Source organism: Urocitellus parryii, chromosome 8 (assembly GCF_045843805.1).
Source record: "Urocitellus parryii isolate mUroPar1 chromosome 8, mUroPar1.hap1, whole genome shotgun sequence".
Taxonomy (NCBI): domain Eukaryota; kingdom Metazoa; phylum Chordata; class Mammalia; order Rodentia; family Sciuridae; genus Urocitellus; species Urocitellus parryii.
In genome coordinates, this window is record NC_135538.1 from 17501344 (window position 1) to 17789701 (window position 288358).

At 42.1% G+C, this 288358-nt stretch overlaps 1 protein-coding gene and 1 non-coding gene across 4 annotated transcripts; one reads left to right on the forward strand and one right to left on the reverse strand.

Annotated features, from left to right (window-relative positions):
- Window positions 1-14871: 14871 nt before the first annotated feature.
- On the reverse strand, window positions 14872-237254 carry Sash1 (SAM and SH3 domain containing 1). Of its 3 annotated transcripts, none has more exons than XM_077801791.1 (20): window positions 237195-237254; window positions 144933-145061; window positions 104751-104801; window positions 104573-104622; window positions 79848-79888; window positions 77350-77436; window positions 74969-75081; window positions 69437-69538; window positions 45692-45824; window positions 40659-41005; window positions 35299-35373; window positions 33740-33883; window positions 32038-32173; window positions 31059-31228; window positions 30059-30268; window positions 29192-29342; window positions 23969-24082; window positions 18871-19997; window positions 17562-17693; window positions 14872-16157 (listed from the first exon to the last, which is right to left on the reverse strand). In XM_077801791.1, exons 1-20 carry the CDS (start codon window positions 237213-237215, stop codon window positions 15894-15896), a joined length of 3597 nt encoding a protein of 1198 aa, XP_077657917.1. In that variant the 5' UTR covers window positions 237216-237254; the 3' UTR covers window positions 14872-15893. The 3 variants fall into 3 exon arrangements, with proteins under 3 accessions (XP_077657917.1, XP_026257740.2, XP_026257741.2); XM_026401955.2 differs by lacking the exon at window positions 237195-237254 and adding an exon at window positions 183237-183675; XM_026401956.2 differs by lacking the exons at window positions 69437-69538; window positions 74969-75081; window positions 77350-77436; ... (3 more) ...; window positions 144933-145061; window positions 237195-237254 and adding an exon at window positions 50528-50872.
- Trnaa-ggc (transfer RNA alanine (anticodon GGC)) lies at window positions 120262-120333 on the forward strand. Its single transcript has one exon. It is a non-coding gene; the product is annotated as a tRNA-Ala (tRNA).
- Window positions 237255-288358: the final 51104 nt, after the last annotated feature.

The window sequence follows — 288358 nt, forward strand, 5'->3', positions numbered from 1 at the left end:
TAAATAGGAAGTGTCCAGGTGCCAAAATAAATGAGTCTCCTCATCAGGAGGAGACTGAGGTGGTGCCAAGGCCCTGGATTTAGACCACAGCTGAAAGGGACCATGGAAAACTTCTGGAAAGCTCCCCTAGGAAGGTGGAAGAAATGCACACACTGCCTCATGTCCAGCAAGACAGCACCAAATCTGCTCTGTAAATAATGACAGGGCTTCACTGGGAGACGCAGCTCTAGGATATGGAGGCTGTCCCCACACAGCCCTCGGCACACACTTGAACTCTGAAGCTGGAAACACAGACCAGGAGAAAAGGGGAATTTCTTTTGTCGGTTCCTAGATTTGGAGCCATTTCTCATATCTCCCCTTCATCTTCTTTCTCTCCAAACTCACCCTTACCCCTGATCAGAAGCAAACCCTCAAAGCAAGTTTTTAATTGGTGCATCAGACAAAAAGCCAACAGGAGGCTCACTGGAGCAGAGTGAGGACTGGCACTAGCCAAAGAGGGAGGGACTGAGATGAATCCCAGAGGAGCCACTGGAGATAAAGAGGGGCAGTGTGGACCCATCTTCGGAGGTGCCACTCCAGCCCAGGAGAGAGAGGTCAGCTCTGCAGCTGTCCCTCCACCCACCCCTTCCCACCTGGCCCTCAGCAAGGGGGCTCCTCTCTCCTCAAGTGGAGATTTCCCCAGGTCTGCCCTGCAGACAGGGGCCAGTAACAGAGGCATTGAGACCATATGGGCAGGGGGAGGGCCAAAGCAGAGGCCAGGCCAGGCCAGTGAGAAGTCCCTGCCATCTCCCACATGGCTTCATTGAATTCTGGCCAGAGCTCCCACAGCAAGAGAGCTTGGGTGCCTTCTGAGTGCAGAGTCTAACTCTTCCCAGCCTGGCCAAGCAGGGCTTAAAGAAGTGCCACACAAATAGGATCTGTTCTCCGATGAGGTGGATCTGCCTGTCATCCCTGTATCTTAACGTCAAAAGACTCTTTAAAGCAAGTCGTCATTAATGATACCCAGGGACACTGTGGCCAGGAAGACTGTCACTTCATGTCCCTTGTTATACAGAGTAGTCCCTCCAAGGAATGTAGGTAAATTTGAATAGGCACTAAGTTGCTACCTGGGAAAGAGAGGGTGATGGTCCCCTAACCTCTTTGTTTTCTTAGAATGCAATGTGATCAGACCTTCTTGGACTGAGATGGCAGTGATGTAACCCAAGTGCCCCCAATTAAGAACCACTCCAGGGAAGACTGAGTCAGGATGTCAGGCTTGTTTCCCCCAGGAGAAAGTCCTTTTGTGGATAGGTTTCAGCAGATTATTTAAGCAATTACCACTGACAAGACACTTTAGGCAGAGAGATCATCCTGTGGGACTGAGTGCAAATCTCCCTGGGGGGCTCCAGACCCTAGGCAGTCATAGCTGGAGAGGCAGGGACTGTCCTTCGTCCTCCATCAGAATAAAATATCACTGTGGTTTTGAGTTCATTCGGAGGGATGAAAGCAAGGATCCACTGAACCACAGGGACACTATTTTCACTGTGGTCAATGAAATTATGATGGTGGAGAATTGAAGCCTGTCAATAGTTGACGATTTTCTCTGGCTTTAATCTCAGCCCGTTGTTTGGAAGCAAGACAGGCCTCCTGTAGTAAAGCTTGGCAGTCGCAAGCAATTTTTTTTGCAGGAGCATCTTAGGAGAAATACAATACAGTTTGTAATTTGGGTAAGTGGGGCTGAAGCAATTAAATTAAACAGAAAAAGATGACCTTACCTTTTTTAGGCAAATCAATTTGGTTAGTTATTTCCAGAGATGGAACAAACTCTAAACTGTTAGTGTTCTCTGACTATTATCACTCATCCTTCAGATTAATGTCATATTTAAGGAAACCAATAGCGTGTATGAGAGATAGCAAATGTCCTTGCACAGAATTTTCAGCCAATTTGTGACACGTTTTTATTGATTTAAAAAAAAATGATACATTACAATTCTTATTACACATATATACCACAATTTTTCATATCTCTGTTTGTATATAAAGTATGTTGACACCCAATTCGTGTCTTCATGCATGTACTTTGGATAATGATGTCTATCACATTCCACCATGCTTGCTAATCCCCTGTCCCCTCCCTTTCCCTCCCAACATGGGTCTGAATTGATTTATTAGCAATTTAGTTGTTAGGAGGAAACAAATTTGGACCCTTCCCTGAGGGCTCTTTTACCATCCTGAGATCCAATGCTTCAGCCTAGGGCACCATAAGAAGGGCGCTGAACTGTCAGAAGCAGATTGCATCTAACTGGGGCTGCTAGGTCTTGCAGGAGGAGGCTTGATTTAGATGGTGGGATTCAAACAGTCAGAGAAGGGAAGATGGGCAGAGGATGCTGTCAACCAAGACAGACATAGGAATCCACTGTGGAATGTTCCAGAGATGCCGAGGAGAGAAAGCACATCTGCTGGCACAGGGAATGGCTATAGCATGGAAGGCCTTGAGGGTTCCTTTCAGGAGTAGCTCTTCTCCTGAAGGTAGATGAGAGCGCTTTCACTACAGCCATGGGGTGTGCATGTTCAGTGAGATCATGCAGTTGAGGATCTCCCACCTCACAAATCCCACCGTTAGCCCCACAAATACCAAATAAGAACCATCCTCTCCCTGGCCTTGCTGTGTCTGCTGCCAATCATAGCAGGTGTTCTTAGCAAGTGTTTTATAACAGCAGGTGGGAGATGGTGCCCTGGCTCCACAGTGGCATTGATGGCCCCACTTAGTCATTTCCCATTCTTCTCCTCGGATGGGAGAGTCATGGTCCCAGTTCCTCTTCCCATCCTCTCACTGTTGCCTGTCAGGAGGCAGGAGTGTCTTTCTCCCTGTCATGGTTAATTTGAATTGTCAACTTGATTAGATTAATTGATGCCTCTTAATCAAGAGGCTTATGGGTCTGTCAATGAGGGTGTGTCTAGGAATGAATGGCCAACTGATAGGAAGACCTTCCCTAAGCCTGGGCAGCACCGTCTCTAGGATGACGGCTTGGATGGAATAAAGGTTAGAAGAACAAGGAAGGAAGCAACAGATGCAAGCTGGATTCTTCTTGAACAGGTTCTTGATTACTGCTGCAATCGCCTGAAGATATCTGACTCTCGCTTCTTCACTCTTCCAAAGGGGACTCTGCCAGTGATTCTCCAGGAAGTTTCCAGAAGCCTTCAGTACTGGACTAGGGTAGCACCATTGATCCCTCTTTTTCTGAGGCTTCATCCTCTTGGACTGTACATCTACTGGTTCTTCCAGCTCTCCAGCCTGCCGACGGCCATTGTGGACTATCCAGCTTCTGGTCACATAAGCCAACTTAATAAATCCCCTTTTTATAATTTTACTTCCTGTTGATTCTTTTCCTCTAGAGAATCATGACTAATACACTCTCTGTTAGGGAAAGAAACATCACCCTAAAGACCAGAGCTGACTTGACCTGGATCTCATTGGCTGGAACTGGGCCCTGTGCCCACCACTGGCTCTAAGGGAAGCTGGTCAAAGGGTCCACACTGCCAGGACTGGTTTGGACTAAATACGTTCCACATTCTGGGAGTGGGATTTCTGAGGTCAAACAAAATAAAGATTCTGCCATCAGATAGTAGGGAGGCTATTGGATAAAGGTTGGTGGGCCAGCGAGGACCTACCCTCCACCACTTTCTCCTTGTATAGATGATGGCAATAAAGCTGAGGGGGGAAGACCCTCCATGGGGTCATACAGCAAGAGCATGCACCTCCAGCTAACCCAAAGAATGCACCAAGTGCTAGTGATTCTGCAAGGTCAAGGCACCAGAGACCCCTTGGCTGAGGAAAGGCACAGTTCTTAACCCTTTCCATGCATCCATAGCCTGGGGAGCTCGAAGAATACCACAGGTGTGTCCTGGCTCCATTCCTCCTGGTTCAATTTCAACTAGCCTTGCCTGAGGCCCAGGCAGCCTCCTTTTCAAAGGTTTCCCAGGTGTTATCCAGCTTTCAATAGTGTCAATAGGTTTCAAAGTGTCAACTTTGGCTACTATATCCAGTTATTCAGTCAAATGCTAACTCAGGTGTTGCAGGTGTGATTATAGTCCGTAATCAATTGACATTAAGTAAGAGGTGATCCTGGGCTGTTTGGGGGGCTTGACTAAATTTTTTGAAAGATCTTAAGAGCAAGCTGAGGCTTCCCTGATTAAAAAGAAATTCCATGTGGACAGCAGCTTCAGACAGCTCCTCTCCCTGGTGGTCTGTCCTGTGGATTTCAGACAATTGCCAGTACCAGGCAACATCTCTACATATGTACTGTCCACTGGTTCTGTTTCTCTAGCGGAAGCCTAATACACCAGGTGAGTTTAATATGACACTCAGGCTAAGGACCTGTAGGTAGTAAGCCACAGTCACCAGAATAAAAGAAGCCAAGGTCTAGTCTCATCTCTTCTACCTGGAGGCTCCAGAGCTGTAAAACAGGAAGAATCTGTGTCTGCTGCACAGTCACCAGTGTGAAGGTTTCCTGCTTTCAGGTGTCAATTCTGCACACATCTGGACTGAACGGAGGCTACTGTTCCTATTGTGGTGTGGGCCATTCTGGGCCATGAACAACTAAATGCCATTCCAACCCAAAATGAACCTGGTGTTCCACCTCACTGGCATCAAAGGTTGAGGACTTTGTTTCAGAGACACCTAAACACTGCCTCCCCCATCCCCAACTTACTCTTAAACAGGCAGAAGGGCACCTGTGTACACACAAAGACACCATGCCACACAAAATGCAGGAAACTGAGGCAGGTTACCCAACTCTGGTAAAGAAATAAGGCAGGCAGCCAGGGAATCCAGAGGCCACAGCGTTTATTACAATGGACTGCATTCTTTCATTTACTCATCCTCATTCTCCTAGGGCATTTTTTATATTTTGTTTTGTTTTGCTTTGTTTGTTTTGCTACAGAGCACTTGGAGAGTCAGGGAAGACTTGCTCTTCCTCCCGCAGCCACATTTCGTTTCTGAGTTGCTGGCAATCAGGAGCGGGCTTTGGCTGCAGCTGCGCAGAGTGAACACTTCCCTCCAGGGAGTTCCTTCTCCTCCCCAGCTTTGGTAGCCTTCAGCCTGGAAGACCAGTGCCCTCTGGTGGCCGTATGTTGCAGTAACAATAGTTTGCTGAAAGCAGTTCTGGGGTCTTATGGTTTGCTCTGATTTCTTTCAGAAATCATTCATTCAATATATACTCCTGTCAAATGGAGAGGTTTCTGGTTTATCTGGTAGTAAACTTGTGCATTCCTGGATCTTAAATTGTGGTATGCATAAGCAGAAGCATTAAACATAAAGCAATAAACTGCACAATATGCTACAAGGTGAAAAATGAATGTTAGGGGGAACCAGATCAGGTAGGGGAATTGAGTGGTGGTAGAGGTGAAGGATGATGGGGAGGAACAGTTTGAGATAGTGGAGCCAGGTGAGCTTCAGAGAAGGTAACCTCTGATCAAAGACCTGCAGGAGGAGGGCACGAGGGAGTCAGTCATGAAGATTTGGGGGCACAAGAACATTCCAGGCAGAGAAAAAGCCTGCACAGGCCTGAGGTGAGAACCTGTCTGATGGGTTTGAGGACAATGGAGTGAGCCTGGCCGGGAACAGGAAACAGGTTCATACACCTTGGAGGCTGTGGCAAAGGGTTCATCCTTGACTCTGAAAGAAAAAGGGAGCCACCAGAGAGTTCCAAGGAAAGGAGTGGTATGATCTGACTGATGATTTTAGGTCTGCATTTACTTGGGCTGCCCTGATGGAATTCTATAGGCTGGGGGAATGATACAGAGTAATTCATTTTCTCACAGTTCTAGAGGGAAAGTCCAAGATCAAGGTGCTGACAAGTTCAGTGCCCGACGGGGACAACGTTACCATGATTGCTGCCATCTTCCTTTTCTCCGCCCCCACTTTATGAATACCGTACTTATTCCCAAGAAATAGAAACTAGCCCAAGATAAAACCCACTGGTCCAGAGACGTGCTCATCTCTCCCTCTTCTCTCATTGAGAAATAGAAGACATCTTACCAGCCCCTGAGATGGGGACCTACTGGTTTCCCTCTTCTCTCCTTGAGAAGATAAAGGGACATGCCAGCTTCCTTGTTCCCCCTCTGAGAGATAGGAAAACTGCCTGTCTCTGTTCCCAAGAAACAAATTTGCCTTCCACGAGATCAGGGGATGCTCACTACGTCAGTCAAGACTAAACCTGCCCCTAGCGTGCATCCATAATTCTAGCCTATAAAAGGTAACATTCAAGGGGGAGTTGCGGCTGCTCTCTCCTTGGGGCTGCTGTCCCTCTCTTTGTGCAGAGCAGCCTTGTCAGTCTCCTGACAATAAACCCACTTCTTATCCCAGGGGTGTGGTGATCAGTCCTGCACCACTTTTCTTTCAGACACTTTCCTTTTCATATTCTACCTTCTCTGCTGTTTGAGGACATGGTGGAGAGAAGGAGAAGGAGAGGAGATGGGCTCTTCCTCTTCTGATCAGGGCATTAATATCATCATGGGGGCCCCTCCCTCACAACCTCACCAGAGTCTAACTACCTCCCCAAGGACCCACCTTCTAATACTATCACACTTGGGGGTGGGGCTTCAGCATAGCAATTTGGGGGTAGACATAAATGTTTAGTCTATAACAGAGTCACCAGGGCCACTGTGTGAGCTAAGAGAGGGCAGAGATGGGAGCAGGGAAGCAGGAAACCTTGATGACAATCCAGTGAAGGACAGTGGCTCTGGTTTGGGCTAGCATGGTGGCAGCAGACCAACGTAGTAAGAAGTGGTCAGATTCTGGAGAGACTTTGGAAGCCCAGACAACAGGATTTCCTAATGCTGAATGTGGAATGTGAGAGGAAAAAGAAGGATGACTAGGAATTCGGAATAAATAGATTTGTGTTTAAATTTTAGCTCTGTGACTTACTGGGTGTGCCAGCCTGGAAAAGGGTATTAACTTCTCTAAACCTTCTTATTAAAGATGTATTTTTCGGTTGAGAGGGGAATGGGAAAATAAACAAGGAGAGAAATGAATTACAGTAGATGGGGTAGAGAGAGAAGATGGGAGGGGAGGGGAGGGGGGATAGTAGGGGATAGGAAAGGTAGCAGAATACAACAATTACTAATTGGGCATTATGTAAAATTGTGGATGTGTAACCCACGTGATTCTGCAATCTGCATTTGGGGTAAAATTGGGAGTTCATAACCCACTTCAATCTAATGTATGAAATATGATATGTCAAGAGCTTTGTAATGTTGTGAACAACCAATAAAAATTAAAAAAAGAAAAAAAAAGATGTATTTTTCAGTACCTCCATGTGTCAATCACTGTACTGGGTGCTGGCAACACAGGAATAAACTTGGTAAGGTCCTGCTCACCTGGAATTGCACTCTGGTGGAACAGGGGCAATAAATGATCACCCAGGGTTCATTGAATGAATTAAGCATGTCAATTGCCTCCTGCACACCATACCAATGCTTTTCTCCAGGGAACAGCTAATTCTATCACCCTCTTCCTGCTTTCTACCCATTGGAGGACAAATCATGTCACATGATTGGACCAACCAATGAAGGATCAGAAGACATTACTGAGTGGCAGCTTTCCAGTTTTACAGATAGAACTCCCCAAGAATAGAAGTTAGTCCCCAGGACCAGAAATAGGAGAGGCTGTGTTGCCTACATAGAAGAATAGAAACTCTGGTTTTTCTTCTTAACATTATTCCAGAGCCCAGATACTACACCCAGATACAATGACTGTGCCAACATCTTAGCCAGTAGTTTGTTCTTGTTATAATAAACATCCTCTTAGTTAAAAGCATAACATTTCGTGTAAAGTGTTTTAAAAGGGAAAACCATAGGCAATTTAAAGTTAATTAAGTTTGAGGAAAGAATGATTTGCAAATGCGGCGGTGCTCAGAACCTGAGCAGGTGTAAGTGATCCAGCCTGCAGCGCTGTCGGGCCGCACTATTGGACAGAAAACCAGAAGGGACGTTGAGTCAGCGCAGTGACCCCCAGTTCCCCTGTTGGCTTGATTTCAGTCAGTTGGCAGCCTGTGATTGGCTGATGCTCCGCGGCTGTGCCTGGCCAGGACTCTGCAGTTTGTTACAAGCTGTGATCTTCTGGGTTAGTTTATGTTCCAACTCGGGCTACAGTTCCTCATGGAAGGACTTGAGTAGGGAAGCATCCTCTGGCCAGATTTAAAGTTTCACAAGCCATGATGTATGGGGTCATTTCTTTCACTCTAACCTGGCTCTGGGGTGAAAAGTGAATTACAGAGATCACCAAGGGTGAGAAGAGGCCAAGGGATAAAAGTGTGAGGTTCTAGAACAGTCAAAGGATGGGTAGAGGAGGAGGAGGAGGCTGCCAAGGACGTTGTGAGACAGGAGTTATCTGAAGGGAAGCTCAGGGGGAGGAGGAGGTAGGAGGTCCTCAGATGTCACAGAGAGGACCAGGATGGGGACAAGGAGGTCTGCTCTCCAGTTCACAAGCAGAATGTGGCTTTCCTTGGAGGTCTTGGTTGCAACCAGGGAGCAGTGGGCTGACAATGTCCAGAGTGGAAGGAGAAAGAGGCCATGGCAGGAAGACCTTTGAAGACATTTGGGTGTGAAATACAAGAGACAGAGAGCAAGGATTATAGAAATGAGGGAAATGTGGGGTTGAAAGGGAGATTTCTAATACTATCATGCATCCACGATTCTAGCCTATAAAAGGTAATCATGTGAATCATGACACAAGCTGATAATCTATAGTTGATGGATCTTTCTTCATAGGCAAAACCAACAACTCTGGCTCATGAGCAAGAAAAGGGATGTTTTAGAAGAACCCCAGGTAGCCTACTGCAAAGGTCTTCAATCTGTGATTCTTTCCAAAGTGTGCTGCCTTGGATAGCTTTGAGGAAGGAATCTGTTTCTAGATCAATGTGGTCCTCATACTGATCTGCCTGATCATCCTGCTGGGTTTCTTTCTCATCTTTTCTTTCATAAAAGCCTTTCTCTTATTAAAAAAAAAAGCATCTATTTTAACAGTTTTAACAGATTGTAAAAATTTCTGGGGCTTCAGACAACCAGGAAATAACTGTAAATAACTGCTGTTGCAACATTTTCTAGGACCAAGGTACCCTTCGGCAGGATCCCCCCGCCACCTGGCTGTCATCCATCTAATAATGTGGAACATTTCCAAATTTCATTTTTATATTTGACCTTTACTTGTCAAAATTACAATAATAATGCTGTTTTATTATTGGTAAATAATTGATCAATGATAATGTATAGGGATAACAAAATCCAGATTTCTTAACAGATAGAGCATAATAATCAAAAGATATGGAATTAAATTTTTGTTCATAAATATTTTTATTATGAAAAAATATGATGGGATGATCAAAAAGGTACATATAGAAACCTATTACATCAGGATGAAAATCTGTGGTGGAAGTAGAATGGATATAGGACCTCTAGAAGGAAAAGGAATAGAATAAAAATTTTAAATTGTTTGTTCTTTTGTCCTTTCAATGGACAAGGGGAAGGTATCAAACTGCTATGGTATTTATTTACCAATGGATATATATTTAAAAGGAATGCAGCTTTTTTTTTCAATGAAAATATTTAAAGTAAGGAGGGAATGTGTAGCAGTGCAAATATTTAAACTTATGGTTAAGAACATGTATAGGGGAACTTTAATAGGTTCAAGAGAGTTCTTAGTGTTTGAATTATTTAGGACATAAGCAAAAATTTTTGGCAGCCATTGGCACAAGGAATCAAAGAGAAGAACAGGAAGGCAGAGGGTTCCTGCTGGGCTTTATGGCCTCTTGGGCATCACTATGGGGCACTTCCATCAGCACTGTTCGGTTCCTGTACTCTTAGGTGGAAGACATTTGGCCCAAGAGCCTAATTCCATAGCAAGGAGCCTGGACCGTGCTCACTGCTCAGAGGTGGACAGGGACAGCATAACTCAAAGTTGTGCCAAGTGCCAAGATCACTTGAAAGATGGATGGTGCATTTCCCCCAAAGCAAACACAGTATAAATAGCAAAAAAAAAAAAAAAAAAAAAAAAAAAAAGGGAAAGAAGTGGGGGAGTCTGAAAAGAAGAGCAATGGCCTGCTGCCACCAAGTTCAGGAGGAAGCTACAGAGAAGCCAGGGAATCAATGATGGCTTGGGGTCTCAGGACTGTGGGATACTGAGTTCAAGTAGAAGGATCAGGCAGGTGGACCAACACCCCTCTCTCTCTCTCTCTCTCTCTCTCTCTCTCTCTCTCTCTCTCTCTCTTTTAATGGCAGAAACAAGAAAGGAAGACTAAATGAGGATGCTACAGAGTTTGCAAGTGGACTGAAAGATCCAGGGAGGAGGTCCAATGCATGGTTTCTGCTTTTCCTACCAGGTAGGGAAATGACCATTCACTCATGAGAGGGGTAGGAAAATCAGGAGTTAGGGCTTGCAGGAGATGGCATTTGTCAATTATTTTCTTGCGCTTTCAGAACTTTGTGTTTTTAACAGTCTGACACTCTTAGAAAATGACACAAGATTATCATCTATGTAACTATCTCCTCCAGTCTTTTCCGTCCCCCGACTCAGTTCACCCTCAGGTTCATACAGTCCTTTGCATACAACTCTTACAGTTCTAAACATATTTCTTATCTAAGTTTTGGAGAAAGTCTATTGCAGCTGAGTGGAGATGGAGGTGAATTCCAGTGAGATTATTCTTAACTACTATGACTCCCACAAATGTACCCTGGAGTTCTTTGATACTGGTCTCAAGCTTGCTTTGATCAGGACTTTCAGATGTGTCTGTTAAAGTGTATAGGGGGTGGTCTTAGTCCATATTGTCTTGCTGTAACATAAAACAACAGACCAGGTAATTTATAAACTACAGAGACTGCTTCCTTGCAGTTCTGGAAGGAAGGCTGGCAAGTCCAAGATGGAGGGGGAGCATCCAGTAAGGGCCTTCTTGCTTCATTCTAACATGGCAGAAGGCATCACCTGGCCAGATAGAGCAAGAGTGCCAGCTCCCTTTCTCCTTAAAAAAACCACTAGTGCCCATTGTGGGAGGTCTCCCCCTCACAACTTCATCTTATCCTAATTACCTCCCAAATGCTCCACCTCCAAATATCATCATTATACAAATTTTGATATTAAGTTTTCAATACGTGAACTTTGGGGACATATTCAAGTCATAGCAGGAAATAAACTTAAATTCTCTTTGCAAGATGGTCTTCTCTGAACTCATGTTGCTGGAGGGGCCTTGAATGAGGAACTGAAATGCTTCCAATAAATGTTGTTTGTGGTCCCCTGACCTCTGTCTTAATGAAAATTCACCTCTTTCTCTCCCAAAACTCATACATGCTTACAGTCCTGGGTAGTCCAGTGTATAGTTTACCCTGAAAGGGTCCTTGTAGCTAAGGATAAAGGAAGTCATGATTCTAGGAACTCCAAAATGAACTGTGCCGTTAAAGAATGGTTATCCATCACCTTCTTTCTTTTTCCCTAATAAAATGGATGTTCTTTATAACTTCTAAATATGAAGAGTGATTACTGATAAAGTCTTTTTAGGAATCCTAAGAGAAATGTCTTTTCTTTGAATTGACTTTGCAGTCAGCTTGGAATGAACAGGGTTTGAAGTTTATTGTTAGTTCTTTAAAGTAATGTAGCAGTTAAGATCAACTCTTAGAATATATGAAATATTCCCATTTCCAAAATGATTTGGAGTATGGGGACAATCATTTTAAAACAACTACCTTAGTAGTTTCCTTTAGTGAAATCCACCAATAGGTTTAAAATATTCTATCAAGATTTAGAATAAAAATAACTTGAATACAGCTATTCCACATGGTAAGTGATAAAGGAATAGTATTCATAATAGCTTTTTTTTTCCTTTGGTAACAGCAAAAGTTATATGTTCATAGAATACCGGTTAAATAAATTCCCTGCATAATAGAATATTCTGCAGCCTTTAACAGAAGGCAGGGTGTTGACATGGAAAGATTCCCAAGGTATATTAATTTAAAATGAGGGTGAGGAAGTGTGAAGAATATACTATCATTTCTGCATGATATTCAAGTATATATACAAATATAGTTGCACGTATATTTGTATATATAGTTGAATATTTCTGAAAAGCTAAACTATAACAACACTGTTATAATAGCTTCCTGTAGAAACAGGAATGAGGAGGTTGCCCAGAAAGGAGGCTGATTTTTTTATGTCTTAAACACATATTATATACTAATTTTTTTTTTTTTGTATAACAAACACCTTGCTTCCCTAATTAAAAAAAAAATGTGTCTTTGGGGGCTGAGAGTACAGTTCAATGGTAGAGCACTTACCTAGGATGCATAAGACCCTGGGTTTGATTCCTAGCACTAGGAATTAAAAAAAAAAAGTCTTTGTTATCAATTGTGGTATGGTAACAATGAAAATACATTTTTGTCAAGTTGACTAATTTCTACAAAATTCAGAGCTGGATTTTTTTCTCTTTTAAAGAAAGTCTTAGGTTCTGTTATCTTTTAACTGTGTAATATTGAGCCAGTCCACCACCAATGGGGCCTCAGATTCTTCATTTGAAAATGATAGGCTTAGAGGTGATTTCCAGCAATCTCTTTCTAAGATGCTGTGATTATATGACTCAATGAATATTTGAAAAAAAAATACAATAAATCAACAAAGAGAATCCAGGTACATGTCAGATAGTGTGGAGATGTGGCTGAAGTAATAGTTTATAATTTTCACAATATATTTCATTTTTAACCACATTTCTTAATTTCCCCTTCATATATACCCCTTCATCTTTGAAATATCCCAAGAACAACAAAAGAAGAAGATTCAACTGAAGAAATTTATTTACTTTTTTTTCTAGGTACATAGATGACATAATTATAGACAAGTTCTGATACATAGGAAAACCCTTCTGTCCACCTTTCTTTTTGCTAAATGAATCGTCACAATAATTTTTACAATTTTTAAAACAATACACAGCTTTCTTGGGCTGAAGCAATTGCAAGAACATATTGGTACTGGTATATTACAGCTACTTACAATGTTTAAGAACAGCAATGGAGAAAAATAAGTTATTTAAATATTGATTTCATATACAGAAAGTGCAATGTTGTTAGTTGCTATATAACTTGCTTGACAGTTTCTCTATTAATTTAAAATCAAGAAAACTTGGACTCAAGACGATTACTTTTTTTTTTAATATAATGTAGTATGCACACGTAGCAGTGACTTGGGGGTTGATCTCTTTTGCTGCAGTTATAAAAGCAAACTTGGCTATGTCAGGAACTGATTTTTAACACGAGTCATTTCTAATTTCAACCACACCTGGGTTCAGGACAGAGAAAAGGGCCTCTGAGTAAAGGAAGCCCACAAAAAAACGATTTGTTCTCGGTTATCTAGGAATGTAAATAGTATTTGGGAAACTGTATTTCCTTCCAGAAGCTGTGACGTAAAAATTATACACAATATCACGTGTAGCTACCTGAGCTGAACTGCCTTTCCAGGTTTCTTTTGTGCTTTCCAAGGAAGACAACGATTTTCACCGTGACTCAAAATTCTGTACCATATGCAACTGATTAAAACTGGATATTGCTAAAGCCTCCCACCTGTCCACTAACATCCACAGGCAGCCCCACACCACCTCAGTCAAATGTCACATACAAACATTCAGGCTTTTCTCAGACCAGATTAAAAGGTTAAAGAAAAAGCAGACCAAACAAACACGAACGATATAAAAACAAAATTAAAAAAGAACTATAAAGTAAAAACAACCTCAGCCCCCCTTAGATCAGACGTTCACACTAAAAATTATTTGTGGTCCCTGAATTTAATTTTTCATGCAAAGGCAATGACGTCCAAAGAGTGATAAAAATATGGTTTGGCATTCTCAACACCTCTGGTGCTAGTTTCAGTGAAAGTCCTGCAGTGGGAGTGAACTAAAATTTGGAAATTCACATGACAGTCGCCCCCCCCCCCAAATACATCCTTTTTAAAATCTCTAACATGACTTTTGTGTGGTCTATTTTGCCCACATGAAATGATGAGAGCAAAATCTGTCAAAATGTGAAGCCGAGGTATTTCAAAAGTAAGAAGAAAAGCCCCACTTCTACCACAGCATGGAAAATTGTTTGAATGCTGTAGCTATCTGAGGACCCTGCAGCATCCCCCACATTCCAGATGGGCTAATCCACAGTCCGAGAGGACAAAAATGAGCTGTTCTTATGAGTTAATAGAAATTTGGCAGCTTTACCTTTTATATTTTACATTTCCACAACTTCTTCACATGGCCTCTTATAGGAGATGAATGTTATGAAAGAAACATACATGATTTTTTAAAAATGCATACTGAAAGCATGAAAAAAAAAACATCACCTGAGAATGTCCTTTTCCTCAGAGGCATGGCTCCAGATAGATCAAGCCTATGTTAAAGGTGGCTCTGTAGTTGATGACATCACTTTTCCTATTCCCCTGAGGGAAATAATTTGTTTTCGTTAAGTAGATGAAATATTACAGCACTTTTGATCCAAGTCTTGTGTTCAAAATGTTTCTTGTACACCTGATCACATTTGAGTCTTCAAAGAGTGCTCATGATAAGAACGTGAAGGAAAAAAAAAATCATTTTGTAAGCAACAGAAGCCTTAATAGTCATCTAAATTTGCTGTTTGCTAGAAAATCAGACAGCAGACTAAAAGAGGATACGATATGCTGAAATCAGTTGAAAAACAACTGAAAACATGCAATGTTTAACATCTAGCTAATGTGGTTTGTCTGGCTCTCCAATGAACCTTTGTTTGAATTAGAAGAATTATCTAAATAAGAAGAACAGCGATATCTTAATTATAAAACTGAGAAGAAAAACTTTAAAAGCATCTCGTAAACTACTTCCCTTTTTTAGAAACAACTTTCTGAAATATTCAACTTTATGGACTTTCTGCAAAGGTGATCCATGAACTGATGACTGAATTTTGGAATGGATGTTGTCAGGATTCCAAGTCAATACTGCAACAGAGTGACCAATGTGGCAGAATATGAAACTGATTAAAAGTAAAGGCAGTTACTGCAGTTACACACACACACACACACACACACACACACACACACAACTTGTGAATTTCAGACGGCTTTTTACTAAATCTGTGTGATTAGTTTAAAAGCCGAAATCCAACATGAAATGTCTGCCTGATAAACACCCCTACAAAGTAAGCCATGTTAAAATGAGACAATTAGAAAAGCCCATTTTTTCTGGAAACATCCCAGATATGTTAGATGGCAGTCTAAGCTGAAGATTTGGAACTAGGGTTACAGGGTTGTGGACACTAGTTAGATAATGTTTAGAAGCTCATATTAAGGCAAATAAAAGCTGATTGCTAGGAAGCAATTATTTAAAAGTCTTTTGTTTATCTAAAGGAGATAGGACTTTCTTTTTCCTGGTGCAGCCAGATGTTCTAACTTCTGAACAAATGAGCATGGTCAATAGTGTAGATAACTCCAGAGTCTGTTACTTTGGCCTAGCTAAGTCTGTCTGGCTTGGGTATCCACTGGACCAACAGAAGGGCAGCGGTGTAATCAGAAATGGGTCAGGCTGTCCTGCCCTTTCCACCCAGCCCTCTGACAATTCACAAAGACAGACTGGAGGCACGGTGTTTGTAGCTCGTTAGCATCTTGGCTCTTCTGTGTTCTGAAAATAAGTGCTTGTCTTGCCTTTGGGGGTCAAAGAGAACTGCACCAATTTCCTTCAGGGGGCTTTTCTGGAGAAGGTCCTCGGTCCTGTGCCTGGGTTTCACACTCTGTAGGCCACGCTCAGGGTCCTTCTTCTGGCTCTGGCTGCCCTGCCAGAGATTGAGGAATTGCATCAGCTTCGTAAGCACAGTGAAAGGCTGGCTCTTGTCCAGGGAGGTCCATCGTGAGCCTGGCTTGGGCCTGGCTACATGGCCTCGGGGCTTGGTGGCAGTTTGAAGAGTCTGGCTGCAGATACAAGCTTCCTTATGTGTCGCTCCTCTGTGATGCCGGCCTCCTGAAGGCAAGAGTGGGACAGAGAAGGCACTTGGCTCAGTGTGCTGAACCCCGCATCAGAGAGGGTGCTGGTGTACATGGGCAGGCCGATGGAAATGAGCCAGTCGGACACAGAGGCAACGCACCCAGGAGACAGGGGCTTTCTACAGATTTCTGTGAGGCCACCACTTGGGATCTGAATTAAAAAAAAAAAAAAAAAGTGTTATAAAGACTCTACATGTGCCAAAGGAGGTCCACTTCTTTTATTTCTAAAAGGGATGGTACTGAAGTACATCATTGCTAGATTATTAGCAAATGATAGTGTTACATTAAAATTAAGACCAGCACAAAGAATTCTTCTTGAAGATGAAATAGATGTTGAAGAAAGTGTTCTAGAAGGTTCTAGAAGGTATCTGGAATTAAATCCCAGTTAGTGTTCAAGTCTCCAAGCATTTATAGATCCTATTTTGCCTCTCTGTGCTATGTTCTTCCCTCAGGTGATTTGCAGGGAAAAACCTGTGTGAATGTAAAGGTTTTCATAAAGTAGATTTTCTACTGGATTCTGAATTTGAATTATCAAACAGAAAATTAAGTATTTTTGATTAATATAGTTAAAAAGAACTTAGAAATACGATCATATCAAGTGTTGGCCAGGAAAGGGAAATGAATATTTAAATTTGACTACTAGGTTCATATGCAGTTAGTTATATATCTTTCCTAAAATCATGGAGATTTTGTACAATCTTGATTAAGCAAAGAATATAACCTCAGAAGTTACCCTGGAAGTCTACAAGGACTTATAACAAGGATGTTCTATACTATGTTATTTAAACTAAACAACTGGAAAAAAAATTTAAATTTTCAACAATATGCAATTGGCTATGTTAAGAAATAATCATCTAATGGAACATGTTGATATACTGATTATAAAAACAATTTTGTAACAGTAAAATAGATTTATGATCTGATAACTGAAAACAATAACGTTTACTATTATGCATGCACACAGAAATGTAAATTGTAATTTGAGCAGTGAAAAACTGGAGACACTTAAGGTATACAATACGAAGCTTTGATGAAGAGACCTGTTGCCGAATGGTTAAATTAAGCTTTTTAACTTAGGTATCACCTCACATAGGTAGCACTTTTCTTGTGAGATCACTTGAAATCTGCTATCTTAGTAATTTTCCAGTATATAATATATGGTTATTAACTCTAGTCCTATGTGGTACAAAAGAGCTCTTTGACATTATTCTTCCTAACTAAAATATTGAGTCTATTAGAGGGATTTTTTAAAAACGTTTTCATAGAGCTGGGATTATTGATCATTTTCTTTCTAAAATTGTATCTTGAAAAATTTCTAGCCACTGGGGTACAGCTCAGTGCGGAGCACTCCTGGCAAGCATGAGGCCCTGGGCTTGACCCCAGCACACCACCTCCAAATTCCAGGCTGACTCTGTGTCACTTTCTCCCAGCTGTCTCCTTTCCAGGGCTATGCCAGGCCCTTGTCCACTAAGCACTCATCAATGCCCGACATCAGCACTGTTACTAACTGCATGGCAGAAAGTGGGGGAGGGACCCTGAAGCATGAGCTGCTCACCGCCATGCGATGCTGCTTCCGAAGTAACTTCACACGGATCTGGTCCAAGTTGGTGGCGATGTCCCTCTCTGGCTGATCTAGGTCCTCTGCATATCTTTGCACCAGAGCTTCTGGAATCCCACAGCGGCCATGCTGCCGGGGAGAACAAAAATGGAGCATGAAGGGTGGTACAGATTTTTTTAATCCTTTTTCTAAGATAAATTAAACATAAGGTAGGATAAGAAAATTAGCTTCTGGGAAATAACTCCAAAAATTTTAATATGAAGTAAATATATGTTCTTTATCCCTGGGATGGATGCTTTTGAGAAAATATATTTACATCTTCCAGATAATGGTGAGTTCTAGGAAAACGTTTTGAAATATGAGGCAGAACATGAGCATCCTATAATTTTCAGGCTAATGCCTTCACATCACTTTATCTGACCATTTTGCAAGTTCAGGTTCCTCCAATGTTGCTGAATATAGTCTCCTAAACTGCAGAAAAATGAATTTCTCTTCTAGATATTCTACTCTTTGCCCTTCATCTGTTACAAGTTATACCACTGCATTCACCACATTCACTGTTGAATTCTCCCTTCAAAGGGGTTTACTCATGAAAGGTTATAGAAAAGTTATTGAAAGGCATCCATGGCCATGAGAATTTTGTAATAAGAATGTTCATAACAAAACATGCATTTCCAGGATGAATATAGAGACACCCCTATTATTGATTTGTCTTCAATTTGGTACTGGTGGATCTTTTTTCTTCTTCAAATGAGAAATGATTTTTTCATTATAGAACTAAATATTTTGAGTGTAATTTTTGAAATATTTTTTTCCTTCCACAATCTACAGATTATTATTCATTGTAATTGGTATATTATATCTGAACAGGGCTCTAAAATTTCCAAAGTATGTTCCCATTTACTGTTATTTGCTCCCAGTGATCCATCAAAGAGGTAGTTAGCCCCAGCTGACCTGTATGGAAATAAAGTGGGGAGGTGTTCATGTCAAGTAGATACCAACACTTGGACTTGATCTTTTGTCCACAAAATGATCCTTATCACAAACCAGTTTTGGCACTGATCATTCTCCCTGCAAAGCAAAACTGCCCCAAACTAAAAACTAACAAGCAAGAGCAAAAGTAGATTGCACGGTTGCATTTGCATTTTATCTGGAGATGGTGCTCCCTGTCCACCAGGGGTCTCTAGTGGGGCAGGTCATCCAGCACCCTCAGAACACCAGGCTCCTGGTGCTGGCCTCCATCTCACCTGGCTGCCTGAAAGGACAAAAATTGCAGCCAGTGCCCATTGGGCTGCGCCTGAAGTACCTTGTCGGAGTAGGGCTCCTCGGTGAGGTCGATGCCCTCGGCGTGCAGCTTGCTTTCGGTGAGCATCTCCAGATCCACACCCCGGGCGCAGGACACCTTTCTGCTCAGCGGGACGCCCAGCCTCACGCCATGCTCCTGCAGGCTGGCGCTCTCGGGCAGCTCTGAGAGCCAGGGCGGTGGCCTGGTGCAGGAGGGGCTGCCAGGCTCCAGGCCCGAGGGTGATCGGGCGGCCGGCACAGGGCAATCAGAGGGGCCAGTCTTCTTTATGGGCAGGCTCGGGGCATCAGGGCTGGGAGGGGTTCCGCCAGGGGCCCCGGGCACCAGGTGGAGGCCATTGGCAAGACGTTCTCTGCTCTTTTTGGCAGGAACAGGTGGAGGCTGTGGAGTTTTGGGCTGTGTCCTTGTTTCAGGGACCCTCTGCTCAGCATCTGCCCCTTCTTTGGTGCCCGGGGGATGGTATGTTCCTTCAAAATCATGTCCTTTTCTGTGAGCCTCGAGAGACGTCCTTGTTAAACTGTGTTTGGCTCCAGGAAGCCGAGTCTCAGAGTTTCTGGGCAGACACTGAGGAGGTGATACGCCTCGGTCGGTGGTTGCCATGGGGTCATCGGGTTTCCTAGTGGTCATTTTCTGGGGTTCAGAAAATCTCTTGCTTTGGGTCAGTAGCAATGCATGGTCGGCAGTGGAATCTCGCCCAGGGGCCTGGACCTTGGCGGTCGAGGCGGTTGTCTTTTGTGGCACTTCGGGTACAATCTGAGGGGAGGGTTCTGTCACCTCAGTAGGCACATCTTTTTCAGCATCAGGCTCTCCTTGAAGGTCATCCAGGGAATGGGATCGAGGCCAGGTTCCCACTGTCTGGGGGTCCTCCAGGGTCTCACAGCTCCGACAGATGGACACTGGGAGGCTTCTCCGGTTCTTAGTCAAACTAGTTACTAAGGGCGGGTCACAGTGCTTGGAAGCATCGGGGGTGAGGCCTCGGCCCAGCCTGCCCTCCTCTCCCTGCTTCGCCGCGTCCACCGACTTCATTAAAGGCAACGTCGGGTAGTTGCCCAGCTGATTTCTGTTGAAAGACTTCAGGCTGGCCTCAGTGGACGACTTGGCAGATAAGAGGCCAGTTTTCTGAGTCTTGCCTGTGAGACAATCACATGTGAAAGCCAGTCAGTCAGTCAGACCCATGCATTCAGATGTGCAGGCACAACTGATGTCTCCAGTTCCCACATCCCCTTGCTGGGTGACACTAAAGACACAAAGCCATCATTCAGGACTCTGAGGGAAGTAGGGTCCCAGTTTTTATTTTTAGAAAGAACTAACAAAAGGACTCACATGGGGACTGAAATGCATGGGTTATATGGAAAAGAAACACTGGGTCAGGCAATGAAAGAAAGTGGGGCTTCATGTCCGCTCTTAGCTGACTCCGAAGAAGGCTGACATCCCTACCCACTCTAGAAACCGCACCCCTGAGATGTCTGCTGGGTGAGGACATGTCCAAAATGTCATGGATGAAATGGGGAGGTGGACTGGTTCCTGGGAAGTTTCTATAAACGGTCCCTCTGAAAGGGTGATCCACAAATTCTCACATCACACCCTTCTTGAAGCTCTGCCCTGCTAACAAATTTATCCAGAAACAACCAGTCCACTTTAATTCAGTCCAGGAAATAAACTGAAGTGAGTACTTTACCAGAGACCATCTGTAAATACTTGTAGGGTTGTAGGTCCCAGTCAAGAAATGGCTCTGGTAGATCATGGCTTGTCAGACTGATCACTGACTTATCAACCATAAACAATCTACTTTACTGGCTGACTGATGATTGATATTAACTGCTGCCACTTGAAAAGCTTTATCAAAAGCATGCCATGGGCCAAGCACTGTGCTAAACCTACAGACAGCCAATGCACACAGGCATGAATGAAAACCATCCTTTGTTATGTCTTTGGTTAGTAACGTGTTTGTTGTCTGCTATGACAATGGACTGATGCCCGAGGAGACCACCCTGATAATGGACTATGTGACCCTAGTGATGCTATTACTATGGGCCTATAGATAAAAATGAAAAGTCCTAGCCAGGTGTGGTGACGCACACCTATAATTCCAGTGGCCTGGGAGGCTGGGACAGGAGGATCACAAATTCATCGAGGTGCTGAACAACTCAGACCCTGTCTCTAAATAAAATACAAAACAGGGCTGGGGATATGGCTCAGAGGTTGGGTGCTGCTGAGTTCAATTCCTGGTAACTCCACCGCCCCAAAAAAGAAAAATCCTAAAACCATATCAGGTTTGGAATATCTGAAGAAATGGCTGGCTCTGATCTTTGGAAAGCCCCTATGTTGTAAGTCAGGGTTTCTTCCTACTACATTGTTTTGAGTAATATTTTAAATGTTTTAATTTTAAGCCAGGCATGGTGACATATGCCTATAATCCCAGCGCTCAGTAGGCTGAGGCAAGAGGATTGCAAGTTCAAAGCCAGCATCAGCAAAAGTGAGGTGCTAAGCAACTCAATAAGACCCTGTATGTAAATAAAATATAAAATAGGACTGGGCAAAAAAAAAAAACAAACAATTTTTAATCTATGATTTTGCCATCTCCTCATGGAGCAATCTCACCCTCCCAACACATTTAGTGGCAATGAGTAATCAGGCCGTGGGCTGATTTGACTGGGAGGGGAGAGGAAGGGTTGGTTGGTGCCCACTCAAAAAAGGAAATGGCTACTTTGGGGTACATGAAAGACATTCTTTTTTGGAAAAAAAAAATCTCTATCTGTATGCTGCATAGATGAGGAAAGGAAGAGAAGTAAAAGGCCAGGGCTCTGATGTTACAAGTGGCTTGGCCTTTAGTAGCAGGAAGAAAACAGATTCCTTCCATAATTTCAAAGTTTCTACCATGCTCATTCTAATTTCAAACTGCTGATATGAAATGTGTCACATCAAGTATAATTGCACACATTAAGATGGATGGAGAAGAACAGTGGCCTCAATCAGACATTTTATTAATGATCCCATCCTTGTTGATAAGACACAGATCGATACATGGAATATTTTGCACTAGGCAAAGCAGAGACATGGTCAAATTGGCATTTGTCCTCCCTCGCGTATAATTACATGAGGCTTCAAACCCCGTCCACCTGTATGTTCTACGCTGATAAATAACAACACACTAGCCATTTATTTGTAGGTTATTATTTTGTTGTCACATAGAGATCATTAGCTGAGGTTTAGTCCTGAATATATTAACCATGGTCCCATTTTTCATTAACAGAATAATCATCACAGATAAATGGAAAATTCCCTCTTCAGAAAACACATCACATTAAAGTTTAAAAATCAGTTAAAACAGAAACTTAAAACTCCACTTGCGTTAATTTTGGAAATACGTTTTTTCCGTTACCCTAACTTCTATATAAATCCCATTAGATTGGAAAGATCCTTGAATTCACCTTGAGTTCAAAGTTGGTTCATCAGTTTCTTTCATCTAGTTCTTTAGTGGATAAACCTGAATTCTTTGGGGCATGAACATTTCTGCTAGTGATACCTATGAAATCTTTACCCAGTCAGAAAAGTTGCAACTAATTTACTGAGAATTTTTGGCTATGGAAAGATTGTTAACAACAATAACAACAAAACTTTCTGGGTCTACACAAGAATATGACGTTTTCTGCAACAGAGGATGGCTGGTGCTCCGTGGAGTGGGGTTGGGTTCCTTGATGAAGGCTGAGTATTAGGGTACAGAGAGATTCACTATCTTCCCAGATTGACAGAATTCCCTGAGTAGGAGCTTTAAAGGACAAATTTTGAAGTCCTCAAGGTAGTCTAAGACTTGGCATCAGGGTGATGCAAACAAGGCACCCAGGATGCCATGCTAAGGAGTGAACATTCTGAGACAGGCAACTGTAGGCTGGTACTGGGGAATGAGCAGCTCATCAGTTTGACCCCTGAGCACCTACTTGCCTCACTTTAGTCCTGATTTTGGTGCCTACAATGGCTGTCACTATTTTTTACCATGATCCATAGTAAGAACCACACTTTACATTCACCATCCAACACACATGCACACATAATACTAAAACACAAAGAGTACTAGTCACAACACTCACAGTACTTACTAGTGTACTTCTGGAATGCATAATGTACCTTATGGAGTGCATTCTGGTATTTTCTACTCTATTTTGTCTTATAAAACTGCTACACATGACTCACTAATTGACCTTAGAACCCAGTAATGAACTGCAACCTGTAGTTTCCAAAACTTTGCTTTAGCAGGTCCCTCATGAATATCCTAACACATGGAGCTAAAAACCATCAAATCTGGGCATTTTTCACGATGGTCTTCAATAGGTCACGATAGCAGTGTGAATCCTTCACTACTATTTCTAATCTTGCACCAACAGGAATTTGGGGGTCACAACAAGAAACCACAGAACCACTCATGGTGACATCCGCTTACCTGACCCCATTCTAACTAAAGACTCTGCTTCTGTTTGAAACTTCATACTGACTGCTCCCTGAGTGTTAGGGACACCACAAAAAAGACATGTAGCCTTCCTGTCATCCTCTTCCATGGTAACTGCTTCTGGACTGGACTCAGGCTGAGCAGCTGGAGTGTTTAAGAGGTGGCTGCTGGTGTGACCCTGATGTCTACCTGGTACACAGTTTTCCTTGTGGAAAAGTGTTCTTAATACTCACATGTCGGTTGTTGTTACGTAAGGGCTTAGGAGACACACGTTTTAGGTTTTACAGCTGCAGGTATTTTAGGTGAAATTCATGAACCTCTTACAGCAGCCAGAGGAAGACACACAGAGGCCAACTGCAGACTAGCATGGGGAAGTGGCTGGAAATGGAAAGTCGATTTCTAGGTTCATCAGGGTAAAAGAGTCCATCTTTTGGGACTGGGGTCATAGCTCAGTGGTAGAGCGCTTGCCTAGCATGTGCGAGGCACTAGGTTGGATCCTCAGCACCACATAAAAATAAATAAACAAGATAAAGTTATTGTGTCCATCTACAACTAAAAATATTAAAACAGAAAAAAGAATTGATCTTTTGGAGACCACTCTACTTTTGAAATTGGAAACTTTCAAAACAGGTTCCTAGAGGTCTAGGTGGACGTTACCATGTTCCAGATTCTCGCTGCTCTCGTAGCAGCCTGAGTCTCGCGGGGAGCATCCACTCAGGCCCTGGCTGTCCATAAGCAGCTTCTCCTGGGACCCCGACTGGTCACTGTTACCTGGGGAAGGCAAACACATGACAAAGAATCACAAGGGGTGCAAACAGCAGAGGTCCCGATGTCAGGTCCCAGCTTTACCCTGTCACTGCCACGTGATTTTAAGCCTTAGACTTTCGAAGGGGGCAAATTATTTTAAGATACAAATGAATACATTTTTTCTCAAATAAAATATCAATTGCATGAAGACAAATCAGAGCAGGACTTTCGCAGTGCCTTTCGGGTTACCTAACAGAGGTAGACCCAAGGCCCTCGGGGGAGGGGAGCTGCAGGGTGTGGTACTGGCGTGGGGGGAGCACTCCTGGTCCCCTCCAAATGATGGCACCATTGGGGAAGAGCCAAGTAAAGGTGGGATTTGGACATGACCTTTTTAGAGACCTGTAAGGCAGGTACTTCAGGTTACTGACATTACCACCTCTCTGAATTTGGGGCTTATATAAAATTGTCAAATGAAATATCCCATTCTATTATTAGCATCCAGGAGCACTCTTAGCCCTTGTGACATGTGCTGGCTCTTGTATGACCTCAGCAAGATGAAGGTTGGCCAGAGCGGGCAGAGACCCCTCAACTGAGAAAGCTGTTTTGTTTTTGCTGCTTGGGATGAACTAGAGGGTTTCTCTTCTGTTTGGCCTTCTCCTTTGTCTGGGACCAGCATTTTCACTTTCTGGTCACAAAACAGAGATGGGGAACACTCAGGAAACCCTCTGAGGTGGAAAGTGAGCGGAAGATGCTCTTACAGTAGACAAGTGCAAGTTAAGCATCCTTGTTCTGAGGAACCCTTTTAAAGAGAAGCATCATTATTTGTCAATTAGACCTCAGTAAGCCTGGGGCGAGAGGCAAGAGCGGTGGGAGGCAAAGGAAGCATCCGCCTTCTCTGCTTAGGGACCTGTCGAGAGTAATTCCCATGGGAAATCACCTGGGTGCCCAGCTCCCCAGGGGCTTTACCGTGCACCTCCTGGAGAGGGCCCACGGAGCCTTATGTGGGACACTGAGGTTACAGCAGAGCTTCATTGTGGCATGATGCGCAGTGTGTGCTCAGTCCCATAAAACAGAAACCAAGAAAACATTTTCTACATAAAATAGCTAGTTGCAATGACAAATGGCTTTAATTTATTTTCCTTTCTCTTCACCTCCCGCCCTCCTACCCCAACCACATACACCAAGAGAAGAGAAATCAATAAGCCAGAAATATGATGCCTTTTCTCAGGTCATCAAAATAAAAATGCGGGGAGGCAGAGGACTGCCATTCCACACACGTGCCAGCGGTTCCTACTGTCCCCTCGCCACTTCCTGCTTGCATTTCTCACAGGGAAACCTTCTTAGATTAGAACCCCATGTTAAGAGGGCTAATAGTTAAATGATTAATGAAAAAATTAAACAAGTTAGAAGCTCATGAACCAATACGGACCCCCTCCCACGCCCAAAGTCAGGACATTCTGGAGTGATGTCCTCATCACGTGGAATAGCCTGTGGATTTGGAGTGGCCTTTGTTCCAGCCTAGCATGTTATTTAGAAAAATGATACTTGTAAAATGATGGTTTTGAGCTCTCGGCTGCAATGCAGGGAGAGGAATGGGTGTCATCTGTCTCTGGTGGCAACAGTTCAGTGTACCACAGTGGCCAAAGCAGACTCCAGAGTGCTGACCAATGGAAATAAAACAGAAAACATGTTCCCCGCCATTGCATGGGGATGCATGCTGGCTCTGTATTCCGGGGATCCCTGCCTCAGCAGACATATGAGGCTACTTGGAGTTATTGCACAGAGGACAAGGATCCCTCCCCACACCTGAAACCATAGTCCAGGTTACAAAAGCCTGAGGCATACGGCAAGGGGCTGGAGTCACTGTCTTCCTCAGGGAGAAAAAGAACTGGATGGCTCTTCCATGCCCTGCAGAATCACACCCATAATCTTCTCCCTCGCTAACCAGCATTCATGCTGAAGTCAAAAAATGAGAAAGATGAGCTGGAACCCTGCAAATTCTCACCATCAAATAAGAGCAAGGGGCTGAAACCCTGTTTGGGTATGACCTGAAATTGGACCTGACGGGACTCTCCTTGGGCTAAAGTTCTCCCCACCTGAAACCAAATATGCACATACATGCATGCACATGTACATACACCTCTGCAAGAACATGCTAAGGCACTTATGAAATCTTCAAATGTCAAGGATGGTGGGCCACAGGGCATGCATAGTTGTTTGGAGAGCTGATAACTAGAGAAGGGAGAAGAAGAGAAGTGGGATTCTTGGGTAGCAGCAGTTTCAATGGACCTGTAGCATTATTTCTTAAGAAAATAAGGATTGAGGCAATATAACAAAATGTTACTTTTAGGTGAATTCAGGAAGTGCATGTGTATATATCTGTTTAACTTTTCTCTGTACTGCATACTTGAAATAATTCCTAATTAAAATTCTTATGAAAATTATTGTTTTACTGAGCTGTACACTTAAAAATGGTTGATGATAACCTTTATGCAGTATGTGTACTTTACCATAATTTAAAACTTTTTAAAAATTTAAGGGAGCTTTACCAGACACAAGAGAGTATAAGGCAATTAGAGTCTTTCCCAAATGGAACACCATCTGAAGGCTGCCCTTCTGTATGCACTGGTAGACTCTGGACAGCTTTGATTTTCAAGCAGTGCTGAAGTTGTACTGATTGCTCTCGATAGAAGGCTGAGCTAGAAAACTTTCAAGATCCCTACGCATCTTCAAAGATCTCAATACCTTTATCTCTCTAGAGCACAAGAATTTAGTTTGAAAGAAACCTATTATCATGTTCCTCTAAGTTATCAGTTACTTAGAAGGAATACTTCTTAAACATGATGAATTTAACTGCGTTGGAAGTAAAGTCCTGTAACCCCAGGATAAGCCTGAACCCAGCCTCTTGGCATTAATTGGTACCTCTGATCTCTCAGAGCCTTTGGTTCAGAGCCAATAAAAGGAAATTCTACTATATGGTATGAGGGAAATTCCCAAACAACAAAACAACCTTGGTACAAATCTCACGATCTGATTTTAGCTGGGCACAGTGGCACATGCCTGTAATCCCAGCAACTCAGGAGGCTGAGGCAGGAGGATTGCAAGTTCAAGACCAGCCTTAGCAATTTAGCAAGGTCCTAAGCAACTTAGTGAGACCCCATCTCAAAAATAAAAAGTAAAAAGGGCTTGTGACTCAGTGCTTAAGTCCCCCCTGGGTTCAGTTCCCAGTAACCACCCTCCCATTCCCCCCCTCAAAAAAAAAAATCCTAGAACAATGAGTCTGAGCCAATGTGATATGAAAGAAATCAAGCACAGATCCCTGCCTTATACTCAGGATTTAGGGATACAGGAAGTGTAATTAATAGTATCCATAAACCAGCTGTTCTTCATGTACAAGGAAGAGCAAATGAGCTAAGTTATGGAGCAGATGGGGTTTAGGAAAACAGATGGTTTAATATTAACTCCTATTAATATAGCTGGTTGACTATACCAGTCACTGTCCCAGACTCGGCACACAACCTGGCCATCCACCCCAGGGTGTCTCTTGGGAGACTCAAATACTACCAGAGACCTGGTTATAAATTAATATTAAATATAAAATGTAATTTTCTACAAATCTAACCCTGAAGGCTGCTTATTTATTGAGAGTTTGGATGTCTATGCTCCTCTGTGCTATCAGTTAATTTAGAGTGAGCATCTTTTAAAGTGAAGTGAATTAAAATGCACTGACACACTTGCTTCCATGTCTCCTGGGTCTGATACCTCCTCAGCTGACCATGGGATTCCAGAACCCCACTGTGAGTTGAAAATACCATAAGCTGAGAATGGATTGAGAATACCCAACCTGGCGAACCTCCCAGCTTAGCAACGCGGGACACAGCCGTGTTGATTGTTCACCCTCCTGATTGTGGGGCCTACTGGGTGTTGCACTTCATCCACTGCCCCACATCCTAACAGTATCAGACTGCAGATCAGTAGTCTGAGAAAACATCAGGATTCCAACTTTGAAGTACGGTTTCTACTGAATGGATATTACTTTTACATCCTCAGTTGGGGCCATCTGTAACGTACAATTTCTTTTTCCACCATTAACCAGAGTTTTGGTGTGTCTTTTAGCAATAGAAATGCTATTAGCTACTAATATTCCTGAAGCAGAGCCCTTGAAAGAAAATGTATTTGAATTCAATAACGGTAAAGGTTGCTCCCTGGGTGATGAATAATTTCAGGAATGTTTTTGATGTCAGACTGAAGAATAAAGAGCAAGATAAGATGAGGCTAATGGAGCAGGGGATCTGACGCATTCAGATAGACTCCATAAAAGCCACACGCTCACTGAATCCTGTTCACAGGCTGTAAAAATAAGCTGTCATTTATTTAAGTTGGGAATGCTCACACTACGTATTCACTTCAGACAGACATTGCCTCCTTCTTTAATGGAAACTGATGAATTTTACTTAGGCACTAACCACTCTATTCAATAAGAAAGCCATTTGTCACATGCTTTGAGAAATAATCGACCCTTAGCTGAGCAAGAAACTTCCAGTTGGCCAGACATTTTTGTACCCAGGGATCCTAATTACCTACTGAAGTCTGCACAGCACAAGGGTACTGAAGGTGGAGACTACTGGTTTCTTAGAACTGCAAGTTCATTTTCCTAGACACTAGATATAGCACTGTCCTCAAATGTTCCCCAGAAATATGCCAGGAAAGGTATCATGGGTATATTAAGGTTTATTTATTTATTTATCCATTTGGGTATCAGGGAATGAACTCTGGTACTCAACCACCAAGCCACAAGGTTTTAGAGACAGAGTCTCACTGAGTCACTTAATGCCTTGCTATTGCTGAGGCTGGCTTTGAACTCATGATCCCTCCATCTCAGCCTCCCAAGTCGCTGGGATTGCAGGCATTTGCCACCGTGCCTGGCTTATATTAAGTTTTATTATGGGAATATCTGCCCTAGGGAATTTATGTCTTGGAGCTGCTTGGCACAATGTGAAATCAACCTTGGCTCTGGAAAGATCAAGACCCATGAGTGACTTCAGGGATACCGAGAGCTTATGGAAGGTCTGCAGGGGACCAAAGATTGTGGCTGACCTACCAATGGCCACTTCAGTGTCTGGAGAGACTTACTGTCATATTCCTGCAATAGTTCCACAGCTGTCAAGAGGACAGCTCTGTGTTCTGGGTCCCTGATATTTAATTCATCCAAGTCTTCTTCCTCTAGGAGCTTGAAGGTGTCCAAATCTTCATAGCCATTGAACAGGAAAGTGGGCATGTGCTCCTGTGTGACAGAAGGACCAAGGTGAGTCACAGCTTAGCTGCGTGATGCAGGACAACAACTAGCCTCAGACCCCTCAGCTCTTTTCCCATAGTCATTTTTTTATGCTAATCAAAAGAGTGATATCATCTGTAATGTACTGTGCCTGCCAGTTCTTCAGCTTAGTAGGCAGGGGGGATGTTTTCTTAATCATGGGCTAAGATGTACACAGCCGAGGAGGATGAATTCCACTTATTGGCATTATAATTGTGCCCTTGAAATAAACTAATTCCTTTATCACCAACCCACAGTGGAAAAGCCTCCTCCTTCATTCACAGAGATATGAGATCTAATATAGTGAGCCCCAGGAATTTCTCAGGAGTAAGAAGGTTTGCAAGGAAGAAAAAGTCTCCACTGCACAGCCCTCCTCCTAGATGCTGGGAGAATCATGGGAGGGGAGTTGCCTCCAGGCCCCAGGGAGCTAGCTGTGAGCAGGGCACCTAGGTTTTGGCTTACAGCACTTCCAGTAGCAAAAGTTTGATCTAGGACTTATGCTATCACCCCAGCAGAGGTCAAGGGCAACATTTGGATACTGTCAGTGCCTTCTGTGAATGGGTACTTATCATATTAATGGGTGACCCTTGTGGGACAATGTAGACCACCTGACAGTACTCTTTCCTTTATTTGGGAGAAGGAAAAGGCAAGGTGGAGACATGCTACCAGAGTAAGAACTGACTGACCTTCAGGTTGATCCGATCCAGCAGGTCCTCCACGGACTTGGGCTGGGGCGGTCTTCCTTTTCTCCTCCGCCTGGTGGGGCGCTTGGGCTTTTCCTCTTCCTCATTGAGAACATCCACGTAGATGAACTTGAATGTGCCAACTTTGTTGTTCAACAGGCCCATCCAGGTACCCATGGGTGGCTTGCTGATTATATCAATGATATCCCCCTTCTGTGGCCCAGGGAACAAAGATCTTTCCATTAGGAACATTTCTAAGCATGGATCGTGAATCAGTCAGACCTGCCAGTCTTGCAGGTGGGAAAAGACTATGAAGGCAGAACCAGGTCCCACGGGTCACCTTTCTAAGCACGAAACACAGAATGACTGGAAGTTTCCAAGAAGCCAGTAGGAGCACTTGGATGACACATGGGCCCCACCTCACAGCCCTGCTTCCCTACTGCACTGCAGGCCAGCAGGGCCTGGGCTGTCTCCTGGTGCCCTCAGCCAGGCAGCCCTTGGCCCTCAGCTCTCTGAACACCCTCCCATTACCTGCAGTGCTCTTTCTTCTTGGAGAAAGAATTTCCTACCAGTCCTAAGCCAGTGGCAATCCTTGCCCTGTAATCACTTCATATAGTTCATGGAACTCCATCTTTACATCCCACATAAATATCTCTGTTTCCACAGGGCAAGCAGTAATCCATCTTCAGATGGAAAAGCATAGAAAACCAGGGCATGGGGGAGCCATTAGCATTCTAGAGGGCAGCTGGGGACAGTGGACAGAGGACAGGGGCCGGGTAGCAGGTGGGGATAACAGAGTGACTGACACAAGACCCTCTCTGCCTCGACCGCAGGCTGGTTCTCGTTTCATTTTACTACACAGGTGCCCAGGACACCAAGGTGGCCAAGGCATCCTCTGGTCTGCACAGCAACATCCCAGGGGTCAGAGGTATGGAGAAGAGAAAGCTTCTCAACGAGACAGAAGGGCCTGGGCTAGCTGCCCTGTGCCCAGGGAGAGGCCCACCTTGAGCTTGAGTGAATCTGTGTCATAGGGACTGGGGGTGAAGTCAGTATGCACCCGGGCGCGCCCACAGAAGGGGCCCCGGTAGGGTGGCTCCTCATCATCCCCATCTTCTGACTTGACGCTCTCCCTGTTGCTGGTGGAGGAATCGGTGGTGCTGACTGTTTGGCCACCTGGGCAGGAAGAACAGGAAGAGGGAGGGTGAACCCAGATCCCCACGAAGTGAAGCTGAAAGGTCCTCAAGGCTTTGCAGATGCCCAGGAAGAGCGGTCATGTGCTACAGCCTTGGCAGGACCAGAGCAGGAAAGTCCTGAGCTCTCTGGCTGTTCACGTCAAGACCCTAGCTGGACAGCGGGCTCAGGACACATCATCCTCATGGCGGGAATCCAAGTGACCTGGAGACTCCCTGCTGGAGGACACTGAGGTGCTAGAAGCAGGCTTTGCCTTTAACACTGTGACCTCTCATGTGCACAGCACAGTGAATTTTTATCACATTTACAGATGAGGTAACAGAGTGGTCAAGTCACTTACCCCAGGGTAAGAAAGTGGTGGATTTAAAGCTCATCCCTCCCCCTTTACCATCTGGCTAACACCAACCACCCCTGGCCCTGCAGCAGCTGAGCGAGATTTATCAGTGATGTTTCTAATTCTCCTCCCTTCCCCAGCCCTCATTATTTTGTTGCTCATCTTCATGTGCTTTTCTTCCGGCTTATTCCTCTCCTTTCTCTAGATCCTTCCCCTGAGACGCACTGCCGATGTTCCCCAAACAATATTAATCACTCACTCTTCTGCGTCCCTGCTGTACACCTGATATCAAACAAATGACTCCAAACCCAGGTATTTTGCAGGTCTGGCTCTCTAACAGTACCCTAAGGGCAGGGACTTGGTCTTACTTATCATTAACTTGCCTGAACTTGAGGTTCAATCAATGTCTGATGTTTTACTGCCAAGAAAATCACCCACAATTACAAACTGGACTTACTCATCGAGCTCTGCCCACTTAGAGAACTCCGAAGACTTTCTACAGATCCTCCGGCTTTTAGCTTGGGTTTGTCTATGTGCTCAGAGTCTGGCTGTACAGAAGCAGGGGAGCTGGGTGGGCCATCGAGGCCTGAGTCCTGAAATGGTTTCAATAAATACAAGTTTCATGAGTGGACAGGTTTTGTTTTGTAATTCTCAGCAATTTGTCAACTCTTATCAATCAAATCCATTTTTACATTCATACTAGATTCTATGGTTAATATTCTCTTCCTTTTTAACCTATGTTCTTGCACAATTTTAAAGTTGTAAACCTGGTACTATTTAGTAAGCATTCAAAAATTATTTTTCAAGTAAATATTCAGGTATAAATCTATCTTCCACATAGACAAAATATTTAGATAAAGGCTTAGGGACTCAGCATACTCAATAGTCCAGTAACAGATTGGACTTTAAATGTAGGTCGAATATAATCCTCCATTATTGCAGAGTATTATCAGAGGACATTTAATCTATTCTGAAGGGAAAGAGATAGATGGAAATGAAGAAAAGAAAGAAAGAAAAAAAAGCATTCTCCTTGAAAAACAACTAGGCAGATTCTCATATTCCCATTTATACAAATTATTCAAATTGTCTAAGTAGTTAGCAACTTAACACCCAGATATATAGCAAAATATATGGTTTTGGTATTTAACAAAGTTACTACATTCCAAAAATCCCTGGCACTCCCACAGTGAGATCCACGGACACAAACTGAAGATGTACAGGCTCTGAATTCAAGTGGGGGCAGTGGGGGTGGGGATGGGGGCCCACCAATGGGTGCTGAGTAACTCAACAGGAAGATGCTTAGTGTTAAGCTCACTATGTCCACCAGGGGGCAGCAGCTGAGCAAAAATCTCTGTACTTCCAGCTGTTCTTTATTGGGTACACAAAGTGTCATTCCCCACCTATTTCAAGAAATCAGTTCATATACAGATACTTTAACAAGCTGCAGAATGAGTACCACAAAGGTTCCATAGTGGGGGCTGGGGAGGTGCTTGGAAATCCAATGGTCAAAATTGCCTCAAGACCCAGCTCTCCAAGTGTTTTTATTCTTTGAACCATGCAATTAAGACAGACACTGATCACGTTTCTGACAGTGAAAATTTTTATAGAGCTAGGAAGAAAATCAATTCTGGGATCTCTTCATGGCTATAGATAGGCCCAGTTAGTAAAAGCACCCCCCTCCCTTCTTCCCATGGAAGCCTCACATCTATCAAAGTCCCGTAGCCAGGAAGCATTTTCTGAGTTTCCTTTTCCGATTTGCTATGTGTTTCTAGAATAATCTATGCTATATCTGGAAAGTCTGCTGTCCAGGTACACTTTTTGAGGTTGGACTCTGGTGAGAGAAATTTGTGTTCAAGTTTGCAATGCTTATTACACAAAAGAATCATCTCTTCTTTCCGTGGCTGTCTTTCCTCCTCTCTGGAGGCAGAAGGCAGGGCCTGTGTTTCATATTTCCAGCACACTGCACAGTGCATGGACAACCCTAAGTGCTGAATAAATGTTTTATGAATTGAGTGTCTACGTAAACAAAGCGTGGTCCTATGGCAGGTTAGTGTCAAGGAATGCCCACTTAGCACCATTTAGACATCTCAGAGGGCTCATACTCAGCTTTCCCTGTTTTCAGGAAGACCCAAGGGGCTTTCTGCTGGGTGGCCACAGACCTGCTCAGAGACGGAGCTGCTGTATTTTTTAGACATTCTCTTCCTCATTGTTTCTTTCACTGATTTCACTTTTTTCCCAAGAGAGATGCGGGAGGCAGTGGGCGATTTGATGACTTCCTTATACACAAAGTCTCCTTCTTTACCCTGTGAGACAAAACATAAATACTTTCAGTCTTGGAAGATGGAGCCCAGAAACAGGTTTTACTATCCAACCCATTAATATTCTAGCTTTCAGGAAAACACTGGCATTCCCTTTTTTTCTTATGTTAACTCAATGCTGTTATTTATCTTTTCAATTAGAAATTAAGACCTACTAGGAGGCTTTTGTTTAAAATGGGATGTGAGTCACTTTTTATTTTATTAAATCTTAGTACATTCTTCTCTGATTATGATTTTTTTCTATCATTTTAAACACACAGGGGAGCTCCATTTCATCAGTACAGAGGGATTTACATGAACCAATGCCCATGTAATCACAGCAGTGGGGGAGAAGGGAGGGATGATACTATAGGATCATGCTAGGAAAGTGCTAAGGACACAGTAGTAGAAGCTCAGACATGAGAAATGCAACATCTGATCGGAGTTTTGTCACAGATGCTCCGTGTGGTCAATGCCTAGGAGTGCATAAATTTCCTTCCCTGAACAAATGGGATTGTGACCATCTCTCATTCTCTTTTTTTGCATTAGAAAATAAACTTACTCCAAGAAAGAAAAGAAAAATACTTTCTCTCATTTTTAAGAAAGATTGACTACATAAAAATTACTGGCTTATGAATCAATACAATTGGATATCCAAATAAAATAGTTTTATCTTCCAGGAAATTCTCATTCTATATCTCACAGATGGGAATTTTGGCTGATAATTGAGCACAACAAATATAAAGCTGAAATTTTCATTTCATAGTTTCATTGCAATATACGTTAGGGACAAGCAAACTGTAGGTCAAACTTTACAGGACAGAATTTTAATGCCACAGTGATGGCGTGGCCCTAGACCATGACCTACTGCATGTTCATGGAGTGACCTTGGTGACTGAGGTGTTGGGCTTGCTTGGGTGCTAAGAAGACTGGGTTCATTCTAGGGTACCCCACATCAGAAAGACCTAGGCTAAGTCGAGACCTTGGGGGGCCATGCTCTAAGCCACAGTCAGACTGCTCATTAGAAATGCCATCACCTACTGTCAGAACAGTCACGGGCCCCATTGGGTCTCACTACTTGTGTAGTTGTAGTTCTGTGCACCCGCAACTAGTGTAAAGAAAAGGTTTGGGGGTGCAAATGATGGGACCACAGAAGCCAGACTCATCTGGATTTGTTACTTGAGAAAAACGGGAAGCAAAGTCATTTAAGGAACTGAGCCCCTCTCAGGAAAGTCAGGGAGGCCAGAGGGGGGCGTCATCCCCTCTTCCGTGTGGACAGTGCAGTGTCTTGGAAATGGGTGCAGGAGGGCTTCTTTTTAAACATGCTTTGGGATACGGAGCAAAACCCAGGGTCCATTCTCAAACCCATCAACCACATCATGTGAGATCTAACCCTCGGCTTTCCTCTGGTGTCTACTCACCATGGGATCAGTGGCGTTACTGCCCACGTGCAGAGAACGATTTGTCAGGTCAAATCCTCCAAAACTGCAGGTTCTCTGTGAAAAGGAGGGGGCAGGGCAGGATAAACCAGTTATGCTAAGTCAGCTGAGCACCAGCCCACACACGTGCCTTCTGTGGGACATCTCTGAATCACAAATACGGCACGGGATGAAAAGAGGAAACAAGAAATGATGAGGAGAAAAAAAAAAAAACACATGATTCATGTCATAAGAGAACTCCACTTACTTTGCCCTTCACACACCCTTGGCCCCCTGCCTGCACCCAAAGTCTAAATCCCAGAAACATGCAAAAGATAATTGGATTTTTTTTTTTAACAAAAAACTCGCCATAAATTTAGTGCTGTTAGGATTCCCTGATCTCAACATAGAACTTCCCCTTCCAATTCCCTCAACATCAGCTATGAACATCAGTGACAATAAAGGCATGTCACTTAGTGGTCCCGGAAAACCGGTCTTTGCTGGGCTACTGGGAGCAGGCTTTCCTAAAAGGCTTGTTTTAAGTTTAAATGCTGAAAAGGGGAAGAGGGTTATGTTTATGGTAGTCCAAACAGGCCAAAATTACTCATCCAGGCTTCCCTGTCCTAGCCAAAAACGCTGGTAACTTTCCTATCTAACTGCCCAGCTTAATTAATTCTAGCCCCTTTCTCACAGTGGATGAAGCAGAGGCGCACTTGCCCAGAGAGAGATAAGCCCACTTCGGTGAGTGTCTTGGACCACACTCTTTAATTTCAACAGGAAAAATGTTGATTTTATAAAAAAGGGTGAAAACTTTATCATCCTTTTTGTTAGTTTCAAACTTCTTGGAACTGGCTTATATTTCAGTGACTTAGTATTTCCAGAAATTAGGTCAAATTTCTGTTGTTTTTCTAGCAAAAGCCATTCAATAACCACTCCAGCTACACCCATCCCGAAACACACTAATTTTTGTTGTAAGTAATGATTTTTTTAAAATCAGTGAACAATAAAAGCTGAATAGTGGATTTGGGCTCCAATATTTTGTATTACCTGTTTCTTAGAAAACTCTAGTTAACAGCTATTAAATGGAAGAAACGAACAGGAAAGTACAATGCATCTTACAAACATTGCCTATTTAATATAGATATATTTTAGCCATTTAAAATTTACTACACTGAGAAAACAGAAGCATCCTGGGAAGGAAAATGACTTGGTTTTTGAAATTGCACAGAGGAAGACCCAAGTTCTGGTCTGGTCACTTACTTGCTATGTGTCCACAGGTCAACTACTAGAACTCTCCAAGCTTTGAATTCTGCATTTAGTGAAATAATCTTTACATCACATATTTGAAGACCCCTAGCACACTGCCTGGCATGAAGCAGACCCTCTATGAATGCTGGTGTCCCCAGTTACTTCATTATGGCCATGCTGAGCACTTGGTAGCCTTTCCTGACTACTATGATGCTGAAGTTCTGGCTTTGTCAATATCATATCATAAATCATACATAAATCATAAATCATAGCAATATCATAAATATGCAAATGAAGGGCTGGAGCTCCATTCTGGGCCTTACAATCTGAGAGCTCAATTGGAACACCAGAGCATGCCAGGAACAGGTCACAACAAGAGAGGTAGCTGTTGTGGCATAAGGCAGGGTAGAAAGAGCAAGGCATTTGAGGATAACTAACATTCAGGTTGCCACAGAACAGTTTTTCTTCAGCAGAATCATTGCTGATAAAAAAAAAAAATCTACTACCAACTTGCTTTCCAGTGATGTAAATTTAATTTTGTTAAATATTAGTCAACTGATTTCCTTTTCACTCAACTAGACTTCTGTGTAGTTCAAAAAAAGGAGAAAGAACTCTCTGTGCAAAGACAGCCACCAAATCATCCAACTGGGAAGTAGCACGATGATCATTTCTCAAAGCAAATTTTTTAACATTAACTTTCCTTTCTGGTTTATAATGCCACATCAGTTTTCTCATTTTTGCAAAGGCAGCGACTTTACTCAGTTCCTTTCCTGTGACTCAGGGTTTCACAGACACAGTATGGCGCCCAGATGCCTGATTACTTTATGGCTTTTGCACGTCCCTGCTCTAAATGACATTGCCTGCAACTCTGGAGCCCAGCACGTTATTTCTGATGCATATGAAATAACGGACAAAGAATTCATGTGGAAACGATGACTGCAATAAATTAGAAGCTCATTTATGTTTTCTATACACCCGTTGTATGCATTTATGCCTAAAATAAAAAGCTGAAAGAATGGGCTGGTTTGCTTCCCCACCAACTAAAATTCCTCCCAGTGATACGCTGAGATATCTGAAACACTGCTGCTCTTATCAATGGAGAACTGACAAAAATATAACAATAAACATTGCTTGAATGAATCTCCAACTTCTTCTAATAAGATCAAGTAGTCCTTGAAGCAGCCCCCTTCAAAAGAGAAAATGAATTGTAAAGAGAATACAAGAAGAAAAATAAAACCATCTTTGACTTTGGCCATCTAAATAAATTTAAGTGATTTTGTTTGGCTTATAATCTCTAATATAGATAATTATAAAACATTTTAGATAGATGCTTGGGATGAGGAGAGCTAGTCAATGGGATGGTCATGCAGTTGAAAACATGTTTTGGAGGCTGAATTTAAAATGGATAAAATTCCCAAATGTCATGCATGTCTATTCTTCCAAACAAAAACTGAATGACCAAATAAAAAGGAAGACACATGACCATTTCCAGTGAATACAAAGCGTTACCATTTCCCTGAGGTTTCATCAAGCATATATGGCATTTTTGAAAGGCAAAAAAGATCAAGGCTAAAGATTAAAGGAAACTGTGCACTCTGGAAAAAATGAAGGAAGTATATGGCAAGGAGAATGGAAGAGAACATTTCAAATGAAAGAAGAAAAGAAATAAGAATGATCCTTTACAAAAACAAAGCCCCAAGGCTGGGGGTGTAGCCCAATGACATAGCGCCTGCCTAGCATGCACAAGGCTCTGGGTTCCATCTCCTGCAGGAAAAAGAAAAAAAAAAAAACACCTTCTATAGTGAAAACACATATTCTCTCTTACATTCTCTGCATTAAAATGATCCAGTAGTTTCTCAAGTTCATAACATTTTAAAAATACCCAGCTCAGACTGATAATTGGGACAAAGATTACACAGCACCATCTTGGTGGGGGATGCTCAGAGACAAGCTAGCCCCGATGTTCATCCTCAAAGTCAGTGAAAATTGATCGTTGGCCCACAATGTTAATTAACACAAATCTCAGAAATATAACTTCTTGAGAGACAGACCTGATCAAGTTCTATTATTAATCTGGCAATAAATGAGAGGCTCATGAGCAACTCAAGCTGCTCAAACTGGATAAATTCTCAGTACTATATAATTTAAACTCACAAGAGATGAGTCATCAATTAATAAGTGGCTTTGTTCCTTTGAGGTTTTATATAAGTATATATAGAGTAATCACACACACACACATACACACATAAAGGAATTTTATAAAAGATCTGTGGGTCAGAGAAGACCAGAGGCTGAATGAGTGACAAAAGACAATTCTGTTATTTCAAAACAAAACCAACAAAAACTGTTGCCATGATGGAGAAAGAGCCAGAAGAAAAGCTTTTGCTACAAGACTAATAGTATTAAAAGTGTTGCAAGAAGCATACAAATGTGAAAAGATAGAAAATAAGATCTAGGAAGAAAGTCAATGCATGTGAGAAGAGTTGGAAAACCCAAGGGTGAGGAAGGATCCAAGATCCTTTCAGAACAGAGAAGGTCATTTTAAGGATGGCATTGACCAATCAGTCTTCATTTTCACAAAAGCAGAACTTGACTGAATGAATTTAAATTACAGTAATCGTCTGGGGAAGAACGTCCTATTCATGAATGTGAAGGAACCCTGGGAAAAGCCACCATCGAAGCATATCCTGCTGTAAAGGTTCTTTCAGACCTTTCAAAGGGGCCCGGAGCCAACAGCCCGGGTGGATTAAGCAAGGTGCCAGAGGACAGCGGTGCCAGTTCCTCCTCCCTCCGTGCCATTTCACATGGGCCATTGTGCAAGCTCAAAGTGAGGTGGTAATTCCAGGGAAAAAAATATCTATATTTTGAAGTTCAAAATAATTCATGCCCAGAAAATAAATTGTACTAGGTCTCTCTGACCTTTCAGTATTAAACTTGAAAAAACATTTTATTATTTGGACTTGATTCCTCATTATGTATGGAAGAGTCCATGTGGCATTAGAAGGCTTTACCAAAAGCCTTCAGTTCCTCTGTTTAACAAGATAAGAATGCTAAATCGACTTGAGTAAAGCAAAAGTGCTCAAATTCATTTTTTCCCCTGTTGGATTTCAGAACTCACCACCCTACAAATAAGAGAGATGGGCTTCATAACGGTTTCCAATCACCAATGGTGGGCTGTGTTGATGGCAAAATTTCCAGGAGCCCGTGCCTATTGTTTTCATGAACTGAAAGCGTCAGCCTGCCTTTCCGAGGGCCAACTGTCCTTGTGTTTTGAATCAGTTTCTTTGAGGTCAAGTGACGTGATGGCTGGGGATCAGGAAGGCCACTCCTACAAGGCCGCCAGGCCCCACCCCTGTACCCTGCATGCCCTTCTGGGCATCAGCCTCAGGACTGCATTTTAATTAAACATCCAACAGCTTCCCTTGGGCCACAGGAGAAATGGAAAGGGAGAAGAAAGCCACGAGGGACCGAGAGCCATTTAGGAACTGGAGGTGATGGAGTGATGGACCCTGAAGGAATGAGGGGAAGAGAAGGGAAGAAGCCAGTCTCCAGAAAAAGAGAGGCCATACTGCCTGACTGCACCTCACGGAAATGACAAGGCCGTCCTCACGACCGTCGTGGAGACTCACAGACTTCTGGTGGATTCTCAAGAGAACCCTCTTAGTACAGCGGTCCACTGTGGCTGCCCACTTGCGCTTGGCCTCCTCCTCCTCCAGCAAGCACCGCCTCAGGTCCTGCTTCTCGGCCTTGCTCAGGGTCCTGTCTGAGGCGGGCCGCACTAGCTGGGTCAGGTTCAGGTGGCTGTACAGACTCCGCTCCACCACGTAGGTGACATTGAACTCGCTGACCGAGGCGCGCGCGCGCACCCTTCTGCCGGGGAAGCCGCAGCCGCCGCCCCCTTTGGGCTTGGGCCGGGGCAGCTGCAGGTCGCAGGTGGTGCCGTTCACGCCTTTTCGGGAGGGACGCTGGCAGAGAAAAGCTCTGGAACAGGAATAATTAGTATCCGTCTTCTTCAAGCGGATCTGCCTGCGGACACTCTGAACCTCCTCTAGGGACACCAGGAAGTGGTGGCGGCGGCGGTGGCTGTCATAGAAGAAAACACCGTCCGTACTTACCCCGTGGCTCAGGGACCCCAGGCCCTTCTTCATCTCGCCCTCGGTGAGGGAGCGCGACACTTTCTGGGCTTTTTCTTCCTCGGGATAGGAGAAGAACGTCCCCATCTTCTTGGGGGGCTTAATCAGGCCCCGACTCTCTCCTTTGCTGAAGGTTTTGACCAGCTTCCGGCCAGCTCCCCAGGTGTCCAGGCTGCTGGACGACGGGGACGTGGTGATAGAGTCGGAGTCATCTTCAGGAGGCTTCTCCGGAGAGCCATCGAAGAAAAAAGGCTTCTTGTGCACTCCAGAGTACAGGGCGGACCTTTCATCCAGGACCGGGGAGCTCTCCAGCGCATGCTCCTCCCCACCTGGAGGGAAACCAGCACAGCCCCTGAGACCAAGCCTCTGCTTTCCCCCACGAGGGAGCTTTCCTTCACCTCCCTCCCTCCCTCCCACAAGCTAGGTCCACGGTGATCCACAGTGATCACAGCTCTCCCTGCCCATACCATGACTCTTCATAAACACCCCCCCCCACACACACACTTTAAATATGCATATAACAAAGAAAAATGATCACACCATGCAAACGTGTGGTTTCATAGGAGCCTACTGTTAAAGGTGGGGATGTGTTTGCTTCTCCTTCTCTAAGAAGTTCTGTAGACCAAACATCTTCACGGATCTACTAAAAATGCCGTTTGCAAAATCCAAGCCAATCATTATCATGACACACTTTCCCATCTCTAGACAATCACCTCCCCAGCTTAAGGGCAACACTCAGAAGGTGGGAATCAGCTTTCCCCCTTCTGAAAGGCCCTCCTTTGGGTTGGCTCTGATGGCTTTTTATAGTTGGAGCCTCATGAATGCCAGGTGGCTGACAGTGATTTTTTTTTTCTTTTATTGGTACATATTGCCATTTAAGTGATTAAATCTCCAAGAAATTTGGGGTGGGGAAACACCATCAAGGGTTATATCTTGCAAATGTGGTTGAAAAATGGTCTTCAGCTGACTGGCAGAACACAAAAAGTTAGGGAACTGGGTGATCCCAGCCAGATATTCCCATCCACTCAGACCCTGCTGAAGCAGGGGCATTTAAGGGCCCTGACACGCAGGCAGCTCTAGCGAGTGTTCCACTTTGTCTAAAGGATTCCAGCCCATGAAGCCCTCGCTGGAGCCAGGTAGCAAGCCAAGCCCTCTGGAGCCCAGTGGAAAGGCTTGGACTTGCTGGCAGGAAAGCCGAGTTCTTTTCTGCATGTGTTATGTGAACAGATGTGAGGAAAGAAGTAGGTCAAGCTGTGGGTGTAGCGATCCCAACTGGCTGTGTCCCTCGAATTATAAGGAAATGCTGGAACTTTGCAGCTTTCTGCCAGCTGAATAGTGAACAGGAAAAAATACGAAGTTCCTTGGAACAGAAGGACAGCATTAAATATGCCAGCTGGGATGAGGGTGCTAGTGCCTAGTTAAATGTCAAGAGAAAAAGGGACAGGAATGCTCCGAGACAGAGAGAGAGAGAGAGAGAGAGAGAGAGAGAGAGAGAGAGAGAGAGAGAGAGAGAGAGGTGTGTGTGTGTGATCAGAATGGTACCAGTCCTTTCAAATTCTAAAAACTGCTACTTTTCCCAATTGATGGTAATTATTGTTACAAACATACAAGGAAGAAAAAAAAAACTGCTATTCAATCTTACCCAAAATGGACTTTGTGTTCACATCCAGGAGATGGTGGTAGAGAAGGGAGGGAAGCGGGGAAGGAGACTAAACTATGTCCAGCACAAAGTTCACTGAAGAGTTGTTCAGGGATCTTTTAGGGAAACTTAAAGAAACATCTGAGCCAGGTCTGCAGGCACAGCCTGGTGACAGAGACAGCGCAACAGAGAACTGTTTTAAAGAACCCACGCCTGGGTGTAGTTTTGGTAAAGCCCAGGTGTCTCAGGATATGCAGAAGCTCTCAGCAACCTACAGGAGATTGGGGGAGACCAGGTTGGTCTAACCTGGATTTTTGAAGGACCTGTCACTCAGCAGTGGTCTGAACATGTTCTGGACTGGGTTTAAGGTTGTCATCAGAGATTCCAATACTTGTGTGTCACAGTTGAGTCTGGTACCAGCTGGAGCACACATGACATGTGTGGCTCTGTGTTTTGGGTTTTGGAGAGTTGGAGCCTGGTAAGAACTTGGGAGGAAATGTGGCAAATCCTCTGAAGAGCTGCGTCCTGTGCTTGCGCTGAGTGAAGGCCATGTGCAGTGCAGACTCTGGGCAGCCTGAACTCCCAGCCTTGACTTGGACTCCTTGGAGTTAGAGCATTATTTCTCTATCCTGCTCTGACTTAAAGGTACAAGTGTCTTCTTGGCAGAATGACACTCGAGTGAATATGGAAAGGAGATTTTTTTTTTTTTAGTTGGACACAATACCTTTATTTTATTAATTTATTTTTATGTGGTGCTGAGGATCGAACCCAGTGCCTCGCATGTGCTAGGTGAGCGCGCTACCGTGGAGCCACAACCCCAGCCCTGGAAAGGAGATTTTGACAGGAGGATATGGGGTAACTTAACACCAAGGACACAGCTTTGTGCTCTGGATTCTGGCTCCAGTTCTGCCACTCACCAGCTCTATGACCTTGGATGATTACTTTTGTGTAATAGTGCCTACCTATCTTTACATAATATCCCCAACACGGATGTTGTGAGGATAACATTTAAAGAAAAGAGACACATGAAGCTACTTTTGAAGCTGGACAGGAGGAATGTCGGTTCTATGGACAAGACACAGAAATGGGCAGATGACAGTAGCCACTGTGGCCTGTGTTAAATACTGTCCAAGGCCAGGCATGCCAGGATATGGACTCGACACTCAAGTTAGGCGGGGGAAACTGAGTGAAGAGCTGTTAACTGTTCTGGCTTTTGAGTGGAGACACTGAGGAGTCAGGCTGCCTGGACTCAATTCGGGACCTTTTGCTGTCTGGCTGACCTTGAGTAAATTACTTAGCCTTTTTGTGTCTCAGTTTCCTTATTTGTCAAATGAGGATGGCACATGTACCTGCCTTTGGTGGGTATTCTAAAGATGACATATTAAAAGACAACATAAAATGGAAAGTGCTGGGCACAGAGAATGCTCTTGGTGAAGGACAATTATTATTCAGACAACTTAGGCATGCAGGGAAACAGTGACAGGATCAGCTCTCTGAGTCCAAAGGTTTTGAAGAAGAGGGGTTATAAGGAACATGGGTCCTAAATTCTTTGGCCAAAGAGGCCTCAGAGAGTTCCATCATGCCAGTGCTAGAGGGAGTTCCAGAGCAGCAGGGGGTTGGGGACAGCCCAAAGCAGACACCCTGAGTGCCACACACACCTGGGGCCTCTCTGGGTGATATGGACAAGCCGTGGGACTTACAACTTAAGCTCATCCAGTCTATCTTCCATCTGTGAAGCCTCGTTCATACCCAGCGGTCCGTGCAGTGATTACTTTTTACCCTCTAGTTACAAATCTTTGGATGTTATTTTCCCTTTTTTTTTCAATGAGGCTGCTCAGAGATAGCTGAATTGATTTATTCTGGCATAAATATACAAAGCAAGGCATCTCTGTATGTTTAAAATGATACTCTAGTGTGAAGGCTGCCCCAAGACACTTGACTGTTACACACGAAGGGCCTCTAGGGTGGCAGGCCCAGTGTTGGGTACTTCATCCATTTTATTTATGGATAAAGCCCCACCAATTTGTTATAGCTGAAATTTGACTTTGGCAAGTGTGCATGAAGCTTGTTTTAAAATGTGCCCTCAGAATTACACTTGGAAACTCCATATGGTTATCCCAACAGTAACAAGCAGGAAATCAGGGTGTGTCCCACCCTATGGGAACCAGAGCTGACAGGCAGGATTGACACATTCAAAACTCAACATTTTCCTCAAATGTAAACAGAATTACTGTGCAAAAAAGACACCCAGATGCAACCCTGGAATCAAAGACAACTCCAAGTTTATAAAACCAGCCATGAAGCTGATGGCTCTCTCACTGGCTCCCCTCTTCTCCTTCTAACCTCCATTCTTCCACAGGATCCCCCTCCTCCTCAGTACTATTTTAGATGATTTAAACCAACAAATAATAACAAACAAAATTAAAAAGCATCAGTAATAACAAACTCTTATCTCTGCAAATAAAGGGAAATACAGTTCCCTACATGCCTTGATTTTATTTACACAGAACAAGAAGGCCTCTACGATCATACTTTTGAAACCTACATGTTAAAATTTTGAAATTCCTCATCATGTAGATGTGACATTTTAACAAGTGATGTAGGCTTTTTTGTTTGTTTGTTTACTATCATTTTCAAACAAGAAATTCTTTTATTTGTTCTTTTTGGGGAGAATTTTACAAGATGCTGCAAATGCATATTACTAAAAAGGGAGATGAATAAGGCTGAGATTTAAACTGTCATAATTGCAATTCAAAGGTTAACTGTTCAGGACAGTAAAGCCCAGCTGGGCTCTCTCTCGACATTACTGCTTCATCTTAGCAGTCTGTAATACTGCTCTTAAAGATCCCCTCAGAACTGAAGGTCCTTAAAACCCTATTTCAATTGAGACTTGAGATTGTTTACCAGAGTACAAATCACCCCTCAGAGATTCAAAGGGATATTAAGTGCCTTGATGGTTAGATGTTTGTTCAACACAGATGTACTATCTATCATATCTGGACTAAAATCACTGAGCAAGAACTACAAACCTTTTTGGAAGTAGAGGCTTATGCTAAGAAGTTGCAAGGTTTATATAAAATGGTACAGACTCGTAATTAAAGCTATACCACACTTGAGAGAATTTCACTGTCACATAATGCCATTTCCCATGTTTGTCACATTTAAATTACTGAGCCCCTGAAATACTCAACCCAGGGCTCAGGGCTCCTCCCTTCCACAACAGGGAAAGCATCCCCCTGCTAATGAGCAGACTTGATTCCGTCAGCCTTGGGCCAGAGCTCAATCCATTTTCCACTTGAAATCATACTGTTTCTACTGAAAAACTGACCCCAAGTGACTTCTTTCGGAATAACCAGGGTGGAGTTGGCTTTTTTACCTTCAGTGCTGGGCTTTTTCATATCTTCCACCCTAATTAGTTTCTTTCTGACTCTGCGAGTGGAGTTGACCAGCTTGTGTAACCTCTTAAACTTCACCGACTCCTCGGTCTCATCATCCGATTGTTCTCTTGACTGGCAAAGAAACAGAGGAAAAATTAATCAGATAATTGCTCCAGAGCCTTGCTCTTGCATCTGGGTATAGCTGGCCTTCCTATTAGCCAGCACCTGGGCAGTTCTGCAGCCAAACTTGGGGTACCAACAGATTTGCCTGATAGGTTTACACAGCAGCACGTACCATCTTAAGGTCTAATTTGAAGTAGAATTAAGTCCTGGGCATGAAGCACACACACACCCTTGCCCTTGAATGGCACACAGGACATTTATCTCATCAGACTAGTTCCCTGTCTCTAAAAGAGACAGGACCTCTCCGGCAGGACTCTCTCTGAGCTGGCCCTATAATTCCAGTTACACTGCTGCGGTTTGGGCCAGGCTCTCCTCTGTCTGGCCCATCAGGACTTGCTGTTGAACGTGGTCATCAACTACTTCTCCAAACCAAAATTCTGTTGACTTTTTCCAGTCCTCCCCCGAAAATCAAAAACAGCAGGCAGGAAAGGGAAGCAGTGCAGAACCTCCTCCTGTCCGATTTGTCAGGACGGATGCCACATCACAGCCATTCCTTCCGCCTCCCGGCTCCTTTGGGGGGCTCACAAGTCGAGGATGAGGACAGCCTGCATTCCTCCAAGGGAAGCAAGGGAAAGAGCTGACCTTTTCCGCCATAGAGTCCAGTCCATATTCCCCAGCATCCCATCCCGCCTTGCAGAGATCCAAGTATGTTCTGGCCCAGCTGTTTTCCCTCAAGTATCAAACATTACAGAGAGAGAGAGAGAGAGAGAGAGAGAGAGAGAGAGAGAGAGAGAGAGAGAGAGAGAGAGAGAGAATGAGAATTCTCTCTCTGCAGCAGTGACCCAGGCTAAAAACAATCCTTTCCTTGTGAACAAAATGAGGGTTTCATTTCCAAGTCCGCTCCAACATTCAATATGCAGCTTCCTCTGCTGTATCTATTCAAAATGAGGAAAAGCCAAAGAAGTTTCCCACTAACAGTGTGCTGCATGAGCCAGTGCTTGGGCTGTGCAGGGAGCTCAGCCTCAGCACACCCTGGAGACCAGCGAGCATCCAGCTAATCCTGCACATCCTGACAGCAGCCTTCCCTCCACGTCCTCAAACCTGGTTCACCAAATGGTCGAAATGACTCAAACCGAAAAACAAAACAAAAACAAACCACATATCTGAATGCAATGTGAATGAGGGGACTTTTAGCCTAAGAAAAGCTCTCATGAATCCCAATTTTATAGACGATGAGATAGGGAAGCAGGAGTTAGCAGGGGACAGCTAACTCTTGTTAGGGAAGATTCCATTAATGACTGAGGCATAACAACAGTGCAGGCTGTTAAGAGCACAAATATTTTCTTAGCACTCTGGCCCTCTCTATGGGATAAACACCACCACTTTCCTGGCCTTGGTCTGTCCCTGGAGCTCACAGCATAGCGTCACGGTACTTTCTCCCTCCTGACCACTAATGATTAATTATCATAAACCTATCAGCAAGTCATTAAGAGAGGGTACTGTTCAATCTTCCCTTCTGTGAGGTTTATCAACATCTATGCCCAATTTCTTCCAAATTCTTAGATAAAACAGCATGTATAGATTTCAAAATTAAAGTTCACTACTGGCTACCTGGCCCAGAAGATTGGAAACTGGATCCCCAGGTAACTGAGAAGGTTGGTTATGTTGGATGCTGACAATTAGGCTTGGTACATTAGGCTAAAACTTAAGAGGTAAAAAATTAAAATAATACATGTAACCAGATACATATTTATACTGTCATATTTAAATTTCAGTTTTACTTGGTTGAAACATTGATATGTGATGAAATGGGTCACAGTGGTCAACCAGAGGAATGAGAACCCGGTGAACCCTTGCTCTGGGTAATTGGCACCTGAAGAGCCCAGGGTACATGGAATTACGCAGAAACATGTGACAACATTGTGCCTGGTGATGCAGCTTGAACGCCAAGCAATTCCAGCAGAAGCGGCAACTGTGCATGACAGAAAGTCTCTGAAAATACCCACGAGAGAAGCCCAGGACATGTTATCAACCCTTGCCTTAAAAATACTGGAATCAGTTGAAAATGAAATAAGCAGAGGGTGCTCGTGATCAAGATACAGGAAGCTGTATTACCTGCCCCAAATCTGTAACTAACACAGAGGTTGCACCTGGCTGTTGGTTGTTTTAGTTGGTGGTTTGTATGAATGAATGGATGGGGCATATGAGGAAGTGAAAAAAAAAATGGGATACAGAAATTAGTAATACAAAATCCGTAGTCTGCAAAGACACAAATCATCTGCAGGGGAGACGCTTTAGACAGAACCTTCCAGGGAGAAATCTAAACAGTTCCACCAGGACAACAGACATCCAGGCAATGCCCGCCACAAAGCCCAGCTCTCCCCTGCCCAGATCCACTGTGGTGAGAAAGAACATAGTCCAGGTACTTAGTTAATTGCTTTCACATGCTCCATCCACTTTTGGAGAAATGTAAGCTCTTTAGAACATTGAAATGATGCTTTTCTATTTTTCTGAAGAAGAAGAACAAGGTGGTAATTTTGGAGGTGCTTGCCATTGAGAAATCACAAACCATGGCAACTATCAATTTCCTTTGCATTATCATGTTTTGGACTTGACAAGATTGATGCAGCAAAATTTATATGAAAAAGAATGTAAGATAAAACTCAAGTCATTCAAGAAATACATATAGTATGTTTTCTCTTTAAATAAGAAATTTCCTCTTAAGTCAGCCTGTAAGTTCAAGGATGCTTTTGATGGATGGAGACTCGCATTCTCCTGAATTCTCAGGAAAAATGTTGTGACACATTTTAACATAAAGATTTTATAAAAAGCTGCATTTCTCCTAAACTGGGCAGTGAAGCATGAATGCTTCATGTAATGTTTCTCTTTTCAAATAACCATGTGCCACTTCTCAGCTGCTGAAAATAGCTATCATACATACATTTTTTTTTTATTTAGGAAATATACTACCCAGGATAGGAGTTTCAGAATGTTTTAAATTAAGAAACACAAAATAAATATATATGTATATAAACTTTAAATTAAAATGTTATAAATAAATATTAAAAATAAATATTCCCACCTGAAGAAACTTTGTGAAAGATAAAGGAAATCTGCACGTATATAAGATAAATGATTCTAAGGAACAGGATAGGAACAACAGATTTTAAATAAACCAAAGTGAAAAAATATTCACACATATTCAACCATGAGATGGTAGTATCTCCTTTCCCTGAGTCAGAGTTTACTAAAGTTTACTAAAAGAAATTTTAATTTTATCACCAATAAACAAGAGCGTGGACTCAGCAGTCTATATACCTCCCCACCCCAAACCTTCAAGAGAAAAAGGCATCTTATTCCACTGAAAGGATGTGGGATAAAAGTGGCTTCACAGTATTGTAAATAGAAACATTTGATTTCTAGCCTCTCTACTGCAGATTTTTCCACCAGAAAGCCCATATGGCTCAACTTTTAATTACTTTGGCTAATGCTATATGTAGTAATTCTGTGGTGAATGCTTAAGTGTTTCATTTCTGGTTTCCATAGCAACATTACATCAGATTGCAGACAGCTGGCTCCACAGTTTTTAACCATAACAAATTGACCAAGCCAAGGCACCAAACTATAGCTGCTTTAAAGAGATAGTACACCATTTGGCTGCCAGGACTCTGAATGGGGAACCTTTGGGGCCATTTGGCTTGAGAAGGAGGGTGGAGCCTCCTTCCTCCCCAGCTTCTTTTGGAACAAGTGCATCCTTGACACATCTGCGATGTTCTAATGGGAAAGCCATGGAGCCAGCGTGGAGAACTTTTATAACACAGCTACATGCAGGATGATCAGAAAAGGGAAACAAAATTAATCACATCTGTAACTAGGGAAGATTTACTGCTGAGAGGAAGCCTGTCACTGCTGCTGAAACATACTTCACTGGACCCTACGACAAACGCTTCTCGAAACTATGATTGTGGAATAAATGCTTCCACAAAGCCACACGGCACAGGAGAAATCAATGTTAAACCAGACTTGCTAGGAACTACTAGATCCTTCCAGGGACCACTTGAGACCATGCTGAGCACAGGATTATAAACCCTGCCCTTTCCAGACTCATTCGCTCAGCTTGCCTCCCCTGCTCCAAACCCGCAATACGCTGTCACAATTAACACCCAGGCTAAGTCAACTTATCTCCCCTAGTGCCTCATAACACCGTAAGATAAATAAGCATTTCTGAGAATAATTTTCAAATTGCAAATACACTTGCTTGTAAGACACAACGGTTTCTTTTTAAACTAGCATCCATCAGACATAGACCCTTCATCTTCCTATGTGCATATTGTCTTGGCATTAAAGTTAAGAGAAGAAAACCCATCAGTTGTAAACTGATGAAAATAACAATGTACAGCGCTGTCTGAATTCAAGTCTGCCACACGAAAAGCCAGCACAGCTCACAAATGAGCTCCTATCTGTGCCTGCTGTTTCTCTCCCATTCTCAAAATAATATTTACTATTCTCCTCCAAAAGCCATTCACGGCCATGGGGGGAAGACTGCAGGGCAAGAACGCTCCGGGTTACAGGCAGCAAAGTAAGCAGAGAAGGACAAATGGAGAGGGATTTAAGGAGAAAAGAAAGACACATCAGGGGAACAATCAAAAAGCTTTTTCTTGATGCAAAGAGAAAAAGTTTGCCTTTCTCCTGAGAGGCATTCGGCGACTTACCGGCTTCGGCATTTAGCAGGCGTGTGAGGGGCAGTTTCTAAAAGGTCCGGCACCCCCGCCCCCTCCCCACTTGGAGACCGGCTCCCTCTAGGATCCTTTAAGTCTGTAATCTCAAAGTCAGGATCGGGTGCTCCTCGAACATGTTCTCTGCAGTTACATGATCAGGCAGCCTCCACCGTCACAGCCCAACATCCGAAGAAGAAGAAAGTTAAGACACTGGATTCAATTAGCCTCTCTGCCTGCTGCCCGATTCCCCAGTCGCTTGCTAACTGCATAAGTTGTAAGAAAGGCATAAGTCATCAGCTCTAAGCAAATCTCCTATTCACCACAAGGAAAAAAGGGAGTGTTGTGCATGGCCAACAATCCCTGTTTTCACTGAGGAAGGCTCTCTGACCTCCTGCTGGCCTCCAGTTCCTTAATTGCTGTCTATGGAATTCCAGAGAAAGAAAGAAAGAACGCGAGAATCTGAGCAAATCCAGGACAAGGACTAGCCCTTAAGAGTGACTGAACTTAAAAAAGGATCTTTTTTTTTTTTTTTTTTTGCAGATATTCTTCCAATCCTTTCCTGAAGGGAGTGGTCTCAATTGAAAATAGACACCTTCCAGGGGCTATTTTGGAAATTACTGAATTAAAACTTATGATTTTGGTTTTTTCCCAGAGCTGTCACTTTCTCTCTCCTCACTCCTTTTTCTATTTTAACCACAAGGAGTAAAATGTAGGATGTCTCCCCGTCACTGAGGCTTCTAAAACTGTCTCCCCAAATTGCTTCGATGATTGTTTCAGGGCAGCTGAGTTCTCTGGCATTCTAGAAGTCTGAGCCTGGGGACTGTGTCCCAAAATGACCGTTTAATTTTCTCAGGGGTCTCTGGGGAGCACCAGGCACATGCTGTAACTTACACAGAGCATCGTCTAAACAACACAGGACTGAAAACCCCATATAAAGTCTCCGTGACGTGAGCTGCGAGTCTGTGTCTATCTTTCCAGGGCTGAATCCATTCAGTCGGTCAGGCATTTATTCCCAGCGCACAGTTCCAGCTAGCAGCCGCTCTCATTGTGTGGGACTTTATGTATTATGCATGGGCCCATCTCTTTGTGGGACACTGCAGAACACAATGAGTACTAATGACCACCTCTCCTTGGAAAACAGAAGGTTAGATAGGGAGGGGGTCCAGAGGCTGCCTAAACTAAGAAAAAGAGAGGACACTGGAATCCACAGCTCCCGAGTGGAAGGTCACGGTTTACCTTGCAGAGATCCCAGGTTCTGGAGCAGACTGCCAGCACTCCCTCCCCCTCTCCTGGGCCTGGCCTGCCTGTCTTCCCTGGCTGGCTGGCCTCACTCTTTGGCAAGAATTGCATCAACCCTGTGCTCCCCCAAGTCTTCTGCCCCAGAACTGTCTCCTCCCATCCTTCATGGAACTTCCTCTTCTTCCTCCTGTTAGGGTTCGCCACAGCTTCCCTATATGGCCTATATACTTCCCTATACTGCCTTGGACCCCTAGAAATGAAAACTGCTTCTTCCACGTGCTCTTTGGTTTATGAACTCCCTTTCCCACAGCCAGCTCAGGGACCACATGTTCCGCAAACCAAACTGTGGCAGGGACTTTTCCAGTGCTGTGCTTCCAAAGGTGAGAATGTACCAAATGCCCACCATTCCCAGGTACTGTACTGAGGGCTTATAGGCATGACCCCATTTCACAGACAGGACGGCAGGGGAGAATTGGGAAATTTGTGGGTTTGCCCCCCACCTTACTCTATGTTGACAAGGATTTTCTTCACCCAGAGTGACTTAAAATTGTCAGGAGAAATAAGAAAATGAGAATGTCCCAGTAAGAGTGGGGTCAAAGGAAGAGGATCAGTCCTGGGTCTCCTGAGACAGAACACCCCGGTTTCATTTCCAAATCTTCCAGCAAATCATGTTACTTCTAGGGGTCCAAGGATTCCTCCATGAGTGACTTGACATAATGATATTCACCCTACAGTGCTGTTGTTTCTAAAACTGTGTGCACAGAATCAACAGCTGGAGTTTGGTAGTGCTTATTACTTCTGCCGTCTTCTATTTTATTATTGACTAAAATTCAATAATCATCAGTGCTGATTTTTATTCTTACAAACTGCTCTTTTGGGTGCTGTGGAAAGAGCAAGGCAAGAACAGCGGTCCCACGTAAAAACTGGGGACGTGGTAATGTTTGAAGGTAGGGGGCACAGGCTGCTGAGATGACGAGAGGCCAGACCAGGATGAGGAGCCAGGAGTCTGCAGCGAAACAGATGTGGGTTCTGATCCCCTTTGTGGCCCTTGGCAAGTGGGTGGCCTTGAACATGTTTCTCACCTTCTCTCCTTTCTAAAACAGGCCTCGAGAAGCCTCCTGGGCACTTGGGGGGGATGGAGGAGAGTGGCATAGGAAGCCTAGTGCCTGGTAGTCTTGGAAGCCCCAGGTCAAGGTGAGACCCAGTGAGGCTCTGGAGTGGAGTTATCCAGACATTGAGAGGAGGGCGGAGGGAAGACACCTCTCTGACTTTGCCTCCAGTCCACTCCTCAGGGCCTCCTGAGAGAATGGGAAAGAGGGCTGACATAGCACACCCCTTCTCAACGTAACTGCTGCCGTCTCTTGGAGGACAATTCGGGTGTCCACAGAGCTACTCAAAGTTGGGCTCCCCATGGAGACTCAACTGTCTTTCTGAAGGCAAGAAGCTCTGAAGGGACAGTGACCAGGTCTCTTTCCACTTCTCTTATATTCATAGTGCCCAGCACAGTACCTGCCCATAAATATTTGTGTAATTTGGCGTGGAGTGAAGAAATGGACTCCCCAGCCCTGTAGCTCCCAGGCCTCACGGTGTGACAGGGTAAATTGGGAAATTTGAAAACTAGACGGGGCCAGGCCATCCTGGGAAACTTCCTTCCTGGGAGCGAAGAGAATTCATGAGGGAAGGGCACCGCTACTTTTGTTCTCAGGGAGTGGACTTGAACTTAGCCAGCACACAGTAGGTTTTCCAGACACAGATGTGAGCATCTCACTTCATTAGCTGCTCAAAACAAGGTCCAGAGGGCTGGCTGCAGAATGTGCCTCAGAGGGCTCAGATCCCTTCCCTTAGCTCCAGTTTCTGTATGCTCCACCCCACTGCTCAGAGATGATGTGGAGAGAGGCCCCTCAGAGCCCTGCTTCTCAGCCCCACACCTCCTCAGGGCATCTCAGGTGCCCCACGCTGTCTTGTGCTGGCCACCTCTGCACTGGCTGGCTCCTCTTCTAGGGAGAGCTCTGCCCACCCATCTGGAAAGCCTCCTGGCCTCAGCTGCCCAGCTGCAGTCATCCGAGGACTCTGCACACACGATGCCACCACCGTATGACCTGATCCCTCCCTGCGCTCCATTTTGAAGTCATTTTTATATCTCTATTTTAGGGGCATTTATTATAAATTTCTGGTTATACATGATACATATTTAATGTTAAAAATTGGAAAATGCAGAAACACACAAAGGAGAAAGAGAAATGGCCTATCCTCTCCATATACTCAAAGAGAAAAGTTGGTAATATGTATTTTTTGTCCTCCCAATTCCCCAAACACATGCAGAGGAGAATTTTCTCTCTCTCCCTCCACCCTTATGCTTATGCTTTTGTACAAAAATGAAGACATTTGACCTTAAGCCTCCCCATCGTCCACAGGCACTACACCAGTGTCCCCAAGGGCTCTCTCAAATGAACACACAGACTTAAGTTGAAACAGCACACCTGCCTGTAATAGTGCTCCCTCCCCAAGACCATCGATGAGCTGCAGGTTCCGCCAGAGAAGTCCAGAACTCTCTGTGGACACTGCTCACACTGTTGTAAAACCCACTCTGTAAAATTACCATGCTTTGAGAATCTTCCCATGTCAACAAATAACAAACAAAAATACAATAATGATTTAATAGTATTCCAACACAGGATTTACTTAAATAGTGCTTGCCATTGGACATTTCCATGTTTCTAATCGTTCAACATTACAGGCAATGCCCAGCACACACTTTGGAGTAAAATATCTACCATGTGAAACACGTTCTTTTAAAAAAAATAGTAGAATTGATGAGTAAAAAACATCTTTAAGACTTTTGATACATATTAATGACTTGCTCTGAAGATGTACTATTTTAAAGTCTCATGAGCAGTTAAAAAGGGTATGTTTCCTCACACCATGGCTAACACTGAGCATTGCCATATTCTTTCCTCTTAGATTAATAAAAATAGCATCTGTGCTGGTGCTAAGTAGACCTTTTCTGGTGGAAATGAACGAACGAGTGATGGAAGGAAGGAACTGATTCAAGGCATTCTAAAAGGCAGGGGTTACAAATCTGTGAGCTGCCTCCCTGGGCTTTAGAAGGTGACAGTGGAGGAGTCGAGGGGTAGGGGGAGCTCCAAGACAAGCTCAGAAATGTGTGCACTGTAGGTCAACTGTGGTGCCTGCACACGGGAAACACAGACGCAGGGATTCAGGTGTGGGAGAACTCACCTTTGGCTGGGGACACTGAGGCATGCTTCTGTGAGTGGGAAGGCACATGTCTCGGGTTTGGGGAATGTTTACATATTCCTAAAAAAGCCCGAAAGTCCAGTGTTTGGATAGTCCCGAGGCCCCACTTCTTTGTGCCCCCTCTGACCTTAGATGCTTGCCTATTAGATAGACAAAGAAGAGTCCGACTTGTGCCGGGCCTTATAAACAGCATGTGACACCAATCAGCGATGGCTTCCCTGCCCCTCCTCTTCTCCAAGCTGGATTTCATAATCTCTCCAACCAGCCTGATCTCCCTCCACGATCCAAGAAATGATGCATTCAAGGTCCCTCCCTACCTTGGGGGTAGCATGACCGTCTCTCTCGCTGGTTAAGTTCAAAATTTTTCCCAACAGTGAGGACTGAGCAGCGTCCAGCCACCGCAGGGGCCTCTAGTTATAGTCACTGAGTTAATGTGTCGTTCTTGGTGTTTACCAAAACATTAGTCTCGCTGTGTTTAAAGAAGTCATATTCAGTTAAAAATGTGTAACTATATTAAATACAAAACACATTGTGGGTTTTTTTTTTCACCCTCTTTTATCACGAAGAAGTCAGAGAAGGAGACTCATGGGTTTAGTAAGAAATATTTTGCTCATTGGATGGTGACATCACCGTCTCTGGAACCGGGACATTTTTGTCAGCATATGGAAAAAAAGGGGAGATTCCATTCTTCTCCCAGAGGTGCCATGTAACACTGAAACAATCTCTCCAGCAGTTTCAAAATTAACTTGTTGTCACCAGGCTTGAAGAAAGAAGAAGAGGAGGAGGTGGAGGCGGGAGAGATGATAATTATAGGATACTTTTATTTGGAAAAAGTACGTGAGAATTTGAGGTAATATTACTATCCCCGAGGGGCAGAGACTTGTCAGCACTTAATTCACTTAAGAAACTTTAAAAAAAATTAATGAAGAACCCAAAGGAGCAGCCGATGGGTTTTTTTTTTTTTTGTTCCACAACAAGCTCTATTCTATTTCTTAAACCTGTGAAATCTGAATTGCTCTTAATCCACCCCCAAATAATGTACTACTTTCCCCCAAAAGGAGGAAGGAGAAAACAGAAGACGTCAAGAATCCTACTGTCAGGTCTAGAGCAACTCAGAATGAGGGTGAACCCACCCGCCCCCCAAATTTGCAAGTGGTCAGGGAGCCAAGGAAATGCCTTTCTGCTCCTGAGGGTTGGGGTGGGATGTTGGTGGAGGAAAGAGGGCTGAATTCCCTCCCATCTGTAAAATTCGGGGAGATTTTTCTGTGTGGAATTATGTCACCCTGCCCGTAGGTCAGGGAACTGGCTGTCCATATTAAATAGGCTATGCTAACGATGTGACGGTAGAAAGGGGTGCTGGGCAAGGTGTCCACAGCTCTGAGGAGACCTTTCTAGGACCAGAGCGGTAGACCAACACGTATCTCTGACATGAGGCACCCTGAAGGTTAGGGCAAAACCCCAAGCCCCTCATGGCCAAGTACCCTGGACTCTCCCGTGCCTGGAGGAGGGATGATTCACAGCGGTACTGCCAAGTAGGGCAATTACACATGCATTGGAGGCTCCAGTTTCTGGAGCTAATGAAGTGTTCATCCCCAGAGTGCTAAGAGTCCGTGGGGATTGGGTGGTGTTACAAAGTCACATTACTCTTATGGCATCTCAGACGGACTGACTCACGGATCAGGCATGATGACTTCTGGGACAGGGCTGCCAAACAACTTTGTCCAGGCCGATGACGAAATAGAAATACAGAAAATCGACAGAGCCAAATGGTCATGGGGGAAGGTGTACGCACCACGCCCCTTCCTCCAACCCAAACTCCCGCCACTAGGTTAGCAGTCCTCTGGCAAAGCTGGAAGCAGATTGTCACCCCAGAGTCAAGACCAAAACCTTCCCATGATCCTCCCTCTGTCTGCAGAATGAATAATAAACAAATCTACTCCAAGCTCCAAACTGAGGACATCTAGGCTGATTTCCTATTTTCGAAAAGGAGTCACAGAGAGGTGGGGGGACTGATTGTTGCCTGATTGATAAAACTACCAGGTCACAATCTCTGCCAAACACTGAGCCTTGGAGTGTCTTTCTCACAACAACTAGAAAAATGACCAACAGCCCTGTTCCTTCAAAACCAGTTACCAAAATCCAGCAAAAATATTCCACCAAGAGCAACCAAACAAAGGAAGGTACAAGATCTAATGTATTAAAATTCAAGCACTCCATGGTGAAGGTAAGAAAGAAATTCCTGAAGGCCCCCAGTTCTCCCAACCAGACTGGCAAATATCCAGAGAATTCTTTCATACAGGACCAAATCTGGAAGGAAAGAAAGTGCAGGGCCTCTTCATCATTTAAATGGCTAATGGGCAGCAATGAGTGGAGAGATGGAAAGTCAATGGCAAAGCCAATCCTGATTCAAAGGAACTCACTAGAACTGGAGGATGAAGGAAGGCAGGGTGGCTCTGCCCTACCAATCACCCATGAACTAAATGGCTTGAACTTGGCTCAGCACCTTTAACAGTCTCAGGAGAGACGGACAGAGCACAGGTGTCCCGAGGAGACCATATTCCGCCATGTCCCTGGCCATTCATCAGACCACAGCAGCAACACACAGAGTAAAGCCCTCAACTGTATCTTGGAAGAAGGGGAAATCTGTTGTCAGAGAGTATGGAAAAGGATCAAAATATGGCGACTGTTACATCAGCACAAATAGAAATGTGACCAGAGCCAACCAAGAATGATCAAGGTAAAAAAAACACATGACAACTATTTAAATGAATTATTGGGGGCAGGGAGATGGGGGCAGGGAGGAAGAGAAAGCATAGAAAAAAATCTGATATTTGATCTCATATCTCTACCAGAAACAAATAAAAGGAAGGCAAAGAAATTCCTAATTGTTTCATGTTTAATAAGAACATGAATGCAATTCAATGAGTCTGCAAGACAAGATGTAAAACATGAATGAATTAAAAAGTTACAGACATGGGCTGGGGTTGTTGCTCAGTGGTAGAGCACTTGCTTAGCCTTTGTGAGGCACTGCGTTCGATTCTCAGCACCATATCTAAATAAATAAATAAATAAAGATCCATCAGTAACTAATAAAAATATTTTTAAAAGGCATAGAAATAAGGAAATAGAAGACCGAAACAATCCAATATAGAACAAATTCCTAAATAAGAATGAACAAAGAATGGAAAGTATCTCCTGGAAGCCAAAACATGAACAAAGGGAAAAGTTTCATGATACTTAAATCAATCTTCTCACAAGACCCAAGATTTAAACTTACCCAGTTCCTCACCTAGATCTTGGATTTGCTGCTCCCTTCACAGACATGTATTCCTCTTCTATCCCCTGGAGAATTTGCATTTTGTCACCTTCCCTGGGGAGGCCTCTTAGATGCTCAGTGGACTTCCTGTGTACACCTGCATACCAGGTGGGCATAGCCCAATTAAGTCCACAATCATGCCATCCATTTGTCTGTATTCTCTTTTCAAGCATAACTCTGCACAGGAACCAGCACATGTAGGTACTCAATAAATGTCTGCCTAATGAGTGAATAAAAGAATGCTTGAGATGGCATTCTTTCACCTACTCCCTGGGCCAAGAAGTGATTTACATTCTTTTAGGAAATTATGATGCAATGTTATTAGCACAGTACTACCAATAGTACAGGGAATACCGGACTGTCAGAGGGGATGTGGTGTGGTTTAAAAAAAAAAAAAAAAAGGAAGAGAAACATGAGCAAAGAATAAAATAGAGAATAGAAGAAAAAGGGATGTTTTTATAGGAATTATTCTGTTGAATTATAATTCAGTTAAGACGTTACTTTTCAAATGAGTGCCACTGTCTAATGACTGACTGTCGTTCTAAGAGCTTTGACACAAGAGGTATCTGGGGTGACGAAATCCAAATGGACTCTATAAACAGGTGATGGGCAGCCTATGATCTCAATGGGCTGGTTTAGGACCCAGCTCATGGGATCAGGCTTATTGGATGCTCAGTTTGGATCCTCTCCATGTGCCATGAGAAGACCTGGTATCTCTCCATCCCATCCTGAAAGTACGGCTTGGCACTAGAGCATATGAATTAATGACGAATAGACATGTGACAAATTGATAACAAAGAACAAATGTTGGAAATCCTCTCTTATCCTCAAACTCCCTGAGGTTGCTCCCATAAGCAAAATAAGAAACTGTTATTGCAAATTGAAATGCCAATTCCTAACCCAAATCAGACTGTATCTATACTTAGATATAATAGGTTAACAGGGGGAAAGTGGTACGTAGATCTTATTTAATAGTCATGTATCAGATTGGACAAATCAAAGTGATATTTTTATAGTTAAAAGCTATATATCTCTACAATTTCATGGGGCTCAACTTTATTAAAAAAAAAAAAATCAACAGGGGCTGGGGTTGTAGCTCAGCAGTAGAGTGCTTGCCCAGCATGTGCGAGACCCTGGGTTCGATCCTCAGCACCACATAAAAATAAATAAACAAAATAAAGGTATTGTGTCCAACTACGACTAAAAAATAAATGTTTTTTTTTTTAAAAAAAAAAACCCAACAGACCAAACCAAATCCAAAAGTTATATGAGGTTAAAAATTTTATAATAGATATCTTCAGATTATATAGTACCTGCATATGTTGTTAATATTTAATTTGATTCATGTAACCCTTGATATGTTGAGGAGGGTCTGCAGGCACCACCCTCAACCTCCTGTATCTGTACAAATTGGGTGAAAACAAAGATGTAGCCAGTTAGTTTGCAAAGAGCCAAACTTCTAGTTATTTCTGCACCTGTGGTGAGAGTGGTGAGAGTATCCTCCTTGTATACAGAGGTATACAAGCCACATCTACACACTTAAAAGAAATTACCATCAACACTGAAAAACCCCAGATAATTTCAGTACCACTCACCCCTCACAAAGTCTACGCAAGGCCAAACACGCTTACTGGATCATACTGAGCCAGCCCTAGACCTACTCACATCCAAGTGAGTTATCTTCTGAAACAGAAAACAAACTGCTTACGGACTCCATAAAAGTATAACTAAGTAATCAAGCACTTTTTCTCAAAAGACTTGTTCTGACCAAGCTATCTACTAATACGTAAACTTAATGGCATGTACAAAAATAGCACTTTTAGGAGAACTCAAGAATTTCAAGAATGACAGCTACTGGGAAGGTCAGAAGATGTTCATACAGAGTAAAAGAAGCTAAGATCCACTGGGGATCTGCACTCTGGGCCCTTAATCCTTGCAATACCCCGAAGGGATGGTAGGATGGACCTGTCTTCTAGGTAAGGAAACCAGCACAAAGATGAGTGACCTGCCACAGAGACAGAGCTAACAGGTGGGAGGGAGGGTGGGCTCTGGGCCCAGGTCTGACTCACGTCTGAGCTTAAAGGGCCTCTCAACTGCCCACACTGGGCAAAAGCCTGATTTCCAGAGGTTGGTTACAAGCAAATGCCTCCTTCTCCTCTAACTTTGTTTCAACATGGTACTCTTAAGGGACTAATCAAATACATGCCTCAGACTTTGGACCCTGTCCCAGGGAGAAGGCTGGGAATGGGAGGAGGCAGTAGGGAATAAAACATAGGAAGTCACCAAGCAACGGCTCAGTCAGCTTAGATCCAGTTGGAACACATTTCTTATTTCTCAAAAGACCTCACTGTGTATGTTTTTCAAATGGATTGATTTTGCCTCTTAATCTTACCCCAAACTGTATACCTAGGGAATGATTACTTTTACCCTTTTAATAAGAATTTTAATATGTCCCCACTTCACTATCATTTTAGTTTCAAAATTACCATTTTATGAAAATACTAGGTAATATTTCTTTTTTGTATATTCCCACCCAAACATATAAAGTGGAAATTCACAGAAATTGCCCATAAAAATCAGAATAGCCATCTGCAGACTTTAAGTCTGCATTAAAAGAGCAGAATCAATAAAAATTACTCTAAATGTAGTTACACTTAGAAATATTTAGAAAAGGATTAATTATTCTGGCACAACATAATACAGAGTGGTATGAAGAACTGCTGAGCTGGGGATGAGTGGTATGAAGAACTGCTGAGCAGCTCAGTGGTCAAGCACTTGCCTAGTATGGGCCAGCCCTAGGTCTATCCCCAACGCTGCAAAGAATTGTTGATACCTGTTCCAAGAACTCAGAGCATAAACGCCCTCTGACAACTATTGCTAGGCTTCATTTCTTCTTTCTCCTGTTCATATTATAAGTGAACTGAGTAGACTCACCTTTTTTTTTTTTTTTTTTAATAGTTTGCTGAGTTGCTGAGGCTGGCTTTGAACCTGCAATCCTCTTGCCTCAGCCGCCTGAGCTACTGGGATTATAGGCATGTGCTACTTCGCTCAGCTGAGTAAACTTACCTTTTGAGTGAAAAATAAAACAGCAAAGCACGTGTCCAGCCATCTCATGTTTAAGTCTAGCACCATTAAAACTTCAATGAGTAGAATGATTTCCTATCCATAAATTTTAAAAATTGCCAATTAGAATTCTTTTAGGCTGAAACCCTCACACTGAAATCTATGAAAGAATTCCCTAGAAAAGAAATACAAAGGAAAAGGTAAACACGGAGCAAAGAAAATAACTTATTCAGAAATGTAAGTTGTTTCTACACTTGAAATCTATCCTTTTTTAATTTTCCTTACCACAAAACACAATGATGTGGGACAAGATGGTGGAAACAAGGTCAACTATTTTTGTGGCAAAACAGTTCCTACATATATCACCAACTCCAGGACTGTGGCATACATGCATCTTCATATCATTTATGAATTGAACAAATTATGCTGCTACATCATGAAAATCTGGAAATCCTACCTTTTTTTTTTTTAACTTGTCAGGAATATTTCTAGGTGAGAGATTTGGGCATACAAAGTCTTCCTTCAGGTCATACAGGGTGATATCAGTGACACTGGTTTATATTTTATTTGAACACCTTTAAATAATAAAAATAAAACTGCCTGGGCATAGTGGCACACACCTGCAATTCCAGCTACTTGGAAGGCTGAGGCAGGAGGATCACAAATTCAAGGCCAGTCTGGGCAACTTGGTGAGATACTGTCTCAAAATAAAAATTAAAAAGGGCTAGGGATGTAGCTCAGTGGTAGAACACCCCTGGGTCCAAACCCCAGTACCAGTAGATTGATAGACAGACAGATAGATATATAGATAGGCAGACAGACAGACAGAAGGGCAAAAAAAATCCCAATAATGTTTAACCTATATGTATATGTATTTTCTAAAAATTCCTCTGGCTTTAAAAAATATATTCAAAATAAACACATCAAGAATAGTCCATATTTTTTAAAAAAATCATGTTCAGCCCAGAATAATATACTCTAAAAAGAGCACCATGAGTCTACACTTTGAAGGGTGTTATTACCTGCTCCCCAAAGGAGTCAGAATGCAAGCTGCTTAGGGGCCCCAGAAGCATGTGCTCTAATCTGTCACCACAGTGCATAAAAAGTGATTATAGTGTTAGCCTTTTCTTCTGCCATAATAGAAACTAAGCCATTCACTGCAAGAACCACACACACAAAAAAAAGGAACTATGAGGGATGACCTGGTTTCAGCGCGTACTAGAATTGCTAATGATGTTTTAGAAAGTTCTAGTTTAGACTAATGCTGTAGTAACCACTCCTTCTAAAACATTATATCTGAATCAGCTGGCTTATTTAAGACACTGTCTCTTATTGATGCAGGTGAAATGACTTTGGAAAAATTATGTAAAAGGCTGAGGTTGGAGGTGTTCATTGGTAGAGCAGATGCCTAGCATGCACAAGGCTTGGGGGAGGGGAAAGAAGGAGGAGGGGGAGAAGAGGAGGAAGGGGAAGGGGGAGGGGGAGAAGACGAGGAAGAGGAAGGAGGAGGGGGAGAAGAGGAGGAAGGGGAAGGGGAGGGGAGGAGGAGGAAGGGGAAGAGGGAGAGGGAGAAGAGGAGGAAGAGGAAGAAGAACAAGAGGAAGAGGAAAGGGAAGGAGAAGGAGAAGAAGACAATGACAACTGAGTAAACCTCGATGCTGAAGAGGGACAAGGTCATGGGTTCCAACTTCAGAAAGTGCCCAAAAGCTTTAACAGATGCTCACAGAAACATCTTAGAACAGGGGAGATATTTTAGTTGAGACCTTCACAGTCCTCAATCAAGGAAACACTTAAAATAGCCTTTTGTAAAAAGTAAAAGAAGTGGCCACGTGGCATTCTGTCTCTCTGCTACCCCAAACTTTCAACACAGTTCAACCACGTGGCTCTCAGGCACCTCACACCAGGTTAGTGGCAATAATTACAGGCTACGGAGATGCATGTGGGTGGAAGGCATTAGACTGGCACCACAGTTAACATCCTACATTTTGGTGCTCGGATATTTCCCAGTTCTACATCTCCCCAAATGCAAAAGTGACTGCTTCTGAAACGATGTCTGGCTTTCCAAGATAACTCACTTCACAAACACACTTCATCACAGCGAATTCACACCAGCAAAGAGCTCTGGCTCCAGGAACACCACCCCGATGTTTAGGTGGGTGAACATGTTTTCTATGAAGCGAAGCAAATGAACGAGGAGAACCAAATACGTGTTTACAACAGATTATTAAGAGCTCTCGTACTTTGTTGTCATAATATATTTTTGATACATTATATGTTTTGAAAATAATTTAAATGTCATCATAATCAAATGCTTGCAGTTTGGCATATTTTGGAACGATCTTTTAGTGTGAGCATTTTCAATGATATTCAAGCATCGGGTACAGATCACCAACTCTTATCGACCAGCTTCGCAAAAGCATAAAAACCAATGATTTAGTAAGATTTACACCTTGAGTAAAAAATACTACACAACCTAGTAAAGCAGAGAGCACGATTTTTTTAAATGTTCTCTTAACAAGAAGTTCAACGGAACCACCAGGCACCAAGTTGATAGATCGCATAAAGCAACAGCTCGCATAACCTTTCCCCTGGCAGAAGACAAATGAACATAAAATTACTAAAATAAATTAAAAGGAAAACATTAAACGTTCAATGTTTAACAAGGAATAAAGTGAAGGTCTCCACCAAAACCCCTGTTTAAAATGCTAGCACTCCCAACAGAAGTTTATTATTAATGAGAAGCAGTGCAGAACAGATTCTCTTTTGGCAAACAGAAAGCTATTTTTCACTTCCCCTGGTAACTATCTTTAGTACTTAACACTCTTGGAAAGTAGGAATGTGCATATGGATTTATTGTGAGGCAACACGCAATTATCTAACGCCAGTTGTGGGGGTGGGGGAGCCTATGAAATCAGCACAAATGAAGTCCTAAGGCATGTCAGACATCAATATAGGCATTGAGGCTTGGTGACAAAGGCCTTATGATCCCCGAAGCTTTCATGGCCAGGGCATTCCCAATGAGAGCCAATGGGCTATTTACATCTCAGTATAGAAAGGAATCGATAGAAAGCTGAAAATTGCCTAATTCATGGCGGCCAAAGGAGGACACAGTGGGAATTATCTGAAATTAACTGCTCTGCCATGGAGACAAATCCAGAATAGTGAGAGGGAATATTCTGGTTGGGGAGGGGGAGTGTTCAAGCTGAGTCACCATAAAAACACAGTAAAGGCTCAAGTCAGGCAGGAGCAGCACCAGTCGGATGCATTAGGTTTGCAATCAAGTTCAAGCAAACCTCAGTGACAGGGGAGGCCGACTACAGTGCTAACAGCAAGACTCAATGGGTGTGTCTGCAGGAAGTCAAGGAGCCAAAGGCACGAGGTAAAGAATACTGCTTCAGAACACTCTCTCCATAACACAGAGCCTCTCATCAGCCACATTCTCAGCTCTAAGAAAGAACATTCTTTTTTTTTCTTTTTTTTCTTTTTTTTTGATACCAGGGATTGAACAGGGATTCTTACCCACTGGGCCACATGTCCAACCATTTTTAATATTTTTATCTAGAGACAGGGTCTCACTGAGTTGTTTAGGGCCTCACTAAATTGCAGAGGCTGGCATTGAATTTGCAATCCTCCTGCCTCAGTCTTCCAAGCCACTGGGATTACAGGCGTGCACCACCGTCCTCAGCAAGAAAGGTCACTCTAGTGGAAGTTCGTACGCTCAGGGAGGGAGCACGGGATTATTTCTGGCCCTTCATCCATGACAACAGGCTGAGTTTCTTTTCCAGCCATCTAGAGAGAGACAGTTTGGTAAGAAGTTAATCATGGAAATGTGGACGTGGCATGTCAAAGGAGTGTGTACATGTGGGGGTGATTTTAGGCTCTGCACTAATGGGCAGGCTTTGTCAGGGCAAGACTGCCTCTCTCTCCTTCACCTTTGTACCCAAACATCTAGCGATAGGACTGCTCCATGGGAAGGGTTCCATCAATGTCTCCCAAATGAACGAACACGGAAATGCTCAAGAGAATAAAATGCCCAACCCTTAAGAAGAACCAGTTTCATTCTGTGAATTTATAGCTAAGTGATGGCTATGATTAACCCCTTGAAAGGGGTCCAAGAAACCAGAATATAATAATTCTTCCTTGGTGGCTTGTACAAAATGCTTACAGCATTCAACATATGTTTACTTTTTCCTAAATGAGACAGGCTTCCCTCCTTGCAGGCTAAGTGTATGAGATTTTACTACAGTTCTCCTCTGTGTAGAAAAAATCTTCTAACTTCCCTGACTCAGACGTGTTAAATCAATAGAGTAGAAGTGGGTCTGATACTAAAGAGTCCACTTTGGACAAATGAGTCTGTGTTTTCTTGCCTGAGGCGGGTTTGAATCACACCCATCCTTAGTTACTGTATTTATTCTTCAAGATTCTTTAGGTTCGTGATTTAAATTATGTTAGTCTTTAGGACTTGGGATAAAAGACCAAAAAGGCACAATGAAAGCCATGGACATGGTTCTTTTGATGACCTCATGGTCCCAGGACATAGGGCTGGCTGGCCGATGACACATTTATTATTATAGATGGTAACGTCTCATTCTCTTTCACACAAAAGCTAACTGGGCAGGGCTTTCAATCTCATAATCCTTTAGCTGCAGTGGCAATCCGGTGCTTGTTTCAAGAAATCAGGGACAAGAAGGTAATGAGAGGGTTCTATTTACTCCTGATAAACCACCATTTGTTGCTTGGATGCAAATAAAGGTAAAGATTCAATCTGTAGTGGCAACACATAAAACATGCTCTTAAGGCAGCCAGGAAGCATGAGTGTTCAAACACAACTGTGTTTATTAAACATTTCAGTGTGAGCTGGACACTGGGCTAGGTACTCAGTGGAGAGACCAAGAACACAAAAAGCTTGTCTTGTTCACAGAGCTTGTGATTTCCAAGAAGCCAGGAAACGTACAATGATTTCTGATACTCTAGAATAACGATTTAGGGTTGATGTATAAATCTACCTTCATAAAAGCACAGAACAGGAAGCAATGAATACACTTGAGAAGGCCAAGGAAAGTTAAAGCTGGAACTGAGAGTTGGACTCCACCTTGAAGGATGCAGGGATTTCCACCAGGAAAATTTGGAAGATATGTTTTAGGTAGCAGAAACTGCAGAGAGGTACAAAAGCACAAATAAAGTTGGTTCAGTTATGCATGCAGGGTCCAATGTGGCTGGAAGAGAGGGTGCTGGGTGTGGGGATGAAGGATGAGATCAGAGAAAATGATTAAAGCCAGATCACACAGGGCTTTTTGAGTGGGCCAAAAAGTTTGGAATTCATCTTATAGAAATGGAAAACCTTTGGGCTTTTTCAAAACACATGATTGCAAGAAAAGAGGTAGGCTTTAGAGAGATGTTTATCTATATGGGGCATGGACAAGAGGCTGTGGACCCAGAGGTAGAGTTGCTTCCAGATTTTGAGGAAGATATAAGCTAACAAGCAAAACAAAACATGTACATTCCTTTCCCACACAGTTTGATCATGGCACCATGAAATGTCTACTTGAAATTCTGGAGTTTCAATTCCTATAATCCCTTGAAACCCATACTTTAAAAAGCACTGCTTTGGTCACATTAAAAACAGCACAGATAACAAAATTCATTGAAAGTGAAAAGGAAGCAGTCAGATGATGTCTTTTGGAAAATGATATAATCTTATGTGTAGAAAATCCTAAGACATACAAACACACACACCATTTAAAAGAAGAAAAAATATATATACCCTCAGGAATAAACTTAACCCAAGAGGCAAGAATTAGACACTGAAAACTGCAAACATTGCTGAAAGAAATTTTAAAAGACCTAAATAAATGGAAAGATAGATTTATAGATTAAAGAACTTCATATTTTTCCTATAACAATATATTCTTTTCCTATAGATTCAATGCAGTTTTTTATTAAAATATCAAGGACACATTTTTTCAGAAATAGAAAAATCCATCCTAAAATTCATATGGAATCTCAAGGGACCCCAAATAGCTAAAACAATCTTTAAAAGAAAAATAAAATTAGAGATCTCATGCTTCTCAATTTCAAAACTGAACATAACACTGTGGTAATCAAAATAGTATGGTACTAGCAAAGTACAGATATCTAGACCAATAGAATAAAATAGCCAGAAACAAACTCTCACATGTATAGTCAAATAATTTTCAGTAAGTGTAAAGACCATTCCCTGGGGAAAGGATGGCCTTTCCAACAAATGATTCTGGAAAAACTGGATATCCACAAGCAACAGAATGAAGCTGGACCCATATATTATACTATATACAAACATTTAAAATGGGTGAAAGATCTCAACTTTATAGCTAACAGCTATAAACAATTAGAAGCTGGGTACTGTGGTGCATGACTGCAATCCCAGCAATTTGGGGGGCTGAAGCAGAAGAATCACAAGTTCAAGGCCAGCCTCAGAAATTCTGAATACCCTGTCTCAAAAAAATAATAAGGGCTGGGGAAGTAGCTCAGTGGTAAAGCATCCCAGGGTTTAATCCCCAGTACCAAGAAAAGAAAACTCAAGATATCTTTTTCACATTGGTTTTAGCAATGATTCTGGGTTCTGACATCAAAAACAATGCAACACAAGGAAAAATGATATTGGATTTCATAATTAAAACTTTTGTACATCAAAGTAAAAAGGCAACTCACAGAATGGGGGAAAATATTGATAAAACATAATATGGTAGGGGATTAATATCTAGGATATATAAAGAGCTCCTACAACCCAACAACAATAACAACACAATTTGAGAATAGGCAAAGGACTTGAACAGAAATATATCCAAACATATACAAACAGCCAGTAAAACTTGAAAAGATGTTTAACATCCTCAGTCATTAAGGAAATGCAAATAAAAACCACAAATAAGGTAACATTTCATAACCATTAGGATGACTATTATCAAAACAAGAGAAAAAAAATTTTTTAAACGTGAGTGAAGAATGCTGAGAGAATTTGGAGCTGCAGCAAACTAGGAGCATTACTGGGCAGGAATGGAAGATAGAGCAGCTACTATAGGAAAAAAGTATAATGGTTCCTCAACATAAATTAAACATAACTAGGTGTAGTGGCACCCACCTATAAACCCAGCTACTGTGGAGGCTAAGTTTGAGGTAGCCTGGGCAATGGAGTGAGAACCTATCTCAAAATAAAAAACAAAAAGGGGTGGGGATGTACCTCAGCAGTTAAGCATCCTGGGTTCAATCCCTGCTACCACAAAAAAGAAAGAAAAATAAATAAATAGAATTACCATGTATTCTAGAAACTTTTACCCTAACCATGACCCAGAAGAATTAAAAGCAGGGACTCAATTAGATACTTGGACACAGCAGCATTGTTTACGACAGCTAAAAGGTGGAAACAACCCAAGTGTCCATCAATGGATGAATGGATAAACAAAATGGTATATAAATACAGTGGTATATTATACACCCCTAAAAAAGGCATAAAATGAGAAACATGCTACAATGTGGATGAACCTTGAAAAAAAAATTATTGTGGCTTAAAGTAACCATACACATGTGGACAAATACATGATCCTGCCTCCATGAGGTGCTTAGAGTAGTAAAATTCAGAGAGACAGAAAGTACAATGGTGTTGTCAGGGGCCATGTGCAGGGGAGAATGAGTAGCCATTATTTAATGGGTGCAGAGTTTCTGTTGGAATGATGAACCACTAGAAGTGGATTGTGGCACTGGTTGCATAGCATTGTGAAAGCACTTAATGAAATTGAATTGCACATTCGGAGACGATTAATATGGTAGGATTTTTGTTGTGTGCATTTACCACAAACAAACAAGCAAAAACCCCAGCAGGAATAGCATGACTCTGACTATCCAGGAGTCTCTATTACTGAGAATAGAAGAGAGGCCTTTTCTCAGACTCAGGGGAGGGCTGGGAGTTAAAGAAAGCACCACCGAGACAGAAACGGCACAGGTCATCCCTGAGCAGCAGAGCAGGTCAAGAGGCTCAGAGACAGCAAACTCACGTTGCAGGTGGAGGACCCATCAAACGTCGGGTAGGAGCCGTCTGGCCAGTCGGTGGGGTCCAAGGACGCTGACTGCCGGTGCTGGGCCTCGTACTCCTTGAGCTGCAGCAAAAAGAAATGGAAGATTGAAATGGAAATCATGGCTGCATGCAGGCTGTGACATGGCAGCAAGATCCCTTTGGGGACCTTCTGCATGCCAGTGTTGGTGACCAAGTGCCAGTCCAAGACAAGTCTTCCAGAATCAGAGGAAGATGAACACCCTGCCCTGCAGGTTTCATCAAAATCAAACAAGGGGTTCTTTGTATCCTGACTTCCACAGAGAACCTTGATTTCCCCTCCAACATCCAAACACATCTTTCCTTGGTGCAAATTAAGTTTGAAAACAGAAACTGTCTGTCGTGTGGCCTCTGACACACCTCCAACATGTATAAGTCAAAAGCACTCTCTTTTCAGGAGACAATGGGCGAGGCTGCAGACATCTCGGGGACATGGGGCGCTCAAACTGACTGACCTAAAACTCACTTGCATTTCTCGTTCAAGAGAGCAAGTGACTAGTTCAATGTCACGACCTAACAAATGTTATGGAGATTACTGAGGCCCTGGAGGATGGGGAGGAAAATGACCAGACAACTGGAATGTCTTCAGAGATATTTAAAACTTCTGATTACAAACTAAGTTCCTGGTTTTTGAAACACAGAAAGACAAGTGTCAGGTGTGGTGGTGCACACCTGTAATCCAAGGGGCTCGGGAGGCTGAGGCAGGAGGTCTGCAAGTTCAAAGCCAGCCCCAGCAACTTAGTCAGGCCCTAAGCAACTTAGTGAGACCCTGACTCTAAAACAGAATACAAAAAAGGGCTGGGGATGTAGCTCAGGGGTTAAGTGCTCCTGGGTTAAATCCCCAGCACCAAAAACAAAACAAAACAACAAAAAAAAAAAAACCACAGAGACAAGTGAAATGCTTCAGGAAAAGGAGAAAATTTGACAGCAAAATCAGATGAAGGATCTTTGAGAATGGCCTATGTGAGAAGTTCTAGGTATGTTTTCATAAAACAGAAACTGAACTCTGCTACTTAGCACAATGAGGTTGTCACTGCATTAATATTCTATTATAAAGCCATTTTTAGACATGAATTTAAGACATGGATCAAATCGCATTCCATGAACCAAGCCAATTAAAAACAGAAATAGCCTGATCAGAAACCCATGTGATAGTGACAGGGCCCATCCCAACCTCTAGAGCTCTGGGACGTGGCAAAGCCACCACACTGACCCTCCTTCCTCTGGGAGAAGGCAACTTTCCCAAATGTTATTTTTGCCTCAGAAGTTCTCTCCTGGACATCTGTGGGAGGAGTCGGGCATTACTGATTATTGGGCAAGAGGCTGGACCCAGATACTGAATGCCAGCTGGGAAGCTGGGAGCCCAGGGCAGTTACTGAACCCCTCTGAGTCCCCCCACCATGCTAGAATGTTCTTCTTATGTGGACGTATCATTTTTGAGATGCTACATCCTCCCTGAATACTCGAGAGGAGCTGCCAGTTGGTAAATGGGATCATTATGGGATTATCAGGTTTTCTTTCCATTTTCATGCTACACCTTAGCCTCAACTTACCAGGAGCAGCCAAATAAGTTTCATTGTAATGAAAAATGATACAGATTCCTAACTGGCAATCATCAATCAACTTAGTTTTGTTTTTTTTTTTTAATCTAAGGACTTTATTTTGTACTTTTACACAAATGTGGCCTTGAGGAACCAAAACACATGCTTATCAGATGGATAAATGTATAATGTTCAGGACTCAGATCACATTTCACAAGTAGTCTTTAGTATCAGGATTTCTATGTTTAAGGAAATAACAACCATCACATCACCTCCAAAGGTCACTCTCACTCTCCTTTAGACTGATTTCCAGTTAAATTTTCAAAAAATGTATTTTTCTATAGCATACTCCATTGTTGCTGAGTATCATTATGCCAAAACAATCCACAGTATTCTGTTTTATCCAAGGCTTTAAATGCAAGTTTATTCCCTACTCTCCTGTCTTCGTACCTCTACACACACACACACACACACACACATACACACACACACAGACACACACAAACACAAACACACACAGACACACACACACACACACACACACACAGGTAAATGAATAACCTATAACCTCCAAGAACCTCATTGGGCTTCCTCTGCTTTGCACAGCCAGTAAAAGATCTGAATACCCTGAACTTGCTTGCCAAGAACCACGTATGCCCTTGAGATTAGTACCTGGAAACTGTATTATTCAGAACCGGCCAATTACATTGAGCCCCCTAAACTTTTTTTTTAAACTAGTGAGCTTGACTTTTTTAAAACACATATAGTAAATATTCATCACAAAACTACTAGAAAATGTTTAAAATGCCATTAGATTGGATGGAAATGTACAGTTAATAAAATATAAAAAATCATAAATTAAGTCGGCTATCTTTATAAATTAGGCGTTGAAAAAGAGTGCAATGAGTGTAATTTAGTGAACTTCATTCTCTTCAAATGCTTTTGTGGCTTACCATGTTGTTTCACATATTAGTACCTTGTAGTCTTTTTCACCTCGATCTTCATTTGTATTGGGTAACTGGGTTTCCAGGGGTGTGAATGGCGGCTGTATAATTTAGAGTGGGAAAACAAGCCATCCGTGAGATCAAATTCATATAAATGAAGCCTGGTGGACCCAACTGCCTCAATTTGTACACAGGCAAAAAACTGTCCCGATACAATGACATCCAGCTCCAGTGGCGCATAGGAAACTCCTCTGGTGATGGATGTCGTGTCATTATCAATCAGGGTTCACATCCAGAAGTTCTACCCATGAGTCTTTGCAACTTTGATTGACAGTGGAAGGCATAGCCCACCTGACATCCTGGAGCCATGATACACCCTGACACAGCCCGAGGGGTTTGGGCCATTCTCATCATGGTCAGAACAGGAGGTCTAGCTTAGCTTTTCCTGTATACAGGGATCAAGTAAATTTAGATCCTCAAGCTGGCCACAAGCTGAAGGATGCAGGTCCTCTCCGCTTACTGTTTTCTGTTCCTGATCGCATTTACTTCAAGTGTTTTGTCTCTAGCTAAAATGAATCCCATCGAGGGCCCAGTAATGGAGATGCATGCTGCCCCGAGAAGAGCAATCAAAAAAGCATTCCTGCCACTTCATCATCTGTCAGAGGGCACCCAGCCCTGTACGGAGAAGCTAGTAAAGTGTGAAGAATGCAACTGTTTCTTTTTCCTGACTGTCCGCTTTCCTGGATTGCCTCATAGCAATATTCTTAAAGTCTTGATGAGTACGGAGGCTGCATTTGAAACTAGGCAAAGATGCCCACCTGGCAGCAGCCAGGCTGCATGACTGAAAGCTACATGCAAACCTGCACACAAGACCACTTTCTCATTCAGTTCATCTCTGATGTAAACAAGGCTAGCTGCTAAAATTACAAGCTCAGGAAGCTTGAAGCAATTTTTTTTTTCCACTTCTTCCCCAAGTTTGAAAGTATTCCTTGGTTTCTTTGTCAACTAGTGAAAGATGCTATATAAGTTGGATGAGAGTAAGGTCACTTGTTAACATTTTCCCCTTGCTCCATGAAAACTAGATTAGATACATCACACGCAACTTCCTTCTCAAACACAGGTGCTGTGGGATGTCTGTGGACATCTTCTGCATTCTCACCTTCAGTTTTACTATTGAGAAGCAGTGTGGGGCATCACTACTCAGAGGACAGGTAAACATTGTATCTGTGAAACTAAATACAGGTTCACTCTTCCCATATCTGTTTTCTAGAGATTCAGTTAGATTTTTTCCAAATGCTATGGCATGACCAAGGAATGGAACAGGGCGAGGGGCAGGGATTGCCTCAGCCAGCAGCTGTGCCACATGGTCAAGGGCATAGAAAGGAGACAGACCAGGCTGAGCATGAAGCTGCAGGAGATGAGCAATGTGGGCAGGATGTTGACACCTGTTACCTGCTCCATCACCAGTCCCAGCAACAACCCGCTTATCTGCAGTGAGCCCAACCAACATCATCCCTGCCGTTGCCACTGCTTTAATCTGCTGGGGACTCTGAAAGCCAAGGTCACTGCACTTTTCCAAATTCAGAGATGGAGAAATGTTAGCAGATGGGTATCCCAAGGCAGCCCTATCCCTCAAATCACCTACTAGATCCAGTCCCACTCTCCACTCACAGAAGTGCTTTTTCTTGCAGCATTGTTTCAGCAACACTTGCTCCTGAGGCTCAGAGTCAGGTATTCTAAGCTAAGCTGGGTATGCTTATCAAGGTTTCAGACCTTTAAGATTCCATTTAATGGTTGCTTTGGTTTGAATGTATTTCCCCCTCCAAAATTCATGTTGAAATTTGGCTGTCCCTGTGGCAGGGTTAAGAGGTGGGAGCTGGAATTTTGGAGATCGTAGGGCCATGAAAGCTCTGCCCTCATGGGTGGGATCAATAAAAGAGTAAGTTCAGCCTCTTTTCCCTTCTTGGCCCTTCCACCTTCTGCCATGTGAGCATCCAGTCTTCCTCCCCTCCAGAGGACACTGTGTGCAAGGTGCCATCTTGGATGAGGAGCATGGCCTCCACAACACAAATCTACCTGGACTTCCCAGCTTCCAGAACTGGGAACCAATAAGTTCAAGTTCATGGTTTTTTTTTTTTTACATTATGCAGTCTGTGGCATTCTACTACAGCAGCACAAAATGGACTAACACAAAGGCAGAATTACAACTCATTCAATGGTTCCATAGTGACTTGGAGGCTTTTGTTAGTTTCTAACCCTACCTACTTATGACTAGTCAGCACAGTAAGAAACCAACCATTCAAAAACCAGTCAGCTCATCAGTCAACAACAAAATAGGAAACGTCTTAATAAATTACTGCCTCATTTCCATAAACACTATTTCAGTATCCAAAAGGCTAATTGGCTTCTAATTTAACTCAGGGGCAGGGGAAAGACACAATAAACTGCAGATAATATTATTTTAGGTGTGAAAGTAAGCAAAATTTTAAGGCATTCCTGAAACATAATTTTGATCTCTTAGAACTGACATTTATAATGTTTATAATACATTTAATTTTGTTTAAAATTTTATTCTTAACCATTAATTGAATTACATTCTTATCAGTTTTTCCCAAAAGAATTCAGAGGGTCATTCCCTTATTGAAGTGGTCCACAGATGAAAGAGACCTGCCACTCATTTATTCATGTATTTACTGAATGACGTTTTACGTTGTCAGGTGGAATGCTTGTATCAAATGAATAGAATGGAATCAATATTTCATCTGACAGTGCAGGTAAGTGATGGCCATCAAAATATCAGCAAAATATGACTTCAGGGGCTGAAGGCGTGGCTTAGTGTAGAGTATCTGCCTCGCATGTGCAAGGCCCTGGGTCCAATTCCCGGCACCATGTCCCCCACCAGCATTACTTTAGATATTAGATTCTGGACCCTTCGATGCCCCCAAACATCTTAAGTGTAAGGAGGTGTGAGCCCAAGACCTGCTCTCTTACCCTGGCGAGGGCTTCTTCGATGGTGATCATCTTTTCTTTGACCATCATCATCAGCTGAATCCGCTCCTCGTCACTCATCGTTATCTCACTGGCGACATAACCAACATCTTCTCCTGGAGATTCAAGACAAAGGACATCAGAAGTAAAACCCAAAGAGGAAATGGGGCCCGGCATCCTCTTGGACAAAGGCAGGCTGCTTCTGACTGACACTGTCTGCACTGTCCATTACGGCTGGAGCAACACGAAGCAGACACATTTTGCTTTTTGGGATGCCAATGAGCGCGGCTACTTGCAAAAAGTGTTCCGAGAATATGTGGATGCAACAATAGGCGCAAATCTTTCAAAATAACCAGCACTTTGGGAGAGGAGCATCTGGTTTTGGAAGAGAGCTGACAAGGAGCTCCTTGTGACAGGTGGAGCAGAGATCTGATTTAAACACCCAGCTGGATCTGGTCCATGCTCCAGGTCTCCTCTGGCCACGGGCTCTCAGAGTCCTTCCATTTGAAGTACAAAAGAGAAGAACATACATTTGCTGGAAATGGGCGTGAACCCTCTGCCATGGCAGAAAAAGGTAAAGCCACAGAGCTGAACCCTGCAGCCTGCTCCAGCCCCACATTCCTGATAAGTCACGTGGCTGTAGGTCCTCACAGGATAAGCACGGATAATAAAATCACAGATGGGAAGTACGCTGAGCTCAATGAGGAAAGGTACTATGGGCATTTGTATCTGGAAGTGTTATTGTCATAATAATTATCCTAACTATGAGGAAAGGTCAGCTTCCAACTTAAGACCACTGAAGAGGAAGGGAATCCCCGTTAGGAGCCTTTGAAAGCCCTTTTCCTGCAAAGCAAACAGGCTGCATCACACGTAATATATTTGAGGCAGCTGTGCCTTGGTCAGCAGGTGTGAAAGGAGGTCGGTGACAGTGGGCTGCCCGCAGGGGAAAGCTGACATCCAGCCCCTCATCTTTCCCCTTTGCCCTGTCTTCCTCACACGCTTCTGAAATCCCAGCATCTCAGCCGTGGCTTAGCTGCCCTGGGTGTACAGGGACAGAACCAGAGAGTCTAGCTGCAGACTCCTAGGAACCCATTACAGGCAGAGCCTATCTTGGAATTTATGTCCCCTGTGTTTCCCTGTCTCATTTCCATTTTCTAATCAATCAATCAATCAATCAATCAATCAATTAATTCAGAAGTGCCCTCAAGTTTCCATTGCCAGGCGAGGAGAGACTCCCGCCAGGTTAGTGCATTTCGCTATCCCCACAGCACAGCAGTGCTGGGGTGTGGGGTGGGTTTTTAATAAACCCTGGGAACTGGTAAGATGCTGGCTTCTTCCTTCCTCCGCTCCCTCTCTCCCCACCTCTCTTTCTCCAGAGCTTTCTTTCTAAATGAGACTTCATTTGAATACAAGATTCATTTTCAATCACAAACGATCCTGGGTTTGTATCCAAGGGAAAAACTGGGGGTGTCTCCGAGCAAGTCCTCTAAGTAGAACAACTTAGAAAAGTGACCGCACTTGAGTCCTGCCCAGGAAGCCAGGTGGGCAGCGGGGGTGCCTGATGTCCAGGTCCCCTTTTCTCATTTCTGTGCAGGAGTCACTGGAGAAGTGTGCTGAACAGGGTCAGACATGGACGTTTGATTTTGTCAAGAAAGACCAGTAGTGTCACTGGTGAGGAATAAAAAATGTGCCCTTATTGATCACCATATTTAGTCAGACTGGAATCTGGAAGTGGATTTGTTCTGGTTTTCTCTGTGAAGACTGGGGGAACATAAATTACACAGGCCTCAAAGGGATGACATATTTACTTTCCATCTAAACAACAACAAAAGACAGACCCAGAGTAGGGCAGAACCGCCTTCACAAAGCAGCCCGGGCAAATTCCCATGATGTCAGACCATTAGAGAGTTTCTAGGGGCAACAACCCCATAACTGGCCCTGCCACGGAACAGCGTCAAAAGTTCAGGGGGATGCAAAGGCTCTGAGTGGGGGCGTGGACAGGAGGGTCCCAAACTAACAAACAGGGGGACTCTCTCGACCTTTGAGGTTCGCTCAGAGAGTAAAGATATTTCTGAGTTCTGTGTTACTGAGAGCACTAACAATTTGGTCTTTGCTCCCAGCTCTGTAAAAGGAGCAGACTGCTCACTAACCACTCCTGTTTCATTTTCTGAGTTGAAAAAAAAAAAAAAAGAAAATGACCCAGATGAAGGAAGTTAACAATAAGAATGTTAATCTTAAAGTTAACAATCAGAATGTCCGAAAAACTGACCATTTTACAGGCACATGCAATGTGTTATTTGAACTTTCAACGCCCATTTAGATTAGTACACAGGCTTGGTTTGGGAGCTAAAAGGACCTACTGTCCGCCAGCTGCATTACAGTACCTTTTGAAGTCTGTCTCATTATTCCTTTCTGGTTCTTTCGGAAGTTCTGCCAGAAATACTTATTCTTCTTCTTCCAATCTCCTTTTCCTTTAAAACAAGAAAAATGGAAGAAAAGGCACAGTAATAAATTCATTGATAGCAGAAGTAGCCTCTTCCTTGTCATTTCAAAGCTTCCAAAAAAAAGAGTTTTTCTCTTTCAGTTTGTGAATGACTGGGAAATGCTTATAAAGTTGTTTAAAAGAAATGCAAATTTCCTAGTAGCAAGAAATAGGGTAGGGTGAAGATGAGAAATAAAGAAACATCAAAAGGGCGGCAAAATGTGCATTCTTGTATCCGCTTTGATGTTTGTTTAACTAGTCTGCCTCATTCTGCCTTGTCTGTGGTTCCTTCAGTCGTAGCCACAATTATTTCCACTATACCACAAATAGGACACTCTAAGAAGTTGACTTTCTGTTGTTGTTATTTCTGTCGTTGATCTACACTTGTTTAATTTCTGTTATTCCAGATCGACTGAAGAGAACCGAATAGAATGGTTGGTAGTCCTGGGCTCAAGGGTCACTAGAGCTGGTTCCGGGGGCTTCAGCGTGGCTGTGCAGGGGTGGGGGAGGGGGACTCACAGACACTGACCCACACTGTTTCTCTCTGGTGTGTAGTTTGTTTGGGTCTAGCTATGGCATGGGTGGGGCATGATTCCCACCTCTCTGGCATTCAGGCCACTTGGCAACCTACCTACAGATTAGCCAGGGCACAGTGACAAGAAAAACACATTGCAATCCTGCTGTGACACCTCCCAGCTGGTCTCCCTCTAAATTCCCACCCTTCCCAGACTATTTTGGATGACTTATAAGTGAAAACAAATTCCTTGCCACAGATAGACACTTTTAATACTTGGTGGGGTCCTGATCATCAATCCTATGAAACACTTTTTATAAGTAAAGGGAAGCTGGGGGCAGAGGTGCCTGCGTATAATCCCAGAAACTTGGGAGGCTGAGGCAGGTGGATTGCAAGTTCAAGACCAGCCTCAGCAACTAAGTAAGGCCCCAAGCAACTCAGCAAGACCCGGTCTCAAAATAAACAATAAAAAGGGCTGAGGATGAGGTTCAGTGGTTAGGCGCCCCTGGGTTCAATCCCTGGTATTAAAAAACAAAACAAAACAAAACAAAACAAAAAAACAAACGAGGGAGTAAGATGAAAGGGTAGAGCAGTCCTATATTCTTTAAAAATAAGAGGCAGTGGCAGCAGTGATATCTGCCATTGTGCTGATGTGGCAAACTCGGGAGCATCAGCTCCGACACTGTTTGGTGCCTGTCTGGTTGCTCTGTGGCCACTGGAAAAAGGACAAAGTGGTGGCTTTGCACAGTCTAGACTGGTGGTTCCCAGCAAAGTGATTCTTGGAGCAAACATGTGGGAAACCCGTCCACGGTGCTCCCAGGCTTGCAGGGTGTCATTTTTCAAGACAGGGGCCCTCATTTAAGATCGGACAACCCCAGAGCCATGGGAATGAAACTGGAGCCCTTCAGCCCTAGATAGCCTCTGCATGCAAACCTTAAAGGCACGTTTCAGGGTCCCTGCTGCCCTTGGGCAACACACTAAAAAAGTGCAGCAACGAAGGGTTAAAGCAGAGTGACTGTCACTTATTCAAGCCTTTCTCAGGTACCTTGAGAATATAATGCATTTCTTTGAGCTATATTCCCCACTTCTTCCATTCTCATGTTTCTGAAATAGAGATACATCTCCAAAAAAAAAAAAAAAAAGAATATTAGTTTATATTTATTCAGCACTTACTATATCCGGGCACTTTGCCATCTAACGAGTGCATCTCGTTTAAGACTCACTTACAGGATGCATCATGTTATCATTCCCATTGAGGAGAAAACTGAGGCCTGGGAGGTGACTCAAGTCCAGCGGCACAAGTTGAGCACTTAGGTCACTCTTAGCCACCCACCCCCCAGCTCTGACAAAAATCAAGAGTGGGTTTTCTAATCTAGAATATATAAAATACCTAATGCCTTAAATGCATACTTCTGAGTCCAAAAATTATAAATTGAAGAATTTACCCTAAAAACATTATCAAGGATAGAGATTCAAGGAATTTTATACCAGCATCATTTGTCTGCGGAAACAACTTAAATGTCCAGCCAAGAAGATAATGGTTATTTAACTATGACATATCCAATACCATGCAGACTTATAACTTTTACTGCAAAGGTGCTCATAATTTTCAGTTTTTCAAAACTCTAAAACAGTATTAGAATATAAGTCTACTTGTTTAAAAACAAACTCTACACTATGGAAGAAGGTGGGAAGGGAAAGAGAGAGAGGGAGAAGAGGAGAAGAGAAGAGACAGAGGAAGAAAAAGGTTGCGTATCAAAATCTTAACTGTTTACTTCTGGGTAGAAGGATTTTTTGTGGTTTTTTGTAGTTTCACAAGTCTTTATTTTCTATAAAATATGAAAATAAAATAAATAAATATTTAAACCAAGAAAAGTGGTACTGACCTACAGAGCCGTCTTCTGAGTTTGATTTATGAAGAGGGTGCCTAAAAGAGAAAGACAAATCAGATTACCAAGGAGCACTGCTTTGAGAAGCGAACTGAAGACCCTTCTAGCTAGTGGAACCCAGCACCCATATCACCCAACACAGCCAGGAACACTTGGGTGGTTTAAGTATGATGTAGTCCCAAAAGCTCCTGGGTTAGACAATGCAAGAAGGTTTAGAGGTGAAATGTCTGGGCTCTGAGAGCCTTAACCCAATCAGTGAATAAATCCCTTGATAGGGATATATATTAACTGGGTGGTAACAGAAGGTAGGTAGAGTGTGGTTGGAGGAGGTGGGTCCTGGGGGCCTGCCTTTGGGATGGCAAGTGGAGTTCCCTCCTCCTCCTCCCCCTCCTCCCCCTCCTCCTCCTCCCCCTCCTCCTCCTCCCCCTCCTCCTCCCCCTCCTCCTCCTCCTCCCCCTCCTCCTCCTCCTCCTCCTCCCCCTCCCCCTCCTCCTCCTCCTCCCCCTCCCCCTCCTCCCCCTCCCCCTCCTCCTCCTCCTCCTCCTCCTCCTCCTCCTCCTCCTCCTCCTCCTTCTTCTTGTGGCTTTATTCCCAACTGCTTTCTTCTGCCACACCATTCCACCATGATGTTCGACTCACCTTGAGCCCCAAAGAATGGATTTGGCTATCTAAGGACTGAGACCTCTGAAACTGTGAATCCCCCGGTAAATATTTTCTTCTCTAATTGTCTCATCAGGTCTTTTGATCACAGCAGCGAAAGAGCTGACTAAAACCACATTCTGAGAGGATCTTTACCACTCGCCTTTCCCACCCATCTGCTGGATTCCTAGGAACAGATTCCAGTACCATTTGCCAACATTTACTAAAGACTCACTCCAGAACAAGGCTAGAGTAAATGAAGAGGGCAGACCCCACTAGAAGATCACTGAAGTCCCCTCCATTGCTGCGAACTATTAACTACAAGAAGCGTCACTGCCACTGGGACTTCTCTTGGGCCCGTGGAAAAGAAAAAAAGCACATAATCATGAAACTGTCAACTTGGCACCACGTGGGCTGCCTGGTCCAGCAGGTGAGTGGAGTGGAAGGAAAGCTACGGGGTGGGGTGGGAGGAGGGTGAGGAGATCATCAATGGGAGACGGATGCCAGACAGAGGAGGCAGCCAGCACAGAGCTCCTCCAGTTGGTGGCTGCCAACTGGCAACTGCAAGATCCATCTTGCCAGATCTTCCAAGTTCAAAAGACAAGCCAGAAACCTGCATTTTCAGATGTTTCATTTTTAAGTGATAGCAAATACTTCAATGTTTCTAGAAAATGGGTCCAATTAAGCAACACATGTCTGGGCACCAGATTTGGCCCCACGCGCTATCCTACAGCCTGACTGCCAGTTTGTGACGGCTGACATGGGTGAACCCAAATGACCTGAAAAGTACACACGACCTAACACCAGTGGAGTAAGCATTTCCCTAGAAAATACTTAAATACCAATTTTAAGCAGAAAGGCAGGAAAGCAAAAGAAAGTTAAGGTTAGTTGTGTCAAAAAGCGACCAGTAGAAATCGGAGCAGAATCTTTCATTTGGTGAGTCCAAAGGCCCAAGAGCAAGTTCAGAGTCTATAGGCTTGATGAGAAGGAAATTTTGAAAGAAAGAGGCTGAGCAGAAGTTTAGCACTCAAGGGACTCACACCTGAATCTGCACTGCAAATTCACTGCCAGAAAGGAACATGAAGTGGTGTCTAACAAAACAGTGTAGTTAGAGTGCAAAGGCTTCATTCAGAAGACGAGTCTTCTGAAACCTGTTACACTGAGAAAATTAGAGAAGCAGAACATCCAGATTATCTTTCAGGGACCTGCCTCTCACTTATAAGGAGTATAAGGTGACCACAGAAGGGGACAGGAGCTTTTCTTGTTCAGGGCCACCTGCCATGCTCCACCATTTCTAATGCAGCCCACTATGCAGGCTGATGGCTATGGGTGTAAGTCTGCAAACATCACCCTGCTCCAGTCCGCGAGAACAGAAATGTTCTTGACCAGCACAAAAATCTGAAGATGTCTACCATGAACTAGATGAGAGTAGGAGCTGAGAAGAGACAGGGGAGAAACACCTGCAGGGGAGAAGCACTTCTCTTCCTCTAATTTTCTCAGTGCTTCACTTACAAGAGTAAGGCTGAATTCTAGCTATTTCCCCTTATTACCATGCAGCCAACACAGAAAATATAATGGAAACCTACTTTGTTGTCAAATTGTGCCAAAATGTAAATCACAAAGTCTACTTTTGTTCCTTCTATCCTGGCAAAAATGAAATGCCATAAACATACAGAGACTTTTTAAAGAGACTTTTAAGAGGTTGCCGTTTCAAATTATAAATCATTCAGCCAAAATGGATTGAATGATATCACAAGTAAGGTGCATGGGTGCCTATGAAGAAATGGACTCTCAAGCTAGGGAAGGGGGTGGACATGAACAAAGATGCACATGAAGGAAGAGAAGAAGGGGAAGCGGGAGGGGGGATAAGGAGGGGAAAGAGGGGAAAGAGGGAGGAGGAGGAGGATGCCCCATGTTCAAGGTACGAAAGGCAGCTAAGACTAAGAAGTTGGCCAATTGGTTGGGGACTAAGGAAAGAAATTTCAAAGAAAAATGTTTAAACTGTTTGGACTCATACATTAAAAAAATTAAAAATTACTCCAGCATTTTGAAACTTGGTCACATGTATCAGTCCCCCTTTCTTCAATGGGCCATAATCTATCAGTCAGTTTAAATGACCACTTAAAGCAAAGGACGCCAAACATCTATATTTATGCTTATTCTGAGGACTAGGAAAGTACTGACCTAATTGATAAGGACCAAGTATATCAAATTCCCCAGATCTAGAGGAAACCAGCTAACTATGTAATACATTAGAAATATGTACAAACTTCTTTTTTTTGATACAAACATTTTCATGGGAAAATAGTCTACAGAAACACTACTTTCCTTAAGCCCTTTGCTGATTTAGAATAATAAATCTTATCAAGTTGTCAGAAACTTTCCCAGTCACTTAATGTAAATCCCAATTTGACAGAAAACTCTGGTCTCTAGAAGTTAAGGAAGTGACTCATGGAGGGCTGGGGGATGTGGCTCAGCGGTAGAACACTTGCCTGGCATGCATGAGGCCCTGGGTTTGATCCCCAGCCCCAAAAAGAAAAGGAAAGAAGGAAAGAGGCTGAGCGTGGTAGTGCACATCTGTAATCCCAGCAGCTTGAGGGGTTGAGGCAGAAGAATTGCGAGTTCAAAGCCTGCCTCAGCAATTTAGCAAGGCCCTAAGCAACCAGTGAAAACCTGTCTCTAACTAACATACAAAAAGGACTCAGGATGTGGCTCAGTGGTTAAGCGCCTCTGGATTCAATCACTGGTACCAAAAAGAAAAAGAAAAAGAAAAGAAAAGAAAACAGAAAAAACAAAACAACCCCCCCACCCCGCCCAGGACATGACCCAAGGTCCATGGTACTTGGCAGTCACCAGGAATTGTGTCAAGGAAACCTACTGCAGTCCCATTGTAGAAAGTCCTATCCAGTCCTTTTTCTGAATAAAATGTATTTAAAATTATCTCAATTCTTTGCTTAAAAAAATCAAATGTTCATCTCTGTTTTTCCAACCCATTTTTCACTATTTCTACCAGACACCATAAAATATGTTAAAACTTATGCTTGGGGGCTGGGGCTGTGGCTCAAGCGGTAGCATGCTTGCCTGGCATGCGCATGGCGCTGGGTTCGATCCTCAGCACCACATACAAATAAAGATGTTGTGTCAGCCAAAAGCTACAAAATAAATATTAAAAGATTCCCTCTCTCTTTCTTAAAAAAAAACTTATGCTGCAAAAAGCTCTCACTACTATACAGCTATAACAAAATACAACAGTATCTTTCTCTCTAAAATGCTGATTTACAATGTTTTATTATTTTTATTTACTTTCTTTAAATTATGATGCATTTTGAATAATTTTATCTTCAGGTTTGGTCTTGTCCACATCGCTTGCGTTTCCCAAGAATACCAGCAGATGGCACTGTAGTGTCTTTATTAGTGTTGCAGTTGGTGAGTGGAATTTTGTTTTTAAAATTTCACAACTTCCACAACCTACATACTGGTCAGAGAATAACAAGCTAATGTTTCCCAAGTGTGAGGCTCCTCAACTCATCCATTTTCAAAGGAGAAAAATTACACTGTATGAATTTTGACACAGTGAATTCTAACTGTAAACAGAAGTTGGCAGAGAAGGGATCCAAGATGCCAGCTCCTTTCTCCTTGACACGGATTATAAAATTCATCCAGCAGGAGCCAAAATCAATGATGTAACCAGGTTTCAAACTTGGGTGGTGGCAGGTAGAAGAAGTCATTTACTGATTTCCCAATGGAAGAAATTAATGCTTAGATGTCAGCTCCAAAGAGGCCTCCTGGCAGAACGTCCTTCTTCCAGTCAGATGCTGAGCCTCAGCATAGCAGGCACTGGAGGACGGTTTGTGGGCTTTTTGGATCAATCCCTTTCATTGTTAATGGAGTAAAAAGGATGAGAACTTCAGTAGGGTTTCAATAACCAGGAAACAATGATTAACATTCTGTTGCACTTTGAAAACCTACGTTAAGTATTTGACAATCATTAGTATTGCCTTTAAAGTCTCAGGACTGAGCCTTAGCAAATCCCTTCTCACCAGTAACTACTATTAGAACCCCAAACTGCTGAAGTGTGAATATTTTTTTGTAAAGACATCTCAATTACTTGAGATGTTTCTGAAGGCAAAATTCACTTAAGAAAATTCCTTAATTAAGGAATTGTTAATTAGATCAAAAAATCAACTGAAAGGCCAGCATCCTCAGAACTTCTGTGATGGTTTGGATTTGAGGTATCCTCCAAAAAGCTCCTGTAACAATGCAGGAATGTTCTGAAGTGAAATGACGAGATTATGAAAGCTGTAATGTCATCAGTGGATTCATCCATTTGACAGATTCAACTGGATTACTAAATGGTCACTGTAGGCAGGTGGGGCGTGGCTGGAGGAACTAGGTCACTGCGGGTGTGCCCTCGGAGATTATAGGTCTCGTCCTGACTCCTCTCTCTGCTTCCTGGCCACCATGAGTGAAGCAGCTTTCCTCCACCACATCTCACATCCGATGACCCAGAGCAGTGGAGTCTGCTGACCATAAAACAGTGGGCTCAAAAGAAAAGTTTTCCTCCTCTGAATTGTTCTTGTCAGGTATTTTAGTCATAGGGATGAAGAAAAGACCAACATAACACTTCAATCTTTAACAGTTTCTTTGTCAGGTTGCTTTGTTCAGCCATTTTCATGATTTCATCCAATAAAAATTAATTCACCTCCCAGTGTGCGTGGGCATCCTCTGAAGCACTGAGAACATAGCAGTGAACCAGACAGGTAAGAATGGTGCCCTGGAGCCTGGATGAGAGACAGGAGGAGGACAGGAGGACACAGGCAAGGAGTGGGGAGAAGAACGGGTGGGATGGACAAAGAAGGCCTCCCTGAAGAGGTGGCTGTTGAGCAGAGGCCCAGGGGATGGAGTGACCAGGGGAAGACCCGTGGGTAACGGCAGGAGAGGAAACCAAGAGGTCTGCTCTGGACATGTGAAGTTAGAGGGCTTGGTAAACCTCCCTGTGGAGATACGAAAGGGATAATGGGCTGCGAGAGTCTAGAGCTGGAGGTAAGAAACTGGAAGCCACTCAAACATTTAAAGTGATGAAGCCAACTGAAGAGAAGCATGATGGAAACCGAGTCCTGGGCAGCCCAGCTTTTAGGAGTCTGAAAGAGAAGGCCAGGCCAGGTAAGGAGACCTGGGGAGAGTGGCCCAGAGGAGAGGGAAGATCAAGGAGTGTGCTTTCCCCTTCTCTGGATGGAATAATCTTCAACTTGATTTTACAAAAAGTTCTGTTGCTGTCCTAAACTCACCATGCAGGCTCCACCCAGGTTGCTGGTTTCTTTTCTACTGATTTCTGTTGCTTTAGAGCAGAGATCCTCATAAAACCAGAGAGAGGACCAATCACAGGTCAAATGAAATTCTTTATACTCATATGAAATGTCATCTCCAAACTCAATGCTGTTATGGATCCTCCAACGACAGAGTGGGATTATCCCTGAGTAATGGCCTATCTGGGGTCACAGAGCTGGGTGGGGGTATAATGACCCTCTCTCTTGTCCGTGCCAAGCTCTTTCTCACTCATACAATAGATCTCACATTGCATGCCCTCACACACGCCCCTTTTCTGATTTCTGGGATGGACTGAAAGGGCACGCAGTACATATTGGCCCTGCTCTTGTGTCAATTACTAGAAGAATGCTCAGAAGAACTCACTGAGATAAAACATTTTCAACACCAAATCTGAACGCGTCTGTGGATTTATTCTAACAAAGCACCTCGAGAATACTTCTCAGGAGTTGGTTGTATTGCTTTTGCATGATCCTCTGGTCTGCCTGTGGAAGGAAAGGAGGAGGCCAAAACAAAAACAAAACAAAAAGAGAACGCTCATTCTTCTTCTTATGTCTATTTAAATAAAAATAGTCTAAAGTGCATCCAGCCAAAGACGGACAACTCTATCTCGTTTTCCCACATGGAGCCTGGCACACCAGAGAGTGCAATGAATGCCCAAGCGGAAAGAAATTTCTAAAACAGACTTCACATTTGGGCTTTGATGGGTTGTTCAAAAACTTTACTATAACTAAAGCAAACTAAATAAATATATAAAATAAGAAAAGCAGTTATAAGCTCATTTCTAAGTGAGGAACATATGTTAAATGTTACTGGAAAACCTAAACTTAAAGGGATTTTTATGATTCCATAATCTTGAGTCGCAGGAAATAAACTTCTCTATTAGTTTATTTCCTGCTGAATTTTGAATCAGGGCTCTTGCTATGTCTGGCCCTTTTCCTACACCAGCCCACCTGCCAAGCAGCCCCAAAGCCAGTAGCTCTTCCTCAAGATGTGGGGGATGTTCTCCGTGCTATCCAATTGTGCACAGGCAAGGGGAGGTGCAAGAAGGTAAAAAGGTGGAGGGGACTGTAAGAAGATAATATTTTCTTTTTTGTGTTCTATGTAAGTATGAGCATGCATATTCATATTTTGCTTATTAAGTGACAAATGATTTTAAGTAAAATATTCCTTAATTTGATATTATCCTTGGATTATTAAAGATATCTTCATCATATGGTCTGGTTTCTTCTACTTCAGAAATAAACATGAAATGAAATTCAGTTAATGCTTTTCTACCATCTGCCATAAAAATTCAAAGGTCACCCTTTCTTTAGCTGCAGGGCTAGGACTCAGGTGATGTAAGAAAGATACGAGGTCCCAGGCCATATGAGGTGTCACTCTCAGGGTCAGGTGGGTACAAGAACAAATGCTTCCTTCAATTCTGTGTCCTTAGCACCTCTCTTACTTTATCCCTGACCTGGCCTTGCATGGCCAATAGGAGGTGGGTTTCATGTCCGTGACATAATTCAGTTTGCAAATTCACTGGCTGAGAATGAAAGTAATTCTAGTGCCAAAATCTGGCATATTGTGAGGACTCCATGAATATTTAGTATCAATGAAACACTGGTGACATTTTGTCAACTGGGTCAAAACACTCTCGAGATATGCAGTTTTTTTCTTTCATTTCACGCTCTATTCCCAGTCAAGGCTTTCTGGCTTTTGCTTACAAGGTCGCTTTCATAAAACATCAACACAGGTGTCTGCAGTCCCAAACCCAAGGGCATGGCCCTGCCCAGCCCAGGCCAAGAGCCTATACACTCTGAAGTCAAGTAGACCTGGGGAAAGGCCAGTATTGCCATATCTAAGCCTTGGGCCTCTGGATGTGTGGGAGAGATGACAAAACTGGACCTGCTTACTGGACTGTGCATTGGGGAATGTAAAGAGCCCAATAGTGCCCAGTACCTGGTAAACATCACCTCTCTATAGGACTCCCTCATTTCACGAAGCATTACCACCACACCTCTCCTATCTTACACTCTAAGTACTTCCAAACCACTGAGGATTCACCTTTAGAATTTTAACATTAACTTCGCTCAAATAATAAATAATGTGGATGGCTACCATGATTTTCCTCCCTCTTCTCAAAGTTTTTACCAACAATTCATGCTTTATGTAGCATTACCAAAAAAAAAAAAAAAAAAAGAAAAAAATACACACAATGACTGCACAAGATGTCAATCCGTCTTTATGCAATCTATTTTCAGCATATTATTACTTCATTTGCTTCTCTCCTTTTGTCTTCCTTAAGCAGTATTTAGTTTAATATAACACAGTATATTTAGTTTAGCACAGTATATGATAATTTCTTTTAATTGATGCTGAATGGTTTTTCAATACAGACACTTCTTGTAGGGAATGGCTTGGGTCTATCAATTATGTAAAATTAACCGTCCAAAAGAAATGGGAGGTTTTTCAGGAATTGGAAGTGTATATATCCTCTCAAAACTATAATATTACCCCAAAATTCTGTTTTCTAGATGGCTTTTATCACATGGTATGAATTCTTGCATTTGAACAATGCTAAAAAGACACTGAGAAGTTTGAAATAGTCATGTGTTTGGGCATTTTAAACTTTTTTATCCTATCTTCATTTAATATCTTTGGTTTAAAATCGCCATCAAAACCACATTGGGTTAGCCTACTCCTTACATATAAGTTATGTCAAAAAGGCATCTTGCTGTGGGCGGGGGGAAGGAGGAGAATGGTACTGCCAATTTCGAAGTGCACCTGTCAGGCTGACAACAATCATCTTTGCTCTCCTCACCCCTGCTAATTGTAGTGACATAGGGAAATGCCAGGAAACGAAACATGATCTTGCCTCTGCAAACGCAGTCAGTCCCCTTTTGGTTTGCATTTGTTAGAGATCAATGGCAGCAGACTGGTATCTCTACATGTGAATAATGTCTCAAATGTTGGCACAAGGCCTGCCCCCCAGGAAATGGCACAGCACAGATAAGGCTCAGAATATGAGTTCTGCAACTCAAAAATCTTAACACCAAAAAAAAAACCCCAAGTAACCCAATCAATAAATAGGCCAAGGAACTGGGCAGATACTTCTCAGAAGATGATATACAATCAATCAACAAATATATGAAAAAATGTTCACTATTTCCAGCAATTAGAAAAATGCAAATCAAAACCACTCTAAGATTTCATCTCACCCCACTCAGAATGGCAATTATTAAGAATACAAACAACAATAAGTGTTGGTGAGGATGTGGGGGGAAAGGCACCCTCATACATTACTGGTGGGCCTGCAAATTGGTGCAGCCAATATGGAAAGCAGTATGGAGATTCCTTGGAAAACTGGGAATGGAACCACCGTTTGACCCAGGCAGCTATCCTACTCCCCAGCTTATACCCAAAGGACTCAAAATCAGTATACTACTATAAAACATCAATGTTTATAGCAGCACAATTCAGAATAACTAAATTGTGGAACCAACCTAGATACCCTGCAGTAGATGAATGGATAAAAAAAAAATGTGGTATATATATACCATGGAATATTACTCAGCATTAAAAGAGAATAAAATCTTGGCATTTGCAAGTAAATGGATGGAGTTGAGAATATAATGCTAAGTGAAGTAAGCCAATCCCCAAAAACCAAATGCTGAAATGTTTTCTCTGATATAAGGAGGCTGATTCATAATGGGGATGGGGGGGCGGGGCAGCATGGGAGGAATAGACAAACTATAGATAGGGCAAAGGGAAAGGAGGAGAAAGGACAGAGCATGGGAGTAAGAAAGACAGTGGGGTGAGATGGACATCATTACCCTAGGTACATGTATGAAGACAGGAATGGTGTGACTCTACTTTGCATACAACCACAGATATGAAAAATTGTGCTCTATATATGTAATATGAATTGAAACACATTCTACTGTCATATGTAACAAATTAGAATAAACAATTTTAAAAAATAAAATTAAATTAAAAAGAATGTGGGTTCTACAGGCTAAATGCCAGTGTTCAAAGCCAGGCCCTACCCCTTACTGATTAGTAACCTTGGGCAAGTTACTGAGGCCCACTGGATCCCAGTTTACTGATATGCAAAATAGAGACAATGTTATCCATGGCATAGGTTTTCCAGAGGTTTCTGTGAGTTCTGACTTGCACTGTACTCAGAACATCCTTGCACATGCTAAGCACTAAAAATAAATAAAACAAGATAAAATAAAGTATGTTCTTATTACTGGCCTTTTCTTTCAACCAGCTCTACCTAGGAATCAAACTCTCTAACTCCTTCTCAAAATGCACTTCAGCTTCTCAGCATGCGAGGGTTGGTTCTCTGGCTCCTAACGGGTGGCCAACAAGCCCTCTGAGCCAAAACAGGGCTCCAACGCTGCTGAATCTGAAAATCCCTCACAAAGGTGCTCTGAAAGAGGGCTGTGTCCTTCTATTCACCAGTTGATAACTTGTCCTGAAACTTAATGATGGAGGTTACTGGCAGAAATTGAAGTTTCATGTCTGAGAAGCAGCCAAGTGCAATCCCCCCACAGTAGAGACCGTGGCCTGGTTATTTCTGGGCCATGGCCTCACTTAGGCCAGGACTACAGGAGTGTTAAGAAGGGAGAGAGGAACATGCTCCCAGATGTGGGTTCTGGGGAGGAGAAGCAAACTGGGACAGGCATGGTCTCAGTCAGTCATCCTTTGAAGTTTCCAGAGACCTCTAGGGAATCTTCTCTTGTCCACATGGGCCCTACCTTCCACGTGTGGCCTCAAGGGTCTGAACTAAACCAGAAGTTGATATAGGCAGTATGGATGCCAGCCTTTGATGCCAATTACACTATGGATGGTAATAGCATGTGTCCCAGCACTGAGAAGGTCTAAAGTCCTTCCCAACCCTCTCTGCAGAACACCCCCATGACATACTAGAGGGCCCACAGTATCTTCAGAAGGCAATATATACAAGAATCAGTAACTGATCAGTCTCATATAAGAACGAGCAATGATAACTTATTATCTGCTTGGCAGAAGTAATGAACTTCTATGCAGTGGGAACCGCACACCACATGGTCCACACCATCCAGGAGATTACCTTCATCAGGTGGACTTTCATGACAAGCTCCAAGGCTAGAACCACTGAGCCAGCTGTCTCCCATCTCAATACCCATCTTCCTTTCTGACTCACAGCACCCAGATTTCATTTGGGATGGTAGTGTGCCCTGTTAAAGTACTCACTTCCCCAAACTCTCTTGCAGCTAGGAGAGGCTACGTGTCAGGCCCTGGCAGAGAAGAAATACTAGAACTTTCTAGTGGGGTGTTTCTGAGAAAGTTAGTGCTTCCATGATGAAAAGGTCTGACTGACTATACACATCCTTTGTCCTTTGCTCTTCTTCTTTGTTCTACCAGAAACATGGACAGGATACCCAAGCAGTCATCACCTTATCATGCTAAGGATGGTGCAGTGGGAGAGGGGATGATTCCTTGGCCTACAGCACCAGCTTTGGGACCCCTGACTCTAGTCTCTTTGCTATTTGAGAACATGCCCCCATTTGTCTAAATGCTGAAGTCAAGTATCAGTGGTATGCAAGAGACCCCATGACCCTGATGAAGAGACTGAGACTCTAAGTGTTTTATCTGGAGTCACACAATCAACATAGTAGTCTTCTCTTTACCTGTGGTTTTGTTTTTCCAGTTTCAGTTACCCATGGCTAACTGGAGTTCAAAAATATTAAATGGAAAATTCTAGAAATAAACAATTTAGGCTGGGAATGTAGCTCGGTGGTAAAGTGCTTGCTGAGCAATGCTCAGGCTCTGGATTCAATTCCCAACGCCACAAAAGCAGCCTTTCATTACAGCATATTGGTATGACTGATGTATTTATTAATAGTTATTGTGGTTAATCTCTTCTTCCTGTGTCTAATTTATAAACTGAACTTTATCATAAGTATTTATGTATTAAAAAAAATCATACTACATATAGGGTTGAATACTCTGTGTTTTCAGGCATCAACAGAATGTCTTAGAATATGTCTCCCCCAGAGAAGAGGGGGCTAGCATAGCTGGAAGTCACAGAGCTGGGGCTTTAACTCAGCTCTTCAGACACATAACCCAGTGTTTTTCCCAGTAAAACCTGGGCTCTGTGAAGACAAGGGCCTCACCAGCCAGGTAAAATTGTGAGCCCGAAGCTAAAACACTGCATATTTTCTCTAATTACTAGTGTGAAAGTACAATTCAGGTTTGTAGCTTGGCTGCTGGAGTCTGCAGCCCCAGGTAGAACTGACTTTTGATCATTCCTCAACAGGCATAGAAATTAAAGTATAAAAACATGGAAAGGACCCTGTATTTCTTCTGTTCATTCTGGTTTGGGTGAAACCAGTAATCACCAACGCTTTCATTTAATCCTTCCATGCGAATTTTAGATTTGGGTCTTTACATCTTCTCCTCTTACTCTTAATTGTTTTTATTTTTATTATAATGATTAATTATATTAATCGTACAAATTAATGGGTTTGTAACATTTCCAGTGGGTTTTTTTTACCTTAAGAAAAAGCAAAATGAAGTAAGACGGGGCATTGACATTCTTTTCACCACACAAACTAGTTTTTACAAAATGAGAAAAAAATGATAAATAACTTCATAGGAGCTTATGCAGTGTCCTTTTGAAAAACACCTTCAGGCTGGGGATATAGCTCAGTGGTAGAGCATTTGCCTAGCATATACAAAGCTCTGGGTTCAACCCCCAATACTGGAAAAAGAAAATTTTGCTTACTTTTTTTTTTGGCTACTTATTCTGTATCTGGAACAAAATGATTCCTTCCCTCTGTTTCCATTTTTAAATGTTTTGCCTATGTGCAATAAATATGTGATCCCAAACAGGCTTTCCTGCAAAGAAACATGGCTCAGGACTAAGGCCAGATGGGGGGACAGGGACATTCCATGTGCCTCTCTGGAAGGCCACTTTGCTATCAGTGTGCGTGGGGCTGACACATGGACGCCCACACTGGTTCAGGGAGAGCAGGGTAAGGGGTCCCAGCAGAGGCTGGGCGGGGAGCAAGCTGGCTCCTGGCATTCTCATTAAATTCATATGACCCTACAGAGAAAGCGGGGCTGCAGGGGCTGGCCCTTACCAGGCAGTGAGAGAAGGAGAGGGGAGGAAAAGAGGTTCCTTTCAATGATCTCCTCCATACGTTTCCATGGCGATGGCTCCGGAAGCTGGTCAGAACTTTCTCAGTAGAAACAAACAGCGGCTCTCATTCACCCTCGCCAGGCCCGCTGGCCACACTGGCCGCTTGTGCAGTCTGGGCACAGAGGACCCCAGGGAGGGCCATGGGGGCTGCTGAGCCTTTCTTCTGTCAGCTGCTCTCAGGGACAGCAGGGGAGTCATGAAGCCGCCTCCGAAGGCCAGACCTGGAGGTGCTTTGGTATGGAGGGCACTGCCTCCCTTGCTGGATGCACAGTGACCAATCCACCCTCCAGGACACCACTGTGGGAGCAGCCTGCTGCCCTACTTCTCTGGCACGCAGCGTCAACAATGTGGAGGCCTGAATCTGGGTCCTTTGGAAGGTCACCGCTGCTGTAACCACTTGAATTTTTGCTCCTTGCCTTTGATTCCTTTCTACACACATAGCTGATCAAAGTGTTGATACATTATAAACATTATGAACATGGAAACTCTCTAACATCTTCTCTGTCGCACCCATGCATCCTCCACATCTGAACCCACTGAGCAGCTGGCACCATTCTCTTGCCCCTTATAATTCTACAGGTCGGTCTCACTTCACCCTTCGACAGGTTTGTATCTCCCTCTGCTTCTGACTCAGTGGTTTAATCAGAAGTGACAATGCCAGCACCTGCAGGCCAGTGCTTGCTGGAGCTGATTCAGACACCAGGGAGCTCTGTCAGGGTCCCCAGGATGATAAAATGACCCCTTTTAGTATCAGTCAAGATACTGCTTGAGAAGCAGAGGGCTTCAGTCTGACCGATAAGACTCTGGTTTTTGTAGAGATTCCAAAAACCCAGCTGGCTACCCAAGAATCTCCTGGAAGAGTTTTTAACATCTCCAGGGGTTCCACATCTAGAGAATCCAATCCAGTAGATCTGGGTGGGCCTGAGGTTCTGTCTTTGCTAAAACTCGCTGGTCAGTTCTGCTGCGTGGATATGCTTGAAACAGCAGCTTAACCCAGGAGACAGGGGAGCAAAAATCCCATCCTCGCTTCTCCATCCCCTCATCATATCCTCTGAAGAAAAATAAGCAATGGTGAAGGTGAGACTCACTGACAAGAACACAGGGACCCAAAAGGACAAGAAGCCACGCCCCTTCAAGCATTATCCTGACTGTAAGGTTGTTCAGACAAGAGCCTGGGGACCAGGTTGACTTTCACCCCCACTTTCCTGCCATGCAGCTGACACTCATTAGGAACCTGAGGATGGAATACAGCCAGTGGATGCAGGAATTTGGAGAGTGGAGGAATGAAGACAGGCCTGACAAGTTTCAAACCTCCAGTATCTTTTCCATCAGAGGATTCCTGCCTCCTGGAGGCCGTCAGCCACCTCCTCACACTGACATGTCCTTGTAAGGTACAGAAGGAGCTTCAGTGGGCAACACCTGGGCTGGTCTGCAGCCTCCTGTGAGCCAGGCTTAGGCCCCACACCCTTCCCCCAAGCAGCTGTGCTCTGGCAGCTGTGTGCACCCTGTCTTCTGCCTGGAAGTCACCCCGCTCTGCTCTGCTAAGCAAACCCCCGAGTCATCCCAGGTGCTTGGGAACCTGTGGTGGGGGAGGAGTCTGACAATGTAGCTCAGCTGGATTAGGCTTCCCAGAATTCTCTTCCCTGAGTGGCTCCAGGTTGGTGTGGGCCACAGGAGATATGGTCTATTGGATGTGGAAAGCACAAGTAGCCATAAAGAGAAGCAGCCATTTCTCTCAAGACTTCAAGGCCTGAGCGGGCACAAGATCTGTAGCGCTCACATTCCTGCTGGGTGTCCTCCTCAGGTTCTCTGAGTCCTGGACCTGTGGCCTGTTGGGCTCCTGAGGAGGGGTACCAGCAACTCCCACAGTTACCAGCAACCATGAAGTTGTAGGCTTATTGGGGGTGCTGAGAGAGGACATGGGCTCTGAGCAGTTTGGGGTGCTGAGAGAGGACATGGGCTCTGAGCAGTTTGGCCTGCCCCCCCCACCCCAGGTCACCTGCAGGGTTTTCTTCCTGACGGATGCCCTTGCTGACACAGGCTGCATCATCAGACACAGCAGGAACAGCTCACCTGGACTGCAACTAACCCCGAAAAAGGCACACGGTCAACCCTCTAATAAAATCCTTACTCTGTCTTAAGGTTCTGCACCTCTCATAAAACCCTGACTGATGCTGAAGCCACGTGGTCATCAACCCCAGGCCTCTTCCCCAGAGTTCCCCGGTCCTCTTTCTGCAATTCCCTGTCCTGATGGTTTTCACAGTGCACTGTAACCACTTTTCATGTCTCTGCAGATTGTAAGGGGACAGCTATCCTTCCTGCCCTCATCTTGCCAGGGCCGAGCATATTTGTCCTCACAGCTGAAACTTGATAAACACTTATTAAATTAAGCCTAGTCTCTCCGCAGGGCTTCACTCTTACTGTAGTTGTGATGGGCTGTCTGATAAGAGGCCTGGCCCCTGAGATAAACAGACCAGGATATGAAATCCGGCTCTGCCTCCCCCAAACGTTGCGATCTTGGTAAGTCATTTAACCTTCCTGAACCTTATTTTCCTTAACTGTGAAATATCATCCACATTATAGATTTGTCAGAAGGATTAAAAAGATAGGCAGGGAGCACTTAGAACATTCTAGGCAAGTCTTATTGCTCTTCTGTTGGAATGTTATTTATTTACCTTCCCATCCCACATCTCTGGCCTAATATCTGTTCACTTTTAATGCAGAAGAGAGAATGCACAGCAGTCACTTCTGTGTATTAAACTTTCCTGGTGGCAATGCCTGTCCCCAGCAATGGCAGTGTGAGCATGCACAGCCTGCTCCCAGCGCAGGGTGCAGCCCAGCACGTGGCCTCCAGCTGAGGCTGGGCCAGCTGGAGGCCCCCTCGCCAGACAGAGTGAAGGGCAGCAGGGTTTGCTGTTGGGAACAGCTGAGGCGGCAGACACTGCCACAGCTGCTCTCACCCACAGCCCTGCATTTTGGAATGTTGAGCCCCTCAAATATGCCATGTGATGGAGCACACACGTGTGCACACAGATATTTGTGTACAAATACTTCATCGCACTATGACCACATGGGCCTTGTGCAAATCTACGTTGTTTACAATCCCCCTCCCCCCCCCACATCTCTTGATGACATGGAAACTAAGGTCCTATGGGAAGAGCACATTTTCAGTGACAAGCTCTGTGTACTGTACCGTCTGTAAGACTGAGGACAGACCCTAAGACACACTGCCTCTGCCAGGGTAGCTTGGGATCTTACAGAGGGGTGGGCAGAGGACAGGTGGGATGTGAGCCAGGCACTGTGTTGTGTTTCACAACCCTCGGAAAGAGCTGTCACTGGGCTTGATGGATTAGGAACCTCAGGCATAGAGAACTCATTTACATCGTTCCTAATCACACCATTAGCAGAGTTCAAATTGAGGCTCAGGTCTGTCTAGCTCCAGGGCCTATACCTGTAGCACATTTGGAGCCCAAGCAAAGTTGGTGGGTGTAAAGGCATGCTTGGGCTGGGTCAGAAAAAAACGGAAGACCCCTGAGCTAGGGACTCCTGGAGACCCCAAATCAGACCATCACTGTGGAAATGAGGGCACTTGAACCCAGATGGGTGACACAACATAGTTGAACAGGCAAGGACAGGCAGTGTGCTGAAAGCTTGGGGCTCTCAGTCAGTGATCTTTCCCTTGTGTCCTTGACCTCTACACATGGCTATCAGAAAATTGACTAAAGCAAAAGAATACATAATATATACAGTAATAATACCTGGCTTTTGGTCTACCTGCTTGTTTTCTAAGACCTAACATTACTGTGTCTATAGTTATTCTGGTGAGTGCAAAGAACCAAAGAATGGTGACCTGGGCTGTGCTGTCCCTGGTTCTCTCTTTTAACAGGCTATAAAAGTTCGCCTCCCTTTCCTGGGAGCAGGACTGTGAGCACACACTGAGGTCGTGCCCACCTCGACTGGGCAGAAGGAACTTGCTGACTTCTCTGAAGGCACACTTCACATGACTTCCTTGACCCCTACTCAGAGGCAGGACCAAGGCCTGGGCCACAAATGTTCATTTCCCCCATGGGAAACACTGGCATCCCCTCCCGACCCCACAGCCCTGTCACAAACAGGATGTAGAGACAGGATGTGTTAGGCTCAGCTAGAGGGGACATGGCTTGACCTGGATTTCCTAGCAATCTCACGACCTCATCAGCTCTTCTCACTGAATCTGGTCTAATTCCAAGGTGTGATAATCCCACGGCGTGTGGACATCTATCATCCACTTCCATGAATGAGCCACAGAGTTGGACCTGGGTCACACAGGAGGAAAATCAATGTGACAGCTAACAGCAGTCCCTGTCCTTGGGGGGTTTCCACAAAGGGATGAAGGCTGAGCCCTTCTCCCTGACACCGGTTCCAGCAATAAGCTTGTTAAGAAACAAGTTACTTAAAGGATAATAATTTCTTACACATTTCAAAAGGACTAGAAACCAGGTTGCCAGAAATTAGATTCCAGATTCTATGCCTAAAATGCAGAAAGCCACAACAAATTTCCTTTCAAAAATGTACTTTCCCTCTGTGTGAAATGCCTGGAATAGGCAAGATTAATTATAATAGAATGATGATTGCTTAAGGTTTTACAAGCAATAGGAGTGTCATAGCTAAAGGTCACCTTTCAGACTTTTATAGTCATCATCACGACCAATTTGAGGGTAATTCTGTAAATTCAAAAATAAACCCTTGTTCTGTACATTGAACGAATTCTACCTTAATAAAAGTATCACCAAAAATAAAAGCACTTTCCCAGAGCTGGGGTTGTGGCTCAGTCGTAGAGCACTTGTCTAGCATGTGTGAGGCTCTGGGTTCAATTTTCAGAACCACATATAAAAAAGTAGATAAAACAAAGGTCCATGAACAACTAATAAAAATATTTTTATAAAGCACTTTCCCACTAAAATTGCAGGTTTAAAAAAATTTTAAAAATAGCTGTGGTATTTTGTATATGATTCTTGATATTGTACCTTTATCTGGAGATGGTATGTGGTCTTCCATGCCTATTTAAAGAGGAAGAAAAAGTGGGGAGTCTTGAACAAGACTGCAGAATAGGATCAGGTTGGGGGAGAGAGACAACCTCAGAAACAGACTAGGGTATTTGGAGAAGTGTCTGCTTCCTCAATGATTTTTCCAGGTGGCTTTTGAATGTTAATATTGACAGGCAGAAACTATTTCTTATCACACTGTCATCAGTTAGGGGAGACAAAACACATGCTGGGTAATGGGTAAAGACCAGGGCAGCCCTTCTGCACAACAATTCCAGGCCTGGGACAATTCATTTCTAACTCTATTTCAAAGAGCCAGGGGGTACTCATTGAATTCGAAGCCAAGTACCAGGAGAGCTCTTGGTACTCCTGAGACCTGTAGAAAGTCCTGAGAAGAGGACAACAAGCTCTTGGGCTCAGAGCTCAGGCCATGCTGATTCATGTGGGGTTACAGGAGAACACAAGTGACTAGAGTCATCATCAAGGGCATGAACTGGGGCCAGACTAGATTTATAAGATTACCGAGCACTTACTACATGCCAGATAGCCTACTAAGTGAGGTAAGTATTACAAGTATTACCCATACTTTGTGGTTGTAGAACCTGTAGGCAGGAAGGCCAGGTAACTCGCCTCAGTGTGATAAAACTGATATGGAAGAGCCTGAATTTGAGTCCAAAGAGTGAGGTATCAGGTAGGACAGCTTCACTCCAAGGTCATAAAGACACTTGGTCTGGATTGAGATGTTTGCCTCCAGCTCTGGAACCTTAGGCTGGTTAATTCCCTCAAATAGTATATACCTCAGTGAGTTTATGTAAAAACCAAATGAAAAAATATAATGGAAGTGATCAGTGCCAAGAAATAAACAGTTCACCTCAGTTTCCCGGACCAGGGCTGAGATGCTGCGGTTGGATGGAACTTGCCCAAATGATTGATGGGGGTGACCGTGGAGGATGGTGGGTGGGACAAAGAGCTCCTAGGAGTCTCAGCACCTCACGGAGAACAGGAGCTGCAGCCTGACTGGGGAATCAGCAGCAGGAATGAGAGGCCAGCTGGGTAGGTGGAAGACAGAACAGGAAGGGCGGGGAGAAAGAGGAAGCCAAGATGGGGGTGTAGCCAGTCAAGAAGCAGTGATGCCCAGAGCAAGGCAGAGGGCCACAGGAACTGAACAGAACACATGCAGAGCCTTCTCCCCTGAAGTCCAAGAAGAAATGGGGAGAAGACGGAGGCTTGAGGGGGAGAAAAGGAAGCTAACATAGTCCAAAGTCTTCATTCCCTGGATGAAACAACCCCGAGAGCAAAGTGATGCCCAGGTGCCGCGATGCTCACACAGAACGTCCACAAACCACGGCCCCCATCCTGCCGGCTCCCTCTCCTTGTATTTATCTGCCTGGTGACTCGTGCTGTATGTATTTAGACTTTTTCACTGTAAAGCAGTTCAACTGAAGTCACAGGTAATGAAAGAGAGTGAAACTAAATCAGTGAATTTTCAACTTTGGTGAAAGGCCCAGTAGAAAACAAATTATAAATATTGGCTAAGGTGAAGTTTTGAGATCTCTTTTGGACTCTCCTGCATCTATAGATAAATAACCGTATGAGAGTAGAACTTACTGCTGTTTCCAAAAGAACCACAGATTGTAGTTATTTAATCACAGCTATTTATTTATTGCTGACAAACCTGGCTAACCCTTAACCTCTCAATTTGCAGAAGCAACACAATTATAAATACTTGAGAATTAGAGTGGTCAGGAGCCAGGGTACTTAATGAAACCAAATTAAGGATTGGCTATTAGTGGCTATGCAGCCAACTTAGTAACCTCTCTGTGCTTCCATTTCTGTATTTTTAAGCAGGAATAATGTCATATGGAACTTCACAGTGTTGTTCTATATAATAAATAGTCAATGTTAAGTAATTAGATCAGTTCTTGGTACATACTAAGCACTCAATATTAAGTAATTAGATCAGTTCTTGGTACATACTAAACACTCAATAAATTATATATCATGTATATAAATGATTTATATTATAAATTAGATAGTTTATATATCACATAAATAATTATGAAATGAGAATTACAACTGAATGAGCAGGGTAGAGTTTCTAGGAAAGCTTTTAAAAGGCATGTGCCTTTGGACCAGGTATGGTGGCACATGTCTGGAATCTTAGAAACTTAGGGGGCCAAGGCAGGGAGATTGCAAGTTTGAGGGCAGCCTCGGCAACTCAGACTCTGTCTCAAAATAAAATACACAGGCTGGAGGTGGGCAGCTCAGTGGTAGAGTGCTCGCCTAGCATGTGTGAGCTCCTGGGTTCAATCCCCAGTACTAGGGGAGAAAAAAGGACAGGGAAGTGTGCCTTTGGCCTTCTTCAAATTACCATCTTCCCTACACTTTGCTGTTTCTTCTCACCTAGAAGATGCAGCAGGCACTTTGAAGCCATGAGGAAAAAATAGACAGGGGCACATTCTGGGTTCCTAAAGGCCTGCTGAGCCACGGGCCCAGCCCGGGACCTACCCACGGAGCAAAGATGTCTCGTGAGCCCTATGTTTATTTATACCACTATGTGTCCGTGTTTCTGTTGTTCATGGCCAGTCTCATTCCTCAGAGATCATTATGTTGACATTTCCCAGCCACCTCCAATGCCTCCCATCCCCAAAACCTTGCTTTCCAGGTATTCTTGAGAGTAGCTGTGGAGTAACAATAAACTGAGCTAATGTTGACCTTTTGGGCCAGCTGACACAGATTCAAGTTTGGTGTAATAAAGTAGTCCCATCAATAGATGCTGTAACAGAAGAGGCTCTAATGAAAGCTCCCTGGATTATATTCTCATAACAGAATGTGGCACAACAGAGAGATAGTGAGACATTAAGAACAAATGGGGGCTGGAGATATGGCTCAGCGGTAGCGCGCTAGCCTGGCATGCGTGCGGCCCGGGTTCGATCCTCAGCACCACATACCAACAAAGATGTTGTGTCCGCCGAGAACTAAAAAATAAATATTAAAAATTCTCTCTCTCTCTCCTTTCTCACTCTCTCTTAAAAAAAAAAAAATTCTTTCTCTCTCTCTCCTCTCTCACTCTCTCTTTAAAAAAAAAAAAAAAAAAAAAAGAACAAATGGGGCCTTTGTTACATGAGTGATGGGGTGGGGAGGGTCTACTCTTTCTTGTTACCTACCTACCTACCTACGGATCTGCCTACCTGCCTCTGTCTCTGTACCTCTGTTTGTGCAGGCCAACCTCACCTAGCTGCTAGCCCACTTGGCAAGGTCGCACAATGCCGGGATGGCTCCGTTGTACTAGAATTCTCACTTCTTGTCTCCCCCACAGAAGACCCACCACCTCCACCTTTGCTGGTCAGAGCTATCTTCCTGTAACTTTCAACTTCAGCTCTGTTTAATGCCAAATACCACTGGGAAAAGTGATGTGTTTTTTAGAAACAGACATTCACATCAAAATTCATGCCATAATCCATAATGCATCCCTCCCGCAGAAGAGGTTTAGCTGGGGAAAGGGGAGGAAGGAGCATATGCTGAGGTCCCAGAGACAACGGGGGAGACTGGATCTGCAACGCGGGAGCCACGGGGCCAGTTGCTCCAGTCCCTGGGTCCCTCCTCAGTGTCTCTGTCTCTAAGGATGGGCTGCTGTAGGACTTGCCTGCTTTTGTTTACTGCTATCTCTTGCCTTTTGGATAAAAAAGTAGAAGAAAATTTCTGCCCAGAAAACAACAGTATGAGTCAGCATGGTATTTTGGTTGGCAGACACTTTGCGGACACTAACCAGACACAACCAACTGGTTTGCCAGGTCATCCTCCATAGCTTGAATATTCAACTGCAAAGTTCCCAGCAAGCATTGTGATGGGAGGAACAGTGGAATTTTCCATGTGAACATATTTAAATTTTCAAGTCCAATGAATAAATTCTTAACATAAAACGGTGTTCCAATTCTACTCAAATTATAACCTGACCTAGGCTTTCACAGTGATACTTTATCCTTAGAAATGAATACAAAAATAAAAACAAGACCGCTTAGAAGATTTCATCTAAAATAATCTTCAATTGAAGAATCATCATCACCAGTTTGCAACCATTACATTAAATATTGATTCAAGCAAGAATCACCAAAAGAATTTAAAACCATTAGGTAAAAGTTTGATGAGGAACAGGATATTTACAGACTCAGATAACCTCCCTACAGAATATGTATTCATTAAGAAGGAAAAATCGTAACTTCTCAGGGAAAACCTGGCAGATACCACATTCATCAATGATGAAAATTCATATCACTGATCAGGGGACAAACAAACATCATGTGATTCCTGATGTGGGGAGGAAAAAAGGAACAAAGGAACCTCACTCAAGGAATACTTCACAAAGCAACTGGCTCACAGTCTCTAGAAATGTCAGGACCATAAAAGACAAAGAAATGCTCTCAGATTGAATGTGGACAAAAAGACAGGACAGGAGTAATTTTTTTCTGAAGTACTGGACTGGAAAGTGAGCACCACAAGACACATTATTGGGACAGTCGGACAAACCTGAGTATGAAATGTGTCTTAGGAAAAGCCATAAAATCTCCTATATTTGATAGTTAGATTATGGTTCTATCAAAGCATGTCCTTGTCCTTGGGAAATAGATGCTGAAGTATCTAGGGCTGAAGGTCATGGCATGTGCAACTTACTTTCAACTGGTTCAGCAATAATAATAATTAGTGGTACTGTGTACAGGGCAGGCAGACAAGAGCACGCCAACGTCAACAACTGTGAGTCCAAGTGGAATTGACATGGAAGTCACCGCACAGTTCTTTCAACTTTTCTGGAAGTTAAAAGTTTTTGAAAGTTAAAAAAAAAAAAAAAAGAGTGTCATAGCTGTCAAACACCATGAATAGAGAAAAGAAGGATGAACTGTTTCAAAAATTTTTTAAATGTTTAGGAAGACCTAAGTCTGAACCATTTGAAAATACAGAGGCAAATTGGCAATATGACAAATAAAGAGCCGGGGGCTGTTGACAGAGACACACAGACTCGGGAGTGTATGTGCACATGACTATGTATGTTGAAAATTTTGTGTTAACCTCAGGAGGCCGTCAGTCTCTCTCTTGGCCACAGGAGTCATGCCAGATTTTGCTGGAAAGGATATAAACACGGAAAGAATGACTCCCCACAACTGAGGGGAAGGAGAAGTACCCAGCCTAACTAAGGTTCGTACAAACTTAGTGAGTCACTTCCTCCTAGGAGGAAGAACAAGCATTTCTTGCTTCCTGAAGGACTCAGAGATGCCGAGAACACCTGACCTCTCTGCCTGACTCTTGCTACGTAAGTGGTCAACCAGGTCGGGGGGCCACAGCCATTCACTCAAGTGCTTCAATACCACCACAGGACCTCCAAGTTCAAAGTCCATGTTTACTCGAACCCCCTATCTACTTCACCCTCCACGTCACTGGGTTCCTGAAAGGACACAACGAAACTAAAACAAGAGAAAGTCATGCTGCAAACACATTTATCCTCTCCCTTGACTGGGCAAGGGCCTTGGTTTTCTTTGGCACATCAACCCCGTGGTTCTTGGTCCTGAAACCAAACCTACGTTGCCCCTTGCGTTCAGAACTGGAGCTTTCTGGCCAAGCCGTCTTCCCTCCCAGAAGCTGCCTCTGTGCCAACAGCACACACACGTGGAGGGATTAGGCAGAGCCGGGCTGTAAAGCACACACACGCTCTCCTAACGTGTGCTTCTCATTCCAGAAATACTTCATTCCTAAACCACTTCTATGCCTCTCTTGGCACGAAACAGTGCAAGTGGCTCGGTGCCAGAGGAAGTGTCTGTTTAGAGGTCGGAACTTTCTTTAAATTTCTTTACCTCAGAAGATCATAAATAGAACATTCTAGAATAATTCTAACAAAAGTAGAAAAGGGAAGGGTTACCGGCAGGGAAAACACATTTGTTTGTGTGGTTTTTTTAAGTTGCCTAAAAGAAATACTGAAAATATAGGAAAAAGCATAGCATTATCCTCTATGAGAGTAGAAATTACAGGGTCCAAGTTAGGACAAGGAAACAAAAGTATTTCCTTTAACAGGAAAGGTTGGAGAGCATTTGCCAGTTTCTGACACACACACCTACACATATTCATTCTTATTTTAAGGTCACCTGGGAAAATGAGGTATGGGGAGGGGTTTTTAATTTTTTTTTTTTTTTTTTTTTTACTTGGGAAGGTATTCCTGTTTTGGGCTTCTTTATGATTTCCATCCCATATTAAAATGGTCACAAAACACGACAACCCATCTCCGTTGACTTACCTGTCTCCTCCCTTATTTCCAATTCTTAATTTGGGGTTTTCTCACAAGAAACCATTTGCAATCAGTCATTCTTCCCCAAAGCCTCAGGTGTCACCAACTGGATGGCAGATCCTTTCTGAGCCACCTCCATGCATGCACATGCCCAGGACCCGCAAGGGGAAAATAATGTCCAACCCCACGCCACGCACACTCCACTGCCCACTCGATTTCCATCCGTGTAGACCCCAAAGGCACCTTCCTGGAAACCCGGATGGTGGGCAGAGAATGGGACACTTACTTTCTCTCCACTTCTGGTGTTGACACGGCGCTACAGAAACCCAGCGACTCCTAATGAGAGAGAAAAGATTCGCAGCGTCAGGGCAGGCGGAGTAGCCGGCTTCATCTGATCAGCATAGAATATCACTCAAGAAGAAAAGGCAGAAGCAGAAATAGAGGACTAAAGTCACTGTGCTTACTTCGATCTGGGACCGCAGCTGAAGTGATGTGGGGCTGGCGTCGGGTTTCTCCTAAAACAGAACAGATGCCGGTTTAACAAGACGCCCCAACGTGGCACACACCAGAGAGACAAATAGACGTGTAAGAAGAGACGGGAGGATTTGGGGAACGCAGGCTATACGGTGGGTGGGAGGAGATGGCCGAGATAAATGGATTTTCTGGAAAAACTCAAGTACTTTTTAAATGAGAGCTCTGGTCTCTTAAAATTGAACTGTTTACCAAACTTCGCTGCTGGACATTGAGGACAATTTTATTGCAGAAAAACACAATTTAACAGAAGGGTTCTGACAGTGGTGAAATCATTCTCTGGATATACTTAGACCAGGAGGATGCTGAATTGACTGCAGCCAGCTCAAGTTGAGCTTGTTTTTCAATGACAATGGCATTCCAACCCGATTTTAAAGTTCTAAGCATATTCAAAGTACTCAGTAATGTAGGACTTGTTCCAAGGGGTCTTGAGGAAACAGCCTATTGGATATTCTCTCTCAACCCTAAAAAAAAAAACCAGTATAATCCTAATACAAATGAACTGGCCTATCTGAAAATACACAAATAAAACCCCTCAGCATGCAGGTGATAAATGAAACATATACACACGATATAATGAGTGCATTGAAAAATCATTAAATCATAAAGGAGAGGTGAAGAAAAAATAATTTTAGAGATAAAACCATGTAGTGTGACACCCTCATTTACAGTAAAGGACATCATATTCCCTTTGAAAGTAAAACAAAAGGGGAGAGATAAATGAGTTGCTTGTGATGAAAATAATGGGTTGAAATGACCTCTGTCAGTAAAATATGAAAATTATACCACAGAGAGTTTCAGATAAAATTATGGGAAACGAAGAGCTGTCCTAGTGCTCGGAGCTCAGAGCACCACACTGCTATCTGTCCTAAGTATAGAATAATTCTAAATGGACATAGATATAAATAAAAGTCCTCATTGATGAGAGGTCCACAGACAAGAAAAGGTCCCCCCGACTGTCAAATAGGAAGCAGGACTACGGGCAGTATTGAAGGAAGCCATAATTTCCACTAACATTACACAATGATTAGTTTTTCTCCAATGGTCCTATTAAGAGATTCTCAACAACTGTCATATTCCTCAGGCTTGCCACATGCACTTTAGGAACCTCGTTAGTCTCAGCTAACATTCAGGAAGTGGGCAGGTCATCGGCAGTGATGCCTTCTCCTGTGCACCTACTTTATTAAAGCTGCATCTGATTTTTAAAAATTATCAAAGTGACACATCTTAATGGGCTTTCATCTCACTCACACCCTAGTCCCAGGTCCTTGTTTGCTATAAAAGAAATCAGGGTGTCCAGGCACAGTGGCACATGCCTGTAATCCCAGTGACTCAGGAGGCTGATGCAGAAGGATCACAAGTTCAGAGTGAGCCTCAGCAACTTAGCAAGACCTTGAATCAAAAAAAAAAAGAAAAAAAAAAAGGCCGGGATGGGACTTGGTGGTTAAGTGCCCCTGGGTTCAATCCCCAGTACCAATAGATAGATAGATAGACAGACAGACAGACAGACAGACAGACAGAGATCGGAGTGGCATGAGGCCTCAGAGAACTCTCTCACTAACTTCATTTCATTTGCTGCCATTGTTTATACTGTTTATATTTCTGTATCAAACTCGATAGACACTAAAACAGTATATGGAAAATGTTGGAGTTACATTCCAAATCCAGCTGGCATTCCATCAGACTCAGGCACACTGATAAAGAGGTAGATACATACTTTGGACACTCTTAATGCTTAGAGACCAACCCAGTTGCCCATACCTAGCCTTTTAGCATCACAGTGAAAGTTATGAACCTCAACAGCAGGGGTAAGTAAAAGTACAGTTTGCAATGTTTTTATCCCCAAGTCTTTCTGTTCCAGAGTTGGTACAGAAACACCAGAATGGTGATGAATTCCTTCCAGTTCCTCTCAAATTTCCTCTTCAATTGCCCATTTAACAACCAGCTCCAGCCCATCTCCTTCCAGAATCGTCAACAAGAGTGACTGATTCAACTCACCCCCCCCCACCCCATTCTTACCTTTTCTTTAAGCTCTAACTTTCTACCTCAGTAGTAATAGTCCCTGGTAGGAAATTATCATCTTTCATTGTATACATCTACCAGCATCTTCCCAGTGGATTTGGTTAAGTATGTCACTTGTCATGCCAAAGATGTAACACTCACCGTGTACTATGCAAAACATACCTGTTCAGGCACACAGAACAGTGGTTAACAACCTCCTAAAATGATGATCAGGAAGTAGTAACATTTAAAGGCTTCCCTTTCACATGTTACTTTGTTACTTGCAATAGGCATCTGATTGTGTTTTAGCTACTTTTTAGAAAACTGCTGGAGGGTGTACTTAAAATTCATTGTGTTAAAAATAGTGGAGCCAGGTAATGCTTTCATGCAGAATATGTGTTTCATCAGAGAGAGTTTACTAGTATACCAACTGGAGATCTTGTTCAGGGATCTCTCTAGTGTTGTTGATTTTTTTTTTTCCAGAACATGTAACAAAATTCTTTGTTTGAGGGCACATCCTATTAATTTTATCACTCAAGGAAAGAGACTGTCAACATTGTTTAGAGGCATTTTTTAGAGAAAATCTATTCTAAAATAAACACATTACAAAACTGAGGAGAGGCTTATAAAATTATTCACTTAGTTAAGGATTTAAGAGATGCTTTGAGGAAAACAAAATGGACTATTGGGAAAACGCCCTTATTTATGAAACTGAAGGGGTCATGTGGTATCAAAGACAGTGGTGCATGTGCCTTTGTATATTATGAAATATATGATATATAAAAGAAGTGATAAAGATACAGCAAATATTTGTGGACCCATCCTAAGGGTGTCTGAGAAATGGAATACAGGAGCAGAGTTAATGATAGCAAATACCCTGACATGCACTTGGATACAACATCTTATGTGCAGAGTATGAAGAAGTCTTCAGTATGTTGTATGCACAAGGAAGAAGTTCTGGACAACTCTTTATTCTGTTCACACTGAAAAACACATAGGAATTGTTTTTGAAAAGCAGCAGGAGGAGCAGAGGCAACTGAGTGAGGAGCTGAGGCAAGGTGCACAGCAACCAAGGGTGTGGTTCTCAGAAGAAGAGAAGTGGGCATCACGCTCCGAGGAATCAGGCTCCGAAGGCTCCCAAGCATCCCTCTTCCTTATCCAGGTTCCGAAGCACCCTGGCTCCTTCTCTGTCCCCGTTCCAACCAGCATATAGGAGGAAGGAGTAGAAAGATAAAGTTCTAGAAAGCCAGATGGAGGGGGAAGGGGGAGAAACAAGAATGAAAGATATATACCTCAATAATACCCTGCCACAGCTACTCTATTCAGAGGAAAACCGATGATCCATGGTTGAATTCCTAGGATGGAAATCATGGTGTTGATGGCAACAGTAAAAATTGTGAGTACCATTAAAACGCAGTCCCTGAGAACCTGTGTATTATCTGAGCATGTTATGGAAAGAAATGATCATTGGGAAAGAAGCTTCTTCCCTCCCTCACTGACAGTGTTTCAGTCACCACTGCCAGGTAACAAATCATCCCAACAGTGGGATTAACCAACAAGCACTTTCTGATGCTCACACATCCTGTGGGTAAGAATTCACAAGGACAGTAGCAGAAAAGACTGTCTCTGCTCCAAGATGAGGGGTCTCAGTAGAGGGCATTCAGAAGCTGGGGGTGAGTGACCACGGTGAGCTCACTCCTTCACACACCTGGAGATGGATGCTGCCTGGTGGCTGGGGCCTACCCAGGGGCCACAGGCTGTGACCGGCTCATGGTGCTCCTTGGTAGGGCTACGAGGGCTGCTTGGGCTGCAATAGGAAGTGGAGTTGCAAGAAGCAGCACGTGGAGAGAGCCAGAAAGAGGCTACAGTCCCATCTGTACCACACCTGCCAGAGTCACAGCCTTCCCAGGTACCAGAGGGCTCCTGGGGCCACCTCAGTGGTGGAAGAGAAAAAAATCACATCGTGAGGAGAGCACTACAATGGGGGAGACATCCTTGTGGGCGAGGTTGGCAGTGACTGTCTGCAGGCTGACTGCCAAGGACAGGGCGCACTCCTAAGTTTCAAAATGAAGAGTCAGATGAGACCATTTACGCAAGGCAATGTCTGTAAGGATTATTTTGTGATTTTTACAGTTTCCTCCAGGAGAATAACTTGGCCTATATTTTAGCCTGAATCCACCACTTAAAAGATTGAAATCATGTACTTTTTAGGATACAACAATTATCCCTCTCTCATTTCAAACTAATATAGAAAACCTCAAATATACAAAAGTAAAGAGAACAGTATAATGAACTCCCAAATTTCTTCCACCCAACTCCAGTGATTATCATTTTATCTGCACCTCCCATCCACGTTTCAACCTTACTCTGAAGAGAATCCCAGCACCGTATCATGAACTATCACAAATTTTAATGTGAAGAATTAGCTCTCAGGACAGGTTCAGTGGTACATGCCTGTAATCCTAGCTAATTGGAAGGCTGAGACAGGAGGATTATAAGTCCAAGGACCACTTGGGCAGGTTAGTGAAACCCTGTCTCAAAGTAGAATGAAAAGGGTTGGGGACATAGGTCACTGGTAGAGTCCTTGCCTAGCACGCATGAGGCCCTGGGTTCCATACCCACCACCACAAAAATAAAAACTAAAAACCACTTAGCTTTTATGTGTTGGGGGTTTTTTGAGTCTTAACTACTGCTCATCTTGAGCCAATGACTCCATCACCAAGAATGTGACTCTTTCCTAGCACAAAAATTATATGCACGAAATTAAATTCCTCATCTATATTTTGCACAGGAACACAAAGAAAGCCATACCAAAGTTAAATGCAACCATACATTCATTAGGTAGACTGACACAGCACAGTGGTGCCCACAGTATTCTCAGCTACTCAGGAGGCTGAAGCAGAAGGATAGCAAGTTCGAGGCCAAGCTGGGCAACAATAAATAGATGTATTAATGTGTGACTTTATGTATTTACATTAAATGTGTGTTTATACAGACTTAAACATGCACATATATTTGAAGATAAAATCAGTAGTTTGCCAAAACATGTGTCTTCCACCTGCTTGTCTATGAGCGTGCACACACACATTAGCGGCACTAAAAGGGTGTGGGTCAAATACAACTAAGTCTCTGACCTTAAATGGCTACATTTTGCTCTAAACTGCTACAACCCATCACACTGTACACCAAAGTCAAAAGTCCCCAAGGGCCATATAAGTCCTGGAAAACAGATACCAGGCTCTGGTCCCCACTCCAGCCTTGTTTCCAGCTTCTTGTGGAAATCCACCTTTTTCCCTTCCTCACTGCTGCCAGGACCCCAAGCCAAATGAACTTTACAGCTGGAAGAGGAGGGATAAGCCTCTGTGCTGTTCCAAAAGCAGGGAGGAAGAGCACCCGGCGCCCACCAGCTCCAAGGAGTGCCAAGTTCTCCTCCTCCACACTGGGTGCAGGAAGGAGGAGGTGGAGAAAGCCAGACACAGCTGCTTGCTTAGCCCTGTGCAGCCAACTGCCCTGCGCTGGACTGACTGATGGGGGTCCCAGCTCTCCAGGAGGGAAGCAGAGGAGGCACTGCTGGGGGTGGATTTTCCGCTTTCCATGAAGACATCATGGCTGTGATTTCTTCTAGGAGGCAAAGTATGCCTGTCTTTTTCTCAACAAATAACAGATAAACTAGACAAAGACTGAAACGTACAGATAAACTGACAGGTAAATGCTGCTTCAACAAAAGGAAAAACCTAGGCTTGGCTTTTACCTGGTTTCCATCCTACTACCAAGGAGTCCTCACTATCAAATTCCAGTAGGTTTTTGTCAAATTTTAAAGCAGGTCTCTAAAAATATCATCGCACCTTTCTATTTCTTCGAAATTCAAAAAGACCCTATTTACGACGAGGAGTTCAAGCTTGATCCCTGTACCTCTCTGGCCCTAGGCAGCCTCATTTTTCACCTTTCCCAGAGTCGCATAAGACGAGCTGCCAGCAACACATGGATGGGCGCAAGGCAATGGCAGATGTTGATTCCAGGGTACCAGAAATTTGACATACCTAAATTCCAATTCTCATCTTAACCTGGAAACCAGGCTCTCCTTGTCTGACTTCTCTACTGCAGGGGATCAGTGGGACATCTGTTCATTTTACAGTAACTTAAAACTCATCACAGTCTGGGAAGTCCTCTCCCTACTCATTGGCTCCACCACTAGGACTATTGCTTCTCTCTCCATTCCTCTGCTCTCTGCATCCACCCAACAATCCACTCAAGGTTCTTCGCATCTCAGGTCCCTGGATTGTCACTGTAGGGTGACGTAGGAGGTATATCTGGGGGTTGAGGTTCAGTTCCAGTTCTGCTCCCAACAACCGTGAGACCTTTAGACCTTGGTTTTATTTGTTTGGGTTTGATGTTTTTTTCAGTGGCAGTGGAAGACAGATGAACCACTTGATTACTCCAGGTTCTTTGTTTGGGCAGTAAATTCCCATAATGAAGTCATGTATCGCCCATTCAATCACTACTGCCAAATAAATCTTGAAATAATACTCAAAGTCCTTGCTGTTCATCATCAGCATCACCTGGGAGTTTATTATAAATGCAGTCTTGGGCCAGGCGCAGTGGTGCATGCCTGTCATCCCAGGTATGAGGGAGGCTGGGGTAGGAGGATCACAAGTTCTAGGCCAGCCTTGGCCACCTAGTGAGACCTTGTCTCAAACTTTAAAATAGGGGGTAGGTGGGGGTATAGCTCAGTAGTAAAGCATCCCTGGGCTCAATCCCAGTACCAAGAAGATAGATAGATGATATATAGTTAGTTAGATAGATAGATAGATAGATAGATAGATAGATAGATAGATAATAAATAGATAGATAAGGAGGGAGGGAGGGGGATTTGGAGTCCCCTGCCCCCAGGCCTCTGGAATGAAATCCCCTGAGATCTTATGTTGATTTCTGCTCAAGAAGCACACTGCTAGGTCATTTTTCTGTTTCAAAACCTTCCAAGAAACAGTGCTGACAAAATAAAGTCTGCATTTTAAAGGAGGGGCCCCTCCCAAGTCCTCTCCTTAGCAAACACGGGCCGTGTGCACTGTCCCCTGAGCACATTCCAAGTCTGGTTTCTTAATTCTGCTCATGCTGCCTGGAATGTCTATCCACACCCTCTTCATCCCTTAGACACAGCTCCACACACCCCTCTCATCAAAACTTTCCTGCCTCCCTGTGCTGTAAATAAGTCAAAGGTGTATGACCAACACCATAGCTACACATGCTGTTTGTTAAGTGCACCTATGTTGGCACATCTTCTTGTTCTCTCATTTCCTCAACTAGACTGCAAATGCCCTCATAACAGGGATTCACTGTCCCTGCACAGTCCAACAAAACCTGTTTATTGAGCACTTATTACACACTAGGGCTCCAATTCAAGCACAAAAGGTATAACATCAAACAAGGCATGGAGCATCTCCACAAGAACACTGCTTTCCACAGCGGGCACAGCCCTTTCCACGGAGGTGCTAATGTCTACTGAGTTGATCTTTAAAAATCTGATCAGTTTGCTGGTAAATTTGCTTCTTCCTTCTGCTAATTTATGTTTGCAATTCTTTTTTCTTTTTTAAAAATATATTTATTTATTTATTTTTACGTGGTGCTGAGGATCAAACCCAGTGCCTCACACATGCAAGGCAAGCACCCAACCACTTATCCACAACCCTAGCCCCAGGCATGGATTTTTATGTTTTGATTCAAGATTTACTTTTGGATTGCACAGTTAACATCAGTAAGTTACTCATCCAGCAAATATTTCTTAAGAGATCTCCAATGTAAATCTATAAGAAATTAAAAGAAAATGTTAGGATAGTTAATCACTTTTAGGTAAAACCCAACAGTAGCCTGAGGTTTCTGCACCCATTCATGCCCTTGCATGTTGAATCTCACCCGTGCTCACAGGTGAAACAGGAAATGATCATCATTTTTGAGGGCTTCTATAAGTTCACAGCTTGGGATATGAAATTTTTATTATGAGTGAAAATGAATGGAAAACAACTCTTATCTCTTGTATCAATGAAGAAAGACCTCAAGGGAAAACTTTTTTTTTTTTCCCAGCAGAATACTATTTCACTGACTACAGCCTTAAAAATCTACCCATATTTAACAAATCAGTGAAATTTTAGAAAGCTTGATAAGCAGTAAACCCTAATGTTGGAATTTCCCTCTGGTCATTAATGCTTTAAGGTAAAATAATGGAGTCTCTTGCTTTATCAGTCTATGTTCTCTGATTATTAATCACATATATATTTAGACTTCACTGTGTACCCTCCCCCATAAAAAAAAGAGAACCTTAGGACAGTTTATCAAATCTCAGTTCCATGTTACGTGATTAAAAAAAAAAAAGTTTTAAAGAGCTAATTTAAACGATATAAAGGATAGGGAGAGTCAAGATTGAAAGTAAAATCAATTTGGGAATTAAATTAATTCACCAAATTCGGGCCATGGGACCCTATGCTGGAAACGGACCACGTAATCAGTTTTGAGACTGGTGTCATCGAACCTTGTTTTCAGATATTCACACATGACGATTTCTGCAACTGAATATTTCTTCTCTGGCTTCTGGAAAAGGGAATACTATGTAGTCCTGAATGACATTGGGAGAAGGTTCTTGCAGAACTACCTGTGGCCCATCAGGTGTTAACGCTGGTCAAAGCTGGAGTTGGGTGGGAGCCCCTCTAAGGGAACAGGGCCCCACTAGGGGCTTCCCTAAAGTGCACACTCACTCCCCTCCCATTCAGAGGAGCTGACGGGATGCTTAGTGCATGGGCAGAAATCACACTGGGGAGACAGCAGAGAGAGAGCTTTGACATCTTGAAGCACAGCTAAGGAAAAACTGGTGAGAGTCACTCCAACTCACTCACCGGTGAGTTGGTTAAATCAGGGATAATGTCAATCCGAGAGGGTCAGGCAGGGTGCTCTGGTGGGCTCATTTCCAACAGGACAGTATGGTTTTTTAACTTCTAAACTGTCACAGAAAACAACATTCTAGATCTTTCAGGCTACAAACCTAGCAATGCTGAATGGGTGCCTACCATCTCACCTAGCAGCAGGAATAACATAAAATAAAAATAGAAAAATAAAAAATAGAAAGGGCTGGTGATAGAGTTCAGTGGTTAAGTATCCCGGCTCTGGATACCCCATTTTCCAAGGGATCAAGGAAACCAGGACCATCTTCCCTAAAATGGTGTGTGGACATGATATCAGATGATCACCATCAATGGGAAAAACTGAGGCTGTGACACAGAAAAGGGAAAGAGGTTCCAAGGAGCAGAGGGCAGAGCTGCCCAGAGCAGAGCTGCCAGCCTTTTGTCATGGTGACCCCCTGACAATGACAACTCTGCTCTGGGGGGAAACTGGGAGGATCTGAGGTGAGAAAAAATACATTAAATTTTCAGATAATACCTAATGATTAAAGAAAATAAAACCAGAGTATCATGGAAGATAGTAAATTTTCAACTGGTATAAAACTTCCATACAAGATTTTTTTTCCCATTTTTAAAAATAAGAGCCTTGAGCTTGCTTCCTTGAAAATAACTTTTGTTTCAAAAAAATCAGGCTTTAGTCAGGCATGGTGGCACACGCCTATAATAATCCCAGGGACTCGAGAGGCTGAGGTGGAAGTTCACAAGCTTAAAGTCAGCCTCAACAATTTAACAAGGCCCTAAGCAACTTAGTGAGACCCTGTCTAAAAAAAAAAAAAAAAAAAATAGAAAGGGCTGGCGATATAGTTCAGTGGTTAAAGTAACCCTGGCTTTAATCCCTGATACAAAAAGAAAAAAAAAATCAGGTTCTATGCTTGAAGGGGCTATATCCTCCTGATACTCTTGTTAGTCACTACTATCAAGAACAATACTCACACAACCAAATAACCAAAACGGTTTTAACCATTTTTACAATTATTTAAATATAGCAATATCTATTCCTAGGACCTAATAGCACTTGATTTAATTAACTTCATAGTGAAATTTCTCAGGAAAATATAAAAGATGTTAAACCTAGTTGGAGATTTTCAATCGGGTATTAACAAAATACTAACTAAATTCTGATATGCAGCCCAGTTCTGACGTTTAGTGCTCACCCTGAGGCTGGCTTGGGCACACTGGATTGGAGGGTCCCAGAACCCCAAAACCACATCTGGGCACTGCATCCTGGACTTCATGCCTGACCTTGAGCCAAACCCTTCTAAGAGCGCCACGGTCCCCTCACATGTGTCTGTCATCAGCAGTGTGCTCCACAGTTGGGTGATGACGTGTCTGCCATCTTGTGTTCACTGCTCTTAGGAATCACATGCAGATACCCACTCGGGGACCTTGCTCCACCAAGCATCATTGTAAGAGAGGTTCTCAAGCTTAATTCACAACAGTGCCCTCGAATGCTTCTTAAAGACAGATTGCTGGATCCCACCCCCAGAGTTTTAAGCTCAGTAGGTCTCAGGGTGGGCTCTACCAAATACATTTCCACCAGGTTCTGGGGTAAAGCTGAGGTTGTTGGTTGGGGGAAGCCACATTTTGAAAATGGCTGCCCCAGATCAAGGTGGCAGAGCTGCCTCTAGTCTGGGAGTCAGTGGTCTGCAGGTTGGAGGGAACCATTTATTTGGAGCCACATCTGAACTCTGGCCTGATCTTCTGTGTTTGACTAATGGTTTTAAAGTTAAAAGGAAAGAGAGGAACTCAATGTCATTTATTTAAAAGGGCAAACAGAGCCAGGTGTCTGACAACAGAATAAATTATTGACAATCTTTGGAAGCCATATTGACAGAAGATTCAAGTCCATCTGCTGCGTGGGATGGGATCCTTCAGAAACTGGTCAGACCTCTCATTGACTACTGTGACTACTACTTGGCTGGAGTATAATCATTGGAAATTTTATAGCATAAATTATATCTTGCATTACATTTTTATGGTAAAATTAACTATGAGTCCTGGAACTAATGACTAAAGATTTTGGAATGGATGACCTTCAGACACTGGTGACAGCCTGTCACTGAACACATTCATGTAGTCATTTATTCAACCAATAATTCCTAAGTGTCAGCTTGGTACTCAGTTGACAAGCTGAGTACCAGGTATATAAAGAATTATCACTGACCTTCAAGTGCTCAGAGTCATGTAAGAGAAGCAGAAAACAGAATATAACAAACCCAAAGCCTCCACGTTATCATATTAATACCATATGAACTGGTCACTATAGAGCTTAGGTGTCTGAAGGTGGATTTTACAAAATTATGTGGCGTGATCGAACTGGGAATGACGAATTTTAATGACTCTTCTAATAAATGAGCTCATGTTTTGTCACAATGAGGTGCCATTATTATTGTTGTCTCTGTTGTTATGAAATCAAATGTGCTATCATGACATTTAACCACCTGTTTCCTCATGCTTTGAATCATACTTTCAAATCATTTTTTAAAGGCTCAAAATTAATGGCAATCCCAGTGCATTCTGAACCTACCTACTTCAACTTCACTTTTAAAATAAGTGGGGGAGGGGAAAAGTGCTGGGAGTGATATTGGCTAAATCACATTGTTCTATTATGTGTGCATATAAGTATGTAACAACAAATATCATGATGTACAAATATAATGCACCAATTTTTAAAATTGGGGGGGGATAAGTGGGGAATATGTATTTCATTTTATGAAGTGTTGCCTAACTCTAGAATCAAAAAGAAAGCAAAGTGGACCTTTTGTTTTACAAAAAAAAAAAAATTAATCTTTAAAAAATCTGAAGTAAAATAAAATAAATGAACTTCAGAATTAATCATGTCTAATAAGTAAAACATTTTAAAGATGCACGGATGGATGTTATTATTTGAGAATGAAAAAATCAAAACAAAAATTGTAGTCTCAGGACGTTGAGACAAATGCCAAACTTTATAGCTCAGGGCAAACTTTTTATTATAAATGCTTTCAAGATCAAGTTTAAAATGGAAACACAAGCAGACAAGGCTCCAAAGTAATATACATAAATGATATGTTTCTGTTCTTGTATAGTGATTTTCCTCTCTTCTGAGCATTAATCTTTGAGTGACTGACTCTATAAATTATTGAACTAAGTTCAAAAGCAAATGAAATTTAAAATACCCATTTATTGAATGGCAAAAGTGCCATGTTGAAATTACTGTGATTTATCTGTTTCTTTAACGATTCCTGTAGCAAACTTACTTCATTGCTCAAAATTATTACCTGGTTGCATAGTTTACTCTGGCTTAAACATAAATCTATTCCCACTGTTCAGAACAGCAGCCATTTGTCAGGATCTCATTCATTCATTCACAGCCACAAGGTCCAATTTTTTCTTTCTACAGCTCTAAACTGGCACACTGTGGTACATGTAGATAGGACTCACCTTTTAGAAACTGATGAAGTTTGTGTGTACCACTGATGACTACAACAAGGGAGGCGCCAGGAGGAGTGACACCTAACCAGGACAGAGTTCACCCACCATGGTCGCCTGTTTAGCACCTGCGTAGTCCCAGCAGCTCAGGCACAGATGGGCACCCCAAGGGCAAGCCTGTGGAGAGCCATGCATTTCTTGAGCATAATGCCTGTGGGTACTGCAACTGCAGCAAGTGCTGTGGTTGGAGTCTGGTCTAAAAGCCAACTTCTTCCCCACACCAAGAAGAGGGTCCTCTTGGGGCTGGGGGTCTAGTTCAATGGTAGAGTGCTTACCAAGCTTGCAAGGGCTCCTGGATTCAATCACCAGAACCAAAAGAGGCAAGCAGGGGGCTCCCGCATTTCTCTCTTCCAGATTCACTTCGTGGAGACGTTGTGTGTGGGGAGCACATATTCAGGCTGGGGGTGTAGCTCAAACTTGCCTAACAGGTGTGAGGCCCTAGGTTCCATCCCTAGCACCACAAAAATAAAACCAAAAACCATGATCTCCACCTGGCAGAAAATTTGCCATATACATGATAACGGAGGAAACTGCTCAATATATAAAGAATGTTGATAAGTGAATAAGAAAAACATAAGGTTGGACCAAAATGAACGAACAACTTTGTAAGACATGAATCATAGAAATAAAAATAAGAAAATATGCATGTTTGTACAAATAGTCAAAGAAATACAATTTTAAAAGCCTAATGAGACTACATTTTGCCAAACTGGTAGAGGGTTCCCCCCCCCCGATAATATTTAATACAAGTTAGTATGTAATAAATGTTGCATATATGTTGCTGATAGGAGTGCAAACTATGGAATATTTCCGAGTGGTAATTTAACAGTATTTCAAGAGTCTTTAAAATAGTCTCACTTTACAATCTGCTAAGTTCATATCTAACAATTGTCCCAAAGGAGGTAAGATATTATGGTGAAGATGTACATTTAAAATGTTCATGGTAACTTATTAGAGTAGCAAAATATTAAAAATTCCCTAAATAGCTAACATTGGAAAGTGCTTACATAAATTATAATATATTCACAAAAAAGTATATAATCATTAAAATTAACAAGACTGAAAATTACTTAGTAAGGGAGAAGTATTTCTTAGAGGAGGTTATGGAACATAAACAAGTATACATTTTGGATATACACATATAATTAGTAGTCAGGAAGTTTTGTATATTTTGCTCAGCAGAGTATCTGATACTTAGTAGGTACTCAATATTTGCTGAAATATATATGTCAGGTGAAAGCCTGTAGTTATATCTGAGCTGGGAGCACAGTAGGGAGTCTAAGCACAACCTTCATTTTCTTTTTTAGGCCTTCCTGAATTTTCTAATTTTTCTACAGTGTGTGTGTGTGTGTGTGTGTGTGTGTGTGTGTACATATGCTACTTTCACAATCAGAAAGCAAAACAAAATGTTCCTACTTAAATAATGATTTTTCTTTTTTTTTAAAGAGAGAGTGAGAGAGGAGACAGAGAGAGAGAGAGAATTTTTAATATTTATTTTTCAGTTCTCGGCGGACACAACATCTTTGTTGGTATGTGGTGCTGAGGATCGAACCAGGCGAGCGCGCTACGGCTTGAGCCACATCCCCAGCCCTGATTTTTCTTAATATTATTCTTTGTAGAGAACCAGTGTCAGATCTGGTTTGAAATTGACATGCAAACATGTGCACACAATTAAGGTCCCAGACCGTAGCCAAGACACTGGAGATCCATGACAAAAGTTTTATGTTAACTTTTTAAAAATCACATTGGTCATAGGATGACTAATTTCTTTTTTACAAATAGATCTTTGTGGAATATTTGTTATTTAAAGATGCATTATTGAAAGCATCATACACACACACACACACACACACACACCACAGTATCTTATTATTATTTTAAAATTATATTATAGAATTAAAGATCCTGAAGTATAAATAAGAATTTTCCTCACATTGTGTTACCTTCCCTTTTCCTGTAACTGCCATGTCAAATTCTCCTTTCTTACATCACAGAAAAGAATTACTGAAGTATTTTCTTGTTTCTTTTTTTTAAAAAAAAATATATTTTTAGTTGTAGATGGACACAATCTCTTTATTTTATTCATTTATTTTTATGTGGTGCTTAGGATTGAATCTAGTGCCTCACCTGTGCTAGGCAAGTGCTCTACCACTGAGCTACAACCCCAACCCTACTTGTTATTTCTTAGCTGGCCTCAATCACCTAAAAATTTGGAGGATGGTGATTAGAGCATCATTATTTCATACAAGATTATGCAGATTATATGCACTTTTTATGTATGTACACAATCACTATGACAACTTCCCCCTAGCAGACAGCATTTTTTCTGAGGAAAATCTAAAAAAACCAAAAAACCAAAACTTCAGAGGAGTACAGACAGGAAACATATTTGGCCCTTATGGTCAAGGGCAGAACACAGATGGACCACCCTTTCCCAGCATCTGCAGCAGGGCAGGCAAAAGTGTCGGGTTCCCATACAATGACTAATGTGCCTGGGAAACAGGACAGGAGGGCTGACTGTGGCCTAAAACTGTATGTCCCTCTCAAAAGGTTAAAATGAGCCAAGAAATATGACTGTTATTTACAGAATCAAGACAATAAAGAATTTTAAAGATTCGAACAGATCCTTCTTTTTTTTTACTAACCCTACAGTGATAAGGTACCACTTCTAAGTCACCCCACCTTTGCCCTACCAGGTCCTCAAATAATGTATGTAGACTCAAAGTACCAACACTTGAGTTTTTCACTCATTCTACAAAATTGAACAAGAGAACGCGAGAGTGCTTTCATTTACCACAAAACCTCCAGCTCAACCGAGAAACGATTAGCATTCTAGTCTAAATTTTAAATATTATACCTTGTACCTATTTAAAGTTGCTATGAAGACCCACTTTGAATATTCTAAATTTGAATGTCACCAGACAAATGTCCTTAACAATTCATGGAAATGCTCATAATATGAAAGAGAAAAATGGGCTTCAAAAATGGAGAGGATGAATAAATGAGAGAAAGGTAGTAGAGGGCTGGGAATGTAGCTCAGTGGTAGAGCACTTGTCTGGCATCCAGGAGACCCTGGGTTCAATCCCCAGCACCACCAATAAATAAATAAATAAATGATAATAAATAAATCAGAATATAGGAAATTTGAAAGTGGAGACATCATAGTACATGATGCCTAGTGTTCTATATGTGGTAGGAAAACAATAAATGTTTATAAATTGAATTTAAATTTTTATTGTTTTTAGTTCCTAGGTATTAATATTGTATAATTTGATTCACAGAACAAGAGAATTGTGTTAAAGCAATAAAGCAAAATAATGAAAGAAACAGGTTCAAGGAAGGACAGAGTCATGTGAAGCTCTATATATATCCTCTATCACATGTGCCAAGGGCTTTGTTAGGGATTATATAGCCTGCCACTTGTCCTTGCTGGTCCTAAGCAGACCACCAGGGGAAAACAAAATGGACTGCTTTGGGAATAAAAGCAAATAAATATTTTCTTGAAAATCTTTTAAATTGCAATTTATACATTTTTAAAATCAAACTGATTCTTATCTATACCAAGGTGCGAGCAAATAACAGAAAGAGCAGCAAGACTCCCTTTGCATGTACTTCATAAACCCCAAGAACTACCAAGTGCCCACTGAGGCCACCCCACTAGTTCTCAAGCTCCCCACTGCTGGCAGTCACTGGATCTCCACCTATAAATTGAGTTCATCACAGTTTGGGTGAGTGTCAGCCAAAGGTCCATTAGTAAAGGCTTGGTCCCCAAAGTGGCAATACAGGGAGGTGGCAGGAAACTATAGGGGGTGGGGACAAATGAGAGATGGTTAACTCATTGAGGGTGTGACCTGGAAGGGGATCATGGGACCCTCCCCCATCTCTTCCCCTTCCTGTACGACTTTGCTTCCTGGTTCATGAAGTGAGTGATTTACTCCACCACCCACTCCTGCCAACATGGCTGCCTTGCCAGAGGCACAAAGCAGTGGTGTCAATGGATCTGGAACTGGGGCCTCTAAAACCATGAACTCAAATAAACCTTTTCTTTTCACCAGTAAATTATCTCAGGTGTCTTATTATAGTAATGCAAAACTGAATAATACAATCACAAAATCATTTCCCATTTCACTTCCTGCCCAACAATGCCAACTTTTATCAAGTGCTTGCCAACCTGGTGCCCCACACCATTCTGGGCACTATGTGTACATGTGATTATATATAAATATATATACACACACATACACACATAATATAGGTAATTATACATATCTATTGTATATGTATTATATAGAGAGAATTTTTTTCATATTTAATCTTCTCAAAACCTGGTAAGGTAGAAATCTTTACTATTTGCATTTTTACTAATGAAAAGACTGAGCACGGAGAGATCTTGCCCAAGAACACACACTAGAAGATGGTAACATTTACTGAGTACCTCTGTTGTGATCTGGGTACCTGCTCTTCACTGCTATGCTAATATCTATTGGTCCCTACCGTCAGTGCGCCATGCTGATAGCAGACTTCCTTTGGCCTCCTGAATCTCTATCCTCCTCCCCTACATCCTAGCCTGTGCTATCCTAGAGGGTGTTCTGTTTTGTTTTCTTCCTTCTAAGGCCATGTTTTCTGATACCTGCACAATGACCCTCATTTTTTCCCATCCACATTCAGCCTTGTGGCTGATTCTCTGCCACCTGCTACCAGACCTAGGAATGGACAGACATACAACTATTAACTGTTCTAGTTTCCTAGAGCCAATCCCACCCCACTGTCCTGTCTGAAGGGTCCCCATCATCTGCTGTTCACCCAGACTTGAACTTCATAGTCAAGGACTGACCCTCTCCAGCAAATCCCTGCAATGAGGCCTCTCCAATGGGTGCATCTATCTCCAAGTGCTAGTCTCCCCTGCATGTCTCTGTAGAAGACCTCCTGCTATCAAGGACTCCTGCTAACAATGACTGGCTTTGTCTGGCAAAATCCAGACGTTCCTAAGAACAGTGTTGAATCTCACTTAAAACTACCCAAGTCCTCTGGAGGATGTTGGGTTACCTATTCCAAATATAAGCCAAGGAAGGTACACAAACAGCCCCAAGACACAAAGACACTGTTATGAGCTGGTGGTGGATGTGCAGGAGCTCCCTCTTCCTGAAAGCCACTGAGGGGCCTGCCACCTGTCATCTTGCAGTTAATTAGGTAACACTTGTGAAGGGTTTTGCGACATGTAGCACACGTGTTGTCCAGGATCTCACACATGACGCTCCACAATGCAAAACTTAGGAGCTATTTTTAAAATCTATCTAACAGTTGAGCAAATCTCAAGAGTGTTTCTTTTTGCAGATCACTGTAAATCCATTCCTCTTCCATTGAGGTACCTCTAAAAGGAGCACACAACTGGTGGGGATTATTGAAGAGATTACAAAGGATTTTTAAAACAAACCGCCCCCCCCCGCCCCAACAACAACAATAAAAAAGCAAACTGATTATAATCCATGCTTCATTTTCAGAGAAACCACAGAGAGACTTCTTCATTTCATCTATTATTTTGAAAATAAGCAATTCAAGAAGAAAGGAGGGGATGAATTGCTTTGTGTCTGTGCATAGGTTACTTCCACATATGTGAGAGAGTCGCAGAACTGGGGGCCGTCCCAGGACACACTGGAGAGGTTTCTGCGATGTCTCAGAATCTGTGAGGACAAAGGCCAACTTCTCTGAAGCCCTGGTCAGACTTGCTTGAGCAGCTCGGCCAAGTGCCTCGTGGGTGTAAGCTGAAGAGTGAGGTCACCTTCACCTCCCAAACTATCATTACAGCAGCTTTTCTGGCTTCAGGAAAAATAAAAGGTTTATTTTTAATTAATGAGGGCAGGTCACTAATTCCCTGTTTAAAAGAGCTTCCTTTTGCTAAAGGGAATCCCATGAATGAGTGGGCAGGTTTAATGAACTGCCTTTGGCTAAGAGGTTTGAGGGGAGTTCCTCACAATGGTTAAGTTCTTCCAACCACAGAGCCACGGGAGGTGCCTACACACATCTGGGTCTCTGCTTCGGGAGTCCACCACTGCCTCATGGCGACCTTTGTCCTGCTGGCTCTCGGGTGGTTGACAATATTTTTTCAGTTCTTGAATTTTGCAGGGACAGGCGCTAGCATGTTCTCAAGACCATCTGGACTTACCTTCAACTCTCTTGCAGACAGCACTGTCTAGCACGTCAAGTCCTCACAGCGATTTCCATTGTTCTCATCCTTTACTAAAACAATCCTACACTCCATTTACTACAAAAGTAATACTTTTCCTCAATAATTGTATTACCAATCCTGTCTTCTCCCCCAGAACTGTGACATAACATGGAGAACCTTCTACAGAAAAGCATGTGTCAAGTACAAGCCAGAAAAGTATAACACCTCCCTCAGGCTCAGCATTTAAAAAGAAGGAAAGGAAGAAGCTTGAGCATTCGAAAATCAGTACCCGTGCCCCCGCAGAGTTATCAGAATTTCCGAGGCATATGAACGATTATCATTGGTTAATATCAACACCTAAATGATTGGCCTGCACATGCCAATAAGAACACTAAGTAACTTCCACTTTCAAATTAAAAGTGTTCAATACCATATTCTAAGTTCACTTGCCAATGGAAACCTACTTTCTCAACTGAAAAATAAAATCATATTGGTGGCACTCACCTTAGTTCCCACTACTCAGGAGGCTAGGGTGGGAGGATCACATGAGCCCAGGGGTTTGAGGCCAGCCTGGGCGCCATAGTGAGACCTTCATCATACCCCCACCATCTGCATTTTCCTGTCTGTGAAGACCACAGTGTTGACATCTGTTGATTAGACTCAGGCATAAGCTGGGCGTGTTACAGATTTTCCCTCTTGATTTCTCAACACTTCTGGAACTAATGGAGGGGAAGCTCTTGAAAGGCACACATTTCCCTCACTGCTGCAGCCCAGAACGAGGCCCAATAAATATGTGCTTCATACATTTTTAAAAATTATTTCCCATAGTTCTCACTGCAGCCTTCAAAGGTGGGCATTGTTGGTCCCCTTAAGGAGAAACTGAGGCAGGCAGAGATTTGGTAACTTGCCCCAACCACTTAGCTATCAGTGTCCGAGCCAGGATTGCCACAGGTGCTGCCTGCCTCCTGAGCTCGCTCTGAACCCTTCTGCTCTGCTACCTGGGAGTCCCCTACAGTCGATTCCCACTAAAGCCATTTGCGTCCAACAGCATCCCCACATTTAGGGACACTCCAGAACTTCTTCCATTATATGCCTTCTGGCTCCGTCTTATGACCAATGTCTAGCATTCTTGCGTTCTCCAGTGAAACGTTCAGTGCTTCATCTATTTCCTTTCACAACCACCCCTTTTTAGTAAATCCTGTGTAGACCACAGTATATAAACAAGCCTTGTGGGATGAATACACCTGCTGTAAATATTAATGCTGGGCCTCTGGAAAGACACCCAAACTTTCAGTATCCCTTCTCCAAGGGGGGCGGGCCAGGCTTCTCCAACTGCTTTTACCTGGGCTTTGTGAAAAGGAGCAATTTACCCAGTTTGTTCTTTCTTTTTTAGTTTTTCATCTTTTGTTATCATTCTTTTCTTCTCTTCAAATATAGTCATCTATCTCCATAAAACGACTGAGAGGAGAAAGGAAGGAAGGTGGGCTGCTGGTTCATCCTCTACTCATCCATTGTTTCCATTCCTCAGAGCCAGAGTTCAAACTTGAGTTTCCCAGCCCCACCCGTGGATCATTTAAGGCCACGCATCAAGGGAGGTGCTTATTCATGAGGACAAGCAAACATCAGAAGAAGCGTGAGAATGGCCCCTCTCCCTCCAGCTCCTTCTCTGAATCTGACGCCACCTTTCCTGTCTGCTCTGTTGCTCCACAAGTGTGTCCAACAGTTCCTTTAACTACACTGCACACTCCGCCTCCTTCCCTCTCTCATCTGTTACTACCCACACTAACCCCCCAGCAGCTTTGCCTTCACTGGCCCATTCGTTCCACGGTCAGTCAAGTTCTAAAGGCCTCCGACCAAAGGCCCGACCTTCACGTCCTCACTTCCATTTCCACACCCAGGATCTCTGCTCCACTTTATTGTGGATTGCAGCAATACTTTCTCCCTGTTTTCTTCCTCCCAAGTAAATACGTGTTCTCATGCCAAGATGAGCTTCCCCAGACACGTCCTCGGGTCACTGTCCCAATCCAAAACCTTCCTATGTCCCTCTGAACAACAGAACAACATCAAACTGTGAAACTGGAGTTCAAGGCTTCCACAGTATGGACACTACCTACTCCCCAAGGTGCTGAATCTCACTAACTTCCTTGAAATTGAACTCCCCTGAGCCTGGTTAGCATCTCAAACATGAACTCAAACTAGCTAAATATTAAGTAGTTCAAACCACTACTGGAATGATGAGGAACTTAACTTCGGTGAGAAATCAATACACATGCCAGGTTCACACATTCTCTAAAATGGTAAATATTTCCCTAAGGGGTCTCATTATTAAAACCATAGCAACATGCTAATACATTCACACAGGCTCTCACATTTTCCAAAATAGTAAATATTTTCTTACAGTCTCATTATTAAAACCAAAGCAGCATTCCAATACACTGAGCAGCTTTCTTTAAAACTGGTGCCTTTCTTTATTTTTTTCTATAGTAATAATTTTCCTATGTCTCTTCTCCTACATTCTTTTTTAATTTTTACTTTTATTCGTTCTAATTGGTTAAACATGATAGCAGAATGCATTTCTATTCATTGTACACAAATTGGAGCACAACTTTTCTTTCACTTGTTGTGTACCATGTAGAGTTGCACCACATGTGCAGTCATAATGAAGGTGAAAAGATGGGAAAAAACATCTCCTATATTCTTTATGGTAGAATACTCTAGCTTTTGGGCATTCACTGCAACTGAAGTAGCTATGGTACAAAATCTAGAAACCAAACACGAAATTCTTCATTGTATCATTTACGACTTTTTTTTTTTGGGGGGGGGCAGACTTACCAGGGATTGAACTCAGGGGCATTCGACCACTGGGCCACATCCCCAGTTCCATTTTATTTAGAGATAAAGGCTCACTGAGTTGCCTAGTGCCTCACCATTGCTGAGACTGGCTTTGAACTTGCAATCCTCCTGTCTCAGCCTCTCAAGCTGCATTTTACATTTTTAAAGCAACTTTTTTTTTCATTCAAGGATGCTTTAAATGCAACTGTGATATATTTTTAAAAATCCTTATTCAAAATACCAGTACCCATGCAGATATCTGTTACTTTGGCTCAAAGAAAGCAATGTATGAATTAAAATTTATGTGAAAAGCAAACACTGGGAAGGGATAAATCATTTCTTAAATGAACTCTAATGTTCTCAATCCTTAAATGAAAATCTAGCCAAAATGATCCTTCTTAATTACAAAAAAATGTAACCATATAGATACCATATATATATATATATATATATATATATATATATATATATATATATAACTATATACATGTGCAAGTGCATCTTTAGCATCTTAATGACAAGTTATCAAGAGTTGGAAGTATCAACATTCAGTCAGGCTATGTGTCACCAAAGGGTCTTAGCACAACAGAAACTATACCAAAATGGAGATTTAAAAACTGTTGGATGGGCTGGGATATAGCTCAGTTGGTAAAGTGTTGCTTGCCTTGCATGCACAGCAACAACAAAATACTGGTGGAAAACCTATAAGAAATAAACCCTGCACAGAGACTCTGGCAAACATTCCCACCAAGGTCTCTGGGAAGAAATTTTTAAACAAATGAGGCCTGGGGATGTAGTTTGGAGGTAGAGCAAGTGCTTATTAGCATGCGCAAGGCCCTGAGTTCAATCCCCAGCACCAGAAAAACACACACAAAAAAACAAAAAACAAATTAATTAAATAAATAAATTTTCATGCTTCATATTAATTTCATCAAATTTTTTTGTTTGTTTGTTTGATTGTTTTTCGGTGCTGGGGATTAAACCCGGGACCTTGAAATGCTAGGCAAGTGCTCTGTTACTGAGCCACTTCCAAGATCAATTTCATCTAATTTTACAAACACAATTACTAAATGGCCAAAGGGCATTATTTTATTCCATACAGGCTTAGATACAGCCTTGTACATGGCAAGGACTCAATAAAGGTTGACCGAATGTAACTGCATAATACTAAATTTCATAAATCTTGTCCCCTCCTATTTCATCTATGGTCTTTGAGTGGGAAAAAATTTATATTACATTCCTCTTTGTCCCTGGGGTTCACAGTCAGTGCTCAATCAATATTTAGTGACTGATTGAACTGTAGGATTACATACTTAACTGGAATTCATGAAACTGCTTAAATCAAAGGGCAAACCTAGAAGGCCAATTTAACGTCTGTGTCACAGATGGGTGGACAAAGCTTTTATAGAGCACCTCTGGGCAGCCTGTGGCACTATAGTGTGTTCATTTTTTACCTTATGTAGTTTCTGTTTACTGTGGAATGTCCCTTTAAGTGTAACGTATAATTAGGATGGTCCTAGAGAGAAAACGTAATGCTGATAATTATGGCTCATGGGTTTACAGGGAGGTATGGCTCTCACCTCAAAAGGATCAATTCTGAGAACTTTAAGAACAGTCTGCAATAAGAAACATCTGTTCCAGATTACTTATAATCTCTTTTGTGATTTAGATACACAATCACTAATGTACCAGTGTGAAGCAGTGCTTTCCACAATCCTGGTCTTTTTCCTTGTAAACAAAACTACACACGCCGGCTCAAGATTCTAGAAGTTTCTCATCGTGGTGGGCACTCATCGGGACTGATTCACAAGACACTCTCCAAATCTTTTGTCCCTCCTTTAGAACCTTGGGCTGACGTATGCCAGGAAGATTTTCCCACTCAAAGCCCTGATGTGAGAGTTGTGCGTGCCCATGTTAGGCTAGGAGGGTGCTCCCTATACTCCCTAGTGACTGTGACTGTCAAGGTGACCCAGCTTCGTCATTTCATATGCACCCTACGACTGCCTCCAGCAGTTCAGCTTTACCAACAGCACAAGGAAACCTTCTGTTGTCTGTTGTCAAATACAAATTGCAGTTTTTAGGATGACTGTGAATTCGCTTTGATATTAACTGCTCATATAGCCCTCAGATGTCATTGGTATAAAAAAAAAAAGCCTCCCGTCTCTTACTTCAGTGGTATTGATGGCAGCTTCTGAAGCATTGCAGACACTTTAAAGAAGACAAAACTGAATTTGAGAATTCTACCATCAAAACTTCTAACTTCAGTATTTCTATTCACATGACACCACCTGATTACAACTCTTTATAACTGGATATCCAGTTAATATGTATTGAGCCTCTGCAAAATGCAAGTCACCATGGGGCATGAGGCACTGTGGCGGCTACTGGAAAGGCCACAGAGCTGCAACTTAAAGCCAGCCATTTAGGTGCGCACCACCTGGTGGAAGAGGTGAGGCTAGTACATGAGCATAATACATGATGCAAAAAAAAAAAAAAAAAAAAAAAAAAAGCGGGGGGACACCATACCGTATGCGAAGAAAGATAAATCTGCAATGGAGATTTAGAAAGACAAGGATCACTTCCCTTGGAGAACCCAGGAAGAACCTATAGAGGAAGTGGCACTGGAGTAGAGCAGAATGAGAAAGACAGTGGATGACTGAAGGTGCAGAGGAGAAGGCGCTGTAAGGAAGGATCACGTCCTACATGACAAACCTCTTAATAGAAGCTAAGGTAGTCAGGCATGGTGGTGCAAACCTGGAATCCCAGCAGCTTGGGAGGCTGAGGCAGGAGGATGACAAGTTCAAGGCCAGCCTCACCAACTTAGTGAGTATCTGTCTCAAAATAAAAAAAAAAAAAAAAAAAGGGCTCAGGGTTAGGCAGTGCTAGAGCACCCCTGGGTTCAATCCTCAGGACAGAAAAGAAAGAAAGAAAGAAAGAAAAAATAGACAAGGTAGGGCCTTTTACCATATACTCAAGATAGATCAAAGACCTGGGCATAAAAGCTTAAAATTTAAAATGCTTAGATGGCATCACAAAAGGAAAGCCTCTCAACATTGAATTTGGCAATGATTTCTCAGATATGACACCATCATGGGTAATTTTAAAAAGAAATAAATGGGGCTTAATCAGAATTACAAAATGTTTGTGCATCAAAGGACACTATCAACTTAGGGAAGGACCACCCACAATGGAAAAAAAATATGTTCAAATCATATATCCATTGTAGGATTAATAGCCAGAATATATAAAGAACTCATACAATTTAATAGCAACAAAATAAACAGTTCCACTAACAAAAAAAAGAAAGGACATGTATAGACATTTCTGCAAAGAAGATATAAAGATGGTCAACAAGCATATCTTAATGACTAATCATTAAGAAAATATAAGGCGAAACCACAGTGAGATACCATTGCATACCCATTAGGATAGAATTTTAAAAAATAGAAAATAACAAGTGTTGATAAGGATGTGGAGAAATTGGAAACCTATGTTCTGTTGGCAAGAATGCAAAAACTATGGAAAACAATATGAAGGTTCTGCAAAAAAAATTACAAATAGAATTCCATATGATCTAACAATTCCACTTCTAAGTATATTCCCTCCTGAGGGATGGGGGGGGGGGCGGGAATTGAACACAGAGAAGCTGATATTTGCATACTCATGTTCCCAGCAACACTATTCATAATAATGAAATGGTGGAAGTAGTTGAGCTGCCAATGAATGAATAGAAAAACATAATGTAGTATATAAATACAGTGGTATACTACTCAGCCTTAAAAAGGAAGGAAATTCTGACATTTTCTAAAACATGGATGACCACTGAAGACATTACGCTAAGTGAAATATGCCAAGCACAAAAAGACAAATACTGTCTAATTTAACTTGCATGAGCTACCTGGAGTGGTCAAATTCATAGAGACAGAAAGCAGAACAGTGGCTGCCAAGGGCTATGGGAAGCTTTTGTTTAATGGTAGGGGTTTCTATTGTGCAGGATGGAAAGGGTTCTGTGGGTGGATGGTGAGGATATTTGTACAACAGGGAGAATTTGCCTACTGCCACCGAACTGTCCACTTAAAAAGTTAAGATGTGGCTAGAGGGATAGGTCAGTGGTAGCAGGCTTCCTAGCACATATACAGCCCTGCTACACAGCCCTGCTGAGGACAATGTCTTCCTAACCCTGTTCTGTGACCCCTCAGTCTCCTGCAGCTCTTTGCCCTCACTGATACCCAGAGCTTAGAACCCTGCCAGCCAGTTCCCTCCAGGCCGGACTCTTCTTTGCATATATGAATACTTAAACCCAGTCTCTCAGCATCTACGCTGATCTAGAAGGTGATCAGCGCATGTGGATTGCCTCTCTGGCATGCAGAGGGTAACATTGTTTCACATAATGGAAAAAATTAAAATAACTTTAAATAAGCCAACCACTTTTATTTATAATAATATCTTTTTTGTTTCTACTTCATGCAGCTCAGAAACTGATTTCACTCATATCAACAAGACTCACCCTGAACCTCCAGATGAAGGTATTCTCTGAGGTTCACATGGTCAGCAAAACAAATAAGAGAAAAAACAAATGGATTGCCCAACAGATTAAAATCTCACCCAAATGCTGGCTTGTGTTTGACATTTTTGACTCCTAGGTGACAGGCACCCAGCAATGAGAAGAATGTCCACCTGACCTGATCTATAGTCCAGCCCTCTACCTGTCCATCTTCAAATCAGGGAATATGGCCATGATGCCCATCTCCACTTGGAGAAAGTGTGAGGTGAGATGGGAAGGGGAGTTGGCAGGTGGACTGGTAGTTCCTGTGCATCTCCACTCTTGCCCCCCTGGACCCAGCTTGACTGGAACCTGGTGGGAATTGGGCAGAGTCTCCATTTCCCACTGTATCTTTAAACTATGGAAGTTGAGCAAGGAATAAAGGGGACTGGGCAGACCAGATCCTGGCAGATGGGGCATTTTTTCCATTCTCCTTCCTTCCTGTTCTCCTTCTCTTTAGGATATTTTCCATTACTCCTGGCCACCGTTATTTGTAACGTTCTCTTCCTCCTTCCCTCTCCCACACACAGGCACACATACGCACACATGATCATAGAGGGACATTCGGTCTATGCTAGAGACAAGGAATCATCCCCTGTCCAGGGTGTAGAGCACGAGGAGAAGGAAATGGCATGGAGAGGCGAGAGGAGGAATGGCCCTCGTCTGAACACCTGCCACCATCTATCTGCTCACCTGCAGGAAGGTCTGTACACTGAGTCAGCTGCCCTGGGAGCAAGATCCGCCATTTCTTTCCAGACTATGAAGGGCTGGCTCTTTCGTGGGTCCCACTGGGCTTCCAACACTTGCATGATTATCTTTTCCCTCTCTGCTGTTCTGCAGTTCCATGTGACCGGACAATAGGCTCAGTTGTGTTAAATTACAAACAAGAGTTGCAGCCCTGGAGAGTTCGCTACCAGATGGAACAGAAAATCCAACAGGGGAGAGCCGAGCAACCCTGTGTTGGGGCTGCTGAGAGCTGTCAGTTTGGAAAGTGCTGGAGTACCAAATGCATTCGTCTATTTGATACCAGTCTTTATGGTTTAGCCTTGTTTCATCCTAGATTTTTGTTGTATTAAGGCGACAGTCTATCCCTTAGAACCATATTAAGAACCAGGCTAATATAAGACAACTTTAAAGCAGGAAAGAGATCTTTTTTATTATCTAATATACTTTAATTGGGAGCCTTTCCTCCTCTAATTAGACACTTGAATCTCAACATATTTAACATTTTTATTACCTGCAGGTTCATTCTGTAATAAAGGTGCTTCTCCAGAATTATAGTTTCCAAAACTTTCTTGCTTTAAAAAGTTTTTCTTATTCATTTTTATTATTATTGTTTTAAAGCAAAAGGATAGCGTGCAAATTTCACTTTGAGGACAGAAATATAAATATCTCCAGCATGCACAAGTATTGCATTTGTTTAGCCTACAAATAGTTGATTATTTACTATGTGATGGGATCTCTTCTAGCCCCAAAGATACAGTGTCAGACAATGTACTTAGTGTGTGTTCCCTAAAGAAAGGTGAAAATAAAATTAAAAGTACAATAGATTTTGGAAATAGTGGGAAAGATGGTAAAACTTTCTGAAAACACTAAAAACCACTGAATTGTATACTTTAAAAGATGAACTTTATGGTATAAAAACTATAACCAATTAAAAAACTCATTTAAAAAGCCCCTTGGGAGTGTTCTGGGATAGTATGTACCATGTGTTTTCACATGGCAGGTATTCAATAAATGTTTTATAAAGAATACAAGCAAAGCTGGGGATGTAGCTCAGTAGTGGAGCACTTGCTAGCATGCATGAAGCCCTGGGTTCCATTCCCAGCACCACAAACAAACAAGGATATCAGCTATAACATTTAATTAAAGAAGATAACTACGTGGAAAAAGAAACATTTGTACTTTTAAAATCTTGGCTACTGCTATAATTAGCATTTTCATTCTAACTATCACTGCTGCTTGAAGTCTAGCCCTGTTAAACTCAACCTTAGTTGTTTACTTCTGCTGATCTAGCTTATGGTGTGGCAAGAGCAGGATGATCATACCTGGCCAGGCTCAGAACCTAGCACTGTACTGCATTGTGTGTTGCAGTGTCCTGACCCTAGCCAGAGGGGCCTGTCCTTCCAGCTAAGGTGCCCCTCTATCCAGCATCACTTCTTCCAGTTCATTTCTGAGGTCCTAGATTCATGTACCTCCGTGGGAACTGACAGAGAGCTAGGGTTTATTGTAAGCAGATCTGTATCGGCCACATACAGGATAGACAGAACAATCCTTATCTGTTTCTGTCTTGTCCCATTGTAAATGATCTTCCTGGAACACGAATTCTATTTGCTTTTTTACTAGCAATTTTCCCACGACATGGCATAAATTACTGAAAAACACCAGAAGCTCAGTATATGTTGCTGTTTGCCAACCCTTGGCATTCACTTTCAGGAACAATAGAGGATAGCATCATTTAGCCATCTGTAAAAGAGTTATTGTATAATACTCTAAAATTATAATATTACATAACCCTCTAATATTAGGTAATTCTGTTGAACAAACTTCATTTTCAAGAAAAAAGAAAAGAAAATGTCTTTATTTTCTTTTGCCTTCCTGAATGAAATTTTTCCCCTTAATTCTACTATCTGCTGTGTTCTGAAACAACATAGGAAATAAAATTTAACAGACTGTTTTTTTTTTTTTCTTGGTACCAGGGATTGAACCCAGAACACTTTACCACTGAGCCACATTCCCAGCCCTTTTTATTTTTTATTTCAGGACAGGGGCTCTCTAAGTGGCTCAGGCTGGCTTTGAACTTGCAATCCTCCTGCATCAGCCTCCCAAATCCCTGGGATTACAGGCATGTGCCACAGTGCTCGGCTTAACAGATTCTTTTAAATTCCAGATTGCTCCACGGAATTGCAAAGTAGGCCAAGTTGTTTGTCCCTATTTTAAATAATCCAGGTTTTGAACTTTGAGAATTTTGATATTGATTTTCTACATTTTCTGTCTCTTCATTTGTTAGCATTTCTCACCATTATAAGATGAATTCTGTAGCAATAAATCACCTTCTTTTAACTTGCTGCTTCTAACCTGCTGTAGGTAAAACATCACATATGATTTTATGTGTGTATGCACAGAAGAGAAGAGAGAGAATACACCAAGTACATTGTCTTTGGAAAGAGGCTATTAAAATATTTTAATTTGATATTGCCTTTCCATTCAGTTTGAAAGTTTCAAGAATTGTATTTCAAGTAGAAGAAAGCAAGATACTGAGTAAATTCATTTTGTGTATTTGGTTCAGTTATTCTGGTGCTTCAACAACATATTCAGTATCTGGAAGGATATAAGCTAAGGTTGTAACTTTAGGAAACAATTTCAAGCATTCACTCCCTCTTTACTGAACTTGCTTTGGATTTTTAATAAATATATTATTGTAATTTATATAATAAAAAATAATTTTAGTCAGGTGTGGTGGTGCACACCTTTAATCCCAGGGACTTGGGGGGCTGAGGCAGGAAGATTGCAAGTTGGAAGCCAGTCTGGGCAACTTGGTGATAGCTTGTCTCAAAACAAAACAACAACAGGAGAAGGAGGAGGAGGAGGAGGAGGAGGAAGGGAGGGAGGGAGGGAGGGAGGGAGGAAGGGAGGAAGGAAGAAAAATGGCTGGGTTCAACTCTCAGTACTGCTAAACAAATAAATAATTTTACACTAGTATATTATGCTTCATAACACTGCACTTCCAGAATATATTACCCATGCATTTAAATAATCTGTGGACCAAGCTATCGTGGACTCTTCCAGAGGTGGAAGAATCTCCAGATAAAAATGCAAGGCTACTGAGTGGGCTGGGGATTCAGAGAATTTTGGATTTTCCTCCTGATTTCAATCCCATCTCTGTTACTTGATAGTTGTCAACTTTTATTAAGTCCTAGTTTTATAACAGTCTTATCAATAATTAGCCTTTCTATTATAAATAACAATATTTATGATAAATGTTAGTTGAACTCCAGCATACACCCAAAAACTTTGCCAAGAGCCCTTCAAATATGATTTTATTTAATATTTCCAACAGCCTAATGAAGGAGACGTGGCACCGCATAAGGCCCTGGGTTCATTCCCCCATCAAAAAGGCACTGGCACCCCACCAGGCAGGGTAGGGCCTGTGAGTCTATCCAGAGGACATCCAGGCTGAAGCTGATGGGCCTGGGTCTTCCCATCACCACCTTCCTCAAGAATGGTTTCTGCCTCTGCCCAGCTGAAATCAAATGATTGCTAATATCCACCTCCCAGGGTCATTAAAAGAAAAAAGGTAATAGATGTGGATGTCTTATCAATTATAATGTGCTTTCATAAATGTCAGTTTTGCGATAATTATCAGCATGACTATTATTACGGCCTCTTCCTATTTTGTTCATTCCTCCCTAATTCTTGTCAGTATTTTAGGCAGCAAAACAATACCCTGAGGTTCAGATGCACATAGTCATTCTAATAATACAGAAAAGCCTAAGTGATAAATTATAATATTGCTGGCATTTAAAGAATTCATCAAAAATATTAAATAGTAAATTTTTTCTTATTAAAATTCTCCTTTATTTAAAAAAAAATGTTTAATCTCCATGAGCCGAGTGGCGACGCCAATGAAGAATTCAGAAAAAATACCAAAACAGATTCCAAAAGATGAAAGGGATCAAAGGCATATCTTAAAGAAGAGAAGCCCACACCCTAAGGAGAAAGGACATACACATACAAACAAAAACTCCCTTTGAAATCACAGATGGAAATCTGTCTTCCTTTTGGCATCTTTGTTAAGAAGCCACGTTTCTGCTGTCGCACACATTAAAAAAACAACGAACACCCCTACAAACACATCCAGATGTTCAGGAATATTCATGATGTGCTTCCAATTTGGTTTGGACTTGTCCTTGATTTATTTTTGATTAAGTTCCATCAGCTTCTGCTGAAGCCCAGGAGATGGATGGCATTGCTATTACACAAATTTAGAACATCTTCATACTCTAAATAATTGCAGAAAGTCTCTCAAACCATCCCTTATAAATAAATAATTTATGCTCTGGCCTTGGAATGTCAGATATAGAAGCAGTTTACAAACCCCTGAACTTGAACTCTAATTCCATTGCTAGAGGTGCAGAATTAAACCTCCACTTCTAATGCACGGACTGAAGTATCAAGGGAGGAATGGGAGGGGAGGGAAGCTAGAGATTGACATGTCAAGGAGAAAAAAGCTAGAGCCTGATTTTCTGTTTTGGGTAATACAGTGACAGATCCAAGAAAAGACAAGAGCTGGGCTCTGAGGATATCACATTAGGGTGGCTCCTTCCAGACAGTGAATACCTTGTTGAAAACTCAAAGTAACTGATCTCCTGCACAAAACTAATTTGCTCAACTCTTTGCCCTCTTGTTTTCTTCTATTTAGAATAAAATTTCTGCAACTCCCAAACTGAAAGAAAAGGCAGCTCCAAATTAAAGCCTATTGCTGAAATGGGTGCAATGACCTTCTGATAAGAGGTGGCCAGGGAAATCTCCAATTAATGACTCTCGTGACAGCGGGAGTATCTCCATGGTAGAGTGTTTTACCTAGCATTCGTGAGGCCTGGGTCTCTTCCTGGCTCTGCAAATACAACAAGTACATGTGCAGGGGCCTACATTTGGTGATCCAGGACCAGTTCTTCCTGCCCTGAATTATGTCAGCACATCAGAGTAGTGTTAACAGGTCAGACTCAAACATGAACCTATGGACCAGGAGGCCGATGTCAGGTGTGTGTTGTGACAGCATCAAGGGCTTATAGCCCTGTCCCATGTGATTTGCAGGCTAACCCCTATATGTACCTATCTGCATAATCCCTTTCCAGATGCCAATGCTCCTTATGCTCCAAGAAGGGCCCTGGGGGACAGATGAGCCACTTAGTCTTCACCAAAGGTCTCATATTTAGATCTCAGATAATACCGTCAAATGACATTACTGATCTAACCTCAGAAACCCAGCCCAAGGCCTTGAAAATAAACACTCACCACCCTCCTTTAAATTCCGTCTCACTGCAAGACCACACTGCCTCTAGTGTGCCATAAATTAACGTTTTTAAATAGACTATAATTAGCTTATGATTAGCACAAATAACTCACACTGTAATCACCCATGACCAAAGTGTTAAATATAAGAATTTGGATGACATTACAGTTTTTGGCAACCTGATTTTGATACTCGAGGAGCTTCTTCACCCTTGGAAGGGTCCTGATTCCAAAAATAACAATGCCCTTTTTCCTCCAGCACTGGGCAAGTGCAGGATTCTGCCATCAATTGGCCTCTTTTTCTTGAGCTCCTGGGTATTTTCCTGACTGAGTATTAATTTGATTATCATTTAGGAATTTTCTCTGTCATATGTAAATGGAAGCAACAACAAAGCCCAGACTTTTTCCTTTCTGCCAAGCATTTGTATTTTTTTTTTAAAGAATGCTCTTTTGGTTTTTAATCTCCCAAGCATAGTAGGTTTTGTTAATGCAAGTAAACAAAAAAGTCAGTCATTTCTAATTTCCTGGGAGTCAAAAGAGAAGAAGCTGAAGTTGTTGATTCATATTTGAAAAATCTGAAGACACCTCAACAATTAGACTGCTGTATCACCCAGAACATAGGTTTCCATAATCGCACAAGCAATCTGCAAAAGTGTTGGAGTTTAAGAGGAATGAAACATAAATTTATTGCTGGTTTAGTAAAATCTTAATAACCAGAGGTATAGGATGCCAAGATCAAATCCGGCATCAAGAGATCTGTTTATGCCCAAGTTCACTCAGTGCAATGTACAAAAACTGCTGACTAAATTGGGACCGGGCATCTGAGCACAAATGCGACTTTGTCTGAGAGGAGCCAGAGCAGGGAACCGCATTACCATCTGGCTTAAGATATAATGCCTCAGTGTATTTTGACATCAAGTGTGCGAATCCCACAGCAGAATGGAGCTCAGGCTCACCATCGAATGCCCACTGATTCTGATGGCAATCTGCAAGTCAACAGGAGCCCAAAGCTAGAGAATAATGGGAGTTAACACAAGAGGAAACAAAACAAAAACAAATGCCTTTCAGAGCCACACTCATCAGAGGGCTTGGGCTTTTAGCAGGGTGATTTAGGATCATAAGCAAGGAGGTCCTCATTCTTATCCTATGGAAAAGAGGACAGGAATAGGGAGGGAGCACTTATCATCTTTGTTCTCAGCTCTGGGCACCTTTAGAAACACTAGGGACCCATGGATGGAGCTGAGGCAACCCCACAGTTCCTATCATTTTCATGGAGTTCAAATGTAAAGGAAACCCACTTTCCACATGCTTTGCTGTCTGTAGCAAACTGCAAAAGAAAAGCAACCCATAAAACAAAACAAAAACCCTCCCATGCCAAAACGTTACATGCAAACATTTAGATCACATGATAGTTTTGGTAACCTGGTTTTGATAATCCAGGGCTCCAAAAAGGCACCAGGCCTGGGCTTCCCTCAGCCTCTGGAAGGTCCTGATTCTAAAAATAATAATGCTCTTCCTCACCTGGATCCCTCCCTCGAAAGCCCTGGGCAAGTGCTGGATTCTAGGGGAAAAAAAAAAAAAAAAAAAAAGTCTTCCAGGCCCAAAGTGTTAAATGTAAACATCAAGATCACTATGGTGTGCCTGTCTGTGTGAAGCCACAAGCAAAACAGGAGAAAGTTCACCTTGGCCAGCCAGTCATTGAGGGCAAAATGGCAATTACTTTTGTTTTGTCTTGTGGAGAGTAATGAATCACAACATTCTATGCTATCTCCTTATAGGATTAATAACCCAAGGACCTGTGAGAGAACAGCATGCAGCCTTCCCCATACCATTCAGACCTTAGTTTCTAGATATAGAAGAATTCTTGCAGTAGCTGGTAAAGGTCACATTTTTCTCCCTCAACTTTTAGCTTTGACCCAGAACATGACCTTGACCTTTGAGGAAAGCTATTCAGCACTGCCCACACCTCCAAGCCAAACCAGGTCTGTCTTCTAAGTTCTCTGTGATTGTAGAGCCAAGTTATTGCTTCTTAGCATGCCTCCTAAACTTACTTAAACTAGGCCAGAGGCCCTCTTCATATTTCTGCACAGCATTTCAATAGTGTGTTCACCGTTTCATCCTCCACTAAAGGAATGCCTTTTTTTTTTTTTTTTGGTACCAGGGATTGAACCTAGGGGCCTTCAACTACTGAGCCACATCCCCAGCCCAGGAATACATCTTTTATTTGATGCTTACTGCTAATTTTTTTTGGAATCATTAAATGTTTTTAAATGATTACATACAGAGCTGGGCTCAGTAGCACACACCTGGAATCCCAACAACTTAGGGAGGCTGAGGCAGGAACATCACAAGTTCCAAACTAGGCTTGGCAACTCAGCCAAACCCTCTCAAAATTTAAAAAAATAAAGGGCTGGGGATAGAGCTCAGCCTTCACATGCACAAGGTCCTGGGTTTAATCCTCAGCACCACACACACAAAAAAAAATTAAAAATAGAAAGGGGTGGGGATGTATCTCAGTGTTAGAGCACCCCTATATTCAATTCTCCATATTGCAAAATAAATAAATAAATGAACTGTAAATAATAATCAAGTGTGAATAGGGGGGAAGATGAAACAGAAGTAGCAGGAAGAGGCTCATGGTGACTGTCCAGGCTGGCCACAGGCACAGGAAATTCATTATACTTTATTATGCCGTTTCTATATATTTAGCAAAAAGCTAAAAAACAAAACAAAAATCCCTACACTCACGTGAATAAATATTAATGAAGTATTAATGAATAACAGATACTCTCCAGCATTACTGCAGGAATTTTTTTGCAGTTTTTTTTATTGTTGGTTGTTCAAAACATTACATAGTTCTTGACATATCATATTTCACACCTTGATTCAAGTGGGTTATGAACTCCCATTTTTACCCCGTATACAAATTGCAGAATCACATCAGTTACACTTCCATTGATTTACATATTGCCATATTCATGTCTGTTGTATTCTGCTGCCTTTCCTATCCTCTACTATCCCCCCTCCCTTCCCCTCCCCTCCCCTCTTCTCTCTCTACCCCCTCTACTGTAATTCATTTCTCCCCCTTGTATTATTTTTCCCTTTCCCCTCACTTCCTCTTGTATGTAATTTTGTATAACCCTGAGGGTCTCCTTCCATTTCCATGCAATTTCCCTTCTTTCTCCCTTTCCCTCCCACCTCTCATCCCTGTTTAATGTTAATCTTCTTCTCATGCTCTTCATCCCTACTCTGTTCTTAGTTACTCTCCTTATATCAAAGAAGACATTTGGCATTTGTTTTTTAGGAATTTTTGAACTAAGAAGAGAAAGGAAGAAAAAGAAAGAGTTACAAGCCACTTGCGGTTAATAGAGTTTTAAAATTTAATTCTCATGATAAGTATGTGATAATTTATCCCCATTATACAGATAGGGAAACTGAAGCTCCATGAGGGTAAGCACCTTGCCAGCGAAAGAGCCAGAATGGGAACCCTGTCCAACTCCTCCTGTACAGTTCATGGTCGTTTTTCACTTTCTACCCAAGCAGCAAGCTGGGGGCAAGGACTCCTACCTGGACTTGGAGCAGGTGGGTACAGCCTCAAGAAACCTGAGCAGCATAGAATGTACAATGCTTTCATTTGCATTTCTAGTTCCTAAGTACCGAGTAAGGCTCTGCCCTGGCCTTCCTCTTCCTTCTCACACAGAGCTATGATAACGATTTGGCACTGAGCTCAGGCCGGGCTTGGGCTGCCGACAAATACGTCATCATCAACAGTGAGCGTGCCACATCAACAGCCATCCAAGCTCGTTCTCTGCCAACATCCAAACAGATTCAACCTTAGGGATGCAGAGGCATCGAATGCTGCCAGTAATGAGAGGCCACCTTGAGTGTGTCCCTTCCTGGCCAGGGTGTCACTTTGACAGATGTCAAACTTAGCCTCACTAGAGATGGGCCCCTTATGGAACTGGAAAGCTGCTGTCATTTCTGATTGCAGATTCTCCCAGCCAAAAAAGCACACAGTGCTCAGGGAGGTGCCAAATGTGGGGAAATATGGGCAACTTCCCTGCTGTTCGCAAGCACTAATGTCCCAGTGCCCAGCAGAGGCTGTGGCTGCTGCCAAACACAGCATTCCTTTAGGGCCCATTTGGTGCTAAATAAAAACTCTCCCCACTATTATAAATTCGAATCAGAATCTCTGCTTATACCGTTGAATTTTTACCCATCTGTACTCCCTGTTGGCGTCATCAAAACTGGCCCCAAGGACACATTATCAGGATCCGGGTGATTAGGTCCCCAAAAAATAGCTTGACATTTAGTCCAGAAAGTTAATTACTAACACAATTATCAACCCCCCCCCCCAAGGTTAGATCAAGTATCTTTGCAGGCAGGTTATCTCTCTGGTTTGTTTGTTCTCTGGGTGACATGTAATTAACACTTACAGACAATGCATTTTTTTTTTGAGTTTTTAAAGCCAAACATAAATATCTACATAGCTCTTCTGTCTATAGAATATTTCATTAAGCCCCCCCCCCGAATCCACCCACAAGATTTAAAATGAAACCAAATCTTAAACTAATTCATCAAACAAACTCTCCCTACTGAGGGCTGTTTGTCAACGTAATACACATCCTGCGACTTCTGCCCTTCTAGAATACTTTAGGCTTCTACATGTTACGATTTCCTCCATTTTTAGTGGATCTTTCCTTCTGAAGACATCTCCCATTCCATAAGGTCCGCAGACCCAAAGCTGCTCCAAACCATGAACATGGAGGCAGTTTATGTAACTGGTCCAAGGCAGAATTGGAAGTCTAGAAATAGACCTAAAATTCAGAAGTGATAAAACGGAGTGTCATGGATTGAAAGCCACGGTTTTACAATCGAGTGAGCTACCATCAGAAGTTGAATCTATGCTGAGCTGACCACTGAGAAAGGGAATTTCAAATAAATCATGAGCGTCACATGCCTGGCCTACATGATGGATAATCTCAAAACTTCTAGACTCCTGAAGCATGTGAGTGACATGTGAAACATCCCGCAAAAACTAACCTGATGTTCAGTAGTTTGGAAATTCCCCTTTACTGCTACAACTTGCCTGGAATTTCACAGAAAGAAAATCTGAATGCCAATTTGAGATCTTTTTTTTTTTTTTTTTTCCTCACTAACTACAATTTAAAGAATGAACAGTCAACTTCCAGCCTGGCTTGAATTAGCTCCCATCAATTTTACCCACCACCAAGTTCTTACACCTTTGATGAGAACTAATTAAGCTCATGTGGTGTTTTTTTTTCCCCCAGACTGCCTTTTGCTGTTCTGGAACAGAGCACACCAAATTAGGCCCATCTGTCTAAATGGGAAGGAGGTTATTTATCCCACGGACAGGCAGGCTTCCTTTACAATCTAGAAGCTGCCTCCCAGGTTTCTGAACACCATGGGATGAAGGGTTACCCCAACTCTTGATCAGCTGGCATTTTAAGGGCAGTTTAATGTTGTATCATCATCTTCCAATTCACAGCCATCATTTCCTTGTACAGTGAGCTATTCGAGGAGATCAGCTACCACATTAGCATCTCAGGTCAAAACTGCAACATCAAGAATTAGGGGCCTGGGGCCAGGTGTGGTGGTACATGCCTATAATTCCAGTGACTACTTGGGAGGTTGAGGTAGCAGGACGATAAGTTTAAGACCAGCTTCAGCAACTTAGTGAGGTCCTAAGCAATTTAGTAAAACCCAGTCTTAAAATGGAAAAAAAAAATATGGGGGGGGGAGGGGTTCTGGGGATGTGGCTCGGTGGTTAAGAGCTCCTGGATTCAATCCCTGTTACAAAAAAAAAAAAAAAAAAAACAGAATTAAGAGTTGGGGGTAGAGGGCTTGACTAGCACGTACTGAGGCCCTGGGTTTGATTCACAGCACCATAAAAATAAATAAATAAAGTGCAATATTTAAGTTATTGTTCTGTGGCAATACGCTGACATGAAAGTATGTTTTCATTTAACTATGCGCCAACAGGGGAGACTAGTTATTTTAGCAGGGCACAGGAGTCTTTTGACACTGAGGTCACTTTCTTAGAAAGAAAGAAATAACCTGGCCATTCACACATGCCAAAGGACAAAGTTATAATGGGAAAAAAAATATCCCTTGGCAACAATGATGCCCACCAGCCTGCCTGGGCCAAGGTGTCGGGCTCCTGGGACAGTCAAGGCTTTCTGCCATCCACTGACACTTCTCAGCCTCCACTGACTTTATTAAACTAAGGCCCATCCCTGTGGACTACTAAATCGGTAAATGAGAAGCAAAGAGCATGAACTCATATTTGGCAGTCATGATATAACATCACTCCTGACCCAAGGACTCTTTTCGTAGGTTGAGTTGAGGAAAGAAATTAACATGCACAAGGACTTCAAGTGCATAGTTAGGTGGAAACACACCATGATCACTTATGGAATATATATCAATGGTATCCAACTGCTTGTTGGGTCCCATCTAGACTGAGAACCCTTTTATATAACATGAGAACAAGTATTAATAAAAAGAATCAGGTCTGGGGATATAGCTCAGTTGGTAGAGTGCTTGCCTCACCTGCACAAGGCTCAACTGGTAGAGTTCTTGCCTCATATGCACAATCCCCAGCACCACAAAAAAGAATGAAAGTAAGAATCACTTGTTCTTCATTAATTCTAAATTAGTCACATAATTCTTGTTTTTTTTTTCAATTCTTACCCTGCGTAGATTTACTTAAAAAATATATTTTTCAAAGTTGCCGATGGACCTTTATTTTATTTATTTATGTGGTATTGAGATTTGAACCCAGGACCTCACACATGCCAGGCATGCGCTTTATCGCTGAGCCACAACACCAGTCCCTACAAAAAAAAAAAAAAAAATTAACAGGACAAATAAGGCTTTAATTCATTCAGTATTTGTTAAACAGATTTAAAGACAAAGGGATGCTGTCATTCCAAACAGGTCCATAGCCTCTCGCTATATTAGAGGATCCCAAAGGAGCTATCTGGATGAGTAAATACAGAGGGCTGAGCCTTTTCTTCTGCCACCTTAGGAGGCCCTGAGGCACATATAGTAAATGAAACAATTTGAAAATGAAGCCAATAGGCAGCAAATTTAATTGATCAGTACAAAAGTCTCCATAAGTTATTTAATTGCAAACATAAAATAAGGGAACACCAGCATACACTGAGATTATATAGAGTTCCTAAGCTATTTATTTATTTGGGGGGCATGCCAGGGATTGAACTCAGGGGCACTCTACCACTGAGCCACATCCCCAGCCCTATTTTGTATTTTATTTAGAGACAGGGTCTCACTGAGTTGCTTAGCACCTTACTTTTGCTGAAGCTAGCTTTGAACTCGAGATTCTTCTGCCTCAGCCTCCTGAGCTACTGGGATTACAAGTATGTTCCACCGTGCCCAGCTTATTTGTTTACTATTTATCACAAAGCTCAAATGCTCCACTCATGATACATGTAAAGGTCTTTACAAAGCAGCCCAGTGAATTTCAACATCTCTAGGTGAGAGAAGAGACTAGAGTCACAAAAGATGGTGATCACAAAGAGATCTCCATGATGTGGAAGAAGAACTGTAAAAAAGCCAGAGGTGATATATATCAGGATTATATTGCTGATTTTTAAATGTCCAGAGAAACTCTGATAGCCCACCTCTAAAACACCAGGTTTTATCACCAGATGAGAGGTTGGTGATTTCTTGCTTCTTGAAATTTTTATTTTCTTTTTTTTAAAAAATAGAAAAGAAGGAAAAGGAAGAAAAGAAAAATGAAAGGGAAGAGAGAAAAGAACTTGCCCAGACACCCCCGAGAGTCAATAAAAATGCAGTACACACTGGTCAATCGTAAAATCATCTTTGTCCCCAAGTTTAAAAAATGAAAACAAAACAAAACAAACAACAACAACAACAAAAAAAACAGTCTTAAATGACTGCGCAGATTTGGTCATACTGCTTCAGCCAACACTTATTCAATTTAATACCTGCAGACAAACTGGGCTGCTCTTTTGGGATCTGAATTGTTTTTAAAGGACAAGAATAAGTAGCCTGCAGATGGATGCCCCAGGAACAGCTAAAAGAAGGGGAACCACCGTGCTCAGCAGGACATACTCCCAGGGCCACCACTCACCACATCCAGGTCCTGGGAAACCCGTCGTTTCCGCAGCTCCTCCATCCTCTCGCACACGTCTGAGAAGCAGGTATTGTAATAGTCTGCATACTGCTGGGCCAGGTCGTCGATATTTCCCAGTGACCCATCCTGAGGGGGAGGAGGGCGGGGGAAAGAGACAGGAAAAGAACAAAGGTGGTCAGGTCAGGTCAAGTCAGTTCACCTGGGAAAAGCCCCACGGCCATCTGATGGCCCTCTACACAGCCTTTAGATTAAGACCTGTGACGTGGGCCAGGCTAGGTTTTACAAGTGGGAGCTCATCCTCGGGGAGGGCAGCCCTCTGAGATGGAATCTGTTCTTTTCCTCCCTGTATCAAGGAGTAAACAGGAAAGAAGGTGAGTGACTGACCCTGGATCCCAGGGCCCACAAGCAAAGATGCCAGGTCTCCAACCCCTGGGCCTCCTGGTGCCAAAGCCATGGCATCATCCCCACCTCTCTTGGAGAGGTGAGAGGCCAAGACATCACGTGAGTGACAGGCTCCTTGCCACTCAGTTGTGGTCAGGGCCACATCAGCACCTCTAGGAAGTTGATGAAAGAGACAGATGCCAGGCCCTCCTCTCCGCCATTCTGAATAAAGCCTGAGAACTCAGGTATCCACAGGGATGCTGCCTCTGGGATGTACTTCAGACCCTCCCAAAAGACCTTCTTCAGCAGTCATCAGGGCTCGTTAGTATTCATCATTCCTTACTGTAGTCATTAATATTCATATTATTCATCAGACCTATTATTCATGAGCCATTCCAAGTACAGGTGCAAGAGCGCATGTTAGAAATGCAGTAAAAGCATCGCCTGTCCCTTCCTGGAAGCAGGTGCCCAGGTGGTAGCCCAGGAGTTTATACCAGCTCTATAGCCCCACACTGGTTAAGTGGCCTCAGCGTCACCACTCACCCTGCCAGTCACACTGAAGTAGTTGACAGCACTTACCTAGCAGTGAACACTAAGGGAAAAGCTTGTGTGCGTGGGCACGTAGGCTGCCAGGCATACAGGGAGTGCTAGAAAGGGATTTAGCTCATGTCATTCACCACAAGAAAACGTCTCATACTGCGGCCTCCCTGAGGGAAGTCTTTTCCTCAACACGTCTGAACACACAGAGACAGGACAGAGATTCTTCTTCTATCAATCCATCTCTTCAGGAACACACTGCCTCTCCTCTGCCCCCTTTTAATCCCCTCTCCCTCTGGTATGAATAAATGACTTTACCAACACAACCAAGTAACATGATTTGACCGAAACAAATAACCAAATTGTATTTTAACTTCCAGATGACTGAAAAATGCACCCACATTCTCCACTGCTCTCCAGCCCCTCCTTAATGCTGGTTCCTTCAGGACAGCAACACATCTAGCTCTGCAAAACGCAGCCTTCGACATAAGCATTCATGGGGGTAAGACTCATCCACAGTCTGTCTGGTAAAACCTAAGCCTGTCAGATCTGGGTCACAGCAGGCCAAAGTCACACCCCACTTCTGCATTCCCTGGGTTTTAGGAACTAAGGGGAGAGGAGAAACAGAAATTAAAAGAAAGTATTTTTTTAGAAATGCCTCTTGCTTTCCCATTACTAACATGTTCTGCATTTCAGGTAGGTGCCTCAAAGTTCCTAGTGCAGAGCTGGAGAAAAGACAGACTCTTGCAAGGCCAGTAAGATCTTTGAAGGTTTAAACATGCCTGGGCAAAAGTCATCCTCTCTCCACAGTCGGCCTGAGATGACAGGCTAGACACAGCAAAGGAGGCGGGAGCCCACCCTTCCCGTGTTCACTGTCAAGTTTCCAGGAGGGAAATAACATCAGCCAAGACAGGACTTTGCTATGGACCTCAGAGGTCACCTGTCAGCCCACCCTTCGTCTACTGCCCCAGTGAAGAAACTGACTGAAAGCAGAATCTCCAGGGAGAGCCGGAGCCAGCCAGAATATCTTAAGATGGGGTTTCTGAAATACAGCATGATAAATCAAAGTACGATCCCAGATTGCCCCGACTTGTCTCAACACAACCACACAGGCCTGTGGGCCCTGGGAGGAACTTCTGCAACCTCCCAGCTGGATTTTTTGTCTCTTTCTTCACCTGCCCCATTTGCCCTTGACCCAGCCACCTTCACCTTGCCCAGTAGAGATCTGGCCAGGTCTCCCTCCACCAAGAAACCTCCATGCCATCCCCATCACACACTCTGTGAAATAAATCCCAAGTGTACCAGCCCAGCTTTCATTCCCCTTCACCTCTGGTTCCCTGTCCCAGGTGGGTCAAAAAAAAAAAAAAAAAATCCTGAGGCCTATAGACTGGACAGGACCTGAATAGCAACAGGCAGCTTCTTCCAGCAGGGGAGGGAGGAACGAAGTAGACCCTCACCCCACACCTCTCATCTCACCATCTGCACCCAATGCACAAGTGCCCCAGGAGATTGGAGGCAACTTGCTGGAGGAACTTTAGGAGACAGGAGGGCAGAAGAGCAGTTTCCATGGCGGCATCTGTTCTGACCACTCAAGGAGAGGGCTCAAGTCCGTGGATGCCCTGGTTATTCTAGAAGCACCTAAGCAGGTCCTAGGTCAAAGGGAGCAGGGTGCCCTTTGACTTCAGAATATCAGCCTTCTATGAGCCAGGAGTTTGCTTACACTGTGAAAGAGCAAAGCCCTCACCATCCCTGTTCGCTGCAGCACCTCCTGGAAAGATAAAGAAGTGCCCTTTCCAGTGTGTGTGGGGTGGAGGGGAGCAGGTCTTGTAACAACTGCACCCAAGAATCTGGTTTTATGAGTTATATCCCTGATCCTCACCACAGCAAGGGTCCCTGGAAGATCCTGGGCTATTCAGAGTTTTCTTAGTCTCTCGGGAATATAATGCTATCCCCATCCAGAAACTTCTGTCCTCATCCATCAGGGAAACAGACCATCCACATCTCCTAATACCCAAGTGTGCTTGCTGAAGAGGTTGCATTGTGCGCATCTTGTGGCTCGCTGTTCTTCAATGGAAATCAGTCCCTCTCTCCCCCACACAGGCACAACCACGAGTTGTGCTGTCCAAGCCGAAGCACTTCCACCTAGAATTCTGGCTTTTCTCAGAAATTACCAGTTTTCACATTTGTGTACTGTATGACCTGTCACAACTGACTGTTTTCTTGGAATAATCCAGGCCACTAGAACCGTATTAGAAGACAATTATTTACCTAGCTGTGTTCAACCACTGTGGCCCTTTTTTCTCTCTTCTCTCATATATCTTAGAGACACCTTCAAAGTCAGCTCTTCATTTCAGTTTCAAAGTTTGCCATCTACTGATCTTTTTTCCTAGCAGTGCCAGATTTGAATTCCCTCTCTCACTCTGAATCACTCAAAACTCCCTCAGTAATTTGAGGGCCTGAAAAACATACCGGTTTCGCATGAGGAGGAAAGCAGCTGTTCAACCCAAGAGAGGCCAAAGACAGCCAATATTTCACTCCCTCAATATGGCGCCATGGCCACTCCCCACTTGGCGCTCAGCGGGTAATAATTTAGAGCGGGGTAGCACAGCTGCCTTTACGTTGTCCCAAATCACCTTCCAGATGTGCAGTAAGCCCCCATAATTGCCACTTTCGTCCATCTTGATGATTTAAATGCCAAGAAGGGCAAAAGAATAAAAGAATGTGTGTGCCTGTGCTTTGAAGAGTAAGTTTTGTCTGCCATCCTCTCAAAAAGTCCTTTTGTGTCCCAATCAAGTGAAACCAGTGAATGACCTGGTGATTTTTTTTCTTTATCCATTCAAACTCTAGCCTCTTAAAGAAGAAAAATAATGATTAAGAGGGTGAGAGGAAACATTGGCAGATGATAAGTGTTTATGGCGTTGATGATAGTGATGATTTCAGTGGTATGTACTTATCCCCAGGCTCAATGAGTTGTAAACATTAAGTATGCACAGCTTCTTATATGTCCATGTTCTTTCAGGTAGTTTTTTTTTAAAAAAAAAAAAAAACATCAATTCCATGCTTTTTCAGAACTATCTAGCAATCTTGGCATCATTTTCATGCAACTTGTTTTTATTTGAGCTAGGTACAGACCCACTCAGTGAAAATATTTACTCCCACTGAAAGTATGTGCAACATGAATCTGTAGGGAATTTGAATAATGCAGATAATATTTCAAAAGCATCATACTTACTGCATCTTTCTTTCAGGAATGTAAAATCTGTGTCTGACTCCACACTCCACAATGCTAATGTTAAGAGGCATTGGTATTGCAAAATAAACTATAACTTTGAGTCATCTCTCCATTCACCATAATAAATACCTTTTTTTTTTTTTTTTTTTGAGACAGGGTCTCACTAAGTTGCCTAACCTGGCCTTGAGCTTATGATCCTCCTGCCTCAGCCTCCTAAGTAATTCGAATTACAGGCACTCACCACTGTGCCTGGCAAAAACACTACAATTAAAACACTGGAACAGATTCCATTTTAAACCTTTTCTTTTAAGGATTCGAAGCTTCTGGGCTAGAGGTTATTACTTGCCTCATCTGTTTCACTTCTTTATTACTTTTCCCGTTTTGTTCTTAGGCATTAGGCATGAGCCAAAATTTAGGAACAAAGGAAAAATGTGATTTCCTCAAAAGATTTTTTTCCAAGTAGATTTTGAAACTTTGAGTCACGTTATGTATTTACAAGACTTTCCCACTCCTGTCTTTAAAAACAAGAAATGAGATACATGGAGATGCAAGTTCTCTTTCCTTTTCTCATTACAGAACTAGGTCGCTGCACCAGTACTAGGACTGTCCACCGCACTTGGTGCATGAGAATTAAATCTTGGCCCTAACCATCAGTGTCAGCTGTGGAAGCCACACTGTGTAGCCTTCCCCTCCAGGCCACAGGGCACATTTATACCCAAACTCATCTTTCATACAACCAACATAAAAATAGGGGATAAGGGGCATTGAACCAAACAGTTCACATCAGGAGGACTGTTGTTACAATTAAGGAGGAAAGAAATGGCATTGTTCTCCCAACAATTGGTTTAACAGTGTTTCTGAGATTTATCCCAGTGCACTTCTGTCTCTGGAAAATGTGAAAATTTGGAAGACAGGAGGCATGGGTATCATTACTCTTTTTACTTTTGCTCTCTTCTTTCCCCAGATGTCACTATGGTTTAGACTATCTTGACAGACTTAAGGGAAAAGGGAAAGAAAAAGGGGGAACAGTCTCTGAAAACACTGGGAGATACAATGTAATCTTCCTATGTAGATTACATGCAAATGAATGCAAATGAACTTGTGGTCCTCCTATTTTATGTAACTGTAAAGACGGAGCCCAGAGGGACAACCCAAACGTGTTGCTGTAACTCTCAGAGCTGGGAAGAAACAGAACACTCCTGATTTATTTTTTGTTTTTCTCTTTTTCTGTTCCTATAAATGTACACTTGACGTATTTTATGTAATATAAATTATATGTTATATTTATATTGCTTCTTCTTGTTCTGGAGAGGGATGGAGACTGAGAGCCCCTACAAACCAAATCCACTAAAAGAAATCCCTGCAATACAAAGAAGCCTGAGTTCTTGAACGACCTTGTGGTGTGTTTTCATTCTTCATTAGCTTGTTTCAAGATGGTGAAGCAACAGATACTTTCCTCAACCTTTCAGGTGAGATTGCTCCGAGCATAAAAACAACGTTAACTCTGGTTCCCATGTTCAGCCTCACTGAATCTGTGCAACCTCACGGATCGTAGCAGCCCTGTTATCCCATCCCTCCCTGCATGTCATTCTGGAGAAATGAGCTGAATATATAGTAACTGATCTTACGTATTTTTCTCTAAGGTATCATTCCCAGCATTTCTACAGATGGTTTGAACTAGAATACAGTTCAGAAAAAAATTTTTTAACACTTAACAACTAAAAATATACACTAAAGGGACATATTAGGTCATGCTGGTGGAGAGGGAGGATGCAGGGGTGAGCACACCCATGTGGCAGGTGGCTGGAGGAGGGTTGACTTCACATCTTCCATTTCCCTCTCCAAAAACACCCAGAGCGTGCCAGAGCCCATGTCTAATTCCTACACTGGCCAATATGGTCCTGGTTTCCTTGGCCCACTTATCCTGAATCAGTGGATCCCAGTTAACACAAATCTGCAAGAATGAATGGCCTCCCAGAAAGCAGAACCTGTACCCCCTTCTCTCCAGAACTCTGGTAGCTCCCAATTCTAGAGTGGTGGTCCTCAAATATCTGGAGGAAAAATAGGGGAAAAAATAGAGACATAGAACCTCCTCAAATATATGTAACTTATTTATGAATATACACTGTACCTACTTTTAAATATAATTAAGCACTTTATTAATATCAGCTCAATCTATTTATAACTACAATTATTTACATTAAAAATACACACAAAACATGCCTGTAATCCCACTACTCCAGAGGCTGAGGCAGGAAGATTACAAGTTCAAGGCCAGCCTGGGCAATGAAGGGAGATCCTGTCTAGAAAGAAAATATAAAGGGATAAGAGTTTTGCTTAGCCCTTTAATAGAGCCCAGCATGTCCAAAGCCCTGAGTTCAATCCCAATACTGCCCAAACAACCAAAAAGCAAACACATACACATAGATACATCCCAAACAGGCATCGAGATAAAATAAGTATAAGAAAAAAGTCTTAGTTTTCTCCTGTCCCCAAATGCATAAGCAGCTGAAAATTATGACCCTTTAGGGGCCATGGGGGTCAAGGTTGCATGGGTCGCAGGGAGCTAGTGAAGGCAGGCTCTATAGGCTGCTGCCTCTCTGGGCATAGTGAGCCTAACCTCACTCCAGGTCAGCAGACTAACCATTGTGGAAGGAAGTCGGATGTGAAAGAGAACGAGAACAAAACACAGCCTATAAGAACATGGGAACCAAGAAGACCAGTGGAGCCACCTCAGATTCTCATGAACTCAACCTTGACACCACAGGTGACCTATAAGGGAAGCTGGAGCTCTACAGGGGACCAGCACACACTTGCCCCTGGACATGGAGAAGAGAAAGGAGATATGGAAGAATTGCTTTGGAGTCACTGTGAAGCCAGGTGCTGCCTCATGCCAAGAAGGGAAGTCACCAGGTAAGTGACACCACACACAAACCACCCCAATGCCTACCTAGCATCCTCTGCCAAACTTCAGAGTCCAAAACTATGGCTGTTGCTGATCCACTTCCAGCTTCCAAATCTCACACTAACCTAGTGGACTTCACAAATACAGAACCACACTGAGAAGAGTCAACACAGGCTACACCATGATGGGGTGTTAAGATAAATTGAAATATTTGAGACCCACATTTAATTAATTAATATTGCACAGTACAGTAAGCACCAAACAGAATGGAAAATGTCAGGGCACATCTCTTAAATTAAGAGCATTGTTTCACACATGTTTGTGTCAGTTTTATAGATAGCTGTCCCTGGGTACCTATGGGGGATTTGCTCTTAAGATTTCCACCTGTACTACACCCCAAGGATACCAAAACCCATGGATGCTCAATCCCCTTATGTAAAATGGCATAGTATGTGCATCTAACCTGAGCGCTTCCTCCTGTATGCTATACATCATCTCTAGATTACTTATAATACTTGATAACAATGTAAATGTGAACAGTTATTGTATCGTATTATTTATGAAATAATGACAAGAAAAAGTCTATACACAGATGCAATTTGTTTTCAAATATTTTTGATGATTGGTTGGTTGAATCCATGCATGGGGATGGTGCAGACTCAGAGAGCCAACTGCATATGTATTACTGTACTTGACCCCAATGTAAAACATGTTCCTTCCCATGAACCTGAGACGACAGTTGGCAAGTCACCGAGGGAATTCACTTTCCAGAATGCAAGCCCCGAATCTCCTCTCCTGTCCTCCATTTCAGAAGCCTCTGCTCCAGGGTCTCCTGGCAACTCTCAACCCCTCCAGCTCAGCTCACCCTTCATAGCAAGTGTGCCCCAGGCCGCTCTTGCATTCCTCCCTTGTCTAGCTCCCTGCTCCTCTGGGGAAATGTTGCCTGTGGCTGATGAAGGGAAAGTCCCAGTAGAAGCATCTTGGCCTCTCATCTCCCTCCCTCAGGCCCAAGGCAGCCTACCTGACCCTAGGATGCAAAAGGCATGCTTGAGATTTTTAGTGAAAAAAAAAAAATGTTATTACCAAAATCTCAGGCAGGAACTAGTAATCCCTAATCACTGGTGGGGAGGAATCTGAAAAACTTAGACTAAATATGAATGAACTCAGGTTACTGGCCACGGACAAGAGAAGCTGAAATAAATGGGATGAAGAGACGACCTCTCCCATGTCCACAAATGTTGGCAGCTCTGCACATCTTGTTGATTGTGAGCTATGATGAAGAATGTGAGGATGGCTATAAAATTCACAGTTTATGCTCTTTAACCTACAGTTTAAAGGATATATCATTAATTCAGATAGCATTTCCTGAACACTTACCATGTTCCAGGTGCTGTGCTAGATATTACGTATGCAATATAAAATCCAGACACATGAATGTTTATTGTCACTATACAGAAGAGCAAAGTGCATCTTTATTTTCATGTAGTCATATGACAGAGTCACAGGAACTTGTTGAAGGGATCAACAAAGCTACATGCATAATGTAAGGTGTGTTTGGAATTAAAGGTTCTGAAAGATCCAATGTAGCAGCTATCAGTGACAGGAAGTCTAAAAACTTTAAAATGTAGAGAAAAGGGTGGGGACACTGATAATCTGATTTTAATAAATATAAGCATAGATGCAGGCTCAAAATGGACATTTGGATTTAGCAGATGGCAATTTTAGACTGAACTCATTTTCCATTTCTAAACTGCCCTGAGCTTAATAGAATCACAGATTTGGAAAGAACAGCACAGTTAGTTGGGTGGGAATGAAGTCATAATTTGAGACCAGCTTCACAGATTTTGATGAGTGTGAATCACACTGAGTTTTCTCAGGCTTCCCTTGGCACACAGATCGGTGGATGTGGGCATTTTCAAATATTTGGCCAATCAAGAACTGGATGGGAAAAAGTGATCTATGATATTCCTAGAACTTTGGAAACAAATCTATTAATCTCAGAATAAAATCCTGGAAGTTCTGGCAATGTGATTAAATATGGTACAACATTCAAGTTTGCTGTTGTTTTATAAAAATTATATTCTTCCATAGTGTGAGCAGAGCCTGGAAGTATGATCTCTGCAGGAGTCAAACTGACCTTGACTCTGCCTGAGGGAATCCTGTCCCTCTTGACAACTGGTGAGGGAGACCCAGGAGTCCAGCCCAGTGGATCAGAACTGCTGACGGCAGTCATCACACTTGTAAGCAAAGTTGATCCAACTATTTCTTGGTGCAGTTGCAAAAACTTCACGTTTAATAACTGACAGGTAAAAACTAAATGGTCTTTGGATAGCACCTGACCTTCTGCATTGTGTAAATCATACATTCCCCATCTCATATAAAATGACTTGAGATGGTATTCAGACTTGCTTCAAAACTCTGGGCTTGAGAAGGTATTGAATGCACAGAGATAAAACAAGATCAGCTATAATCGAAGGCTCTAGAGGTAGAACATAATGATTCTTTAACATTGTCACTCCACCTTTGTATACATTTGTAATTTCCCATTCTATTTGTTTGTTTGCACAGTACTGAGGATTGGTCCCAGGGGGGCTGTACAACTGAGCAACATCCGTAGCCCTTGTTTTTTATGTTAAGACAGGATCTCACTAAATTGCCCAGGCTAGCCTCAAATTTGTGATCCTACTGCTTCAGCTTTCTGAGTCACTGGGATTAGAGGACTACATCACTGTCCCCAGATATTTTTTTTTTTTGTGTGTGTGTGTGTGTGTGTGTTTTGGTGCTGGAGATTAAATCCAGAGTCCCATGTATGCTAGGCAAATGCCCTATTACTGAGCTACAATCTTTCCCAAGCCCTATAAAGAGGTTTTAAGATGTGGCTCTTATGTATGTGCTTGTTGTCAACAGGGGACTTTAGAGCTTTTGAAAGGTAAGGCTAAGTAAGACTCATTCATTTTTGCAAACTCAGTACCTAATACCATCACAATCCTGACTTTTAAGCAGTTACCTAAGAAATAGCCCTAAAATGCATGCAGACATGAATGAATGAACGAGTGAATGAGTGAATGAAGGCCAGTAGAAATGAGCTCTCCTGGGGCTAGGATTATGGCTCAGTGGTAGAGTGCTCGCCTAGCACGTGCGAGGCCCTGGGTTTGATCCTCAGCACCACATAAAAATAAATAAATAAAATAAAGGTATTGTGCCCAACTACAATTGAAAAATAAATATTAAAAAAAAAAAAGAACTGACCTCTCCCTTTCCTGAGACAGCCATAAAATTCATGCAGTAATTATGAGTGGACAGACTTCTCACAATGCCAGCATTGCTATATATCATGGGGAGTTTTTAATCAGTCCCTGTCCCCAGTGACCTTACACCCCTAACAGTCTTCTGAATGAGACAGACAATGAAATGGGAACTGTGACCTTAGCAACCATGGCGAATGAGGAACTGGGGAAAGGGGCAGAAAGATGGTGCCAGGCAGAAGGGACCACAAGTGTAATTCCTCTGCATTCCAAGATGGCCCAACAGTTTGCAAGAAGAAGAGCTACCTTGGGTTGCTAAATGGTCAGACTGCACAGGTGTGGTAGGACAGGGAGAGAGGGAGGAACCCAGGCCTGGGGCTTCCTGGTAAATTCAGTGGCCATGGAAGGCTACTTAGGCAGGGAGATGGAATGCATACAGTGATTGAAACAGAGCAATGACCTCCTGCTGTGTGCTTCATGACAACCAAACCACAGAGACTTGAAAAGCAGGGACTCTGTTTCATTTATTTTGTATTCCTGGGAAACAAACTCTTAACATAAGCACAGTTGGGACTGTGAGCTGATAGTGCCTTGTCCCTCATCACCTAGAAAGCCCCCTAAAAGGAGGGCAAACCATCCAGGAAGCTCATCTGTCCTTGCCCAGCTCTGTTTTATTATATTTCTCTCTGGTTATGTACCCCTATTCATGCTGACGACACTCATAAAGTCCTCCTAAGAGAACCACTGCTAGGACATCTGCCCCTGTGATACCTGGCAGGGGACCTCTTCCCACCTTTGTCATGGAAAAGGTCCATGGATGAAAATCCACTTGGATGTTAGTCCTCTTTCTAGGTATTGCCACAGTCAAACAGGGAGAGAAGAGCTTTGTAGAGTAAGGCCAGCCAATGAGAGGAAGAGTCAAGTGTGGTCATGACTCCAACCAAAGGATTAGGAGTTCCCGAATCTGAACCCTACTCCACCACCTCCTACCTGGCGGTCCTGAATAGACACTTGCACTCACTGCTTTTCCTCATCTCTAAGATGGGAACCATATTGCTACCCTGCATCTTGTAATGGGATTAGGTAAAATAAACCCTTAGCCAAGCACCTGGCAAGAACTCAGAGCTCATAAAATCATCCTCCTCTAACAGCAAGGCAAACGTGTCCCCCATCATCTGGTGGAACCAGATTATATCACAGGGTCAGTTGAAGGATTACAAATGCAGATAGTTAGAATTTCAATACAGGGAAGGGCCTTAATGATGGCTTCATTTTAATGTATGAATAAATGGGAACCAAAGGCCATAAGGTTTTGAGTGACCTGTCTCAGAAGACAAGACACCAAGCTGCCTAAATCACAAGACAGGAATTACAGACTTGTAAGTATTTCCACTTACTGTTACTAATTCTTAACATCTTGGGGATCATAGATTTTATTAGAATACAAAGTTATTTCTTACACCAAAAGGATTAAAAAAAAGGAAAGTTCCTTGATGCAGTGGGCTCCAGTCACCAAAGTCACAATCTTCTCACATGCTGACAGAAGCATTGAGACAAATGACAAAGCATTAAAAGTCTTGAAACAAAGATGAAATGTTATACCCCTAACAGCCTCCTGAGTGAGGCAGACAAGAAACAGGAACTATGACATTATATTTGAAAGGCCCTAAATACATCAGGAGCTGATCTGGAGGAGTCCTTGGCCTTCCACTCCCATCAGGCAGAGCACCGGAAAGAGACACCTGGAAAGCCAGGGGTTCCCCCACAGGTCCAGGTGTGGTAAGAAAACAAGTATGTGCACAAAGCAGTGGCCACAGGCAGCATGCACATTCCCTCTGTTGCCAACAGCAGCTGGATAGGCCCCTGCTGAGCCAAAGGCAAACCTGTTGGTTCCTATTTGCTGGAAACTAATTAGAGCTATTCATTCATGTGATATGGAGTTGGTGATATCTTTCCAAAGTCAGGAAGAAACCAAGTCACCCACCTGCCTGGAAAATCATCAAGTGATGCCAAAATGACTCTTCATCACACACCTAACCATCTGCCAACACATTTCATGATTTAGTTTCTGGAATTTACTCCTTTGATCAACTCAACGGCACTATAGCAATCCATGCTCCAAGGACTTCAGTTGGGGACTCACACTTGTACTTGCATGGGGAAAACCTGTTGGTTTCATCCTGAAACACATTCTGACTGATAACGTGCAAGAAATCAAGTTTAGAGAAAGTTAAACTGGCAAAATTGTTCTTCTATACAGGTCAGCTGTCTGTACCTATATCTATCTGCCTGTCTACCTATCCATGCACCTAAATAAAATATACATAGGACATGATATGGCCATAATTTCATTTCAATTTCTGTGGGGATAAAAGTTCTTTCCTAACCACATCATTTCCCCTCAAGATGATCTCAATTTTCATCATGAAAGACTTTTACTTTTGCCAAGAATTTAATGTGAAAGTGCTCTGAGAGGCATCGGAAGCCCGTGGATTTGTTCTTACTCATAGATTAAAAACATCTTGGAAGCTAAGAGTGGAGAATATTTGCTTGGTACCACATTCTACACAGGGTCACAAGGTAAACTCGACAGTTATCTTATGCCCACGAGAAGAAAAATACAATCATACAATCGACAATGAATTCACATCATTCTATCAAACCAATTATCATAAGAATGAAAACATCCATTTTCTTGATTTGCTCACAAGCTGTGAATTTACTAACATCACAGCTGGCTTTTTTAGTGACAGCTCATATTTAAATATCTATCATATACTTTTTTTTTTTTTTTTTTTTTTTTTTTGGTGCTGGGGATTGAACCCAGAAACACTTGACTTCCAAGCGACATCTCCAGCCCTTCTTATTTTTTATTTTGAGACAGGGTCTCACTAAGTTGCTTACAGCCTTGCTAAGCTACTGAGGCTGGCCTCAAACTTGCAATCTACCTCCAGAGTCTCTCGGTCTACAGGTGTGCCTCAATGCACCCAGCTATCACAGACTTTTTGAAAGAGCAGTTGCTTTCACTGAATAATGAACATTTTTATCAACTCATCAGGCAAATCATAATGACCCTATTGGCTTGAACTTTATTCCCATTCATATTCTTGGATGTACAATGAGGAAACTTTTCACATAGGAAATGTGCTAGTTAAGACTTGCCTACCTCCTACCCAAACTTCTCTATGCTTCTCAATGACCCTATAAAAATGGGAAATTTCACTTTCTTCTCTGTGGTGTAGGTAGGTAGGACAAACATTTTCATTTTCATTGCTTGCCATACTGTGTGTAATTCTGACATAGAAAATTAATGCACTATCAGGAAGTTTCATTTGTTTTCCTTTTTAAAGCGCTGATTCTGTCACAGTAGGCTGTTTTTCCATTCATTAGACACAGCAGTTCAATAACTGCATTTTATACAGGGAAATCAGACCGGGCTTCCTTGAGCACCTCCAGACACAGAGATTCTACTAGTACCTGAGTCAGATTTTGCCCCTCTGATCAGAAACCTTCCCCAGTCTCTGGCTGCATTCAGAGCAAAGGCCGCAGGCCCCATAATGACCTAAAAAGCTCAGCCCTCCCATGCAACCCGGGGCTTTGATGCCACCTCATCTCTCACCTCTCCCTGGCTCCCTGTCCCCAACTGCACTGATTACCCTATTGGTCATGCACCATTCCAACACCATTCCAAACCCTCTGGGTCTTGACCAGGCCTTTGAACTTGCCCTCTCTGCCTGCAATTGTCACTCAGATACTCTCTTCTTAAAAGGGACTTCCTATTCTAAACCTGCCACCTCCCTCTCCTGTACCATCCCCAACCTCATTCTCTGTCTTCCTAGGACTTTTCTTCCTAGAACTTTTCTCCATATAAAACAGTTTTGCTTCTTTTCATGTTTATCTTTTTTCCCCCTCTATCTCCCCCAACTAACAAGTCTAGCCCAGGAGGGCAAAGATTTTTCTAAATTTTGTTCTGTGCTACAACAGCCCCTAGTAAGCTTTCAATATAAATGTTTTGAATGAATGAATGAACCAATAGGAGGAAATGAAATCATCAATCAACACATACTATGCCAGGTACTATGCTCTGGCCCTTGGGCAAACAAATATGAGCACTTCATACATTACTTTTTGCTCTAAATTTTTCATTTAAGTAACGTATTTACTACTCTACAGTTCTCAGACTTAAAAGTAACTAGCAAGTTTAAAGTTCTCAAATACCCATGACTTCATTATAATTTAAAAAGCCAGTATTAACTATGCTGGTGCCATTTGTATGTGTATCATCCTGTTCTCTTTGTATGGTTTCAAAAGAAACAAATGGAATATAGTTCAAGGTGTTAATTACATAAGCTTATTAAAAACAAACCCCCGGGAGGTGTCAGTTCTAACACTTAGCACTTTTATGTTTACGTACTTTATTAGTTTTATATATGTGAGAAAGTCAAATGCAATAAGCATAATATTGCAAAATAGCCACTACCAAAGGAAAATTACTTCTCTCCATAGACAAGCCTTATGAAGAACTGCTCTAGTCTATAAATGTGAAAGTGAAAGGACATGGCAGCAGAGGCAAGTTTTTACTTGCTGGATTTAAGGTAAGGAGATGGAGTGCTTCCCACATAACTGCAATTTAAACAGGGAGAAAAGTGTTTGCACTATTCTATTTTGTAAAAATGACTGGGGATTATTTCAAGGGCTTCTGTGTATCCAGGTTATAAATGATCTAGATAGAAAATTTTGGATAATTTTATTTATATTACATTTAGAGAACAAGTTCTATGAATAACTACTATTGGGAAAATGGCTCTGCTAATGACTAATCCAGAATAAGACCTTTGGACCTCCAAACTCAAGATGGGGCCACACATGTAGGAAACTAAGATTCTCCACAGACGACTGGAGATAATTCTCCTCCAAGGAGCAGCAGATATTCACCAACCTCCTGGGTCATGGAGGGTGGGTGTGTCAGAGCCTGGACCATGGAAAGTTCCCTGGTGCCAATTCAATCTTTCCTTCCTTTGAGCAACAGGAGCCCAAAAAGCATCCTGGCTCTGCTCTAGGCTGAGGTCAGGTCTACATCCACCAGCCTGAACACTAGAGTGACCATGGAGACTTGGCATGACTTTTGGGCTAAAATGCAAAGGAGCAACTTTATTTTCCATAGAAATAAATCAGACAGTGCTCAAAAAGAGATCATCAAGTGATTTCAACCTCACTTTATTTTTTCATAAACACGAGACCAGCAATATTAGCCCTGTCTCTCCCTATCCCCCTTGGTGGCAACAAATCCCATGAAAGGTAAAACATAGAAGAAAGTAGGGGACAGCAGCACTCAAGGAAAAGACCAAGAGAAAGACACTAAGTGCAAAGTAGGTAGTGATGTACCTTGATGACTGTTTTATCATAATAAAATTTCATTTCTTATTTAAAAGTATGTTTCAGTCTTCATTTGGGAATACCAAAAAGCAATTAGAACATATATATCTGAAAAGAGCTGCAATTCTAAAGAACTCCAATGTAGAGAGCAGAATTTCAAAGGTAAAAACCAAGATGGAGCAATTGAAAGACAAGAAAAGGGTCACCCTGAGATAAAGACACTTTCAGCCAGTGTGTGAAAATTTAAGGACTAGAGAGGGCTGGGACTAATATTTCAAAAACTTTCCACAGACGCTTTCTGTCTAAATTTCCTCCTGATTCCAAATCTTGCCAACTATCTTTAAATCTCCAATGACAGTTAAATCGCCTACTTGTTTCGGAGAATTGCACTGGATTCTGTCCATATTCCATAATTTTTCAACAAAAAGATACACTAAAGACCAAAAGTGACTAAAGACCACAGAATAATTTTTTTTTTTTTTTTTGCCAGAAGGAGGCATTTGAAAGACCACTTAATCTATTCTTCTACCCCATCTTCACTCACACCTTCCATTTACAAAAGGAAAAAAATGCCAATATTTGTTCTAACAGATTATGTATCTATTTTTATGGGGTATTTTTCTTTGCTTTGCTTTTTTTTTTTTATTTTTTGGAGTGCATTGAGGGGGTTGTTTGAAGGACAGGGAAGAACATTATGATAAAATCCCAGTTAAAATCCCAGATCCAAATCTTAAGAAGGTTATTAAATTTCTTGGTGTCTTGGAGAGTCAGGTACCTGCCTCACAAGGCAACACTGCCAAGCAAATGAGATAATCCATGCAGGTCTCTGAAACAGTATCTGTCACCCAGAACTTAATAAATGTTGCTCTTTGCACTTAGCATTGCTGCTTATAACTTTATGGACTATCAGGACCAACTCTTACACTGTCAATCTTTAAAGGTTTTCTTGTATCACAATGAAATCACTTTTGTCCAGGTAGAAACAGTTCTGGCATGTGGAGCACAGAGAACTACAGACAGATACACTATTTAGGAGTCACAGAGACTCAAAACAAATCCAGCTTCCAAAGTTGGGCCCTCCCTTTTCCTAGTAGGGGTGCAGCCAAAGTCAGGCCGTCCTGTGATCTGCCTTCCTTTAGGTGCATGCCACCTTTCTGCCCTTCAGAGGCTGATTTCTGATTGTTTCACATACATACACTCAGGTATTCCTCTCAACCTACGTCAGCTCCTACTATAACTGGGGTGTTGAATGTCCCCCAAAGGCCCATGTGTGAAAGACTTGGTCTTCAGCTTGGTGATGTTGGGAGGCGGTAGAATCTTTAGAAGGTAGGCCTAGTGGGAGAAGTCAGATCACTAGGGACTGTCCTTGAAGGAGATATTGAGACCCCTGGCTTCTTCCTGTCTCTCTTTTTCTGCTTCCTGCCTGCCATGAAGTGAATACTCTTCCTCCCCCACTTACTCCCACCATGATGTACTGAGCTGCCGCAGGCCCAAAGCAACAGAGCCAAGTGCCCATGAACTGGAACCTCAGAAAGTGTGGGCCAAATAAACACATGAAAAAAAAAAATGTCCAAATCATTAGCAATTAGAAAAATGCAAGTCATCTCATACCAGTCAGAATGGCAGTCATCAAGAATACAAATAATGATAAATCCTGGAGAGGATGAGGAGAAAAAGGAGACTTTTACACTGTTGGCAAGACTGTAAATTAGTACAACCACTATGGAAATGAGTATGGAGGCTCCTCAAAAAACCAGGCATGGAACGACCACGTGACCCAGCTTTATCACTTCTCGGTATTTACCCTGAAGAATTAAAGGCATCTTACTACAGTGATACATGCATACCTATGTTTATAGCAGGACAATTCACTATAGCCAAACTATGGAACCAGCCCAGGTGCCTATCAGTGGATGAATAGATAAGAAAAATATGATATATATACAAAACAGAGTTTTTTTCAACTATAAAGAAAAATGAAATTATGGCATTTGCAGGAAAATGGATGGAATGAGAGACCTTTATGAGAAATAAACTGAAGTCAGAAGGTCAAGGGTCATATGTTTTCTCTTATAATGTGGAAATTAGAGAAGAAAAATTAAAACAAACATGGGGGTGGATCTCTTAAAAACCAAAGAAAGATATATAGAGGAAAGGGACCAAGGTGTGGAAAGGCAGGGAGGGAGGGGGAAGTGCTGGGGAGGGATACTGGCCAATTATATTGTTATACCGTGTGCATGCACAAATATGTAACAACAAATCCCATCAATATGCACAACTATAATGCACCAATTAAAAAACTAGGATGAAGGAAAAAAAAAAAAACTGTGGGCCAAAACAAACTTTTCCTCCTTTAAAGCTGATTATCTCAGGCTGAGGCTATAGCTCAGTGACAGAGAGCTTCCCAGTGTGTGTGAGGCCCTGACTCAGATCTCCAGCACTGGGGGAAAAATTAAGTTTATCTCAGGTATTTTCTCAGAGTAACGGGAAGCTAAGACAGCCCTGTCAGGCCAACACGTGTGTCCACTTCCTATTCCAGTGGCACCACAAGGTAGCACAAGGCTGGCGTTTGCTAAAAGCTTAACCATGGAATGAATCCTTACCTTCCAGACTAGGAGACAGCATGAAGCTTCATACACATATGGATACCTTGAAAATTATTTGCTTCTGTCCCATTTGCTCACATTTGTAAACAACCCGAATGCCTTCTGTCGACTTCCCTAAACTATGGATTCAAAACCCAAGAAGATTCCTGTATCTATGTTAGGCAGAAAAGAGAATCTGAGATCCTCATGTGTATGTGAGTGTTGGGGATATGGAAGGATGAGAACTGGGGAGAAATTAACATCTATTGAGCACCTATGTGCCTACACTATATATCAAGTACTCCTGTGTATTATTTCACACAAAACATACAAGACTTAATACGGGTCTCGTTAAGTATACAGTACCAACAACGACCTAGACACTTGGAGTTTACCAACATGTCTGATGTCACATAGCTAATCAACAGCAGATCCAGGTTTCAAATCTATGCCCGTCTGCCACCCCCAGAGGTATGGCCTTACCTTAACTGGGTATATAACAAATTGAAGTGAAACTTACGCAAGGTTATTTGAATTTCTACTTCTTTGAGTTATAAAGTGAACTTCCAAGGCCTTCTATAGGAGGAACATCCAATTAGATATTTAAATAAAAATCAGTGTGAGTTACAGTATTCCTGAGCTGCACATGACGTACAAGCGAATACTCAGCTTAACCACAGATGAGGAAACATATGTCTGGGTGCTTCGCCAGGCCAAACAAACTGTCACATCCTTGGATCCATCATTTCTTCCTGAGGCTGGGCTCGTGGCTGACCCAGCAGCTCAAGTAACCCCACCCACAGTCCCTGTGGGAAAAGCTTGGGCTCAAATGCTGATACAGCTGCTGCCCACAGTGCTGGCAGCCTCTGAGCGTTGTCCTCTCCAAGAGCATGGTGCCAGGGGAAGGAACCTCACTTATCCCCTCCAACTCCCCCAGCCCCATCACACACGGCTGGCAAGGGTGGGCCCAGATACACACCCAGGTTTGACCTCAGCATGGCTCAGGGCAGGGGGCTGAGTGTCCTCGCATCCTGATCAGGCCCAGCCCACCCTCCCCAGGAAAGCTTCCTCAGGAAATCCTGGCCGCTCCAGAGAAATGGGTGGCCCAGGCCCGAGGATGTAAACAGGAGCCGTGTGTTTTGTTCTGTGTCCCTGCAGACCTGAGCTGGGCCTCTGGCTCAAGAATTTTTTGGCAATAGTGCAATAGAAGCTGGGCTGAGCAACAGCTCAGAGCGCTAGGATTTACAAGTCCGGAATGTGCATGGGCCGACTTGGCTGAGGATGGCTAAGAGGATGGAGGTGGGTGTTCTCACCTAAGCTGTTAGCTCAGAAAGAAAAATTTTAATAAACAACAGAAGACAGACAAAGCTCTTAAGGCAAGTCCTCTAGCCAAAGGTCAAAATGCTCAGAATGTGTCTACCTTTGCGAGACTCTCAGGCTAGAGATCAAACTGCACACAATCGGGGCCATGTTCCCTGGTGTCTCTGAGTGCCTGGCATGTGGCAAAAGCTCTATAAACATTGGCTGAATGAAGATTTTCCTCCAATTCACAACTTGCCTGCACCTAAGAATGTACACGCACATCAAGAACACTGCCCAAAAAAATTGGAAAGGGAAAACATAGAGAGGACACAGTCCTTCCCCACACTCACCTCCCTGTTGCTCACACCAACCTCCCACCCATCCATCCCTTATATTTGTACTTGTTTCTAGAAACTTCCTTAGGATCAGGGGATTCCCAAAGCTACTGGGAGCCAGGCCTGTCTCAGGGTGATATGGCAGATGCCTCCTCATTGCTCAAAGCAGTAAATACCAGACTTTGAAATATGCTCTTATGCTGTCTTAATAAGTTCAGGATCCATGGAGCCTGGTGCGATTTGTGTGTTCATTGTAGGCCACTGTAGAAAACTTGATCCTCACCTGACCCCTCACTTCCCTGCTCATCTTCTGCTTCACCCATTTCATCTGGGACACAGAAGGAAGGACGCTATGAGATGCTGAGCTGCCAGAATGAATGGCAAGCTGGCACCTGTCCATCATGGCCACCACTACACCTGCAAGTTGGCAATGGCTGACAGTTCTCCTTTGGAGAAGGAAATATGAACATAACAGAATAAAGAGTCATGTATACATGGGAGTGAAATGGAGACCAGCAGGGGCTGGGAAACCAGAATTCCTGGGGTTTCATCCCAGTTGCAGGACCCTGTGACTTAGGACAAACACATAACCTTATTCAACCTAATCTATAAAATGGGGGAATAATGACAAACCCTACAGCTCATCTCATTGAACTGGGCTCAGTTAAAAGAAGCCAGGGACAGCATCGAGCCCAGTGCCTACGACACAGGAACAACCCATGCATCTCATCTAGTATTAACTATTAAGTACCCAAATTAGAGAATTACTTAGCTAAGCCAAGTCCCCCATGCTCCATCTGTATTTTAATTCTTAGGAACAATGAAAGAGGTTTCAGGAAGTTTCAGACACTCAATTACATCTAACACAATATATCCCATGAGTTTAATTTCAATATTCTCTGGAATCATATTTTAACTTCCAGAAACTGTATTTGTGCTTTTATTTATATCAATTATATCTCTCTGTTCAGTACAGAAAAGAACTCTCCCCCGGGTCCTCTAACTATAATTTGGACCTTGGGGTGTGCTGCCCTTGGCCACGCTGTGAGTTCTACCATGGCCCACAGGATCTCATGTGAGGTTCTGCTTTTCTCCAACAGCTGAGAAGAGTCCTGTCTGGCCATGTGGGTCAACAAGCACTGAGGACTTCAGCAAAATAACCACATCTTACCAGGGTGACCGTACAGCTCTTAGTCACTACACTTCCCAAGAGCAGCAAGAGATTCATGTGAAAATACATCTTAGATGACAACATCTGCTCATGCCACACAGAAAGGGGTAGAGGAAAACTAAATGCCTTTTCTAACTGATCAAGTATCCTCGGAAGCTTCCAGAAAACTGAAAGGATTGATATGGAGAGTAAGACTCAGGGGTTATCTTGAGTGTTCCCACATAAAGGACCCTTTGCGCCAGCAAGTGCCAGGCTCACTGTGATGCCAGCATAACGCCATTCTCCTCTCTCAAATTGCATGCCCAGTTCCCTAAGTGATCTCTTAAACAATCCTCAGAGCCAACTTTAGCTCCCTTATCTCATGGGGAAGCGTGCATCCCTGTAACCAACGTGGGTGACCTGGGTCTGAGCCCAGAACCTCTGCTCCATGGCGTAAACCTTCTGCCCTTTGCTGACATTGCAAAGTATGTGACTTGGGTCTCCAGTGCTGTCTTGGGGAGGCATGTGTTCTGATTCCCCTGATAAGTCTCTATAGTGCTGGGGATGTTAATAAAGAGTGACTTGATCAAAACCAAATTAAGTTGTCCAAGCAGACTTTTTACAAGAAAGAGAATTCATGTGGTGATCTATTCTGCTCAGCGATTTTAAAAAAAATCTCACTGTAATCAATTTAATGGCACTGGGTCTATGTGGATTCCCCATGCCCACCCTCACAATGCCCATCTACCTAGATAGATGATCAGTCAAAACACTTCTCTCACATCCTTGGTCTCCCCTTTCCCTCAGCCCCCTGCCCTGCTACCCTCCAATCCAAATCCAGAAGCTCCACCTCCTAAATGAAGTCCACATCTATCCACTTCTCCCCAACTCCAGGCCCACAACTGGTCCTAGGCCACCACCATCCTTCCCATCCTGTGCTTCCCAGCTGAATTACACTTCATTTCCCAAACACAGTCAGTCATCTTTTCTTCTTCTTTTTCTTTTTCTTTTTTTTTTCCAGTTGTAGATGGACACAAGACCCTTATTTCATTGATTTTATTTTTATGTGGTGCTGAGGATCAGACCCAGTGCCTCACATGTACTAGGAAAGCATTCTTTTAAGCCTGTAAATTGCGATAAGCCCTCCTGTGTGTTCCCACCACGTTTCCAATTATAGGCTAACTACAGCCTCTACCACCTGGCCCCTGAGCCAGCCTCAGGTCTCACATACTCACTAAGTTATAATCATGTTGGTCTTCTTTCTACTCCTCAATTCACTAAGTTCTACTATCTTTGAGGGCCTTAAAGTCAATGTGTGTTTTATCTTGAAAGTACTCCCCTAAGTGGGCCACAATGATACCCAGGGGTTGCTCTACTGTTGAAAGCATTCCCCTAAGTGAGCCACAGTGATAAACACCTATAATCCCAGCCGCTTTGGAGGCTGAGGCAGGAGGATCATGAATTCAGAGTCAGCCTCACAAAAGTGAGGTGCTAAGCAACTCAGTGAGATCCTGACTCTAAATAAAATACAAAATAGGGCTGGGGATGTGGCTCAGGGGTCTAGTGCCCTGAGTTCAATCCCTAGTATCCACTCCCCGCAAAAAAAGAAAGAAGGAAGGTGCTCTCCCAAAGATGGCATTCACCAGAACTATTTTCTGCTTCCTCCTTGACCACGCTATTTAAACTGCACCCCTCAGGAAGGATACTATATCACTTCCTCAGTCCTCAAAGAGTTTACATTTATCACTGAAAGAACTGTACAAATAAAAATTACATAGCATTTATTTATATCCTGTTTCACAATGAACTTGAGATAACAATTCAAAGTAAAATAAGTGATGAATACTTTTTAAAGTAAATTGTCTGTGGTCTGGTTCGAAAGAATTCTAGTAACATGGTCAACTCCCCAATGACTCACATTCAACCTGCTATGGCATTCTCTCTTAGAAGAATCAGCACAAAAGTAGATACTTACAAGAAAAAAAAAAAATAAAACAAAATAAGATATCCAAAATAGCCAGAGGAATTCAGATTAAGAGCCAGCCACTAGTTTCAGAATCCATCTGACCCCAAATATGATGAGAAGAAGAGTGGTTAAATTATTTGGAGAGTATTCTACAGTCCTGTGCCTGTATCCCCTATCCTCCCCCCCAGTACTGGGGATTGAACCCAGGGGGTGCTCTACTGCTGAGCTTCATCCCCAGGCCTTTCTCTTTTGAGGTGGGGTCTCACTGAATTGCCCAGGCTGACGGCAAATGCCACGGATACCACACCCAGATTGTATATTATAATAAACTTCCTCTGCACAAAGACTTTCTTTGCTAAATCTCCCATCCCCAAAAGCAATCTCCATCTTCCTAGTCCTATCTCTCCTTCAGTTAAGCTCCCGTAAAGGAGCCCCTTCAGCAGGAAAGAGCACAATGTAAAAGGAATCTCAGTGGAGACTGCACCATTTGAACCCCTGGAGGTGGGGAGATGGGGTGATAAGCAGGACTATAGTGTGACCTCCTCCCCACATCCTCCACCAGGGGAACCAAGGTCTTTGCAGAGAGCTCAGCACCCTCCAAAACACCTCAGTGAAAAATCAGAAGATAGGAAAAGACTACGATCCAATAAAATAGCAAAGAAGCATCCAGCAGGCTGTGAATATCAAAAGAGTGAAACAAATGGTAAGTGCTAAAGATTACACAGATAAAGAAATACTGACTTTGCAATGTCAAGAGATACACTCTCTTTTGGTCCTGGAGATTAAACTCAGGGCGCTTTGAGCTGCATCCCAGTTCTTTTTTTTATTATTATTATTTTGAGACAATTTTTTAATTATTTTAGGCCCTTGCTCAGTTGCTGAGGCTGGTCTTGAACTTGCAATCCTTCTGCCTCAGCCTCCCAAGCTGCTGGGATTACAGGCATACAAAATAAAAGTTCAGAGTTTTAAGTCACATGATAGTGAATTATGACATCTAAGAACTTTGCTGGTCATAGAGGAGCACAGTAAAATATTGGAGAAAGAACTTTGCTAGTGATGGAATGTTCTTTATTTTGCAATATTAATATTCATGACTCCATATTTCTTTTTGTAACATTTTGTGGAGTTTCCTGTTGTTGGAACTCTTGGGATGGTGCTGATTCTATCCTCGGGTTCTGCCAGTGTCTTGTGGCTCTCCTTACTCTCACCTTGACTTGCACCTATGGAAACCTTCCTTTTGGTCTTGAGTCATTTCCTGCCCCACTGAAGCAACCACAAATTTTATGTTCTTCTTGAACACTGGAGCTATTTAGATCCACTCGACATAGACGCAGGACAGGCAACTTACATTTCAACTTGCCCACTCCACTAATGAGGTGTCCACACACTTCCATTTTCATCCATTGCTGAGCTTGATTCCAAGCTACTGACTCCCTGAACGTGGTCCTGCCGCATGTTCCAATGACTCTCTGCAGCCATGCTGTGGGCGTGTGTGTTCCACAAGGAAAGGGTGGCGGCACTAGGTCATCTCTGAAAATTTCTGGAGGACTTTTCCTTTGGGAGTGAGTCACTTTCCTTCTCAGCTTCAACTTAAAAACTTTTTTTTCCTCCACAAATCTCAAGTTTGTTAATAGGATATGTGCTGGGCTGTGTAAGCGTCTCCAAAGGAAAGTGATGGGGGTTTGGGCTCTGAGTCACCAACTAGCACTTGGAGTGATCAGCTTTAATGCACTGCATGGGACAGTCCTTTACTAAAAGGCCAGGCCACAGAGGAGCTTGGAAACTTAATTTTTCTAACTACCCATTTTTATATCACTTTATGAAGACATTTCTCTAAATGCATTTGCTCTAAATGAATGGTAGGTATTAAAATGAATTTATTCAGGCATGTGCACTTTTTAGAATGAATGGCCAAAATAGATTCTAATTAAATGTCTGCCATGGAATCCACAAGAAACAAAATATACCAAAAACTACTTCCACTTTTTCTACAACCTCCTTTAGTTTCTTTCTTAACCCCCAGCCATCCAGCCAGGAGTGGTTTCTGAGCCTTCAATCTTGTATTCTAGGGAAGACAGCTGCCTACTCCACACAGGCTCTGAGACCCACAAGCAAAGTGGTGCGAGGGGACGTCCCAAGCAGAGGTGAAAATACCATGGATGCTTGGAAGGGTGAGCCCAGGGGCAGCCCCACATCCCAAAACCCTCTGTCAGAGTCTCTGGCCCACATTAGCTAGATGTCAGTTCAAGAAATATAAGCACCAGTGACTCGTCTGTGTTGAGCTAAGACCTCTCTCCACACCTTCTCCCAATTCTGTCCTGGCTAATGGTGGGGTGGGTGGCAAAAAAATAAATAAATAAAAAATAGTGTTGTCCTCTTTGGGGGACTTGAATTTGGTTCCACCACTTCTGAACAAAGATGTCTCCATTTTCTCGTCACCACCACCCCCTGAACTCCCCACACCATCACATTGCCAGGGGCATTGGTGCAGGCCTTGTCCATGTTGGGACACATGGCAATTTCTTCCCATCCCCCAGTCCACATGCTCATCTGTACGACCCAAGAGCAAATTCTGGACAGCTGGACACTCACCAAGAAAACTGAGCACGCTTCCTTCTGTCTCCATCTTGTGCTACCCTCTCAACTTTCTTTTCCCTACTGATCAAGGTCTTGGGTCAAGAGCTCAATGCTGCTCCCCTAGAATAAGATATCCATCTGTGTTAGTGTCTTGGGGTTGCCATAACAATGTACAACAACCAGGTAGCATCAAACAAGAAATTGCTTGTCCCGTGGTTCTAGAAGCTAGAAGTCGGAAACCAAGGCCATAGTAGGGTCTTACACCCTCGGAAACCTGCAGAAGCAGATCCTTTCTCAATTCTTCCCAGCTGAGGGGGGCTGCTGGCAATCTTGGGCACTCCTTGGCTCTACCTTCGCATGGTATTTGCTTTGTGGTTTCCTGTCAACTTTCCTCTGTGCATTTTATGTGTCTATGTTCAAATTTTCCACTTTTATAAGGACACTGGTTATATTATATTAAGACTTGCCCTCATGATGCCATCTTAGCTTGGTTTAATCTGCAAAGAACTCACTTCCAAATAAAGTCACATTCTGAGGTACCAAGGGTTAGAAATTCAACATTTATTTCTGATACTCTAACCTGGGACGACTAAATGAGATAATGCATAGGAAGAGCTAGTACCACAGTTGAAACATAGTACATGATCAATAAATACCCACTCTCTCTGTTCTATAGCATCTTTATTTAAAAGGCTTTAGAACTAAACAAGTTTTTGTAGCAGTCAAGTTTCTGAAAATAATATCCCAACTAAGACACAAAACTATCACCTCCAACCAAACTCCTTGGGAAAAAATAATAACAATGGCTCAGTGGCTATCTGGGTGGTACATGGAGGATGCCCCTTATTCTAACCCTTGAGTGCTCAAGTATCAAGGAAGCAAGAAATGCAGAGTTGTGTAGGAATCCGTAAAGGAAGTTTTCCAAAGAATCTGCTGACAATTGAATTTCTAAGTTCCTTTGGTTTGTAGGGAAAAAAAAAAAAAAACTTCAATTCTACCCTGCACAGTCCCTATAGTACCCTCCAAAATATATTATATACATTTCTACATAAAAATTTCAAAAACATTAGATGCTTAAACATAGCATTAGAAAACCAGAAACCAAACCTCAACCCACTAAGGAGGAGTGACTTAAATTAATACAATAAATAAAAGTGATCACCCCTGGTTTTAAAAGATATTTAAGAAGCCAGGTACAGTGGAACACACGGGTAGTCCCAGCTACTCAGGATGCTGAGGTAGGAAGGTGACTTGAGTTCAGGAGTTTCAAAGCCAGCCTGGGCAAACAAACAAAAAAAACCCCACAACTTAAGGGTGTGGCCATATGCATGCAAGTGGCTATATGCATGCATAGCTGTACAACAGTGACAATCAAATTGTCATACCAATGCACAGGTGCTGCATCAGCATGCCTTTCTCTGCCCTAATTTTGACACAGATCTTCTTTGGAGCACAGAAGGTGGTGGGCCACTGTCTCTTCTTCCCGCTACTTATTTTGCTAAGTCATTTCTCCACCAAAACAAGCTTGGAGCCTCACTGATCCTCCCTGCCAACTACATTGCATAATTCACTGCTTACTTATCTTGACCCGACTAGCAAATTCCAGATTCTAACTCATCGGCTTTGGCTTGCTCACTTGGTCTTTGGCTGATCCTCTGGAACCACCGGTAACCTAGTGCCCTTGAGCAACTCTTGCCCTGGATTTTCTTCCTTCTATGTAAGGACTTGAAACAGAACATACTCAAACTTGTCTGTAAGTAAGTTTGCAGGCATGCAACACTAGCTTTATGTGTCTCACAATCTTGAGCCTGTTTTAAAGCCAAACTTAATATTATAAAACTGAACTGGTCCACTGCTTGAAAAACTGTTTGGCTGATGGGAAGGAGACGGTCTTTCCCAATGTGGACCTTCCTGTTTTCCACAGCAAAACAATCTAGAAGTCATGGGACTCATACAATTTTGCTCCAGAGCTTTCACAGCATAGCAAGAGTAGGCATAAGGCACCAGGTGTTCGGGCCTCTCTTCACCTCCTACAAGTCCTGAGTGTTCACCATGCTGCCCCAACTATGGCATCCACCACCCTAGGAAACTGGGAAAACCCATACAGCAGGTCACTTTCTGGCTTCAGGCCCCAAACTCTGCTCAAAGAATAGCAGAGCCCATATCCATCTGGGTGGGGTCTACTTCAGAGGACACTCAGCAAAGATACATAGCCTTAGTATTTTACCTGCCTTACAGATAAAACAGATGAAGTTGGAAGGCTGAACTTGAAATCTGCAGAAGTCAAAATCAATCGCAACTGCTGAATCATGGGTATTGAACTAGGGGCCATGAAATGGGAGAAAGGAATGGGGGAAACCCAGATGCTGACACAGCTGAAGGATACTGCATGCCAATAAGGAAGGGCCCAGGTGGCTACGAGGGCACAAAACCTCTCAATGTATATAAAGACACACAACGGTCCTACAAATGAAACAGAATCATTCTAACCTCTTGACAATCAGGGAGTACATTGGGTCTCTTATACCCCCTCCTGGTTTCTATGGAAGCTCTGCCACTGAAGGAGGCATTCCTGCTTCTAAAGACAACCTCAGATCCCTCAGAGAGGTGACAAGCTGCAAAGTCTTGATATCACATGTCAATGGTGGAGGGGGTGTCACTCTCTGACACTTGGTTCTGCAGAAATAGTACGTTCTTGGCTAATGCTTAAGTTACATCACACAGATTTTACTATATCCTTTGTGCATCACTTATGAATCATTTGACACCTATTTACTTCAATGCTCATCATGAAGTCTCAGTTTCATAATATTCTAATCAAGGCAAGTTGCTACTATGCATCAGTGTTATGAGGCTCTTCCATTAAATTACCACCTGGGCGCCACATGTTACATAAGTTACGCAAACATGTTGCAGAAGGTGGTTATGACAACATCCCAGTGGATGTGGACTAACACAAAACCTTCTTAGAAAGTTCTTAACAGAACTGTAATTCATAATAAAACATGCTTTAGAAATGAAATGTTTTTTACCTCTCCTAAATAAATGTTTATTTATTTATTTATTTTTGTACTAGGGATTGAGCCCAGGGCACTTTGCCACTGAGCCACATCCCAGCCCTACATATGTTTTTATTTTGAGACAGGATCCCAGTTCAGTTGCTCAGAGCCTCACTAAGTTGCTGAGGCTGACCTTGAACTTGAGATCCTCCTGTTTCAGCCTCCCGAGTCTCTGGGATTATAGGCATGTATCTATGTGCTTAGCATAAATGCAAAATTTTATTTTACAAGTTAATGATTATTCCACAAACTACTTTTCATCATACTCACACTGAAACATGTCATCAGGTGCTTTGAGTTCTAATGGGGCCACCACCCTGTGATGCCTTTATAAATTCCTGATTGAAGGCTGAAGACTCCTAATTAAAACATGAAAATGCAAAATGAATGATTTGCAACCCTGACAGAGACAGCTGCTCACTGAAGGAAACCCTGGGTAAACACCACAAGACAGATGTAGAACACTCTTATGAGTCCAGCACTCAAAAAATGAAATTGCTAGTGAAGTGGATGCTTTTAATATTTTACAAGTTTCTAATAATTCAACTATCAAAATACTGTCTTCCATGATCTCACTCATATGGGCAATATTAAAAAGTTGACCTCACAGAATAGTAGAGTAGAATGGTGATTACCAGAGGCTGGGAACAGCAGCTGGAAGGATAGAGGGAGGTTGATCAATGACTCCCAAGTTACAACGCAATAGGAGAAACAGGTTCTGCATAGCAGGGTGACCATGAGTCATAACAGTGTGCTATACTCAAAAAGCTAAAAGAAAAGATCTTTAATATTTTCACTCTAAAGTTTAATGTAACTTAAGCATTCTACGATGCATACACATATCAAAACATGGTGCCTCATTAATAAGCATGGTCTTTATGCTTCTCTTGCATCCATTAAAAATTAATTTTAAACCAAAAATGAACTCAAGTGATGTTCTTTCTGCATGATTATATGTCTAATAAAATTATTTGATTTTCTTTCTTAAAAAAAATTTAAAACAAAATGCTTATATTATTTGCCACTTAAACACAGCAATCTGGATACAATTTAAACAAAAAACATACTTTCATTACAAATATCTTTTTGCCTCTAAAAAATCCTGGCTATCCAGAAACACTCATATTTTTTTTTCTCTTGAATATAAAAAATATTTTAAGCATGTTTATTAATATGTAATCCAAGAGTTAATACCTTGAAGCAATGTATGCATTTATTTTAAACTGTGAATAAGGAAAGACCATTTGATACACTTCGAAAAAAGAAGAAGAAAGAGGAGGAAGAAGAGGAGGGGAGGAGGAGGAAGGGCATTTAATCAACATTAAATTGATAGTTAAAAGCAATCTCAAATTGAACATGCGGAATCAGAACATTTTCTCTCCATTGAAAGATAAAAGAGAAATTAATTCATAGCCTAATTAAAGATACTTGACTATTATTAATAGCTAATAATAACTAACATTTATGAACAACTCAGTCTATACCCTGCATAATTCTAGTATTTCAATTAATCCTGAGAACCCAATAATGTTGCGTGGCTATCATCCTCATTTTACAGATGAGGAAACTGAGGCACAGAATGGTTAACTCCCCCAAGTTCCAAGTCCACTAAGGATTGAAGCCAGGGCTTGATCTTAAATAATCTGAAATAGTTCCTTTGTTCATAACTACTCTCCTTTTCAGTTTTCTAAGTTGTCTAACTAACATTTTTGTTATTGTTTCTAAATGTTTTAATTCACAGATTAAAGTTATTCTCTCTTTCAAACATTTTTCTTAAAACTCTAGACATTTCTATACAAAGAAGTCTGCAAAACTGTTAATGGTTTTCAAGTTAAGTCTTTCAAATTCCTCTAAAGGTAGACGTAATCCTATACAAAAATATGTATTCTTCAACTAGAATATTTCTTTCTTCTAAAAATACCTTAATATTGAACACTATATTTTCAAAGCACACACACACACAAAAAGCACATAAACTATTTTTTTTCTTTAAGTTGGAAAAAAATATTTGGCAAATACCAAGGCTTAGGCAAAATTAATATAATCAACAAAGTCAAGATTACCTAAGGTAAAATAAAAATAGCTAGGGCTCAGGACACATATCAAGGTTTTCTATTTTGCTCTGGAGTGACACTTTTAGGTAAAAATCATGTGATTCTCATAATGCATTTATTTTCTTTCCCATTATCTGCATGTCAGGAGGAAGAAGAAAGCCACAATCAAGTGGAGGTGATGGAGAAATCCAGACCTTCTTCCCTCTCTATTTGCATAGCCATATGAACAAAAGGTAGATAAAAGCATTAAAGTCAATCATGAATGGCATCTGCACTGTCTCCTTAGACAGCCAAGGAGAACTGCAGTGTATCTCTTGGGACATGTGAAACATTAGTCAGAAGAGCCTACCAATGTGTTGACGTTTTCACCAGCATCTTAGAAAGGTGAAAGATATAGGAAATTTCTTTTTGACAAAAGAAAACAGAATTGATTACAAGAGAAGAAACTCTCCCATTTCAAGTGTTACTTTCGGAGGCTTAGAGATCCTACCATGCCTGGATACACATCCTCCAGGACCGAGCTGTCTGGATTACATGACTTGACATGCACAAAAGACAGGTTATCTCCAGGTGGTATCCCTCCTCATAAAGAATTGATGCTGCCATTGAAATGCTTAAGGGAACAAAAGAAGGGACACTAGGCATCTGGCTAGGAGCAATACTAATGCGCAACAGATGAACCATCATGGAGTCTCATTACCTAAAGTAAGCTAATGAATAAATAAGCATATCATTTGAAACACAATTCTGTGCAGTTGCAAATATACATTTTACTTCAAAATTAGTCTGCAGGATTGGTTAACTGTCACAGTCTTATTCTATACTCACTATTTAAATAGGATAGCTCATCCTAAGAATCTCAGCTTCCATGAATTTCAATTCACTCTTTAAGAGCTTGGGGTGTCACTCAGTGGCAGAGTGCTTGCCTATCATGCTCAAGGCCTGAGTCCAATCCCCAGGACCACAAAAAGGAAAAAAAAAAAATCATTCTTTTTAGATCAGTTTCATTTCTATTGTATGGCAAGAATGTTGTAAACCATGGAGAGAACACCATCTATCACAGTGTGATTACAATGGTTAATTCCTAACAGGATGAAGTCAGCTAGCATTATAGTACTTTTAAAAGGATCCATTAGGTGGGGGAGGAGGTGCAAACCTATAGTACCAACTATCTAGTAGAGTGGCTCAGTAATAAAGCACATGTCTAGTAAGCATGAGGCTCTGGGTTTGATCCCCAGCACTGGGGGAAAAAAATCAAAAGTTCTTATTTCTTTTTAAAAAATTATTTAGTCTTTTTTTTTTTAAGGTGGATACAATATCTTTATTTTACATTCATGTGGTGCTGAGGATCGAACCCAGTGCATCGTGAATGTTAGGCAAGCACTCTACCACTGAGCTCCAGCCCCAGCCCCATTATTTTGTCTTCCTTGACAAATAATTGTGTATATTTTCAGGGTACAATGAGGTGTATTGACCATTGTATACATTAGCATGTAGTAATCCTGAATCACATTAGAAACTGAGTAAAGTGCTGGGCCTAAGGAAGCCAAAGAGTGAATGATGGGATGGATAAACACATCATCCAGGCTCTCATCACCTCCTTCTGGACCACTAAAGTTGTTTCCTTCCTCCAAACTCATTGCCAACTCATCACCCCCAAAAGTCACGTGTGTGTGTGTGTGTGTGTGTGTGTGCAGACACACATGTTGATGGGGATGAAATTGAAGCAAGTTGATGGGGATGGAATCCAAGGCCTCAAATATGCTAGGCCCCAAAAGCCACTTTTCTAAATGCATGGCTTGTCCCATGCCAGTTTAAAATTCTGCAATGGCTTCTCACTGTATAGAAAGATGTCCAGCCACGTGAGCACTCAGAACTGTGGCCACCTTAGTGCCTATGCTCCCCCAAATTTGTCCTACTTCTCTCTGCTGGGAAGGCTCTTCTTCCCCAACCTTTACTTGAAATCCTTTCTGGAAACCCCTACTCATCCACCAGAGCCCAAATTCAAAGGATTGAAAAAGTAAGGCAGGAAGGGTAGAGATACAGATGTTTTTCCTACAAAACTATACCTTTCCAGAAGTCAAGGGCATGCACAGTAGTCCCCGTAATCTGCAGGGGATAATGTTTCAAGCTCCTCAACAGATACATGAAACCACAGATAATACCAAACCCAAAGAACACTATATTTTTTCCTACACCTACATATCTATAAAGTTTGATTATATATCAGGCACACTAAGAAATTAACAAAAATAACTAATAATAAAATAGGACAATTATAACAATATACTGAGATAAAAATTACATAAATATGATATCTCTGTCTCTCAAAATATATTATATATTATAGATATTAGCAATCTTAGCCTTACAATTTTTTCTTTCCTTTAAAGTCTAGGATTTTTTCACTTTTATTTAAGGAAGCACTTAATGCTTCTCTTCAGTACATCTGAATTGCATTTTGGAATCATTATTAAGTAAAAATAAGGGTTACCTGAATATAAGCACTGAATATAAGGGTTACCTGAATATAAGATAACCTGGTCAACTTCTAACAGGGGGGTAGCATACACAGTGTGTATACGCCGGACAAAGTGATGACTGAAGTCCTTTGTGAGACTAAGTAAGATGGCAGGAGATTTCATCACGGTGCTCAGAAAGGCATGCAATTTAAAACTTACGAAGTATTTCTGGAATTTTCCATTAAATAGTTTCAGACCAAGATTGACAGCAGGTAACTGAAACCACAGAAAGTGAAAACAAAAAAAAGAAGGGGGACTACTGCATCACTAATACTTACCTTCATCACTTACATAAAAATACAGCCTCAACAAAAGAAAATGACAGCCAATAACTGTCTAAATAGATGTGTGAGTGAATAGATTATAAAACTGTAGAAAAGTAAAATTGCAACTAGAAGTTTACTTCAAGGAAATAATACATGACTCAGACCTCAGCTTCTCCATGTACTACTTTTATGACTGAGGATATGGATGCTTATTTCTTGACTGTCAAATGGGGACCATAATACACAATGGTCACATCCACTGAGAGGATCAAGCAAGGTAGCACGTACAGGGCCCAGCACAGTGCTGGACTTCATCCTCCTCAGCTCCCCTGTCGTGTAGTCTATCAACAGAAGTTAGAGTCCACAATGAAAAACAAGGACATCAACAAGAGAGGGAAGGGTACTAGGAGCCACAGGAAAAGAGAAGGCAGAAAATGGCAAAGGAAGACCTAGAGCAGGGCCCTTGAGTCCTTCCCACTACTTCACCTGGCAAATTGTCCACTTATAAAAGCCATAAGGCTTTCGGCTGGCTAAAAGGAACATAAAATTCGGATGAAGTCAGAATATTTGAAACTGAGGCTGGCTCCCAAATTCCAACATGGAAAATTAATTGAGTCATTAGTTAATAGGCTCAAGACACCCCTACGAGAAGGTGTAAAGTAACTGCTTTCAAAGGAGTTAACATTTTCAGAGCCGCCTCCTCTCCTCTCTACCACACTGCCTAACAAAGGGAAGGGGTGCATTTTTTTAATTTGTTTTTTTTGTTTTGGTTAGGTTTTTGGATTTGGGTTGTTTTTAAGACCAGAGTAAACAGCAAGACAGGCTAAATATAACAGTTCTGTGGACTGAAGCCTACTTCTTTCCGTAGCTTTCAGTAGTTTGCACAGGACTTGGAGCAGGGGAAGGTTTGCAGTATTCCTAGTCAATGGATATTTTCCAGGCATTGCTGGGAAATCACTGTAAACTGTAGGGGCAGAGCAAGGAACAGAGGAAATTTCAGGTCTGGGGGAGGTGCATCTTGCAGGATTCTGAGAACAATAGGCACTTACTAACCCCCTTTCCAGCTAGCAAGTAGCTTGGAAGGCCTGGCTTAGCTTTCCAGGTCTTGGAATTCTGGAGGCAGAAGCTAAAGAACAGAACAATCTGCCACATGGATAATCAGTCCTGAAAAAAACATCTCCCATATCTAACCATGTCAAACTCAGCCATTCCAACTCTTAAAAGACAACTACCCTCCCCCACAAAAAAAAGGGGAAGGAAAGCAGTGACTGCACCACACGGTAGAGATCTAAAACTAAAAACGCACAGGATTCTAACTAATTTTGTGCTTCTCAGCAGACGTGTAAGCCTGTCATAGGCAAAGGTGACAGACATGCTTCAGAAAAACCACGTGTTGCAGGTTGAATAGAATGCACATTTCACAAGAATCCCAAAGCTTAATTGCTCAAGGTTTGTAAACATTTCGCAATGTACATTACCACTAGAAGCCCCAGGATTTTTAGCGTGCATGATGAAAGTGTCCAAATGTTAGCATCAACCCAAACAGAATTTATTAACATCTTGAGAAGTGTGCCCCATCCTAGTGGGTGAGTCCTTAGAGAACTGTACTCTGATGTGACTTCTGCATTTAAGAAATGCATGCTGGTTTGTGTTTGTTTGTTTTTTCTTTTCAATGGACAAACTCGTGCTCTTAGGATCCTGGTAAGTCAAAGGCACTAGAGTTAGAAAAATAAAAGACACTGACTCTGCCCTCCAGGTATTCACAGTCTGGTATTTCTGTAAGTTTTCTCTTTATTCTATATCAACTTACAATTTTGACTTATTAGCTAGCATTTATCTATTCTAGCACGACTTAAACATTTTCATGGTGTAAATTATACTATTATTTCTTCTCTAAATAACCACTTTGTTAACAATTATCTGAAAGCAACTATTTGGTGCTCAACTCTGCATGGACTGAATTAATTTAAATGCAAAATGTGTCTGAATGAACTCAAACAGCCATCCAGTATTTATTGAGATCCATGACACTGGGGGAACACCCTTCTCTGGGTTATAACTAGATAATTCCCTGGAGGCCAAATGTCTCTCATTGCTGAGCACTAGTGGAAAACAGGATTGTGCTCTTTCACCTAAAAACATTCTTACCTACTAGGCTATGAGATTTGATTCTCACACTTACTTTCTCCACTACTACTACTACTACTAGTACTCACACAAACACACACACATAAACACACCTCTACTCCCTTCCTCTAGGTCAGAATGGAAAAAGAATCTTTCTGACTATTTTGCCTAAAATTCTGGACATAGTTACATTTATGGAATCAGGCTTCTGACTGGTGTCATGTTGTCACTAACAACATGTGCCACTGGTCAAGTCTCTTCTTCTGTCTAGGCTGATAGATGACTACAGAATCCCATACTTTAAGCATGAAATGATGGAAATGGTGTCTTGTATTTCAGTAAGAATGGAGTCAACTGTTGGTTTTGTGTGGTCATCCATTGCCCCAAAATTCCAGTTTTTATAAACACAAGGATGACAGTTTTTTTAGGAGTAGAAAGAAGATTCACCCTTTTATCCTGGTGTTGTCCCACTGACATGTACAAAGGAAAATAAGCCTTATCTTCTCTCTCTCTCTGCATTTTACTAAGGAATAATCCCAAAGCCCAAATTTACTCCAAAGGAAAACAAGATTGTATGAAGAATAGGAAAACATGAGTGGACATAACCTGTTTGAGACCCAGCTTTATGTTCTTTCCTGCTTCACATTGAACTATTAACTGTGCAAGAAGCACATATTTTCTTTTCTCCAGCAACTGCTCTTTGAATAACAGGTTTGAGCTTCTAGGGCCCCACCCCATCTTTTAACTCAGCCAAAGAACACTCTGCTGCAACTGACCCAACAGTGCTGGAATCTGCCAGGGAAGGAAAGCAAATATTCAGAAAGTGCCACCTGCCAACCCTCCTCCCCCAAACAACCCTCAGCCCAACTTCCATTTAAGCCAGCTCGAAGCCCACGCCCTAGCAAAGGATACAAAGTGATGTTATCAAACCAATGTTCTCAGTGACTGAAAATTTACAGAGCAGGAGGAATCTCAGCAAGAAATGAGAAGATAATCTTCTTGACTGATGAACTTGAAAAATAATGTACCACCACAACATTAAAATGTTCATTGGGTTTTCTGTAATTTTAGTTTAGGAGCTTATTCTTCTGAAAAGTTTAGAAAATGTAAAAACAGGAGCTTTTAAATCCAAAATATATATATTATATGTATACTGTATACATATATGAAAAGTATATATAGATACAGGTATATAGCATCAACATATATTTTATCATATAGCCATGTGCTCTAAAATACTGAGTAAAAAGTACAGAGAGAATTTTTAATTATTTTATTTTATTTTTAGCAGTACTAGGGATTGAACCCAGGCCTGTGCATGCTAGACAAGCCCTTCTACCACTGAGTTACATTCCCAACCCCAGATAGAAATCTTTAACCAACCTTTCCTGGTTCTCTGTTCTCTGTACAGTAATAATCATAAATATCAATAGAGATCTGAAAATGGAATAACTGAGTTTTAGGATTTCTGGAAGATAGTAGTCTCAAGATTCTATTTGCATAAAAAAAATATAGATAAAGATAACCTTCAATGAGCATCTACTAATATCAGGCAGTATGCTTAGTAGTTGATACACATCAACTTAGTTAAATTTCAGAAAACCCAAGAAATGAGTCTTCTTTTCCTCATTTTTCAGGTGGTGAAACTGAGACTGAGAAGGGTTGAATAACTTGGCCCAGGTGATTCAGACAATCTGTTGGAAAGCAGGGATTTGGCCCAGACCACCATACTTCAACAGCTAAGAGCTTAATCACTTCTTCCCAAAGAAGAATTCTAAAAACTGTATCTCCTATTTGAAAAAAGATCACAAAGTCAATGTAGCATCTTTTCAAACGGTCTACACATCTGGCTATTCCAAGACGTTTACACTAAGGATGTCTTTTTAGGTGTGAATTAAAATGTCTTGCTGTCATAATCCCCATCCATCTGATTCTAGTCGACCTAACCTACAGCTCCACAAAAAGTGATCAACTAATTCCCCATAATTGGCCATTCCAGAGGTTTAATATTATTACCATATGCTTTAAAATTATCCTCCATGTATGAGACCTGTTTTTCAAAATTATGCCAAATCCATTGGCAGTTTTAGACCCTGGACATTTCAAAATACTTGATAGCACAGATTCAGCAAAATAAACCCTATTGCTTTTCCCCAAACATGTAAAACAAATATCCCGTGATTCTACAAATTGGAAAGACTGCAAACAGAGCAAGTAAACATTCTGGAGGTCCCGAGCAAGGAAATGGTTGTTTTCTTCTGGCAGTCACACAACAAGTGGCGAGAAGATAAACATCAGTGCCATCAGCCTCTTCCAGATCCAACTGTGAGAAGTCCATCAACCAAATATTTAACATGTAGTATTTACATTCACTCCTCTTTAAAGGACTCTTTCTTGTTTTTTCTTTCCCAACATCTCAGCAGGTGTTCCAGATTAAACTGTTGAATATTATACCCGATCCTTCAAAAAGTGTCTTTGATGTGATCGGTGGCTGGTTATTTTTTAATTAGGGTTTGAAATCCTACACTGTGTGTATTTAACCCCCTAAGAACCGGAGCAAGAGAAGGAAGACGCTGCTAAGAGAGGGGTGCCCGGTGGGTGGGCATGAAGGGAGCATTGGGATCCAGACCCTCAGCCGCGAGCGAGCCCTGCTTCCAGCGCCTCCTTGCGCAGGTAACTCACCAGGATGCCCATCACGTCGGTCCAGAGTCGGGAGAACGCCTCAGACGTGCCGGCGTCCAGCGCTGGCTCTCTCTCCGGCTCCGGCTCAGGCTCCGGCTCCTGCTCAGGCTCTGGTTCGGGCTCCGGCTCGGGCTCGGGCTCCGGCGCAGGGCCAGCCGCTCCCGCGTCTTCCTCCATGGTCGCGTCCCGCGCGCTGGCCGTGCGTCCCGGTGGCCGCTGCGCCCTCGCCCAGCACCAGTGCGCAACCGTCCGAGGTGTAGGGTCCCGGGCTTTGGCGTCACGGAGCCTCGCCCCCGCGCAGCATGCCCAGGCGGCCCCCCGCCAGTCCGCGGGGCCCTCGGAGGCTTCAGCACCTCGGCACTAGGTGGCCGCGGGCAGCGCGACTGACAACTCCTGAAACTTTCCCGACTCGACTCGGCTCAGCAACAGGGTAGCAGGAGCAAAGTCCGCACCACTGAGTGCCGCGGCGGGGAACTCGCTCAGCCCAGAAGCAATGAAACGCACGGCCAAGGCGTTGCTTCCTGTGACGGGGACCGGCTAACTGCGACACGCGACTCGTTTCTGCCAGCAAGTCTGGGCAGGGCCCCGCGGGAGTGACGGCGGCGCCTCGGGACCTTAGAAGCCACTGCCCGGGACCCCTCTCTTCAGAATGAGCTCTTCCAGCTCCACATGACTCTCTCCCCTCCGGGCTCAAGAAAGCGTTTAGCAACAAAAGGTGCTCTGATGTCAGGCTCTTTGCATGGAAATGAGCCACGGGCAGGAGAACAAATCGCCTGTTGAAAGAGCAGCAGAGCCGCGGCCACCGGCCCGCACGAGTTCCCAATCACGCCATGCACCCGCAGGCTTTTGGCCCCCAGAAACTTCAGAAAGTTAATCTTTAAGCTACTCCTGCCGAAAGAGTTCCCAAATAGGCAGAGTCGTTACGATCCACATCTCGCCCCTTGGGGAAGTCGGGCGACCTAAAGAATTACCACCCTGCCCCTATCAGCCTAGACGTAGCTGAAAAACAAGTGTGAATGTTTGGGCACGAGCCATTGTTTGGATCGTTTATAGGAGTAGGGACGTTTGTGCTCCTGAGTGCCACAATGCTATGCACTGCTAGGCTTTCCGCTAATTAGGGGAAAAGCGTTTGGGGTTTAGGGTTCCTTTACATTAAGAACACAGGCAAGGGCTGTTTTCAAAACCAGCTGTTAATGGTTGTAAGCGCTGGGTCCCGTGGCAGACACGGGCCCTGGGTAGGTGTTTTTCCAAGAGGAAGGTCCATGACGGATTTATTTACTGAGGGGAAATAGCCCCATAGAGATTCTTCTTCCTTTTGCAATTCTTCCTTTGAAAACCACTCAGAGAATTTTCCCTAGGAGATGACAATGCTTGGCACACTTGATTTGGTGACTGATCACTTTGTGAAACAGTTAAGAAACTTCAAGAAATCTGTCCCTTGTTAAAGAGTTGGGGAGTGGGGGAGGGGAGCCCAGTGAGGCGCCCCAGGGTGAGAGCCCTTGCTGGTTTCTCTCCTAGTTTTTGTTGTTGTTTTTCCCCTTCTGGGCCTAGTGAAAGTAAGGGGTTAAATCCTCTTCCAAAGCATGAATTACCAGAAGCACCAACTCATGGGATGACCAAACAGCTCTTGAAGGAAAGTTCAGAACAGTAAAAACTTTCAAAAATAAATTTATGGGGCTGGGAATATAGCTCAGTTGGTTGAGTGCTTGCCTCATATGCACAAGGCCCTCTCTGGGTTCAATCCCCAGCTTTAATTAATTAATTAACCAACTAATTAATTAATTTTGTGGGGTTGAGGATGTAGCTCAGTGGTAGAGCACATCATGAGCTCTGAGTTCAATTGCCAACATCAATAAATAAAATTAATAAGCATGATCCCTTGCTTATTAATTTTTTTGTCCAAATGTATCTTGATGATCCTTTTCTTAAAAAGGAAAGAACAAGAATGAGAAGACTTTCCTTTGATAGTAAGAAAGCACTATGTGAGATGACATAACTTTCTTATGTACATATGTGAGTACACCACAGTAACATTGTGTATGTCTACAAGACTGGAATCCTAATTAGAATAAGATATATTCCATGCTTGTGTAAATATATTAAAATAGATTACATTGTCATGTATAACTAAAAAGAATGAATCAAAATTTTAAAAAAAGAAAGAAAGCACTGTGTTGAAGAGAAAGGAGGCCTGGACCATAAGTCAATGTAGCTGACCTGCTTTTCTGGGAAGATGCTGTGTTGGGCCCAATGGGCTTCCAAGGCTCCCGCACGCTCTACCATACTGTGTATGCAAATAAGTTCAGTTAAGGCAGGTGGGCTTTATAAAAATGTCATTTCTATGAAGACATGAAAATAAGCAAATGATAAAAGAGGGTGCTTTATTTTACTGGTATATTTAAAAATTCCAACTTATTTGCTATATGGTACCTTTTCAAATTCAAGAAAATACAGAGCACTGTGATGCTTGGTGGAAGGGCAGCTTGTTCTCTGCATCAAAACTTCTTGGAATGATTGATGTGATTCTATGATACGTACATTCAGAAAAATGAGAAATTATATCCCATCTATGGATGATATATCAAAGTGCATAAATGCATTCTACTGTCTTGTATAACTAATTAAAACCAAAAAAAAAAAATTAAAAACAAAACAAAACCTTCCTGGCCAGTGACTGGGAGTAGGGGGTGGAGCTAATTGTGCAAGCTGGGGGCCTTATGTGCTACAGTCCTCTCACAACAATCTAAGTGTTTTTCTTCTTGACTCAGATAACCTGGGGCAAAGCATTTGACCTTTCCATGGTGCTACAGGTTCCCCATCCTTGTTGTGGCAAGCCCAAGGTAATTGCCACCCACCCCCTCGGAGGTGATATTATGTTTCAGGGTCATCTAAAGATAGGCACAATTGAGAGACAACCCCATACACATCAATATTATTGAACTTTAGCCAGCATTTTAGTACTTACAGAAATCAATATCCAAGGTTTTCAAGCTCCTTTTATACCCTAGATGTTTAAGCTCCTTTTCCTAAAGTTCTCCAATAAGTGGCCAGAAATGAGATAAAGCATATTTTAGGAAGAATGTTGATGCCTATGCATATAATGTGATCTATTATTTTTGCTATATTGCCTACAGTCACTTTTATACTCCTGGAACATAAATAATTTTGTTGTTAATGTAAAAAACATAAAGTTTAACCTTTTTACTTAATTTCCAAACATTAATCAAAGAGCAACCTGATTTCTGTGCCCATGATGGAGTCTTTTCTCCTTTTTTCTAAATTCTTTCAGGGTTTAGACAGGAATCCTCCTCCTCTCCCTCTTCTTCCTCCTCCTCATCATTTCAAAGTCCCATAGGGCTACCATTTACCAAGGGCTTTCTATAATTGCATTATATTCTATGAAGGTGGGGAAGGGCCTCCAAGATTTAGGTCAAGCCAAGCACAGTGTCACGCACCTGTAATACCTGTGGTCTTGGGATGCTAGGGCAGGAGGATAGAGAGTTCAAAGCTAGCCTCAGCAAAAGTGAGGCATTAAGCAACTCAGTGAGATCGTGTCTTTAAATAAAACACAAAATAAGGCTGGATGTGACTCAGTGGCTGGTGACTCAGTGGCTGAGTGCCCCTTGAGTTCAATCCTCAGTACCAAAAAAAAAAAAAAATCTAACTCAAATCCAAGTGAACACAGCCATATGTGGGCAGTCAGAGAACAGAGAACAGCATGATCATTTTACAAATTCTTTCATCAATCATGCTGCATTAATTCCCATGAAGATGGCTATACAGACATCCATCTCTCCCACTTTCCCTTACCATCAGGGTTCTTGACCAGTTTGTTGGACTTGTGAAATCATTTTGTGGGTTCTGATGAATGTTTATTTTAGCAGATGAACAAAAGAATATCAGAATGAATTTATTGAGAATTTTGATAATGTAGTGATTCTCAATAAGTATTGTTTATTAGAAATAATTATCTATCATATGCATGTTTATTCTGGCTGGCTTTGTAAAAAGTTGTTCTTACTATGGGTTAGGATCACAACATATAAAAGCCACTAATCTAGCCAGGGATGTGGCTCAATGGTAGAGTGCTTACCTAGCCTGTGCAAGGCCTTATGCTCAATTTTCAGTACTAAAAAAAATATAAAATAAATAAATTTTAAAAATCGCTAGTCTGGAAATTGGCACACATTTAAGATACTGTTGCAACACAGTTAGGATATTATACAAAAAAGTAACTAGTCTATTATTTAGGAGTAAAGGAACCATTTCATACTATAGAAAGCACACATATAATAGGGCCTGAAAAAAGTTAGAATTGAATTTTCACTGGCGTTTCTATAAGGCAGTGGGCAAGTTATTTATCTCATCTATAAAATGGAGAAATTCCACCTGTTTCACATAGTTCTGAGGTTATCTGGAATCATGCAAGGACCTCTATGAATTAGAACCTCACCCCCTTTTCCCACCCTCTCTTCCTTCCCCACCTAGTCAACCCATGAGCTGAATCTATAAATAGGAAGTTTCCTTGTTCATTCCTGGATCTCTTCCATCACCCAAAGAAGTAATACCAAGCCCTGGAATGTGGTTGCTGAGTAATGGAGTTGGGAGGTTACCTTTGACAAGGTACAGTAGTGGCAAGGTACAGAGTGAAGGAAGGTAATGAGAGCAACAATAACAATAGCTGTCATTTACTGAAAACCTACTGTCTACTAGGTGTTGTACTGGAATTTTAGAAGTTTTTCATTGAAAAAAAATATTTTTTTTCTTAAGTACTGGGGATTGAATCCCACCCAGAAACCTCCCAGCCCTTGTTGTTTTTCATTTTGAGACAGGGTCTTGCCGAGTTACTGAGGCTGGCCTCTAACTTGTGATCCTCCTACCTCAGCTCCTGGGTTGCTGAGATTACAGGTGTGCATGCACCAATACACCCAGCTTATTAAGACTTCAGTATTAGCAAAATGGAATTTAGGATTTCCCACCATGATCTAGTACTCCTACCTAGCTTCTTTATATTTTAATCCTCGGTTACATCCATCCATTCATTTGAGGTGCCAAACTCCCACAAATTTCTTCCATCCTTCCCTTCCCTCATCATCATTCCCATCTACATCATGGCTAAAAACTACTGGTCTTCATAAATCTAGGTCAATTACATTCACTTCTCTCCATCTTCACTACCAAGGCCTGAGATCACACTACCATCTCTTTTATGATATTTTATCCCAAACAGTGTTTCTCAAAGTGGGGACACCATCATTAGCCTCACCTAGGAAGTTGCTGGAAATTGAATTTTCTGGCCCTATCTGGAGCCTACTAAATTAGACACTCTGGAAGTAGGACCAGCAATCTGTTTTAACAAGCACCCCAAGAGAGAGTGATAGTGAGAGCCCTTGTAAGATCTGGGCAGGTCAGAATAAGAAAAAGGAGCAAATTGCTGAGGAAATGTGAAGTTTTAATAAACTATATTAAAAAGCTCTACCGGTAGATTTTTTTTAAAAGCTCACAGGTAAAAGAAGCTGTCAAAGGCAAGTGAATGGAGATCCCCAAATCAGATATTCAGAAATATTTGGTTTTGTAGAGCACACAATTAAATATTTAAATTAAAATATATTCCCCATAAGAATGGTACATGTTTTGGCCAAAGAGCTCCATTTAAATACTTGCTTTCATTAAAAATTTTTTCTGCTTAGTGCATAGATTAAATCTGAAAGATTATAAATAGTCCAATTTTTTTTTTTTTTTTTTTTTTACCATCCTGCCTGCCTGCTAACATTGAGCAATGAAAGTATATAAGCTCCTTTAATTTTTACCAATAGTCAGCAACCAGCTCTGGCACTCCTACAGGGGGCATTCCACAATGCCCTGGGGAACTGACTTCAAGAAAAAATTGATATGCTAAAACATTTTTCCCCATCATAATCCTCAATAATTTTGTTTCCACATTTAGTAGTGAGTCAAACCCCTGCAAAAGCATTACCTGCTTAAAAGCCCCTCCATCAGAACTTGGTGAAAGAGATGAAAAAAATTGGAGAGAAATTAAAACAATGTGAAGACAGCCAGAACAGGCCAGGGAGAGGAGGTAAATAAACAAAGTAAGGATACAGGGCTATAAATACTTTTCTCTGAAATCTCTCCTACTCTGATAAGAAGTGCTGCTGGCCCGACCAGTTGAATAGTCTGTGTTGGTGCTAGGTAAGCACCAAGGTTCTGCCTGGAAATTATTCTTTCAGATACAGTAACAGTACTGCCATAGATATTTCATTTTATACCATGAGGTTGGACTAAATGATTTCTAAAGCCCCTTACAATTCTGAACCACAAGGATTCCAAACTCATACACTATCTTCTGTAATACACATTACAGATGAGAAACAGAATTCTGGTGGGCTATGTACAGGTGCCTATGAGGATCAAAAATATGCTGTGCAAATTGAATTACATAATGTTCAAGGCAAAGAACCAAAGGACTTCAACTCACCATAAAGTGACTTTTGAATCAAGAGGAGAGCAGTCTCTCCTGAGGAGAGGTATGAAATTATGTGAGAGTGAAAGGAAGAAAAAAGGAAACATGGAAAAGGAATTCTTTTTAGAATCATATGCCCTACTATTAGCCTTTTTAACTTAGGGGAGTGTAAGGGAAAATTGTGCCACTAAGACTTCAGGTATTATGTTGAGTATTGCTAAGTTACGCAAGTAGGGATTTAAAAGTATAGTGGGAAGGTGTCTACAACCCAAATTGATTCATCAAGCTTTATTTTATAAATTTTATCCAGTTACAAGTCCTCCATGGCTGTCTGTTGCTTAAAACTAATTGTAGAAAATATTTTTTGACATAAAATTTAAAGTCTCTAGTGAAACCACTGCTTTGCTTCTTTGAGGTATGTGATAGCACATAGCACGAAAGATTCCCACTGCCACAATTCACCCTGGTAAACAGAAGATTTTTACAGTCTTACCCAGAGTTGAAATTATCCAGAATACTTGGATTCAATGACAATAAATTTGATTAATGACATTCGTGTATGAGTATTAAAAAAAAAAGGAAGAAGAAGAAGAAAAAGAAGGCATTTAACCAAGTATAACATTCTGGGAAAAACATGTGTTAACCCATTAAAATAAAGCAAAATGTGCTAGCTTTGTACTGCTTATTTCTAAAAAGAGTCATGAATTTCCTAGATAGACAAATTACCTGAATAAAAACCTTGACTGCCAGGTACCCTGCCCAGCCCTAATGTTATCTCCATGGCTCTGCCTCCTTCTATTCTGTCTTATGGAGGGGTCCAGATTTGGGAACACAAGGAAAAAGATATTTATACTCAAAAAATTCACAGACAAACTATGAAAGAGATACTCTGATTCTTGTTTCTGGGAACTGGGGGGTGGGGAAGGAAAGAAAGAAATTCTTAACTTTCCCTCTAGCTATAAAAATCCATTATTTTAGAATCTCTGAAACGTGTATCTTCCTTCTCACGCGATCTAAGTCCCCCTCTTCCCATGTATAGTGCATCTTAGGGGACCGCCCCCTCCACTGAGTTGTCCAAGGCCATTTTCCTCTCCTGGGCAGTTTCTTTCAAATTGTGTTTCCTGTGATACACACAGATACATGGACACAGACACACACACACACACACACACACACACACACACACACAGGCTCAGTTATCTAGTTCTTTTGAGCTGCCTTACACAATTGAAGATATAAATAAATGAACTCTGTGACAGACCCATCAAAAGAGGTGGTGTCTTGGAGAATGTCTCAATGAGCTTCTCACATGTGTCACAAGTGACAGGACATTGGGGTCATGGCTACTTCTTTAAATAGTGCCCCCATGGAACAATTCCCTGTTTAGAGAAGTCCATAATATGTGTTGCTCCTATGGTTAGTGCTGCTCTCAATGAGGGTTGAAATTTAAGGGAAATATTAACAAGGGCACCAGATTTTCCGTACCACTTGCTTCTCAAAGAATGCAAGTTAAAAAAAAAAAAAAGGATTGTCTAGGCAGATTTTCTGTCTCCTAAGTGAAACAACTAGGTGCTAGCTACCCTTTATCTAATGAATGTTCTCAAAAATCAGATGATGTTGATCCCAATAGCAAAGAGACACTTAACAAAGAACGCTTGTTCTAGAAATGAGGTCATTTGGACAGTCTATCCATTAAGAAAAAGCCTATTTTGCTTTCAGAGGTCACCTATTGGGGCAGGAAATCCATCTTTCGGCCAGTGAACTAACATCTGGCCTAAGTCTTCCAGGCTGAAATGTCAATTTCCTGATCTAAATGGAACACACATGAAAGAAAAAAGAATAGATGAAAAACACAAATCTTCATTTGCTGAAGAATTTTTCAACAGCAGCATACATCAGCATCCTCCAAAAACAGAGCTACTCTTTATTGATCAAAACAAAACAGTAAAGTACTTATATATTTGAAATAAAGAAAATTTTATTTCTTAATATATTAACTCAAAGGTAAATGATAGCAAAGGGATAAACTTAATTTAATCTAAACCAGTAAGTCACAATTTGTTTCAGTCTGGACAAAGGATTAATTTTTGTTATTGTTTGTTTGTTTGTGGTACTGGGGGACTGAACTCAGAGCTTCAAGCAGGATTTCACATGCTCTACCACTGAGTAACATCCCCAAGTTTAAGATTTACTTTTGTGCTACGAGAAAGCAGGGGAAGGGAATTATTAACTAAATGAACAGGGTAAGTCTAGAAACAGGGAACTAGGAAGATGTTTAACCAAAATATGAAAAATAATTTTCTAAAGCTGGTTGAAGTTGGGTTTGGTGGTGCACACGGATCACAATGGCTCAGGAGGCTGAGGCAGAAGCATCACCAGTTGGAGGCCAGCCTGGGCAACTTACTAAGACCCTGTCTGAAAATAAAAAATAAAAAGGGCTGGGAGTGTAGCTTAGGGGTGGAGTTCCTGGGGGTTCTATTTCCAGTACAGAGGGGAAGAAAAAAAAATAGTTACTTTAAAGTGTTATAAAACATTTCATGCTTATGTTGAGCAGGGTATAGTTCAATAACAGAGCACATGCTTAAAAAATATGCAAGGCTCAGGATTCCATCCCCAGCACCAAACATAGAGAAAACAAAACAATACAAAACAAAAAACAGTTCATGTAATTTTCAAATTTGTCACTCAATGTACTTGTTTTTTCTTCTAATACTGGGGATGAAACCTGGGAACTTGACACCTACTCGGCAAGCACTCTACCACTAAGCTATATCCCTCACCCTTTTTATTTTTTATTTTGAGACAGGTTCTCACTAAATTGCCCAGGCTGGCCTTGAACTTGAGATCCTCCTGCCTCAGCCTCCCAAGTTCCTGAGATTATAGGCATGTGTCACTGTATCCCACTCTTTGCTTTTTAGACTCCGAAAACATTCTGTAATTTTTACTAGGCTTTCTTCTTGGCTACAAATTATGAAGGTTGTGTTGTGTCCATCTTTCATGCATCCATCCATCCAGCCATGGATTCACAAATAATGATTGATTACTGATTATGTCTGACATAGTATTAGGTATCAAGACTAGAGAGGTCTGTTTTTAGTATCATCTAATCTACTAAAGCAGATAGAAAAGTAAGTAACATGCATACATACACAATAAAGGGGTGCTCAACTGGGTGGTAATGTGAACAGTTCACAAAGGATATGATCCCTATGAAGGGTTTGAAGGCCACGCAATGCACCAGCCAGTCAAGGAAATAAAAGCAGATTGTCTAGGCAATCTAGAAAAAAAAACTGGAGGGGTTAAAGTATAAAGTCCAGTGAGGAGAGTGTGGTAGGACATTAGCAGGTAGGAAGAGTAAGAATGGATGGTCTCCATGCCAAGTTAAAGGGAAGGATTTTATTGTGCCTGCCCTTTCCAACACCACAGTTCTCCATAATTCCACCTCCTTCATCTTCCAATCAAGAAAGCAGAGTGAGACTGAGAGTGTAGCTCAGTGATAGAGCACTTGCCTACCATGTGCAGGGTCCTGGGTTCAACCTGTATACCAACCCCCAACACACACAAAGAAAGCAGAGGATTGAATTTCTTGTAAAACGTACACACACACACCCACAATTAAAAATTTGAAAATAATAATAATTAAGCAGAGTAGTAATGCAAATATGTGACAATATATGATTACATCTTACTAGTTATTATAATAAATGCAATATGGAGTTACTGAAGGTTTTTAAAGGAGTAAGTATTAAACTGTCTGATTTAGGCTTATTTCAAAATGAAAGGTAATACAGAGTTCAGTCAAGAAGAGGATAAAATTAGAGACAGAGCAATTTCTAAGAGTCATTGATGGGGCTGGGTATGTGCTAAGTGAGATCCTAAGTGAAATATTTGATTGCTAGCACTGGAACAAGGGGGGAAAAAAAGAATAATGCTACTAATCCAGACTAGGAGTTACGATGGCATTATGGCAGATATCAGCAGTTTGTTTACCTGACTCTCATTCCACCCCTGTCTATCATGCAGGAGCTGAATAGTTACAATTATACTTCTCATGGTTCCCTTGCCCTGTGGTTAAGGACTTTACTGAGGTTCTGCCACATCAATACATTCACATAAGGCTTTGAAACTGGGGAGGAGCTCAGTGCACGGTGGGCAGCATGGATTGGGAAGGATCATGAACCTGCAGCTCTGCCTTCTGGTTTGGGGGTTGCCTGATGGTGGCAGAAGAGCTGATTGTTCTGGATCTTTTTAATTCTTTTTTAACTTTTTTGGGTTTTGCATACTGTGGTGTTTTTCCAACACTGAGCTACCTCCCTAGCCTTGGCGTTCATCAGTCCTGGGTGGCCCAGTTGTGAGTGCAATCTGCGCTCCATTCTACTTTGCCCAGGACTGTCAGTTTTAGCCCTGAAATTCCCACATTTTGAGAACAGCTCCTGCTCAGGTCACTGGGACTGTTAATCACTTTATAAAATTGCAGTCATTCCTAAAGTCTCAGCCATAGTCCATTCCATCAGTCCTCCCAACAATTCTGAGTGATCTGTCTTAATACTGGACCCTTACTTAAGAAACAAAAACACCAGATTTCTTTTTTGCAGCAGCTAAGGACTTGGAGGAAGACAGCCATGAGCAAGGGCCTTGGGGGTGGAGTGGAGAACTGAGAACACCCAGAGCTGAATTAGAAGGACTGGGCCATTCATTGGTGAGGGGAGTTGGAAAGAAGGATATAAAGGCTGATTCCAGGTTCCTGGATCTGCAAACAGGTGAGCGACAGCGAACTTTGCTTGTGGATAACCACACCCACAATTCGTGGATGATGTAGGATGAACTCAAGGAAGCAGTGAGGGCCACAGACTTGACTTTCTGCTACCTTTCTCCCCAGCTCTGCCTCACTTGACCCCTCTGAAGGGGGAGGGATCCCACTCCCCCTTCCCATGCTTCCACCATCCCACACTTACTCCCTACTGCCGAATCTCACTCTTGCCCTTTGGCCTTCAGGCACATGGGCCGTGAATGAATAGCCCTTCCCTTTAGCTGGGAAAAGCAGGTCCCCCAGGAAACCTTTAGGGGCCTTTCCCAAACCTGGCGGACTTGTCCCACTTCTGCTTCTCTGTAACACCCAGCTGTTTTCGTAGCACAGCAGTTAATCCTACTTCCTGCAATTGTTTATTGTGTCCCTCATGTTTAACTGCAAAGTCTATGACAGGGGCGGGTGGGGGGATGCATGTCTCACTCACTGATAATCTCCAGTAACTCACATTGTCCTGGGCACATGGTAGGCATTCAAACATTATTTGATAAAGGAAATCACCAACTCGAAGGAAACCATAGTGATTGTCTAATGTGGGTACACATTAGAATTACTATGATGCTTTTAAAAGTATAGGTGTCCAGGAGCTACCTAGAAGCACAGGAGACAGGCCTGGTTGCCTTTATTTTTTGAAAGAGCCATGGGTGATTCTGTTGGGTAGGCAGGGGGGAAATCCATTATTGTGAGAGTGGAGAACTATGAACAGCAAGAGCTGGAGAATATCTGCATTTAAGAGAACAGGAGGGAAAAATGACACCAAGACTGATAGAAGGTGTCAGAAGTAGGAGAGAAAGACCATAGCAAGCTGTGGAGGAAGGGGGAATTGCAGGAGGGAACAGTGCTGTAACTGGGGATGGCCAGTCCTGCAGGAAAGTCAGAGAGGTGGGAGTGTCAGTGAAGATGCATTTTGGAGTCTCTGGGAATCTTCCCCAGCCACCCACTCAGGGTCAGAGGAAGGACTAGAAACCAGAATGTATCACACTGAAGAATAAAAGAAAATGGATTAATAAAGATGACAGTCAGGGGCTGGGGATGTGGCTCAAGTGGTAGCACGCTCGCCCGGCATGCGTGTGGCCCGGGTTGGATCCTCAGCACCACATACAAACAAAGATGTCATATCCGGCGAAAACTGAAAAATAAATATTGAATTTCTGTCTCTCTCTCTCTCTCTCTCTCTCTCTCTCTCCCTCTCTCTCTCAAAATAAATAAATAAATAAACAAACAAATAAATAAAGATGACAGTCAGGGATGCGAGTATGGCTCAGTGGAGAGCATCTGCCTAGCATGTGAGAGGCCCTGGGTTCAATCCCTGACACCACAAAAACAAATAAATAAATTTTTGCTGTTACTGTGCTATTTAGATAAACATTATTAATGGGGTGTGGGGCATTATTTTTTTGCTTTCCGTAGTACCAGGGATTGAACTCAGCGGTGTTCTACCACTGAGCTACATCCCAGCCTTTTTCATATATATTTTTTTTAACATTTATTTTCTAAGTGTAGATGGACACAACACAATGCCTTTATTTTTAAGTGGTGCTGAGGATCGAACCCGGGTCCTGCCCATGCTAGGCAAGCGCTCTACCACTGAGCCCCAATCCCAGCTCCCTTTTTCATTTTTTTATTTTGAGACAAGGTCTCACTGAGTTGCCTAGGCTGGTCTTGAACTTGTGATTTTCCTGCCTCAGCCTCCTGGGTCACTGGGATTACAGGCATGCATCACCATGCCCAGCCAACACTGTGAATGTTAATCAGTAATATTTACTGAGTATTTACTGTGTGGAGATATTGAATATTTTGTAGTGCTACCCATTCATTGCCTTCTTAAACATGCCTGTTATCTTTCCACGTTTCAGTGCCGGCCAAACACAGAAGTACCCTAAGAGTTAGTCTGATGAAAGAGTGAGGGAGGGAGGGAGGGAGGGAGGGAGGAAGGAAAGAAGGAAAGAAAGAACCTCAGGGAGTGAATGCAGTCGAGACAGGCTCATGGTACTAGTGTCTTAGACTTCGAGGTCTCTGGTGGGATGCAAGGGCACGAATTCTCAGAACTCACTCAGTCAAAGTCCTCTACACCTAGACTATCTATGTGAATGACTGCTAGAATTGGAATGACTGAGTTCCTGAAAACTGAGAGACAAAGGAAGAGTTCTTCTCCAAACAGCCTCAGAAAGCATACCATTTTACCTCACTTAGGGTGATTCCTGAATGCCTCCATGTTAGATGAAAGAATGTGGTGTGAAAGGTTTACGTATTGCACCATTTCCCCAAAGGCAGGAATGTACTATGGCAAATAGTTCACAAACGGAAACTGAACAGATCCAACTAAAGCAAGCAGGGACTGTGGAGAGTCCCATCAAAAAAAAAAAAAAAGTTTTCTCAATATTGCCTAAACCTCCTTAAAAACACAAAATATTCAGAAACCACCTCTTTTGATCCACCCATAGTGTTTGACCTTCCTGGTTTTCAGGTTGGATGATAGACATATAGACATGGTGTTACAGATGAATAGGAGTGGGAATTGGACCATATTTCATCATTGGTTTTCGTGTACGCGGGGTATGTAGAGGCCATTGGAATTGCTCTTCTGCATCCCAGATGTATTTAGCCTTTGGTCAGTAAGACCAGCAATTTCACCCTTGGATACAGAGTCTACCTTCATTACTATTCATCTCTAGATTTTCCAGTGAGAGATGCTATTTTTGAAATGATTACGAGCCCTTAGCTGTTTCTCCTGCTTCCTTCCCTTTTTGGCTGACTCAGAATGGAGTACAAAGTTAGCCAGGTGCCATGTCTGATCACGGCCATATTCCTCGGGGCACAAATGGCAATATTTTTAAGCCTGGCCATCTCAGGTCTCCTCTATTTCATCAGGCCTTATGACTTAAAGCACCCTCCTTTGGTCTTGCATGCACACGCAGACTCTAGGTACGGACCTTTACAGTCCCCAATCCACAGCCTCTACTAAGGTTGGCACTTGGCAATCATAAATAATGTGGGTCTTCTCAATGATGGTGCCTGATTTTGCTCAGGAATATTTACATTCTAGGAAGAAAAACCAGCAAAATGAACCAATGGTGTTCAAGGCCACTCACTCTCTTGGTCTATAAAACAACATGTTTAATTTCCAGTGCCTAAGAGAAGAAAAGCAAATTGAGAGTCCCACTGCACGTTGCCTAGCATTTCCTGAGAGATTTCTTCTGATCACAGATGCATTCTGGGCTGGCCAATTAATCTGGGCGACGTACCCCAACGTGGGCCATGTGCTGCCTGACATCAATAACAGCATGACATATATCTGCACCCTGTACCCACTTAATTTGTCCCTGGCTGGAATACATGACCTTTTATTTGTGCTATTATCATCATATCCTGTCTAGACTGAAAACAGCCTCAGAGCTCCCTTCTTATTCAGTGAGCTAAAATCCAAAAGGCCAGTCTGCCCAAAGCTGCCCACGTGGGGGACACTGGTGGGTCCCCTCAGCTTCTCTCATTTAAAATGGGAGAGATGGAGGGAAGGCCCTGGAAGCCTCTTCCGAGTGGAAAAATCCATTTAAGAGTAAAACTTGACTTCACATGGCAAACATTGTGACCAGACTCCAGTAACACTATATTTTAAGTAAATCATTTGGGAAAATAATGAAAGTTTTAAATCGAGCAAGGCAGAAGTAATGTTTGGGCTATGTTTTGATTCCATTTTGAAAACACTGGTGCTCCAGGAAGTGAATGAACAAAAGGATCACTGTATCCTCAGGGCTGAGAAGGGGGAAACCCTCCTGGTCCTCAGTGTGGAGATTCAGGGTGGCTGAATGCTCAGGCGGGTGGCAGGCCAGGCTGAGCTTTGGGAATCTGAGAGGCAAGAACATCTCAGAACGAAGGTAAGAAAACCTCTTCAATTAAAAAAAGTTTGAATTAATCTGAAACTGATCAGTTGATGGGGTTATTTGCATCCGTTAAAAATACTGTTCTCAGCTGGCTCCGTGGTGCACACCTGTAATCCCAGTGGCTTGGGAGGCTGAGGCAGGAAGATGGAGAGTTCAAAGCCAGCCTCAGCAAAAGCAAGGTGCTAAGCAACTCAGTGAGACCTTGTCTCTAAATAAAAGATAAAAATTGGGCTGGGGATGTGGCTTAGTGATTGAGTTCAATCCCTGGTACTAAAAATAAAAATTATAAAAAAAAGTATTGTCTTAATTGAAGGATTCATCAAAGAAATCTGAGGTCTTGGTTGAGCACAAGGGCTTTGGTTTCAGACAGACCAAGTTCAGCTCCCAGGAAGTTACCCTCCAAGGTTTACTTTCCTGTTATAAAATGGGGTTAGTGAGGGAGTCTATGACATAGTGTTGATATAAAGAATAAAGAAGGTCATTTGCAAAAATATAGTACCATGAGTGGCACATAGTAAATGATTGATGAACATATATTAGTTACTTTTTATTATTATGTGGAACAAACAATATAATATCTATGTGGCAGAAAAAGAGTACCATTCAATAAATTATCAGAGTGGTTATTAAAATTTTTGGTTCTATTTAATATCAATGATAAATAGTAGCTCACTTAATTTCTTAAATGTTTGCAGACCATTAACTACCTTTAAAAAATTATTTGGGGGCTTAGGCCGTGGTTTAGTGGCAATGTTTTCCTCACAGGCATGAAGTCCTAGGTGTGATCCCCAGAAACATAAAAAAAAGAAAGAATTTATACTACTTTTCATTGATAGACTGGGTACTTATGAAAGCAAACATTATTCTGTGTCCACCTTCTATTTCTTGCTCCCCGCTTTTGAATTAAACAACCCAGTAATGATGTTGGGTAGAGAAGAGAGAAAGAAAATAGAAAGGACACCTATTTTCAAACTTTTGTTCAAAGAATTAAAATGAAAACATGTCAATTATAGGAAAATGACCATGAAGGTCTTACAAATAACCCCTAGACTCAGGCAGGAGATATAATACACTCAGCAGGCTCAGTCAATTCCTCATTACCATATAAATTGTTTTCAAGATTGACCTAATAGGATGTGATTAACAATTGGGACTTTTCTTCTAAGGATCTGAATGATGGGAGAGAACCCAATGTGTACGTTTAAAAGACCATTCCTAAATTCACCAAGTATTTTTGTTCTGCTTTGTATAAATACAAGTATATTAATTATTGTGCTGAGTCCTTTTAGATGCCAATTGAGGAAGAATGTGACTTGGAGCCTGCATCTCCTCACCACATGGCTGCTAAGAGGAGAACTGCAAAAATTTATGGCTGTTCAGGGCTAGGACTCCTGCCTGCGTGCTTGGGGTCTTTGACTGGAACACCTAATAGGCTGTAGGATTGCTGGGGCTGCTTCCCAGTCCTTCTCGCTTCCTCTTTGGACCATTTATTTATATATTTATTTGGTGCCAGTGATTGAACTCAAGGGTACTTAACACTGAGCCACATTCCCAGCCCTTTATGAAAATTATTTTGAGACAGGGTCTCACTAGCCTGGCTGAGTTGCTGAGGCTGGGTTCGAACCTGTGATCTTCCTGCCTCAGCCGGGAGCCACTGGGATTACAGGCACGTGCCACCATGCCCAGCTCTGGATCATTTCTAAAAAGCCCAAGCTTGTTTCTGGTGTAAATTCAATGCAACCTGAGTCGCTTACGGAAAACTGAACAGGAAAGCACTGAGCTTCTGCTTAAGGTAATTTTCAGAGGAACAAGGTTTCCTTGTAGATGTTTTTCCAAAATTCAGAGCCGTGCTAGTGGGAGGGAAGGGTTAGCAAGTTAAGGGAAATAGAACCTCACTTCTCTGCCATCAGGAGCAGGTAGCAGTTTCTTATTCTATTGCCCTAAACCAGGCATGCAGTCGCACGTGCCACAGCCGCCGAGGCCCTTGTCAATTAGAAATAACATTAAAATGACATCCCATCTGCTCTACAAATGTCAATGAGCTCGTGCCACCTGTTGAGGGCTTGCAGGGGCAGTGGAAGGGTAAAGAGTCTTGACACAGGTTTGTATATTTATACAAACAAAGAGCCACTTGATTCAGTGTTCTCCCTGAGCCACCACCCTCTCTTCCCCTTCTTTGCCAGAAATCCTTTGAATAGTTTTGCAGTGGTATTTTGTAACCAGAAGAGTATTAGTTGTATTTAAATACCATGCCCCGGGAATCACAGGACCTTGAAAATTATGCAACATATTTCAACTAGTAGAAAAACTAATTACTCTCAGTCCTCAAAACCACGAAGGAAAATTGCAACCCAGAGGGTTTGGGTTGGAGCTAAAATGAATTTTGCAGGGTGAAGACTAAGACACTGGAGTGGGAAGAGAGGGGATTCTGAACGTTCTTCCCCCAAGGTCTGGACATTAGCATAGCAAGTTAGAATCAGGATGTCCCATCTGTGAGCCTCCGTCCCAGCCTCTCCCCCTCCTGCACCGTCTGAGCGCAGCTTTGAGGTTTGGCTCAATTGGCCTCTCCTTCCTTTACACCATGTCCCGTGACCTGTTGTTGTTCTGTTTTTTGCTGTTTTTCACGGGTGGTTGTGGGGGTGTTCATGTCATTTGGTAAGTTTCTTCCCTCAATCACTACGTGTCCTTTTGGGTTTTTCCTACTGACACTGCTACCTGTCCTTCAACACACAGATGCCACCTCCCCTGGAAAGATTTTTTTGGACAGGGTCTCCCCACTCTCTTCCTCTTCCTCTCCCTCCTCCCCTTCCACCTCCTCCTCTACTCCATGCTCCCCTTGCTCGGAGCAGCATCTAAATCCACCCTCAGCACAATCACTCTGAATTCAAGTTGCTAGTTTGCCTCATGGTCTCTTAGACTGGGAGCTGTCGGAGTGCAGGAACTACAGTGGGTTTTGGTTTTTCCTGTTATTCCTAATGCCTTGCACAATGCCTGAACTTTAAAGAGTCTCGATAAATAGCAATAATAGCAGTCAACAATCTCAGAGCTCTGCCCTCAACAGGTTCAGAACAGAACCTGACTCCTGAGGGTAAGAGGCCGCTGACATCACGAACGCAAGGGCAGAGTGCAAGCTTGGAGGCTCTGAGTTGATGGTTAATAGATTGTTCCTAATTTTACTTTGTGCATTTTGTCATTTAATTCTCAGAACAGGTTTTTATGCAGTGCTATCTGCCTACCTTCCTTCCTTTCATTCCCCTCCCTCCCTTCCTCCCTCTCTCCCTTCCTTTCTTTCTTAACCACTGAGCTGTATTTCCAGCCTTAGTCTTGCTAAGTTGCTGAGAGTCTCACTAATGTGCTGAGGCTGGCCTAGAATTGTGATCCTCTTGCCTTGGCCTCCTGAGTTGCTGGGATAGAGGTGTGCATCACTACTCCTGACTTTTTTTCTCAATTGAGAAAGGAAGGTTACAAATCTTGTGCCATGTTCATTTATTCAACTCTATAAGAGCAGAGGTTTTCAGAATCACCTTCTGGATTTTGATGACAACTAAGCACATTCTATGGTAATACTTCTTTTTCTTCCAAATCTGGCTTGTGGAGGTACAATTTACACACTGGAAAACCCACACTCCTTACAGTACGTTGTTATGAGTTTTACAGTCATGTAACCAGCACCACAGTTAAGACGTAGACAATCCCATCACCCCACAAAATCTCCTCATGCTATTTAGTGGTGAGCCCTCCTCTCACCTCCAAGCTTGGAAGAACACTGATCTGATTTCTGGTTTTACCCTTCTGCCTTCTTCAAAACATCATGTGCATGAAATCACACGTAGCCTTTTAAGTCTGGATTCTTTCACTAGCCCGAAGCATCTGAGATCCCATTCAGGTTGCTGAATGTTCCAGTAGCATGTTCTTTTTAACTTCTGTGTAGTATTCATTCACTGTATGAGCCCAGCACAGTTCATCCATTCACCAGTTGGGAGCATGTTGGGATATCTTCCAGTTTTTGTTGATTATGAACAAAGCCACTATAAACTTTCACGGGTAGATTTTGTGTGATCATAGGTTTTTATTTCACCTGGGAGTGGGATTGGGAGGTTGTAGAGTAAGTGCATATGTCTATTTAATTTTACAGGCAACCACCAAACTGTTTTCTGCAGTGATTGCACCATTTTGCAATCCAATTTCCTTTACTCTACATCCTTGCTAGCTCTTGGAATTGAGGCTGGGGGGACAAAAAGACAGTGTAGGTCAGAAATGATTGGGTCAGAAAGATGGGGGCTAATTCAGGAAGAAATGAAATGCTAAAATCTCCAAAGCCTTTGCTTTTCCTCCTCCACCAAGGATACCTGCCTCCAGGAAATTGTTCTTCCCTGCAGGGAGTTGTAGGAGGCAGCCCTGGAAGGCTTCTTTCTCAACTTTGGCCCCTTTTGGCCACTAATCGTGTAGGCAGGATGGGGGAGGACAGGCCATGAGAACACAGGAATTCTGAAATGTATAAAAGGGGCAGGAAACCCCCACTGGACACCCAGCTCTGGGGCCCTTCTCTGCCGAGAAGTCTATCTCAGATCTATCCTTTAAATAAAACTTGCTTTCTACACTTGCCCCAGCATTTCTCAGGTATTCGATCATCAATATCTGGGGAATCAGGACTTGGCCCTGATTGATTCTCATTACCAGCATCAGTATCATCGGTTTTTGTTTGTTTTGAACCTGTGTTTGTCTGCTTTCTGTTGCTGTGACAAAATACTTGAGATAACAACTTACAAGGAGGAAAGATTTATTATGGTTCATGGGTTCAAAGGTTCTAATCCATGGTCTCTTGGCCCTGTTGCTTTGATCCTATAGCAAGGCAGAAAATCATGGTGGGGAGTATGTGGTGGAATAAAACTGCCCATCTAGAGGGGACCAGGAAGCAGAGGGGGAGGGGGAGGGTTTCATGGTCCCTTCAAGGGCATGCTTCTAGTGATCTATCTTCCTTTCTCCAGGCTGCAAGTCTTAAAGCTTTTACCACCTTCCACTAGTGCCACAAGCAGGCAAATAAGCCTTTATACATGACCTTTGTGGGACAATCGACATCCAAACCAGAAAAAAGTCTTTTTAATACTTAGTGTGATTTTTTTTTTTTATACCAGGGATTGAACTCAGGGGCCCTCGACCACTGAGCCACATCCCCAGCCCTATTTTGTATTTTATTTAGAGACAGAGTCTCACTGAGTTGCTTAGTTCCTTGCTTTTGCTGAGGCTGGCTTTGAACTCGCGATTCTCTTGTCTCAGCCTCAGGAACCACTGGGATTACAGGCGTGCGCCACTGCCCTTAATGTGATTTTAATTTACATTTCCCAAATGACTAATGAAGGTCTTACCTAGACTGATACTGAACTTGCAATTCTCCTGCCTCAGACTCCCAAGTAGCTGGGATTACAGGTGCTCACCACCTCACTCAGCTCTGTTTAACTTTTAACTCATTTTAAAAATTGTGTTTTTTTAAATTATCAAGTTTTGAGACATCTGAATACAGAATTCGATACAAGTCCCTTATCAGATTTGTGCTTGGCATAGATTTATTTCAGTCTGTGATTGTCTTTTCATTTTCTAGTCTTTTGAGGAGAATTTTCAATTTTGATGAAGTCCCATTTATCCATTTTTCTTTCATGGATCACATTTTGTTGTTGTAGTTAGGGAAAGCAAACTCACAAAGGTTTTCTCCTGTGCTTTCTTCTAGAAAAATTTTCTAGCTAAGTATTTCACTTTGGTCTGTGATCTCTCTCTGTCTCTGTCTCTCTCCCCCTCCCTTCTTCCTGCCCTCTCCCTCTCCCTTCTAGGACCCAAGGAGGCTCTACCACTGAGCTACACTCCAGTCTTTTTAAAAAAATTATTTTGAGACAAGGTCTTGCTCATCTGCTGAGGTTGCCTCGAGCTTGCAATCCTCCTGCCTCTGTCTACCAGGTCCCTGGGATCACAGGCATGTGCCACCTCGCTCAGGTGTGATCTCTTTCAATATTTGTGTAAGGTAGGATGTGAGTTTTGTTTTCCGACATGTGGATGTCTGGTTCTACAAGTTTGTTAAAGTTGAAGCTCAGATTTGAACTCAGGTTTTTCTGACTCTAGAGGCCACGTTCTTACCATGTACTTTTGTTACTTTTTTGCATTTTTGATGCTCTACTAGATTCTAAGCTCCTTGACATACTCCCCTCCATGCCCACAGCATCATTCCTTGAACATAACATGCCTTCACTGGACATCCCTGGTTTGACCGTGATGGTACCTCATCTAGAGTTCTGATCCTCCCAGCAGCCAGGCAGAGGTCCAAACCTTAAGCTTTTGAGTACAGGGATAGAGGAACTAGCAATGTGACAAGGTGGCATGAGGCTCAGTCTACCAATGGCATGAGGAAATTGGAATTTCCTATGACCACATTCCTGCCTGAGATTCGGGCTCTAACAGCATTTGCCATTCTGTTCTAATCAGTGGGCAGGATCAGCTCAAGAGCAATTTGGGGCTAGATGTGGGTGGATGTGGGTGGATGTGGGAAATACGTCACACAGCAGTATAACAGAGATTAACTGAGGTCTTGACTCTGATCCTGGAGGAAACAAGCTGGTGTGGGCAAGCCCTGTGCATGACCTTAGCTCCATGGATTTATAAGCAAAGGCCTTTCCGTAACTCACAGAGGGCAAAGCCAGATGACCAGTGCTTAGCCTTTGTCACTGAAAAGGCAAGAGGCCTTGCAAAGACCATTTTAAAGGACAGTGGCATTTATACCCTGCTGTGGTTTGGATAAGTGTCCCCCAGAGTTCTACTTGTTAAAGGTTTGGTCCCAGTCTGTGGTGCTATTAGGAGGTAGAGGAACCTGTAAGAGGTGGAGCCTGGTGGGATGTCTTCAGGTCACTAAGGGCTTGCCCTCACAGGGATTCTGGGCCCTGGTCTCTTCCTCTTCCTCTCTCCTTTGCTCCTGGCCATGAGGTGAGTGGTTTTGTTGCATGTGCTCCCCATGATGCGCTGCTTTGCCACAGGACCAAAAGTGATGGGGCCAATCAATCACGGATTGGAACCTTTATTGTGATCCAAAACAAACCTTTCCTCTTGATAGTTCGTTTATCTCAGGTATTTGGTATAGTGATGGAAAACTGACGGACACATGTCCCACACTCATTTTGGATGGTACTAACCTTCAGCTATCTTCCAATGTTTCGTATTCTCTTTTTCCCAAGGAAACATGACTACAAGTGCCAAATCATTTCTGACAGGGACGCTTAAAAAAGAGAGAATATTACTGACCAAAAAAAAAAAAAAAAAAAAAGAATGATTCCATTTCCAGACAGAATAAACTGATTGTAAGAAGAAAAGCAGAAAACTCTTAAGTTACCAAGTGTTAGATGAATGACTGATCTAATGCATGAAAAGTTTTTGATCCAGGGCTCATTACACAGCCAGTTCTTAGAAATGTCATATTGTTAGTTATTGTTACATTTTTATAAACATTTTTGTGGTAAAGTGTGATTATAAGATTTTATAAAGAGTGTAATATACTTATACTCAGGCGTACTTGCCCCCACACACAAACATATGTAAGACACCAGAAAAAGACATACGAAATATAAGGATATAGAGCTTAGGAACCCAGAGAAAAAAGATCCAGATGTAGCAAAGAAAGAGGTCAACAATAGCAAGAAGGCTATGGTTGGGTAGACATTTTGCTTATCTCAGTGGCAAACTCTTCAGGCTGGTTCTATTCCACTTTTTCGATTCCATTATGATAGAACTCATTCTGTGACCTGTCCTCTTCTGTGCCTCAGACATCTTGAACATTCTGGGCCAGTTATTTCAGGGCAAAAATAAAATAAAATGTTTGTTGTCTAAATATTAATGGAAAAGTCACCATGTCCCTAGCTAAAGGACCAATGAAACAAAATTCAAGTAACCAAATGATTCACTTTCCACCAAAATAAAATAAGGCCAAGTTAAAGTTAACTAAGAAGCTGAGCACAAACGGTAATAACCTAAGTCCAAGAGCAGCATGAGGGAGGTGACAGGTCCTTCTGGTAGGGCTGGATTCCCAGCACAGACCATACATCATCTTTTGAAGCCTGAGATCAACAAAGGGTGGAAGAACAGTAAATACAATAGGAGGCATGAAGCTTTGGGAAGCCATGGAGCCTGGTTCATAAATACCCTGTTCCAGGACAAGGCCATTATTTAATGGGTTTGGCAGCTCATTGTACTGTAAGCTCTTTTAGGGCAGGGCTCTGGTTTCCTCTCCAGTTGCCTATGAAGGTTGTATTGATGATGTGGCAAGTGGCCAGTTCTCTGGGGCACTTAGCGATGACTAAGAGGAGCTGTTACCATATATGTTTAAAAATATCCAGGTCTGCTCATCTACTAGAGCACATTGTGTGAAATGATTCCATAGAGGGACTAACCATCCTGTGGCCAGGAGGAAGTTCTTCCCATCCCTGGGTACAGCTGGGTTCTGAGATGCAGTGTGCAGATGACTTGTGATGCCTCTGAGTGAACTCAGACCAACACTAGGTCACCTTCTTTGGTACAGTGAAACAAAGCACTGAGGTAGGGGGATGGTAAGCACAGGACAAAGGCTACATGAATTAGTGATTTCCATCATTTAGCATTGTAGAAAACCCAAAGTAGAACATATTCCTTGCCCTTCCTTTGTATTCTAGACCAGTGATTCTCAGCCTTTGACCTCACCAGACTCTCTCAGAATTGATCTGGGTTGGGCCTGAGAATTTGCATTTGTAGCTAGTTCCCAGATAAGGCTGCTGCTGTAGGTTCAGGAGCCACCACTTGAGAATCACTGCAGCAACCTTTGTTCAAATAATACACCCTACTTCTATGCCTTTAAACTTGACCCATCATAGAACTTCAGAATTCAGAATTCACTGGGTGATTTTATAGTGTAAGAAAACAGTACAGGCAAAATGAACCATATTTCACTTACACAGAGGTCAGATTCTTGGCAACCTCAGCTATTTGGAACATACTCAGAAGTAAGATAAAAAGGTCTTTAAGTTAGAATAAGGCTATGTAAAAGTTACAGCACTCTTCAGGGGGCAAAAGTGGGGAGTCCTTTTAGGTCTCTGCGTAAAATAAGCCAATGCACAAGGAACAGCTAAGATACGTTTGTTGCAAGATGATGATAAAATAAATTTGAAGGCATAAGCATCAGCTTAATGATCTGCAGGCAAACTGTCAATATGATCCCGTAGTTAGCCCCTGGGGTCACTATTATCTTATAAGCAGAACACAATAATTGATTTTTAACATACTAAGGCTTTTCTCATACAGCTCTCTCCCACTAGTGCCCCAGTTTCAAATAAAGAAAGTGTCAAATGGCCAATAAGGAACTCTACCTGAATGTGAGGGCATAAAAAGACTTAAGGCTCAGCTTGGGACACACAATAACCATAAGTTGGAAGAAGGGGCTGTGTGAGCCGCTGGGTCCCATGTTCTTCAGCTTCATTCTCAGGAGGAAAAGTAAGAGGGGGAAAAGAAAGCTTGAGCCTTTCTCAACTCCAAGGGAGCCTGCCTGTGATTCTAAGGAGAGGGGGCTATAGAATGGAAAGAAAAGGCCTCTTTAATTAATCAGAGGAAGGGCTGTGAATTCTAGCAGAGAGGGACACCTCTCCTAACTCAGCAAGAACAAAGATTCCCTGGAGAACCTAGAAAGGGTTAAAAATGGCTGCTTTTGCAAGGGCCCAAAAGTATTGGGAGCAGAGAGCATCACCAACAGCAGAGGAGGTGGCAGTATATGCAGAAACGGAACAATCAAGGAGAGGCCTCTTGGGACCCACCTAGAGCCTGGAACCATGGGGCCTAGAGCCAATGACCTTGGTGGGTAAAGACTTGTTCTGGCTCATCTCTGTCTGTCCTTCAGATCCATCTCTGCCTTCTCTGCCATCTGTCCCCTGAGGGACTGATGTCTATAGATGGTACTGTAATTTCCTGGTTCTCTGGCTTCCTTTGTGTTGGAACAGGAGAGCATTTATATCTATCCTTACCTGTGCCCCATAGCTAAGTTTTTGCTTTCGTCCTCTAAGGCCAGGGATCAGTAGAAAGCCCTCTTCCAGGATTCTTGATTTAACAATTGTTTCCTCTTAACTTTCCCTTCAGGCTTAGAGATGGCAATGATTCCTAATGTTGCTGTATCTGTGGTGCTTTGCCATCTTTGTCCTGTCATCCTGTTCTACCTCTATTAAAAAGGGCCCTCATTCAATTCTTGTCAAGCACTTTGAGTCTACCAGCTGTTGACTGCCTGGACCTTCATTGAAGTAGGGATCAAGGTAAAGCTTTCCATGATTGAGCAAGAGCTTTGAAGAGCTCGTGACTGTAAACTCAGGAACAAATGGAATTATAAACTTCATCAGAAACTATGCAGCCGTAGATAAGGGAAATAAAGGACTTGAGAAAATGAGCCTGAGCTGAGGAATATTGATCAGAAAATGACTCTGGTACAAATAGGGGTTAAACAGGTGAATACATTCTGAAGAAAGAACCATTCAGGAGATGATTAGCATAGAACATTGGAGTAATTTTAATAAAGCTTTTTAGAAATCTTAAAATTTTAAATCTAGATCTTGAAATCATTCTGTTTCTAGATTCTTAAAGTACAGATTTGTTTATTGATCTGAGGTTTTTCTTCCTTTTAAATATAGGCATTAAATATAGGGCCTACATTGCCCTCTGAGTACTACTTTAACTGCTTCTCATAAGTTTTAATATATTATATTGTTTATCTAATCTCAAAGCATTTTCCAATTTTCTTCTTTGATCTATTGGCTTTGATCTATTTGATCATTTATCTTCTTTGATCTATTGGCCATTTTAGAGTATGCTATTTAATTCTCCCATATTTGTGAATTTCCCTAATTTCTCTCTGTTAGTGATTTCTAATTTAATTCCACTATGGTCAGAAAACACACTGAGTCTTGCTTTATGGTTTAGTGTATGATATATCCCAGAGAATGTTCTTTACATAAATGTCTATTCTGAAGCCCGGTTTTTAATTTTTTTAAAATCAAGCTTATAGTACAGAAATGCCTACTATTTTCTTATCTCCTTTATTTTATCCATGATCAAACTGGGAGAAGAATAATGGTTGGTCATTTGTGTCTTTCTGTCTGTCTGTCTGTATCTCTCTCCATCCATCTACTTGTTTGATTTCTGCAGCACAGAGAATGCTAATAAATTTGGTTATAAGGCAGCATGAAGTCATAGAAACTATATTGATCTAAGATTTCAAACTCAAACTCTCTGACACAAGTGCTGAGACAAATCCTTTGCAATTAGAAGTGTTAATTTATGATTCCAAAGGTCCCGTCTGATGTTAAAATGGCAGACATTTTACTTAATTCCTCTCTCACTTTGGTCATTTCTATTAACCAAGATTATAATAGTATTAGCTTCTCGGGGTCTTGTGAAAATTAAATAAACTTTTTGATTAAATTAGAAATGACATGAAAATTATTTAGCACAATGTTTGACCCATAAATAATCATTGAATGAATGTTAGTTTTTGTAAGATATAAAAAGATATAAAACTATTATTCCTAGTAAAGAAGAATTTTACCAGCCCTTTTTCTGCCATAAAGTAAAAGGTTCAGGGAATAGTTTTATAAATAGTGCTTTAGGGTTTTGTTGTTGTTGTTGTTTGCTTGCTTAGAGACAGTTTTGCTATGTTGCCCGGGATGACCTTGAATTGCTGGACTCAAGGAATCTTGCTGGCTCAGCCTCCTGAGTAACTAGAACTACAAATATAGGCCAATACACCCAGAGCTGCCTCAGGGAGTTTGCAACTGGCCTCTTGATTCCTTGTTCTAAGTGAAGAAACAGAATATCTTGCTTCTGAAAGACACAGATTTCATTTATTATTATTATTATTATTGATGGTTTAAGTGATGGAACCAAGGACCTTACAGACTCTTGGTAAGTACTCTACCACTCAGAAACATCCCCAGTCCTTGTTTTATATATTTACCTGGCCCCTTTTTAGGTCTCTTGCTAGACCACTTGGTGAGGATGTTATGGAGGAGTGTGAACATCTGATTGGGCCTAGGGAAGGATGCTGAGATGACCTTAACATCTCCCTGACCTTGAGCTTACGGAGGCAGACAATAGAAGCTAAGAATGAGCATTAGCATAATATCATCTCACGAACCTGATCCCATGAATGAGAAAAGAACATATTAATCAATTTATTTCTTGGAAGTGTATACAGGTTTTTAGTCTTCCATATTCCGTTTACTAAATCACTTCTGACAGCATGTTATGGTAATGCAGTCAGAGGAAAGAGTTAATTCATTTCCATGCAAAAGTAATTTACTACCTCTCAAGTGTAGGATAAGAGCTACAGTGTGTGGCTAACCTGATATCCATGCATCAATGGCAGCAGGCCCTCGGAACTTAGTTTCATTTCCTCCCCAACACCTTGACAACATTTTCTGATCCTAAAAATATCCACTGAGTTGCAGGAAGCAGAGTGGACAGAAACCATGTAAATTTATTTTATTACCTTTGCAGTACTAGGGATTGACCCCAGGGGTGCTTTGCCACTGAGTTGCACCCTTAACCCTTTTTTATTTTGAGACAGGGTCTTGCCAAGTTGCTGAGATTGGTCTCAAACTTGCAAAACTTCTGCCTCAAGAATTTTTGGGATTACAAGCTTGTGCCACCATACCTGGCCTGACAAGTGTACATATGTCCATTATAATATGTCCATTACTCTGATTGAAGAATTGAGACTTTGTACCTGAAACTACCATCCTGAATTACTGTTTTTCTTCTTATTCCCTCCTAACTCAGTTTGACCTTTCACCCTAAAGTCTTCTTGAGTTCATACAGTTTTCAGGTATACAACTTCAGAGACCTTCTCAAAGGATTTCAATGATACCAGGATATACAATTCCTGTAGGATTCATAAATGCTGAAAAGTAAACATCAATCTCTGAAGTCATATGAAATGGAAATCTTTATAATTAGATTGCCCTGTACAATATTATTGAGTCTTGGGTACTTGGCTACAGTTTACAGTTAACACATCCTCATAAAACCATCCTCATAAAAGAGCACAGAGAAGTTCATTTTCTTCCCTCTGTTCAACAGCATCAGATGAAAAATGAGGGCTCAGTAGGTATTTTCAATGAATTGCCCTTTTTGAAACACAAACCATTTACACATAGTTTAAAATATTTTAAAATGCTAACCAAAATTTCTGTATATTTTATTTATGAATTACTTAAAGATATAACTCAAAAGAAACCTAATCTATTGCTTGTCTGACAGCAAACAATTAATATGTATATATTTACATAAAGGAGGAAAGTACCCCATAAGAAATTATGATAAATTAGTTGCAAGAAGATTCCTTATATTTTTGTTTATTGCCTACTATTTCCTAAAAGGCATGTACTAGTTTTTTACTAAAGGGGGTGGTATTAACATGGATTCCTTAGTGCCAGGTAAAATAGAAATGATTTTTTTGTCATACATATATCCTAAATATTGTAATGGACATATGTACACTAAAAGTTATTCAATTTCTTATTGAAAAAAAAATTATTCATTGCAATTCAATTTTACTGGACATTTATGCTTTTTCTCTTCTAAGTTTTGACAAACTCAGCTAAAAATCAAGGATCATTGTTTTCATCTCAAATTGTGTCACTATCAAAGAAAGATGCTCAATACATGAGCTTATAACCCTCTTTAGACACATGTCTTTAGAGTTATGCTATTTCACCATCATTTTTTCCTCAGACAAATAAACAAACTAAGAGAGAACATGTCTGTTCTGCCGCCCTGGTGTGACTCTTCACAGGGTCCGTCCTTTGTAGTTCTGAAGGTCAGAGGCTCCCTGGGGCAGTGGACACTGTGGCCCACAGTTTTCCTCTTCCTCCTGATCTGAGTGAACAGTCTCTCAAATTACAGACCCTCCTTAGAGTACTCTTCCAGAAGTTTCTTTCCACTTCCGGGGAGCCGCGGATCCATATGGAAATATTAGACATTTTAAGAATGCAATAACAGAGATTCTTTTCTCTGAAATCCTGTGTTAATCAGCTTTGTGTCACTCACCAAATACCCACAAAGAACAACTTAGAGGAGGAAAAGTTTATAGTGGGTTCACAGACCCCGAGGTTCAGCCCATGTCGGCAGACTCTGTGGCTCTGGGCCCTAGAGGAGGGAGAACATCAGGTGGCCTGGCAAGGCAGAGGGAAGCTGCTCACCTCACGGCAGCTGGGAAGCAGAGGGAGAGCAGGAGAATCCAGGGACAAGATCAGTAACCCTCAAGGTCACGTCCCTAGTGATCTGCTTCCTGGAGCCACACCCTACCTACCTATAGTTACGGCCCTGCAAATTATTACTCCATCAAATGCATGGATCCCACATTAGGGCGTAGCTCTCAGGACCTAATCCTTTCATCTCCGAACACTCCTGCAGGAACAGGGAGCTTCTGGGGGATTCCTCCTATCCAAACTGTAATATCCTTTTCCCCTCAAGTTAGCCGGAGCAGTGGCATCCACAGCTGCAGACCTCTGACTCTCACCTTTGCCTTCCCAGGCATGAAAGTGTGCCTTCTGTATTTCCCTGCACTCCCTGTGTCCTTTAAGCAAGAGGAGACCATGAGAGCAGAGCAGCAAACTGCATCGTACTTTGTTATCTTCCTGCAAGCTCCTCCTCATAAATGCTCCATGCCAGGAAATGGTGTCTGTTTTTCCCTTGCCCTTGTCTGCTTCCTCCAGCCACCAATGGATTTTGGATATGTGCCCTGTATGTGTAACACTCTGGATATATAGCCTGAAGGAGGCTGCAGGTCCCAACAGCCTGACAGTACAGCATTTAAAAAAAAAATGTTGTTAGGTCAGTTGCTCAATCTTACAGAGCCTCAGTTTTCTCATCTATAAAATGGAACTATGAATAGCATGAAGCCCACAGACTTACATGAGATACTGGTATAAAGCATGAGGGATATCATAAGTGCTATGTAGATGTTACTACTTTTATTTTGTTTTTGGCACTGGGGATTGAACCCAGGGATGCTTGACAACTGAGCTACAACCTCAGACCTTTTTATTTATTTATTTATTTATTTTTATTCTGTACTATTCCTCAGGACCTCCTATACAGCAGACCTTTTTATTTTTATTTTTTATTTTGAGACAGAGTCTCATTAAGTTGTTGAGGCTGCCCTTGAACCTGGATCCTCCTGCCTTAGCCTACCCAGTTGCTGGGATGACAGGTGTGTGCCACCATGCCCAACTTAAATGTTACTATTTTTAGTATAAAAATAGACTTAGGAGTACACAAATATCCCATAGACATTGGTTTTTTTAAGCAAGCATTCCCTCTTTAAAAATTTATGGATTTATTTAAGGATTTATGCTGGGCATGATGGTGCATACCTGTAAACCCAATCAATCAGGAGACTGAGATAGGAGGATAAAAGGTTTGAGGCCAGCCTCAGGAACTGAGAGAGACCCTGTATCAAAATAATATATAAAAAGGCTGGGGGTGTAGCTCAGTGGTAAAGCACCCCTGGGTTCAATCTCCTGTACCAAAAAAGTTAAAAGAAATTACCAAATATTTCCAGTAAGTTTTAATGGTAATGAACAAAGGCTTAATAAAAGTCAATACATACAATAAGTGATATTAGAATATTATGAAAGTTCAAAAACTTTTTTGGAAGACCTTTAAACAATTGGCTTCCGGACACTTAGCATGGAAGTCAAGAACTGACCTGTGATTGTCTCTCCATTCCCCTAGTGTGGAAGAAGAACACAGAAGATTGGAGCTGTCAGAATATTGGAAATTAGTGATTTCACCAAGGGGCTGGGGGTGACCAATGCAGCAGTTGTCCCCACCCACCAGGTGAAGCCCTTCTGTCACCACAAGGCCCTCTCTGTGACAGGCGGTGAGGGAGCCAGGCATGCTGGGGACAATTCTGTACTATTCCTAGGGCCTTGGCACTTGTTCAGATAAGGGGACAGAGCTGTCCAGTGGTCTCCAGTGCTGCACTTCCATCGGCCTAATCTGGATGTACACAGGCCACCAAGAAATGCTTCTCTACCTATGGACCTGTTGGCTCGAGAGAGTTCTAGTGAGTGTTATTACTTGCTGCCGTTTTTCTCTGCTTCTCCCTGAGAAGCAGCTAAGAACAGAAATCAGAATGTGGATTCTGCTCACCCAAGGAATAGTGCATCTGTTCTGCTCAAATAAATGCCTTGATTGTTGACTTTTTTTTTTTTTACTTCAGCTCCTGCTTCTGAAGGAAAGTATCAGAATTTGGGGGGACAAAGCAAAAATTAGGGTGGGGGAGAAAAAAGCAGGGGTGGGGGAAGGAGGGAAGGAGAGAGAGAATGTGCGCATGTGCAACAGAGCTCCTTCCTCTGAGATCAACATGCCTCTGTAAAGAGCCTCCCACCCCATGGAGGTGGCAAAACAGGGGCTATTTACTCCCCAAACCACCCATAAAGAGGACATCCAGGGATGCTGGCACTCATTTCTTGCATTACCCTGGGCCTTTGTTTAATCATCTGTAAAAAAAAAAAAAGTTGTGAAAGGCTCAATCTTAGACCTTTCACATCTAAAGTGCTATTGTGTAATTGATTGAGTTGTGGAACAGAAATTACCATAAGCAAAGTGAGGTCAACAATGTGGGGTGTGTGTGTGTGTGTGTGTGTGTGTGTGTGTGTGTGTGTGAGAGAGAGAGAGAGAGAGAGAGAGAGAGACAGACAGACAGACAGACAGACAGACATGAGGGGTTAATTAGCATAAAGGACTTACTACCCATCTGTAGCATTTTTCTTTGCCAATTTTTTTGGGGGTACCTGGAATGGAACCCAGGGGCACTTAACCACTGAGCTATATCCCCAGCCCCCCCATTTTTTTGTATTTTATTTAGAGACAGGGTCTTGCTAAGTTGCTTAGGGTCTCACTAAATTGCTGAGGCTGATCCTCCTGTCTCAGCCTCCCGATTTGCCGGGAACACAGGTGTGTGCCACTGTGCCTGGCTTTCTTTGCCTCTTTTGAAAGTGAGAACCAGTCTATGCATTGTACTTATCTATTGATTTGTGTTACTGGGGGATTGAACCTGGGACCTCCCACATGGCAGGCAACTGTTCTACCCCTGAGCTACACTTTCAACCTCTTTCTATTTTATTTTGCAACAGTGTCTCCCTAGTCTGGAACATGAGATCCTTCTGCCTCTGCTTCCTGAGTCTCTGTGATTATAGGGGTTCACCACTATGCCTGGAGACTCCATGACTTTTAGCAAAATAGTTGCACCAAGGTGTTTTACCCCATTCTTTGAAAAAGGTCAATGTTAACATGGAGCACAGAGTGCTGAGGCTAGAAAACCCCACTGAGCTATTAAAATACTTCAGAAAAAAAACATTGGCTCTTTTTCTCCATGTTTTATATTTTCCCCTATTCAGCAAGACATAAGGATGATGCAAAATTTCAAGACAATTATTGCTTCATCCTCTTTCCTCATTACAGATTATAGCTTAATATTTGATCACACACGCTAAGGTTCATAGCTCAACAGTGCCACTTATAAGGAAGGTGTTATTTAAAATATGGGGCAATAGTAATTGGGCCTTAGTAATAAATGCAGTCCTTTCTGCATGAGAGTAATAATAAAAAATAACAGCAGCAACTATGTATCAAATACTTGATTTGTTCTAGGCAGGGCACTAAGTACACACTTTGCCAGTTGTGGCTTAATCTTCCTATATCCTGATAAGAGAGAACCTATTACTGTCATACAAGCTGGACCTCATTCTAGTGAGGCCCATCTCCCATCTCTACATAGACAGGTGCAGTAATTTGTTCAAGGTCTCAAAGCTTGTCTGTGTTCCCAATCAATTTTGAATTCTGCCACTGGTCCCTGTTCTAAACCAATTTTGGTCTCTGCCATTGGTCAGGGTCCACTGATCCTGTGACAGTTTCTTGGCTGTGAGGCCTCATTTAAATTCTCATTTGCTTTCTCTTGTGGCCAACAACACATCTCCAAAGCCATTTGTGGTCATGGAACTGTGCTTCTCTGCAAAATCTAAGAATACTACTCCAGAAATATGTGTGTGACCAGTGCCATGTGCACATCTTTGTATGGTCGGACCAGCCCAGGTGTGGCAGACACATAGACATGTCCTGCTTTTTCATGGACTGGATTCTCCCATTGCTTCTCTAGAACTGTGTCAAAGGCCCAATTGCAATTCACAGGCTTTTCCATGAATCAATTCAGCTATCCAAATTAGGCCAATGACTATTTCTCAGGTTTCTCTTGCTCCCTGATGAATGTTAATGCTTGCAGAGTGTATATGAATAACAAAAATTGCCCGAGTTCCCAAGGGACTAGAACCTTCACTTTTCCTCCTCCAAGGTCAGCTGACGTGGTTGCTCTAAGATGAGGACTGTGTTCCAGTGTCATTAGCTGACAATCAGGGGCAGAGTGTTTTGCAAGTTTGGGGAAGGCTGTAGCTGAGGGCTGTACCAGGATCTTAACTCACTGTACTTTGTGGTCAAGCTACAGGATGCTGCTATGCATACTTTAGAAAATGTAGATCCTGGCTTCAGTAGTATAGATGAGGTTTTTCCAAGGCCCTGAAGGAGCTGGGAGGATCATGCTCAGTAGCATAGAGGAGGTTTCTCCTTGAAACTGGCTGGTGGAGTGAGCCCTTCTGGATTTCTGTCGATTATGGTAGACTAAATCCACTTCTCAAGACTACTGCTGATTCGGATAGACCTTTTAAAGCGTGGCATGGAACCCATGATCAATGGAATCCGCTACCACTTGCCTTTGTTGCTATGCCCTGATGCTCAGGTGTCGGGGACAGGAGTGGTTTGCCAAGGCTCAGCTCTGGCTTGAGTGACTGAGTTCCCATGAGACTCCATTTCTGAGCAGTTGTCCCCTTCACAGCTCTTCCAGGGGCAGAGCCTTCCAAAAGCTACTTTTCGAGTTATAAAGCTCCACAGACCAGCACATTTCTATAAGCATTGAAGGTGCCTAAAGGCTGACAGTTGCTAATATCTGTATTAATATCCATATCCCAAAGAAAATCCCATTTCTATGGAAGGTTCCATTAACCCATGTCCCAGGGAGAAGCAGGTGGAGGCCCTGGGCAGATGGGACCCCTAGGCAGCTGTGTTGCTCTTTGCTCATGGGTGATTGGCAGGCAAGCCCAGAGCTCATTGCAGACAGTGGTTTAAAATCTTTTAAAAAATGAATTGGATAACCATTCAAATTGAATGACTTGGCTCTATATCTACCTGGGGTAGGCAATAAGACTGAACTGCGTTCCAGCAGCACAAGTCTATGAAAAGACCACCACAGGAGACACCTCTGGCCCCCTCTCCTCTCAAGCAACTGGAAGATACTTAAGTTCATTTCATAAAGTTAGTTCCTTCCTGTTCTTTACCTAGTGTTTTTTTCCCTCTTTCCTTTGCCTGATTATTGTTACCACTATCAAAGATACTGCTCTTTAGGGGGGAACTTAACCAAATTAATTTAAATACTAATGTATTTTTACTGGCTCTAAACATTTCTTCTTCTCCAAGTCTGAATTTTTCCTTGAACCTTCTCCCCCAAAGTCCCCCACCAAATGGCAACAACAAGAATAATAATTAGAATAAATACCTTGTGCCCTATGTTGTGGTTCTTATTCTTATCACTTATTTGTGGCTTTCATTTGATTTTAAAGAACATTTCAATACTCTATGGATCAATTATCTTTTGCCTCTCATTAATCAGTCTTTCTCTTTGCTTAGCATTCCTAGAGAAAACTTAGCCCATCTCACCAGACCAGGGGAATGGTTCTCACAATTTGGAGGCACTGAGACTGGGCAGACTACAGGAAGCCATTTCAATTACTTGTGTTAGAGATTGAACCTAGGAACATTCTATCTCTGTGCTACATCCCTATACTTTTTAAATTTTTAAAAATTTACAAATTTTGAGACAGGGTCTCACTAAGCTGCTCACACTGGCTTAGAACTTGTGATTCTCCTGCGTCAGCCTCCCGAGTAGCTGGGATTCTTTGGTATGTGCCACTGTTCTCAGCGTGGGCATTTCTTTTTCTTTTTTTTTAACCTATTAAAGTACATTTATGTGGTTTAGACAATTAGTGGGAATTTGGGGCTCATAAACATAAGAGCAAACCACAATCTTCCTGGCACCACCGCTCAGACAGAATAAGATAGACTTTCGTCTCTCACAGACTGCATTCAAGCTTAATACCACAGGATAAAGCTGATATTCACTGCACAAAATGTTCATTATCCCATTTAGTCCTTACACCAATTCATGAGGTAGGAATGAAGGCTCCCATCTCTCAGATCTGGACACTGAGGCACAGAGAGGCCACGGGAAGGCAGGTCAGGTTTATTCTATTCCCATACTTTTCCCTGCACCCCATGCTACCTCTTCTTTGAGTTAACCTCTCACCATTTAGAAGCTATTCTTGATATTCCTTTTCAACTGATTTTTCTTGAAGCAAGTATAGGCAAATTACTACACACCTGGTTTTCACCATGTTCTAATTACCCAAAATATGGCAGTGATGCCCCCCTGAGACACGGGTGCTATAGGGACAGTGCTATTTATTCATCAATCTGTGTTCCCTCGTCTCTTCAAGTATAAATGCACATATATCACACACCTTGCCTAGAGTTGTAAGCAAATGGCAAATTTGTATGTATTGAAAGTAAACTGGGAAGCTAGAGCACACATGTATTTTGCTTTTAGATGCCACCAAATATAACCTAAGAGGTTAAATTAACCTGACAGATATTCAGTGAAGTATATAATCATTGCTGTGTTGCACAAGGTGTAAATGGGAAGCAATTCACAGAAATGACTATAATTGGTGTGACTTTACATAGTCAAACCAAATTTTTAGGCTTTCTTTGTTAGTGTCGAGGATTCCAAAGTGGACAATGTCCCCTGACTCCATGTGCTATCATCACACACCAGCCCCGGAGTGTGTACTGTCCCCTTAGTAGTTACAGTTTCCTGTGCTCCCCTTCCCCCATCCCTAGTCTAAGATAGTTGCACTTGGGATCTGTCCATGATGCTTGCACCTCTGAGCCCCAAACTCTAATCCTAAAAAGGTCCTAAGGCAGCTGTTGAAGCTCTGCTTTTCCCTCTTCTTGGATGCCCTGGATGCTGAAGGCTCAAAGTGAACAATCTCTGGGCTCCAATGTTGTGGAGGGAGTGGTCCTGGAGGGTCAAGGGGAAAGAGGATGAAGCACAGCTTGAGGCAGGAGACAGGTGGTTGGGCCCAGGTTTCTGGCTCAGAGTGGGATCTGCTTGTTGCAAGTAACCCTATCCTATTTGCCTATTTGCTTAAATCAAGGGGAATTTATTAGTTGCCAGAACTGGAATGTTGCTGGTGGATTCAAGTGCTTGGGATGATTTTGGGAATCTGCTTCTCTCTTTACTTGCTTATTTAATCTTCAGCAGACTTTTTTACATAGTGGGAAGATGGTCAACAGCAGTTCCTTGATTTAAATGGACCATCTTAGAAACTATGGAAAGCCCAGCTCCTCTTTTCCAATAGTTCCAACAATATGCCTGAGATCAACCCTGGGTATTTGACATGGTTTGCCTGAATCGTCCCCAACTTAAGCAGAGAGGCCATAGGAATGTGAGGCTCTAGGGTATACGCCTGTCCCAGGGTAGCCCTTAGAGCTGGAGGTGCATTAAGTCTCTTGGGACCACACAGACTTGTGGGGAGGTTCCAACTAGGTAATAGTGAGCTACAAAAGGAATCAGGAATTTGAATGTTCCCAGCACAAAGAAATTATAAATGTTTGAGATTATGGATATGCCAATTAACCTGCTCTGATCATTATACACTATATGTATTGAAATGTCATTCTGTACCTCATAGATATGTACAATTCTTATGTGTCAATTAAAAATCAAAATATATTATTAAAAGATCAGGAAGAGGGCTGGGTAGAGTGCTTGTCTCACATGCACAAAGCCCTGGGTTCAATCCCTAGCACCACAAAACAACAACAACAACAACAACAGGAAGAGAGAATACCATTCAAAAAGAATAGAAAAAAGAAATCCAGACAACTGAAGACAGAAGACAGAGACAAAGCTTCTCTGACTTTCCAAATTTGCCAGCGTTGGCCCATATGACTGAACACAAAAGGCACAAGATTCATCTTTTTTTTTTTTTTTTTAAAGAGAGAGTGAGAGAGGAGAGACAGAGAGAGAGAAATTTTAATATTTATTTTTTAGTTCTCGGCGGACACAACATCTTTGTTGGTATGTGGTGCTGAGGATCGAACCCGGGCCGCACGCATGCCAGGCGAGCGCGCCACCGCTGAGCCACATCTCCAGCCCCCACAAGATTCATCTTAGTGGAAATTACGTGTGTTTATCATTGATCTTTTTGCTTTTCAAACTTCTTAGTTTATTTATTTATTTATTTATTTTTAAAGAAAATTGTTAAACTTTATTTTTTTTTATTGGTTGTTCAAAACCTTACAAAGCTCTTGACATATCATATTTCAAACATTAGTTTCAAGTGAGTTATGAACTTCCATTTTTACCCCAAATACAGATTGCAGAATCACATTGGTTACACATTCACCATTTTACATAGAAAACTTCAGTACTTAGCACTTATTCTTGTTTGAGGACCCTTTAGTAATCTGAATAAAATCATGGTCAAGTTAGGTCATAATTCTAGCTAGTGAGAATTCATGATAAAGTCTGCTACAAGAGAAATTCATTTGACTCTCAGCAATATTGGGAGCCTTGGACGTTCTTAATGCAGTTAAACTTTATTTTCTTTTGTGATGTAATCTAAAATTTGCTAAACAGGACTTACAGTATCTTGAACTTTATTCCAAAAGAAAGAGGGAGAGATAGAGAAGCATTTCAAGCAAAGATATTACTTGATGGCTAAGTTGCAGAAATTCAGGTTTATCTGCTACTGAAGACACACTGAAAATGGTATAGTGTGTGTGACCCCTCAGGATGATATCATCTATTTTTTTTTTTTTTTTTTTTTTTGGTACCAGAGATTGAACTTACGGCCACTTGACCACTGAGCCACATCCCCAGCCCTATTTTGTATTTTATTTAGAGGCAGGGTGTCAATCAATTGCTTAGTTCCTCACTTTTGCTGAGGCTGGCTTTGAACTTGCCATCTTCCTGCCTTAGCATCCCCAGCTGCTGGGATTACAGGTGTGCATCACCGTGCCTGGATCAATGTGACATCATTTATTGCTCACTGAATGGAAGGGCACTTTGGGAAGTCAATCCTCATGGCTACCTGTCTCTTCAATGTGACCCCCATAGGTCTTACCACTTAAGATGTTCTGAAAATTTCCCACTGGGAGTCAGTAATATGAGGAACAAAAAGTGACATAGCTGTTTCAAATGTTTTTATGACATTTACTCTTCAATAGTAGTGTTCCAATGAACATGAACACGGGTCACAGAGTATTCTAAAAACATCAATAAGGAGAATTAATAAGGACAAATTTGTCCTAATCACCCTGCACTTGATAAAAAAAAAACAAATGTAGTATTAATGTCACTTCTGGGTAATTTGGTTCTGATATAACAAATAGAATCAAAGGAAAATGAATGGGTTTGGAGAGAATAATGTTCTGGCAAAGATGCATAAAGCAGGCATAGAGAAAAGATGTCTTTTTATCTCTTTCATAAAATATACTGAAATCTGTAATAACTTCTTCATTAACTCCCAGGGCTTTTTGTTTGTTTGATTATTTATTTATTTGTTTATTTATTTATTTATTTAATAGTACTGGGATTGAACCCAGGGGCATCTACCATTGAGCTACAGCCCCAGCCTCTTTTTATTTTTTATTTTCAAACAATGTCTCATCAAGTTGCCCAGGCTGACCTTGAACTTGTGATCCTCCTACCTCAGCTTGTGATACTCCTTCCCAGAGGAGTAGCTGGGATTGCAGATGTGCACCACTGCCTCTGGCTAACTCCCAGTTATTAACTGGGAGAAAGAAGGAAACATTTTAGCATATATCTGGGAATTAAAAACTATAAAAGCTGAAAGGTATTGGTTATGTTCATATATAAAAACTAACGGTTTCCTGAATATTTTGACTTTCCTCACAGAATTCATGGCTTTTACTGTGTTCACACTTGCTGTGCAGCATGTGAGTGCTGGCAGGATAGAAATGAAGTCACCATCTATTATACATTAAATGAGCACCATCTACCCCCACCCCAGCATATAAAACTCAGTGCACTTGCTTTCAGGCCCCTACTTTTGAGATGTTCTCTGGGTCTGATGGCCTTATCAGTACCAGTCATCTATGTTTCTGAGGCTAATTGGTCTTAAAAAGAAAGCTTTGCCAAGGCCAAGGCTACCATTGGCTATGGTGAAGATCCCGATAGGGGCCTCTCCAGGCTAAGCCACCATGGTGACCTGGAGACAGACTCTGGTGGGATGGACCCTCTGTCTTACCACTTCATTGCCTTTTACCCTAAAGTCAACAGGAGAGAGTGACAGCAAGAAAAATGAGGTTAGAGGCCTTGGAGACTATAAGTAAGGCATCTGAAATCAGGTAGGATTGGGTAGGGTCAGGGCTTTGCTCAGGAACGGATTGGTGGCTTGTTTGTTCAAGGTGAGTCACCCCTGCCCCTCCCTGAGTCAACACCAGTAGCTCCCATCCTTTCCTCTTCTGGCTTGCTCTCAACTCAAAGTAGAAAATGTTTTTCTACTTATGGATTTCCAGGTGATTCAGGCTGGGAATTGACTGAAACAATCCCTTGAACTTAACCTTGTATTCTTTTATTTTTTCATAGCAAAATTGTAGAGCTAAAATGTTCTTGAAGTCAGGATGAGGTGATCAGGAGCACATATGTGGTAGATAAGATATAATGTAGAGGGAGAACTGTTTTAAGCCAAGACATCATTTCCTGTTTCATGCAAGGATGCATATTTAGTCTAATCCCTTCCCTCCATTTATTTCTATATTTTTAAATTACATTGAAGTCTAAGGGTTTGACTTAAAAGACATCTGTGTGCTTTAAGCCTTGGCTTTGGCGACAGATAGTTTCTGTGCCTGTGACAGTGTTGGGTATGTGATGTCTCCACTGTAGGGGACAGTAATGAGAGCTCATCTTACAGGTGAACCCCAGGGCCACTCTGTCACTTGCTCTGCATTTCTCCAAGTGATTGAAAAGCATACGTGACACACGCTCCCTTTTCAAAAATCAAGTTATAATTAAATCCAGGAAATCTCTGTGATGGCTGGAACCAGCAGGTTTTGAGTTTGATATTTGTTCTTGCAACAGCCAATAGCTATAGATTATGTGCTGCTGCCCCAGGCAGGACCAGTTAGGGTGATTATGAAATGTTTGTTCTGTCTGCTGTTTATTTTGTTTGGTGAAAATGAAAGCCGGCCAGTAAAGAGGACTTGCTTGGAATACAGATTTAAGCATTTTTCTTACAAAACTCAAACCCAACTTTTTCCAGTGAGGGCTAAGGTTAGTTCCATATTGTGCCAACAAATAAGAATCCATTGCTAAGCATTTAAGAATAGGTAAACACAAAGAGCTCCGGAGGGGGAGGCGTCTGGTGGGATGCCAGCTCAGAGCTCGGATTTAACAGCTTCATCAAAGGGAATGTGTTAAATGCTCATTAACTGAATTTACAAATGATTCCCAACTGGGAGGTGTTTCAGACAACAGAAGACTACACACACACACACACACACACACACACACTAATTACATGCATGCATGCACATAAAACAGAAAATGCAGTAACATTCTGTTTGGAAATCAGACCCAAGATTAAGTAATCTTAAGTACAGACATCCAAAGAGAGCACTGATAGAGATTTAATGTGGAATTAAGACAATTCAAGAACAGCAAGTTTCTATCTCTGGTAAAGGTTTTGGGGAGACTACAGGGAAGACTGTGGCAGAGGTGGCACGGGGTGTGAAGAATCCCAGGGATCCTGGAAAAGATCTGAAATATACCCAGAAGAGAGAGTGTGGGTCACTGGGCAGCAGCAGAGGCGGAACCCTAATTGGAGAACACATGATAGTAGCACATCACCAGATTCTAAATATTTGTTATCAAAATCCTCAATCTTCCAAGGTTTCAGGAGCCACTGACCCTGCCCACCATGTGGATCTCAATGGTAGAGGGAGGATCACACTGAATCGCTTGGCACCCCCATCACCCCTCTGATCCTAACGAGACATCAGGAAGACTCTTCGACATATTGTTTTGGATTCTGCAAAGGTCCCCTGAGGAAAAAGGAGTGCATTCGGATCCTTAGTCTCATCCTGATGCCGTTAGAGACCCTGGGGCGGCAGTAGCACCTCCACTTATGCCCTGTCCCTCAAATTTCATCCTCTGGGCTTTGTAGGCTCTTGGGCAGCACATGTGGTCTAGCAAAGTATGCAGACAGCCAGCAGGGTGGATGGAGGCTGGGTGACACAGCACCTAGCTTGTAGCTCTGCCTCTTGCGCTTAGTGTCTGTGACACTGGGCAAGTCTCTGGACCTCTTTGGTGCCTGGATTAGCTTAGGGATTTATTATGGCCTGAATTGCGTCCCTTCCAAATTTATATATTGAAGTCCCGATCCCCAGTACCTCTGTGTGTGATTGTGTGTGGAGATGGGGTCTTGAAATAGGTGATTAAAATGAAGTCTTCAGGGTGGGCCCTAATCCAGTATGACTGGTGTCCTTCTAAAAAGTGATCGGGACATTGACACACAAAGAGGGAAGACCCCATGAGGACACAGGGAGAAGGTGGCCTCAGAAGGAACCAACCCTATTGACCCTTTGATCTTGGGACTTCTAGCCTCCAAGGACTGTGAGAAATAAATGTCTGTTGTTGAAGTCACCCAGGCTGTGTTTTTCAGGTACAGCTGCCCTATGTACCAACATGGGATTTTTACTGAAGGGTCCATGAATTGGCTTCAAGAAGGTCTCAAATTGTTTGACGCTCGGACACATTTTGTGTAGATGGACATGGGCATACATTGTAGAGAAAGAACATTCTTTAGGAAAGAGAGTTTTAGAGATATTCCTGATTCACAAAAGTTAATAACCATCGACTATAACTAGATTATCACTGAAGTTCCTTCTAGAGCCAAACTTCAACCCTCACACGTATAATAACCCCTTCAACCTATCACCTATATGAACAACCTGAGATTATGGTAATTCAGAAAGAAACTGAGTCACCTGCTCATCACAGGCCACCAAACCTATAATCCAGGCATCTGCTACCTTAATTATGTGTGTGTGTCTGTATTGAAAACTGGTGGAGCTTCTTTGATCATTTGGTTAGGACATAGTACAAGTGAGTCCAAAGCTGCAGGGTTGACTGCTTAGACCATCTCCGACTCAGCTGAAAAGTAAGAAAAGGGAGAAAACAATCTTCCACTGGAATTCCCAATGGGACACTGCTTAGACATCTTTTACATGCCTGTCTTGAAACCCAAAGAAAATTATGGAACAGAGAAACACATAGCCTCTCATTGCTTTTGAAATAACAGCAAGTATGACATCAATTTGTGCCCAGCAAAATCTTATAAAGAGTTGTCTGCTACCACCCTGTAAAATGGCTTTCCTTGGGCCCCAAACACCCACAGGCTACACGGCAGGGTAATGCTTGATACCCTATAGGGTGCTGGGTACTCGTCTTGGTTAACCTGTGGCACAACCACAGCAGTGAATGGCATTGATTCATCCTTGCTTTTTAGGGAAGAACGGGACTGCATGTGACCAGGGAACTTCCCTTAGGCCTCAGATGTCAGGATCAGAGGTTGGACTTAAGTGCAGGGAGCCCCCCAGACCTGAGTCTTTTCACTATCTTGTTACATGGCTCAAAAACTGTGCCTGGTTCCTCTTCCACTTTCTCTTTTCTTCCATCTTTCCTCCCTCTCTTCTTTCTTTTCTTTCTTTCTTTTCTTTTTGCAGTGTTGGGGATCAAACCCAGGTGTCAAACATGCTAGGCAAGTGATCTACCACAGAGCCACATTCCTAGTCCCTCTTCTATTCTCTAAGAGAAAAACCTTATATCCTTGAAGTTTTGCTTCTTAAAAAAAAAAATTCTGAATAATGACTGCCTTTGGAGATGGAGGTGTGGGATGAGATAGGGGAGACATACAGAGTGACTTTCACCGTACAGGTAATATGTTTCAAAGCTGGACAAGGGTATGCAGTGGTGGGTTTATTCATTTTATCTGAAAAGTCTGGTTTTTAAATATTAAACAAACTTTTCAACAACCTGTCTAAAAAAAGATTTATTTAGCCTGAAATATGTTCATACCATTGGACTGAGTAGCTTTATTTCTGGGACTTTATTGAGAGGAAGTAATCTGAAATGAGGACAAAGATTTGTATGCCAAAATATCATCATAGCATTACTTCTTACCTAAAAAAAATTGAAATAATTTAAAAGTCCAACAAAGAAGGATAATTGGGCAAATTATGTTACTTCTGTGAGCTGGAACATTACACAGACTTCAAAAAAGATGCTTACAAAGAGTTTTTAGTGACATGAGGACATGCATTTGATAAAATTTTAAGTGGAAAATCAGGATATGAAATTATGCATAAAATAAGGTTTCAAAGCTCTGGAAAAGACTTTGAAAAGAAGCAGAAAGGAAATATGGCAAATAATGGATGTCTTTGGGTTCCACAATTATGGCCTTTTTGTTCTTCTAAGGTTTTTTTTTTTTTTTTCCCCCAGTGCTGGGGTCAAACCCAGGGCCTTGTGAATATGAGGCAAGAGCTACTGAACTATACTACCATCTCCTTTAAGTTTTAATTTTTACACAAGAGAGCATGCACTGCTTTTATAAAATAAAAACATTTATTAAAAAATAGTCTGCCTAATGGTTCTTATCATCACACATCTTCTGGTAGGTTCCTAAACTGGTGACTAGGATGACTTATGGCTCTTGGTGTGAAGTGGCTGATGCATTCTGGACCCCAGTAGGTCATGGATGGCCATTTGAGGGCTGCTGATCCCTCCTGGTACTTACTGCTCACCTCACATCTTAAAGATCTAGATACTGTTTCTCCCCAGACGGCTCATGTGTTTCCCCTATTACCCCATCTGAGGCACGATGAGATGTAGCTATGGTGAGCTCCTCGCTGGCTCAGGAGACCCAGGAGACACACATGCTTCTGACCAAGTGGGCAGCACGCTAGCTCTTTCCTGGCCATGAGATGGCACGTTAAGAGGTTTTCTCATGCGTGTGCGGTGTGCGTGCACACCACACACACACACACCCACACACACAGAGCCACCCTGCCTACATTTGGACCCCAGGAAGGAAGGCAAGTGGCAGGAGTCTGTGGCAGCTGTTTCAGGGCCCAGGTGGTGTCAGTCACAGCTGCCCGGGAGGCTGGGGAGGGGAGAGCAGGAGGAAGGAGCTGACTGGCAGCCATCTTTTCTTCTTCAGCTTCTCTTCCTCTTTGCTCAGGCCGCTCAGTCACACGGGGGGAAAGTATTTGACTAATTGAACCAGTGGCTGGTGTCTTAGGGTAACGAAACCCTAGCCTCACTGCAAGCCCATAGCAGCCTGCTGGGGCCAGCTGGGGTGAGACTGGCAAGCAGTTGCTGAGGGACCTCTCCTGGCCTCCACTAGGGTCCATGGGTGCTCTCCCTGCCCTGGGAAATCTCTAGATGCACCTCCTCCGGTGTCTTCTATGGCAGAGAGAGGAGTTGTTTAGAACTGGGGCTGCAGCCAGGTCTTGGAAACAAGGACAAATAAGTGTGGGGCATGGGCTAGGCTTGGGCTGTAGATGGGAGAGGGGATATCCAGGCCTGACTCCCCATCACAGTCTTGAACAAACATCTTTATTTGTGTGCGTATGTGTGTGTGTCTAAATATGTATACACACACACATATACACACTCACATACACACTTTATCATCATCACATTAGAAGAAGATTAATAAGCAACATTTAAAAAAATATATTTTAGTTGTAGATGGACACAATACCTTTATTTTATTTGTTTATTTTTATGTGGTGCCGGGGATCAAACCCAGTGCCTCACTCATGCTAGGCAAGCACTCCACCACTGAGCCATAACCCTAGCCCATAAACAACATTCTTAGTAAGTCAAGCAGTGCTCAGGTATTATTCTCCTTCCTCTCCCATGTATATAATTCCCTACTCTACCCACTTTCCCTGATAGAACTATTTTAATTCTTTAAATTTTTTGTTTGTTTGCTTGCAGAACTGGGAATGGAGCTCAAGAGCACTTACCACCGAGTAACATTTCCTGCTCTTTTTATTTTATTTTGAGACAGGGTCTCACTAAATTGCTGAGGCTGACCTTGAACTTTCAATCCTCTTGCCTCAGCCTCCCAAGTAGCTGGACTACAGGCATGCACCACTACACCTGGCTATAAATTCATTTTTTTGGAAAGAATGGATGGTTGGGTGGATGAACATGATTTCATTTAATTCCCAGAGCAACCCAATTATAACTCTAATTACCCTTTTGTAAAAGGTTAAGAAACAAGTCACAGAAACCCGGGACTTCATTTTCCAGGGGACTGTCTTTTCTAGAAAGCATTCTTTTTCCTACAATCTGAGAATTATTCATAATAATAACCCTTGCTAACCCATGTTGACAAAGGCTAACAAGAGAGCTGAGTTGGCCTGGCTGTGAGTCTAGAATTATCCAGCATTTACTCAACACAATATTATGGAGTGTTCATTGTTGCTAAGCACAAGGCTGGTAAAGTTTATATTCATTATATTCCTATTGTCACAAAAGCCCTGCCAGCCAGCTTCCTTAACAAGACCCCCAAAACACAAGAAATAAAACCAAGTCTCAACAGTGGGATACCACCAAATTAGAAGATCTGCTGCACAGAAAAGAAAATAATCAAGAGCCTAAAGAAAGGGAGAAAATTTGCCAGCTCCTCCTCCAACAGGGGATTAATATCCAGAATACATAGAGAACTCAAAAAACTTGACACCAAACAACACAAAACCCAAACAAATAATCCAATCAATAAATGGGCAAAAGAGCTAAACAGAAACTTCTCAAAAAGAAGAAACACAAATGGCCAACAAATATATGAAAAAATATTCAACGTCTCTAGCAGTCAGAGAAATATAAATCATAGCTACACTCAGATTTCATCTAATTCCTCTCAGAATGACAATTATCAAGAATAAAAACAATAATAAATGCTGTCCAGGATGTGGAGGCTTGTACGTTGTTGGTGGGACTACAGACTACTTGCAACCACTTTGAAAAACAGTATGGAGATTTCTCAAAAAATAGGAATAGAACCACCATAGACTCAGCTATCCCACTCCCTGATATTTATTAAAAAGAACTAAAAATCAGCATCCTATAGTTACACAGCAATTTCAATGTTTCTAGAAACGAAATTTACAATGGCCAATTTAGGAAACAAGCCCAGATGTCTGTAAATAGATGAATGGGTTGAGAAAATGTCGTATATATAACACAATAGAGTTCTACTCAGCCATAAAGAAGAATAAAGTTATGGCATTTGATGGTAAATGTATGGAGCTGGAGGATATGATGCTAAGTGAAACAAGCCAGACTCAGAAAGTCAAATGTTTTCTTTCATATGTGGAAGCTAAAGCAAAATAAATGAAAGATGTCCTATCCTTCCCTCCTTCTTTCAGTAATGTGGAAGAAGGAGATCAAGAAGCAGAGTGGAGGAATGGGGAGGTAATGCAGAATGAATTCTTTTTAAAAAAATCATGTTATGTGAGAAGAAGATTACCACTAAATAGAGAAGAGAGGTGGGAGGGAAAAGGAGAGAGAAGGAGAATTGCACAGAAGATGGAAGGAGACCCTCATCGTTATATAGAATACATATATGATGTTGTGAGGAGGAAAAAAAAGAGAGTGTCACATTAGATTGGGTAGAGAGATGTGATGGGACGGGAGGGGAGTGGAAGGGGGGATAGGAAGGGCAGCAGAATAAAATAGACATTATTATTGCTGTATGTATATAGGTGACTGCATGACCAATGTGATTCTGCAACCTGTACAATCAGAAAAATGAGAAATAATTTGATTCAAATGTATGAATTGTCAAGATCATTGTACTGTCATGTGTAGCTAATAAAAAATCATGTTATGTGCATATAAAAATATACTGCAGGGAACTCACCTTTATGTATATGTAAAAAGAATCAATAATAACTAGATGAGCAAAAGGAAGTTTAGCAGATTAGAGGAAGGAGAAAGGGCAGAAAACGGAAGGAAAAAGGAGGAGATAGTAAACTGAAATTGAATTCCATGCATGTATGATTTTGTTGAGATGAACCCAACTATTATGTTTAACTATAATGTCCTAACTGGAAAGAAAAAGGCCCTGCCAGGTGGACACCTGGCTTAAAACTAGCCTTTTAAACATCCATTTGCCCATTAGAGAGTCTGTTAACAATTCATCTCTATTTGAGGAGCTAAATTTCACTTTAGTGTCATATGTTTTCTTGGAATTTGGCGGGGGGATGGGGAGTTTAATGATGAAAAAAAAAAAAAAGAAAGCATTCCACTAAAAGCACAACTAATTTTATTTTGTGTTTATATTAGGAATTTATTAAACTTGCAGAACTTTTTTTTTTTAAATGATAGGATTGTTCTGCATGCTTGAAAGCTCCTTTTGTATCTGCCCTACTTTTGGATAATGAAGTTCTTTTGAGTCAGTTTATGGAAAGCCCTTTATTCAGAATTTAAATAAAATTAAAATTTGATTAGATATTTTTCTGAAGGACACCTAAACAGATGTACAAATGCTCCAAAGGGGATTGAATTTTACATGAATGGCTTCTCCAGTCAAGCTGGAATAAGGAAAAAAAATGGGGACAAAGATCTGGGCGACCCACCTACTATGTCCTCCCTGTCCCCAGCTCTTCCTCCTTCCCACCGCTATCCGTGGAGGACACTGTGGCTCCTATGGCATCTGATTTTTAGATTTTAGACAGTAAATGCTATTTTTTTGATCTCCTGAGTCAAAAGTAAGAGTGAGCCATTGGATGGAGCCAAACTTCCTGGTGACCTTTCATAGACTCTTACCTACCTATTTACCCTTAAGCCAGGCCTTAAAACATTAGTGTGACATGTAAACGACTTAACATAGGGAAGACTGAGATCACCAGAGAATCAAATAACCTTTAAGTATTTGCAGAGTGGCTTCATTTATTATTGAAATGCTTATAACAATTCAAACAGAGAGAGAGGTAGGACTTACATTATTTCTGCCAGCCTTACCTGTCCTTGGATCAGAATTTGTTAAATTTGTTGAATATGTTAACTATTTGAAAAAGTGCCTATTTATGGTATGAGAAAATGGGATCTAATTGCTCAAAGCATTTGGGGGGGGGGAAAGGCAGTACCCCCGGGTTAAGTGTAAGAAAAATGGAATTATTTTAGAACGTGAGTCTGTCAAACCTAATCTAGTAAACAGAGTGCTCAAAGACTGTATATTGTTGCTTTTTAGAAAAAGTCTGTTATGGTTTAGATGTGAGGTATTCCCCAAAAGCTCATGTGTGAGACAATGCAAGAAGGTTCAGAGGAGAAATGACTGGGGTATGACAGCCTTAACCCAATCAGTGAATTAATCCCCTAATGGGGATTAACTGAGTGGTACCTGAAGGTGGGTAGGATGTGGCTGGGGGAGGTGGGTCTTTGGGGGCATGTCTTTGGGGTATATATTTTGTATCTGGTGAGTGGGTTCTCTCTCTCTCTCTCTCTCTCTCTCTCTCTCTCTCTCTCTCTCTCTCTGCTTTCTGATCATCATGTGAGCTGCTTCCCTCTGCCACACTCTTCAACAATAACGTTCAGCCTCACCTCGAGCCCGAAGGGATGGAGCCTGCTGTTCCTGGACTGAGACCTCTGAAACTGTAAGCCCCCAAATAAATTTTCCTCCTCTACATTTGTTCTGGTCAAGTGTTTCAGTCACAGCAGCAAAAATGTTGGCTAAAACAAAGTAAAAAAATAAATGATTTTTGGCAGGGAGAGTGGTGCAGGCTTGTAATCCTAGCAGCTTGGGAGGCTGAGGCAAGAGGATCATGAGTCCAAAGCCAGCTTCAACAGAAGCAAGGCACTAAGCAAATCAGTGAGACCCTGTCTCTAAAGAAATTCAAAATAGGGCTGGAGATGTGGCTTAGCAACCAAATACCCCTGAGTTCAATCTCCCCCACCCCGTATAATAAATAAATAAAAACATTCTTGGACTGGGGATGTAGTTCAGGGTGGAGCACTTGCCTAGCATGCGGGAGACCCTAGGTTTGATCCCCAGCACTGAAAAAAAAAAAGTCTCAAAAAGGAAGTATAATTGTCTTAGTTCTTGTATTTGGGAAACAACTGGAGAATCCACATAATAATATCTAAAAACTTGCAGCAAGAAGTTTTGTAGACTTTTGTGGACATTACCTAGAATGTAGATGGTGCTCTTCTGCCCCTGCAGTAGTAGGTAGGTGGCAGGGATCATGTGACTTCTGCCCCATGTATGTCCTTGGGGACTATGACGACCGATCCTGAGATGGACTTTTCCTGAAACTCTCAGCACAATCATCTGACTGGTCGGAGCCTAATGAATCAAATGTCCCTCCATACTGTGAAGCTCTACGTAACTTTTCAGGTGTTAACATGGTATTTTGAACAGTATATCCACAGGGTGGTTCACCAAATTGAACTTTACTGTGTTTTGATAGTAGCAGCTGAATTGACCATCTGGTCCATGCCTGGGGCCTCTTCTGTGTCACTTGCATTCCTGGGGGAAGTCCAGTATGACTGTCATTTGATTGAAAGTGCAGACTCCGGGGCCAGACTGCCTGGGTTCAATACTGGCTCCCGCAGCCAGGATTGCTACTCATTGTGCGTGAGCTTTCCTTATCAGTAAAATAGAATCTCATGTACCCACCTCAGTGTTGTGAAGAAAAAATGAGTTAGTTCATGTGAGGAGCTTAGAACAGTGCCTGGCACATGGTAAATAGTGTTAATTATTATCTAGTGCTGCATTATTATCATTATTATTTATCTGAGGCACTCAAAACATACCAGGTACTTCTTGAGTTACAAATGCAAATAAGTGGACTCCCCAGTGTGCATGTGGAAGTTAATAACTGCTCCTTTTATTATCCTAGGCTGCAATTTCCCCATGGTGCAGCCTCTCTACTCTTCCCTTTGCCACTGCCTGCCACTACAGCACCCTCCCATACCCCTGTGTTTTCTTTCTTGCATGTACTCTGTTCCCCTTTCCTCTACTGCAGCTGACTTAATTCTACTTTGGGCAATTACTTTCTTATACTTAAAAATCCCCTGAACTCTTTTCCACTTTCCTTTCTCTCTCTTTTCTTTATTTTATTTTGATTACCCAAGTGATACAGGAAGTGGCTGATAAAAGATGAAGCCAGGATTTTGACATATTGCATCAAAACCAGGAGGACCAAATATCAAAAGGGGAGAGTCCAAGCCTGAGCAGCTAGGCTCAGGTACCTTCTGGCTTCAAAGTTCTGAGTCTGGCATTTCAGATTTAGATTCATTGTTTTCCTAACACTTATCTTCCACCTTGTAGGGCTTAAGCCCTTGGCCAGAACTTTGAGATGGATTATCATTTAATCCTTACAACAATCCTTGAAGGCAGGTATTACTCCTATCTTCCGGAAGAAGCAGAACACTAAACAACTTACCCAAGGCTATCTAACTTGGAAGTGGACAGCCAGAACTCAAACCCATGTTTGTTCTCTTCCCGCTACTCATAATCCTTCCTACATATAAAAGGAAGTACAAAAACAAATGGACAAATTCCATCAATCTCATGTTCTTGAAAGTATCTGAAACTCTTGCTTAAAGATTTGTAGAAGTTTCTGTGGAGTTCTTCATCCTTCTTGAGATAAACATTTTCTCCATTACTCTATCCATCCACCCATCCACCCTTACATCCAATTATTGTTTCTCCATTTGCCTATGCATTCAATCATCCCTCCATTCATCCATCTACCCATAAATTCATATATTCATCAGATTATCCATGCATGGACTTTTTTATGAATAATTTACTACATATTAGGCATTGTAATAAAATCTGAAGAAATCCCTGTCATTAAGGAGCTAGTACAGGACAGAGGGCAACATACAAACAAAAAAATTGCACCATAATATGGTAAATGTTAAACATAGTGGTACTTATTAAGGTGTTATGGAAATGCAGGAAAGGTGTGTGTGTGTGTGTGGTTTAACTTTTCTGGGAGGGTTTTTTTACTGGTATTCTTGGACCTTTAGAAGGTCAATGGAGAACCCCCTGAAGTACATGCAAAGTTTTCTCAGAAAGGTCTGTGACCAAAGGAGTTGAGAGATGGGAATTTGACCAGAGCATGACAGAGAAATTTTAACTGTGTTAATAATGTTAGTTGATCCAGCATTTGCCAGGAATTAGAAAGGGAAGACGGCATTCCAGGCAAAGGAAACCACAAGTGGAAACCAAATGCAAATAACTAGCTTGGACTGCAGCCCCAGGTACCATTTGAGGGATCAAGAAGAGAAAAAGCACCTAGGATAGGTGATTAGGGTCCAGCCCAAGGAAGGCTTGGCACACGAGACCAAGAACAAATCCTCAAGGATATAAAAAATGCTCTCAAAAACATGATTACGATTTATCGTAAAATTTATCCTCCAATGCTGTTGGACAAAATGATAATTTTTACTATCTTTTCCCAGATTTTCTATATTTTAAGGAAAATTTGCATTGAGTTGTTGAGCTGGGAGCCTAACCTTGTTTCTAGGAGATAATGTGTTCCCGGTTCCAAACACTGACTTACAAAACTTCTGAGGAGCAGTGAGGCTGCAAATTGGCATGGTGGCATAGTCCATTGGTGCCATGGTGGTATATTACCAAATGCCAGGTGTTCAAATATGGGGCTGTAAGAGGAGGGGTCAGGGAAATAGGATTCAGTCCCCAAATGAAGATGTGCTTATTTTGTTGCTTAGAAAGAGGCAAAGGGTTCTTTGGATGTGAATTATATTTGAGGTAATAGTAGTTAGATTTATAATCCAGGAATCAATGTGAAATTCTCTGCCATATTGCCTTTATTTTCTTTCCAAACATCTGGGGTTGAGGAATTAATTAGGTAGATTAACTAGATTAGTTAAATTAAGACATATATGTACACAGTCAGCTCTCAATAAGGAAGTCAGTCTGCACTGGAACCATTTCTCCAGATTTTAAAGCTCATTTGCTGGTTGCCTTAGATAGGACAGGAATGATATTTCTGAGCCTGGTAAGTCCCCTTTCTATCTGAGCTGATCAATACCATCTTTTTGCCTCTTCCAACACAAAAACTCGAATGTGCTTGCTTCCTTTTCTAAAAGAAAGCTTCTGTCTCCTACGAGGGCATAGTCCCATGACACAGTTTCCAGTCTGAAGAACCTTTCCTCTTTCAAGAATTGTGGGCAACCTGTCAAGAGGGAGCAGTCTTTTGGCATTTGAACTGAAAATGTTACCTGCCAACTGGGCTGCTCTCGATATATTGTTTCTGAGACCAGAGGAAATACATGGAACAGAGCAGGCTTTGTACTGTTGGAATATTTTTGATGAGCACATCTGTACCGAGTGGAAGGGAAAGACAGCCACTTGTCTGTCCACTGTCTCCCATCCCAGCTTCCCATCCCAGCTTTCCTGGGGCTTCCAAACATTCTCACAGGGTGTGGCTATTACCTACCAAGACTCTCTGTCCAGAATCTTTACATTGTTAAAACCATAACCCTGTCCACCATGCAGTTCATACGCGGTTGCTCCAAGTGGCCCTCTGGTGCTTTCTCTCAGTTCCCTGTTCTCGACCTCTGCTCTCCGCTTATCAAGAACAGAGTGGACCTTCCCCAAAGCAGGGGCTCACTAGGTCAATATATCTCAACTGACATTTCTTCTAGAGCTCTCTTCCATCATTCTGCTTTCATTCCACTCCTATTTATTTGGCACAACTGTACCACACACCAACTTCATCTTCTCAGAGGTGCTGGGGAGCAAAACAGAGTTCTGGAAGCAACCCTAGAGGCCTCCATTCACCCAAGCCCAACCGAGAACCAGAACAGGAGCCTGAAGAGCCTGAGGGGCCAGGCTGGGGGGTCTCAGCTCCAGGCATCCATCTCCTGGGCCTGCAGACCCTTGCTTGTGACTTCCACATTCTTTTCTTTCCTTCAACCATCTCTCATGAACAAAGCTGATCTTTTTTTTTTTTTTAATGAAAAGGGCAAAAAATTCCACACTCTATAATAATATAAATACTGTTTCATCAGAGAAGACAGACCATGAACTAGTTCAGCAAACTGAGAAGAAAACTCCTGGAGTAGAATATTAGATGCTAAATAGTTAATCTGATGGTCCTGGTCCCCAGAGGCTTGTAATATGCAGTACACAGCTACATCCTTCATTCTTAGCATGAATTTAAAAAAATTTCATAGATAAGCAAAGGGTAGGAAAAGCTCTGGTGTCTAACAGTAAAAACTTTTCTTGGCTTACAAAAACCTTTTAGGGTCTTGGAGGAAAATAAATAGCTGCATAATTATATCAATATATCTTGTATAATAAATGATAAAGTCACAAAAATGGTAAAACCTGGCAGCACAATGCTGACTCGGAGGCCGCCTAGCTTCTTGGAATTTTGAACAATTCCTTGGCAACCCTGAGAATGCCTGGAAAAGGACAGTTTCCCACCACAGTCCCCTCCCGAATATTCCTGCCCAAGTGTCCAAAGGACGCCACAAAACAGACTTAAAACTTGAAAACCGATAGCCCACGTACCCTGTCCTCTCGGTCGTCCATGAAGGCTGCTGCTTGCTCGTGGTCTATGGGGCCATACGTTCAAATGTCTCCCACTTCCTCTCTGACTCACGAGTCCTCAGCTCTGATGATGTAAGGCTCTTAGTGGGAATCTGTTTTCAATTCAGGGCAGATGTGGGACACTCGTGTAGCCCCAGAGATTATCAACTTTAAAACAAATCGCCCTCGGGATGATAAGTCCAGAGGCAGTAACTGCTTCCTGAGCCTCATTGGGGGCCTTCCAAATACTTCACAGAGAACACAATCACTGTGACACAAAATCAAGATTCCCTCTTTGGGTTCTCAGACTGTAAAACAAAGCTGCAGAAACCCCTCAGAAGCAAAGCTTGTGAATGTATCTTGGAATGTTTCAACAGAAATGCAGATATTCTTGCAACAGACAACAGGGATTGCAATGTTCCCCTTCCCACCTCCCCAAAACTGTCTTCACACTGTGTTTGGCTCACGGAGTTTAGTTTTTCCACAAATTGAAATTGAATTGTTCTGGTTCAGAGTTTTCTTGGCTCAAGAAAAGGAAGGGGAGGACTATTCCAAGACTTCCACAGAGAAACATCTAGAAATCCATTTAACACGGTAAGTTTAATGTTCTAGAATGAGCATTCACGCCGCAAGAACTGTCTACATCTCAGCACACCCTCTGTTCGGAGACGACTCTGTAGGGTTGGCCCATTCGCCAGATTTCAAACTCTAAAAATCCCTAGCTGGGCTTTAGCATAATTTAATCCAAGTTAATAGCCCTGAAAACAAAGAGCTTACAAAAACACTAATTTCAAAGACATCTGAATGGGGAAAAAAACACTTAATAAAACTTTCCTTGTAATAAAATAAAATTTTGTATAGTCGTTTAAAACACTAAAAATAAATGCCTGGCATTTCCTATATACAGGTACAACTGGTGTGAGTCATATCAGTGAACAGTCAGAAGATAGACATATTAAAAATATATATTCAGAAAACAATATATTAATTAAAAATATATTCTCCTTGGACATCATTACCCTAAGTACATGTATGAAGACACGAATGGTGTGATTCTACTTTGTGTACAACCAGATACAAAAAATTGTGCTCTATATGTGTCATATGAATTACAATGCATTCTTTTATCATATATAACAAATTAACGTTTAAAAACTTAAAAAAACATAATATATTTGGAAAATACATATATATATTTTGGTACTGGGGCTTGAACTCAGGGGCAGTCAACCATTGAGCCACATCCACAGCCTCATTTTTGTATTTTATTTAGAGACACGTTCTCACTGATTTGCTTAGTGCCTCGACATTGCTGATGCTGGCTTTGAACTTGAAATCCTCCTATCTCAGCCTCCTGAGCCACTAAGATTATAGGTTTGAGCCACTGAGATTACAGGTATGCACCACCATGCTCAGCCAAAATATATATTCTTTAAAAATAATGTGCGACCTCACATAGTTACATGTAAAATATCAAGTCACCAAAAAAACATTAGAGCTACTATTTCTCCTAACTTCATGGGGAAAGATAGACTAAACCACCAATGAAACCTATTATATCTTAGAAATGTATTCAAATAATCCTTAAGCAGCATGTTAAGGGGTATTAAGAGTTCTGGAGTGGACACAAAGGGACCTGCCCCCAGATCTCTCTTTAAAGGCGTTTTGACCCAACGTGCCACCACCTAGGTCCAGTGTGCTTATATGTGAAGAAATTGAATTAGGTAGATGATTTCTTAAATCCAAGCCTCAAATATCAGCAATGATGTGCTAACCAAGACCTGGTAGAATAGCAGGTAAAAGGCTTTTTTCTTTTGTTTTCAAAAGTTACCACTAACTGCCATTAAGGTGACATCTCAGATTGAATTCTTTTCTCTCTCAGAATATATTGACCATTAAGACGGAGACAGTAAATTTTAGCTAAAAAGTTGGATCTATGGCAAATGGGGTAGTGTTAATTCCCAACTTTTGATCCAGTTTGTGGGCATCAAAAATACACTTTCTGGGCAATTAGGATCAGTTTAATGAAAATGCGCTCTCTCTCTCTCTCTCTCTCTCTCTCTTTTGTTAGGAAAGTTAAATGGCTTTTTTTTTTTTTTGGTGGGAAAGTGGTTGAGGAAAGCCAGATGTTGTCAGCGAGAGCGAGTTATTTTGACCGGTAGAGGTAAGGAGGGGGACCCCACAGCTGCAGGACAGCATGGTTTGGGGAAGGAGCCCCAGCTTGTGAGCCAGGAGGTACAAAATCTAGTTCTAGGCATGCTCCTGGCTAGCTGGGTGACTGGCCACAGTGCTTCCCTGTTCTCAGCCTGTTTTCTGTCTATACCAGGAAGACTCTGGTTGGCTCATCCTCCCCCAACAACCCAAAGAGAAATTCTACCCTTGGGACATAGCATTTGTTTTCAAAGTTGGGTCTCGGGGCACAGACCCCAATCCCATAAAATCAATGCGTACCAGAGAGTACAGTGCACATCCAGCCGTAATTGAGATCAGGCAAACATCTGCAGCTCGCCTTCCAGACACTCTATTTCCCCCCCGCCCCTTGGTCCTCGGAGACACCCACTCACCTGCAGGAAGGAGCTCAGACACACAGGAAAGCCTGGCATGAAAAACATCGTCAATAAGGTTTTCTTCCCACAAACCTATTCTCATTTCTCAGCTGTAATTTGAAAGCTATGAACATTCTTTAAAATAATCATGTATAACAGTGGGGTAACGGATCAAATGGTGCCCTTCCTACAGTTCTCACATGTTCTAACCCAGAATGTGACTTTATTTGGAGACAGGATCTTTACAGAGGTGATTACATTAAAAGGAGGCCTCAGGGTGGGTCCTAATCCAGTATGACTTATGTCACAGCAAGGGGAAATTTGGTCACAGAGACCTGTGTACAGGGAGAATGCCATGCAAACAGGAAGAAAGTCATGGACAAGTCAAGGACAGACCTGGAGAAGATCCTTCTTTTCAGAGTCCTCAGAAGGAGCCAACCCCTTGATAACCTAATCTTGGACTTCCATCCCTCAGAACTATAGGAGATAAATCTCTTTTTCGTAAGCCACCAGAGCATGGCATTTTATGATGGCAACCCCAGCAAACCAATACAACCAGCATCCCAAGAACCCTTAATGGTGTATGACACCTTGCATGAGACTGTGTGCCCGACACTCACTGCCCACAATCAAAGCACTACGGAGCCAAAGAGGGCAGGAGCTAGAAGAAATGGGCCCTAGAGGTAGGCTCACAATGAGGAAAGGCCAGCAGCCATTAGTTGTTATTTTTAAAAAATCCTGATATATATCTGTCCCGCATCCCCTAGACACACAATCTAACACTGAAATGATTCACCAAAGCACAGAAAAATGAAATCCTAAAGACACCTGCCCAAATGCTCATGACTCTGTCCTTGTTCAGGGTCTGGTGTACTCTGGCCCACCACCAGAGCCAGGGCTCTGCTCTCTTGCTACCAGCATCTCCAGGGGGCATGTGACTCCAACACAGAGGTGCTGGTAACTAATTATCAGGACTTATTAATTAATAAGAACTTGTCTCTAAGTGGAAGCCAGTATACAGCTATACTGTGTTATTACTTTGTTTCATGAAGGGTAGGTGACATTAAGTTTTCTCTATTAAAGTATGTTATCTAAAGTAAAAGAAAGGCTGGGATATAGCTCAGTCATGGAGCCTAGCATGCAAGAGGGCCTGGGTTCAGTCTTCAGTACTTGCAAAAATAAATCAATAAAATAAAAGAATTAATAAAAGAAGATGTTAGAACCTGGGAAGGGTGAATGTGCAATTACACAAACATTTATTACACAGCGAGTTGCTACAGCTTCCAAAGATAAAATTCAGACCAGATCCAGCACTGTGATTCCCAAATGCTTTACCTGGCAACATTTATAAGTGAGTAACTTGTACAAAGCCATTACAAAGGAAACACAAATATTACAAACTTTTAGATTGATTAAAATCAATCTCCATTATCCACTTTTTAAAAAGCTTAGAGGTTAGCTGAGCCTGATGATGCACGTCTGTTATCCTAGCAACTTGGAAGGCTGAGGCAGGAGGATTGCAAGTCTGAGACAAGCCTTTGCAACCTAGTGAGACACTGTATCAAAATAAAATAAAAAGGGCTGAGGATGTAGCTCAGTGGTTAAGTTCCCCTGGGTTCAATAGGAAAAAAAAAAAAAACCCACAAAAAACAACCAAACAACCCTACCACCCCAAACTTAGAGGTAAATGTCGTTTCTGAATACTGATAGTATTTATGACTCAAAGCTGGGGACAAGTAAGGCAGGACTCAAACAGAGCAGGAAGTAGGGAGGAAAAGTTTAAGGTTAACTACATAGGCCAGGCAGGTGGATACAGCCCCAGAGGAAATGGGATTTCACTAGACAATTTTTCAAAGGCAATGTTAGAATGTTCCAGAACTCATAGCTCAATGTTTCCAACAGTCTGATGCTTTCAAAATTCTGAGGAGTGGAAATATCTACTGCTGTGCATAGTTGAGCCATGTCTTGAAACTTTGGTATCAACAGCTGATTAACTTTTTTCCCTTCGTATTTACCAATTTTCTATGACGTAGCCTGTCTGTATGTTTCTTACATTAAACCTGATCTACTTAACTTTCCCATGAGAGCTAAAAGTAACTGTAAAAACTTCAGAGAGCTGTGCAATATATCCTTTTAGGAGGGGAAAAATAAAAATTTAGCTGCATCTGTCCCATTTGAAGGTCAATCCCCACTGCATCCACCGTAGAGCTCAGTTTTTTTATTTTATTTCACAACGCTCAAACATTTTTTTTCTCAAATGGAAGAATTTTTCTTTCAGTGCACTTCTTGGCATGCTGAGTTGTCTGATTCTGAAAAGTTTTATAATGTTGAAAATCTTTTCCATCAGTCAAGACTTCCTGAACCAGAAAGTGGCCGTGAGGATTCCTGCAGAAAGGGAAACAGTCCACAGTTGCATTATGTACTGTCTCCATAGTTGGTTGACACACGTGGGCCTTCCGTTCATGGGATTCATAATGTTTCACATGGTTCTGAGATGATTCAAGTGTGAAGATTTTAAACAACATCCATTCCGAGTCTCGAGCTATGATTCAACACATTATTTCTCACAACTGCCTGCTGATAAGAGTCAATGAAGGATGCTTGTGGAATAGACTGGCTCCCAGCTTCCTCCCTTGAAAGGTTGATTCAGTAGGTATGGAGGGACTTGGGGTCTCTGATAAAGAGAAAGTTTAAGAAAGAGTTTGCTTCCTGACTCTTAATCTTGGTTGTATATTAGAATCAGTTGGGGAACTTAAAAAAAAAAAAAAAAAAAGGTACGGAGCCTGGATCCTACCTGCAGAGATCCTGGCTTAGTCCAGGGGTAGTCTGGAAATTTGAATTTTTTTATAATTATTTTCATAATTTTTTTCTAATGTGTAGCTGCTGACTTATTGAGACAACAAACAGCCAGTTAACTCAGCACATGGGAACGCAATATCTAACATCCTCATGAATACATGCAAAGTGCTTTTGCATACGTGTGTGATTTGAATCCTTGACCATCGCAGATAGAGTTGATGCTATCTTTCTTTCATAGATAATCAAAGTAAAGCTTGGAGCAGTTTGCTGGAAATCCCACTCTAAGCAGAGTTCTGGAATGCTCTATGCCCCTTACTAGCTCTCCAGCTCCCCAGTCTCCCTTTAAAGGATGACAAAAAAAAAAAAAAAAAAAAGCAACTCTATGTACCTAGAGATTCTGTTGCATCAATATCATTGTTATTAATGACAATACTAAAAAGTGGCAGCCCGCACAGGGCCCTTTCTCCACCTGGGCTGAATGCTCTGGGTGTGTTATCTTAATGTCTTAAGGACTCCATGACATGAGGTAGATTATGTCCCCTTTTTTATAGGTGATGAAACTGAGGCTTGGAGAGTAAGCAACTTGCCAAGGGACACATTGCTATGCAACACTTTTATTTTAACTAAACCTCTTCTTCCTTTTCCTCCCATTCAACCAAATTTTATCAAGAGGCAGACAGGGAAGAATCTGGGAAGTATTTTACAGTAAATTATTACTGATGAGTACGACTTCTCTGAACTGCATTATCACTTCTCCTGTGGTGATTTGGATCTTTTAAGAAACTTCTAGAACCATCCATTCAAAACATGAGTATGACATTTGATTAGTTCAACTGCAGAATCACACGCTGTCACTTCCTAAGTAGCCCTGCTTCCCAGAGATGGTCACAGTGCCCTGAATTGAGTTATAATTTACCAGAAAACTTAGGTCTGGGTCCCAAATGCTTTTCATTAGCTGCGGGAGTCATAGCCAGTCAGGACAATATTCTCATATCTACTTTTCCACGATTTCCAAAAAAACCAACTTACTTTTTGTTCCATCAGTAGTCAGAACTCAAAGTTGGTCGAGTGAAAAATTTGTGTTCTAGAGGCTTAAGAGGAATGAGGAACCCCTTGGTCAGCTACAAATACCCTTTATAGAAACTTTGAACTATTTTATCATGTTATGAGGAGGGATAGAGAAGTAAAAGGACAGAATTTCTTTATCTTTCTATTTTCTAAGACTCTTATTTAGAGGGGGGAATTCTAGTTTTTTTTTTCTTCTGCAAAGTACAAGTTATGTCAAGACTGAGGAGGAATTATGTTTTAAGTACACTTACAAAGAGCATAATGGCTAATAAAGCATGCAACACATCATCTTATATACAAAGCACCATTTAGTTAAAAAAAATGTTTATTGAGCACTTAGTATGTTAGGCACTGGGAATACTCTGATGGCAAATGTCCCCACCCTCAGGAAGCACACTTTTTAGGTGGGCCTACAGACAAAGGTAAAAACAGATTAGCAATAGAGTAACTATGTTGAATTCAACCAAAGAAACCAGGATGGAGAAGGTGCCCACTTGGGATGTGACAAGTAGGCGAAGGTGACGTGGACACCGGAAGAATCTGAAGAAGCCGGCTATTCTGAATGTGGAAGGAAGTGCATTGCAGGCAGAAGAGAATTCCCTGAGTCAGGAAAAAAAGGTTGCTGTAGTCCAGAAGCTGGAAAAAGAAAAGTATTATTGGAGTCTGGGGCATATGGAAAGAGGATGGCACAAGGCCAAAGGGCTTTGAGGTGTCACGTCTCATGGCCCTCAGGCGCCATGGTACAGAGAGTTGGTTTTACTTGAAATTCCATAAGGACTAGGGTAGGCCCTTCTCCATCCTTATCAGTGTCCTTATGAGAAGAGAAAATTCGGATACACAAAGAGAAACCAGGGATGTGTGAACACAAAGACCACAGGAGGAAAGGGAGAAGAGGCGTCTGCAAGCCAGGCAGCAAGGCCCCAGGAGAACCCAGCTCTGCCGGCATGTTGATTTTTACATTAGCCTTTGAAATCCAATGAGAAGCAGAGGATTTTTCTGTGTGTGCGCCAGTGCAGAATTTTAAACAGAGAAGCAACATGACCTGAATCCTACCTTAACGTACCTCTGGCGGCACGTGGAGAAAGGATCAGAGGATATCGCAGACAATATCCTCTCTTTCTAAGCATTAGAGAAAGCAGAAATTAGAATATCTGCTCATGTTTTTAAAGCAATCTTCTAGGGACATACTCCTTCATATTTTTGTAGTAATAACAGTTACATTTAAAATCAGGACAGGATTATAGATATGTAGGCAACCAAGCATTAACCTGCCTAGCTGGGGACAGGAAGGCATTTTGCAGTATTTCTGTGTATGCATCGAAATCAAAGATAACAGGGTCCTTTCAAACCATTGCCGGTGACAGGCCTTCAGGTCTCCCTTTCATCAGAGCAAGAAGCTGTGTTGAAAGTGAGCAGGATCCAGCCATATGTGACCTCATTAAGTCCCAGGTGGAACATTAGAAGTCTTTGCTTCCTCGTTTTGGACAGGTAGCAAAACACAAAGGTGCCCACCTAGCATGCACGATTGCCATATAAGCGCGACTCCCTGTTCTGATGGAATTCCTAGCATCCCCGACATACATAAAAGTTAACACATTCAGGGTTTCCCCTGGGTCAGCTCAGACATGAACCTTTCATCCTCAAGCAATCTATTTCCACAGTCCAGCCAGGGGCCAGAAGACAATAAGACTTTCTTCAGAGTTGTACATGTGCAGATGGGAATGGATAATTGAAATACTTACAAGGCCCTGAAAGTGAAACTCTCTTTACCCCATGGTAGTTTCCTTTTCAGGTTTCAGTTCAATGTAAAGCATGTTTTCTATGGATCGAGTTACGAACTCCAAAAACTAGGGGCTTGTAATGGAAATGTGGACAGACGCCTCGCAGTAGCTGTGTTCCTGGGCGCAGCTACACTCATCGGTTTTAATGAGAACTGTTAATAACACCTCCATCAGGATGGTTGCCCTGGGCTGACTTTCCGGGCTGTGCACAGGTGTTCGCGGCCAGAACTGTAATGTAGGTTATTACACTATCAATGAGGCACAGATGTGCTTTCTGTCTGAATTCATGGTAGTGTTCCTGCCAAGTGCGTAACTCTTCCACTGGGCCCAGGTCTGCTGGTATCAAAATGCTGTTCTAGCTCAGTGAACCTGAGAACTGCCTTCTGCTTCCTCAGGACAGGGGTTTAGAAACACACCTAAGAATGCAAGAAGGCCGGGCTCTCAAAAGGCAGGTGTGAGCTGCTTTAACAATACGAAACCCATCCTACCACCTTCCGCATTTTTTAATGAAAGCTTTACTCTCTGCATATTCATTGGCTGACTCATCAGGTTTTTCTTGGGCACCTATGGTTGCCAGGCACCCTGCAAGAGTCAAAGTCAGGCTTTCCAAGGAGTCTGCCTCTAGATGTCCTCCAGTGATACCTGCAGTTTCTGTTCTTTTCACTACTTTTGAGTTGTTTCTCAAAGCTTGAGTCTCCATTGCTTCTCCCTGAAGTTCTGATCCTAAAACCATGTCATTTTTCTAGTGTTGGATGCTTCTCTGAATGTACCAGCTTGCCATCTCCTTTTTCCTAAGCTTGAAACCCCTGTTGGGTGAGGGTTTTGTCCCTGGAATCCGTCTGATCTGAAGCTCCATTTCCTTACTCACAGCTGGTAGCTGTGAGTACCGTATTCAGCCTTGTGGCCATTGCAGACACCTGGGTGCTGAGAACCGGCTTGGCGATATGACTGAAGGCCATTGCCAATGCACTGCTGCAACGGACCGTGGCCTCCATGTAGGGAGAGAATGTGGCTCAGAAGGAAAAACGGGTTCTCTTTAATGTGAGAAAGCAATTTAGAATTGATCTTGACTTTGAGAGTGACATTGCCTTGCTGTCTTGGAAAATCTCTCTCTTTCCAGAAGCTAACTGGTCAGAAAGGAGGTCAGCTCACTATCTACAGTGCAGCCTCCCTATGGCCATTTCAGTATTAAGGACAGAGGTGAACAGCTAAGTTAAGACATTGGGAGATGTGTGTACTGCACACATGGGCATTTGTGTGTGCGATTCAGGTGTGAGTTTGCAGATGTGGGCAATGTTTGCCTAGGCATCAGGGTGTATCACACTTAGGGAAGTCAGGACATGGTGTTATTCAGTCCTTCCATCCCGTTCTTGTTGTACACAGTCTTCTGTTAACCAACAGAAGCCTGAAAAAAAATGGATCCTCTCTTCCCACCCCCATGACGCCTGATTTCAGTTCACCTCTGTTTCCCTTATTCCCTTTCCTTATCAACCCTCACTTGACTGATGGTTTGGCAGTAACAACATGAAGGGGTGGCTGGTGGCATTAGCCCTGTTGTCGGTCCCCACTCCCTGCAGGGATGTGGTTGTTGCTGGGGAGTGCAGGACTGTCATTCCTGCAGCCTGCCTGAGAGCCCTAAAGATTTGGGCCAGCAGTCACTGGCCCGAGTGGCGCCTTGGCTGTTCTACATGGCTGGCCTCGTTGTGAAGGAAATCTCTTGACAGGCAATTTGCTTCTACCACCTGTATCTCCAAGTCCTTTGCTGAGGCTGTGAAATGCATCCAGTCCCCTCTCCTCTCAGGTTGGGCTCTTGAGATGTGTTCTGCTCCCACTTATCATGCATTCTCTGTTTGCATTTCCATTTGGTGCTTGAAATATTCCGATCACCTCTCCTTTCTCCCAGGCAGATAGACACATGTTTTATAAGTGGGAGGAACGCAAGCACATAAAAGACCCAACAAGTGATAATGGAAGGTAAATGTCAAACAGACGCACTCCTACTCAAGAAGATGTGGGGAGGGGGATGGCAGCATCTCTCCAGTGAGAATCTGTGCTTGGATGAATCCAAAGGTGGGAAGCTTATCTATCTATCTATTTTTTTTTTTATCTAGGGATTTTGCATAGACTTTGTTCTATCCAATACCAAGTAGAGATCTCCCTGATGATTACTTTCATGACAGAAAATTGGGACCATACATTAGCATTGATAAAGTCCTCTTAGGAGCTGTGCCAAATACTATGCAGATTCTGAAACTGACTAATGTTATATTTATATATCAAATACACAAACTGTATCTCAAGATTTGGGGAGGGGCAACTATCAGATGATAAATGTGATAATTTTAGTTACATTTGAAAATAGTTTCTATTTCAAATAAAAATTCTTCCTCTTAAGTGTTTCATCCTAGAACAACTAATTTCATGAAAAATGAAAGGAAGATTATGATACTGGGATTCCTTGATCTCAGTTATTTTAATATTTTTAAAATATTCTATATTTCAAATATATATTTGCACATTATACTTAAACTTGGAACTCAGAAAATATTGGTTTTTACATATGGCATTTTGTCCAGAAATGAAAACAGGGACAAGGAATGGTTTAAAAAGCCAAGGCTTACAGTGCTTTGAAAAGGTGTTAAATGAGGAAGAGTACCTTAGTCTTTAAAAGATCTTACTAAACCAAAGAAAGTCTCCCCCAGCAGATGGGGCTTGGCTGAGCCTTAGTGTCTGGAGTATCCTCCGGGGATCCCAGGTCTTCTCTATGACGTCGGAGCTAATTCCCACCCATGTTTTTTCAGGCATTTCTTCTTCCCCATCGATGTCATAATTCATTCATACAGTGAGTCAAAATATATTAAGTTAGGTGTGAGGCAGGTTCTGAGCAGGTTGGATTTCACCCTACCTTCAGGGGTCACAGAATGACAGGCAGGGAAAGACGAAATAGCCATGGAACCAAGGCCAGGACTGGCCAGGACTGAAAACTACTTATGGGGCCTACAGCAGGCGCAGCTCACCTATCCATGGGCATTGGGGAGGACGGGTGTGTGTGTGGGGGGGGGGGGAATTAAGCCCTTGTTTTGGAAAAAGAGTTCAAGATGGGTGCGGGATGTCCTTGCTCTTCTCCCTTGTGGTTTGCTGGAAATGTGAGGACCGTTTACACGGTTGGCACTGGCGACCCTGTCTCCCTGAAGAACTTTGATTTAATCCTAAATGCACTGAATGCCTTGAGTATGAGTCTTAACTCTGATGCTGTTCTAACTTTTCTAATGGTGGGCACTGGTATCTCACAATTTCAAGCTGTCCCGAAACAGGAGTTGCCCCTAATTGGGATAGGACCTTCTTACTTTCCCTGCCTCCTTACCCACCTCCAGAAGTGGATTTTTGAATCCTAACCAGTCATAACGTACACATGGCCAAGGTAATGGAGGTGAGTAGAAAGCAGGACATATACCAGGCTGTTTGTACTGGAACATGGCAACCATGAAATGAGCAAACATTCCATTTTGTTTATTGAGGTCAATATGAAAGCTGCTGAATCTCTTATGACAGCTTTCAAGACATGCGATGCGTGTCTTTTTGAAACACCTTGATCCGAGCCTGTTGTTCTGAAATGTCAGAATATTCCATTATGGTAAGCATTTGACTCATACTGAATTCTTTGATTGTGTGGAACTCTGCAAAGTGCAGCTAAAACACCTACAAGGAGAACAATACTCATGGAACCTGTGAGGCAAGAGACAGAGGATACAGCCTGAACAGGATTTCTGTTTTTTATTGATTACAGACCAAGTACATGGCCAGGGGGAAGAAGCCCACCCATTCTTTCTGTGTATCTTATTTTTATGGTCTTCTCCTCAATGTAAGGGGCTGTTGGGCTGTAAGTTTGGCTTATGGAGTAAGGTAAACTCAGAATGCTAGAGTCCAAGTTTGAAGAAGCTGTGTGACTCTGGACTCAGGTAGGGATTTGCTGACTTTTGAAGCCAAGAAACCCTCAGACGGGGCTGAAAGCAACACAAACAATCTCAAGCCACAATTCTTGCTTCTTTTTCCATCTATCTGCCAGTACACTGGCAGATAAAATATCAAGAAGCCATGAATACAAAGAGGGGCAGAGCCCAGACTCTGGGGTCCAAAAGTTTGAGTCGTGGCTTCACTGCTATTCACATAACCTCTGTGAGCAAAATAAGGATAACAAAAATAAAATCATTTACTTAGAGCTGTGCACACCTGTAATCCCAGAGACTTGGGAGGCAGGAGGATCCCGAGTTGAAGATGAGTCTGGGCAACTTAACAAGAAGACCCTGCCTCAAAATAAAAAATTAAAAAAGGCTGGGAATGTAGCTCAGTGGTAAAGTGCCTCTTGATTCAATTCCTAGTCTAGTATTGCAAAAGCAAAAGCTATTGGGTAGGGTTGGGGTTGTGGCTCAGTGGCAGAGTGCTTGCCTTGCAATGTGAGGCACTGGGTTCGATCCTCAGCACCACATAAAAACAAATAAACAAAGATTTAAAAAAAGTTATTGGGTATATTGTGAGGTTTAAATGAGCTAATGAATCTGAATTGCTTGGTGCAAAGTCCACTTTGGAACTGTTCAATAAATGTTAAACCATTATTATCAATACCATGTCATCTCTGGAAAAATCAGTTTTTTAGTTAGTTCTGAAAATGGCTCATTGTAGCACAAGCCAAAAGTTATGTGAATTCTAACAGTGAGAAAGCCAAGTCCTCATTTATTCATTTGTTTAACAAGCATCTACGGAGTGTTTCCCATGTGCTTAGCAGTGGGCAAGAACTGGGGGTGCACATGTAAAAGTAACGCTTCGCATCTTCCAGGCTCTTGAAATCTAGTGGAGCAGATCAATGCATTGACCAACAATGGTGCACATGTGCTTAATAAATGCAGTTTGGCTGACCCATGCTTTGAAAACCAGTGCTCGTGAAAGAAGAATATGAAAGATTTACATGCTTCCTGAAGTCTAGTGCTGAGACTTTAAAGGAATGGATGAGGGAAGTCGGCAACACAGGAGAGATTAGCTCAGACCCTGTTGACTCCTGGCCTCAGGAACTCTCTTGTCCCCAGGCTGAGATGTCGTTCTTTGGTTTCTGAGATCAATGCTAGCCTTGGATAGGAATTTAAGAAGCTCTAGGCCAACACTTTGTGACTGAAGTTTAAGCCAAGTTAGCTGCTAGGGAGGCACCAACCATGTGCCCCAGATCTGACACTTGCCTTTCTGTCTATCATGCCTTAATGTACAAGGGGTAAGATCAGAACTGGGCTCCTCCATCCTTGCAGGTATTTAAAGACTGGTCCTGGCTCTGAACTCTGGGCTTGTAGGCGCAGTCCTCCTACCTCTGAAACACTTCAGTGATGATGTCTTTTGCCCCTTAGGCTTTTTTTTTTTTTTTTTTGCAATAGCTTTATTGATAGAAATTCACTTGCTGTAAAATTCACTCATGTGTGATGTACAATTCAAAGGGCTTTTACATGTTCACAGATATGTGCAACCACTATCACAATCAACCTCAGAACACTTTCATCATCCCCAAAGAAGCCATCACCCCACCTTAGCTGTCCACCCTCAATCCTCCCATGAACCCAAACCTGGCAACCACTGATCTTCTTTTCATCTCTGTAGAAATGCCTATTCAAAAATTCATACAAGTGGATGTTTCAGACTGAATTGTGTCTTCTGACACCAATTTTTTTTTTCGAAGCCCTAAAGTCCAAAGTGATCATATTTGGAGAAAGGGCATCTAAGGAGGTAATTAAGGGTAAATTAGTTATCTTTATAATGCCTAAGGGCAGGTCACGAATTTCATAGGAATGATGTACTTATAAAGATCAGAAAAGACCCCAGAATTGTGTATACACAGAAAAAACAGTCATGTAAGGACATGGGTAGAAGACAGTCATCTGCAAGCCAAGAGAGAGGCACCAGGAGGAACTGAATCTATTAACATCTTGATCTTGGACTTCAAGCCTCCAGAACTGTTGGAAAATAAATGTCTATTGCTTAAGCCACCCAGACTATAGTATTTTGTGTAGTATTCACCTGTTGTGGACTCAATGTTTGTGTCCCTGCCAAAATTCACCTGTTGAAGTCCTAACCATCATTGTGGCTGTATTTGGAGATGGAATCTATAAGAAAGTAATTGACATTAAATGAGGTCATAAAGGTGGGGCCCTGATCTGATAGGATTGGTATTCTTTTAAGAAGTGGTCTTAGAGAACCCATGTTCTCTCCCAGGAGCACAGAGGAAAGGGTGTGTGAAGACACATCAAGAAGGCTGTTCACAAGTCAGGAAGTGAGCCCATCAGGAACAGAATCTGAGGGCACCTTGATCATGGCTTCTAGCCTCCTGTTGTCAAAGTCACTCACTCTGGCATTTTGTTGTAGAAGCTCTAGCAGACTGATACAGTGGACTAGAGCAATGTGTGGCCTTTTGTGTCTGGCTTCTTTCACTTAGCATGATGGTTTTAAGGTTGAGTTCATGTTGTAGTGTTTGTAATTTCATTTGTTTCTACCTCTTGGATCTTGTGAGTAATGGTGCCATGAATATTCATATAAACATTTTGTTTTCATCTATCTTGAGTAAATATCTAGGAATGCGATGTCTGAAGTATTTGAGAATTCTATGGAGAACCTAGGGGAACTTTGAGGAACTGCCAGACCCTTTTATGAATGGTTGTGCCCCGTTCTATTCATATTAGCAATGAATGGGGGCTGCAATTTCTCTGCAGCCTTGTCAACACCTGTTAGGATCTCTCCTTTTTATTATAGCCATCCTAGTGAGTGCCGAGTGGCATTGCATTATGGTTTTGATTTGCACTTCCCCAGTTTGTCCGGGTGTTGTGAGTATCTTCATATGTGCTTATTGGCTTATTGGCCATTTGAGGCAATTTCTATTCAGGGGCTTTGCCTATTTTAAATTGGCAATTACATATTAAATTTTTTAATCATTGAGATTTATTCTTTATACATTATAGATACAGTTTTCTTATCAGACATGATTTGCAAAAAAATTTGTCCCATTCTATGTGCTATGTTTTTACTTTACTGATGGAGTCTTTTGAAGCACAAAAGTTTTAATTATGTTAGTCACATTTTTCTTCATTCTATTAATTCCTTTATTGGTGTAATTTCTTTAAAAAATCATTCCAAGTCCAAAATTACGAGTATTTACTCATTTTTTTTTTCTAATAGTTCTATTGTTTTCTTACATTCTGTGTTCCAGGTAATGCAGATGTCCAACTTCATTCTTTCACATGAGGATATGTAGTTAACCTAGCATTACTGGTTGAAAGCCTATTCATTTCCCACTTAAATTGTCTAGGTACTCTTGATGATAATCCATTGATCACAAATATAAGGGTTTATTTTTACACTCTAAGTTCTATTCCATTGATCCATATGTCTGTCCTATTTACTGTCTTATAAACTGTAGTTTTGAAATCAGGAAGTGTGAGCTACTTAGCTTTGTTCTTTGTCAGGACTGTGTTGGTTATTCTGTTTCCCTTAAAGATTCCTAGGCTTTTGAAGGACCAGCTTTCTCTGGTGCTTGTAGCTGGGGTCTATCTGCAGCTCAAGAAATCACAGGTTGATCTGCTCATGTGCCAAGGGTACCACACAGCTGATCCTCCTGTGCCTCAGTCTTAGTCAATGTGACTGAATATACTTTTTCTAGTCACAGAGATGAATATTATGAACCCAAATTCCTGATGGCACCTTGTGGAGGAGGAGACGGAATCCTAAGTCCCGCTCTTGTGGTGTTCCAAGTAGGGCTGATGCATCGGGTCTAATGGTTCCCCGTGGAATCCTAAGAGTTAATTAGCCTTGATGGACAGCTTGTCAGTGTAGTCCTGTTGTAGCTAGTGTTTTAAATTAGTCACAGTCTAAAAGAAAATGACAAACACAGAAAAAAATATTCTCCATAATCAGGATACACTTGTAATAGGTTATAATGTAATTATCAATCACATAATGCATCACTAGAGATATACTTTTTCCTCTTTAGATAGAAGTTTTATTACTATTATTATTATTGAACTTTAATGGAGAATTCCTCTAGGAATTTTTTTAGTATCTATTGTTTCTCTCATGGTCTGAGAGACCAGACATTATTGAAGGGATAATTAAACAAAATCATACTGGGTGAAAGGAGCTTCAGCTACTTCATAAGGGGAACATTTGTAGTAATGTGGTTACCTGGATTTATTTTGAAGTTAGGATAAGACTTAATACGTAGTTTTTCTTTACATTACATTTTGTCCTAAGGGGATATGTGCATTTCCAAATGCATCATCGCATTTGGATTCTTAATCCTTGCTGTAGATATTTGAGCCAAAGCAGGTTGGCCTCCCTCCCATCTGCATAGATTGTGCAGCTCCACTTATGGAAACCTGTGTTCTGGGATCCTTGTGCTCAGATTTTCTTCAGGTTGACCAGCAAGGGGCACTAAAGCATAGCGTCTCTTCCTTATTTCCTCCCAGCAACAGTGCAACAGTAGAGGTTCAGAAAGCAAGTAATTGGGCAAGAATCTGGAAACTGCACAGTTATAGTCAGATAAAAAAGCTGGCAGTCATCTCTTTGATATTTTTCAAGGGTATTGATATTTTTTAAGATGAGAAAAATTCTGATTGGGCAGAAAGGCAGCAAAACAATTCCGAACACAGAATCACTCTTTGCTTGCAAGCCATAATTCTCCTGTCTAGTCAATACTGTTAGGTAAACCGGCAGAATCCTGTCATTACTTTTCTGTGAATTACTACATTTTCTTTCCATCCATGGAACATAATGGCCAAGCCACATAAGGAGTCCTTAAAAAGGATGAACTACTTGATGTTACGGTGACAAGCAATTATTATGGAGGCCTACTGGTTGGTCTTTTTCCCCTCCCTTTAAATTTTGCCTGCCTATTTATTTCCATCAGTTACTGAGGATGACTCTTTTATTGTTTCAAATAAAGGATGCAATCTATATGCTAGGCACACATTATGAATAATTCCTTGTCATAACGAGGCACAGTGTCCTTCAGAGACTGGCACGAAGTTACTGAAGCTCTTTAGTATTTGATAATGGGCTTGTCTTTCTTTCTCTCTTTTTTCTTTTTTTTTTTTTTTAAAAAAAATCCGCTTTTATCTTTGCTTAATCACATCAAGGTACTGAAACATTAAGAATCATAAAATTTAACAATTAGTCCACCAAGCTAGAAGCAAACACCCATTAATTATGGTTTCTAATTCTAAATTAAACACATCATTTTTGGAAGCTTTGTTAACTTATCAATATTATGGAAATGATACACGTAAAGATAATGTGTTTAATGTTCGTGTTTCATTACAGACCCATGTATAATATTTTGAGAGACATTTTACTCTTTGCTTAAAGCCAGTTTGAAGACTTAGGTTTCCTGGACCCTGTTATGTGAGAATTCCATATTAAAATGGATTACACACTTCTTGATGTGTCTCATTACGGCTCTCCTCCCTCAAATACAATCCTAAACCTCAAATGGCTGATTACTTAAGAACCCTTAAGAAGTCTTAGCTAAATGATGGATAGCTCAGAGCATGATTTCTAATATTTTTCTCTCTGCTAGCCAAAATTAGAAATTCGAGGTGGCAGAGAAAAGATTTCTAGGGGCTGAGGTAGATATCAGGAATGAGATGAAAAAGAACAAGAGAAAGGAAAGACTTTTGATTCCACATTTTCCAAGTCAAGCCTGAAGGTGTTCTGTCTCAGCGGTTTGAGATGACTTTTATTATGTCCCGGTGTTAGGCACCACCTCTGCCCCCCCACCCCCCGGGGCCTTTCTTCTCAGATCCCAGGGGGGATGAATGACAGACCATAAATGACTGGCATGGTTAAGAGCACAGGCCGTGGAGTTTGTTTTTGGGGTCACGTTATGGCTGTGTGACTGGGCACGTTACCTTTCTAAGCCTCAGTTAATGCTCCAGTACAGGGAAGATGCGTTCTCTCATTTAACAAATATTCATCAAATTTATCAAACACCTGCCACATGCCGGGCAACACTGTCAGCACAGGTGTTTGTTCTGAGAATCAAGTGAGAGAATGAATGTAAAACACTTAGGACCCTGACAATAAATAATGGTCATTATAATCTACTGAGCATCTATTGTAATTCATAACCTCTGTCTGCTTCAGTTTTCCTCATTTGCAAAGAGAGATTCCTGTCTCCTATGGCTCTCATGAGGTTTAAGTGAGGTAATGTATATAAAGTGCTTAGAAAAGTTCCTGGCACGTAACTGTTATGTAAGTCTTAGTTATCATTACCAGCTTCTCAACAGCAACCTGGAGAGGTCTATGCTATTATCACTGCTTTAAGGATGAGGTAACTGAGGTTCGGGGGAGAACTTGGCCAAGGTTGAATGGCTGGTAAGCCACAGATGGGCACCCCAACTGTCTGGATCAGATATGCCTTCCTCACTGTGCCCTGACATCTCCCAGAAGGACTGAAAGCCCACCTTGACCTCACATAGATGGCTTACATGTGGCACTTTGGTAGCTCTGAGATGCCACTCCCACATTCCTCCAGGTCTCCCCATAAGCCACGTGGCACCCATCCACTCACTCACAAGCTTATCAGCCTCTTACAGTCTTTGCACTTAGCATTCATTTTGATAAACTTCTTCTCTGTGCTGGAAACTATACTGCCAGGCATATATTTAGCAAAGTCCCCATCCACTGCCTTAGGATCTTTATACTTTTTGCTAGACAATCAGTAAAAAATGTAAATTTGTTTTTTCCACCTGGGAGCCTTCTCAGGGAGGAAGGCTATTGCTGGTTTGTTTATTTAATCATTCATTCATACATTCATTCAATCGCTGTCATCAGTCATTCACCAAACATTAATACGAGCTAGACCCTGTACTAGGTAAGTTGTTTAATTTTTATGAATAACACGCTTTGCTTTCTCAGTATGTAAAATATTGAATCCCAATTGTCAATCTTATGCAAATTAGCATAAAAGGACAGACTGCAGCAGAAGACCACATTGGCTTGGTTGGCTTGTTTACTTTCAACATCCCCAGTGGTTGTCACTGACTGTCAGAAGAAGATAGTTCTATCAACACTTCACAGCTTCAACAAGAAGCAAATTTTCTCCAAGTGTCCTTTGTATATCTGCCCCTTTGGGAACACGCAGCTCCAAATTATGTAAAGATGCTTTAGCACCAAATGAACCCTCTTCTGGCACTTGTGGGAAAAAGTGACTGCTTTTGTGAACTATTCTTTTTGACTTGAAATTGAAAATGTTGCAAATGTTCCAAAGAACAACATCACACTAAGCTGATGATGAATTTGTGGAAAACAATCTTCCATAGTCAAATAGAGTAATTGCTTTTTTAAAAAAGAATGATTTCTTATTCCAAATATACCTAAATTTGGAGGGGGTAGATTTTGAGAATTATACCTTGATAGCATGAATTCTATATTTTATGCCTTCAAAGAGCTATAAATTTAAGAACAGATTTGCTGATTCTTGTTTGTGGAGTCCTAGTTTTTCTTCTCTCTCTCTCTCTCTCTCTCTCTCTCTCTCTCTCTCTAACTTTTGTGATACTGGGGATTGAACTCAGGGTCTCATACATGCTGGGCAAGTGCCTTACCATTGAGCTACACCCCAACCCTCTTCTTTTCTTCTCTTAATTATTTATCAACTTTTCCAAGGGGAAAGCTCTGTACTGGCTTTTAGATTAAAACAAACAAAGAAAGCAAGCACCCCTTACTATCTTTTCTCCTATTCTTTTGGGAATGTGTGCTGTGACTGTTGCTGAGTGCGTCCCTCACTTAGCTTCATCCTTAGGGGTTCCTCCTGGGAATGCCCTAGAAGAGAGTATTGCTTAAGAGAGAGGCTTCCACTCAGGTCTATTATTTGGTAATTGGAGGACTGGAGAGGAATTTTAAGTATTTTCTGACTTGTATTATTTGTCAGGATTTAGGACTTACCATGAGATGCTGTCGAGAACTTGAACTAAAGAACTGAGCGTTCAGTGGTAAAATCAATACATTGTGAATCACATCAGGATATCTTAAAGAGACAGATCTGCTAAGAGATACTTGCCTGTCATCACAAGCAGAACAGATGTTATAAGTACAGGCTTTGATTCTTTACTTGTTGGACTTTGGGGAGGTCTAGGGTTTCCTAGGGATGGGTCAAGATGGCCAAAGTGGTAGTGCTTTAACAACGAGCATGAAAGTATTTACAAGTTTAACAATTGGATTGTAGAGAGGTGGATTTTTTATGAAATGAGTGGATCTCCACTTGCATGAGAACCTTCCAAATATATATTTACTTCCATAATTAATTTTTATTCATAAAGGTTTATTGTACCTTTCAGAGGTCCCACAAACTTATATAAGCGTTAGGTTCCACAAGTCCAGATTTTGGACCCCTGGGATGGCTATATCTAGCTGCAGTCTAGCTTCACAAGCTAGTAACAGCTCCGTCACCACAGCTGCTAACAGTTCCGTCAGCACGGCTGGATGGAAACAGTAGAAGGCATCCGCATGAGGGTTTGGGATGGGCCAACCTTGGCTCTGCCCAGGGAGGTACTCATTGTCCATGGGAGAAGATGTTCTTGCCCAAAGCTTTAACTCGTCTTATCCTAGTGTCAGGACTTCCCAATCTAGGAGATGGATGAACCTGACTTTCTTTACCCGGCATCTTTATAGTTTCTCACAGTCTTTTGTTAGACCCACATTTCTTCTATTTCATGCTTACCAGGAGTCTTCTGATGATAACTTAGCTCCCACTGAGTCTGTGATGGCGTGCTGGCCATGGGAATCAAGAGTCAGGACCCTTGGGTGTTTCTATTTCTCAGGAGAGATTAATAAATTGGCCTTTCAGTTGATTATTAATTATTCTAATTATGTGGCCAATGTGAGTTCACTTCTGAGAGACCTTCTATGCGAAGGCTTCTGAACTTGTGAAGCTAGACTGAGGACCGTGGCAAAATGAACAAAATAAACATTCTGCCTCCAGAATCAGATTCTCCACTGCATTGACCTTGGCCTTCCTCCATTATTTTCAGCAGGACTTTATGGAAAGTGTTTGTGTCCCCAGTAGACTGTAAACTCCTTGAGAACCAGTCTGCATTCCAAACCCTCAGTGCAAATGCACAGCACCAAGGAAGAACTCAATAAATACCTAGTGAATGACTAAACAGAATAATAAAAGTGATTCTTTTTTTGGTAGACTAGTAAACTTGTAGCGATGCAAACTCTTGGTTCAGTTGATGAATCATTTTGTTTTTGAACAAATTTGCTGTTTCATTACAAAAGTCTGAACAATACTTTGGAGGATTAGCATCTTACATCTGTCTGTTTGCAAGCATCAGATATATTACGGAACTGACTATGGTTGATATAAAATAATCCCTTCCTTATAATATTTTTGTTTCACTAAAGAATTCATTTTATTGTCTTATGTCTATCAGATCTGCAAATATTTCATGGGACTGAAAATCATTTTGTACTTGGCACTAAAAACTAGTGATGAAAAGCTAGTTGAATCAAGAATAAACCAATCTGGGATGAATACTTTTATTGAAAAATGTGAGAAATAACACAAACGAATGGTATCGACACTATCACAGATCATTTCCAACACCCAGAAAAATCTGCTGTTTGTTTTAAAGAAGCGTATCTGGAGGAAAATGCATGAATTGAATGATGATAAGAAAAATAATAATGAAAAGACTTCTACTTATCTATAGCTATATATCCTGTTAGCTCTTGTTTTTGATTTCATTGTCTTTTCAACTCTCAAGGATATGGGTAATCCATGGGGGAGGGAAAGATAGGGAAAAGGAGGGAGAAAATAAAGTGTGAGTGTGCACATATGTATGTAAATATTAAGGACAAGATATTTCACAGTTGAATTCTTATTTTCTCAAACTTGACAACAAAACCAAAGCAACATACTCCATCCTTCCATCACTTACATGTCTTCCAAAAGGAAATTAAAAAAAAAATCTCCTTCAATTAGTATGAACTATATTTCTATAAACTATATTGCTACTTCTGTACCTAGCCACACTAAAGCCCCACAGCAGAGACAACTAACACTATTTGAGATAATGAATTGCTCTAGGTTGGCAATTAGCATTTCCAAATTAATAATGACTTCTGTTAGATTGACACTTTGTTCCTTGAAGGTGAGACTTTCCAGCCTCAAGCAGAAATTAACTGGTCTCTATTTTGCATCCATAATGATAAATAGTATGCATGCTATAACACCAAGAATTAATTTTATTGGCAGCATCTGTAACTTAAATGCAGGTTACTAGATATCACCTTTACCTTGATTCAACTGAGTTTGGGAAAGAAGCAATCAATTGGGGGCTGTTTGTGTTGAGAAAGAGAGGAGTCGGTGCTGTTTGTTTTCATAAGCAGAGAGGAAGTTATCAGCCCTTGCAGAGTCTAAAATTCTAACCCTCATGAACTTTCATTTTTTTCTCTTTAAAGCATCAAACAGCTGTTTCTCTTGGGAGGGCTCCTGGCAGCCAACTGAGTTGAACATGGGGTACTGGAATGTGGGCTTGAAAAAAGGAACACTGAGAGATAGCTTGTAATCACACACACACACACACACACACACACACACACACACTCACACACACACACACACACACACACACACACACACACACACACATGCCCCAGGGCCCATGAACTCAACTGAAGTTCTTTTTTCATTCCAGCCAGGCAGAGCAAATCTACTTTGCTAAGTGGCCTTTCTCCTGTCATCCCTCCTGGAGAGGCACCCTCTGATGAGGAGCACAGCTGTGATCCACTTTCCTTGGGAGAGTGGTCACCAGACATGATCTCAGGAGGAACAACAGCAACTATGGTGGTGGCAGTTCCTTCTGGAAACTGTCATGTGAGAGCATCAGAGTCCTGCCTTTGAAAGGCATTGTAGTCCTGAACTGTGTACCTGGAAAGAGATGTACTTCTTCATCCCATAGTCCTTCTCCTTCTATTAGAATAGATCCTCAGCACCCAGGAATGCTGGGCCACACTCTGATTATGTCTGTGACACTCGGATTGTTGTAATGACCATTTATAATAGAACAACGTCCTGCACTGGGCGTATTCATCCATCAGGGTGTGGATGCAACCTTCTGATATGGTTCTCATGGCAAGGCCATGGGAAAGACTTTCCCTGTGAGGACAGCCATCTCCCCTGTAGGGTAGGAGAATTTTTCCAGTGTCAAATAGGCAGGCAAAACATGTATTGGAGGTCAGGAACCAGAAGTCAGTAGGCGGTCAGGTGTGGGTGGGGAGGAGTCTAAGGATGCTTCTGGTCCCTGCCAGGGAAGAGGGAAAAATGGCGTTATTACGTAGAGGCAGGCCTAGAGCTGGAAGCCGGGAAGCATGTGCAGTTAGTGGAGTGCTACTCTATTGCTTTTGTTATTGCTGATCCTTTGGTCAGGTCTTTTTTAAACTGTCCCAGCCTTATCTCAGTGTGCTAGGGAACACCAAGAACGGCCTCAGGCTGGCAACTGAGAGTAGGAGTAGAGGGCTGAAGGCAACCCTCAGGCTGGTGTGGCTCTCACAGGAAAAACCGTGAACCTTTGCCAATTAGCCCACAGTCTCCCTGCCACAATTAGTGGCCGTCTCTCTTCGTCCCCTCATTGGGAAGATCAGGTTTGATTTCACTCTAAGGTAGGCTTCCTTCCATCCCTTCTGCAAACCATAAGATTGGTCACCAACTCATTTCCATGGTCTTCCCAGCAACGAGCAAGTTGATAAAGCTCAACAATGGGAGTCATAATTGTTTAGAGAGCTCAGCTTCAAGGCAGGATTTCAAGTTTCCTGATCAGATCTAATTCTAATTCTTCCACATGATCTGCCAACTGAAACATTCTTTTTTTTTTTTCAGGGGACAGCCAACATATGGGATTTATACCATGATTAAGGGTAAAAATAGCACATATTTTGAGTCCAACAGGAGAGAACTGAGACGTACACAGCACACAGCCTCAGCCCATGGTCCTGAAGGAGGAAACTATTTTTCCTTTTTTGGTTTGGGCAAGTCTATGGGAAAAAAAAAATCTTTGAAAAATACTGGACCTTAATGTAGATGAACCAATGGCATATGGGACCCAAGGCAAAATGGTATATTTCACCAAAGAGAAGAGATCAGAATAAAATGCAATCTGTATTTGTTACTAGGGCAGCTACCATTTTTTGAAGTAATACTAACGGAATATCAAGGTCACCCCCTATCATGCATATGATAAACCCTCTCTGTGAAAATTATAATAGACATTGAGGTATGAAGGACAAATAGAAGGGGCTTGAGATAGATGGACATTACACATACTTTATTTGACCTTGAGAAAGACTGAACACTAGAAATCTGAATCTTTGTCGTTAGGGGAGAAACTCTGAAATCACTTGGGCATGAAAGTGTTCCCAGGCTAATTCCAAGCTACCAGAATACAGAGTCCAAAGACACTCAGAGTCTCAGAGAGCGTCTTGCCAAGAAAAAAAATGGAACTTTGCCTTCTTGGCTTTCAGAAAGAGGGTTTTCATCCAGGTTCCCACTGCAATGGAGAAGTCATTCACATATTTTCCCACCCCTTTTGATCCCTCTGAATCACAATGACTTTATTTTAGCTAGTTATTTACAAAAGGAAAATGGTTTCTTATAATCAAGTCAAATATTAGTCTTTAGGTTAAAAAAAAAAAAGAAAAAGGAAGGTTAATAACAGGATATAAGATTGCATGAATACAATGCAATTTACAGAAAAAAGTAGTATTTACAGAAAAAAGACTGGCAGAAATAAATCCCCAATGCTAGGGGCGATTGCCTAAAGGAATAAAATAAACATGTTTTCTCTAATGAAGGTGTGGATTTCTTTGATATGCAAATAAATCTTACTCCTGATCTTATTTAAAAATAAATACATGAAAAAAGACTTCCATTTCCAATTACCATTTAGTAAGTGAAGTCTTTCCCATTTACTTGGGAGCTAACTATACATAAGTAGCAAACCCTAACTGGCTATAGTTAATCCTACATAGTCCTGAATTACTTAAAGTGTCTAGTCCCAGAAGTAACTAAGGCACTGAGAAGCTAACGGAGGCCAACCTTGACTGTTTCAACTCTTCCAATCAGACTCCAAACCCCAAGATTTAAAGGAATGATCCATGTATGAAGGATTCATGTTCTTCATGTTAACCCAATTCTCAGTTTATAAAAATAACACCTAATCTTCACTGAACGCCTTTTGTGTGCCAATAACTGAGGTAATGGTTACTAATGTATTATATGCTCGATTTCAACCGTCATACAAGGTCACCATGGGAATTAGCCCCATGTGCAAATAAATGTGTTGGGGCAGGAAGAGGCTAAGGTCAATTTCCCAAGGTCACAGAGGTAAGTGTCAGACAGAGATTTGAACCTCAGGTGAGTGGCTCCAGATCTACACTCTTAACCATGAAGGTTTTCTGCTTTATGAAGCTGATACTGCAGCTTACTTCTTTGATGATGGCTTTTGGTGTTCAAAAGTCCCTGTTTAAATATTTATATAGAATACAAATAGGTACCCTGAGATTTTACAAAAAGCATACTCCTATGAATTTCTTAGACATAATGTAAGGGGTTCATAAATTTCAAATAGTGTTCATCTCAAAGCATGCATTTAAGGAAAATGCGTGACATCAGCACTTCCAAGTGTCTACTCATTTAGAGGCACTTTGATTGCTGGAGGTCTTAATATGCATATAACCCAGCTCTTCAGCTGGTTAAGTGACTTGTTCAGTTAGCAATACAGCCAGGGTGAGAAGGTAAGTTTCCATTCCCGTTTCTAGACTCTTATAATTATTTTCCATCTTAAGCCAAGCAATAGATAGAAGCGATTCTTTTCTTCCAGTACTGGGGCTCAAACCCAGGGCTTCACACTCACACAAACTAAGCAAGCACTCTATCACTGAGCTGTGTCCCCAGCCCTGTTAGAAGCAATCTAACGAAGCAACAGAATTTCAAAAAGCCTAGAATCTGAAAAAGCTAGAATCTGATGATTCTAATTCCAGGGGATATTTTTTCCCCCATGATGAGCTTTAAATATTTTACAGATTTTTTTAGAGCTTGCCAAAAATAGGTCTGTGGAGACATTGAAATGATTTTTGTTTATAAGAAAGGAAGAGATAAAAACGTAACTTAAAAAAAGGGCAACTATGAAGGCAAAAATGATGATATGGGAAATTAAATCCTGCCTAGAGTTCTGCAGCTGATAACTCTTCCTGACCCCGCAGGAAGATATTTTTCTTGCGCAGGGAGCACAAAATCGTTGGCTGCACTTTTTCCTCTTTCTTTGAAAAATATCTCTTCCCCTTATTAGCTCAGCACAGATCAAGTGACAATAAATCCAACAGGGGATTTCAATTTAAAATATCTTCCCCTCTATCATGCCGTCTTAAGGCCTTCAGCTCAGAGCTGGCGAGTGCAGCCAGCTGCCTTGGCCCACAGAGGCTCGACACCAGGGCAAGGCATGTGGCAAGAGGGGGCCGTCCCCCAACAGCCTTGGCTGTGGGAAAGTGTTCCTGTGACTCAGGGAAGGCAGCCGAGCCCTGAAAACTTGCTCTCCTCCTTCTGCCAGAGAGCCAGCTGCAAGATTCTGGGTTCCATCACCATTATTATTAATGTGGTGGTGGGGGGGGATGACTTAATTGTAAACCAATGACCTCATTCTAATAACCAAGTTCGAATCATTTCTAAAGAAAGCTGCCTTCTTCGTCCCTGCCAACTTGCAAATAAAACAAATGACATTGGAACATGATTATATTCATTAGCAATTATTCCATGAAAACAGCGAGGATTCGAATTTACCCTACACTTAACCCAGACAACTAAAACTGCAATGCAATCGTGGGCCAAGTGTTGATGGCTGCTGAGTTAGGTGTGTGTTTAGTTCCAGGTTAGGAGCATCCCAGTGTTTCCCTTCCTTCTTGGTGAGATATGTTAAAAAGACAAAGAAAGAAAGAAAGAAAAAGAAAACAAAAAGAAAAGGGAAAAAAACCAGAAAGGAAAGCAACAGAAATATCCTTCCTCTCACACATAAAAATTACACTTTAGAGCCTTTTCAGTGATATTTCTCTGATTTAACTGCAGTTTTTTTATGAGGAGGAATGACACTGTGTAGGAGAATTCTGTCTTACTGTAACATGCCAATGTCCTGGGAGATGGAGGTGAGGCAGGTTATGCATGAGGGCTGGGGCTGGTGCATGAACAATGGTCAGGTGTTGACACCTGTCACCTCCCATGTGATATGCTCATGAGTGCTCCTGTGTAGCTCAAGGCAGGGACCATGTTTGCTTGGGTGTTCAGGCATGCCCCAGCCATCCTGGATGATGGAGTGAATGATGAGGAGTGAATGAAGAAAGGTTTTTGCAAGTAGGAAAAAAAGAATAAGGAAGCACTAGGGTAGAATGACAACGTTTCCAAAAATCATTTTTCATGAACCGTTTTTGAGCTGCTCGCTGTGTCACGGTTGAGAGACTGATTAGAGAGGTTCCACTTTTACAGATGAAAGAGCTAAAATGATAAAAGATGAAGATGCTGGTACGAAGATTTGCTTGAAATTGATTGGCAAGTCTGAGCAGAACCTGGGGTAGAATTAAAAATGTCTGAGCTCAGACAATGGAAAGAAGTCCTGATTTGGAAAAGTAAGAACACTAAGCAAGCTGAGTCAACTTCCTGTCCACAGTGGTTCCCATGGCTGCGCTGATTTCAAACCCACACCCTTGATCATGAGAGAGCACAGAGCTGGGCTCACACCTTAAACCAAGGAAATGCATCTTGGTCAGGCAAACGTGTGTGGAAACAGTGAGTACACGGCCCTATCAAGTAAGTTACAAAGTCCCCTAAATGGGACCCAGAGAAAGAGCTGCCATGGTTTGAATATGTGTCCCCTCCAAAATTGATGGTAAAATTGAAATGCCATTTTGACGTTTCCACAAGGCGGGAGCTTTGAGGGGTCCTGGGACCTGTCTCATGGGGTTAATGGTGTTAGAAAAAGATGTCCCCCTTTGGCCCTTCTGCCATGCAAAGGGTCCAGCCTTCCTCTCCTCCAGCGTGCAAGGTGCCTCTCTGGAAGCAGACAGCAGCCGTCCCCAGACCTGAAACCTGCAGCTCTGTGACCTTAGACTTTCCCGCCTCCAAAACTGTGAGCACATGTTTCTGTTCTTTAAAAATTACCCAGTCTTTGGTATTCCTTTATAGCAGCACCAAATACAGTCAAGAACCTAAATATTTCTAATATCACTAGTTGACCCAACTGTCTGGCATGACAAATTCATAGACCAGTGAAGTTTTGGGTACTTTACAAATTTAGTTTTTGTCTCTGTTTCCGCCTGACCTTAACCTTACTGGGTTTCCTGCCATCTGCCTGCTACTTTGTTTATAGAAAGGCAGTGTTTCCCATAGTGACTCTTAGGAGTAATTTTAAAAAATTAAATTTATTCTTTTTAGATATACATGACTGTATAATGCACTTTGACATATAATATATACATGGAGTATAACTTCCCATTCTTGTGGTTGTACATGATGTGGTTGTGTATTCACTATGAACATAGAAAAGTTATGCCTGATTCATTCTATCTGCTAATTTTTATCCCCATCCTCTCTCCCTTCCCTTCATTTCCCTTTGTCTAATCCACTGAACTTCTATTCTTCCCTCCTCTAACACTTGTTGTGTGTTAGCATTCACATATCAGAGAGAATATTTGGGCTTTGGTTTTTTGGGATTTGCTTATTTCACTTAGTATCCATCCATCCATTTCACTCCACATCCATCCATTTACCAGCAAATGCTATAATTTCATTCTTCTTTATGGCTGAGTAATATTCCATTGTGTATATATACCACTTTTTCTTTATCCATTAATCTGTGGAAGGGCAACTAGGTTGATTCACATAGCTTAGTTATTATGAACTGAGCTGCTATAAACATTGATGTGGGCGTGTTACTATAGTGTGCTGATTTTAAGTTCTTTGAGTATATGACGAGGAGTGGGATAATTAGGTCAAATGATGTTCCCATTCCAAGTTTTCTGAGGAATTTCCATATTGCTTTCCAGAGTGGTTGCACCAATTTGCAGTCCTACCAGTAATGTATGAGTGAACCTTTTCCTCACATCCTCACCAACATTTATTGTTACTTGTGTTCTTGATAATCGCCATTCTGACTGGAATGAGTATAGTTCTAACTTTCATTTCTCTAATTGCTAGAGATGTTGAACATTTTATCATATATTTGTTGGCTATTAATATTTCTTCTTTTGTGAACTCTCTGTTCAGTTCCTTTGCTCATTTATTTTTTTTTAATTTTTTGGTGTTAAGTTTTTTGAGTTCTGTATATTTTCTGGAGATACTCTATCTGAGGTTCAGATGGCAAAGATGTTCTCCCATTCTGTGGCCTCTCTTCATATTCTTGATTGTTTCATTTGCTGTGAAGAAGCTTCTTAGTTTCAGACCACTTAGGAGTAAATTTTGAGCAGATCCATATTGATTGTCCCCTACCTAACCTGGTAGAGAGGTAGAATCAGTAGGAGGGGAGTATGTAATTATGATAAGAAGGTGGAATAGATGCATTAAATATTTATTGAGGAATCACTATGTGCTAGGTACTTTTCTAGTCCTAGAAACATAGGAACAAGCAAAACTCATACAAATGCCTTCTCCCACAGAATTTACAATTTGGGATATGTGTGTGTGTGCATTAGGGATGGAAGGGTAAGATATTATAACCTAAACAAGTGGAAATTTTATGTGATATATTAGAAGGCAATGAGTACTATGGAGTGGAATTAGGAAAGGGGAATGAAAGGTTTTCAGGTGGGAAGTGATGGGTAAATTTTACAAAAATTGATTTGAGAAAGCTCAGTGACTAGATAACATCTAAACAAAAATTTGAAGAAAAAACCAGCAAGTCCTAAGGCCACCTGGGGAAGCGCACTCCAGGCCTAGGAAGGCGAGTGTAGAGGCTCTGACCTAGGGCCACCTTGATGCCTATTGTCAGGGAGCGTCATTCTCTTGGCACCTGGTATAAATGGTCTCTACGGGAATTGTGTCATGAGCAATGTGCAATGGGAAAACATGACCAGCCTATCATGAGGCAGGAGCATTTTGACAATAGTAAGGAGCCAGAGAGAGTAGGAGGGAGTCAGAGAGCAAATAGAGAGCTATGCATTTCCAGGCCTTTCCCACTGACTATGGGAAAGCAAGTTAAATATCCAAGGAATTTTCAACAGTCCCATTGTCATGTCTACTGATACCACTCTAAAACGGCTGCACTGTGTCTAGGCTACTTGGATTTAGTACTTAATAACTTAACTCACTGAAGGACATATACAAGTGACCTGTCTCTGTGTGTGTGTGTGTGTGTGTGTGTGTGTGTGTGTGTGTGTGACTAAGGATGAAGCCCAGGGCCTTGCCCATACAATGCAAGAACTCCACCACTATTCCACAAGCCCAATCCAAGTGACCTGTCTTTGCACGAAGGTTTTTCAATTCTGCAGATCCTTGATAAATGTAGGAATGAAACTTTTCATCAGAACCCACACTGATAATAATGTGAATTTGTTACCGTATCAGAAAATGGCGAGTTCTACGCTACAGGATAAGAAAACAAAAGGAATGACAAAATCCATAAGAATTTATGGAAACAGGTAATAAAAAGTGAGTACCTTAGGTAATATAGGCAAACTCATAGGATGTGTTTGGATAAACTGAAGGGAATTTAGGATACGCTAAGACATATGAAAGATAAATAGACCTGTAATCCCAGCGGCTCCGGAGATGGAGGCAGGAGGATTGTGAGTTCAAAGCCAGCCTCAGCTATTTAGCAAGGCACTAAGCAACTCAGTGAGACCCTGTCTCTAATAAAATACAAAATAGGGCTGGGGATGTGCCTCAGTGGTCGAGTGCCCTGAGTTCAATCCCTGGTACCAAAGAAAGAAAGAAAGATAAATAGAATAAATGGAATCTCTGGTGGAACAAAGAAGACCCTCACTTATAGACAGAAATGGACAGAAATATCAAGTCACAAGTCTTGATCATGCTACCTCTGAGCTGACAGCTGGTTCACCCAACATTAGCCACCCACTGGTATCCTTCAATACTATTCAGATCTTGCATGAACTGTGCTCCAAGATGCAGATTAAACCTTTAGCTGTTCAGCAAGCTAATTGACCAGGGGTTCTTTTCCTGACTTTCTCCTACAGAGTAACTGTGTGTCATTGGCTAGGGGCCTTCTTCTGTGGGTCTCATTGCTTAGAATGCACAATTGGCCCAGAACCACACCATCATTGCGGAGAAAGAAATAGGACACAGAGAGCCTGCATAATCCAGAACTCAGGTAGAAGGTTCTGTCACCTACTCATATCCTGTCCTCATGAACAGACCCTATCCTTTCCCCTTGCTGTTATCTGTGTGTTTTCCATCAAATTGAACAAAGTATGTGATTCCAGCACCTCCATTTGGTCTGTGTGTCTTCTGTTGCCTGCCTCTGGAATAGCCGGGGCTAATTTCTTGCATGCACCATTTCCTACCCACATCCTTACCACGTTAAGTGCAAAAGGCCAAGGTGCTGTGAAGTTTCTAACAGCCCTGATTTTAGGCTCTTGTTTTCGGAGTCTTGGTGTTCATGAGTGGACAGTATCTTTAGAGCCCTTGAGCAGAAGGAAGTATTTTAAAATATAAAAAGAAAAAAAAACTAGCCTACACTGTCTCTGCATGTATCTTTTATGTTTACATTAATTCTGAGTGACATTTGAAAGCTTGACAGTCTTTATCCACCTGTAAACTTATAATAGAGGTTCTAGAAATAATATTAAACTAGCCAAATGGGAAAATCCAAGGCCATTTTGGGACAGGTAGGAGTGCTTCTAAGAGGCAAGGCCTTGACTCATGAGTATGGTACTCCTTGTATCTACTATTATTTACTGCATATAATTGCTAGAAACATGTTTGTACTGGTCCCTTTGAATAGTGTGCAGAAATATAAGGAGTTATAGGTTTGACTCATCAGAACATGTAAGAATCAACCATTGGTTCCCTGGAAACTTTATTATAGCCTGACAACTGCTGAGATCATGTACCATTTCAACACAGAAAATCAAGAACAAATACATATTTTAAAAATCACAGTTTTTAATCAGTTTAACATGGTCTGTGGAAAATAACCATGCTGACACAATGGTAGCATTAGTTATCTGTCTATAATTGAGTAGGTCAAAAGGACAAGAAGAGGTTACAGTAGCAGAAAATGCCTTTTCATTAAAGATGTTTATCTTTTTTTTTCTTTCTGATTTTGTCTTTTCTTTCAATGAGTTGATCACATTTGACCAGATTAAGGCGTATGATTACATAAGGTCAGCAATCAGGGTCTGATAATTGACCTTTAACCTCTCCTTCCCCAAACTTCCACCTCTACCACACACACACACACACACACACACACACACACACACACACATACACACACACACATCAGTCGCCTTTTAACTTTTGTCCTTTGCAGAATTTGTTTTAATTACGTGATTAAAATCGACACATATCATAGGACACCAGTGGCCCTGAGGCTTGGGCCGTTGTCTTCATCAGACATCTGAGCCAAGGTGGTACAGTGAGGTGCTGAGGGATGAAGACAGGACTCCATACATCATCAGGTGTTTGTTAACAGATTTTCCCTAAATGGATTCCATCTCGGATTACCTCGAACCAAAAATAGTCCTGTGAGCCATGAAGGATAAATTTTAGAGCATCTTCAGATTGTAGAGGGTAAGGTGTTCAGCCCTGCAGGTCCTCTAGCTCCCAGCCCCACTTTTTGTTCTCACTGTTCACCCCTAGTGAACTCAGCCATGCTCAGCGCAGGTGGAGAATCCTACCACATCCAAGTGCCTTGCGGGGACCTCAGTGGAAGAAGCCAGATACGAACATGTGGCATCAACACCCCCACCCACTGAAATTTAATCTTACGAACCCTTCGAATCATTTACAGAATTTGGCTAAATATGCTAGTTTTTTTAGTTAAGACGTTTTGCAGAGATGGCAATCCAGGATGCACTTTCCAACAGAGGGAAAGAACTCTCCTTCAATCTGGTTGTGTCAGGACCCTGCAAATAACCTAGGCAGTTCTTGTTTGTACTAAACTTTCTCTCTCTGGGTGAATTGGACAGGTGGAGGGACATTTAGAGACCTTTAATCAGTGTACAATTCCTTGCTTCATGTGTCTCCCGCATCCCCTCTCATCTTCAAGTACCATCTTTTTGATCCTATCACCAATGACTGGGTCCTGGCACGTGTACAATATTAATTTCCAAAAAGGTAGATGAATATTTAGGTGAAAAAATATAGCAAATCAAAGGAGACCAGAGCTGGATAGCTGGCTGGGTGGAGATTCCAACCTGCCTCAAGCCTGAACATTGGCACACCCCTGTTGTTGAATGGACGAGCTTACCGTCTCAACCCACAAAACCCGTTTGTCCCATTGCCTCCCATATTCCTATTAACAGGTCTCTTTGTTAGTAAAGTTTGAACTCATCCTTGGCCAGATACTCTTACTCAATGGCCACATTTACAAATTCTTTTTTTTTATTGGTTGTTCAAAACCTTACAAAGCTCTTGACATATCATATTTCATACATTAGATTCAAGTGGGTTATGAACTCCCATTTTTACCCCATATACAGATTGCAGAATCACATCGGTTACACATCCACATTTTTACATAATGCCCTATTAGTAACTGTTGTATTCTGCTACCTTTCCTATCCTCTACTATCCCCCCTCCCCTCCCCTCCCATCTTCTCTCTCTACCCCATCTACTGTAATTCATTTCTCTCCTTGTTTATTTTCCCTTTCCCCTCACAACCTCTTATATGTAATTTTGTATAACAATTAGGGTCTCCCTCCATTTCCATGCAATTTCCCTTTTCTCTCCCTTTCCCTCCCACCTCATGCCTCTGTTTAATGTTAATCTTTTCTTCCTGCTCTTCCTCCCTGCTCTGTTCTTAGTTGCTCTCATTATTTCAAAGAAGACATTTGGTATTTGTTTTTTAGGGATTGGCTAGCTTCACTAAGCATAATCTGCTCTAGTGCCATCCATTTCCCTGCAAATTCCATGATTTTGCACATTTACAAATTCAATAGCTCTTGTCCCTCTTCCTTTGGTCATCTATCATAGTTCTTTCTCTTTCTGTATCTGCTACTGCACAGGTTAAGAGCATGGAACTTGTGACAAACAACTGTTCAAATGCAAGTTCAGTCATGTTTCAACTGTATGTTCCTAGACAAACTGTTACATCTCCCATGGGGGTCTTCCCTCATCTAGCAAAAGGGACAATAGTGATCCCCACCTCACGAGGTTAGCAGATTAAGTGAGATAATATGAACAACAATGTTTATTTCTCATTGCTATCCGTGCCCACCTATCATAGAGTCATATCTTCCACCCAATGCTGGCCTTTCTTCTATAGCACTCCTGATAGGACATCTGGCCTTAGCTTGAATGTTTTCAAAGATGAGTAGATCAGAGTGTGAGAAAATCTTATTTATTTTTGAATAAGTTTAGTTGTTACAAAGTTCCTCCCTGTATTTAACTGAGGTTCCCTGCTCAATCATTTCAACCATCTGGGGTAATAAGGAATTTAATGAAATAATTTTCCACATTACAAGAACCTTTTAAGCCTATGAAGTAATCTCTCATGCTCCACTTTTATATCTCATCTTGCAGATTAAACACCACAAAGTTTTGTAATCGTTTTTTCTAATGTCTTCTGGATCCATTCCATTTTATGAATATCCTTCTTAAAATATGTGTCCCTAAGCTAATTGTAGAAATTCAAGGGACTCAGAACAGGCAAAGCAATCTTGAAAAAGAAGAGCCTTCCTAAGTCCAAAACTTAGTATAAAGCTTTCAATAGCCAAGACAGTGTGGTGCTGGCATAAGAAGAGACCCAGAGATAAACAGTAGAACCGAGAGTTCAGAGACCAACCCTAAGGGAGCTGGTCAATTGATTGCTGACAGGAACATCAGGACAATTAGGTGAACGAAGAGTAGATGTTTCAACTGATAATATTGCTACAAACTGGATATCCACATGCAAAGAATGAAGTTCACTAAAAGCCTTCCCTACATCATACCCAAAAGTTAATGTGGATCATAGACACAAATATAATGGCTGAAACTATGAAACTCATGGAAGGCCAAAAAAATCCCTTGAAGACAAATATAGAAGTAAGTCTTCATGCTCTTGGGTTAGGCAGTGGTTTCTTAGATAAGATACCAAAACCACAAGCAGTGAAAGGAAAAAGTGGATGAATTAGACTTGAAAAACTAACGTCTTTTTGTTGCAAATGATATAAACAAGAAAGCAAAAATAACCCACAAATGGGAGAAAATATCTGCAAATCATATATCTGACATGGAACTTGTATTCAGAATATATACAGAACTCTTGAAAACTCACCAAAGATTACAAAAGGGCAGAGGATTCAAATAGACTCTTTTTCAAAGAAGGCAAATGGTTAATGGACACGTGGGAAGATACGCATCATTCGTGGTCTAGGAATCCAAATCAAAGCCACAATAAGAAATCACACGGCACACACTGAGAGCTATAATAAAAAAGACAGCGTTCTCAAGTGTCCATGAGAAAACAGAGCGACTCAAAACCTCATGAATCGGAATATAATACATTGTGAAGACCCTTTAATTTAAAAAAATATTAGTTGAGTAAATAAACTTCAGTGTAAATGAACATATTTGCATTAGCTTTAGGGTTGATGTTTCACATGGTATCAACTGACCCTCCCCAAGTATTCTTTGTATTAATTCCTAAGCCAGGAAAACTGTATCCTGCACTTGGGCAATGATTTTTATTTTATGAATCAAAGTTAAGAGCTTTATATTTGTTTTCAAAAATTTTTAAATCTTATTAGATTCCATTGGTCATTCTAGACAGTTAAGATTTTTTGCATCCTTTCTCTCTCATCTAGTGAACTCTATTTCTGCCTGCTCCATATGACACATAGATCTGAATAAGCTCACTTTCTAAGTCTTTCTCCAAGATGCCCATGAAACCACTGACAAGGACATAGCTGAGGTCAAAGACTTGGGGGGCAATAATGACTCCCTTGAAGACAAACTTGGTTAATGGCTGTAGCTAACTGTACTATGATCTAGTCCCATGGAGGAATCACCCAGAATGATCTTCTGGAATCCACTGACAAGCTCAAACCTACTGGCACTTCTTTCCTGGGCCATTCTCTGATCATCTTAGCCAGAATATTTATCTCCTTCTATTTAATTTGTTACGATATACTTTGTCCTACTCTTGGGACACCCCATACTACTCTAATAGTAGTTCATATGTGAATTAGAATTATTACATGTGTGTACTTATTCTAGACCATGACATACTTAAAAAGGAGGAAATGTGATTTCTCTGATACTTTTGCCTCTTAGGATTTATGGCTTCTTGGTAAGTGTTAGATAAAAACATAGATAATTAAAATATTCAGTGCTATTAAAAATACTGTTAAATATCAACACCCTCAGGGGATATATATTTGGAAAGATATGTATAAATAAACCTAAAATTAATTAAAATAGTCCATACAAAAATCTCCCAGAGTAGGCAATTCTCTCCAATCTTCTTCAATTATTCATGATATAATTTGGCAGGAGCATCACAAATTGTATACTTAGAGTTTAGCAAATTAATCATCTCATGGCTTTCAAACCAGTCCACACTAGCTTGGAATTTCATGTTTCTTGCACTTGGATTCCTTCTGTGTTGTTTCTGCCAGCCTTGGTCCAATGGTTGGGTAAGTTCTATGCCTTCTCTCTAAGTTACTCTGGTGCTCACAGGTGTGGTTTTTTTTAGCTGTGCTCTTTGCAGAGGTTATACTGGGCTGTGACATAGAGGAACCTCTTCTCTCTGCTCTACATCAGAACTGCTTTAAGGAAAAAGTGGGCGATAACTACTGTGGCCTCTTTCCATTTCAGGGGATGGAACTTAATCACATGTGTATAAAAAGATAAGTTTACATTTTTGGTTTGCAATATAAAAACATATAATGTCAGGTTCATGATTTCCACACTGTCGCTGGTGAGGGATTCCAATATGCTCCTTGCAATTTTCCAATTTATCCAACCTGTATTTCCTGAGTGCCTACTGTGTGCTGGTTACACTGCTCTAGATGTTGGAGATGCAGCTGTGAACAAGGTAAATAATAGTCTCTGCTGTCAAGAATCTTACATTTTAACAGAGACTTACATTATAATAGAGGAGAGAGACCAAACCAATCCAATAAACCAAATCCTGCACATAAAATAGTTTCTGGTGATTATTAATAAACTGGGCACATTGGCACATGCCTGTAATCACAAGGATTCAGGAGACTGAGGCAGGAGGACCACAAGTGTGAGGCCCAGTTTCAGTAGCTTAATGGGATCCTGTCTCAAAATAAAAAAAATATCAAATGGGTTGGGATGTAACTCAGTGGTAAAAGCATCCTTTTAGGATGATTGGACATCCCACACTCTAATAGTAGTTCACAATGTAACAAACAAAACAGAGAAAAAGAAAACAAAACAGAATGGTGTCTGAATTATTCTAAGCTGTTCATTTTAAGGACTAGACTGCCTGGAACCACAGTGAACTTTTCAACAACAGTCATTCACCCTTCATAGATCTATACTTATGACAAGTATGCTGGGGATTTTCAGTGGTTTGGATCTGAACTGTCCCTGCAAGGAACCACGTGTCAACGTTCTCCTCCCCAGCCTGGTGCCATTGGGCCATGTAGAGAGGTGATGGAAACATCAAGAGTGGGCCCTCCTGGGAAGTCTCTAGGCTATTTGAGGATGTGCCCTTGAACACAATTGTGGAACCCCACCCCTTCTTTCTCTCTGGGTCCCAGACAGGAGGTGAGCAGCCCTGTTCCACTGGATGCCCCCACCATGTTGGGCTGCCTGGCACCAACCCAAAAGCAACAGGGTCAACCCACTATGGCTGACCCCCAGCATTACAATCCCAAACAAACCTTTTCTCTTATGAAGTGGATCATCTCAGGTGTTTGCCACTATAACACAAAGCTGACTAACCCATTGTTGTCCCCTCCCCAATGGCCACCTGCCCCCTCAGACCACCTGCCAATCCCAACCTTCCCTTCTCCTCGGTGCCAAAATGTGGTTGGGTTTACACCCCTCCCGTAGATTTAAGATTTAATCTGAATCTCTCATCTGCACAAAGTACTTCTATGCTCCTTGACTAAGGCTGTTAGGGGCAGAAGCATATAACTCAATCCTTGCTAATCAGACTGAAGGTCTAACAGAAGGCATCTGGGAGAAGAGATGGACTCGTCCACCACTGGGAATGAGGTGACGTCTGGATGGCATATCACTTGTGTCCTTGTGACGGTCATCTCACAGCCAAAAAGAAGCCAGTGTGAGTGCACAGCCAACAGGCCCCAGAGAGCACATGGCTTCTCCACCGCACAGCTGAGCCACGAGATCATGCAGCCCTGGAGACGCCCCACTCTGAGCCCTCTTGTTGGGGAGATAATGTATTTTCCTTACTTTTTAAACCACTTTGAGTTGAGTTTTCTGTTACCAGAAGCCCAGAGCATTTTAGCAGATAAAAATAGATACAAATGCACATATATAATGAGTATGCTGCGTGATTGATTAAATGTATGTGGAGGCATAAATTACCTCCTGGCACCATTTACAATGGCCACATTTATTTCTACTTCGGGTAAAAGAAACTGTAGAATTAGAAAATTTTCAGGTCGAAAATAAATATCTGAATTTATGAGTTGAAAATCAATTCCTTTCAGAGTGGTATTACACTAAAATAAAATAAATGCTTACAAATGGGTTAATTGCTTAAGATGTAATAAAACATCAAGCAAACCGATTTTTCTTTAAATTCTTCAAGGAAAAAAAAATATCTGATGTTCAGTCCAGTCTTTCATTTTTATTACTGGAATAAATAGAGAACAGTCATTGCAATCAATTGCCTGTTTATTCCCCAGGGAGCCTCCCCCAAGCATCCATAATGTATGGAGATGAGAGCGGGAAGTGGGCTCCCTTTCAGACCATCTTCCAGCAGTTTCTCCATTGGGTCGGCTTTTTAAAAGAAGGAAAGCAAAAATGCTAAACTAGTGCTGTAGAAAACGGCTTTCTCTAAAAATGAAATGGTGATTGTTTTGCAAATATTTTCTATTGCTCATTTGCAATGTTCCACTGGTCACTTTGATATTGTCAAAGCTTCTGAATATTTATAAAGATTTCTTATTATTTTGGAAAAAGACCAGAGAGGCAGTAACAACCTCACTGAGCTGTTATCCAACAATGTAATCTTTGTTTATTTATTTTTTTTGTTCTGGTGATTGAACCTAGGGCCTTGCACAGGGTAAGCACACGCTCTACCACTGAGCTACATTTCCTGAGCCTTCAATTTTATTTTTAAAGGACCAATGGTAAGGAATTGCATTTATAAAAAATCAAATATATATTCTCCATACATTTATTGTTCTAAGTGTAACTCAATCCATAACCTTTGGTGTATTACAATTAGGATCACCAGGATAACTTGTGTGCAGCACAGAAGTAGTGGAATGGTATTGAAATGGCCACTGCTATGCTTCAGAGGATCTCAGGTCTTCCTTCCACCCACTCCCAGCTGGCCCCTCGGACCTGCTTGCCTTCCAGTTTGTTCTATCTTGATCTGCAACAGGCCACCATAGTATAGTTCTTCCTTCCTTCTTTCCCTAACCACCAAGCCTCAGTTGCCCTTAAAAGGAACTATAAAAATGTCCTTCCCACAATCCATCCATCAGGATGAAGGAAGCTGTGGAGCTGCTCTGGGTCACCTATACACATGCCCAGCCTTTTAAAGGACATCAATTCCTATGTCCTCAAATTCTATACATTTATTTATTTTTTCCTAAAATGATCTAAGAGGGAGCTTGGTTCATAATTATTCATAAAGTATTTTAGCAAAATTATTCCTATCAGTTCAGGAAAAAAAGTATACTCATCCTGCATCCCAAATCTCACTATGATATGTTGCCCAGGCAAATGAAAACTTTTAAAGAGCTCTACAAACTATACACAGAAATAATATTTGGGGGAAGCTTCTTTCACTGATTTATCAGTGCAATTTAAACACGTAAGGTTTTCCATCTTTCTCTCTTATACACGTTTCTATAAAAAGCTTGTAGCTAGTAAAGAGGTATTTTAGATCACACAGATCTGAATTTCTCAAAATCCAGCCAAAGTAGTATAGGTTATTGTGGCTGATCTTGTGTGAGTGTGTGTGTGTGTGTGTGTGTGTGTGATCTTTTAAAATGTGACTAGAATATTCTGTAGGTCTACCCAAAATTTTGAGGATAAGTTTGATAAATCTACATAGTAACATTTTATGTCAACCCCCCACCCCGATTTTGGCAGGCTTTGTTCAATAAAGTAGGTAAAATCTGGTTTTTAAAATTGAATTATGAGATATTTTTATTTAGAAAGTATTTGTTTAGAAAGTATTTTAGCAATTAGTCTCCAGGATATACAAAGAACTCAAAAAACTTAACACGGAAAAAACAAATAACCTAAAACATGAATGGGCTAAGGAACTGAACAGACACTTCACAGAAGAAGAAATATGAATGGCTAACGAACATGTTCAACATCTCTAGCAATTGGAGAAATGCAAATTAGAACTACACAGAGATTTCACCTCACTCTAGTCATACTGGCAATTATCAAGAATACAAGTAACAAAAAATGTTGGCGAGGATGTGGAGAAAGGGAATTCTCATACATTGCTGGTGGAACTAAAATTGGTGCGACCACTCTGAAAGGCAGTATGAAGATTCCTCAGAAAACTAGGAAAGAAGCCACCATTTAACCCAGTTATCTCATTCCTTGGTTGATACCCAAAGGATCTAAAATCAACATACAATAGTGACATAGCCATATCAATGTTTATAGCAGCTCAGTTCACAATAGGTACCCTTCAACAGATGAATGGATAAAGAAAATGTGATACACACACACACACACACACACACACACACAATGGAATATTACTCAGCCATAAAAGAATGACTTTATGACTTGTGAGTAAATGGATGGAGCTGGAGAGTATCATGCTAAGTGAAGTAGCGAATCCCCAAAAGCCAAAGGCTGAATGTTCTCTCTGATAGGAGGATGCTAACACACAACAAAGAGTGGGGAGGGAAGAATAACATTTACTGGTTTAGACAAAGGGAAATGAAGGGAAGAAAGGGGGGATGGGAATAAGAAAAGCAGCAGAATGAATCAGATGTAACTTTCCTATGTCCATATGAGAATGCACCACCAGTGAAACTTCACATCTATCTAACTACAAGAATGGGATCCTAATTAGAATAAGTCAGACTCCATATATGCACAATATGTCAAAATATACTCTATTGTCATGTGTATCTAAAAAGAACCAATAAAAAATTCAAAACCACCTTTTTTCTGAATAGGCACAGAAAAAAAATTAGCAAAATTATTCCAATTTTCATCTCATTTTACATTTTCTACCTCCTTAGAAATAAAATACCTTAAATAAATTTAAAGTGATAATACAATTTTAGATATTTGATTTAAAGAGGGAAGTTTACAGGAGCAAATCCCTTTTAGGAGACAGAGAAGCAACACTGTTCAAAGAGCAGTCACCAATGGGCTGTTACATCACAGGGTCACTTTCTTCCGGTGCCAGCTGAAGCCTCTCTGTTGAAGTTGCTTTTGCCCATGAGGGACAACATATCAGTTGTGACAGCCATGTCCACAACAATTTTAACTGTGTCTTTGCAGACAAAGGGACCTTTCTCCCAGCATAATCAGAAATGCAAAATTTTTATTTACACAGCAGTTTGACATTCAAAGCACTGTACTAAGAAGGTTATAGATATTAAGTTGAATGATCCTAAATGCAGTCCCCTGAGAGGGTCACAGTGATGCCCACCTTTCACATTAGAGGGCCCACCTCACTAGTCAGAAGCAAGACTGGCATCTAGATCCAGACAGCCCAGCTCTGAGTCTATGCTTTGTCTTTTCATCTTTGGTGGCACTGGGTACCATGACAGGTAAGCACTCGCCCACTCAGGTACACACAGACCCTGACAGCTATTCTCTTAACCGCTGCGCTTCTGGCTTCTGCCTTTTAGGACATTCCATTTCTGGTTCTTTAGGGAGTTCTCAGTACACCCCCAAATAGCAGCACTATTTGGATGATGACAGTAGTTAAAAACATTTAGTTGCCTTTCATCTAAGAATCAGTTTGCATGTAAACACTATTATTATCCTCATTAGATAGATAAGGGCAGGAGGAGCAAACAGGTCAGTTCAGTGCAAATGAGACAAAATTGGAAACAGAAGCCCCCCACCCCAAGATCTAATCACGAGAGAAGTTTCCTTTGCCAGGGGTCACTCAGTACACAGATTTGGAAAAGGGGGTGAATGACATTGAAGGGGAAGCAGGGAGGAAAATCCTAAAGCACAAAACCCTATCCTTCCAACAGTCCCATTTATAAGGTAATAGAAACAAAACAACCTTAAATATTTATTCAGCGTTTCCTCATGTGTGAGACAATGTAGCATATATAGTCATAGCCATAGTGTCATTGGTATTTACTTGACAAACCAGTTGCAGATCTTTCAAGAGGCTAGACATCTTTCAAGAAGTCAGAGGCTAATGCAATTGTTCTTGGTGCAAGAGCAGAGCAACTCCAGGGGTCAAAGCCAGGTGATACCCACTTGGCATTGAGTGCCCTCGGCCTCTTCCCCCATCCCCAAGGGTGGAGCCCATTTTTCTTTCCAGTTCAGGAGCCTGCAGCGAGAGTCACACCCAGCTGGGTGCTGGCAGGTTCCCTGCCCGTGGAATAGCTTGATTCTTAGTTTTTAATTAAGGCAAGCAGGAAATTTTATAAAATATTTTCATGTTGCTAGGCTATTAATCATAGGGATATTGATTGTGTCTGGGGAAAAAAAAATCGTAATTGTTGCTGTATCTGCACAAATTCACACTCCTCCTAAGTTACCCAAGGGTTTTCCCGGGAGTCCATTTTATACTTTGGCCCACTGACACAGAGGAGGAAATACAGAACCAAGGTATCGCTCCCCCTCCCTCTGCCCCAGAAGGATCTTGAATTAGGAGGGGGAGAAAAGTTTAACTTGAATTTGAGTGGGAAAAATCGAACTTTATAAAGGAAAATATATTTTTCACAGTTTAATTTTATGGGTAGTAAAAAAAATATGGAAAAAGAGGCTGGAGAAAGAAAATAAAGGGAAAAATTATAAAGAAGGCTCCTATGGGGGAGGAGAGCAAGAAGAAAACAGTCTTAGAGACCTGCAGGGAGAGGAATCTTCCAGAACAAAGAGATGGCAAGGAAAAGCCTGTGACTTCCAAGTGTTGTGATGGACTTCTCCTCTCCTTTCCTTCTGCTCACCACTGTTATCACTGCCCTTTGAAATTCTAATTAGCTAATGAACCACTGTTCACAATCACCAAGGGAAAAAATATGCTCCGGGTTGTAGCCAGAGCAATATCCCCTTGTGGAGGGAAACTCAAATCAAATCAGGAGTCAGGGGCTCCCTTCACTCTCTCGCCTTATGTAGCCACAGTGAATTCTGTAAGAGGTTATTCCTGTTCAAAATGAAACTTCCCAATAAAAATGTTGCCTACAAATCAGAATTTTCATAGTACTGTAACACCTTTAAATGCAGAGGACTGCTATCAACTGTATTTTTCATTTCTCTCTCTTCTGTTTCAAATCTTTTCATTTCCTTATACACAGCTAGGCAAAGGGGGAACATAAATTCAGTACTAAGTAAGTTCTGTTGAGGCTTTGTCATGATGAAAGTAAAATTTTATTTTTAGACTTAACCTTGTAAATTGTCCAAAAAGCAATTTTTCATTTCCAGCTGATTTATTTGAAGAAAATAGGCTCAGATTTATTGGCACTGTTAATAAAAAAAAAATTAAATGACCTCCTGTAGTTTCTGCTGCTATTTATTGATCTCTTTCAAATTTAGCAAGCAATTCAATCTGCAGAAAGGCGTGTTGAAGGGAATGGATTGCGAATGTAAAAATGAAATGAACATTTAGAAAGCATTTTCAAGTCCCAGGAAGTAGCTTTAATAAATGAGAACAAATTAAATTCACATCACTGGGAAAAAGAAAGAGGGATTTTGTTTTAATGGTGGACTATACAGAAATCGTTTATTGGATATAGGATCTATTGACCACTTTCAAGAAACTGGCTCATGCAATGGATTGCTGTCACTCTGATGAGTGAAGGGCCATCATCATCTATCACAGCAACACCCCATTCAGAGACTTCACTTTGAAAAATCCCTTCTTCCATCATGAGGGTAATTCAGTTCTGCTTCTCCACCCAACCATTGAAATGACTATGACTACTACTAGTAGTAACGGGGTCCTCATGAATGTTTTCTTGATTATCTCAGCAATGGCATATGTCTAGAACCATTCTAGATGCTTAGGAAGGAAGTAAATCCGCTATGTAAAATAGACACTAAAGTTCAAGTCCATGCAGGAATCTGGGGTAAGAAAGGTTGTGTCTAATCTGAAAGCTGACAGTCACCCTCGACAACTCCATTTCCCCTGCTCTTCCTTGTCCAGTTGTCCTCTTAGCCTGATTTTTCATCCTGGCCTCGCATGAGAGGAGGCTCAAGTTCAGGTTTGCTGGCTAACACTTCCCTCTCTTCTTCTCCATATTAGGCTCACATGGATGGAATCCTTGCCTCCTTCTCTGGCACCTTCTCACACAGCTGTCCCACATTATTTTTCCAAGATACAATTCTGATCATGTCCTTCTGGAACTCTTCAGTGGTTTCTCCTGCCTCTAAGACTAAAGTTTAAACTCCAGTATGAAGTACTCTAGTGTTGCCCCTGTCCATGTCTTCACATACCCCACTGTTGTCTCCTCCCCAAGCCTAAGTATAATCAAAACTCCTTTCTCTAGGTAAAGACATGTACCTCTCTATGGCTCCTGCAGCACCTGCACATTCTACCCTTTATGCATACGCCAATCCATCCATCTATCCATCCATCCACTCATCTACCCATCTGTCTACCCACCCACTCATCCATCCATCCACCTACCCAATCACCCACACACCCATCCTTCCACCCACCCACCCACCCATCCATCTATCCATCCTGTACCTACAGAGCACCAACTACATGCCATTCACTGTTCTTTGCACCATGGAGACAGTGTAAGTAAATCAAAGTCTTTGTTCTGGTGGGATCCAACTCAAGAGCGGAAAACAGACAGCAAAATGTAAACACATGGAGAGAATAAAATAGGGTAATGACATAGTAGGGGCTTGGAGGTGCTTTAATTAGGGAATTGGGGTAGGTCTTTCTAGAAAGGTCACAGATGAACTGAGAAATGAGTAAGGAGAGAGAAGAGGCCACATGGAAACCTAGGGTAAGACATTTCTTGGCAATGGGAATGAAAGGTTAAGGTCATGTGAGATGGGAATGAAAGGTTTGAGGGTGGTCAGAAGCCAGGGTAGGCTCCCAAAGTCCCTAAAGTAGAGAGGATGACAGGGAGAGATCCAGGAGATGGGCTGGAGCGGTCAGTGGGGGCGAGCTTAGAGGTTGAGCTTTACCTTCTTGGAAAGCCATCAGAGGGTTTTAAGCAGAGCAGAGGGTTCTTAGGGCAGCTGGTGGGGAATGGGCCCTAAGTGGCACAATCGAGGCACATTCCTGGGTAGATGTCATGGTGTCTTGAATTGGGGTTTTATCAGGAGACATGGAAGGATGTGTCATGTTTGGGGAAGAGTTTGGATGTGTCTAACTGGCGGTGCTGATAGACCGTGGGTGCTTCATTCTGTGGCTCTTGTTCCTAGGGTGACAGCTCATTGGTCAGTAGGGCATGTTCATTCGTATCTATATTTTTAGTCCCCAACACAGTGCTTGCACTAGTAGATCATCTATGAATGAAGGAAGCACAGAGGTGGTCAGGGAAGGCTTTGCAGTAGAAGTAAGATTTGATCTGTGGCTTAAAAGATGGCTACAATGGCAATTGATGGAGAGAGAAGTGTGGGGAAGGTGAGCCCCTAATATTTGCAAGCCTGGAGCAGGAATCCAAGTGGAACCCACGTACCCTAATATTGTCTTAATATTTTTAAACATTGTCTTAATATATTTTAAAATCATAAGTCAAATTATGGACTGTTAAATAAAATGTGTTCTATTACTTTGAAGTTACAAATTAACAAACAGCATATGTTCTATCCTTTTACTTGAAAAATATGCCCTATAATCACCAGCTTAAGATTTTTGATCCTTAAACCCCTTAGCTTTCTAGAACTTAGCAATGATGTGGGAGAGTCAGTCCCCGGCTCTTCCCCTACCCCAGGTCCACCTTGTGCTGTAAGGATCCTCATACACATATGTGTGGATATCCCAGCCTGAAAATCAAAACTCAGTCCATTTTACCACCATCCAGACCATGAAAACTGCTGTTGGGCCACCACTGGGGCAGGACATTCTGGCTCCAGGGTGGCCACATTCCCTTGGCTCTCCCAATTCTTCACCCTAGGAGGAAAGTCCACCAAAGGCCAGAGCAGGATCTCTTACGTGTAGAGTAAAGGCCCATCTTGCCTAAACCTCACAGAAGAGAACCATCTTAGGGGCCAGGAAGACTACAGTAGTTTGGAGTAAATAATTCATGCAGTTGAGTAAGGATCAGCTCACGGCAGCATGAGAATTTGACAATAAAAAAATCTGAGCTTTGATCCTACGGGTCATGGGAAATTCTGAACTTTTTTGAGTATAGAAAGAGATGGTCAGACTCTTGTGAATAGGGTGGATGAGAAAATGGGAGTGGAAACAAGAAGATTGGCAAGGTTAGGGCAAAGTCAGAGGAATAAAAGCAGAGGGACAGGAACCTATGGAATTTCTACAGAGCAGAGATGATAAGTTAGATGTGGGGAATGAAGGTGATGGCGGGAACCCCCCCTCACCCCCCAAAGATACTTCAGCAAGATAAGAGGTGGCCAGGCTGTTAAGTGCCTGGTAAGTCTCTCCTTCCTCTGAGACAATGAAAGCATGCATGGGTTTGCTTTGAGCATGGTTCCAGTGGCCAAAGCCAGGTCTGGCTTGTTAAGACTCCCATGAATCTGAATTCCTCCTTAAGCTCTTGTCAAGTAAACCTCCTCCCCTGGAGCACCTCATCTACTTTGAGGCAGAGCCGGAGAATGGAACTTTGGCTCTGAGTTCTAAGTCATGTTCACTTGGGGTTGGAGCCGGCAGTGGGGGAGGGGAGAGGATGCTGTGGACTTTAGTACAACACAGGGCCCCGAAGCAAAGGGTAAACCAGTGCTTTCTGAGGCAGGCGAGCCGGTCCTGCTCAGATAAGGTGACATTCATCACTGAGAAGCAGAAGAGGTTGCCAGGGTGGCGTGGGCCCCGGGCTGCCTGGATTTCAACTGCTGCTCTGCCTCTCACCATCTGTGTGACCTGGAAAGTCTGTGGCAGAACTTCTTCAAAGCCCTGCCAGCTGGGGTCTGTTGTGTGTCCTGATATGGGTGCTGGCTGGAGCGGGAAGCTGCCCTCCGGCATGCCACCAGCAGGGAGATGAGGACCAAGCCAGGGAGTTTTTGGCTGCTGAAGTCAGGCACCCACCCCACTCAGAGGCACTGGATGACAGTGCTGAGATGGAACCAACGAATTCAAGAAATTTCCCACGAGAAAACTAGGCCTATGGATTTGTGCATTTCAGTGAAAAAAAAAAAAAACAGCTTTATATTTTCCATATTGGAACATAAAGTAACTTTTGGCCAAAACCTCGTAATCTTAACGGATTCTTTTTCTCAGGCAGGCTCTTACTGTGACCATCTGCAGCCAAGTGCTAACTGCTTGTTTGTCGCTGGTTCTTTTCTCCTCTTCCTCCTTCCACCGTTGCTTGGCAGCTCAGTTTGTTTTTCATCTCAATCAGTGGCACATGATCTCAAGCAGATGTTTTCAAAAGTGCTTGACTTTTAAGCAGAGTGTATGCAGTGGCCTCTTGACAGTGCCGCTTCGCTCAGCCCTGGATCTGGCTTGCAGATGAGGGTGTTGGGGTGCTCGTCAGCCTGGGAACAGGGGCTTGAAGAGCTGCCAGTGCTCCAGGTCCTCGATCGGCTTCCTCAGGGTGTTAGTGTCTGGTCCTGCCTGGAAGCACCTTAGCATTTGTGGGGACTCAGGCCCAGCACAGACCGGAGAACCAGCAGGCTTTAGAGCCACTAGACCTCTTCCAACCCTGCTTTTACCACAGGTTGCATGTGTGATTTTGGACAATGCTCTCAGTTTTCTTATCTGTAAACTGGGAATAAGAACGGGACAGTATCTCAGAGGCCACTGTGAAGATGAAAAGTAATAACAGGGTAAAGCACTTTGCTTCAGTAACTGACACCCATTACTGAGTGTCACTGAACAGATAGATCCTCAGTGCATACCAACAGTGGAATTATTCCCATCTGGATTTTTTAAATCCTTACAAAAATCCTATGTTGTGAATGTTACTATCATGGTGTTATGGACAAGGCATGGAGAGGTTAAGTGACTTGCCCAAAGTGGCACAGTGATCTGGCTGTAGAGTTTTTCTAGGTGGCTATTTGGTGTGAGAGAGAGCTGTGCAGTACATCACACACAGTAAGTACTCTGTGTTGAGTGTCAGGAGTAAGAGCTTTGCAGCACAAGATTTCTTTTAACTCTCAACCCAAACTCCCTAACCATGCTCTGGGACACTATTATTACCTCCTGATAGAAATGAGGAAAACCAGAGAGTCCAAACAAGGTCAAAGACAGGAAATTTGCTACGCAGAAAGGCTAATTAATGTCCAGGCCTCTTTCTCTGCACTGCAGCCACTGCCCCCACCATCCAGAGCTGGCTAGACCTGATTAGTCTTTGCACAGAGATGTCCTCAGATGCCAGTGGGCTTCCGGGAGACACGTGAGCTGGAGCCCACGTGTCCTGATCCAGCCTGTTGATTTGTTTTTGTTCCTGGTATAGTAATAACAATATCACTCTCTGCTTTAAGTAATTCAATGCACTTCGTGTTTTTTTCCCCTTTAGCCACAAGTCTTATAATAATAAAGTTCCCCAAATGAAAAATTCCAAGAAGCCTAGTTTGCACGAGTATGAGAAAGTACACAAAGATAAGTAAACAAGACATCTGGGCACTTCTTTTTATAAAATAAAAATATCAAGTTAAAAAAAAAAAGTGGTAAGAGTAGACATGGACAAGTAGTCCTGCAAACTCCTTCAGGTTATCCATATTCTGGAAAATTACCGTCCACAGTTGCATATTAGATGTTATTACTGGTTACAGTTCTGCCAGGAAAAAGTTTTTTTTTTTTTTTTTTGATTTAGGTATTTTTGTTAGTTTTGCACCACTGTATGCCGTGAGAAGACCTGAAGCCATGGAAAATTCTGGGCCTGCTCTGCAAGTTGATTGTAACTGATTTTACACCTGAACTTTGCGTGTGGGGACACAATTAAACTATACCAAAATTTATCATCAGTAATAAGACAGTCATGAAAATCTTGCTTAATATGATGCCTGGAACAGGGCTGTTTGTTACTGAGTCTCATTTTTAAAAGCTAAACCTATTACACGTTTTCTTATTAGCAACCACCGGGAACGTGCCTATGTGTGTCCTCATGAAAATGCCCCCCTCCCTCTCCAGGGCACCCCGGCACAGTGGAAATGCCTCGGTGTTCGCTTTGGCTGAGCCAATTTGAATATGGTCTTATCAGCCTTCTTTCCTTCTGGAACCTCTGCCTTGGTGTGACGCACGTTTTTAAAATTTCATGAACTTCCAAAGAAACTGAAATTTTCCCATTTTGGCCAAGCCAGGAAAAGTATTGACTGAGTTTCCTCCAGGTTTCCAAATGGGGCGATTTTCTTCCAGATATTTATTGGATTTCAGTTGGAATAACAGGTGGTTTTAGGCTCCAAGCTACGTAAGGCTGACGGAGACTTGGAGCAGGGCCAGCGGCTCTCCTCTCAGGCAGCCTGCCTGCTGAGGCCAGAGCTCCAGGTCTCCAGTCTCCAGTCCAACTCCCCACAGAGCCAGGTGACAGCGTGGCAGAGTCCCCAGGATCAGTCCAGATAAACCAGGCATCTCTGGGTTCCTGGGGACCAGGGATGTGGGGGAGGGGCCACTTGACTCCCAAAAGTGCTCTGCTCTGGACTAGATAGATCCTCCAAGTCCACCCCGGTGATGAGCAGAGGACAAGGCACAAGATATGCGCAAGTGCAATGAGCGTGATCATTTTCTTTGTCTTCCTGTTCAGTTCAGTTTAGCAGAAACACACAGAGTCCCTCCAGGGCTGTAACAGAGGCTCGAAATCTCACCTCTCAGGCAAAGCAATGTGATAATATGAGAATTGCCCCCACACCCCATCTACCCACTAATTCTCTGATCTCTCAGAACTGAGAGAAACACCACACATATATATTTAGGCACATCTTGGGATTCAGCTGAATTTAGGCCTAAATGTTGCTGCAGATGGGTCTTGTGGGAGAACAGAGCTTGGAAATCATTACTATCCTGAGAGATAATGATAGCAAATGTACTGAACAAGACACTGAGCTGAGTGCTTTATGTGCATTATCTCATTTAATCCTTAAGACATCTCTTTGGGGCAGTACTAATTTTAATCCCTGAGAATGAGACAGAGAGATGAAGTAACTTATCAACTTTCATGTAGCTGATAAGTGAAGGATTCAAGATCCAACCCAGGTTGGATTAACTCCAGAGTCCAAGAACTTAACCACTTTTACTCAATTGCACTTATCATTTTATCTTCTATATTAACATGGAAAAATGAGGGGACACACACGCATTTTGTGTG

Bases quoted from the DNA above. Each gene is read 5' to 3' on its own strand.
- Sash1 (XM_026401955.2), bottom strand. From the start codon at position 183,413: ATGGAGGAAGACGCGGGAGCGGCTGGCCCTGCGCCGGAGCCCGAGCCC. The intron at 45,825-69,436 runs GTGAGTTTGCTG...TTTCTTTGCCAG, and splicing joins ATGGGTCCTCCACCTGCAAC to TCAAGAGAACAATCGGATGA. The intron at 30,269-31,058 runs GTGGGCCTCTCC...CCTGGGCCACAG, and splicing joins CAGATTCACTCAAGCTCAAG to AAGGGGGATATCATTGATAT.